Below are 256,344 nucleotides of genomic sequence, written 5' to 3'. Positions count from 1 at the left end.
ATTTAAATGATTTAAAGAATGTAATGTGAATATTCTTATAAAAAGAGAATAAGGGATTTTATGTTACTTCGAGATTGGAGGGCGTGGTCGCCCAAATTCTTCCGAGCCAGGAGGACTCGTGTTAGACGTCTTCGAAGTTGCACCCTTATCCCCTCCAACTATCCATGTTATTATAAGGGTATTTAAAGCTCAGCTACAAAGAATGAAAGGAGTCGAAACAGACGAGAGGAATTGAACCGGGATTGAACCGTGGACCGCCAGCTCAAACTGCGCACTCACCAACCTGAGCTACGCCCTGCTCTTGCAAACATGCAACCTACACAATGATAAGGAATTATATGCTGCTCTCATTGGTATTTCAACAGGTCCCAGCGCTATACGGCATTGATACAAGAAGATTAACAAGATAGTGAGAGAAAAGGTCAGTAATAGAAAGCAAGATATTTGATCGCCGCATATGAGTGGGATACTACGATACCGAAGGCAAATTCGTAGTCGCTACTGTAATCGTACCGTATCTTATCGTATCCCTAACTACATATTGTGATTGGATGAATTAGAGCCGTTTTCGCATGACTGTGAAAAGCTCAGTGCCGTATCGTGCCGTGCCGTGCAGTGACCGTGATGGTTCTAGAATTCTAATCTGCTGAATTTTTCTCGCACAATGTGTTTGGTCTGACAGTGGCCGTGACCTTTGCGTGTCCGTGTCGCGCAGTGTTTATGCCGTGTTCCGAGTATTTGATTGGATACAGAGTAATGTGATTGGTCTGGCGTATCGCTTGCTGTGTCACGACCGTGTTCGTGCTGTGAACTTTTCACTGTCATACGAAAATGCTCTGCTGGAAGACAATGGGAGGTATTTCATTGTCATGCCGCAGCGTGTACGTGCTGTAGGTCAGTACCGTTGTTTCCACTCTTACCAAAACCGCTCTGCGCATGTCGTACCGTGTACGGCTGTAGGTCAGTACCGTATGTTTCCTACTCTTACTACTCTCCCAGTAGACCGAGGTAGTTGTGATTTTTTAATCGCCTTCGTAGCGTCTGTTATGTTATCCGCAAGTACATTTCAATCGACACGTGATGCCAATGTAAGTTGTACCACGTGGACAAGTTTTTTACACTACGTAATCAAAATTCAGTCAAGTTTTAATCACGTGGTGTAAAAACTTGTCTCGTGTTACAACATTGGCATCACGCTGGGGGATTTTGAAATTTACTTGCGGATATCATAAAAGACGCTACGAGGCGATTAAAAAATCACAAACTACCTCGGTCTACTGGGAAAGAGTAGTACCAACTAAACCGCCTCTGCGGCATGTCGTAGCGTGTACGTGCTGTAAGCCAAGTACCGTTGTTTTCCACTCTTAACGAAAACCGCTCTTACGGCATGTTGTACCGTGTACGTGCTGTAAGTCAATACTTAGATCTTCTTAACCGAGCGAGGGTCGTACGGCGATAATCTGACCGAGGTCGGAATGTACAGACCGAGGTCAAGATTATCCCGTACAGACCGACCAGGCTCGGTTGATAAGAGTTTTATTATATGACCACTTTTCATTGAAAGGAGACAAAATGTTTTCGCCCGTAAGATTAATATGCGACGGACCGGTTAATACCGGAGGAATCTTGACCATCAGTCCGCGATGCGATCTATCCAATCAGATTGCTAGATTGCTAGTGTCCAGGCTCTAAGATTCACGGTCATATGATAATACCGCCCTATACTATCGTACGCATGCGCTCATATATCAAAACCTCTCTACGGCACCATGTAAATAACCCAGGCCCATAGGCTGGTTTTTGAGGCGCGTTGGATGCAAAATCCAAAAAAATTTTGGTTTCCCACTAACAGAATCTGAGTTTTTAATGATCCTTTTTGAGTCATCTTAGTCGAGTATATCCTGCTTCTTGTTTTAACACAGGGAACCCATTTGGCGAAATTGAGTTTGAGGACCAGCCTGTTGAATTTACAGATCCTAACAAAAGAAATTTGATGGCTGAAGTATCAACAAAGGTATGAAGGGAGAGGGGAGGGGAGGGTTTTGGTTGAAACCACTAAAATGTATGATACTAACTGTGTAACTGGGCTAACGCCTTTCCAGAAGTGGGAATTTTAAAGATTTTCCGGAGGCATTGTTACGAACCCAAAAATTGAAGTCACAACTATTAGAGTTAAGCCAAAACTATGTATCTTAAAGTGTATATGACACGAAAACATTCCATCATTTAAAATGTATAGTTTGTTAGTAATAATAAATATATCGTAACAAAATTTGTTTCAAAAGCTTATTTTCTTGAGATATTTGCGAAAGTTAATCCCAATTTGTGACGTCATTTTGTTGACACGTACTCTCGATTCAGTAGTAATGTACTAAATATAAATTGTAATTCATATAAATTAACAACAAAAGACATATTTTAGTCAGCTTCATTTGATAGCTTACGTAGTACTCTTCCAATGTTGGGAAATTGAAAAGTGTACTACTTGACATTAAGATTCTATATTTCAAACATATTTCGTGTATTTGCCAACTAAATCTGGAGACTTGTAAACAAAATGACGTCACAACTCGTGCTAAAATTTTTTGAATTTCTAGAGAAATACGTTTTTGGAACAAATTTAACCGTGATCTTCTTATTAATGCCAATAAACAAACATTCTTAACATTAAAATTTTTTCGTGTCATATACACTTTAACTATATCTAATCTTAATAATGCCTTATAATCTTTATCTATATCTTTTACTTATTCAGTATTAACGTAACTTTTGTAGAATACCGTGGGAAATTCCCACGGGTTTATAATATATAAAGGGTAGATCTGAACATGTAAAGTAGATGAAGTAGATGAAAGCTGATGAGTAATAAAAACAGTTCACCCGGTACCTCTCTCTTGGGAGAATACCGTGTACCGCCGAACTACACGCCTACAGACCTCCCTCCCTCCCTCCCTTCCGATCTAGAAAAAGTATATCTACTCTTGTTCTCAAATATCTCTAAAACGGATGTAAGCAAGGGCGGTTCCAGGGGGAAAAGAGGGGCTGAAGCCCCCTTCCCCTTAACTCAATTAGCCCCCCTCCCCTAAACTCAATTAGCCCCCCCCCCCTAAAATTTTGGCTGGATCCGCCCTTGGTAAGTGTACTTGCGTCTGTTTGCATGTATGTTAAACAACAGTATTTGTGAATTGAAATATAGTCACTGCGAACACCCACTATCGAGCATTTCAACAGGTCCCTTTTTGGACCACTTTTATGACCTTACCCTATACGAAGTATTATAACAGATCCTTGGTCGTTATGTTATTGTTTGATTTATTATACTGTTTGTTGTTCAACAGGAAGTCTTGGTGTATGGAAAAGGAAATCCTCACAAAGTCGTGGTAGTTGACTGTGGAATCAAACAGAATATCATAAGAAATCTAGTGACGGTAATGATTGATTGAACTTTTTAGAGGTGCCGGCGAGGGACTCTGCTTGATTGACTTATGACTAGGGAACAAAAAGGAGTAACCACTAGTCATTCTTATTCACTTGTTGTATTCAACACACCAACACAGTCCCAACCAGTAACCACTAGTCATTCTTATTCACTTGTTGTATTCAACGCACCAACACATCCCCGACTAGTAACCACTAGTCATTCTTATACACTTGTTGTATTCAACACACTAACACAGTCCCAACTAGTAACCACTAGTCATTCCTATTCACTTGTTGTATTCAACACACCAACACAGTCCCGACTAGTAACCACTAGCCATTCTTATTCACTTATTGTATTCAACACGCCAACGCTGTCCCAACTAGTAACCACTAGTCATCAGTATTATGACTATAGTGTGTTCATCTACATACAGATTTGTTATTCTTTTTCCTCATTTAATCCGTCATCATCCTGATTTTCTTGCATTTCTTTTCTCTGATGCTGAAAAAATATATGCAATGTAACTGAAAGGAAAAAAACTGACTTCCTTTTTGAACTGGGAAAACATTTATTCGAAATGAAGTTAAAGGGTCGATTGGCCTTAACCGGATTTTGTTTTTCATAAAATAACTGTTATAAATCTCGCATTCTGATTGCACACAGCACGCACGCGCCCTTTGCATTTTATAAAAGAAATAAGAAACTTGCTTGCTGTGCTGTGGGCAGTTATAAAGCACTTGGGGATTGGCACAACACTCGAGAGGTGTCGAGAAGCCCTCCTCTACACGTCGTGCTTCTCCTAACACTTCTCTCGTGTTCTATCAACCCCCGCGTGCTTTATAACTGTACACAGCACGTGCGCGTTTTCTATTTCTTCCTTTTCGGGATGCGCAGTGCTTACCAAAACTGTGATGAAAGGGTGCCCACAGCTTTTGATGGGCGGGGATTCAATAGATCTTTTTTAACTTGGCTCTTTTCCCATTTTAGAATAAGATTCTTTCTTTGATGGGTATACATATGCATGTCAATAATAGTTCTCATATGCAACCGTTAAACAATTAAATGATACTCTTGGGTTGACACATGCCGGGCAAAGGGACAAAGATCCATTAACGTACATTACTGAGCGTTTAATTTTTGGTTTATCGTCCCGTTAATGATTTTTCTTTTTTTCCCGCAAACCAGAAACAATTTTTTCTAAAAAAATTGCATGTTTTTTTACTGACTGGATTAATATTATCGTACTCCCATCCAGCGAGGTGCAGAGGTTCATCTTGTACCATGGAATTACGACTACAGCCAGTTGGAATACGATGGATTGTTTGTGTCTAACGGCCCTGGTGATCCCGCACTAGCCACGGATGCTATCAACAGCTTAAAAAAGGCATTTATCTATTGTAATGATTTTGATTTGTTATTTATATAGCCCCCTTTTCTACGTACATATTCATGAGGTGGTTAGTATGAAGTGTAGGCACTGAGGGTGGTAACTGCTAGGGTTTCTTTACGTCCTCAGTGGTTCTTTTACGTCCTTTATAAAGTGTGGAGAGATGGGACCGCCATTTAAAGTGGTCATCCAAGCCACTTGAAAGTCTAACCATTTGTAGATGTAATTACGAAGGCAGCACTTTCTCCTCAGTTATTTTAAGACCCTGAGTGTTGATCCGTCTGGTCAAGGCTTGAACCCACGACCTCCCGTACAACATTCCGATGCTCAACCAACTGAGCCAACTGGGTGGCAGCTTAGGTTACATTTAGCTCACACAGCAGATAGTTATTTTAAGACCCTGAGTGCTGGTCCGTCTGGCCAAGGCTTGAACCCACGACCTCCCGCACAACATTCCGATGCTCAACCAACTGAGCCAATTGGGTGGCAGCTTAGGTTACAATTTAGCTCACACAGCAGATAGTTTATGAGTTGAAGGTCATAAAATACAAAAACTAGCAAGTAACTCTAACAGAGCCAATGGTCTTATATTCATATAGGTATTAGACAATGATCGTCCAGAGCCAATATTTGGTATTTGTATGGGAAATCAGTTGGTAGGACTGGCTGCAGGAGCTTCAACATTCAGGTTATCACTAGGACACAGGTCAGTACTTATTATTGGTAAAATGGAAGAGACTCAGGCTGCCGGACGAATTTGTAACTGGTCAAAAATTTGACCTGTACATACCGTTTACACTTAACCGTCTCTTTAAATGTAAAAAAGATACGTTCCGTTTACACTCAACCGGTTCCAAATTTGCACGGCTAGATAGGCTTACGAATTATTTTTCGGATAGCTGAGTCCTGTGTGAATAGAACCCCTAAACGTACAACTTGGTGACCAGTTAAAAATTCGTCCAGTACCGTGTAAACTCAGCCTTATAGGGTGTAGCTATAGCCTGTGTAGAGGCTCTCTGTTTTATTTTGCGAGGAGTTGGGATTGGGGAATAGGAGGGGAGGGGAGGGGAAATGCATCGGAGACATTATCTGTAAGATGGGCGAGTAGACGAATTATAGGTGGACATACGACGATGACATAATATTGTGTTGGTTAATTATCATCTACATTGCCAACCAGAAATCTATTGGACAATCAGCAAAACAAAGTGACAAAACCTATCGTTAAAAACAATCGTTATTATTGTATATCACGCACGGAATCATACAATTTGACGACCAAGAGTAGGTTTTTGGTGAACGTCGTTCAAAGTGTTAACAAGACTGTCAGAAAACAAAAAGGTTTTGAGAGCGCATGGAATGTCATGGAAACGCGCGCTAAACACCAATCCAGCATTCATTGTTCTTCCTCCCAGGGTCCCTAGTTACGTCGGACAAGCTGAAATATGTTTTTGAGTACAGCATGAAACAAACACCGATTGCTGAAAATTGTTAATGTCTGTGTTAGAATCAATGTATTCTAAGGTACATTAAGAAAAAAATCGATAAGCACTAATAAATTTTATGAATTCGAGTTTGTTGGCCGGACATTCTGTATTCCATTGGAAAAACTACCCATTGTTTGAGAATCGCCGGAATTGGTCTATTGAGAAAGACCGTAAACTGCTATGTGCTACATTAACATCACAAGGCAATTTTTTATAAACATTTTGTCGATCTATAGCGATTCTAACTAATTTTTGTTGTTTGACGTTTTGTTGTTAGAGGTCACAACCAGCCAGTTATCAATAATCTTAATGGCGAAGCCTTCATCACATCACAGAACCACGGCTATGCTGTAGATGATACGACTCTTCCATCTGATTGGAAGACTTTGTTTTATAATCCCAACGATCTGAGCAATGAGGTACGTCATACATATTTTTAGATGTTTGTGGTACTTTCTTACTTTGATTCCATAGATCTCCATCATATGCGGGTACAATTGTTTGTTGGCAACAAAATCGCGAAAATGTGGCTCGTAATACTACTGACCGTATTATTACTCCGCGCGCATAAAATTTGCCTCATTGCAAAGAGTAGAGAGTTTGTACTTCGCGCAACAATGCAAATTATCCGAAGTATCTCTTCAACTTGCAACGCAACGATATTTTGTGCTACAAGTTGCGCAATTTTGTTGCTGCTCGTATTACCGCAGCTTTAAAAAGTTTTTCCTGCGTCTTTTGGTTTTCGATCATTTTCGCGAAAATCCAGTTCTAATTTCTAACTCTATCTGTCGTTAAGAATGTTTTACCCATGAGCCTCGGACTTGAGAGAACTAATCCCCGCATGATCGATTAACAAAAAACTAAGCACGATATTCCACGCAGCAGAGGAATGTGCAATATTTTTCTTTCCCTTTTTTCTTTTATTTGTCAGGGAATCGTACACAGGAAAAAACCTATCTTTACAGCACAGTTTCACCCAGAACATTGTGGAGGACCAACAGATACTGAGGTATCGGGGTTGATAGAACATAGCTATAGTCTTGAATCAAATGCAGAAACAAATAAAAGAAAGCGAAAGATATGGATTGAAAATAAATGGATAGATGGTGCGCTGGACAAAAGGAAAAATGGAGGGAGAAAAGATCAAGGGGGACTTGAAAGAAGGGTGGGTGGACGGACGGACGGATGGAAACAAGTTACTCATCCAATCCCTATCTGATATTTATTTCCTCGTAGTATTTATTCGATGCCTTCATGAAAATGGTCAAGGATGAAAAATCTTCCATTGAGGTGTTACATCGACCTGTTCATGTCCTTGAAAAAAAGAAGGTATTGCATTTCACTCATATCCTTTAGTATGATACGATAATGAAAACACGTAAGAACACAGGTCTAAAGCAGATTCATGGTTTCCATCCTTGTGAAACTTAAGAGTTTTATCAATATGTTTATCGCTTAGTATGTTTTTGACTTACACTCACTCATTTGTCATTTAGATGTCTTCTTCGGAATAAAAGAGGGTTTAATTGGTGAAAATAAAAAATATCAAGATATTTCCATGTCATTTTGGGGCAACGAGGACATGAGTCTATTAACGGAATGTCATGGAAACGCCTTGATTGACTTCCACCAAAACCTCACTTTATCTTGACGACGGACAATTCCGCGCGTGTTGATGAGAACCAGTGTAATTCTAGCATTCGTTCAGGCTACTAACTTTTTTTGGTCATTTTTCTTTTCAGTTTTCCAAGGTTCTTGTGCTCGGCTCTGGTGGTCTGTCGATTGGTCAGGCAGGAGAGTTTGATTATTCAGGTTCACAAGCTGTCAAAGCTTTGAAGGTGATTTAAGGAACCACAGGGTCGGATCTAGTGAAGGAGTGCAGGGAGAGCACACCCCTCCCCCCAGATAAGCTGATATCTACTTCATTATCGGGGTTTGCGTTTGTAAGCAAAGGGGGCACCCCCTCCTAAAAAAGTCCTTGATGGTGCCCCCACCCCTAGACATAATCCTCCATCCGCCCTTGAGCCCTTTTCCTGAACCACAAGCCAGTTGTTTACCTTGTCGCTTCTAATCGTCCACACAGAAAACTGCCTTCCCCTCCTTAGAGTAGCAGATCACGGCCTTAAAATTTAACACGATACCAAGGCTCTTCAGAATAAGATGTTCACAATTGCATTAAACCTCAAAAGGATCAGGAAATATATCGCTGTAGATTCCGTTATAACGTTTTTGAGCAGAGATTTGACTAGCATTTCTACTAGAATCTTATTATCATTGCCCAAAGGAACTTTGTATATGGTACATTAATTTGTCCTACATAAATGTATTTGGTGATCCTGCACGGGCTTGTAACAAATAGGAAGTAGCATAGACTAAAACATCGCAATCAAGTCTGAATTTTAAGAGCAATTGTCTGTAAGCGTCGGCTGGGCCATGAAGGATAGAAAAATCGAAAATTTTCAAAACTCATTCGAAGAATACCCTCAAAGCCCTTATCACAAAAATATAACTTTTAGTTTCATCCGATCTTTTTTTGGCGAGTTATCGAGCATTTTATGATTTGACGTTCATCGACCGATTTTAACGGCTCGAGAAGGCCGATTTTAAACAGCTCTATACGACAACTAAACAAATACGAAACTTAGTCAGTGCTTGTTTTCTCAATAAAGAATTATGTCTTCGAAGTATTCCAGTCGCTTTATCAAGTATTTCGAAAACTGGAATTTTTTCGGGTTTTTTTTACTTACCCCTCTTTCGACCAACTTTGCCGTAGTCAAAAATTCACATAATTCAAACCCCAAAAAACCCAATTGGTACATGGACTAGCCGGTTGGTTTTATACTCGACAGATAGACTGATATTTCGGCTACAAATTTGTGAAATAAAATTCTTGGGCACTTGAAATCGGAATTTTTAAGAGCGTCGAACGTTTACCCTACTTTCGTAAATATCGTGACCCTTTAACCTTATACATTAACAACATGAAGTCAACAACTTGTCTTTCAAAAATTGCGAACTTAAAAATTTACCGAACAATTTATTGCTTGTAATAAAAAACTAATACAATAGATCATATCTCAAAGTTTTGAAGGGTTTTCGAAGCCAAAAAATTCTGTTATTTTTTTAGGCCAATTCAAACACGATGACATGAACTTCAATCCGGTAAATAAACAAGCATAACAGAAAATAAACTAGCAAAAGCTTTTTACCAAGTTAAAAATGGCCTAAAAGGAGTTGTTAATCAGAAGTCAATAACTAAATCCAGCTAGAAATACCAGATCGCATCAGCGGCTGAAGAATAAGGATTACATCGAATTAATATGAGCAATCTCTGTCTCACTTCTCGAGCTCTATTGTCGGGAAGTCGGACGATCGCAGACGTCGATTACTTTATAATTAATGTCAAAGTGATTCCGACCAAGGGTAAAAGGTTTTTTTTGTAAAAAGAAAAACCAATAAGTTCAAGAATAATGTATAAATTAATGACTGGATATTTGAAAACTACAAATAGCCGAGAGTATTGGAAAGTTCGGGTAAAGTTTAAACTCATTTTGAAACAAAAAACTCGCAAGATATCAGCTTAACTGGTTCGGACGGGGCGGCACAACGCAACCGCCTGTCATTCATAACCACAAAAGTTCTCCAATGAGGGTTCATTGCATTTGGTTGTTTTATTGAACTTTGGGGGCTGCGCAACCCCCACCCCCACTCCACACACACAATTCCCATTTTGTTCTTGTCTTCTGTCCTTACTTATTTTCCGAAGATGCTCAGATAAAAATTGTATAAGGGAGATAGTACGTCGTTCAAGTGCCGAAAGGAATGTGCTGAATGCAAGAACTGACTGGAAGAACAATTTTGACCATCAAGAGAGACCATCGCATTTTTCTCATTTAGGGGCCGTTGCATCTCGGTAGACTCGGCACCTCTAGATCCGTCCCTGGCATGCACAAGACTCTACCAGTTCCTTGATCAGATTGATATAAGGCGCTTTACGACGAACTTGGATATGGTCGACCGCAAGATCAAAATGCCCACAGACAGAACGCAACACTGAGACACCTAGGTGTGTAAGCTTTTTCGTTGAATATAAAGAGCAAATATTCAAGGTGTCGTAGACGATCGGGTGGTTTAGCTGGACTTCTTGCAGGATATGTTCACGTGTTTTGTGATAACTGTCTTCATCTTCTGCTGCTAACTCATCATCATCGTCATCAGCTTGATCTGGTGTATCCATTCCGCCTTGGCGCGCTTTTTTCGACATTCTTGAAAAATATGATTTAATCTGCTGAGCAGTTAGGAACTCATCAATGTTGAAAAGGCGCTTGCCTTCGGAATCCCGAGTAAAGCGCATATCTTTTGCTACTGCTGCAGGATCGGCCTTGTTTCCTGTTTCCTCGCCGATTTTAAACTTGTCATCTAAATAACGTGTTTGTTTTTCATTGAAACGGTTGGCCTTTTTTGAGGTCTTCAGGGCCCAACCAAGTGCTAGCACAGCTCCACCCTCGCTTTCTTTTTGTAATACTGTGGGGTTGATATTGAGGTTTGCACTGGTGCCTTCGATAAGTTTTGACGTATACAGGACTTTAGCCTTGTCCATCAGTGTTTCCCTTTCAGGAGCTAGATGGCATTTTCCATAGCTCATATGTTTTTCAAGACCAAAATAGCGCTGATATTCGCTGGTACAGCCTGCGTTGGGACATGTGAAGAGATTATTTCCATGATCTTCAGGCTCAGAATCTTGGGAGTTCACAGTCTGGGAAGGCTTTTCTGCTTTTTTCTTTGTACTAATATCAACAAAATCTCCTGGTGAAAACTTCTCGGTAAACTGGCAATCATTTAGCTTCAAGGCTAAAACAAAGCAAATATGTTTAATTGTAATGATGAACGAATATATGAGAAGATATTTCATTGTTTATGGTTTTGACATTTCGGCCATCAAGCTATGGCCATGCATCATCAGAATTCGACTGATCGTAATATTGCAGCAACAACTTACTACTTTGATCAATCATAGATATCACGGTTATTACATTACCTTCACAAAACTTTTTACTTGAAATCTGCTTCCCTATTCCGATATCGTATGCTCTCCATGCCGTTATACCCTTCTTTGTATATTCGAAATTGTTCAAGAAACTCACTCCATCCCATTTGGGTCCAACGCCGTCAATATCCGGTGGAACTTTCGCGTCGATAACCGCTACCCTGACACCACGTATGCCGCCATTAGAAAGGATGGCCTCTCGGAACTCTTCTGGCGTGTTAACATCATGACCCTCATTCATGTATCTTCGAACGTGTGCTTTAATTACTGCCGCCTTCCTATCACACGCTCCTTTACCGCCTTGCGGGTCACTAAAATCAACTCTTGCAACACCTATTCCTGTATGAGCTTTCATTTGTTGGCAGCTGGACAGCATGAGGGAGCTGTGATAACATGCACCATTGTCTTGGCGCAAAAAGACTTTGGATAATTCAGGATGCTCAGTTTTCAATGTTCTTAGAGTATGATCAAGCATGCGCACAACAGAAACACTGTCTTGGGAGCAGCTTTTGGCGATGTGGATGAATGCTTGTTGTTTTATAATCCCTCCTACTTTGGTGACAACTACGCTAATATGCCACGAGATTCCTCGTTTTCCATACCAATCTGCCTGGGTTTCCCTGTATCGTTGAGGAAGAAATTTCATCGCCCAGTCTTGAGTTAAAAAGATAGAGTTTTCATCAAGGCTCGTGTCTAGGATAAAAGTACGACTCATATCTTGCCTGATACTTCTGAGCTGATGGCATTTCCAGGCCTGGATGGCTTGCGTAGCTTGACCATACAGATACATCAAATCATCACGCTCATCATTTGACAACTCAATTTCCTTCAAGACTTTCTTTGTTTCTTCTAGGGCACTTTGTATTGCTTCGCACTGCTGACAGAATTCATCATGGACATGTGAGCAAGTCGACTCTAAATTGTTATTCTTACTGTCAACTAGGGCGTATACCATGCAGTGATCGGCGACTCGGGAGTCCTTTGAAATGTGAACCTAAAAGAAGACATTAAATTCATTAAACATCATTTTTACAATCAAGAACATAAAAAGGACTAGCCACATCATTGATATCATACAAATCAGGGGCGGATCCAGGAATTTGTTCAGGGAGGGGTGCTGCGCACAAAGTTAACCCAGGGAGTGGTGCACCCCTTAAAATCAAAGGGGAAAAACATTATTTTGTATTGGTTATCTTCGAAGTATAGGGGCACAAAGTCGAACCAGGGAGGGGTGCGCACCCCCTGCACCCTTCCCCTGGATCCGCCACTGCAAATACAAACTGTTTGCATCTCATTAGATATTATATATTTTATATGGTTTATAACCAAACGACAGGATGCATTTTTCGCGTGCTGTCATTGGTTCAAAGCGCAACATTTACACAAGACGGAATCAGAAGGTATCCCAGAACGGGTTTATTTACAATTTTGTTTTATCAAAGGATTACCTTATAGTCCGTCTTCAGGTACTGTTTACCTTCTTTCAGATCCTTCTTTAACAACATCAGTTTTTTCCTATCAACACCACTCTTCGCCTCTACTCTGTCAAGCAAGCCATAGAGATCATCAAAGGCTTTAGCCCCTTCAGCTGAAAAATAATCAAGACCTTGCAATGACCTCCGGACTGTTGCACTGCAGCATGACAATATGCGTAGCATGGTAGATGATCCAAACGGTTTGAAATTCGACTCCTGACAATACTGTTGATATTGTTGTACGATTCTTTGAGGGATGATTGTACGAATGACATTTGGAGTCTCGAGGATCTCTCCGGACGAAAGGTGTAAGTATCTCTGTCCAAATGGAAGGTCTTGAATTACGTGTGAGCTGGTAATAAAGGATAGAAAATGATCGAGTTGATCCATGTTGACACGCATTCTTGGACTTTTGTCTAAAGGTAAGGGAACGCCCCGTCCATATTTTAGTCTATGCATTCTTGCTATTTTGAACCTGTACTCAGTGAGTCCTGGTATGTACTGTCGAAGTCCTTCTAGGGTCGTTAAATCCGCCATGATTGACAAGATTTGTCTCCTTGTATCACATGTGGAGGCGTTTCTGTATGTTTCAGCAAGGGCGTCTAGGTATTTGTTGTCATCACTCTCTATGTTGAGAAGTTGTTCAACAGCTCGAGACGCTTTGAGTGCGTCCCACAGCAAACCAGGTTCTCCAGGAGCAATGACATTGAGGACAGCCACAACTGCATCTTTTGTCTTGATGATGCGATCTTGTTTGGCTCTTGAAGTGATATTACCAAAATTATTTTTAGAAGGCCCAACTGATGGTAGATCGCAAGAAGACAGGAATTCATTTAGTTTCCTTCTTCGGACAGCAAGGGATGCTGTGTTCAAACAAGCATCACTTGATGTACTAGACGCTAGCGATTCATGACCGCTACCAGCAAAACTAGAGGAAGGGCTTGATGTAGGTTCGTCCAACAAATTCGCCAATGACATGTTCTTGAAGACTGCGCATAATTCTTTAAAATCATTTTCCTAGTTAAAAAGAAAAAATGACGTCATCTACAATGTAAGACAAATCTTATTGGAAATGCAGGTTATAATTATTGCACTATTCAGTTGAAACCCCCATTCCTGACATGTGAGGAATTCAACATTCAGCTAGTTTAAATTTCCAGCCCTATCCCAGATACAAGCGGGAAAAGAATTTTGTTTGACATTTTTAAAGTTGATGCTGTTAAAGTGGCAAAACTGTTGCAGTACGCTTTTAGTGTCCCTTGTCTCCGTGCATTCACGTTGTTAAATGCGAGTCAAGGCCCTGGTAACGCCGGGTTAATCCCCCGCCCTGTCCGGGGACCGGAGGTTTTAATCTATCGACCAGTGAATCAACGAAGTCTGTACCTCCTTGTTTTCCATTTCTGATATTTGATCACTTTGAGATTCTTCCTCCTGAAAGGTAGTGTCTTGTTCTTGACGCTCAGATTGTTCTTCCAGTTTCTTGCATTGGTACGACAACCTCATATCCTCAACCTTACGCAATCTTTCTCTACATCTTCGGCAAATTGCTAAGAACAGTGTGCAAGAAAATAATTAGATTTGTGTTTTTGTGTTTTTGTGTTTTTGTGTTTTTGTGTTTTTTTGTTTCTGTGTGTGAGTGTGTGGGGGGAGGGGAGTAGCATCAAAAACTGTGTACTATTTCTTGGTTTATCTTCGTCATCACGTACGTCCACAACTCAGATTGGGTGGGTGGGGGGGGGGGGGGGGTGGGAGATTGTTTACTCCACGTTTGTAGACCCACCAAAAATGTGTAATAAATAAAGACTTACGTGAGCCAACTGGTATCAGTATTTTTGTAAACTTGAAAAGGCGTTTGGATTGTTCCACGGTAATGCCTCGATCACCTTTTGGGGGTTGAGTTCCATGACCCGACCAGTCAATGGGACATGCGCAACTTTTCTTGTTACAGCGCCATCTTACACCAAATTGGTCACGATGCCTTGGACATACATTGTATCCAATAGAGAGTTCTTCCGTTTTGTCAAAAACACCTTGAGATCGATCAAATGCACGAAACATTAATTCTAGTAGGAAATATCTATGAGAAATCGCTTCTCATGCAAGCGCTCGATGTTTTGAGTTCTTACCTGCTCGAGCTAATAGAAGTTTTGATTCAGTGTCCAAAGCCGAATCTGACACGGCAAACAACTTCAGATGGTTCCTGATGTCTCTAGTACATTGGCTTACTATCACACATTCTGCATTGCCAGGATTAAAAGTACTCGAACCACAATCACCACCAACGAGTGTCGAATAGCTACAAGCTGCCATGTTTCTGGAGAGCGCTGGCCGGTCTGCACGATTATCACAAATGACAGGTTGCGTTGTGCCGTCCCGTCGGAACCAGTTTTAAAGCTGTCTTGCGAGTTTTTTGTTTCAAAATGAGTTTAAACTTTGCCCGAACTTTCCAATACTCTCGGCTATTTGTGGTTTTCAAATATCCAGTCATTAATTTATACATTATTCTTGAATTTATGGGTTTTTCTTTTTACAAAAAAAACCTTTTACCCTTGGTCGGAATCACTTTGACATTAATTAAAAAATTAAACGAGGCTTACCTGTAAGGTGAAGTTTGATTGGGATTCTACCTCCTCATTCTTGCATAGAGAGATCACGTGAGATAGCGCATGCGTAGTGAAGTTCATCCTTTAAAGCGGGCCCATGTTATCCCAAGAAATGGGTGGGTATACACCAGACAATGGGGTGGGCACGTGATCTCTCTATGCAAGAATGAGGAGGTAGAATCCCAATCAAACTTCACCTTACAGGTAAGCCTCGTTTAATTTTTTAATTCTACCTCCTCATTTGCATATTCGAGATCCCGTGAGACTTCAAAGCTACGTGGGCCCGTGTCAATGTACCCTTCAGTAGGGAAACACACAATAACCTCAAATGGAAACATTTTAATATGAAATTAATTGAACATTTTTGTCATCTTTATAAAGCACAGCTTAAAACTGAGCTTCCATAACAATTGTCTGGTTTAATGTCTTTCTTGTAAAAAATAGCAAATGTACATTGTGATGACCATCCTGCAGCTTCCATAATTGTTTCTAATGGCACTCCACTGCGATAAGCAGCCGAGGTTGATGCTGACCTGGTGCTATGTGGTAGGAATGTTTTAACATCTATGCCTGATTGTGCCATTACTGTTTTGACCCATCTAGAAATAGTGTTTCTGGTAACAGGCTGAAAAGGCTTGTTATAACTGAGAAAGAGCCTTGTGTTCTGTGGCCTTCGGATAGTTTCTGTTTTAGCTATGTAAGCTTTTAGGTAAGTCACTACACAAAGTCTCCTGTCTGCAGGGAAAGCAGGAAGCACCAGTATTGGTGGTTGCTTTCCAGGTTTGGATTGTTTTATAAGTCCATCTAGAAAAAACTTGTAGGAAGACTTCCCTTTTGAAACATGTTGAAGGTCCATCATGTGCACTGATTGGCATCTTTGACCAGTAACTAACATACATAACATAACTAGCTTGAGAGTGAGTAACTTTAAATCCAACTTTGAGGCAGGACTCCATGTTTTTAATAAATCTAGCACCTTGCAGACATCCCAAGTTGAGTGATATCTTGGACGAGGTGGTCTGGTCTGAAAAGTTCCTTTGACAAATCTCCTAATTAGAGGATGTTCTCCAACACTCGAAGTACTATCGGCAAGCTCAACAGTTGCCGACAATGCTGATTTGGCAGTGTTAATTGCTGAGTAACTGCTTCCAGAGTCATATAGGTGTGTTAAGAACTCAATTATATTAGCTACAGTTGGATAAATGGGATCTTGATTTCTTTCTGCTGTGTATCTCCTCCATTTATCCAAATAAACTCTGTACTGTTTTGTTGTTCCTGTTCGCCATGACGAGAGGATAATTTCACAAGCTCTTTCTGAAATGTTCTGTTGTTGGAGTCGTCCCCTGATAAAAGGCATGCCATCAGTTTCAATTTTGGCCACAATGGGTGAATCAGTTTTCTGTTGTGTGGTAATTGTAGCACAAATTTGTCTCTTGGAAGCAACACTGGTCGCTGGATTAACATGTGTAACATCTTTGGAAACCAGACTTGGGTCCGCCACAATGGTGCTATCAGCAAGGCTTGAGCTCGGTCTTCCTGGAGCTTTTGAAGAACTTTGGTCAACATGCTGAATGGTGGAAATAAATAAACATACTTATTTTTCCAACTTAAACAAAATGCATCTATTGCCATGGCTTCAGGATCAGCACGCCATGATACAAAAGGCTTGAATTGATAATTGTTTCGGGAGGCAAATAAGTCTATTTCTGGCCTCCCCCAGAGTTCTATTAGCTGTTTGAAAACAGTGGGATGAAGTTGCCATTCTGTTCTATCTGTAAATTTTCTGCTCAACCGATCAGCTATTTCATTTTGTATTCCGGGAATGTGTGTCGCACTGAGCCATATATTTTTTGAAATACACCACAACCAGATTTCACGAGCTACTTTGTTGCAAGCCAAAGAGTGAGTTCCACCCATATTATTAATAAATGTTACTGCTGTGACATTATCTAGTTGTAAATGTATGTGTACATTTTTCTCATTGCTACACAGAGACTGTAGTCCTAATTTAGCAGCTTCAAGTTCAAGACAATTTATATGTTTGGTTTGTTCATGTGCAAGCCATCTACCTCCTGCACAGTCCTTTCCTTGGCGGTGTGCACCCCACCCTTCCAGGGAGGCATCAGTGGTAAGGGTGAAGTCTGGGTTGTTGTGGGAAATTTTCTTAGTAAATTTGTAATGGTTTCCTAACCACCATTTAATGTCTTCTCTAGCTGAGTTAGAGAATTGTATTAAGGCCTCAAAATCACCTCTGCTATTTTTGAGTTCCTCAATTTTTTCAATTTCAAGTTGTTTGTAGAAAAGTGGTCCAAATTCCACTCCAACAGAACAAGAAACTAAAGTTCCAATAAGTTTAGCTGCTTCTCTTATTGTACATGTTTTATTATCCAAAATGGTTTTACCAAGGACTCTAATATTTTTAATTTTTTCCTGTGTGAGACTGACTGTCATGTCAATAGAGTTTAATATGAACCCCAAATGCTCTAAAATTTGGGTTGGTCGGGTTACCGATTTTTCCTCTGAGACCTGAAACCCCAGGTCTCTAAACAGATCATAAGTTTCATTTATATTATTCATGCACTGATCATATGACGTTCCCAATAAAAAACTATCGTCTAGGTAACCACTTGAGATATGTCCTCTGCTCCGCAAAGTGGAATACACTGGCTTCATGAGTTTTGTAAATATTCTCGGTGCAGAGCTAAGACCATTTGGTAGTGTGATATATTTGTATAATTGGTTTCCCACCTGAAATTTTAGGTATTTCTGGGATTTTTGGTGGATAGAAACTGAATAATAAGCATCAGTTAAGTCCAGAGATGCCATGAAACAATTCCGTTCCATTACATTTATACAGGACTGTATTGTGTCCATTTTAAAATGAACTGGTAAAATATTTTTATTCAGTTTTTTGAGATTTAATATCAATCTGAATTTTCCATTCTTTTTTGTTCGTAAAAACACTGGTGAAATAAACTCTTCTCTTTCGTGTTCGCATTTTTCTATGACTTGTTTGTCTAATAGCTCATCTACTAGTGTATGAAGAGCTTTCTCTTCAACTGATTGAAGTTTTGGTTGTCTCAAAGGAGTTGTTTGTACTGGTGGTGAAATGAAATCAACTTCGTACCCTGTTACAATATTTAGGATTGTTTTGTCAGAAGTTAGCTTTTTCCATTCATTTTCATGAAATTTAAGACGGCCAGCTGGCAAAACTTGGTTTTTGGTCAGTGTATTCTCACTTTGCAGAACAGATTTCTCTGTTTTAAATGCAATATGATCATTTTCCTCAAGGTTGCTTACCTTAACAAGAGGAATAGAGATATGTAAACTTGAATTCACTTGCGAGGCTGATACTGGGATTGGTTTTTCTGATTTCGGTACCCTGTGTATCCGCTTCTTTGCCTTCCAGTAGAGCCTCTGCCCCGGCTTAAAAAAGGAAACCTTCTCTGATCTGACCTCGCATATTGGCTGCCATTTGAGTTCTGTCTCTTGTAGTTATTGTGTTTCGAGGTAATTTTAGATGTGACCTTGCTGGCCTCCGTCAAATCCTTTACTGATTTGCCTAGCTCAGTTCCAAATAGCAGATCTTTAACAGGGTTTTGATCGCTACACAGCAAACGATATTCAGATTTCATATCTGATTTGAACAAAGCTCTTCTTCGCAAGTCAATTTCATGCGAAGCATCGCTTAACAGTGACAGACTGTCTGAAAGAGTCTGCATTGTGTTTGTTGTCATGTCCGCCATTTCGGCTGGAATGTTCTTATCTTTTTCAGCTTTCATAAAGTCACTTAGCACTTTAGCTACTGCCGTTATTCCTTTAAGAAGGGGTTTCTGTGCTTTTTGTAGCATAACATCCTCTGTTTTTACTTCCTTTCTCACACTATTGAAGATCTCAGGGTTTACTCGAACGACCTCTAGTCGCTGACAGTTTCCTGGCGTGGGTAATTTCTCCACCAGCTCTTCGCGCGAGTCTTTGCTGGCGCCTTTGCTTAGAAGTTCTGTCAATAATTCGGCCAAATCCGAGTCGAGATCTTCTCCATTGTGTAGTGGTTTATTTACCACTTTCGCCATGCCGGCGAGAACCACATTCAGTTCTTTCTTGGGTTTTTTCCCTGGGAGGTTCACCTTCCTCCTCCCCGCCATTGTTTTCGTTGGCGGGCGATTCACTGTCACTTTCTGACAACTCATCAACAGCCTGGTTATAATTATCGTAGGCTGTTTTTATCTCAGTAATTACTGGTGTAAGGCTAGCTAAAGATCCAGTAATGTTTGCTAGTTGTTGTTTGATGTCATCTACATCTTCGGCCAGCAAGGTATTTTCGGTTTGGTCTTTGCTTGATTTTGGCGCCAAACTTTTCGAGTGGCCATCTTCTGGCTGTTTGTCTTTGGGACTCGTGGGATTTTCTCCCGTCTTATGACTTTTTTCGAGCCCTTTTCCCTTTCGGGAAGTTTTTTCGACAGTATTCTTTCCCTTTCGGGATTCTTTCATGGTGGTTAAAACATGGTGGTTTCTGATCTTTTTGCAAGACTTTCGCCTTGACGCTTATTGGCCTCATGGCCTTGCTCCATTCTTCAGAAGTTCTTGCCAAAACACGAACTGAGAGTTCCCTCGGGACGATGGAAGTCGGTAGACACCTATTTCTCTAAGAAAATCGTGGTTATTCTTAAAATCTTTTCCGAAACAAAACGTGGACTTTTCTACACTGAACGCAAACGCAAGATGAACTTCACTACGCATGCGCTATCTCACGGGATCTCGAATATGCAAATGAGGAGGTAGAATTATAAAGTAATCGACGTCTGCGATCGTCCGACTTCCCGACAATAGAGCTCGAGAAGTGAGACAGAGATTGCTCATATTAATTCGATGTAATCCTTATTCTTCAGCCGCTGATGCGATCTGGTATTTCTAGCTGGATTTAGTTATTGACTTCTGATTAACAACTCCTTTTAGGCCATTTTTAACTTGGTAAAAAGCTTTTGCTAGTTTATTTTCTGTTATGCTTGTTTATTTACCGGATTGAAGTTCATGTCATCGTGTTTGAATTGGCCTAAAAAAATAACAGAATTTTTTGGCTTCGAAAACCCTTCAAAACTTTGAGATATGATCTATTGTATTAGTTTTTTATTACAAGCAATAAATTGTTCGGTAAATTTTTAAGTTCGCAATTTTTGAAAGACAAGTTGTTGATTTCATGTTGTTATGTATAAGGTTAAAGGGTCACGATATTTACGAAAGTAGGGTAAACGTTCGACGCTCTTAAAAATTCCGATTTCAAGTGCCCAAGAATTTTATTTCACAAATTTGTAGCCGAAATATCAGTCTATCTGTCGAGTATAAAACCAACCGGCTAGTCCATGTACCAATTGGGTTTTTTGGGGTTTGAATTATGTGAATTTTTGACTACGGCAAAGTTGGTCGAAAGAGGGGTAAGTAAAAAAAACCCGAAAAAATTCCAGTTTTCGAAATACTTGATAAAGCGACTGGAATACTTCGAAGACATAATTCTTTATTGAGAAAACAAGCATTGACTAAGTTTCGTATTTGTTTAGTTGTCGTATAGAGCTGTTTAAAATCGGCCTTCTCGAGCCGTTAAAATCGGTCGATGAACGTCAAATCATAAAATGCTCGATAACTCGCCAAAAAAAGATCGGATGAAACTAAAAGTTATATTTTTGTGATAAGGGCTTTGAGGGTATTCTTCGAATGAGTTTTGAAAATTTTCGATTTTTCTATCCTTCATGGCCCAGCCGACGCTTACAGACAATTGCTCTTAAGATAAAGAACCCTGCCTACTGCAATTTTTTAATTTTGTTCAATCTCAACTCAGTCAGTCCCCTTACTTCTCCTTCTCCCTTCCTCCCCCCCCCCCCCCCCCAGAAGCATAACCTGTGAATCATTCCTTCGCTCACAAAAACATTGGCTAATTCCTATACTGAAAAGCTACGTGTCTAGTCCTTAATTTGATCCAACGGTGAAGCCTATCTCTGTTTCCTCTCGATATAGTATACAAATATCCATGCTTATCACTGGAACTTGTCTTTGTCACAAATATTGACGGTCAATGGTCAGTCCTATCGCCACCATCAAATATGAAATTTGGTACTTTTGCTCAGTGTCATCCTTTTTGTAAACTTAGCTTGTGAGTACTGGATGATGAATTCATGAATGAATGTTGCATATTTGTTACAGGAAGAAAATATCGAAACAGTTCTTATTAACCCAAACATCGCGTCGGTGCAGACAAACGAAGTGGGAGAAAAACAGGTTAGTCAATGACTTGGTTCAGTCAGTCAGTCAGCAGTCTGTTTGTCGTGTTCAGCCTCGTTTATTTATTCAATCAATCTGTCTGTTCTTCTCAAAATCATTGAGACAGCCCAGTACTAGTCATACAGTCGGGCCACTCTTAGTCAGATAGTCAGTGGTACAGTCTGTCAGCCTATCTATACATGTCAGTCAGTCAGTTTGTGACACTCTAATCGGTATAGACCTTTACAGCTAGCTTCGTGTGCAAATTGCCCATTTCAGATCACATGACATTCCCTTGAGAATTGTTCTTTTATAACGAACATGTTAAGATATTTACACATGAAAGAATCAACTCCCAACAGTGGCATCACATGGTCTGTAACATGCATAACAAACAACGAAGCTAAAAAGGTCTATTGTGGTCGTCTAACTTTCGTATTTATGGTTTATTCAGCTAGTTTGTTTGTCTGTCCGTCTCTAAATCAGTGAGACAGCCCAGTCATACAGTCTGCCAGCCTTTCTGTCAAACAGTCAATTCGTGTCATTTTAACTTTCATCTTCACGGTTTATCCACAGGCAGACGTGGTGTATTTTGTGCCTGTCACCTCTGAATTCATAGAAGACGTCATCAAGCGAGAGAGACCTGATGGACTGTTGTTGTCAATGGGCGGACAAACTGCACTTAATTGTGGTATGTTTAAATTACTCCAACGCCCAATAGCAGCACAATAAGACTTTGGTCATGTGTTCGTTCCAAGCACTGGTCCTCAGTGTTTTTTGCGTGGGGGAGGGAGGGTTGGTGCATGATGATTGATGGTTCAATGAGAGGGGGGACAGCAGGTAAAGGTATAAAGGAAAAAGATAGACAAACGAAGAGTCGAAAATTAATGCAAGGGTGCAGGAGACAAGACATGTAAAGTTGATTGCGTATATTTTCTTCTTGTTTTGCACCTCTCCCTTTTCCCTCTCACTGCCCTCTCACACATACTAGTCTTCATTCTCATACGGTAAGTTAACGATGTGAGTACAAGCTTATTTGCACAAGAAAACTATTTATAAACATTCACTTGTAATGTTACCAGTGTTTTAGAATTCCGTAAACTTCTGAGAGGCTAAACCAAAGAAACTAAACTAAAGAAAGAGGCTATAAACCTGTAAACAATCAACAATTTTTCTAACAATCTTATTTATTTTTCAAAAAACATTGGTTTTTTTTTATTCATTAAACATTGTATTAATTCTTTAATTAGGTGTGGAGTTATTCGATAATGGAGTGTTAAAGAAGTATGGTGTTCAGGTAAGAACAAGGGGAGTAGTCACTTGAATAAGGTCAAACATCACACCACGTGGAACGATCACGGTACGGGATCAGTTGGTACGTGAAATTCAGTGAAGCAGTCGCAGCGCGCGAGAGATTACTGTTTATCCAATCAAAAAGCTGGGACGGGACACGACACAATACGAACATGTCGCTTTCACAGTTTTCGTATGACTGTGAAAAGTCCACGGCACGAACACGGTCGTGACACAGCAAGGGATACGCCAGACCAATCACATTGCACGAGAGTTTACTCTCCATCCAATCAAATACCCGGAGCACGGCATAAACACGGCGCGGACACGGTCAAGCCAAGATCACGACACTTTTAATTAGACCAATCATATTGAGCGTGAAAAAAATCAGCCAATTAAAATTCTAGAAAGTATCACGGTCACGGCACGTCACGCTTACGGCACTGAGCTTTTCACAGTCATACGAAAACTGCTCTAGGTTTGGACTGTTCGCAATAGACCATTTTCGAGTTCCAGTGCAAATTACCGCTGTGTTCCCTAAATACACACTCAAATATTTCAACGGTAAAGTAAAGAATGTATTTAGTCCGTCTTAATGATATAAACAACGACCCAAAATATTCTTCACATGATTTCTTGGTGCTAGGTTCTTGGGACGCCTGTTGAATCCATCAAAGCCACTGAAGACCGACAAATATTTGCTGACAGACTAAAAGAAATCAATGAAAAATTAGCTCCAAGTGTTGCTGTTTACAGTGTGAGTATTCAGTAATAACATTTGCCGATCATCATAAGTAACACGTGACTATAGTGTCGCAAGGAGACTCTAGTGAATAGAGAACACAAAATAGACCTCTTAGCTTGGACGTAATGTTTTCCCATTACAGGAGGGGGAGAGTGAGGGAGAGGCAAACCAGCAACGTTTTGGGAAACCACCTACTCGCTGAAGGAACTGCCGATTCAAAACGTAGCTTTCACATTCAAATTTAATACTTATTCTAGTTTAGGGTTTTGTACTCCAAAATTATTCTATATTCTAAGCTCTATGGTAAAGAAGGCAATATTAATCTAGGAACTACCCATGGTTTGAAATACTAACATTACGCGAGTCTGCTGCAAGAGTTGCTTGTTTTTACAGCATGGTAGTAAAGTTTTTATTGGTCAATATGTTGTTTTAATTTCATTTTAGGTGGAAGAGGCTTTGAAAGCAGCCATGACCATCTCTTACCCAGTCATGGTGAGATCAGCATACGCTCTTGGAGGACTGGGATCTGGAATCTGTAAGGATGAGGCAAAGCTAAAAGACGTAGCGAAAAGAGTAAGTATATATTTGGAATGGATGGGAATGAGATGGGAAATGGGTTTGAGTGGAATGAAATTTATTTGAATGAAAAACATAAGAACAAATGAATGGAGAGACGAAGGAACAAAAGACGAAAAAAATGAACGAACGAACGAACGAACGAACGAAAGAACGAACGAACGAACGAACGAACGAACGAACGAACGAACGAACGAACGAACGAATGAACGAACGAACCAATTGTTTTGCTTTCATTTCATTCACCAGTTAACCTATTTTGAATCAATGTTCTGATAGGCTTTTGCCATGTCAAATCAACTTCTGATCGAGAAATCATTACTGGGATGGAAAGAAGTGGAATACGAGGTGGTTAGAGATGCAGCCAATAATTGCCTGACTGTCTGTAACATGGAGAATCTCGACCCCTTGGGGGTACACACGGGGGATTCTGTGGTGGTAGCGCCAAGTCAGACACTATCAAACAAAGAGTACCACATGCTGAGAGAGACGTCTATTAATGTGAGTCGTGGGAAAGTAGTGATAACTACTGATCTATTGATTTTTTTCATATATGTTTGAGAAATCCTTTAGCCTCATACAAAGACGTAACGTCGTTACACAACGTTGGGCGAAGAAACGTGACGACCCTTAAAACGTCGTTTTATGAGGCTACAAGACTTCCAGTCTATAAAATCCTAGCCTCATACGAAGACGTAACGTCGTCATACAACGTTGAGGAGCAAAACGTGACGACACTAAAATGAACATATGCGTAGGGCGCTACAGGAATCCCAATCTATAGGATCATAACCTCATACGATGACGTGTCGTCACCCAATTTTTCCTGCTCCCCAACGCGTTTGTACTTCTTTAGTCGCCCACGTCCTGACTTTGATCAGCTGACACGGTCGTATCAGGGTTCATTAAAATTGATTGGGTAATATATATATGTATATTTTGGACAGGTCGTGCGTCACTTTGGAATTATTGGGGAATGTAACATTCAGTTTGCACTCCACCCAACTTCTCTGGAGTATTGTATAATTGAAATCAATGCAAGACTCTCACGCAGCTCTGCTCTTGCTTCGAAGGCAACTGGGTAAGTACGACTCAAAAAGACCACTTTTGCGCTTTCGATCATATTCATGTCTAAAAATGCGGAATAGAAATATTAAAGTATATATCGGTTATAACGTATCTAACTGAGCTGATCTGCGCAGCAACTTATGCAGCTCGGGAACGACTCAGAACGGGATTTGAACCCGTGCCCTGGCGATTCCGGTGCCATGCCTTAACCACTGGGCTACCAAGTGTCATATGAGACTTCAAGGACACATGACGTGGGTTTATCGGCCCGATAGGAAAGATATATGCATATGAGAATATATATATATATATACTATATCCTTTGTTAATATCCCACTGATGTCTACCACGTATTTTGTCATTAATTATAGAGAGATTAATAATAGATAGAGTGTGTACAGTATCTAGCGTGGGTGAAAACCAGACTGCAGCGTCTTTGATTTTGTACACTGATGATATATATAACATTGCATCTATAATATTTCTGTTCAAGGTACCCACTAGCGTTCATCGCGGCTAAACTGTCGCTAGGAATTCAGCTGCCTGACATAAAGAACGCGACTACGCAGCTGACAACAGCATGTTTTGAACCGAGTTTAGATTACATCGTTACTAAGGTAAGACAATAAATATCGTTATCATCAAGGAGGGAAGGGAAGAGGGAAGGGAGGAGGGAAGGGAGAAGGGAAGAGAGAGCGCTCATTGGTTAATTGGAGGTGAATATTGTACGATATTCACTTCTGAATCTCGGAATATTGAGTCGGCAACAAAATGGCATCTGCCGGCAATCGCTTTGCTACAATTTCCGATGAGGAAATTGAAAAAATGAAAGTAAATGCCATTCCTGTCAATACTAAGAAGGCGACGAAGAATGGCCTAAAAGTTTTGCTAAAAGTTTTGCGTGAATTTGTCACGCAAGCTAAAAGTTTCTGTTTGTTTGTTTTTTATTGAATTATTATATATAACTCTGTACACAAGTTGGTATATGCTAAAACAATTATTCGCCTCAGGCTCAGTGAATATGGAGAATATCCTCGATATTCACTTCGCCTTCGGCGAATAATTGCTAAGTATTACTAGATGTACGCACGCCTCCGTGGTATAATCGCAAGGCAGCCCCATCCTTGTACATAACAGTTACAACATCGAGACACATGCTCATCATAGTATTACTAGATGTACGCACGCCTCCTTGGTAGAATCGCAAGGCAGTCCCATCCTTGTACATAACAGTTACAACATCGAGACAAATGTTCATAGCAATCATTTTTATTTAACATCGACAAATAATTGTAAACTCTTCTCAGGAACCAGCGCGCAGATACCATATATGCCCGCGTCCAGGCTGCGTCAGTCACAGTGGATGGACTAACTATTGTATTTGCTCTTACATTTATATGGGTTAACATTGATCAGTTCACAGCACCCTGTTGTTTCCTGAGATCGTTATGACTTAATCTGGTCGAGTTTCGCCGAGTCGTGTCTTCACGTGATTGGCGTTTAACCAATAACTAATGATTGCTAATCTAATAATTCTAACTTTAATATTCTGCTTAACAATTATTTAATATTAATACTTATTGAATAAGAATGATGATAATAACACAGTTCTTTACAGATTCATTTTTGACGGGGGTCTGATTGCTCGTCCGGTTCGTGTCTTTTTCTGTCCAGCCAACATTTCATCGGCTACGATCTCTTGGCGCTTTCTCTTCTTTCCGTTGTCCTTTGGCGGAGCCCTTTCTTGTACTTTGACAACTTTGACAACAGTATTCATTGTTGGTTTGGTGTTGACAAGACAGCGTTTCTTGCTTGTTTGGTCATTTTCTGTTTTTTCGTCGACGTTTGCTTTGCTGTGACTTCGTTTTCTTTCCTTCTTCTGTTCCTTCTTCACTTTTGGCAGCGGTGCGGACGAAAGTTGAATCTGTGTTTTTTTACTGCACACGTCGGCCAGTAGATTCAGGTTTGCTGACAAGTTTGACAGGTTTGACAAGTTTGGCAAGTCTTTTCCTTCTAACGGGGCTCTAAATGGAATACTATCAGGTGGAACAGTAATGTTTTCTTCTGCAATCTGCAGGCCTTTGGTCAGTTCTGTATTTTGTTCTTGAGTTTTGCCACCATTACGTACAAACACAGGCCGACTTGTTTGTGTGCTCTTGACTACGCTGTACTTCTGTTAACCAACAAATCATGGGATTAATATTAATTTATTTATAAGAGTATTGATGTGGCCCTCGTTTCGTCGCCCAAAGTATCCGATTAACATAAAAGACGTATATTCTACGACAATCACTTCTTGTACTGATAAAGAGACTTTTCTGTGAGGTGCGCTCCACACGCACTACCACTACATTCTATATTTAAAACATACAAAACTCAACTCATATGTTGATTTTCAAGGAGGGAGGAAAACCGGATTAGGTGGACAAAAACCCTCGTGGCAAGGGAGAGAATAACTCATCAAGCAAACTCGACTAATATATGCGGTCCATTCGAGGATCAAACGGGCGACCCAAGGCGTGAACTACGAAGATATGAGAAAAAAACAAACACCGTAGGATGACATACCACCCATGCGACCCTTTAACCTAATCTCCCTCCCTTATTTCTCTCGCTTGCCAAAGATTTTTACTTTTTGTGAGTCATCAAGAGTTTTTCCATCGAGACCAGAGAAGAAAAGTGTTGGTAAAAAGTGAGAGTTCACTTGTACGGTGAAATATCTGCAAAACTTTTTTTCTCCTCCTCTTCCTCCTCTTCCTCTTCTACCCCTCTTTACTATGCTTTAATAGAAATATTGAAATATGAATAAGTTGATTCGTCACTATGTGTTGCTTTGTAATTCTCACCTTGCTGGGCGTGGCAGCATCACATGAATTGGCACGCGATTCTTGGTTTCTTCTTGTTCTCAGACGAGAACTGCAAGGTTCCTTCAGTCTTAACAAAATCTCCTTTCTTTGCTTCTCGATCTGCTTTCTTTCTCTCTGTTAAGAAATTTCAATAGTTCAAAATCAGCTTTCATTGGCATGGCTCAGAACGCAAAACTGAATATACACTCTCCAAGGTGAAAAGATGTTATTTTTTTAAAAAATAACTAGAAAAGGACAGTATTTCAAATGAATAAGAATCGCACACTACCTCTGGTGTTTTGAAGTCAAGGATGTGTTTGTATAAATAGTAAAACTGCCTGCAATCTGTTGCGGTCTACAAAGGAAAAATCAAGATCATGCACAACGTTAATAATTGAGATCAAAAATATTTTCTGTCATATTTTGTTTCTTCTATTCTTCGTTTGCACGTTACGTCATCGCGGCCATGTTGGTATCATTTAACAAAAGATTTCTCATTAGCATCCATTGTTAACGGTACCACAATGGCCGCCATGTTTTTGTCTTTTAACTCTCTTGGGAATGCTTGCAACCCATCAATACAAACGAATTTATACACAGATCGAAATATGGCGACCAATTTGAATAACTATTGTTCTACACTGACTAGCGACTGACTAGCCTACATGTGAAAACGCTTTTATGTTTCCACGTGAACACGAGGCTAGTCAGTCCACAACAATAGTTCTTCAAATTGGTCGGCATATTTAGATTAATTGTGTATAAAGGTATTATTCTTGCAGAGCGTGTCTTACCTTGCCGGGAAGTGCTTTAGCAATCAGCTCAAACTTCCTCTCTTTGTTGCTTTGTAGATTTACGTACCTAAACAGAAAATTCCATTACATTCATGTTTCATTATTTTTGCAAATAACACAATAGACCTCTTTACTGATACGGCAGCCATCTTTAATTATGGGATGCCGAGGGGGTAATTCGTAGAACATTTATCGAACCATACAGTGGCGTGGTTACATTTTGAAACTAACAGCAAATCCAATTGCCTATTAGATGTGCTTCTCATCGAAAAGCGTAAAGTTATATTAAAAGACACCCTGACAGCCTGTGCAGTCTATACATTTTCCAATAGTTCCCCCTCAGCATCCCATAATATCTTAATTAAAATTATAGAATTTAAGATGGCCGCCGTATCTGTCAAAAGGACTTATTGAGTAAGGGCGTGGTCAGTACCTTTTTTAAAACGAACTGGAGAGTTTTTTCGATCATAAACTCGCGCCATAAGTTATTTGCACCACCGCTACACCACCCTTGACGTTCCCTTTAATAACAACAGTGTTTCTATGACTTACTTGTTGGTGAAGACTTTGACTTCTTGTTCGCTCCATTTCTCATGGAAGATTTTGTGACGATAGTTTTGACCATGATTCTGCAAGTCGTATATAGTAGGATCTGTGGGGGAAAAAATATTATATTTATTTTATGAGACTGAGAACACTGTCCTTCCCAAAGTTTTATAAGGAATTTGTATCGTTCGTTAAAGTTTGAAGGCGCAATCAACTTTAAAAAAAAAAACAGTTTCTAGTTTTGGCCGTAAATTTTTCTCGCTTTAGACAACGCCATGCCATAATACTTCATTTCCTAGAATATCATTTCTTTGTCTAATGTTTTCGCGTGGGAAGACACGTGGATATGGCCGATACGTTTCAAACAAAGAATCTTATTCACAAAGGAATGACACGTGGTCCAAAATGGAAACGAAAAACATTAGGCCAAAACTAAAGAGGCAGTGGTTTTTCCTGTTCTTTTTCTTCTGTTTTCTCATTAGACTTGCTTGTCGATTTTCTCACGTGCTCTCAATGGGTTTTTTCAGAATTTGACTTTTTGAGACATGAGAATCCTTTTATTGTCAGAGATTGTCCAAGCTTGTTGCGTATAACATCGAAAAAGAAAACGTTACCTGCAGGATGAATGTCTCGGCATTCTGATAACGGCCTGCATTCCGGTAGATCTTCGTCTAGTGATTGAAAGATGAATGATCATTTCTATTAACACACATATCTAGAAATGATAGTATTCGTTTTTATTCATTCTTTCACTTTACTTTACTTCACTTCTTAAAAGAAAAACCGAAAACCCACCCCTCCCTAAAAAAAGTACAACAATCAGCACCAAAAGTACCTAAGAGAAAACAATAAAAAATAACAATAAAAGCAGCAATTTAAGGCCTCTGGGCTAATCTATCTTTTCGGATTATCATCTTTACTTGTTAAAATTAAGGTCCATGCGGATAATAAAGTAGAATATGTAGATGCCTTAAACGGCAAGGATAGACCTCACTACGCATAAATTCTTTTTATTTAAGTGTTTAGTCGTTCAGGCAGCGCTTTTGAACTAATTGAAGATACTTTTACGATCACACACCCTACCATTACGTTCAATATTGTATTATTTGCTACTGTTTTAGCTAGATCTAATGTGTCTTACGTCGTATTGCGTTCTTGATATTCACTTGTGGTCTGTCTTCAGGTAGATACACTTCATCATTTAGTGGCTCTTCATTCACAACCTATCATCAACCAAGCACACACTCAGTAATTTTGATTTAAATATTTTACAAACGCTATCATCGTAACTTTACCAGACTATTTTCTTCCCAGTTCAGTGAAACATTTTTCAGTAAAAAAAAAAAAAGATAATAATAAATAAAAATAATAAAAAATTAAAAAAATAATCTGTTGGATAAATCATTATGCAGTGGTTAGCAATAAAAATTAGCCACACTGGATAAGATATATAGGTCAGATAGCGCTATTCGCCCTTCGTACAACCGGGCCCAGAAGAAGTTCTTCATTCTAATGCATTTGCGCACGTTTTCTTTAACCTGGTGCTTGAAAGATAATTTGTGTTTTCCAACAAACCATACCACAAAAGGAGTCTTAAGTAAGGAAGGTCGTACCTGTGGGGCTTGACCATCATTGTCGCTGTCATCGCTGGGCTTTGGGTTCCACAACCTTAAGCGACCATGCCGACTTGGTGCCCCATTTTCACTCCTAGAAAAATGAGAAATCCTTTTTTCATTCTTTGCTTATGTTAATGATTTTCCACAAGAATATCGCTAAATAAGTTTCTATTTTCTTACCTCTTTGTTGCATTTGTGTTCACAGACATGATGCTTAATATAATGTAGCTTATAACGATAATTACGATCCAAAAAATATTATAAAATTGCTCTGCGAGTAAATAGCCGTACAACAACGTCAAAACGCTAAAATCTTTATGAACAAACTTCATAGCGAGGTAATTTTCCATTGTGATGTCATTAAAGAGTGTTTGTGACGTAAAATATGAGACGAAATTCGCGGACTTGATTTCTTCTGTAAATACTTCGCTTTTACCTCTGTTTTGGAAAAGAAAACTCGCCGTCTTATTCATTTTGTGATCATGTGTTGCTCTGATAGTTTTCGTTTTGTTTGAATGTCGCAATTTTTTCAGTTGTTGGAATTTTGCTCGCGCGCGCGCTGTTACCCATAACACTTTGTCATCAGTAGCGCGTGCAATATGACCCACAAATATTTGCAGTTGTTGCGCGCGCTGTGTAGCCCATATATTATGACCATATTGTGGGCGCAGGGTGACTTATTTTCATCATAAAATCTGGTCTTCTTTTGCTGTGTTTTCCTACCCTTTTTCTTTCATTGAAGTTTGAGTTCCTAAGAACCCAAAAAAAGCTTTCCCGCGTTCTTTTGGAACATACTGCCTCAAAAATTGGTTTGCCAAAAAGTTTAATTTTATTTGTTTTTAATCAATACTACAAATAAGGATTTACCATGATGAGAGTAATAAATGAGAGTAATAAATTTGGGAATTGATTATTGTTTAAAAGTAAATCCGCTAATTTGCAATTGTGTTTTTGTAATTAATGTTTAGATTCCTAGATGGGACCTGGACAGATTTCATTTGACCCCGAAAGAAATCGGCAGTTCAATGAAGAGCGTCGGCGAGGTAAATAATGTATATTAACGCGTTTAGATATATTGTGGATTGAATTTCGCAGACCATTGTCTGGCCGTATTTTATCGTTCGGTATTAGTGTGAGTGAATGAAGCGCACTGTAAACATTAATTAGGAGAAGCCATTTCCAACGTCCTGTGGTCACCGTACGTTTTGAGTTCATACGAAACCGGTTTAACTGTCTGAAGCAGTTTGTTTTGCTTCCATAAGAAAAGGTTTGTCTATTTCTCTCTCTCTTTAAGGCTGTATTGGGTCCGACCCACATCCGCGAGAAGAGAAGAAAAGGTCACGGCACAGATTAAAGACATCCTTTTTATCCAATCACAGCACGGAAAATTACTGTTCATCCATTCAGAATGCTCTGACACGACCTGTTCGTGCTGCTAATTTCTATCGTCTTAATTATTCAATGTTTCGTTTCAATCCACAGGTGATGGCCATTGGTCGTACTTTTGAAGAGAGTATTCAGAAAGCCCTTCGAATGGTGCATCCATCTGTTGATGGCTTCGTTCCTAAGGTAAAAATACTGGTGTGAGGTTGCATAGCAATGACAATGGTTACCTTGGTGACGGCTCCCATGTTAAGAGCAGCAGTCATCATATCAACGACAGCTATTACCATGGCATTTTCAGGCTGTATTACTTGAGAAAGTTAGTATAGGGAGGTGATGATTATCAAAGGCGAGGCAATGGCTTCTGTGATGAGAACGACCATTACCATAGCAACGCAATTGAAAATTTAAGTGGAGAGTACCTTAACCATGTTTTTGGACTTAAAATAAATGAGTAGGCCATGAGTGGGTATATTTCTATACTATATATGTTTACAATTGTTTCATAGATTCCAAGTGGAAACAAAGATGTTGTAGATGGAGAAGCGTTTGAAGAGAATCTCCGTGTGCCCTCCAACACGCGTGTGTATTCCCTAGCCAGGGTAAATGCAAAACTCTTTGTAATACTCCATTTTCAAGTTCCCAGTCTCTGTAGCTCAGGACTAGCCTCGAATTTGTGCAGAATATTTATGTGTTCCATTGAAGGTCCGTGCATTTCAAAGTGTTTATTATAGTTTAAGTTGTGCATTCTTTACTTAAACGTTGGTATTTGTGAAAATTCCTGAGACACTTAAATGAGGCTAACCCTGAGTAAATGAGTCTGTAATCAAGGAACACATGGTTATTTGGAAGTTGAAAATTTATTAACTTCCAAACTTCATAATTGCATAGAATGTTCATATGTCATGTGTCCATGTGATGGTCTGTGAGGTTTTTGAAGAGTTTATATTGTTGACATTGCGTATTCTTTACTTTACCTTTGGTATTTGTAAAGATTTTGATTCGGAATGAATCCATCTCCAACCCTCATCTCTCCTCTTAATGAAGCCTTTTGCAAACCATGCCTATATTTAAAAAAATGTACCCTGAACTTGCCTTGTGTAATGTCCCAGTAATTTTAATGATCATTCGAATTATTTTTTCCGTCGTTTTGATTGGCAGAGGTAACTGCAAGTAACTCAGTCTCGTACCCAGAGCCTGCGTTTCTTCTGGCCTGCGGCGAAGAACGAGGGCTCTGACATAATCCATTTTTTTGGCGCAAGCGCAATTTTCCGGAAGTGAAATATAATCAATGAAAATCATGCTTTAAAATAGAGTTCTTTGTTTACTTCCGATCAAAATAAAACTTAGAAATCAGGAATTAACATATTTTTTTAATTTTTGGCATGTCTTTTAACACATTCTCTCTTATACCGGAAGTCCAATAAATCCTGGTCTCAAAAAATATATTATGCCAGAGCCCTCGTTCTATGCCGCAAGCCAGAAGAAACGCAAGCTCTGGGTACGAGATTGCAATAACAAATAACATGGCTACCTTCACCTTTCCTTGGTGTGTTTGATAAATAGCAAAGGCAGTCAAAACACAAAAAGAAAATGGAAGAAATAATTTGAATGATAAAAACAATTATTAAACTCAGTGATTAAAAAGTATCGTGATCAACCTCGTCTAATAATTATCGCCCACTAATCTGGCAAACGTTCCCTCAGTAACGATGTGTCATCAGTTTGACTTGTTCCTTGATGCTTTATTTATTGTCGTTTCCAGGCTTTTGAGAAGGGTTACTCGGTTAATAAAATTCACGAGTTGACAAACATCGATCCCTGGTTCCTTTACAAACTAAAGGAAATCATCGACCTTAGCAATGACTTCAGCAAGCTCAAAATGTAAGTATATGCTTTACTGATTACTGGGTTGTCTTAATCCATCTCGCGAAAAGTGCATTGTTGCGCTAGAGTATCCATATATGAATTTGAATGACGTGTCCATAGATTCTAGGCTCATAGATTGGCTTAGCAGCTGATGATGTAATTCCGGGCTTTAGAAGTAATATAATTGAGCAGTAAAAGAAGATTTTAGTTTTTAGTTATTTAGTTAATAGAAAGCTAAACTATTCTATATACTATTATTTTAAAAATCAAAAAAGAAAAACGGAAAAAAGGAGCAAAAGCGTGAGTAGGTATAATGTTTAGGTCACCCATCCAAATGCTAACCCTCCTCAGGCGAGCTTGACTCAGTATCTTGAACGACAACGATTTATCCACTGGACCACGGTTCCAGGTGAATCAGCATAACAATAGCCGTGAAAACAATGCACCGTATAGACTAGACTTTTTAACATTATATTTTCAACCGATTCCGTGCGTGGCAGAGATGCAAGGGATCAGCCGATATGGTCTGGGGGCCGGCTGGTCTCTCCCCTGATGCTTCGGCTAGAACATTTTCTTGCGTAATTCGTACACCCAAGGGCAGAAGGATTTAATCGCCGTCAGGTCCGAAGTCCATACGCCGCCTCAGCTCTGCGGATGTCTCGGGGGTATGGCACAGTGGAATCGCATTTCTTTATATTTCTTTTGGTGGGTTAGAATCCCGTCTTATTTACATAAAATTTTCCTTTTTTTTCTTTTCTTTTTTAATCCATTTTTTTATTAGATTTAAAACTTTAACAATAATTAAGGCAATCTCTTAAGTGAAAAAATATTTATTCCTCTTTTACTCCGACGAAGGACTAGCGTCCGAAAGGTCAGTAAGTTTTTTCATCTTTTCACGGTGTATAATTTACCTTTTCATCATTACTGTTTCATTAGAAACACCGACGCAGCTCACACTAGTTTTTAGCTAGTTATATCTTCTTATTCCTATTCGGTTTGTTATTAGCCTGTATAAGTTCGATCAGACGTTGTCAGTCATATAAGCAATATCGATCCGCGAAAAGTAGACCTACGCTTTCCTATCTTTACTGACAAAGTTTACTGACAAGAACACTTACTGCACTTGGATCATCATATGTCTATATTTACTGTTTATTTTGTGGCCTAAAAAAGGGCAAAACCTGCAAATATTTTAATATCATGTAGAGAACACCTTAAGGAAGAAGACCGTCTTAGACAAGTTAAAAAGAATTCATTCTTTTCTTTGAACCATTCTATTATCTTTTGACTAACATTGCAACGTACGAGTCCTCTGTGCATGATACAGGTAACCCAGTGAACGCCTGTAGGGCGTCTTGTTTGGAGTCAGATTCTCCGGTACAGTTTTCCTGACGTTTTTACTTGACTCCGTCAGTAAACCTCATCATTTTAAGGTTCTGTAAAACGGCCCCAACATTTAACCAAACACCGATTTGACCCACGAATTTAGCCAAAATTTGACCGAACATTGTTAGCAGACCATGACAAATATTTTATAAGGATTTGTATGGGAGAATGTACTGGGCCCGGTTGTACGAAGCCTGGGTAGCGTTATCCGACGGATAAATGTTATCCAGTGGATAAATCTATTGGATAACAGCATGGACTTACCCACTGGATAAGGATTTCCTTTTCCTTCTTACTAATACTGAGGTGCTCTTTTCATTTCTGATGTTCATTTTGAAACAACTTCTCTTTTTAAGGGGAGTAGGGTTACGTGACCAACGGTTGCAAAGGCCCATTCCAATAGTCTTCTTCACAGTTCCCAGCGCCATCTCAAAAGGTAGCCGTGCCTTTGCATCGAAGCGAGACAAACGGTGAGCTTGCAATGATAGAAACCTGTAAATAATTGTCCAAGGTGTTAAAAAAGATCTCTATCATTGCAAGCTCACCGTTCGTCTCGCTTCGATTCAAAGGCACGGCTAGCTTTCAAGAGTGCGCAGGGAACCGTGAAGGGGACTATTTGATGGTTGAATTAGTGCTCTGAGTTTAATTAGCCTAGAGGTTGTTTTATTGTTCCATAAAACATGTAAACCATCCTAAAACGTTTTCTGCCGAGTTTAGTTATTCAGTGTTTATTATTTCTTCCGTTATTCCAGCGATGAATTACCCATAGATCAACTAAAACTAGCCAAACAGATGGGGTTTTCTGATCGACAACTGAGCAGGCTAATGGGAACAGATGAGATGACTGTCAGACAAAATCGGATCAACCAGGGAGTAAAGCCTTGGGTTAAACAGGTAAAAAAATTCTTTGAAATTTCGTTCAAGCAATAAATCCTCAAAAAAAGTTGTGATAATGTTTTCTATTTCCACAGATCGATACGATGGCTGCTGAGTATCCCGCCAAGACTAACTACCTTTACATCACCTACAATGGCAGCGAGAACGATCTGGCGTTCGACGACCATGGGGTGATGGTGTTAGGGTGTGGTCCATATCATATTGGTAGTAGTGTAGAGTTTGATTGGTGTGCAGTATCTTGTATTAGAACACTAAGGGACCTTGGAATGAAAACAGTGAGTATTACCGACGATCTGATGATCGTGGGGTGATGGTGTTAGGCATTAGTCTGTCAGTGAACAGCGGTAGAAAGTGGAAGAAAAAGGATGTTGCCCTTCTAATGTTTTCGTTATTTTTCCAGGTGGTTGTGAACAACAACCCAGAGACCGTCAGTACAGACTATGACGAGTGTGACAGACTTTATTTTGAGGAACTGTCCCTGGAACGGGTACTGGATATTTATCAACAAGAGGTTCGTACACGAGGAATGAAAATACAAGTAAAATAAAGACAATGTAAAGTAATTTGCTATGCATTTTTTTGATTTCCTTCTTTTTCTTGGAAATCTTTTTGGTAACAGCATATGTAATCAATAGTGAATACAGGGGTGGTTCCATGGGATTTGTGGAACTTTCCTTTGTGAGATCTTGTGAAGCCAATCATTTTTCTTTATGCTCAGTAGAATGAAATTGAAACGCCTCTTTGCGAAGCTTGGCCGCCATTTTGGAATTACCCTTTTTCAAACCCTGGATCTGCCATTGGTACTCAGTTTAAGAAGCATTTTTTATCAAAAATAATCAGTTCTAAAATTTTTAGAAGGAAACATTAGAAGATCATGAATAATATTGCTCCTGAGAGAAACGGTGTTAGTATAGGAACTAATCTGATCGATATAGTGGACTGGGCAGGGTATATACTTGTGTAGACGGGAAATCGCTGCTTGGATCGGTTACGATATCGCAGTTTGGAAACAAAATAGGATGACTCTATTTCTTGTGAAGTACATTTATAAGGAGAACAAAGTCATAGAAAAAAAACCTGACTAGATAAGGTGCAATTTTTAAAATTTCACCCTTGCAGGTACTAACCCAACCAAAGGGGTTTAACTTTATTATCGTTTTAAGAGCAAGACGTTTTGCGAGTGGACTAGTGGTTTAAGTGACTTACCAAAACAAAAGCCGTGATAATAATGGAGCAAAAAGACTTTATTATTTTCCACTTCAATTGAACACAGATAGTGCAAGGGATCGGATTAGCTGTAAAATTCAGGCACGGGCATAGTGCCCTAGCATAATACCATTTTCACTCTTTGTTCATGCGAAAACGATCATTGAGAGTACATTTCTTGCTGAGCACGATGACTATGTGCCCGAGTGCCAGGCTGGTTCACTTGTTCTCAGGCACCAAGTGTCCTAAGCACTATAAGTGTGAACACTATGTGAACACACGGGTGCCCGAGTGAAAGGCTGGTTCACTTGTTCTCAGGCACCAAGTGTCCAAGCACTATAAGCGCTAACACGCTCTTATAACCATCATAATATGATTTCACACTATTTCACTCCGATCTGTCAAGAGTATATAGTGTGGATGGTTATGTTACTTACCTATTGATGGCTAAATCCCTGACCCTGGTACTAAAGTGTTTTATATTTACTTCCTTCCGTTCCACGTTAGGGATGTCAAGGAGCAATTATATCCGTGGGAGGTCAAATACCTAACAACTTATCTTTGCCGTTGTTCAAAAATGGAGTCAACATCCTTGGAACTTCACCTCTGATGATTGACGCTGCCGAGGAAAGGTTGGTCAATATTTGAAGATCATGAACCTAAGGCCTTCAAGCCTAGCTAGGTTTTTAAGCGCTATGCTCGAGTTCTCTTGTTTTTCTCCAACCGGCTATCCTCGTTGACTGGTCTATTTTCTCAGCCACGCTACCCTGCCCCCTTCCAAAGTTATATTTTTTCCAATTGTCCTGCTGGTAATATATCTTACTATCATACAGGTCACGATTCTCTGAGATCATAGATGAGATTGGTGTTGACCAAGCACCATGGAGGGCCCTCTACTCAGTGGTAAGTTCGGATACGCTAGCAAATATTTACTAATTGTCACTAATTTCTTTGAAGTTCAACTTTTTATTTATTTTGTTCGCCTGCAGAAAGACGCCTTAGATTTTGCTGCTACTGTCGGTTACCCATGTCTTCTGCGACCTTCCTACGTATTGAGGTATGTATGCAGTATATGGGGTGTCCTACCGCATCTTATATTGAGGTTTGACCCCGAGGTACGGATGTCAAAGAAGAATATATCGTATGGTTGCCTTTTCCCATGTCGTGCTGGTTGTTACTCTTTGAGAATCGCGTCATACCTCTGGTGACCAGTTTATACTGAGGGTAGAGATATCGCGGATGTCAAAGTGCTTGTTGTGCGCACTGAGTGTCACGCCGGGTGTCTTATTACCAAATACCCTTCTAGCCCGAATGGGCTATGAGTCAATAACCCATGGAACTGAAGGCCGAATGAGCTATTGACGCATAGGTCATGAGAGCGAGAGGACTAATTGTATTGTAGTCAAATTCAACTAGTCGGTCAAATATAAAGATGCAAAAAAGTTTTAAATTAAAGTAAATTTAATATTTTGGTTTTCAAATCGACACTTTTCGGTACTAGTAGGATATAACTTATAGCCTAGTAGCAGCTCATCCAATCAGAACGCAGCATTGATGATAGACCACTAGTAAGCTATTAGTTCATAGCCTAGTAGCAGCTCATCCAATCAGAACGCAGCATTGATGATAGACCACTAGTAAGCTATTAGCTCATAGCCTAGTAGTAGCTCATCCAATCAGAACGCAGCATTGATGATAGACCTCATCCAATCAGAACGCAGCATTGATGATAGACCACTAGTTGAATTTGACTATTTATAACTATTGTTTTTGACACTAAAATATATTAGTCACTTGTCAAAAACAATAGTTATAAATATTTTTATTTATGATTGAATTTTAGTGGCTCAGCTATGAATGTAGCCTATGGTCCTGACGAGCTGAGAGGATTCCTGAGAGACGCTGCACGAGTATCTGAGGTAACTGAAAATATTGTCGTATGTATGTGAGTAGAGTTGTTTGTTGGTTCTCTCCAGTGCTTCGAGGGTTTTTCCCCCGGGTTCTCCGGTTTTTATCCCTTCGCAAAAATCAACTTCTAAATTCCAATTCAATAACAGGAGTAATTATACAGTTTCTCATTAATCCCATATAGGTAACTGTCCAATTATTTTCTTGATTGGACAGGTCTTGTTGATATGGGATTAATTAGGCAGCTATATAATTAATAGGTAATGGGATTTCATGCTCCCCAATCAAGAAATAATTAGACTCGAAAAATTCCTCTGACTGCCAAATTGGACTCGACCTACGGCCTCATCCAATTTTGTCAGTCCTCGGAATTTTCCTCGTCCAATTATTTCTTTATTGGACAGCATGGAGTCCTATTACATATGCATATTCTCGCATAGGGTTAGTCTCCTATATCTTCTTTCGCACTATAATAAATTAGTTATTATTTATTGGATGCCTGAAAATAACATATTTAAACACTGTAAAATATAAAATATCCATCAATAATATAATCAAGAAAAACTTAACTGGGGATACATGGTAATAAAACATATAATTAGTTGGCTAATCAAGAAATGTTAAGCGAACGTTAGTTCAATTCTCTTTGATCTAGCACTAAGAGAGGGTTGGCTTGGTTAATGGTGGATGTCGACCTACTAAATAGTCAATAAAGTCAATAAAGTCAATAAAGCGGCCTTTCACTCATTATGAAAATACTTTGATATATATATATAATGTAAATTCTCAAAAATAGCAACAACATACTTGTTTATGTCAGCGCCTTGCTTCCTAATGCTTCGTCTTTTTTTCCATAGGAACACCCTGTGGTCATGACTAAGTTCATCCTTGGAGCTCGAGAAATCGAAATGGACGCTGTGGCCAAGAATGGCCAGGTCATATGTCATGCTATCTCCGAACATGTCGAGAATGCTGGTGTTCATTCAGGAGACGCCACCCTTATCTTACCACCACAAACTGTCAGCCTTGAAACTATTGACAAGGTAAGAACTGAAAGGAGAAAGGTGGAGCAACGGGGCAGGGAAGGAAATAAAACTTCAAAATTCTCAGTTAAAACTGCAGTCGGGTGTCAAATGTTTACGGCTCAGGTGTTTTCAGCAGCCTTTATTAGAAGTAAACCAACATGACTGACAGATATGTGAAGGGCTGCACTGCCTGCTGCAGTGCGCAGTTCAAAACTTTTTCAGATTCCCGTCAATTTTCCTTCTCTTCATTTATTATCTTATTCGTGCAAAACATGAGACCATTACGAGCGCTAATAGCCAATTGTTATAGCTTCTGATAGTAACATGATGCTAATCTGATAAGGATAAATACGCTAATAAAAGAGAGCACAGTTGTGTTGTTTAAGTTAGATCTTCTCTTTCAACAGATCAAAGATGTGACTCGTAAGATTGCGCAAAGGTTTATGATATCTGGTCCGTTCAACATGCAGTTTCTCGCTAAAGGCGATAGAATCATGGTAAGAGGGATGTAACTATGTACAAATCCTTATACTAAAGTCAATCAATCAATCAATGACTTAATTAATGTGTCTAAACTTCTAGCGTTCCACAGGTGGCAACACTAATCGGGGACACCTGAATCTAAATAAATAATCTCAAAAACATAATGATAATAATATTAATATAAAAATACTAATGTATATATAATAATATAACAATAATAAGTTAATAAAAATATGAAGAAATATATAGTATTATAGAGATTATTTCTAAATCGAGTCGTGTAGATCACTCCCAATCCGGAGGACAAAACAATGGATTCCAAAAAACAACAGGAGAGCAAAATTCCACTGCACTGTACCCCAAATCGATCCGCATGCCCTTTTACACGAGCGATTTTTGCGGAATTTAATGTGCGATTGATAGTAACGTTTGTGTGATCGTGTAGGTCATTGAATGCAATCTCCTTTCTTTACCATCACTACAGCACATATTGTTGATAGTAATCGTTTTTTTTTTCATCATGTAGGTCATTGAATGCAATCTCCTTTCTTCACCATCACTACAGCACATATTGTTGATAGTAATCGGTTTTTTTTTTCATCATGTAGGTCATTGAATGCAATCTCCTTTCTTTACCATCGCTACAGCACATATTGTTGATAGTAATCGTTTTTTTTTTATCATGTAGGTCATTGAATGCAATCTCCTTTCTTTACCATCACTACAGCACATATTGTTGATAGTAACGTTTGTTTGATCATGTAGGTCATTGAATGTAATCTCCGTGCTTCGCGATCCTTCCCGTTCGTGTCCAAGACGCTTGGTGTAGATTTTATAGACTGTGCTACAAAAGTCATGATAGACCATCCTCAGGATCTGGACAAACTGCCTCACCTTAATACCCCAATAAAACCAGAGGGTTATGTCGGGATAAAGGTACGTGAGAGGAAGAGAAAAAATTTCACAGAATCAGTCGAGACAAGTGATCTAGACGGTCCACTCGATCCATCTCCAAGCACATCTATGCAAGACACTAAAAAACCATGAATAATTCACAAATCCTTGGTCGAATCTGTAGAGCTACTATACACGTCACGATCATAAACTTTTATACTTCAGAGGCTTGTACGTCACGTACATGCGCAGTCCTTATTAGCGTTCTTTATATAAAGAATACTAATGAAGATTACTTTATGGGGATTGAAGGTCCATGCACGTGATGTGTATGGTTGCTCCATGCTCCAATAAACCTATCCCGAATTCGCTTGACTGATCACGAAACAATGGTTTCAAGTCGAGGTTGAACTTGATGAATAAAAGAATCAAGTCCAGTCTCGACTTCAAACCATTGTTTCGTGGTCAGTCAAGCGAATTCGGGATAGGTCTATTGGATCAATGTTTTATGAATTTTTGATAGATTGTTAACAGAAGCAACACCTATTACTGATGCTCTGTTAGATAGAATAGTGAACATTCATACATAAAACTTCAGGCACCGATGTTTTCTTGGCCTCGTCTTCGCGATGCTGACCCCTTGCTGAAATGTGAGATGGCTTCTACTGGAGAGGTAAGGCTGGATAAAACAATCACGTGATCAGGCGTTCTCTGTGACGTCAGTTTACTCCCAGGAATGAAGAGTCGATGTATTATATTTGACTGAATGACTGACCGACTAACTAAAGGATTGACTCAGAATTGGCTTACTGATCACCGACGATTTTTCTAATGAACATTTGTTACAATGACTGACAGACTAACTTAGGCATGGACCAATTTACGGGCTGACTGAGGACTTTCCTGATGGACTGACGCCGACTAAATTACCAATACTGACTCATTGTTGGAGGGACTGACTGACTGACGGACTGAATGATGACTGACTGAAGGAAATATGGACGGACTGCCATGGGTCAGGGTTTTGAGGTCCTGGCGGCACACCCCTACCCAAGTTGGGGTGGTAGTACCCCCCCGGGACTGAGAGTCACGATGTGTGGAACAAGCCTAGTTTGCTTTCTGTTTGCCATAACGTTAACGAATAGTTTATTTGTCGAGTTTCTAAAGCGCGAGTCTTATAACTATTTCAACATGAATATATGTCTGTCTTTCTACCTTTCCAGGTTGCGTGTTTTGGCAAAGATCTTCATTCCGCGTTCCTCAAGGCAGTCATGTCTGCTGGCTTCCGCCTTCCAAACAAAAATATCTTGATCGGTATACAGGTATATGATATATTGTTTGCTTGTCTCTCTTAGTGTTCTTTATTCTCATCATGCATTATTATCATCTGTCTCCCGGCGCTATCATCACTAACATTAGTCCCCATCATCATCATGATGTGCATCACCAGCATGCGTGCATGCATAATCATCATCGTCATCATCATCATCTTCTTCTTCATCATCATCATCATCATTAACATCATCATCATCTTCATCATCATGTATCCCATGATCATCGTGCATTAATTATGATCATCACCATCACCGTCATCACCATTATCATGCATCCTGCATCATCACTATAATCATCATTATCACCATAATAATAATCATCATCAATTCCCGAGGTATTTTAATCAGTTGAATCAGGATCAAGTCAGAAATGTGATCTTAAAAACATTACGTCTGAATTACATGAAACGGCCAGCTGTAAAAGCTTTTTGGATGTTGTTTTCCAACAGCAATCGTTCCAGCCAGAATTCCTCCCCACGGCTCACAAACTCCACAAGTTAGGATACAACTTGTACGCAACAGAGGCCACTGCCCGGTACTTGAACGAGCACGGAATCGCAGCCCAGCCTGTCGAGTGGCCCCTTCACGACAAAGGAGAACACCCCAACGTTACCAAACTGATCACAGATAAGAAGATAGACATGGTGATCAACCTACCAAACCATAATACCAAGTATATCAAGGATAACTATCTGATCAGACGAGCTTCTATCGATTCTGGTGTTCCACTGGTTACCAATTTTCAGGTATTTGAATACTCCAGTTTCGAGTTCTCTGTTGCTCAGGGTTAAGCCTCGAGTTTGTTCAGGATTTTCATGTGTTTCAGTGAAGGTTCGTGGAATTTCAAAGAAGTTCTATTGTTCATGTTGATTTGTGCATATTTTACTTTACTGTTGATATTTGTGAATATTTAGACGCTGATTCGAGGCTTGAACCCTGAGTAAACGAGTCTGTAATCAAGGAACACAGCGGTAATTTGGAACTCCAAAATGTTCTATTAGCTTTATCATTGTGCAGACGATCTATAAATTGGGGTTTGCACAGTAAATAATGTACTAGAAGTGGTCCTTGGTGATCCTCTTTCTTTTCTTCAGGATTTTTCACCCCTCACCTCGTTAGTAAATTTTCAAAGTTTCTTTGAAAGCTTTTAACAAATTCTTATTTTTCCGCTTTGTCAAATATTATAGTAAAAAGCAAAAATTAAGTTTCTACTTAGATTTAGGGAAATAGCCAGTTGAAAAATCGAGTAACCAAGGTTTTTTTTTCTTCAGGTCACTAAACTCCTTGTGGAAGCTTTATCCAAGAAAGAAGACCTCGACGCATCAACACTTTTTCATTTTCAGTCCAAGCGTAAATTTTCTCCCTAGCAGAGAAGGGTTAACCTGCAGCGAATATCAGCTCAATTTTATTTCTACTAAAAGATCCTAATATTATAAACGTAAATGTTTTTAGGAAAAGTACCTTGGAAGAAAGATTTGTTAGTCTAATGAGCCAAAGGCTTTAGGTTTAGAAGTTTGTTTTTTTAGAAGTATGATCGACACTATAAATATATACTTCACGGAATCCCTTTTGATGAGGTAAAATAATTTGCAATGTACACATATCAAACATTGAGTGTCGTATTTCCGTGTGTCTGTTGTCTGCGAGGCAGATCCACGAGTTAGCATCGTTAGCATCATCGATTTTCCAAAGTTTTTCTTTCTTTTTTTTTTTTTTTTGTCTTTTTTTTCCAAAAATGTTCATGTCAAATTCATCATAAAACGACGGCCTTTTTGTTCGCTGCTTTTCCGCACAATCCAAATATGGAATTGATCATACCATATATGGAGTGAGCTTTCTCTACTCCAACTTCGACACTAACATATAGAGTACGGTAGAAACTAGATAAACTAGTTAGAGTACGGCTTGATATGGGTCGTTCCCCGATAAATCCACTCTCATATGTTTTGTCTTATTATGAAATTATCACGCATTGCTATGAAAATTGTACTGTGTATAAACATTTAAAAAAATATCTAAATTGTCCTCGTTTAATATGTCTGTTAGTTCTCGTATACTTCTTGTGGCCAGGGGGGAGAAACATAAAAAAAATTAAAGGGATGTACCTGGTTTTAGGCGTTGGCGCTTCACAAAGGCTGGTATAATATTCATGAGATTCATTTAAATGTTATATACGTCAGGCTTTGTATCTATCTAATAATGCGTTTACCACTCCTGAGTGGACGACTTAATGCCTAACAGGTTGCCTATCCCTAACCCTAAGGCAGCCGAAAGATCGAATTAGAATTTAGAGTATTTCAATCTACATGTCTATTTCTTTTAATTTCGCCTAAAGTGGACTCCCTGTGGTTACAGTGTATTTTATTCTGTCTAAATTTTTATGACACGTACGACCCGGGTTCAGATGCCACAAACCTGTTTACTCAGTGCTTCAGTGGCTGCCTTCCATCAAATTTACTAAAGACGGTTTGCGTTACTTCGATAGTCACACTCGCCTCACGTCTGGGTTCGATTCCTGGACTCGGGATCAGATGTAAGTAGAGTCAGTAGTTTTCTTATAGGTCGGTCTCCCTTTATGTAATGTATACAACATGAGCGGCCGTGTTGTATCGACTATACGATCACGAGCCGGAGGTATGCTAGCCCAAACGTGACAAAACTTCAAGTTGCATTTTTTCATGATCAAGCAGTACTTTTTATACATCAAGTTGATTTTCATTACACCAAGACCCTTGTGTTCTATGTCTAGTCATTTGTTTCGCTTGTCTAGTCATTTGTTTTTGATATCAAGCGCAATGTTTAAGTTGACAAGCAGCCATCGCAATCAAAAGTCATTTAGGTCTTTGCGATTTGCATACAAAAGGGAACGCTAGAAGCACTCAGGAGAAGATTGATTTCGATCAGCTTGCGAAGGCGGGCGCAGGGCATTTTTGGCTTTATTACAATGTTTTCCAAAACCTAGTTTATATATTTTTTGAAATGTTCATATAGTGTTCTACTTATGTGAAAAAAATCAGACTGAGCAACTAGCATACGGAGGCGAGACGGACGCGAATGTTGTAAACAACTTTGTGAAAGCCGTGAATAATTCATAACTCCTTTACTACGGATTTCATCGAAGTGTGGCACGCATTAAAAAATTCGTCTGCGAATTTGCCTACGAGACGCTGTGACTCCGCCCACTTGGAGGTGTGATTTTGTCTGCATTCCTTTCTCGGCTATCCCTGTGCAACGTTCAATTCAAAATTATGGCGGCGAGTAGAAGGTTCGACATCAAAGTTGAGCATGGAGGCGGGGGAAATTTTTGAGCAATTTCTGCAAATTTTCCAGGAAAGAATCATGTTATGATATCCCCACCACTTTCAACAATCTCATCTATAACGAGAGATCTCAAATCACTACTTATGCTCTTCCCCTACTGTAAACACGACCAAGTTCGCTGATGTCCATTGTGCATTTCGCGAGAAAGGAATGCAGACAAAATCACACCTCCAAGTGGGCGGACCTCCAATCAACACATCGGTAATTTCGAACTCGAAAATGGTCTATCTAGTAAAAAATGTTGAAGCAATATTTAAAACCTGACAATGAGGACTGTACGGGATTTCAAGTCCAAGCTATAGCTCAGCGCACTGATTCTAAATAAAGGTTCAAAACATAGGGCGAGGGCTTTCATTGAAATTCAAGACCGAGGGCGCGGAGGAGAAAACAAAGAAGGCCAAGATGGAAGATCAGAAGCAAGAAGTTCTGAAGTCTCAATCAGATGAGCTGAAGCTGAGACGTTTGGATGAGATCAAAGGGAAGTTCAATATTAACATAAATTTTTTCTGATCAGAGTGCAAGACTACAAAATTAAGAAAGCTTGATGAAGTGTGTTGTTAATTACCAAGTTATTTTTTGTTGTTTAAGTTGATTAAAACTATTTGCATATTGTTATTGTTTTCTTTTTCTTTTTTCTTTTTTTTCCAGTTTCGCGATAACAGCGGAACTGAATTCAAAACCCGGGACAGGTCTTGAATTTCAAATTTGAATTCAGCCCCGCTCTCCCCTGCTGATAATCAAAGCCCCCCCCCGGCTTTAAGAATGTAGGTCTTACTCTGGGTTTCAAAACCTACATAAAACAATAGAATTGGGGCGTGGCTGGTTATTAAAAATAGCTTAAAGATTCGGAACAAACATCTTAGGTAGTGAAGAGCGGATTTTGAAAAAAAACACTAAACGGCCTCAAATCACGCTGAAACTTCGGCAGAAGACTGAACAAAGTAAAAGCAACAACTGCAGCAGGTTTTGAGGCAAATTGTTGAGTGAAACATTTTATTTTCATGACCTTAATCATAACTCCCATACATTCCCTTATAAACCATACACAAGAACCTTGTTTGGGCTGCCTGTGGGCTACTGAGTAAAAGTTTATTTTGATTCAAGCGTTAAGTTCTTTTATTTTACAGTTTACATGGTGCAAGTACAACAAATAGAGCTGATTTACCATGAATGAAAATTCTACTGCACTTGATTGCGAATGTTGGTGCATTTATCTTATTTACTCTTATTAAATCATTAGAACATTTTTTTCTCCTTCGTATTTTTGTGGCCTACAGCAAATCCCACTAAGAAATTTTTCACAAATGACTTCCTTTGGATAGCATTTAATTGCAAAAAACCAGAAAATACCCCTGTCGACGTGACCAGCACACCAGCATCCTACTCCGCGTTTGGCTAGAGACCTGCCTTGGTCTGGAAAAGAAAGAAAGAAGAAAGAAAGAAAGAAAGAAAGAAAGAAAGAATTAAAAAATAAATAAATAAACAAACAAACAAACAAACAAACGAACGAACGAACGAACGAACGAACGAACGAACGAATGAATGAATGAATGAATGAATGAATAAATAAATAAACAAGTCCGTCAGTCCGTCAGTCATTCAATAAATAAATAGATAAATAATAACCATGATGAATGAATTACTTTTATTTAAACACGGTAGTTCCATAAGTTAAAAAACGTCTTTTCATGAAAGCCGTATATAATATGAAAGTTACTTACATTGGAATGATTAAAATAACATAAATTCAATAAAATAGTTAAAATTTATTGACAATTTGCCTGCCCCATAATAACAAATTTAAAAAAATCTTTTGATGTTGACGACTTTAAGTTATGAGGTAGTGAGTTCCATTTCATCGCACCTCTATATGAAAATGACCCTTTATAGTGCTCGGTGTTTGGGACACGAGGAATCTCGATATTTAGTTCTTTGTCTCTAAGTCGAGATTTATAAGGGTTATTTTCCGAACATTTTGAGAAAAGATCGCTAATGTATGTAGGTACAGCATGGTTAACTGAATCATGCATTAATAAACACAAGTGTTTAATATTTCTTCCAAATGCCAAATCATCCCAATTTAGGGAATTCAATACATCCTTGGATCTAAATAACATCATAACCTTGAAAAGTTATTATTCGGCCAGCACGGTTCTGCAATTTTTGTAATCTAATGGCGAGACCTTTGTTTAAATTGACCCACACCACATCACAGTTGATAAATGATTGTGATAAATAGCTAACCGAATAATAGATAAGAATATGAGGCTTATAAAAGAAACATGCAAATTGTGGACAAAAAGAAAACCAAAAACAAACAAATAAAAAAAATAAAAACGCTATGCAACGTTTTTACGCCGCTTCGTATATCTATGATTTGAAAAGCATGTTAAAAAAAAACAAAAAAACAAGCGTCTATTCCTTACTTACCACTCGCCGGAATGGCTGTGGCTGCTGTGGCAACGAGTAAAATTACAGAGAAGATAATGAAGTATTTCATTATGACTGCTGAATTGATGGAAAGACTGCGAAACAAAAGTATGGTATCGTATTAGACACGAGACACAATTTAAAAAATAGGTACCCTATGCAGGGCTGTCAACCCCCGAGATATTCAAATCTGGAGAATTGATAGGGAAGGGACATGACGTCACAGCGCGTCAAAAAGCGCGCGAAAAGGCGTCTTTCGCTTTGTAATATTTGATGTGATTGGTTTATTTCTGACCAATTAGATTATCGCTTATATTACAATGGCCTGCTTGCAAGAACAGTTTATGAGGAACGTTTAGCAGCAGTAAGGGGGACTCGCGATCGATGCCGTATATTCACGGGTTTTACAGGCGTTATTCCGAACGCGGGTACAGCAGATTTACGGGATTTCCCGCGGTGTGTCCTTACTGCTGCTGTGTTGGGTACCGCAAACGGAGGTTAAAATATTTGTCGGATATACGATGCATGAATGTAAAAAGTTCACCAATGACTTCTGTATAATTTGCCTAAGATTCAAAGTTAACATACCCAAGCCTCGGGGTTTCTGGTGTTGTGGTAAAAAAATGCAAATAGAAGACGACACGTCAGCACAGTGTTACGAGTGTGGTAAAAATATTCGTAATGCCGTACCAAATGCTACCAAAGAGCAATATTACGCCAACGGAGGTCGTAAGAAAACGCCATATAAGAGAATAAAATACTTCAGGGACTGGATGAGTCATATCCAAGGTTTACATCCGATATATTTAAACAACGAAGTAAGGAAGAAAATCATAGACCATTTAGAAGAGCCAACCCCACAATGTCTACGGAAGACATTGAAAAAATTAAAGCTAGGGAAATATTACAAAGCTATTCCCTATCTTTTGTCTGAAATTACCGGTAGGCGTATTCCTCATGTCCCAGATATGCAAAGGGCCGAGTGGTTATTCTGTCAGCTGGATAAGGATATTCCTTATTACCCCGACGTAATTTACGAAATATTTTATAAAATAGACCCCAGTCACCCGCTGTTAGAATGGATTCCGAGAAGATGAAATGTGTACCCGAAATCCACCTACGCTTTTTTCAAAGCAAATGTCTACTGAGCGAGTTTTCTTTGTAGCTCTTCTTTTGCCTCCTGGTAGATCTTTTTGCGAGATTCCTCGGAAAGATCTTTCACGATGGTTTTTTTATTACCCGACTTTAGCTCCCCGTATTTCTTTTCCTCCGCGAGGATCAAAGAGAACTCCGTGTCGTCTATGCGGCGGTCCCGCAAAGCCTTGGAGACCAAGTCGGCGATGGTGTTAGCCTTTGCTCTTGCTAGGGCTATGTGAGTGTCGTGCTTGGATATCTTACCGGACAGTTGCTTCATAATGCCTGTCGTAACAGCGGAAACAATGCCGCAGACGGCTCCAACGCCGGCCAAAGGAACGCCAACGACTATTCCAGGTCCAGTAAGCGAAGTAGCAACGCCAGTGCCTGTTAACGCCACGGACATGGAGCCGGAAGTTATCGCGATTTTATGTAATATGCTTCGGGCTCTAGCATACTTTTTCCTGACCTCCTCATAGTGCTTCGTTTGCCCCTCTAAGTAAGTTAGGATTAAATTTGCTTTATTCAAGCGGAAGTTCTCGGCGTTTAATTTGTTAGGTCCCTCCTTAGGTAAATCAGGATAAAGTGGAGGTGCTGATGGTATAACATCCATTATATATACTAATGTACGACGCCTTTGGGAATAACATAGAGGAGCAGCCACATCACGACAACCGCGATTATTGGAACTGGAGGGCCTTTAGGAAGATGTTTCCGCATGCAGACCCTAGTAAGTTCGAAAGAAGACCCGATGGGATTTACTATAACGGCTCCAGAATGTACAGCAATGAGGATTTGAAACCTGCGCTGGTCGATCAGATAGACGATCAGCTGCAGCATTCCACGCCTACGGTATCTGTGCAGCATCCCACACCTAAACCCGTGCAAGGTTGGTCGCAGGAATTATTGCTGGGTACCAGTACTTATCCGATACCCGCAGTTTCATTTGATAAACACCCAAGCTTGGACCTAACGCTGAACATGCGGATCTCTAGCAACCATTCCTTTCCGTTAAAGGTGCGAGATATCTTCAAAAACGTGCCCATTAATCATACCACCGCTAAGGAATCTCATGAATGGTTAAGTGGTCCTAACATGCGTTATTGGCCGCAGCAGTTGAACTTTGCAGTTTGGTGTGCCACTAGCGGCTGCGGTGTAAGTGCAAACTTGATGAAGAATTCAATATTCATGTTTCATTTTCACTTCACGGTTAGAAGAATACTGCATGAAATGGGTGTTATTGCGCTGCCGGGAGATGCTGCGTTTTATCCAAGAGATAACAAATACGACGTTCCAGCCTATGACAGGCTTTGTAAGGAGTTTGGAGTTGTGGGAAAAGACTTTAGATGTACCGCGGGTGCTAACAATGGTTTGGGACATATTTGGGCTTATTGGGGGATTGGTGGACATGTGCTAAGCGATAAGGAAGTGCATTCGCTGCAGTTGCGATGGAACACTGGGTGTCACAAAGAAACTCACGACAGTAGCACCTTCTTTGAACCAAATGCTAAGACCACTAAGGAAGTTAGAGACGGACCTCTGTTCAAAGACGAGGGTGGTAAGTATGCGGGGGCCAATCCACTGATTATTAAGATTACCAACGACGAGCAAACAAAGCAATATCTTAATTTCATACCCCCAGAAGGTAAAGGGTTAACCAAAGCCGGCCTTGCCCGTTTAAACCGCAGCATAGAAGCTTACGTGTATTCTATTCTTGGGGCTCAGGTAAACACCCGATCTAGCATAGTGGGGAATACCGGCGCCGCAGAAGAAACGCGAGCCGAAGCTTTGATTCTATTCGAAAGTTCAATCTTGGAGGGCGACATTAGCAAGGGCGTACAGCGTTACCAACTAGCTATACAAAATTCTAAGGCGAGGTTGGACTATGCAGTAGCCCCGGGTTGTTGGTTAATGCCTAGTAATTTATCTATAAATACTGGTTCTGTAGTAGGATACAACAACAAACTTCAACGAGCAACCAAGGATATGAAGTTTGGGGTGAATGACGTGAACTCTGACACCATTAGGAGGCACTTAGTCGAACAGCCTAAAAAAGTGCACCAACCACCTAAAAAAGAACCATACCGAGCGCCTAAAAAAGAACCATACCGAGCGCCTAAAAAGGAGGAGGAATATGACCATAACTTACTAAAGGCCGGCTTAGCAGCTGTAAGCATTGGTCTGAGCTATTATATATGGCGATGAACAACCCCTACGTAGCTGGAGTAGATTGTGTCTATACGACTTACACAGGTGAGAAAAAATACACCCAAGCGGCTTGGGTTGATGTCACCGGAATGTCTGTAGACTTGAACTACTCGGGAAAGAAGTTAATCCTTTGTAGTATTTGCATTGGCACGAGTAGTCACGCCAACGTGGGCTTTAGGTTCCTGGATGACAACGGCATACTGCAGCCTATGCGCGCGAAGACAAACAACAGGGAGCCTGTACATTTCTCCGTAGAACCAAATGCTAGTAGCGCCGAGAATTTATCGGTTTGGACTTTTCATATGGTTACCGATTGCCATGGGAAGGTAAAGCTGCAAATACGCGTAGATGACACCGGGAGCGTTTGCGTAAATAGCATAGAAAATCAAAGGGATGAAAGATATAACCACGCCACCATTAGCACTTTATCGGTAATGAGCCTCTAGTATATATGAACCCACACGCGAAGGAAGATTGGTTTCTTTATTATTTGAAGGAAAAGGTGTACTTACGTAATGACGATTGGGTTGACACTGGATTGTGGGTGGAGGCTGGAGGTTTAGCATTGATTATATGTAATATTCACGTTAGCGTGAAGGAGGAACACGCCATTGGATTTAGAATCGTAGATGAGAATAATTATACGTTACCACCTTACAGGGAAAAAAAGAATAATAGAGATCCAGTTCATTTTTCATACGAACCCGGAGATACTTTAGATGACATGGCGTTGATAACTTTTCATATGATAGTCAATTGTCGATACGCAAAGCTTCAGATTAATACTTACGCGGAAAGCAATTTTAACATTCACATTTTGATAAATGCTGTTGCAACGCAATCCTCTGTACCGGGTAATTCTGCTTATAATCATAAACCCATTTCTACTATGACTGCCATACCGCTAGTTCCGCATTATCAAGGCGGTGCGAATACTATCTTTACTTATCCCCAGTCGAGGACGCCCAGGAGGACTGACGACGATAAGCCACCAGTAACGTACCTAGATAAGGCTAACCCCGCATCTTCTTCAGGAATACCACGCCGATAGCGACGACTAATATCCAAATGTTATTCCCCACGAACTTCAACAGTTCGCCGCCGGTCTTCAGTACCAAACCTAAGGTGCTACCAAGCAGCCCGGGAACGCTGGCTGCCATTGTTTTTCCCAGGGTTATTAGGCCCGCACCTAATTTTTTTCCCATTTCCCCCCTTTCTTTTCCCACCTTTTTTCCAAGCGCCTTTGCACCTGAAGCCACACCGTTAATTGCATTCATAATTCCAGCAATAGCGCCTGCGAGCGCTCCGGCAAACGCTAATGGAATGCCGTACCTCCGAAGGCCTCTTAGTATTTTTTGTTTGGTGGTAAGCCCCAGCTCCCTTTCCAAGCCTTCCCTTTGCGCCTGCAACTCCGCAATCCTTTCCTCTAGGGACCCTACTTGCGCCCGAGCTGCTTCTCTTTCCCCGTCGGCGCGAGTTTGATCGTCGATTATTTCCCGTTGCGTTTGTATTTGCCTTTCCAGGTCCTCTATGGCTTGCTCTCTTTGTCTTAATTGCTCCCCTTTAACGTTGATTTCCGTGTTTAACCGCCGCTCTTGCATTACCGAGGCTTCCAGCTCCGCACCCAGACGCCTAAGTTCGGCGTTCCTATCTCCAACGTCCATGACTGCGCGGTCAAAGTTATTTCTAGCAGCGTCCCTTTCACTCAGCAACATACTAATGCGGTGCTGAGTGTCTTCGTCTTGCGCTTCGTTGGTTTCTTGTAATTGCTGTATTGCTCTTATGTACGCCTCGTCCTTAGTATCCATATCTCGTTTTAGATCTTCGATGTATTCTGCCTGCTGTTGTAATTCAGCGTTTTTTTCGTCTAATTGCTCCGTAAGTTCGTCAAGTTGTTCTTTGTGTTCGTCTATGATTCTTTGCTGTGCATTTTCTTCCATGTTGAGTGATTCTAAAGACTGCTGCAGCTGCAAGGCAGCGCTGCTGCCCGACGGCGTACTTGTTAGCTTTTCCTCTACGTCTTCCTTGGTAGCTTGTATTTTTGCGAGTTTTCCTTGATCCTTATCCAGAATTCCGGAGATGGCATGCATTTGACTGGTAGCCCTAGCAGTCCTAAGACTTTTGAAGAATCCTGAAGCTAACCTTGATGTTTCCTTAGTAGTTAAGCTGGACAGCACGGATAAGTCAGGCCTACCCAGTGCTGTCGTTATTTCCTTCGGTAAGGCATTGTTAAGTGCGTTAGACTTTTTGCTTTGATAAAAGTCATACCATTTTTCCCTGCCTATGTAACGGACTTGAATTTGACCCTTGTCACCGCGTTGGAATTCTAAGAGAGTCGAACTGGCGCTAGGATATCTCTTACGCACGTCGGTAAGTAACTTTTGGGGTACCGTTTCGCCGATAGCTGCCATTAAAGTTGGAGGAATTCGGGGGTCGGTAAAGAACCTTCCTTTTCCATCGCGGATGACGTAAACCTTAGCGCCGCTTCTAGCAAGTCTACCCATGATTAGTTCCCTGCCGTATTCATCTTCTTCAAACATTAGCTGCGCTTTTTCAGGCATCCACTCGGGTAGTAGCTCCTGAAGCCTTTCAAAGTCATCCGGGGGGTCTTCCATGGATTCATCCATTTCCGTTTGTACTTTTCGCAACCACTCGTCGCTAGGAGCTTCAGGAACCAATCCTAAGTCGTCCATTCGCATGTAAGACGGAAGGGATTTACCGGGGTTTTCCCTTTTGAACCTGTCCGTAAGGCTACGTAAGGCACCGCGGGCTTTTTGGCCGTACTTGCGACGTAGCTTTTCAAAGAAGCCCGGCTTATCCGCTTCCGGCAGCAGGGTTTCATATTCTTCGTCATTAATGTCTACTTGACCTTCTTCGGTAAGGGGATCAAAATCCGTTCCTTCTACTTCCATTATATATGATAAGCTCAAAGTTAAACCCAAACGTATTACCTAAGCAGGTTGGCGGGCTGAAAGCGGAACGCACCTTTCATCGGGTTACATTCACGCCCAGCAGCGCAAAGCCAGGGGAGACGCTGTACGTAGGCGTGCCCCGCCTAACGGATAACCTAGTATTGGTTCCTGGTACCTTGGCTTTGAGGTTCGACCTAGCAATACAACCAAGCACCAAGGACAAGCGCTATACCGTCAATAACGTGGGCAGGAACCTCGTTTCTAAGATGAGAATCAAGTTCGCCGGGGAATCCCTCTTGGATTTGAATAGGTACGATCTGTATACCACGTATAAGGATCTGTGGCTGACGGCCTTCGACCGTGCACAAAAGATAGAGCAGGGAATTGGAAGCGTTATTCTTCGTAAGCTTCGCAGCGATACTAACCCCGCGCCTACGGACTCCAGTGGAGCAACCGCAGTAGCAGACGCAACAAGGGTAAAGACCGCCTATGGTAGCAAGTACGTTATCCCTTTGGATTTCGAAGTAATTACGAGTCATGGCGTGTATTACCCCAGACAGTTATCCGAGTTACAGTTTGAAGTAACCTTGGCGGACACTACGAACGTCATTGGAGGCATGGACAGCGCAATTAGCGGGGCTGTTGACCCCTATTCTGTTACCAACTTAGAGCTACAGTACGAAACGGTATACAGCGAAGAGCTGGCCCGTAGCGCTGGCATGGAATACAGCTCCGGAAAGGCATTCCTTTACGACCACGTAGTGATGTATAAGACATTTAGCTTCTTGGATAAGACGGATGAGGTTATCAACCAAAGCATTACCCTCCCCAGGCGCAGCCTCACGGGGTTAATGCTGGTGTTTGCCAAACCCTACGAGGCCGGTAAGCGCGACTCCGAGGCCTTTCATAACCCCAACATTACTAACGTAGGGGTCAACATAAACGGCGTTCCAAACAAGGTTTACTCCCAGGGAATAAAACCTGAAGACGTCTACAGGGAGGCAAAGCGTAAGTTTGGCGACCAAATTAGCCCTGAGGAATTCTTTAAGGATAAGTACGCGCTGTGGATTGACATGCGCACGACGAACGATGAAGACCTACATGGTCAAGGTTTACGTTTAGTAAATACGCAGGATGGCATAACATTGGAGATCAAACGCACCAAGAACGCCAGTGCAGGTGACAGCGACAAGATAAACTGCTACATCTTCGTCGTCTCAGACGCGCAGCTAAGCGTGGAAATGAACCAACTTAAAAGTGTTGCATATTAATGTTAAAATATTTCTTAGATATACAATGCTTCGCGTATTTGAAAACAACGACACCAAACTGCAATGCATAGTGCAAGGCGAAACTTTGTACTTCAAAGCGAAGGAGGTGGCTTTGGCGTTGGGCTATGAGCGCCCTAGAGATGCAATTAGAGCACACGTATCTGAGAAATACCAGAAAAAATGGGTTGATCTACAAGGGGCTGCGAATCACCGCTCCTTTACTACGCAACCAAATGCCATGTTTATATCCGAACCTGGTTTGTACGAACTGATATTTAGCTCCAAACTACCCAAAGCTGTGGAGTTTCGTGATTGGGTCTTCGAAGAAGTCCTACCCGCGCTAAGGAAAACGGGTAAATATGCAATAGACAAGCGCTTCGACGGTCCAAACAAGTTGGTATTCAAAATAGAAAATGAGTTTGACCTGCATAAAAAGGTAGTGGACTACATCCGCAGATTCTACCCCCAAATGCTCATAGCCCCTGGTCTAGGTGAACTGCAGGATTCGGACGGCAAACGTATAAAGTGCTGGCAGAAAGGATATCAACGCGGCCAACCCGACTTAATGATCTTGAATGCGCACACACATTACCGCGGTTTCTGCATAGAGCTAAAGACCCCAAAAGGCAACGGCAGGTTATCTGAGGATCAGCAACTACTCTTACAGAGGTATGAAGAAAACGGCTATAAGGTGCTCGTAAGCAGCGACTACGACGAAATCTGCAGGGAGATCACTGCGTATGCTGAACACCTACGAATTCCCTGCAGGTGGTGCTGTAAGGGCTTTAAAACCTCGGAGACTTTGGCAACACACTTAAAGATATTTCATAGAATATATGGACAAGGATAAATTTAACGAGTTAAAGTTTATACAAACGCACTGGAGGGATTTGCAGGTGGGGGAGATTTATGAGATAAAGAATTACGTGGTCTTCGAAGACTTGGACCGCCTGCGTTTGGTCTTAAAGAATAAAAAAAGGACGTACACCCTTTGGGCGCCCGATAGAATAAGGTACGCCATTGAAGGGCAGGATGTTACCCATGTTATGAGTCATGGTAAAAAGGATGGCAGGTGGGTATTTGACGTGGTTAAGTATGAGCCGGAGAGTCCTCTGCATTCATAATGTCTGCTAAAGTCCGCTGCGCTTTAGGATCCGCGGAGCACCAATGCCCCACGAAGGATCCTTCCAGGAATGCACTGCCGCAATGAAGGCAGGTGTATTTTTTACGCGGTGCAGGAGTGGGCGTAATGCAGTCGGCAGGTGGTTCGCACGTAATACAGTCCATATATTGAAAGGGTGATTAGAATGCCTCCAAAGAAGGCGGCTGCGTAGGCTAGCATATACCTTTTAAAAGGGGTCCTTATATTTATTAATGTATCTTCTTTTCTTATTGAGTTCTGCATACCTTCTCCAAAAGGGGTCCTTATATTTATTAATGTATCTTCTTTTCTTCTTAATAAAGAATCAAGGGATATTAATAAATATAAGAGTGTGTTTTGAGACTCTTTGCGCAAACTAAGGACGCCTTTTCCTTACTTCCATGTTTTGAGCATGCCAATCATCAAAGCGATCCAAGTACTCCTTAAAACCGCGGGGACGATGCTGCGGGCACAAGCACTGCCAGATATGATCATCTCCTTTCCTTAAGCCGCCACACGCGTCACAGGGCGCACTCCAATACTCTGCGTTCTCCCAGCGCGTACCTTCGGCGCGGTCGAACTCCGTAAAGCGTTGGTCTATTTCTTTCTTACGAAGAGTTAACTTCCTTATGGTTTCCGCTGGGCAACATCTCGCAGCGATATCACCATGCTCCTCGCATACGACATCCAAATCATAATTACCACGACATCTATGTTGATGCCATGCGTCGGTTAAGAGCTCCCCACAGCGCGCACACACATCCTTTAAACACACCCTATTTTCTTGGTGGTATTGCAACATTTGGGGCGTGCTAAAGAGCCGATTGCAATCAGCACAGCGTCTTTCCTTAGACTTCAAACACACCCTTCCTTCCACGTGATATCGCAGCGCCTGTTTACTGCTAAACTGCCGGCTGCAAGTGCCACAGGTGGTGACGTTATCCACCTCTTTAAAACATACCTTCTTTTTTTGGTGATACTGCAAAGCCTGTTTGCTACTGAACTCCCTGTCGCAATCCTTACACTTCATTACATAATAAGAATTTATTAACCCTTATAAGGGATACTTAATAAAGTCCTGCACGCTTTCTTTTGCCCAACCGGCCATCGTCAAAAGCGCACCAAACCTTTCCGCGCGCTTCAGACCGCACATTTCATCATACAATTCCTGCACGCGCTCCCGCAGCCGATCGATCTCCTCCCTTTGCATTTCTATGGTGTCTCTTTTATCTTTTGCGTCGGCGACAATTCTTCTTACTGCGTCCACTGGGTCCATCGTATATATAATGGATCCGAACCATATTCCCTGCAATGCTCTGATAGTAGGACCCACCGGCTGCGGAAAGACCCAATTTGTCGTGGAGCAGCTATTAGGACCCTTTAGATACCGTTTCGACTATATTGTGCTATTATGCCCCACCTACGTGAATAACCGCACCTGGGAAGGCATAGGAGTGAAAGATGACGACTTCTTCGTAGATATCTTAGATCCTAATGAGTTATCCAGCCATTTGAAGTTTTGGCACAAACAATTCCCCAAGAATACACAGACACTCCTCATATTGGACGACATCGCCTGCGGGGACGACGTAAAAAGGCGCACTTCGGAGTTGGTGAAGCTTGCCTTTAGCGGCAGACACGACAATATCAGCGTTTGGTTGCTCTCGCAGCAGCTTACCAGCGTCTCTAAGCCCTTCAGGGAAAACATAGGTTCGCTTGTCGTCTTCTACACTCCGAGTCGGAGCGATCTGGAAACCATTCTCTCTGACTACGGGGGTGAGATAAGCAAGGAACAGTTACACGAATACATGCGGCATTTAAAAACGCACCAACATTCCAAGATGATCTTCTCTTTGAGGTTTCCCTACACGGTTGGAATCTATGATTCCTAATGTATATGGATATTGAGCAGCTCTTAGATGAAGTCCCCGCGCAGTTAGATGAAAGTAACCTTAAGGAACAACTCAACATCCTTGTGTCTTCGGGGAAGTGTAAAGAAATGATAGGCAAGGAACTTACCCATGAGCAAGTTAATAAGTTGTCGGAAGAGGAAGTCAAAAAGTTCCATAAAAGGTACGAGGCTGCCCTTGCAAGTAAGACCACGGACGTCGTAGCAGACTCCGCTATCCGACTTGCCACCAAGCTCCTTGGACTTGCGCTGCCCATAGACGACGTGGAGCAACTGCGGAAGGACATTAGCGAGGACTATGTCATATCCCAAGAACTTAAGATAACCTGCGGCTGGTTGTCTTTGAAGTGCGGTAAGTTAATGGCAGTCGCCTCTGCGGCACTTCACGTAGCTCAGCACGTCGACTTGAAGGAGGTACTAGGTTCCTTCGGAACATCTTGGAAGGACTTCAAGAAGGACAGAGAAGTCGAAAAGGTCTTCCAGGCAGCACTTGCTGATGATCAAGTCGCCTCAAGTACTTAGTCAAGTCGTCCTTAAGTACTTGGTCAGGTCGCGCCCAGGTTATTTCCAAGTCGTCCTTAAGTCATTCTCAAGTACTTATCAAGTCCTTAGATATAAATGAGTGAACCAGAGTCGAAGGTAGAGCAGCCCGAGCAAAAGATTACCAAGGCTAAATCTCCAGGCAGAGTTGCCGCGGGGAAGAAGCTCGCGGAGATGAACAGGAAGAACAAAGCCAAAAAAGAAGAAAAGGTGGAGGAAGAGGAATCCTTTTGGAATCCCGGCTACGTCATTGGCGCGTTAGGAGTTGCTATAGCAGCAGGCAGCCTTTACTTACAATGGCGGGCTACGAAGCCAAAAGTAGAACCGCCAACATATCGCGTGCAGGAGCCCCCTAAGAGTAGGATCCCCGCGATGGAGTGATAACCTTCTCAGTTTGTAATATAATGTCAACCAAATTGATTGACGCCGTCCAAGAAGCTGCTATCACAACCTCCATCATCGCCGGTATTGGCTGGGTAGGTAAGAAAGTCCTAAAGGAGGACCTTACTGAGGACCCAACTAAAAACCTGAGTAACTTTGCTAAGATGACCGCTGCCGTATGCGGGGCTATCATGCTAAGAAATTACCTACAGAAGGAAAAGTACCTGCCTACGGTGTAATATATAATGGCTAGCGTGGTCGCAGGTGGAGTTATTGCAGCTTTAGCATTCACTGGAGCTAATTATGGTGGTCAGTATTTAGATAGATTAGTTAGAGGCGACAAAAGCGGAGATTTAGCCGCTGAGAGGAAGAGGCATGATTTAGCGCTGGAGAAATATCAGCGGGACGTGGCAGCTTGGAATGAAAAAAGACAAGCTTACAGGGATTGGTTGGACAAGAACTACCAAGACAAGATGCAGGCGGATAAGAACTTTGAAAATACAGACTACGCCTTTAAACTTTATGCGCAAGCACACCCCGACTTTAGGTTAAGAAAGCCTCAGTTCGAGAATTACTACCAGCCTTCTAAGAAACAAAAAGACAATGAGTTGGTATTTGTAGGAGTCGCAGGGCTGGCCGGAGGCGTGGCTTTGGCGTATTTAGTCTAAGCTGCGCTTAGCCTCTAGTGGCGCCTTTGGCGCCTAGAATATAATGATCGTCTTTTTGGAAAGCGACAAGAATAACTTTACCACTTATCTGAATCCCCCCATCAAAGCCTGTAAGGTTCGGTTGGTTAGTTGCTCTTTGTACAATTCTTGGTATAATTTGATTGGCGGCTTTGTCGTTGTGAATGCCAACAAACCAAAGTTGCCAGATTCCCATTACACCCCCATAACACTGGCTAAGGAGCTAGCAAAGCATGGATATACTCTTACCACAGGATTACCCCATGAAATGAAATTCAAGAAAAATAATGGAAGCGCTAATTTAAAGGACAGTTCATTGGTAGAACTCCTGGGTCTTACTAGTACCACGATAAATAGCGGCAGTACATATGATGTAAAATGGAAAGTCGCATCCTCTTACGAAGTCTATTGCGATTTAGTCCTTAGTTACAACAATGGAGAAAAGTCTTCTCTTATGTCCAAGTTCCTGCCCAAAGGTAATCCATTTGACCCAGTAGAATACACTCCCATTTCTTTGAGCTATGACTTGTCTAATTTGGTAGAAAGCATAAACATCACCATTAAAGTGGACGGAAAGACGGTGGATTTTAACGGACGTAAGATCAATCTCGTCCTATCCTTCGCTTGAATCAAGCGAAGCGCGATTCTATTCATATAATGGGCCGCGTAGAGGACAAACTCAAAAGGATTTACTATGGACCCGAAGGCTATTGGAAAGGAGCGTCAGCTATTAAGAAACTCGCGACCGCGGCCAGGGTATCAGAAGAAACGGCTAAGAACTGGTTAAAAAAACAAACCCTCTGGCAGGTTTATCTTCCCGAGCCCAAGTACATTCCCAGGCCCAGCTTCACCGTAAATGCCCCTAATGAAGTTCATCAGGCGGATTTGCTTTTCTTACCGCACGATAAGATAAGAAGAAAGACCTATAGGTACGCTTTGACCGTAGTTGATATCGCAAGCAGATACAAGGACGCCGAACCCATAACCAGCAAGGATTCTGGGGAAGTCGCAGAAGCCCTAGGTAGGATTTATAAGCGCGTCTTGAAATGGCCTAAGCTGCTGCAAGTGGATGCGGGGACGGAGTTCATGGGCGTGGTTACTAAGACCCTGAAAGACCACAGCACTAAGATTAGAAGAGCCGAAGCTGAGTACCACAGGGGTCAGAGCATTGTTGAAAGATTTAATAAGACCCTGGCAGAGCGCCTCTTTGGGTACCAGTATTGGAAAGAGCTGGAAGATCCCTCCAAACGCAACAGGGAATGGACCCAGAGGCTCCCCCAGGTCGTCGCGGCTTTAAACAACGAGGCGGCCAGGGCTACGGGAATAAAACCCAAGGATGCCATAAAAAAGAAACACGTGGAACACAAGTCCTACGTCAGAAGTTCGAGGGCGGTCGGACTGAAGGAAAAAAAGCTACCCCGCGACATAGTGGTCAGATACCTCTATCAGCCGGGGGAACTCGAAGGTGGCAGTAAGAGAGCCACGGATCCTAACTGGTCTTTGGAAACGTATGAGATTTCGAAGTCCGTCACCAAGGAAGGGCAACCCGTGTTGTATTACCTAGATGGCCCAAGTCGTGGATTTGTCAAGGAAGAGCTGCTCATAGTCCCCAAAGACTCAGAGTAGCGCAGCACCGCGCGCCCGATTACACTCTAGGCATGTTAGCCTTACGTTACCTCTGCAATGGCCGCGCTTGTTGTTGATACGATCCACGGAGAACTGTTGATCGTCATTTGGGTCAAACCTCCATAGTAGAGGTATGTTACATTTGGCACACCTTGCCCCTTTCTTATAGACGTCGTCCACGCAGAGGTCGAACGTCATATCTTTTTCTTCGTCGTGCCGCTTGTAGCGAAGGAGTTTCTTAGCAATGTTCTCTTTGGCTATGTCTTCTGGCGTCTTATCGTAACGCAGTTGCGGCCCCCAGGCTCTTTTCAACTGCTTGGCATATTCTACGCGGCTTACGGCGGTGTAGATAAGGTTGCTCCAACACAGCCGCTGGTCTATGATCCATAAGGTTTCTTTTATGGTAAGCCCTTGCGCGCTGTGGACTGTCATGCAATAGCCCAAGCGCCAGTCTGGATGGGAGGTTATTTTTTCCACCTTTTCCATGGGTACCCAGGCTTTATCGTGCGTTACCGCATTTTGCAGTTGGATGTCGGTACCAGGTACCCAGACATCTTTTCTTTGCATGCGGGTGTCACGCGGCTTATAACAAACGGGCACCAAATGACTAGGGAACCGCTCCTGGTGTATTCTCAGTAGATCTTTTTGTATGCGCGACTGTGCTGCGCGCTTACTGCTCAGCACCAGATCCTTTGGATGCCATGTGTAAAGGAAGTTCTCGTATTTCTTCGCTCGTACGCGTTTGCGCAGTGTTTTGCATTGGTCGGCGTCACTAAGGCCCCGAAGTTCTGCTTTCAGGTTTCTTATTTGATCCTTACTGCGGTAGTCGGTGTTGATTTCCTCCGCATGGTCTACGAACCCCTTTAGCCATTCGTGGGGCATTTCTCCGGCTATAGGAGGTGGTTGACATGGATCTCCGGCGAATATTACTTGACACTTTCCACGGAGGAATTCTACGAATTCTTTGAGGATTTCCAAAGGTACGGTGCAAATCTCATCCCAAAGTATCACCGGAGGTATGTCGTGGATGGCTTCAGGTACCCACTTTTGACCATTCCAGCGAAAGAAGCTGTGGTAAGTTTGCGCGTCGTGGCCCTGACTGCATAGTTCCCTTTCCAAACGGTGTGTTGGCGTTAGCACCTTTATCTTAGGAAAGAGTTCCAAGACGCGCGTAGTCTTACCGCTGCCTCCCGTACCGTAAAGGTAAGAGAAGCGTTGGTAGGAAATGGGGTCCTTTACGGTTGGCATGGGCCTCATCGTGGGCATTACGACGCCCCAAGTATTTTCTCCGTGATATTCTACACGTTCTCTCCATGCTTTTATCTCCTCATCTTTAACGCGCCATTGACCACTTTCCGCCAACTCATCTTCGGTGTAGAATTCCTTCATCTTTTCTAACACTTCAGGCTTTACGTACAAGGAATCCGTGGCTACGCGCGGGATGTCCTCTTTGTCAAACCGCAGGAGCATCGCAAGTAGGTTAATGTGCGCATATGCTAACATACTCGCACGCAGATGGTAATACTGCGGTCGATGGTCCTGGTAATAACACAGCGCATTCCATTTGTGTAGTTTATCATCTACAAGGTAGTCCCACTTTTCCACGGATACCATTGTTCCTTCATCATGTGCGCGCTTAATAAGGAAACTTAGTTCGCCTTCGTCCGTTATTAGGCGCCGCTGCATGTGTTTTTCTCCTTCTTTTGCGCCCTGCGTGAATTTACCTATGACCACACGCGCCGTGGGGTTATGCTCGGGTAACCACTGCGTAAAGGCGCTGTGACAAAGTATGGCTTCATGCGCTGTGTATTTTAAAAGTTTACGCTCTTCAAAGAACTTCAATAGGGGTATGGGTATCCATTCTTTCTCCTGCAGGTGCTTCCCGTACCACGCGTAAATTATTGGATGTAAGTCTTTAGCCAACTTCCAAGACGTTAACCGTACGAACCCCGTTACTGGGGCGTCGTAGTGACCATCCAACGCAACACGAAAGAACTGCGAATCTGGATGTCCGTAACGGTCGTAATATTCCTTACAATCCCCTAGACCTTTAAAACTTGCAGGGTAACAGTGTTTCATATCCAGCGACACGTATTCGTCTTCGTCGTATTCCATGTTCCAAAGACCACCGTGACCATGCTCTACGCAAGCTTTAGCTATGTCTTTGAACTCCTCCGGCGTGGATTTCCACCCGTTTCTCTTTTTGGCCGCTAAGAAGTCCAAACTACGAGAGCTGAGGACCTCGTCTGAGAAGTCCTCACCAAGGGATTCACATGCACTTTGTATGCGCAGGTGTTCCATTTCCGGTCGGTATAAAGTACCATCTTGCGTCATAAATTGACACCCCTCCGCATCCATTAACCAAATAGAATTCTCATGAACTAATTCTGTCAATGGTGACTTCTTGTAAACGCGCGTCTCCTTCTTCTTAGGGAACCTTAACTCCCTCCACGCATGTGCGTTGTGCTGGTAAATTACGATAGGAGCACCCCGGCCCCCATACTTGTGCGTCCCAGAGTAGATAAAGCCGTCGGTGATATCCTTGACGTGTATGCGCCTTTCTAACGCGGTTTCCAACTTCTTGATGTTTTCGATGGTTCCTCCGGTTTTACGAGTAGCATGCTCCCATTTCCTGATGGCTTCTCTTCTCTTTAAGGTTAATTTACCACCGCGGGAGGAATCTTCGAAGAACTCTCTAACCAGCTTCCCTACGCAGTTACCCGGATGCCGCATTGGTTTTAACTTTTTAACATCCGGCGTCTTTATCTTGTACGCACCGTAAATAACCACGGTAACCGGGTAAGCAACTTCGTAGAACAGCATGTCTATTCCCTCAAGTGCTCCCGGTCGCGTGTCCTTGTTTAAAACAAACAGGTCCTTCCTGCCAGACGCCCGTATTGGATTCCTGCCCTTTTCTATTATCCACTCGCCGTCTAAATACTTTATAAACGTCAACTCCAAACGGTAGTCGCCTTCGGGCATCAAATTGATTATCCTTTCTGCTCTTTCCTCGTCCATCGTCTCGTCTGTATCTCCCTCCATAAATGTCGTGAAGGCAAAGTCGGCGTCTAAGCGGTCCAGCACCTGAGTTCGCAGTCGGCGCACAGTTTTATTTCTAATGCTTTTGATGGTATCCATCTATATATAAAGGATATTTTAACCTCCGTTTGCGGTACCCAACACAGCAGCAGTAAGGACACACCGCGGGAAATCCCGTAAATCTGCTGTACCCGCGTTCGGAATAACGCCTGTAAAACCCGTGAATATACGGCATCGATCGCGAGTCCCCCTTACTGCTGCTCGTTTTGATTTTGTTAGCGATGTAAAATAACACAAATAACATGAAATAATTGGAATTTTATGGTTGTGAAAGTCTAGTCTCACAAGACAAGAAATGGCCAGCTTCGGGGATTATCCGGGAGATTTGATACTCTAATCTGGAGACCGGGAGATACGGTCCAAAATCTGGAGACTCCCGGTTTATCCGGGAGAGTTGACAGCCCTGCCTATGGGTCTATGGGTCTATGAGGTATATGTTTTTATTATCATTATTATTAGATGTTCTTTGAAGTAGAGTGATTTACAAAAACCCGTGGGGAAAAAAGCGTAATAGGAGGGAGAGACAAAATAGAAAAAAAGGCTTACTAATAAAGAGTAATATGTTTAAGTGTGTTTCACGGGTTCATGAAAAGAACTCCGAAATTAAATATATGTCAAGTCAACACAAATTAGAAAATGATGTACAACATTATTAAGTCTAGGTTTAACACAACTTTTTATTTTACCAAAAATGAGATGTCTTCAACATTCATTTTATAAGTGTGAATTGAAAGGAAAGGAGAGTTGATCATCACAGTGCGTACTAAATAAACGAGCGCTGTAAAGAAAGACCAAGGGAGCACGTTAAAATTTTGATTGTGTTGGTTTATCTTCGATTTTATCGCACGTATTCTAAGATATAGCAGGCGTTCCTTGTAGTTCTTGTTTACGTGCGCGCGCTACACTTTATGGCAGGCGTTCCTTGCTTTAGTCAGGCTAGCGAATTTACTCCGAAAACCAAGGGAGCACGGCAGACATAAATTTGTTGATTGGTCTTCCTGTGGTACATAATTTCATTGATTGGTCCTCCTGTGGTATAGACGCGCATGCGGTTACTTAAAAGTCGCGCGGGCTCATACGTAAACAATATGGCGGATGATAAATATAAATGACGGGGAGTGAAACTAGGATCATGTGACCGGGTATCGGCCAATCAGCATCAGGAAATTACCAACGTACTTTGTAGCATGCTCATCACGGTGTTTTTGGCCAGCTGTTTATCGTGAAAGCCTAGCATTAGCATAAATGAGCAATTAAAACAGCCTGGAAGATAATTTATTTCAAACATTTGCATACCGGAAACCAAAATGTCTTCACTTTGTTTTCTTAATTTTGTTGCTTTTTTTTTCTTTTAATGGTGCTTTGTCTGGGTCAGACAAACAAAGGCTTTTTCTTCAGTTAGTATTGGATTTTGTGTGTTTTATATCATATGAAATGCAGGCCTTCAAAACTTTTTTATTGAAGGAAATTATAAAAGAGGAGAGAAAGAAAGGAAGTCAATTTACATTCATTTTTTGGCATTGCTACCGAAAAAATCCAAACACGGAATAATTATTGCCTTCAAAGCAAATAAAGAGGTCGTAAAAAGGATTTCCGTGTGTTGGTTACTAATGATAGAATTTTAATCGTCTTGTCAGTCGTAAAAACTTGATTTTATTCTAGCGTAAAAGGCAACAGCAAGCCTTTGTCTTTTGGCGAATAAAAATTACTTCAATTACAATTATAAAAGTAGATTTTAATACATGTAAAAAACGATATTCGTCTGCCAATTATTAACAGCCTTAGTATAAAGCTAAAAAGGCAAAGAACAGGATGTAAATACAAAAAAGCAAAAAAACAAAACAAAACAAAAAAACAATGAAGCACTAAAAGTACGAGGTCGATCAATCAACAATTAAAGTTATTTTGCTTTCAAGGATTCAAATATTTACTAGAATTGCATATTTACACTAAATACTTTTTGAAAATTGTATCTAGAACTTACAGAGTTATCAGAGTAACTTATCCTTCTGCTGTGTGATGAAATTGTTTTCGAAATTGTGGATTTGAGTTTTTGAAGCTACAGTATTATCAGCCTGAAAGATCGCTAATCAATTTCACTTTGAAGTCCCAAAATTCACCAAGATGTGAACTTGCGGCGAACAAACTGTTGAAGTTTCGTAAAACCAAAGAGCAAATAGATGAAATACCCATTGACCGAGTCGACCTGGACGCATACATTAGCAATAATTTAGCTCATTAACTGGCCCTGGCAACCCAAGTGGCCCTGGCAACCTGACGTAGCATTGTCGAAAAGTTTGAAAAAGTTGCATTCCCCGTCAATATTATATATGCCGCCATCTTTGATATTTACTTGAGCCCACGCTATTTTTCGCGGATAACCGTATTCGTCAGCATACGTCATTACCACAGGAAGACCAATCAACAAATTTATGTCTGGCGTGCTCCCTTGCGAAAACCGACGAATTTCTTGCGAGGAGCGGAGCGACGTGTAAAAAGGGAGGGGAATGAAACTGTAAACCACGTGACCCTTTTCAGCCAATCAAACAATCCAAAATGAAAATATTTTTCGCTCTATGCTGCTAGTAATATCTATAGAAACGGATTACGTGACAAATTCAAAAAAATGACGTGTAACGTCAAACAGATGAAAACAAACAAAATGGCGTCCTTGAGCGAAGAGCAAAACAAAGTTTTTAATCTCGTAGAAAAAGGTTTTATTGTGTTTATTAGTGGAATAGCTGGAAGCGGAAAATCATCTTTAATTAGATATATATAAAAGGAGTTGAGAAAGGGAGCAAGCGGTGTTTTTATCACCTCATCAACGGACATTGCGGCTCAAAATATATGAGGATCGACAATACATTATTTCGCCGGCGTGATAGGAAAAAAATCGGCTCACGAACTGGTGAACATAATAAAGAATAATCCTACTGCTGAAAAGTTTGCCTGATCACATGGCTTTAGCCCTTTTTCGTTACACTCGGTCTTGTAAACTTAATATGCCTAGATGCACGCTAGATAGATCAACCAAGAACAATGACTTTCCTTACACAAACAAAATTTTAATGTGCTCCCTTGGAAAGACTTTAAAAAATGCTCCCGTTGAAGCCTGAAATCATTTTTTCAGGTCTTTCTTTACAGCGTTCGCTTAGATTGCTTATTCATTGTGATGATCAACACTCTAACATTCCGCTAATATTCACTAAATAGTACAAATATTTAGTTTTGTTAACTGTCGTGTCTTCGTTGTAATTTTCGCGCGCTTTATAATGTATGCGGAGATTATGTATGCAAATTGTGTTGTAAGAGCGCCTCGTGGGACGAGACGGGCTAGGATACCACGAATTTTTTAGTTTCTCCCTTTTCTTTTCTTTTTCTTGGGATAAAGTTGATTACTGTAACCACATTAACGGTTTTACAAATATACTGCCACAGCAAGGCATTTCTTGAAATAAAAACGTCATTGAAAGCTGTTATTTACAAAAAGAATGTGAGTAAAATAATAATAAACTGCAAATACTGACAAAAAACGCCATATTTGTGACTGAAAGTCCGTAGCGAACGAGCCGAGTCAAGCTCTATCCATGTGCTTTTCGCGTGTTTGTTGAGCTCGCTATGAATGCTGGGAAGTCTTACTCGCTCACATAGAGATAGCATAGAGTCTCGATGCCCTTATAAGGGCACCGTAGACAAAAAATGACGACTATCATTATCGATTTTTGTAATAAACAAGAACCTGGTGCAGTATACACTGGGATACCTAGGTGTAACAGTTTACTTGAGTATTTAAGACTAAGGTCAAACGTCGAACTTCTAACGAGCCTAACCTAATGACATCGATGAATGCAACCTTATTATCCATCGTTGTTCAAAGCGTGACGTTTGACCTTTATAGACTGTAAGACTTTGACTCTTTGGCAAAAGCCATTTTGGGTAAAACGTTTATGCCAAAAAAATCGAACAAAATCCATTTTGAAGTGATCTAATTTCAATTCCGTCTAAGTTCGTTTCTAATTTTAATGATAATGATATGTTTATTGTTCTTGTCAAGTTTAACTAAATCTATACTTTTTGTTAGGTAATAATATAGTTTCGAGTGCAATTTGAAAATAATTTGCACGAGTTTGTTTTTGAAAGAGGCTGTAATTGCAAGCGGCCGTAGAAAAATGGAGTTGGAAAATTGGTTCAAGTACTAGCTATGATGGACGATACACGTTATTCCACTGATCATTGGATGCCTGGGCAACGTTAAAAATTTGAAACCTAGCATCTCAAGGGTACTTGAGAAAAAGCTAGGAAATTGGACTTTGGCAGAGATAGTAGTTGTTTGTAACTCTGCATGAGACAATTGTAAGGAAAAATTTAAGTGGAATTTACAGGTCAGTTTAGGTTCAAGTTTGAGGAGACCATTAACTTGCAGATTCATAAGTTGTTATTACGTTTTCCTGTGGTTGATTCTGCATGGTCTAGCCGTGTTTCATGGGTTATGCATGGGTTATAACAATAATAATATTAATATTTTCTTTGTTAGAGGAGGCTGATTAAAATGGCAGCTTTCACTGATGTGGACCTCATATCAAACAATGTGTTAAGAGATAGTCGGCAGTTTTGAAGAGCAACGCGTGTCCACAACTTTTGAGAGGCCTAAAAATGGCTAATAGAACTTGAAAATATCGTCTATTTACTTGAATAACTTCAAAGTGCTTTATCATTTACCTGACAAAGTGCCCACCCTGGACGCAAAATTATAGTCTTTTATCTTAGTACTGGTATAAGTTTTGTTTTGATATGTTTTGTTTCTGAATTAAAAACCGTGATTTTCAAAGTTCTCAAAATTAATTAACGTCGCACTTAAAGACCCGGCCAAGGTGTATCACTGAGAAAAAAATAAAGAAAACCACTTTCGCGTGCAATATGCATGCATGAAGTACTACTGTATGTTTATACGTTTATTGTTTTTGATGAAACACTGAGTCACTAGATCAGATAAATGAATGAATTTTACCAATTAGTAACTGCCAACTTGGGCAGATCATAATCTTCAAGAGTGTTTCTCACATGCCTCTTTTCAGTCAATTGTGTTATTGTTTTCTCTGAAATTCTTAGAAACTGCCTTTGGTATTACGAGAATCATATCCTTAAAATGGTTGTAACTGCCAACTTGGGCAGATCATAATCTTCAAGAGTGTTTCTCACATGCCTCTTTTCAGTCAATTGTGTTATTGTTTTCTCTGAAATTCTTAGAAACTGCCTTTGGTATTACGAGAATCATATCCTTAAAATGGTTGTGACTGGTCCTGAAAATCAAATAATACTCGAAGAAACTTTTACAAAGCCACGTCACTACTTGCGCCAAACAAAGCGTTTTGTCAACCTGGTAAATCTAATGTAATCGGCTTATTTTAGACATGTACAGTTCATCATTTCAAAAGTTACTTGGCTTTAAAAGCTTTACAATTGTTAAATGTTTACTACTGATAGAGAAATAAAAGTACCTGGTTTGGCCAGTGGTTCAGTACTTGTACTCTAGCTTGTCTTCTCCAAAAATAAGAGAGAATGATAGCTTTTTAGCGCAGACTAACTATTGTCTATCATTCCTTCATATCTGGCTTTGAAAACACTGTGATAGGTTGGTAACTGATAAGGCGGATCATTTTGATTGGCTGTTAAAAGCTGCGTGTCAGACGGAACCAATCAACTGATCTTCTCTTTCTGTCACTCAGGGCTTTTTTTCCCTTCTTACCCTTTTTTTGCAGTCTTTCTTATGCTTAACCTCTATGCTTTATTCATGTTAACATAAAGAACTATTTCTAAATTCTTTCAGTTCCTCTCTTCTCGATTCCTTTTTTGCAATCCAGTTTCCATTTGGTACTTTTCATTTTCAAATAAAGTTCTTATGTGCTCATGGTTGTGTGATGGTGTGCGTGTTTTTTTCTAAGGATGGACGATATACGTTATTCCACTGATCATTGGATGCCTGGGCAACGTTAAAAATTTGAAACCTAACATCTCCAGGGCTCTTGAGAAAAAGCTAGGAAATTGGACTTTGGCAGAGATAGTAGTTGTTTGTAACTCTGCATGAGACAAGTTTGAGGAGACCATTAACTTGCAGATTCATAAGTTGTTTTTACGTTTTCTTGTGGTTAATTCTGCATGCTCTAGCCGTGTTTCATGGGTTATGCATGGGTTATAACAATAATAATAATATTTTATTTGTTAGAGGAGGCTGATTATAATGGCAGCTTTCACTGATGTGGACCTCATATCAAACATTGTGTTAAGAGATAGTCGGCAGTTTCGAAGAGACAACGCGCGTCCACAACTTTTGAGAGGCCTAAAAATGGCTAATAGAACTTGAAAATTTCGCTTATTTACTTGAATAACTTCAAAGTGCTTTATTGTTTACCTGACAAAGTGCCCACCCTGGACGCAAAATTATAGTCTTTTAGCTTTGTACTGGTAACATACGACATCGAGCACGGCAGCGCGTAAAAGCAGCGCACGCCACCGGTGCTTCCCTAAAACAAAACTTAAACTTAAATCGCAGTAATAAATGTACTAAAGACACCCATTATTGAGTATTTCAATCTACATGTCTATTTCTTTTAATTTTGCTTAAAGTGGTTACACTGTGGTTACAGTGTATTTTCTGTTTCTATGACCCGCACAAGCCGGGTCCAGCGGATGCCACAGCCTGTTTTTTCGTGTTTTGGTTGAACTTCCATCAGACGTACCATTGTAAAAACGGTTTACGTTACTTTGCGAATCACACTGGCATCTCACTTCTGAGTCTTTGGTTCAATTCCTGGACTCGGGATCAGATGTGTGTGAGTAGAGTTTGCTTATATTGCTTCTATGTATTTTTATATCTCATAACATTAGGATAGCGTTAGATTTTAAAACATTTTTGGGTCTTCAATGTTTGTAAAGCGCTGTTGAACTAAAGGAATTAGCGCTATATAAAATATAATTTATAATTTATTGTTATTATATATCGGTCTCTCTCTATTCGAGGGTTTTCCTCCACTTTCTCCTGTTTTCCTTCCCTCAGCAAAACCTAACATGCTAAATAACGATTCGATCAGCAAGTTAGCTGTGCCCTGACCGACCTAGATTAGGCCAGAAGTTGTTTCAGGGTATCGATAGAATTTGTAAGTTTGAATGTTCAAATAGTTCAGTAATTTTCAGATTAATAGAAACCAAACACCCCGACGTCTGAAGTATGAAAAGCGCTCGTTTTTTTTTGTACTTCATTGCTGTGGAGCATGGGCTGTAGGATAATATTTGGTTTGTGACGGGGAAAATGCTAATTACTCACTTGGATCTGTCTATCGATGTTTTAATGATAGTTACGTTAGACTTTGATTTGATGAATAAACATGAATTAAATGGTCGTTTGACCTTCATTAATAGTTTTCTTTGATTTTAACCGCCATCTTTGTCTTTCTAATGAGCCCGCTACATTTATTATGAAAAACCGCAAATACGTCATTTAAACAGGGAGCCCAGTTTCTGTTGTATTTTCTTTTTACTAAAAATAAAGAGGATAGGCCTAAAGTGGGCGTTGCCCCTCTCAACCAATGAGATGTATGGATTATGTACCACGTGACCACTTTGAATTGCTTTGAGCTCGATGCCAGTTGTTCCGTCATTATGCGGCCTCGTTTCAGTTTTACGGGTCCAAAATTTTGTTTTGCAAACTCCTTAGAAAATAACAATCAACTGTTCTTGTCGTTGTCGTCAATTAAAACGTTCTCGATCCCAATACAAGTATCGCTTTTTATCATATATTATTACTTGAATTGCTGTCAATAAAACGTTCTTCTTAGAAAGAATTAAACATGTTTACTACTGAGCACTTTAAAAGAATGTTTTAGCACATGATTTAAAGTATGGCGAGCTAACATCGGCGCTAACATCCTTTGTTTAATGTTTTAAAAATATAAATCTAAATACTGCTATGCATTTTACTTAGTACAAGTAAAGCATTGAACCCTAACGAACTCTTCATGGCTGTAAGAAGTATCCAAAATACTCAGGTGTATTAAGGCCTGGTAAATAGTTTCAAAATATCCCCCGCGAAGCTTTTTCCTTTGCTTGCAAATCCAAGATGGCGGATGCTTAGGGATACACGCGGCCGAAGATTCAAAATGAGATTCGAAGCGTTGTTTGCTATGAAAGGTATTTTTCTTTCTTGGTTGTACAAAGCTGAGTTTGTATGTTTGAAGATGGGAACAACAGAAGTTCATGAGATATGATGAATGAAGGTGAGTGATACCAAGTTGTTGTTTTAACTTGACCTTTTAAGGTCAATTAAAATTTTAAAGATTCGAACGCAACGGTAATGAAACCGTATTATCACGAAGTTTGCATTTTTGTTTGACTCTGCTACGAGTCGAATTGAGAAACAGAGCCGTTGAAGGTTAAACACAATAAGGCTTATCCAAAGCGATGCAAATCTTATTCACCAAGCTTTGTAAGAATGTTTTACAAATTTTCCATTGTTTTTTTTTTTTTTTTTTTTTTGCCCGGGTTTTTTTGCTGCTTGTTTACAAGTTGAACTCATAAATCTTATATGTTTTGCGGATGAAACAGGTCACAATACCGAGTTCTTCTAACCTAGGAATTGTTGTTGCGTTGTATTTTTATCAGTGATTGCCTACAGAAATTTGCTACAACACTAATTTTGTATTTGCTTCCAGACAATGTAATATTGCTGGGTGTATTTATAAGCTATTTGATAGGCTTATAATACATTAGCTTGTCATCATAATTGGTGGACAAAAGTTGTCGTTTCTCATGGTAAGTTTCATACATTATCAATTTAATTGATCTTTGTTTTAGTTTGATGTCCCAATCTATAGCTGGATTATTCCCTATATACAACCCATAACATGATGATTCTAACTTTATAAATAAACAATTTATTTAGAAATATTTTGTGCCCTCAAAAGTATGTAAAAAATTAATAATACATGCTTGATGTATATACAAAATCGTTTAAAAATGTGAAAATAGCAAATCATGTTTCATCTATATACAAAGTTATTTAAAATATTATACACTCGAATGCAAAAATAACAATACATGCTTCATCTATATACAAAGTTATTTAAATATTTATACAATTAAATACAAAAATAGCAGTAATGGATGCTTTCTCTATATACAAAGTTGTTTTCAAACATATTCACTGCAGTAGGTAGTTGTGTTTGTGAATGCTTCTTAACATCTGTATTTAGTCATTGGTGTGAATAGTTCTAACAGCAGCTTCATCTAGAAATACTATCTTATTAATCTCATACAAAAAAATTATTAATTTAATATACATGATGTATACATATAATGGCCCTTTTATATTTCTTGAGACATGTAAACATCATACTACCTATTGGAGGTGTACAGTTATTTTCCATAATTTAAGAAGTTCTGAAGCTGTTTTTAATTGTACTTTCTTTGTTTTGAACTCATCTACTTGTACTACAGGCTCTTCAGCATCGTCAAGGAATGAGCTCAGATGTTTGAAAGCTTTGAGAACTGCAATTTGGATTTTCACAAGGTGAGTTTCATATCTTTCAATGTGAAACCTTGATTTGGAATTATGTCTTAAATTCTCTCTTAGTTTGTCATACTTCAAAACTTCCTCACAGGGGCCTAGCACTGTACATAAGGCTTTTGCTGTCTTGGAGTTGAGTTGTTGATTGTTTGTTTCATCTGAATTCTTTTTCTTTTTGGTTTCTGGTGTACATTCATTGACCTCAGGAAATGAGTATGGCCTTTTACCATGTAGTTTGTTTCCTTCTTCAGCAGTTGTTGGTGTTTTATTTACAGCAGTCAATACATTCTCTGTCCCTCTGGTCTTGTCATCACCCAAGACACTTCCATGCATTTCTTCAGTCATCTCTTGATGTGCAGCCATTTGTTCTTCTTCTGATTCTATGTCACATGTAGTTGTAAAGGCTTCTCCATCCATGTTGTCCTCATCATCAGCCAAGGCATTACAAACATCACTGTCTTCTGTTATTAGCTGAATCATTTGCTCTGTAGAAATGGCATTGTCATCCTCATCATCAGGCACAGTTCCAGAGCAATAGCATGTTTCAGGGACATGCCACTTACCCTTGGCATCTCTCAGCTTTGTTGCTGGAATCTTGACCTTGCTCTCTAGGCATTTGTTCCAGGAAGTGTCTAGATGTTGTTGCTCCTTCTTTATTGTACTTGATCGAAAATGATGAAGCTGTGGTCCCTCTTCTCTGAAGCTTGTTTCATCATGACCATCAAGGAATTCTATTCCACCAACAACTTCTTTCCACCATACTCCTTCTCCTGGCTCCAAATAGTCTGCAATGAGCTTCAGGTGTGCCTCCCAGTCCCCTGCATATTTCATCAGATCAGTTGTGGGCACAAAGGTGTTTCCCATCCTTAGAAGAGACTTAGCTAGTTTGCTGATCTCCCTTTCTTCTTTGAGAACATAGTTTAGACCAGGTTTGGATGGATCTTGTTTGACATGAAGAATGGCATTCTTTGGCAGATCTTGTATTCTCCTGCTCCAAGTCTTGGAAGTGATATCTGATATCTTCTCAAAAAATCTTTCAAACATTTCAGCATTAATGGACCTGTGGGATGTTATTCTAAGAAGCTGTGAGGAGTGTGTGATGCAGCTGTGGAAGTACAATCCAAAAAGTTTTCTGTAGCTCAGGGACTTTGGAGGAGTCAGTACTCTTCGGCATTGAATAGCATGCCTCCAACAAAGGTTGTGGAGGCGTAGGATCATCTTGGGGCATCTCTTCTCATCCTGGCTATAATAGATCTCAGCCATTTCACACAAAGTTACAAGTAGAAGTTTAACTTCCCGGTTGGCCAGTGGGTAAAGGGCAATTGTCACATAAAGAAGTGTCTTTCTGTAGTCCACACCTCTAAGTTTCTCTTTACCTAGCTGTACAGAAAGGATTTCCTTAAGCTTGATCAATGTGTCAATGTCTGTTATGTGATGAGGCAGTTCTTGCAAGATGTTTTTGATGTGGTTCATCAAACAATGTAATGGTTCAAAGCACAGCACTTCATACATTTCCAGATTGAGATCTTGAACTGAGGCATTATGGTGTAGCAATGCAGGCAGTCTAGTTGTTCCACCTAGTACTTCTGCTAGCTCTTTCTGTAGCTCATTCTTTTTCCCTTCATCAGACATACCCCTAGCTCTAAGCTCAGCTTTGAGTTCATTGACTTTCAAGTCCTTGAATGGATGCAGTGAATTCTTTCTCCCAGCAGGACCAGCAGTAATCAAATTCTTTTTCTCTTCTAACGTTTTATATTTCCTCTGGAAGGAGTATTCCATATCACAGCTAAAATTAATATCACCATCGCAACCTGGACATCCATAGTGGCCCCCATGTTGAGTTCCATCTTCCATTTCTGCTGCTGGATTGTCCCCATTCATGAATCTCATGACATCCTTTATTCCTATTCCAGATTCAGTTGTGATATTGTCTTTCAATTTCTTTAAGTCTTCCTGTCTTGTAGGCACAAACTGCATTTGGTCCTCTACTGTTGATCTACTGGGACCCAGTATATACAGCTGTGGCTCTTCAATTGTGGCTTGGATGTCTATACTTCGGCCTGTCTTAGTAGCAAACTCTTCTGTGCTTAAATGAATTGCATTGTCATACAGTTCTCTTACGCAGAACAGCATATGCCCATGATTTGCCACTGTTGAGTGGTCATGCCATGTTAGCCAATGTCTTTGGCGCTGCAATTTCTTTAAGCGACTTCTCATTTCTTCAGTGTCATCTCCAGTTGTTTCGTTAATTCTTTTCAGCTCACTCATTATTTCTTCTCTGGTTAATTTGTCATATGAACTGTCATCTTTGATTCTGAGTAGATCCTTGTTTCTAACGAGTGCTTCAGATCTAATTTGCTGTAGGGGGATTTTTCTTGCAGAGACATTAGTCTTTTTTTGGATAACTTCACCCTCATTACTAATAGCTAACTTAACTATTTCGGTTTGTACCAGTGGAACTCCAACATCATATGTCCCATCCTCAATTAGTTGCTTGATGGATGCCCGGATCTTCTCATTGGTGCGAGGAACTGGAACTGATATCTCACCTCCTGCCTGCTTCTTCAGTGCTCATCTTACTCGAAATTCTGTAAGCCACATATACAAGAAATTACTATATTTCAACTCACAGTACATCATATAACTAAGCACACATTATTATTGTTTAAGATAGTAAAAAAAAAAACTGCACATGCAATAATAGAAAAACAAAGTTCATATTTGTTTTATCCATTCCCTCATCAACGTTTGAATTTCCCATTCCCTAATAGAACAAACTTATTGTACTGGAGCTTACCGGTATTTAAATATATTTACCACAGGCATCCCAACTACATTGATGACAATTCAAAATCAATGATATATAGATTTTAAATACCTTTTGGACCATCCTTATTTTCAGGCTTATCAAAATTTGCCAGGCTAACACCTTGAGTTTTCTGCAGTAAGGTCTTCAATATTTGACCACCATTTGGAGGAGTGGAGTCTTGCCCTTTGTACCGTATCTTGTACACCCTAGCCTTTTCAGACCAGTTTACTTGTTCATGCGGCCATGAGTTGATGTCTATCAAAAGCTGATCGATATCACCTGCAATGTTTTCTAATGCAGGAATGTGGGACCTCTCTTTTATTTTAGGGGGTGTTGTACTTGCCCTTTCTTGTGCCTGTTCTGGTGTTTCAAATGACTGTGCTAATCGGCGTTGTTGTCTTGCATTGTAGGATTCCCTTAAATTTAGGTGCACACCAGTGTCATTCTCCATTAAAACCCTGTTTTCAACATCTCTCTTGGTCTGTCGAAGCTTATTCCTTTTTTCTTTTTTCTTTTCCACAGGGGAAAGTTTTCTCTGAAGACCAGCATCTGGGACAAGAACTAGTATTTCCCTTAGTGTCTTTCCAAAGTTTTCTTTACATTTTTCATTGTATGTTGAATAAATTGTTTGTCCAACAGACTTCAGCTGTTTTTTTGTTGCCTTTAACCCTTCAGAAAGCAGTGTATGTTTTTTAGAATCTGTGGCAATACTGGTAAGCGGGCCCCTTTTACCTAACATGGACATTTTTTTCAAAGGATACGCTGCTTGATACTGTGAGTTATAGAGTTGGCAAGCCTTGCAATTTGTTATCGAGTGTGCTTTTCGTGTTTCGCTGGTCATCCTCTTTCCCTGATCAGACCAGTTTGTCATCGAAAATTGAGACAAATACAGCTCCTTGTCTTTTTTGTTTCTCCAGTTAGCAATTTGCTCATCTATTTTCCTCGCAACACGGTTAAATTCGTACTGCGTTAGGTTAAATTTTGCATGGCCACTGAAATGTTCACTGTAAAGTTGATACCTTTCATGCAAAACCCTTGCCCCAAACTTTGCCTTTCCCTCATTAAAGGCCTTTTTTATAGAACACAGGCTCTTGGTTTCTCGAATGCACACTCTAGCCCAGGCACATTCTACTTTTACAGACATATTGAACTTAAGTATTGTTCAAGTGAATTAATTATCCTTGAAGAAAAGTAAAGTGCATAAACCATATAGCTTCTAAAGAAGCTGTATGCAAACTAAACTTAGGTCTTCAACTAAATTAATCCCCCTCAAACAAAAATAAGTTTGAAAAGAATTGATATAGCTTCTACGGAAGCTGTTTAAACACAAGTAATTACTTGTAATAAGGGTATGACTTCAACAGACTGTCTCGTAGGAGATCCCTTTGCCTCGACTAAACCGATTGAATTGAAGAGAAATTTGAGGCTCTGTTTGCAAATTGACGCGCGTTGCAAGGTTTTCCCGCCTAAAACTCAAATAAACATGAAGATATTGAAGAATATTTAACATTTTAATAGAGCAGAACTTTTATTTGTTAGTAAACGATCACTCAAACATCGTGGTGTGCATAACCTTTTTCAAATCAAAATTACCTGTCTAAAACTTCCAAAAAGGAATATCTTTGCTCATTTTATAATAGAAGAGGTATCAAATGATTGAACCATGCTCGTAGAATCATCAATATTATCTGTATTTTATGAGCAATTTGAAATCAAACATAGAGGGAATCGAAGGTTTTCGTCCGCCATTTTGAAATTGTGCCATTTTTTCCCTTGGGGAGGTAAGACGAAGATTTTAAAAGCTTCAAAACCAATGGGGTTTTATATCCCCTCTCTCCCCTGGATGGGGAATTTGACTATTTCGGGCCCATTCCCCGCTCGGTATGCAAACCAAAATGGCTGCTCCAAGAAATGGTTAGAAAAAGCAATAGTTTTTCTAAAATGGGGAACATTTAATCATATAAAATCATGTAAATTTATATTTTTCTGAAAAGTAGCATGGTTGTTCTTTATAAAGACGCCTTTCAACTTAGTCCAGAAAGCTTCGTTTCCAAACAGTAAAAGGAAAAGATGCTCAAAATAGTCAATTTACTCGTGACTTTGGAATTTTTCTTCATTTATCTACATTGTAGTCAACCTTAAAAAGCGTATTTGAATTATTCAATTACATATGAGTACATAAGGGCCGGATAAGGCAAAGTTAAAAGTCTTTAAATTTTCCCCATTTTACAATCCTTTTCACCGAGTTTTTAATGTAGTATTTTTCAAGAAATTTTACAGACAAGGGTTGCCATAGCAACGAAAATGAAAAAAAAGACTTCATTTTGATATGATTAATAATATATGTCAGTTCGGTGAAGAAAAAATTATTTAGGGGTTAGAAATTTTTTTAAAAAATTTTTAGCCTCGTTTCCATGCTAAAGTCAGGCCTTAATACACCTGAAAGACGTTTCGTAGTAGCTCTAACCATCTTAAATCAATTTGTTTTTTAAACGTCGATACGTGTTACTTAAAACTAGACACTCAGCTGCTGCATTTTATCCATAGAAATGGCTCGTGACGGGAGATTCCATTCGTCATGTACATGATCTTCAGATAGTGAGATTAGTACATCTACAATTAATTAATACGAAAAATACCTCGAAAATAATCCGTAGAACAAGCGAACAATGCTTCCAATTTGATTCAGTATGTTCAGGAAAACCTAGACTTGCCCCAAGTCGACCTCTCTTGTTTTCCCGGCGTTTTTTAAATTCGAGCGCAGCGAGCGAGCGACCAGTAAAAAAAAAAAACAAACAAAAAAACAAAGCGGGCGGCGGAATTTGCGAAAGTCTAAGGAAAACCCAAAGGAACCTTTCGAATAATTTTGAAAACAAACGAACAATGCTTTCCTTATTTAGATGAAGGGGACAGGTTAGTTTCCTTATATAGATGAAGGGGACAGGGTAGTTTCCTTATATGGCGATGGCGCGTCATCATCTGGCATCAAGGTTAGCACGATGAAATTGTATTTTGGGCCTATCCTCTTAATATTTAGTAAAGCAGAATACAACAGAAAATGGGCTCCCTGTGTTAATCACGTATTCTATTCTAGTTTTCTTTTCCAGTTTTGTTTGGGGTTCCCTTGTCTTAGTTTAGATATTAGATTATAAGCGTAAGCAGTATACCAGCAATCCAATTGCTACAATTGTTAAAGCATTTTTCATATGACTGTTAAACCACGTTAATCACAGTCTTTCCTAATAAGATATTGCAGGCTCAGCAATAACAAAGATGGCGAATTTTATCGAAGGAAAAGGAGGTTTATTCATCGGAGACTTACATAACAATCAATAAAATATCGATAGAATCGAAAGATCCAAGTGAGTAATTAGTGATTTTAAATAATATTTGGTCTACAAACAAGCATTTTCCCCGTCACAAACCAAATATTCTCCTACAGCCCATGGTTAATGGAGTAGAATGGTTTGGAAACCTATTGTCCTAGGTCTTTGTTCGACTTTAATTATCCATCGTTATATGACGCTGACCGTGAACAGAGAAGGAAATATTTGTGTTTGTTCGCAGTATTCGGGAATATAGAATTTTTTTTTTCCCCCAAAAAAGTCCCCCCCCCCCCCCCCCAAAAAAAAAAAAAAAAAAAAAAACGTAAAGGAAATCGTTCTTGTTTAATATGTTTGACTATCATCTAATAACTTAGGTCCCGTCCACACGTATCCGGAAATGTTTGTATCCGCAAATGTTTTTTTCGCAGATACGGGTTGCGTCCACACGTGTCCGAAACTTTTTGTATCCGTATCCGGAAATATTCGAAAACGGTCTCCAGAGTGGAAATTTTCGAATACGCTCCGAATACGGATACGTGTGGAAGGTCGTTTCCTCAAATTTTCAAATACGATGACGTAAACACGATTTTGCGCATGCTCAATAAGAAAAACTATCCGTCAAAGGGACTAGGCACTAGCGTGCATCAGGGCGGATCATGAAATTTCCGGATACGTGTGGACAGTGAAAACGATTCGAAAACGATTCGAATACGCTGCGTGTGGAAGCGAAAATTTTCCTATTCGCAAAAAAAAAAAAAAAAAAAAAAAAAAAAATTGCGGATACAAAAATTTTCGGATACGTGTGGACGGGGCCTTAGCTGTATCTGCCCGGAAATATCTATCCGCATAGTTTGAGGTCATCGAATAAACGTTTTAATTTTTGAAATATTCACTCACAAAAATAATAAGGAAACCAGTATTCTCAGCCGTACTTGTTGTGGTTCATTGTGTACTGTCAGTATCACGTGATGGTACCGTTCAACATCAAACACGAAACAATAGACTAACCTTTGAAGCTTGCCGGGTTTCACAACTAGTCCCCATTATTAACTATGGTACGTTTGTATAAACTCAATTGACCCCATTTTCGTGTTCTCTGTTGCTCAGTGGTCAGCCTCAATTCAGTATAGAATATGAAAGTGTTCCAAGGAAGGTCAATGGAATTTCAAAGTATCTGTCGTTAAAGGTTTAATTCTCTACGTTAACGTACCGTTGTTAGTGTTTGACGATAGCTGAAATGAAAAGTAAATGATTCTTTAATTAAGGAGCACAGTGGTATTTAAGTGATTTTATTTTACAATTTATGCACCATGGTACAATTACAATAAAGAAGCTGATTTACAGTGAATGGAAAGGCTACTTCAGCTGAGTGTTAAAATGTTGGCGCATTTATCTTATTTACTCTAATTGCATTTACTATTTTCCCCTGTTTTACATCAGGAGAAGAGTGGCTAGCCTAAAAGCAACAAACCCCAAAAATAGAAAGACCATAGTTTCGACAAAATATTGTGTTCTTTGGGCACCTGGGCCTAAGCCAGTAAGTACCTCGGGGGCCGCAATGTGGACATTGGCACCCTACTCCTTTCTTGTCTACAGACATGTCACTGCCTGGAAAATAATAATAATAATAATAATAATAATAATAATAATAATAATAATAACACTAATAATAATGATAATAACGCTAATAATAATAACGTTAATAAAGAGATTATGAATATAAAATAACAAATATATGTACAAATTACTTATCGATAAAAACATATTTGTAAAATAATAATGATAATAATAATAATAATTATTATTATTATAATTATAATAATTATTATTATAATTATACAGCTTCTCATTAATCCCATATAGGTAACTGTTCAATTATTTTCTTAATCATATCCTTTTTGTAATCACTACCAAATCCTGAAATCTGATTGGTTCAAAAGAGTGTGATTATTTCCCAAATCGCATCCTTAGGAGCTCTTAATCGCATCCTTTTGAGCTCTTAATCGCATCCATCTTTTTGAAAGAACCAATCACAGAACGGAATTCTTATATTCTTATATTCTATTCAGAGAAGAGAATGATTAGCATTATTTATGAATATTTAATGATTTGCTGATAAGTCGTTTATTTTGTACCAGGAAAAACCTGATTGATTTACTTCTTGTTCTACATTAAATTGATTATTCTGCACTCTTTATTGTGTCTTTTTCTTGTGTAAGATTACAAAAAGGATATGATTAACTGGTAACTGAACTTCGTGTTGTGCAATTTTGGACCAAAATCATGCTTGTGATTAACAAATTGCACTCCCGCTACGCGGTCGTGCATACTGAGTGAGTGACACATTTTCTTAGTTAGACCACATTGAATTTGATTTTTTTTTTACTTTGTATTCACTGAGTTGAAAAGCATGTAAACATTCACCTATTCCTTACTTACCACTGATGAAACTGGCAATGGTTGCTGTGGCAACAAGTAAAATTACAGAAAAGATGATAAGGTATTTCATTATGACCGCTGAACTAAATGAAAAGACTGCAAAACTGCGAAAGGAATGTATATGGTATTGTATTAGACAAAGAATAACTGAATTATTGATTTTTTCCCCCACCAGTAAGAAATATTTCTTACTGGTGGGGAAAAAAATTTTAAAACGGGCTAAATTCAAAAAATAACCACGCAGAGCAAAAGAAGTGCTATTTCCCAATGATCGGGTAAAATTTCGAGGCATTATTTCACGTTTCAATGATTTTATTGAAAAAAAATTAAAAATTTTGATGAATCTCCATACATTTCCTTATAACAGGACACCACAGAAACCGAGCTTGGGCTACCTGTGGTAGAACTTCATCACATGAGCCTAACCTAATGACATCGAAGAACGCCGCCTTATTAACCATCGTTTTCAGTGTGTACGACTCATGCGGTGATTGGCCTTAGACTATGATAATCTAAAGGCAAAGTGAAAATAAGTTGCTACGTTTAGAAGCTGAGAAAATGGTAGGGCTAGGATTGTTTCTGAGCGAAAGCCTTTTTGTGTAAAACGTTTATGCCATAAAATCAAAATAATCGAACAAGATTTTGACGTTATGAAATTTCAATCCCGTCTAAGTCCGTTCCTGTTTTAAATTAAGTATGCATGTCAGCTGTTAAAGGCTGGCTTCTTTAAGAAAGTCACATTTGCTTAACTCGGCGAGTTTTGCTTTCTAAATCCAAATTTCTTCACTTTTCATTTAAAACGGTAAGAAAAGCTCATCTTTTGTTACCCTGGTCAGAGGCTCGACCAATTATCTTCCAAGTCAATTCTAATTTTTCTCCACAAAACTTTGGAGAAATTACAAATTTAACGTACCTTGATGGTTAGAACCACGTGTTCAAGTCTTTGTTAGGGCTTTCCTGCTTGAGTCGCGAATTGAGATAACATGAAACGTTCAAGCTACGTAAGAGTTAATTACCGAGAACGGAGGCAATAAGCCATATACATCCCGAGGGCCGCAGGGTTTATTGCCGACGTTCTCGGTAATTAAGTATTTTATTTATCAATTGAGAAGGTTTTCTATCAAATGTTGCTCATTATAAATGCGAACGGTCTATATATAGTTATTAACCGGGTTAATAACTATATATTGACCTCGCATTTATAATGAGGGTTATAACAAAAATAAAGCCTTGTGAATAACAAAGAAAACCGTGTCAATTGAGAAATAATTCTATTTATAACTCTTGTTAATTGATTATATTTATTCTTATATTTATTCAATTTATTCTTAATCTCTCTTTAGTTTTAAGTTTTATTCTGCTCGGACACCGAAAGTGGTCCATTTTGTGCTCAAGTGTTTTTAAGTACATATAAGTACCAGACAAACAAATTATTTGCGGTAAACAAACTAGCAACAAGTCAAATAATAGACAAATTACAGATTATACCTGAAAAGTTAAAAAACCTTCTTATATTACAATTTATTTTTAAAAAATGACTAAAAACTAATAATAAATAAAAATCAAGTATAATAAATTGGAATTGATTGACCCCTATTAAACACTTGATCGCGGGCAATATAACTCACCACCCTAGGGCAATTCTAAAACACCTTTTTTCTTTAAAAACATATTCTTTCCTTAAAAGCACATTCTTTCCTCTAACTGCTTCTCGCCATAGGAACGCTCGGAAAAGCCATACGAGAATATAAGAACATAAAAAGATATTCACATATAAGAGGTAAAATTTAAAACACACGATGTTGCCGATGAAACTCAACATTTGTAGTCTATTTGTCCTAAAACAGTAGGAATAAATTGTGCCAATATCTTGTGACTGACCATTTTGTTTGTTGACATTACTAATAACCTGAGCCTTACCGTACGGATTCCCCAGGCACTAGGGTTAACTCAACTATAATTTGTTCTTGTAAAGCCAAGTTATCTATTTGCCCTCCCTGGCAGGTATCCTTAGTATTAGTGATACCCTCCCTGCTTGTAAACACACAAAGAAAGAAGTTATTTTTATAGAGGTAATTTCTGGGAAAAAATATATTCCCAATATATTGACACCTGTTTCGTGAAGAGTTTCAGTTGTACTCATTCTGACCTTTGTATATATGGTCCTGTCCACCTTACCATTTGTTTTAGAGATGAGAAGGAAGAATAAAGGCTTATGTTATCTTGACACTATGATACGTTGACTATTCTTTCACGAGCGAAGGAAAATCACTGTATTGTAAGAATATTGTTGGCAAATTAATATCACAAAGCTAATGCATCAACTAGCGCTATATATTAGTAAACAAACTTAATTTCAACGGGGTTCCGATGAATCCCCTAAAACCCTGAAAATCTAACAAGATCTGCTCTCCTAATAAACACTATAAACACTTGATCACAGGCATCAACTCCCCCTACGGCAATTATAAAGCATATTCTTTCCTCAAAAGCATATTCTTTCCTTTTAAGAACATTCTTGCTTTTACTGCTTCTTGCCATAGAAACACTCGGCATAGCAATACCAGAAAATAAGAATATAAAAAGGCATTCACAGATGGAGGTAGAAAATGAAAAACACATAACAATGTTGCCGATAATGCAGCATTTGTCAAAAACCCGTAAATCAATGCCTGAGAATGAATATAAATCGCAATATTAGCAGGAATATATACATAAAAAGTTTTCTCGGTATGAGTTTCTGCGAATTTCTTGTGATTGACCATTTAGTTTGTTGACATTACTAACCTGATCCCTACCGTGCAGGGATTCCCCAGGCCGGAGGGCTATCCTACAAATATTTTTTCTCGTAAAGCCACTAAGTTTTCAATTGACCCGGCCTGACGGTAACCCTAATATTAGTGATACACCCTCTGTTTATAAACACACAAAGAAAGCCCCTTCTTAAACAAAGGCAATTTATTTGAAAGCCGGTCATCGATTTTTAGATGTTCCATCGGTTTAGTAATTTGGTAGCCTGGGCAGCGGCGCTCTAGGTAATTGGGCAAGGGGCCTTAATCCTCCTCCTAAGAGCAGCTATGCAATAAACTTCAAAGCCTTCCAAGGGTTTTCCGAAGCCTTTAAAAATTTTAACCGTAATCTCATTATAAATTCAGAGACCTTACGATTTTCATTAACTCTTCGCTTGGACTACCTATACTAACTATGATTTGCCCCTGAACCATCAGTTGCTAAGGGGGGGGGGGGGGGGGGAGGGGAATTGCAAAACTTTTCACGTCGGTTGGCACGTTGGCACGTTCCACGGCCAACATCTGGTGGCCCCACACTTCTGGTGCACCACACCTCTGGTGCCCCTCGTGCCAGTTTCTTCGCTTCAATACAAGCGGTGACCACGAAACTTGTTAGGATTGTACTGGCGTGCCTTGTCAATCACTCCGATGATTTTCGTGATGATTTGAGTATTTTTTTAAGCTTCTTCGTTTTACTTTGTTTTTCTATCATAGTAGGCCATCACGAAAATACTTATGTAAGTGACTTTGGTATTTCCAACCTGCTTCTTCTTTTTCTGCGATATTTTTCAGTTGCGTCGAGATAAAAGAAATAAACACATATACAAAAGTTTTTCAGTAGACAACTGGAGGGGCCGGGATCAACTAAAATATTTACAGTTCTTCATAGAGGTAATCGCTTAGTAGCACCAACTAATGAGAGGGAATCAGGAAACAAATACAGTGCCTCTTGTTGGCACTAATTAATATCGACGATGTTGCAACAAAAATATCTTCCGATCCCCTCCCCCTGGGAATAGGTAATGATAGAGCCCCTATATCGATAAATAAGTAAGGTAAGATGAAGGTGACGACAGGGTAGAAAAACGATAAGCCCGCTACTTTCACGATTTTTTTATTTAACTGAGTTTAATACTCCAAATTTTCAAGCTTTTCATTTGTGTCACTGCTGCTCGAAACTTGTGACGAAATTTTGTCGAATTATTACAGTTAATTTACTTATTAGTATTCACGCTAATGTCAATTTTTCTGCTGATCAAAATATCACCTCTCCCAAAGTACACGGCTTCATATCTCAAATGCGCATTCCATAAATTTTGGTTGCATTTGATATTTTGCTATATGGCTCCAAAAGAACGTGTTTATAAAATATTGAGCTTAAATACGTAAAGCTGTCCTTATGGCGAAAGGCCAAAAACCGTTTTTCTGCCCTGTCGATGGTGACGTATCACAAGTGATTCGGCTACACGGTTGTTTCACGAAAGTACAAATCCATGCTGTTGTCCAAAATGTTCCCATTTATCAAATCGTCAGCTTCCCCTTCTTTCGTTACATTCTTTGATACTTGGTCTCGATGTCTTCTTCTTCTCCACGGAACACTGTAATCCTCATCCCAGGACTCTACTTGTTGAACGGTCTGGGGCATGGAACTGAATAGGGTTTCAGGTAAAAGTAATGCAGTAGTGCCAGCAATAAAAGCCATTACTCCAAATATGACAAGTGGAAGGTTTTGCATTATGTCATTCTATAGGTGAAAAACAAGTTTTCGTTAAATTAGCTCCTAGCTAGTGACTTTTTGAGTACGGCAAACTATTAATTTCGATATACAATACTCATCCTAAACTAACCTGCTTTGCAGACTCAATTTTTTTTACCCTCGGTGATTCTGCCAAAAAAATAGTCTGCTGAACCGAGCTGCTAATTAGTTTCCAATATTTAAGGCAATAAAAGCTTAACTATCCAATAAGAATTTAGCTCTGTTAGAAAACCATTTGACGGATTAGCGCGAAAAAATATATATCAGTAATATAAACAATGCGCTTGTCTTAAGAAATACATTTTATTAGCTTAGATAACCATGATAATAACTCCCCAAAAAAAATCATTGGCCGGAAACGATTGTTTCTTGTATAACAGTTCATCAGAAAAGTTGTTAAACTGTTAAAACAGAGTACGGGCTTTCGGCAGGAGTACCCTTACTGACCAAAGGAGACACTACTATGATTATGCTGTTATTTGTTCTTCTGACATATAAGCGAACATTAGCGGCAATGCCTGATGGGCAAGCCACTTTGCACAACCCGTCGACTTATTTATAAAAAAACGTCTTTTTTGCCTTCTATTACTCGTATTGCCTGCACTTGAAATTCTTTCATTTTCTCGGTTTTAAAAACGTCGCACACTAGCTTTATGCCTTCGTCGAACACCACTTTGAATTTCGATTGCGACTAATTAATCAGAAGCTACTTCCCGGGATATGGAAAATTCGCTCTGATTGGCCGGTTCGGACGTCAATAGCTCGTGCATATTGGAAACTAATTACCAGCTCGGTTGAACAGACTCAACGTTTTGCCGAGATCACCAGGCGTAAAAAAAATTGAAGGCTAATTTTAGATGCACATGCACACTTAATTTTTCTCTTTCCTGTTAAAGTTAATCGGTGAGACTATATTTTTATTGATTCATTAAAATAACCAGGACCATACTTCCAGACATCGAGTGCTGAACCGTCGTATGGACTTACGGCTACGCTGGAGATTTCGACCCCAACACCGCTATCCCGGGAGGAATTACAGACTGATCAGGAAGCTCGGCCGAAGCCTAAGGGAGAGGTTAGTCGGCCCCTAGACCATAATTGATTAACCCCTTGCTATGACAAGCAAGCCTGGGTTTTCGTTGATGTCGCTATTGGGTTATCCATATGGTCACGCGTTTCCATGTGGGATTGTTTTAGAAACTATTTGCTACTTATATTTACAAAAAATCAAAGTGATAATTTAGTGTCATGGATAACCTCTTGAAAAGGTCTTCATCCACGGCTTGAAGACTGTGGGATTGTGTTTTGAAAAAGTGCCATGACGTACGGCGCATGCACACTTCGCCTCATGGTCAAATTTTATCATCATATTCATTAGTGGGATTTTTTTAAGTTATGAGACTTCACCAGTGATTCTCAATGTCAGTCCGTCAGTCCGTCAGTCCGTCAGTCCGTCAGTCCGTCAGTCCGTCAGTCCGTCAGTCCGTCAGTCCGTCAGTCCGTCAGTCCGTCAGTCCGTCAGTCCGTCAGTCCGTCGGTCCGACTGGAGAACCATGGGGAAATTGTATAGGAAAAGAAAGTGTTTATCGTACTCACGAGGAACACGACGTACGGAGCGACTATCCCTCCCACACGAGACAACATGGAACCAACTCCTAAAGAAAGATTCCTAAGAAATAACAAAGAACATTGAAATAAATCAAAAAAATTGAAAGTTACAAAATTAATATACTATGAAAATCATTAGGCTGAGGCACCCACAGGCAGCCCAAGCAATATTTTTGTGTACAATTTACTGTAAATGTTTGTGGTCAATCTGCTAAGATACAAAAGTGAGGTTTGGTTTAATAACATTTGACAAACTTTGATACGTTTTTTTTAATGTGTTCTATTTAGTGACGATATAAAAGTTAGCTAAGTCATATTTGCCACAATATTAATTCCCAAAATTCGCTCTCTCCCTCATAAATCTATTTAGTGGTCTCCGCTGTTGAGGCTACTTCAGTCTCCACACTGTCTACTTGACCTATAGAGTCAGCTGAGGGACATGAACCCCGAGTCAGTTCAACTATCGTGCATTAGCTTACTGTCTTTATCGGTTGACATAATTGTGGACAAGGTTGTAGAAAGGTTATATCCCATCGAGTGCTTGGTAGTGCACAACCCCATCCAACATCACCCTCAACTTACTTGTTACCTGAGTAAAGTTGGACTCAATTCAAGGTTGTAAATATAGACTCCTGAGAATGTAGCGATGATACAAAAATTCCCGATTATAGCCAACGCTTTAACTGCAGGATGGTCCCCTGAATGGAAAAATAAAAATGATTAAGTAGAGTTTTAACCATTTTTGGCATTGTCTTATCAAGTTTTGTCCATCATTACTACCTACACCATATCATTCCATATCATGTACAAGTTGTTTCTTATACCCCGCTAGAAAATCTAGGACAATGTTTACTTGGATTACTTTATAATCGGGATATAGGCTCTTTAGACATGATCTTAATTTGGTATATTTCTGTTGTTTTGATAGTGTTCGTTCTTCAATAATGCCTATATTACAAACAGTTCCTTCCATGATCAACAGGGTCTTCTTCTCTTTGTCCTTTATCACTATGTCCGGCTTGTTAGCTCCGTTCTTTGGTGCAACCTTCAGATGTATTGGAATATCCCAGAGTATTGTTGCTTTTTTGTTCTTTACGACAGGTTCAGTTATTGGTTGTTTGTGCCATGGTTTTTACAGATCTTCATCTTTAGTGAACCCACAGGACGATATGATTTGATGGTAAATAGGGCGTAGCATCAGATCGTGTCTTGCCTTGTATACGGATTGTGCGATAGCAGAACATTCGCATACTGTAGCAAGTGTGGTATTGTTTCTTCTTGGACGTGGCATAACCTGCATCTTAGATCTCCTCCTCCTTCCTTTAACTTCTTTCTATGATATACCTTAGCTGTCAGTAACTGTTGCAGGATACTAGTGTGTACACTGTAAACAACGTCAGGAATGATCTTCTATATCTTAGGGATGTTATAACTTTCTTTCTCTAGAACTTTGTCTTGCCATTGTCTAAGAAGCTAATTGTTCCCAGAGATTCAAGGAATTTCCTTTTTACATTATCACCCCTATATCCACAGGACACCGAAGATAATTTTAAAATTTAGCCCTTTTTTTATTTATTTAAATAACAAATAAGTTTTTATATATTGTTTGTACCTGATGTTCCTGGGACAGCAATGACCATGGCACACGCTATGCCACCAAGTAACATAAAAAGACAATAACAGATACGACGACCCAGTCTGACAGCAACAACATATAAAAATAGAATTAGTTATATTAAAAAGACGTTTTAGTAGGACGAGGGAAAAGAAAAAAGAAAAAAAAAAAAAAGACCCTCCATAGTGAAATATTGGAGACAGCACGGGTGGCGGTGTGGGCCTCTCACCAATCCGACATGTGATCAGATGAGTTGCGCATGCTTGTAATCGTTTTCTCCTGTGTTTTGAGGATGTTGAATTTCGCGGATTTTTAGTTATCAGGTTTTCTTTAATTCCTCTACAATAATCAAATTTTGAATTCAATTCCATCTGGCGCTGTAAAGTTTAAATTAGGCATTCCGAGGTTTAGGTAAGCACTGGGTCGAGTAGGTATTGCAGTGTATTATGGGAATGTTTTAGGTGACTAGCTTAGTTCAAAGATGGCGTCTATTTCGTCCTCTACACCCCCACAATGCACTGTAATGTCAACTCAACCAAGGACTGGTAAATACGAGCTTCTGGCTCTAGAGACTGTGAATCATGAGAATTTCCATACCTCTTAAGAACGTACCATAGTAATAATATTGATGGAATGCCAACACCAAACAGGATAAACGCGTTTAGATACAGCGATCCACCAAGGTTCTTGGCGTTCAAAGTGATGCCATAAAATATCACAGAATTTACGAACCTGTTTTGTAAAAAAGGGAATCCAATAACAAATACTAATGAGTAGTTCTAACTGATAGTTAGTAATATAAAGCATTCCTTGCTTTACGAAGGTAGCACTTAATAGCCAGTGGTTAACAAACCTGTCAGGCATGTTCAATGTTCAAATTGTAACTCATGTTTAGATGATGATTATTGCAGAGGGAGGCACACCGGAGAAAATATACGATGCACAGGAGACTGCAACCCGTCCCCGGCAAGACAAAAATATGAATGATACTATTGGGGTTAAATTATTATTAGTACTAACCATGATGTGGCTAGCCATATATCAGTTGCAATCGTTTCATCCCTTCTTTAGCTTTATTTAGGTTTAAACTGGCCAACAATGAGAAAACGTCATCCCCACCTCGCAATAAAGCATGATGTAGGTCTACATACCAGTTATAAGCTAACACCAAGGAACGCTTTCTCATCTTGGGAGTCCTAACAAGGTCAAGGATTCCAGTCATACTCTTTTTATCAGTTTTGATGAAGGTATGTGATTCAGCATTCTTGATGTCCTGGATGGTCGAGGCGATTTGATTGGAATCTACTTGCACACTGTTTGTTGACGCGAAACTCTCGAATACTGTCTGAGCTTCTTTTAGCTTTCCTTTTGCTATTAGCCACCGAGGTGATTCAGGAAACCATCTGAGAGAAGAAAATTAATTTTAAAAAGTTACTTTTTACCAGTTGACACGGAAGGAGGGAGGGAGAAAAGACAGACAGACAGACAGACAGACAGACAGACAGACAGACAGACACACCTTTATTTGAAAACGAAAGTTCCATAAGTATAAAACTTCTTTACATGGAAGTCGTTATTGATTAATAAAATATAAATATATAATCCTAAAAAGTTGAAAAATATTAGAAATGATTTAAATAACAAAGAGAAAAATCCTACTGAGAACTGACAGCACGCCATCTCATCGGACGTTTTTTAAATTCATTCTTTGTTGGAGCAGATTTAATTTCAGAGGGGAGAGAGTTCCACATCTTAATAAAAGCTACTCCTGAAAAAGTCTGTTTTTGGGATGTATGGTATTTCAATTTGATCGTTTCCTCTTAATTTAGATTTATAGGTGCTCGAATCCGAGGACCTCATATTAAATAAATTGCTTAAATACGATGGGCAATTTTCATGGAGAACGTCAAACATGAATTTAACACAGTCTTTCCTCTCGTCTTTCTTTCAATTTGTCCCAGTTTAACTGTTGCAAAATGTCAGCAGACCTCACATCAGAGAGAGAGAGAGAGAGAGAGAGAGAGAGAGAGAGAGAATGTTCTCGGACACTTTATATAAATTCAAAATTCAAATTGCGAGGTTTTAACTTGCTAGGTCGACTTTTGCTTTCACTAGCACGCATGTAATGCAATTACATTCAACATTCTGTGTGCGCAAATCTCAACTCATGAGAAAATCTTCCAGAATGTTGGAGACTGCAAGATCAGGGATTCAATTTATATTGACGTCAATGGAATTGCAGAAAATACAATCGTTATTTGAATATTGTCGTGAAATGTTCTATACTCTCCGCCATCTGCTGGATGTTTTACCCGGCAGGTTACCTGTGTGGGTGCATACCTCCACAAAAGTATTCCTGGGATACCGGAAAGAGTGACAGCCAGCATCAAATCGCGCCATTCAGGTAAGCAGTAAGCTAACAGGGTCAACAACATGGCACCTATTGCTACAAATAAATTGCAAATAATTCCCATGGATGTACGCTGGGGAAGTCTAGATATCTCCATACAGTACACGAACTTGACCAACATGGAACCGGAAGTAGATAAACCGGAACCAAATCGCATGACGGCGAAGAGTGTGAGACTGTTGGCGAACGTGGAGCCAAACCCAAATAAAGCCTGAAATATTGATAACACACTATTAGACCGTGCATGGTGGTTAATCAGACGGGAGGGGAATAATGGTGCATGATAATGATAATGGTGCATGATAATGATGATGATGATGATTTCGATGATGCAACGTTAACGAAAAAGAAGCCTGCAGAGGGGAGAATTCTCCTATGAAAGTATCAGTGTGATGCTCATCATGATGTTAGGGGTCAAGTTATTTGTTGCATTTTGTGCAACGTGCAACGTGCGACCAAAACCATCACTATGCAACATTTTTTGAAATAGTTTTGGTCAGTAGCAAGGAATGCAGAATACGTAATACTATATCCACCGGATAAATCTTTTTCAGTGGATAAAACCTATTACACATTCTATACATTGAATAACTTTATCCAGCATTCGTTCAACCGCCTTCTGCACTAGTTGCGCTGCCTTACTCGTTAGACAATAAAATATGTCACATTTTAAATGGAAACTATCTTATCTTTAATGGCTCTTAAATCTGTAATCCATGTACGCACGACATTAATCTTCTTACCATCAAAATAAGACTGACAAAGGTCGTTGGTTTTCTTCCAAAGTGGTCTGAGAACTTTCCAAATCCCACAGAACCGATGAGAAGTCCCGCCATGAAAACAGCCTGGGTCATTGCTTTGAGGTGGCCACGCGTGCAGATCAAATTCCACTGAATGAAAGAAGGTAAACATGTCAGTAATATAACGATATCACGGCAATAGCAAAATTACAGCACAGTTCATTATTATAGGATAATATTAAACAACAAATTACTCTATTTTCTCAAAAAACGCCGGGAAAACAAGAGAGGTCGACTTGGGGCAAGTCTATGCTCTCAATAATATATATAGTATTGTGCAAGTGATTTTTTCTTTCTTTTATTGGTAAATGTCGGATCAATTTGCTGTTATTATTCATCTTTAAACTTGTTGTATTCTCTTGTGGTGAGCTGTCATATCAATCGACACGTCATTACTGTAACAAAGCTTTATTATTTGCCCCCTGGATGTCTCATAATGCCTTGCGATCCAAGATGGCCATCGTATCGTCGAAGTAGTCCATTCGAAGTTCCAACTCCCCTTAGTTACCGTTGCTATGACCCACAAGTTTAACGAATTAGCTAGAATATCTCACAATTTAAAACTCTGATCGCGGAAATTCAGTAATTATGAATTGTTTCAAGATTTACTGTCATGCGAAAAGAATATAAAAATTGTCTCGTAATCCTTGAAGTACTCTTCAAAACAGATACTGTGAAGTTGTTTGTGGGACAAGATTTTCATTCCACTAAGAAAACTGCTACAACATTGATTGGTTCGCTATATTGACCCTCCAATTTTGAAAAATTTCAAAACATCGCTCGTATACATATAAATTCCGAATTGTACTCCAGATCGGATCGTGCGATTTCCTACACTAATATGCTGATCAATCAATCCAAGCCAAAAAACCTTCAATATTTCAAATAATTTTACAAGGACTGATCATAATAGTTATCAAGATAACAAATTGTCAGTTAACTGCTTTAATTTATAAAAAATATCACTTGCTTAACTGTAAACCCAATCCACACCGTCCAACAAGGAATCAATATACCCTTTTCGAGTTCCAAATTACCGCTGCGTTCCTTGATTACAGCGTCATTTACTCGGGCTTAACCTGGAATCAGTGTCTAATTACTCGCAAAAATCAACGGTAAAGTAAAAAATGCACAACTCCAACAATACAAACACTTTGAAACTTGAACTGGAACACGTGAATATTCTTAGCCTGAGTAAAAGGGTCTGTAATCAAGAAACACAGCGGTAATTTGGAACTCGAAAAGGGTCTATTGAAACTCTAGCTGAGACCCAATAATTCCAACAGAGAAGACTGCTTCAGCTCCACCCGGACCAGGCTCAGAGATCAAAGATTCTATAAAAACCTCATCAGTCTACCGCCATTTTCCTGATACCACTGCCAAGTCCATTGTTTTCACTGCGTTTGGGCAACAGCTGGCCATTCACACTTTCCTCATCATTCTGAAGAAGGTTATCATTAGCGTAGCCGAAACGTTCGTTAGGAGTCTTTCTTTTTTCCTTCAAAGTGGTTTCTTCCTTGGGTCATACGATCTATTGCCACGCAACACTAAAATCCTTTCAAAACATCTGAAAAATTTTGTGTCCAATTAAAGGACCATCAGCAAACAACTTGAAGTCTGTGATATTTATTTAAGGGTGAAGACTAATCCTCAAGGCTCACTAGGGAAGCCTAATTGATGACATTCTTTGTATATTTCTACGTTTAGTAAACAAGGGAGAAACATTACCGGTACCGAGTTTATAACATATTATTTCTTTTGAGACATTATTTTAAACATTGTATATAGCAAAGGCGGTTTCCTAATTTTTTTTTCTTGCTTTTGAAAAAATAGTTTTTCCATGACATGAACTAGTCTCGTCCAAAGTAAAATTCACTTAAAACGTCACTTGATTAAAATAGAAAAGACAATAATGATTCCCGCTTCCTATCCTATGCAAACACGACCCCGGGGTTAACATCTAAACACACGCACTAATAGCAAAAATATCAATGTCGAATGTACACAAAACTCTAAAATAAATAAGCAATATAAAAGCGTAATTTAAACTTTTCTGCGTAGGAAAACTCCTTAGGTTGAAACGGTACGAAGAATACGCATTACAAAAGTATAAAAAAAGTAAAAATCTTTGAGTTCATGCAGATCGAAGGAAACGGAAGAATTGCTATGACAGCTTGGTAAGCGGTTATCAATATCATAGAATTGTAAAAGTTCATTTTAAATTATATTGCTATCTTTGGCCTATTTAGCGTTGATCGCTAAGCATTAAAACCCCTATCAAGAGGCAATACACTTAAGATTACTTACTTCAGATACGGCGCTTGTAAACTCTTCAGCAAAAACGTATGTACAATTTTGACATCCACACTTATTGACCGGACAAGAGCTAGTGTTGTTCGGCTCATTAGAGACACATTCGTAATTCGGAGCAGTGCCGTAAAACGTCTGTATAAATGTATGGAAGCTCACTACAATCGTTACATACATCATAAAGATTGTTAGAAGAATAGGGTAGCGTCCAAAACCACCGACAAGCTGCCATAGGTCCTCGAGATCTGCCTTCGGTTTGCTTTGTTTTGCGACCATAATAACTTTTGACTGGAATGTGATGGATTAGCTGCTTGGTTATATTAGGAAATTGTTCAAAACAGCAACACTACGAGATCAGCTCAACTGCCGTTCGGTCTGGCTCAAGTCCAAATGACCTCTGACTTAGGTCAGGCGTATGTAAAGTATATTTGTGTTGTGCTAAATGTCAGAGGCTAATGTTCAGTGTGCAAGCAGTCGAGCTCCGGGAAAGGTCTTGACTATAGAAGAGACCTTACTTGAAAAAACATCAATTAAAAGTATATATAGCAATAGCACTCGGGTCACAAAGAAGGACCAAGAAATTCGCAAACCAATCTTTGACACAATCAAGTACTAGTATCAAATTTCTTAGTCCAAGGGGGTGGGGGTAATCAGCCAGTATTATGTCTCACAGGTGCATGTGGCTCACAGCTGATCTCAGAGCCACAATTAGCCACCTTAGAATGATCAAGAGAATGGGGCGGGTTTTGAATTTTACTCTAATTAGCAAAAGAATTATTTGTCATCTGAAAAACCTTCTCAATATTAATAAGTCTGTGAAATTTGAACGTGGTTCGTTAAAAATAACCAGAGCTGCGAGCCTTCAAAACTTGTGACAAATGACAGGTGTCCCTTGCAATTATTGATTATTTGTAAATTTTTGACACTGTTGAAGGCCAATAATTCTGTTTTAATTCAATCATATTAAAATTTGCCAGACTTATGACTAACCTTAAGATGCTTTTTCAAATGAAAAAGCGTTATTCAGCTCATAAAATAAGATTAAATTCAAAACTCGCCCCAGTCTCTTGCTCGTTTCTGAAGTGGCCAATGAACTTGCCAGAAGTCCAACCCCATCAACGAGTGTTTAAAGAAGAATTACCTTACGTTGGTGCGTTACCGTCTTGGCAATAGACTTGCCATAAGTCCAGTACTCTTGTCCACTCCCCCATCCCACTAGAGTGTTTCGAGATTTTATTCTTGATATAATAATATATATCGCATCACACTCTCGAATTCGCAGTTTGTAACCAACAGTTTTTGATCACGTGGCACATGTACACCAATTAAAAAAAGAAATTTTCAATCGCTGGATTGAAACATGCATGGCCAGCTGAGTATTTAGTTTCTCTACAGCAATAAGATAAAGATAGACATTTGCATGCGATTGCATAATTTGCATCCTAATACCAAAATCCCTTGCACGCTTTCAGTTGTTCAGCTAATTTGCACCAATTGTCTTATACCCCATTCACACCTAAACGTGTTTAGTTAAACTATGTTTTCATTAGGAAAAAAAATGAGAAACTAGAAACCTACAAAATAATGAAACTTTCTAAAATATTGTCAGAGCAAGACAAAGGATAGTTTACATGCACTATTTCACCAAATATTGTGCAGTACTCATAGATACAAACCTGTTTAGTTAAACCAAACATGTTTAAGCCTTGGCGTGAATGGGGTATTAGTATTCTCATGAGGCCGAATACAAACTTGAATAAGAAAGCAATTTCGCAAATTACGCCATCATGCAAACGTTAATAATTATACTCCAATTGTATTATTGTAGTGCAACAACGTGACCGAATCGTCCCTTGATGTAAATAACGATGAAACAGCTGCCATCTTGGCTGATCTAACAAGAGAAGCTCAATAGTCCCCTTCACAGTTCCCCGCGCCATCTTGAAAGGTAGCCATGCCTTTGCATCGAAGCGAGACGAACGGTGAGCATGCAATGATAGAGACCATTTTTAGCACCTTGTGCGACTATCCACGTCTCTATTATTGAAAGCTCATCGTTCGTCTCTCTTCGATGCAAAGGCACGGCTACCTTTCAAGATGGCTCAGGGAATCATAAAAGGAACTAATGAGGAATGCTTTGTATGTTTGTATAGCCAACCACATTTTGCGGTTATGACGTATTCTGACTTTATTATCTCTAGTTTTCAATGTTACATTTGTTTTTCAAGTAAATCTTTCAATTATTACCTAATTACATACTGAACAAGAGCCACCTTGTTGAGCACATGCAGTAAAAACAAGAAAACAGAGTTGATACTGAGAAATAGTAGCTATTTAGTAACTAATACTGGGAGTTGTTCAACCAGAACATTCATTACTCCAAGACACAAATGGTCTCATGTGTGTTTCTCTGTGTAGTGAATGTTCTGGTTGAGTGATAGTAACTATAGTGCTTTTATTTAACCCGTGAAAGAAAGATGGTTAGAGGTGATAAAAAGAAAGTAATGGGTTTACAGTCTACTTCTAACTGTCATGCGTACTATTTTTTCACGGGTTAAATAAAATCACTCTATTAATCATTAATCAAATAACTACTGTTTGTCAGTATCATGGTTTTACTGCAAGTGGTCTACAAAGTGAAGTCATCTCCGCCATCTTGGGAATATTTTTTTGGCCTCCATTCGCATATTGTTTCTTTTAAAAGTGCTGCAACTCTTCTACTGCTTGTATCATATATAGCATGGTGCTTTATGAGGAACAATATTGTTATCTTATTTTCAGAGCGTTGTGTTTCCGAGCATTTGTATAAACCTACCAATGGTCTATCACAAATCCTGCGCTCTGATAGGCTGAGCTACTAATGGTTTATTAGTGATACTTAATTAGACCATTAGTAGCCAAATGTAGCGGTTTTGAAAACCAAAACATCACAAAAATAAAATAATAAGTTGAAATTTTTGTCAAGTGTGTGATGCAATACTAATAGGCTTGATGTAAAACAGTCTCATTTGCATTTTAGTGCGAACTGGCGGGAAAAGACCAAAAACAGGCAAATGGTATTATAATTCTTGAAGTGAGAGCAGCCAAATTCAACAAAACAGTAAAAAGGTTAAGCCGCCTATTATCACTACAGCTGACTGTGCGCACGTTGTTCCCTCGGCCTAAACCATTATCACGAACGTAAGGCGCCTAGAGGCAAGCCAGGCAAACCAGACAATACAAGGTTAGAGCAGATAGAGTACTTTTTGAATGACGATGAAAATCACTGCACAGCGCGGTCATGCTAGAGAGAAATTAATACTGGCCAATCAAAACGCTCGAACACGTTACCGTCACGGTCACGGAACAGCACTTGCAAAGAGCAGTTTTCGTACGACTGTGATAAAGTCGGTGCTGTATGTGTGCCTTAATTGGCTGATTTTTTCACGCGCAATGTAATTGGTCTGGCAGTGCCGTGACATTGCTGTGACCGGTGTTTACGCCGTGTTCATGCCGTGTTTCGGGCATTTGATTGAGTAAATTCTCGAGCAATGTGATTCAAGGTCTGGTGCCGTATGCCTTGCCGTGTCACGTCCGTAGTGTTCATGCCGTGAGCTTTTCACAGTCAAACGAAAATTGCTCTAACGTAACGTTTCTCATAGTTAAACGATATCTGCTCTATTAATTTTGAAAATAAGGTAGAAATGTGTCGCTCCGTGACAATGACGGTGCAGCGCTATGATTGGCTTAACAGGGGAAGGCTCTTGTGAACCGTGAACATGCCGCGCGCTACCTTTTTTCTTCTCAAAACCCCAGCGTAAGTGCATTTCATACATCGGTAATATACTATAAATTTAGCAATAATTTAAATATTGTATTTCTTTCTCTACTTTAAAATAATTCGATAAGTATTGCCATCTCGCTCTGAAAAAGAAAAAGTACGATTCCATAAGCAATAAATCTGATGATTAAGTCGTATTGCGAGAGACACCTTTAGCTTGGGTTTCATAAATGTTTTCCCATTTCATAACACATGAAAATTCTCTAGAGTATCATTTCTTTATTTAATGGTTAAAGAATATTGTTCTCAAGAGAATGACACGTGGTTTAAATGGGAAAACATAGAGGTCCTTTGAAGGTTTGCAATCGTTACACCCAAGAGACTGTCAAATGACAGAGACATGGCGGCCATGATCGTGGTATTAACCATTGAAGATAATAAGTTCATGTTCTAGTGGAATACAATGCATATATTGTATAGTAGTGTATTGTTTTATATTGTGTACTATTGTTTCTAGAACATGACACGTACTATCCAATTAAAACACTTATTGACTGGGATCGATGGAAACAGTTGCTTTCCGGAAGTTCAAGTCAATAAGTGTTTTGTCATATACCAAGTGTCAAAAAAAAAGCAGTTATTTGATTTTTTGATTATTTGATTTCGAAAAACTTAGAAAAACTCCCAGAATACGATGATTACAATAACAAACAACCCTTTTCCGATCATGTAATTCAAAATGGTAACTGGATCGAGTATGACTTCATCGCAGGAACAGGCTTGCCAAGTTTTACCCGGTAAGAAACTCTCTAAAACCCAAGAGAGCTTACCTCTTAACAGTTGTAATACGAAGTGAGCTTCATCGCCGAAGTTTCTGATCATCTGCAGAACAAAGTAGTTACAAGGACTTTTTTAGACTTTGACTGCAAAAGGTTTGGGAATTCTTTTGGGATTTTGGAAGTTTTGTTAGTTTCAGTCAAGGAGGTTTTAACAATGAAGGTCGTCCTACCTGGTCATCGACCAAAATGTAAATACCCGTCGGGCCTTGCCTGCAAATGCAATACAAGTAATTCAAAAACAGGTACGTAGTTTGCAATCATTCTCAAGAGAATAAAATACGACATGGTGATCACGTTGGTTGATATAACAAGGACTAATAACAAATATCTTGTTAAATCATATATTTATATAAATTAATGGATATTTTTGATTTCGCAACTTTTTTGTTGCGGATTTAATAAAAATCGCGTCCACACGTAGCGTGTTCGAATCGTTCTAGACCGTCTACCGATACGTATCCGGTTATCAAGATCTTAAGTCAACAGAGCATGCGCACTTGAGCATGACTATGAGCCCGCGCTAAATATAACGCGCGGAAAACACTGGATCAGACACTGTTACGTCAGCGTATTCAAAAATATACGGATTCGACCATCTACATAACGCCGGATTCACACGGTATTAAAAAAATTCCACTCTGGAAACCGTATTAAAAAAGTTGCGGATTCGTCTACCGTATTCGCCGGATACGTGTGGACGGAAGGCCAATCCGCAAAGAAAAAGTTGCGGTTTCAAAAATATCCGGATTCGTGTGGACGGGCCTAAGATTGAATCTTTTGAAATCTTTAGTCTATGATGTAACTTTACCTTTGCTGTTTTCAAAAAAAACAAAACAAAACAAAACAAAACAAAACAAGAACAAAAAACAAAACAAAACAAAACAACAACAAACAAACAAACAAACAAACAGACAAAAAAGGGACAAACAAGCAAACAATGTGGAAATCTTTCTCGCAGCATTTCTTCCCTCTACCCTTCTTCTAGTTTGTTTAACACACTTCCTTAACATATTGTACCTCACCTATATATCGCTACGATTTGATCGTCTGCTAGGCTACACTTCTTTGCTAGCTTGTTCGTCAAGTGGTCCACTGTTAAAGCCTCTAGGTACACCCCATGGTATTCCTTCATCCCCGAGTCTTGTTGAGTTGATTCCAGGGAGATGTATATGGTTAGCAAAGGACGCGTTGCTCTATAATACAAAACGTGAACGAATCAATAAACTGGTAAGATGTCCAAGGTAAGATAAGCTAGAATTTAGAGGTGCAGAGTTCGATAATAAAAATGGCAGTGGAGCACCCTAAAGGGTTGGGTGGGGTAGGGTGGTGAGGGAGGGAGGGGGATTACATAAACTGTTGCTTAGGGTTAGATTCATGTGTTCCAGTGAAGGTCCGTGGAATTTCAAAGTGTTTGTATTGTCAGTTGAAGTTATGCATTCTTCATCTTTCTGTTGGTGTTTGAGAATATTTTGACACTGAAATGAACAAAAGTCTGTAATCAAGGAACACAGCGGTATTTTACGACTTCGGAAATGGCCTGTAGAAAAATATTCACCATTTTCCATACATTGGTTCACTGGTCAAACACAAAGCGCTCAAGCGTGGCGCCAACGTACTTTCAAAGGATTATGCAAACTTGAATCTTGCAACCTCGACTGAATGCTTTGTGTTTGTCCAGTGAACCGATGTATGGAAAATGGTGAATAGTAGACAGCATGCACGTTTAAGAACCGAGCAAACGAGCGCAACATTGTTGGGCGTTTGAACACCATGTTGCGTGTTGTTGGGACTTGTTGGATGTTGTTGCGCGCGTTTAAAGACTAATCTCCTACGCAGCCGCTATTTGCGCACTCCCCTAAGTAATTTGTAAACAGTTCCTTTGGAATGACTGTAAAATAGATCATTCAGTACGGACGTGCTGCGCCCTTATTGTGCAGTGTACTTACGTACCTTGATTGAAGAGCATTATGCAATCGAATACCATCAGCAGGACCGAGTAGTTGTATTGTGTCGTCTCGCGATAATCTTAGCAGATCAGAACCTATGATACCAAATTATAAATAAACAATAATAAGTACGGGAAGCAGCGGGTGACGTAACGGCGAGGGTGCCCGTGTCTCACCAATGCGACCCGGGTTCGATTCCCGGACTAGGTTTTTTAGATTTTTTCACTTCACAATATATGCAAGTCAATAAAATGTGAGAACTATTTTATAAACACATTACTTCAAACTACAAAATCAATGCAATATTGAATAGACCTCTTTACTGATACGGCGGCGATCTTTTATTTTATGGGATGCCGAGGAGGTAAACACAGAGAACATCTATAAAGTATAGAGTGGCGGTGTTACGTTTTCAAATAATTTGAAGTCTTGGTGTTTTGCATATTGTTCCAACTACCAGCAAATTCAATTGCTTTTTAGATGTGCTTCTCATTGAAAAACGTAGAGTTATATCAAAAGACAACCTGACAGCTGTGCGAAATATAAATTTTCTGAGTTGCCCTCTTGGCATTCCGTTCTGAATAAAACGATAGAATTCAAGATGGCGGCCATGTCGGTAAAGGGGTGCATTGGATCCCGAATCATTCAGATGTAAGTCAAAGATGGAAGTCCAAAAGTTGTTGTTGTTTACCAGTGAAGTTTGTGAACATGTTAAGGTAGTGAGCAAATCGATTCTCTTGTAGCCACGCCCTGGTTTCTTCAACAGATGATTTTGATGTGAGTTCCTGACGGAAAAGATCCCAAAACAAAACAAATTAATGGAGAGCTTATTACTGCTGGCAATTATTTGGTACGCAATTCATGTTTCTGAAATTTCATGGTAACAGACAATAAAGTATTCATTTTGTATAGGATTGCAGTGAATAAATTACAGAGGGGGGGGGAGAGATGAGTGACAAAGACAAAGACAAAGAACTGCTATCTCTTGCCCAAACATCCCTTTCACGCAGTATAAGTTTGTTACCAACCATTGACATAGAAATTTGAGATTTGAACAAGATGATATGACTTGAAAAGAATTTAACCGTGTTGGCCTTCAGGAGTAAAACACCCAATATATTCATATCATATCCCTTCACAGACGGGACTCGAACTCAGGTCGCATTGGTAGGAGGCGAGCACTCTCACCGCTACGCCACCCATGCTTCTTGCTAATGAAACCCCAAAAGATGAAAGAGTTGGATAGGATATAGATATGTCTGTAAGATATTCCCACTGAGAACTTCCGCAAACAATGCCTAGGAGTGAAACTAAGTTATGGGGAGATGACTTCCAAGGTGGAAGTGAGCAAGCTAAGCTTGCAATGGGAAGCTTTTTCATCCTTTGTCTCTTGGAGGTAGGTGGGGTGCTTAGCTAGTCTTTTATTCAAACTCCAAACTGGTTCAAGTAGAGTTATTTTATGTACGGTAGATTATTTATGCCCGTTCCACACCCATGGGTGTGTGAAATGTAACTCTCGGGACGCATTCCTCTCAAGAAATATATATATATATACAGTATACGTTATTTACCGGCCAGGAGGTCCGGATAGGGAAAAACTGTGCCCAAGGTCTTGAATATACCGTTATCAAGACCGAGGGCACAGTTTTTCCTTATCCGGACCGACTATAAGACGGTAAATAACTTATTTATTTTTTCCCGTATTTTTTTTTACTTGTTTTTGTAATCGTTTTGTTCTTTTGTTTAGCGGCAAAGGCCTACCGGACCGCGAGCGCGGGCAGATACTGATAAAATACCACCTGCTCAAACAGCCAATCAGAACGCACGATTTTTTAGGATACCGGACCGGAAAAAAAACACAAAAACTTCTCATATGTGAGGCATTGAGCATAGAGTTCCCAGTGGGAATAGTTATTTTATAGTATGCTTACTTTTACCAGAGTGCACGAAACTGAAGCACATTGTGAGTCTGCACTTGGTGTGCTTAACAAACTTGCTGAGCCAGGTGACGACACAGGGGTTGCCACGGCAATGGACCTAAAAACAATAATTAAATCAAACAAAATGGATGCCTGTTTTCTGTGGTTATCCTAATAAATATTTGGTTACCAAAGTGTTTGTTGCCGTTATTTTATTTTTAGAGGGTAAAGACGCATTAAACACGAAGAGTTATCTAACATATGGTCGTCTGATTCTGAGATCGAGTTGATCACACATGATACCTAAATCAATTATATAGATCTATTTAAAAATAACAATAGTTGTTTCGCGTGTTTTGATTGGTATAAATACTCTTTGAGATGATTTTAGATGAGAGTATCTAGAACGCTCCCATTTTGTTTAGTGGGCACTCTGAATTTCTTAAAACCTTATTTTGAATAGGAGATATGAAACGGTTTTCGTTTTAGATGGCGAAAGAGCACTTAAGAAGCTGGAAACCACTCCGCTACGCATCGTAGTTTCCTACGCTTCTCTAGTATTCTCGCAGCATCCTGTGTGTTTAGATCGAAGTATATAAAATGGAAAACGTCTTTATATTTCTTAAATCTAATATAAATATACCAAACATATTGCTTTGCCATCATGGTAATAATTGCTTTCAATTGGTGATATTGATGTTGTCAGTTTCTGTAATGATCATGATGGTAATTCATTTAGTGCTTTGTTAATGATGTTCTATCATTAGTAGTTATTTAGTTTATTGGTGATATTGTCCTGTAACCATAGAGATTGTTGTCATAGTTACCTAGGTGATATTTGTTTTGGTGTCATCCATGTTTCATCGTCTTCTGTCACTAATGGTTTCTGGAAATAGAGGAAAAATAGAATTTAGCACACTATTTAACAAATTGACATGAGATTTTTATGTGTCTGTCCTCTTATTGACGATAAATAATTATTGCGTGATCACATTGTCAAAGTAGTGTGGATCCACGAGGCGTAGCACATACCACTTTGACTTTATCGTCAATAAGAGGACAGACACATAAAAATCTGATGTCAATTTGTTTTTTACAATAACAAAAACGATAAGAACTTCTCATTTCTACTGATCAAAACAAGAGCGTGTGCTTGTTGATGTCAGCTTTATCTGTCTGTCCTCTTATTGATGATAAAAATAAGCAATCAATGCACGAGAAATTTGTAAATTATTGTAAAATAAAACATACACATCTTATACTAGCAGGTATGCAAATTTACTACCTCCTTCAGATGTGTGACATCGTTTGACATCTGAAACTGCCCCTATAAAATGATCTTATACTAGCAGGTATGCAAATTTCCTACCTCCTTCAGATGTGTGACATCGTTTGACATTTGAAACTGCCCCTATAAAACGATCAGTATCAAAATCCTTCAGTTGAAGTGTGATTTGTTAGCAATAACAATATTTACAGTAACATTGTGGCATCTAGAAATTAAACTCAGGAAAATAATAGTTACATCTAAAAGGTGGGGTATTTGCTCTACTGTTCCAGAGCATTAATCTTGTACTTTAAGACCAACGTTGACTGACAAGACTGTTGGTGGACTGTTGCCCTAACTGTTGGGCATGTGTTGTCATGAATCATCAATCTACTGCTACATGTATGTATAGGAAGTTTTCTAATAGTCCTCTTCAGCTTGGGGTAATGTTTTCCCATTTCAGACCACATGTCATTCCCTTGAGAATAAGATTTTTTGTTTGAGCTGTATCCATATTTATGTGTCTTCTCATGTGCAACCGAGCACAAACCTTAAACAAAGAAATGATACTCTAGGGAATGTGATCTGAAATGGGAAAACATTACGTCAGATCCGAGGAGGTCTATTGAGGGTTTATTACATACAATTTCATCTTGTGATTTGTTTTCCAGTTTTTGCATTTCATTCTTATGTTTTCTGTCAGCACCTTTAGACTAAGGGGAAAAAAAGGACAACAATTATAATTTTATCTATAAGAACAAAAAAGTTATTAAAAACATCATCTTTAGTGATCAAAACAATCAAAACAGTGCGCGCTGGTTGACTTATTTGAATGTCCTCTTAATATTGATGATAAAAAATAACCAATCCGCTTGTGAGACATTTGTGAGTTATTATTGTACAAATGAAAATGGTGTGCTCTGATTGGCTAAGCTAATACTATTATTTTTCAGTTTTACACCTACGACAACAGATGTCACCGAATTTGGTTCTCACATCAGAAAAACATGTCATGGTCATGATAGCCTTTGAAGGGCGCTTTGGTAAGGGGTTAGGGGAGGTTAGGTTCCTCCTCTTCTCCCAAAAGTGCTGCTATGCAGGCTATGATCATGCTTAAAACGTCTAACAAATCCACCCACAAATAATGTTACGCTTTGAGTCTGCATTCTTTTAAACTTCATGTGTTGGCAACCTTTTGATGTAAGGGAATGTGGGGAAGAAAATTATCAGAATGATACCTACATCTCGAAAAAGGAATGCAGGCTAGGAGTGTGAGATTTATAATAGTGGAGTTGTAGATGTTTAAAGCATGAATGTGACATGTTTTTTTTTGACATCAAAACCCAGAGTTGTTGGTGAAAGCAGTAGTAATCAGTCAGTCATGTACTCTACCTTGAATACTTTTATCTGACAGCATGCACAGTGTATTAGACCATTATTGGATGAAGACTCTGGGAGCTGTGTTTCAATCTGTAGCTGTAAAGGAACTCCACTCTCACCTCCTGAAAATACAAAATTCAATCAATCAATCAATCAATCATTCAAATCAATGAACAAACAAAGAATGAATGAATGAATGAATGAATGAATGAACAAATGAATGAAAGAACAAACAAAAAAACTTATGCCAGCTGGGTGTTTTAGTCACTGGTGCTAATTGAATTTTTCTTAGGGATGTTGACTGTTTATTGTTAACAGAAAGTAAACTAGAGAACCAAAAAAAAAAAAAAAATTAAATCAAACCCCTTAGCAGATAATGTGAACTGAATTGACCTACCACTTTTTCCTTTGGTGAACTCTGAGCTGACACAATTGATCTGGAAAATAGAATCAAAAATAAATAAACAAAAATGAAAAAACAGAAAACGCTGTTATAAAGCACATGGGGGTTGGCAGAACACGAGAGAAGCATTAGGACACTTCTCAAGTTTTCTGCCAATCCCCAAGTGCTTTGTAACTCCACACTGCAAAGAAAGCAATTTTTTAATTTCTTTTATAAAATACAAATTACAATAACCGTTATTTTAGATAGGAATGACACAACGGAAACTTTGTGTGCATGCTGAGTGCTCTCATAAAGCACATGCTCCCTACCAATCAGAACGCGAGATTTATAACAGTTATTTAATAATATAAAATGGAGCAACTTTAGTGCCAACATTTTTATAATCATCATTCTCACTTACTATGATATATAACTTAGTGTCTTTCTCTGGATTCCATTCAAATGTGTATGCATTAGTGCTATGGCCTTCACTTCTGATGTTGCTTAACCCATTGGACATCGGAACATCTAAACAAAAAATTCAACACTGTTTGCATTTTGTAGCGATGTCTGAAATTTTTAAATCAGACTAAATCCATTATAAATAAGAACATATATACAAAAAAAAAAAAACTAAATAAAAAAGAGAGAACATAAAATAAGGTCACAATACATCTGATTCAATACATCACTCAATAATGGTAATTATTGAAAAAAAAAATTTAGCTTAATACCAATTTCTAATATCCTTTCCAGAGGTCTGTTGTTTCTCCATTCTTCAAATTTTTCTGCTTCTTGTCTTTGAACTTTTCTTTCATAGAAAGTCAGTTTTACTTTGCTCTGTGACAAAAAGCAAGTATTAGATTAGTGGGGAGAGGAAGGGAAAGAAAGGGTGAAGGGGAAGGGAGTGAGTTGAAGGGATAAAGAGGGGAGAAAGAGGATGGAGAGAAAGAGAATGGAGAGAAAGAGGAAAGAGGGAAAGAAGGGAGAATGGAGGGACAGGGAGAGATATGTGCTACACTTGATTAACTGTAATTCCTTTACAATGGAATGCACAGTTATTTTTAAATCAAGCAATGAGAGTTAATAGTGTCTGGTTTACACTTATCTATAATGATGCTCGCTCTAGCTCTAATCATACCTTTATCAAGCAGCCTTCAAATCTTGACAAATCACCAAGGTACTTGAGTTCCACAAGATATGACTGACCTACAAACACACCCACACAAAAGGTTCATGGGCAAATGACCAATAAATGTTCAAAAAAGAAAAGGGATTCCAGTGGCAGATCCAGGATTCTAAAATGGGGAGGTTCTAAAAATGCTACTACAGCAATTCTTCATATATGGCTCACTATGCAATGAAGGGAGAAAAGGGATACCATATAGGGGACAGGTGTGGCACCAATTGACTGGCATCCCATCAAGGGGGTACAGGGCAAGTCATGGGTGGTAACATGTGATGGACTGGCATCCCATCAGGGGGGTACAGGGCTAGTCATGGGTGGTAACATGTGATGGACTGGCATCCCATCAAGGGGTAAAGGGCTAGTCATGGGTGGTAACATGTGATGTACTGGCATCCCATCAAGGGGGTACAGGGCTAGTCATGAGTGGTAACATGTGGACTGGCATCCCATCAAGGGGGTACAGGGCTAGTCATAGGCAGTAACATGTGATGAACTGGCATCCCATCAAGGGGGTACAGGGCTAGTCATATGTGGTAACAGGTGATGGACTGGCATCCCATCAAGGGGGTACAGGGCTAGTCATGAGTGGTAACATGTGATGGACTGGCATCCCATCAAGGGGGTAAAGGGCTAGTCCTGAGTGGCAACATGTGATGGTCTGGCATCTCATCAAGGGGGTACAGGGCTAGTCATGATTGGTAACATGTGATGGACTGGCATCCCATCAAGGGGGTACAGGGCTAGTCATGAGTGGTTACATGTGATGGACTGGCATCCCATCAAGGGGGTACAGGGCTAGTCATGGGTGGTAACATGTGATGGACTGGCATCCCATCAAGGGGGTACGGGGCTAGTCATGGTTGGTAACATGTGATGGACTGGCATCCCATCAAGGAGGTACAGGATAAGTTTGACTGTTGCCATTATTGAAAATTGAAATAAGTGTCCTCCATACTCTGATAGAATTTCTCTTGCATATTAAACAAAATATTATGTACAGTAACTACACTAGCTGTACACCAATTGGTATGCTGAGGTTGAGAAACCGAAAACAACTGAACTAGCAGCAAATAAACAAGCTCTCAAAACTGACCTTGATTCAGGTATGTCAAAGTGTCTTCTCCCATCTTCTTTCCAGGTGCTGTTGGTGCAGCCAATGTATGATAAAAGCTGCAGGAACTAATGATAGTATACAGCTATATTTTTATTTTTGGTTGGTAAGCCTTTTGCTGCATATTAAATTAACCAAACCCAAAATGCACTATGGGTGATGCGAATACCATCAGCAAAAGGTCACAACAATATAATTTATAAACGTTTCATAAACATCAAATCTGCATGTTTCTGCACTGCCATAATCTCCTACATTATTTTAATTTTAATATGAATAAAAATATGTTTCAAGCTTAATAAGCAACATGAAACATGCAGATGGCTTTTTTGGAGAAACAATCGCTTGATGATATGCAATTCCCATTTTACTTTATTGACTTACTCAAACAGGCGAGCAGTTTTGTTTGGAGTACTGGAATGGTTGCAGGAAATCATGTGTTTCTCTTGCTTTACAACACTGTTAAAAATAAACAGATAAAGGACTAAAAATAAAAAATAATAATTTTGGATCACCTTACATCAAACTAGAAGTTCCTTTCTGAATGATGTTGCATTACAACATTGGAATGTTAATTTGTTCAGTTGCTCTGACCAAACTTCCTGACTCATAGCAAAACTTACGGCTGAATTTGATGGTTGTCGGATGTTGTGTCTGCCAGGTCTCCAAACACAGGGGAATTTTCCTTGAAAATGGGTAAATCGAGCACTTCACTGTAGGTGGTATAAAATTAATTAAAGAAAATCAATTTTAGAAAATCAACAGTTTAATGATAGGAACATACAAATAGTCAAGAAGTCTACCGGCAATATTTCATGCATCTAAGAGGAATTTTTATGAAACACCAATACCAGTCATAATATACAGAGGCTAGGATAGGGGAAGGGGTTGGGTAATATATATCCTACAATTGATAAAGCAATGGATATGAAACTTGATTTTACTCGCTTATAATATTATAATATACGCGTGAGGAACTAATCTACCGTGCCTGAAAGGCAACTATTGAGTTATATACCAACTACATTACTGTAAAATAAATAACAATACTAATAGTTCTAACCATTATAAAAACAAACATTTAGACAATTGGAATATTTGTATAGAAAAATTGATGACATGCCTTTGAACAACAAGTTAAAAAAACACATTTATAAAAGACCATAAGACCAAGATAAATCAATACTAGTCAATTAGTGATAGTCAAATGCAAGATTGACAGTTTTTAAATCTCACAAAAAAAAAATCACATTTGGAAAAACGTGTTCAAATGCCACATCTGTAACTTAGGAATTTTTTCTGAGTTTCCTGTGTCCGCACGATTTTTCTTTCATACTCAAAAACACTGACATCTTTATAATCTCTATATCATTCTCTCGTTAGCAATGATGATCGAATTAATCCAACAAACAACAGCTTAATGTACTGTATGTGCTTTACATGTACAGTTGAATTTTCTAAGGCAATGACATTTTTTCTCCCAGTTCTATACGCTTTTCAACACAAATAGCTTACTAGTATTAAACTTGCGAAATCCATATAGCGAAATCTGGCCAAAGAGCACGAACTATACAGTTCGTTAATTCAGGTAAAATTATTTTTCCCTCGGGCGAAGAACAGACATAAGCCAAATATTCCATAATTTGGTAAATATGTTTACCAAAACTATCTGTGTGTTTATTAATTTAAAAAATGTACATTTTAAAAATCTTAAGCTTATATTACTTAAATTGAACAAAAATAACTTTCACAACATTTGAAAACACCTATTAAATGCGGACAAACCTCATTTTGTAAGCCCCTGGGTCAGCACTACTAATATCATTTCCTAATCCAGAAAGGTTGAATAAATCAGTTGACAGTCCACCCTCCACATTGAGATCGTCCATGTTCCAGCTTGGATTACCAGCCATTTTGAACTGTAGACAAGCATTAATAGGATTCAAAGAGTTCCATGAGCATTGGAGAGGCGGAAACGCTTAGTTTTGGACCTTGTGGAAGAAAGAAAAGAGCGCTACATGTGATGAAAACGAAAGCAAAACAACTTCTTCCATCGACCAACTGGCACAAGGAATTTGTCAATGACCGAGCACGTGGACCTTGACATGAGGGATTAGGAACGAATCGCACAGGAAACCCAAACATAACACAGGGAGCCCACAATAGTATTTATATTTGGGAGTGGTTCCCCTGTATAATAAAATAAAATCTGCCAAGTATCGCTAACAAGGGAGACTGCTAGCAGGGAAGAGTTAACCTACCCTGTTTGCAGTAGGGGTAGGGTGTTGAATTTGCAGCAGGGTACAATTTTCCAAATCAGTTGAAATTGGGGGTACATTTTTTGTAATGGCAAAATGTAGAGGGGTACAGTTTTAGGTTTTTTAGGCAATACAAATGATTTTAAGTTGAGCTACACTTTTCTAGATGATGATGGATGGGGTACATTTGTATTGAAAAATATCAAAGGGGGTTACAAATTTTATCGAATCCACACCTCCCCCCCCCCCCCCCCCCAACTACAATATAAACTAAGGGAAATTAATTTAGGATTGCAGGGTATCTTTATCCCAGTAATTAGAAAAACTTGTGTTGAATTCCATGGGTTTTAGCTTTGAAATGCAAGAGTTGGGGGGAGTTTATAATTTCTAGGCTTTGAGATAATGGACTAAACAATGTGTATGCACTATCTACAGTGTTTTAACTTATATTTAGAAATCAAATTGGAAATTAATGTTTTTTATATTAATTATGGTTCACAAGTCACTCCAAGAATTAAGCCTAAATAAAGTTACCAAACAACAGAACTATAAACAAAAACTACAGATCAAGATGTACATTCATTTTGATAAGATTCAAATATTTACAGTGCATTGCTACATATAAATGCAGGGGTCAAAATTAACCTTTTTGTCCATTAGCGATTAAAGGTGCAATAATTACATGGAGCAACTTTCTCTGCAACTTGTCTCGCAAGAGCTTTGCCACACAAGTTGCAAGAGTGTCTACACAGTGACGGAGACCTAATCATTACCAAAAGTAGAAACGAATTCTAACTTTTTGCAACAATTGCTGCAACTTGTCTCACAACATTTTTAAAATTGTGCTGTAGGTTACATGCTGCAATGCTCCATGCAACTTGTGTTGTAACGCCGTTACGAGACAAGAAAACTGCTCTGTGCGTAATCACGCCTTAAACAATTGAATTTCTGATTCTAATAAAAAAAACTTAGTCAGATTTAGGAAACGTTTACTTGCAAATGTTTGCTAGCATATTTTTTTTATCTAGCAAAGTTAAGAAAAGGACTAGTACTTTGCTAGTTGCTGATTTTGAGCCCTGAAATGTCATGAATCCCATTCCATCCACCAATGACCATGATCTTCAGAATCAAACCCCATTTATGGAACCTCAAGGAATAAATGTCCTTTTTTTGATTTATATACAAAACATCTTTCCAGAATACATATACTTTAGTTAGTACATTGTTGTTGGTTACTAATAAATCTTAATTTTTATGTTTTGTCAAATAAAAACAAATCCCATCCTGCTAGTCAGCCAAGACCTCTTCAATCATAGGCTTGCTAGAAGTGCAGCTTTCTTCCTTATTAAATTCTTCTAGTCTGGTATCAATCTCATTTCTAACTGCTTCAAGACTTCCTTCGTCAAGTTCTTTAAGTAAGGAAAGGACAGCTGAAAGAATATTGGAGTTCTATGAAATGCAAAGAAATATAAGTTAGTTAATATTGTTGTAGTTCAACTCAAGGGTATGTCCGGAAAAGTGGAGCAAGGTGGATTGTGACGTACATGACCATCCCTGAACCGTTTGCCTTTCTAAGTGACAGCCACCCCCTTGAAATCTGATCCTATGGATCTATCACTGCAGACATATGCATACCCTAGTATCTGTTGGTGTAGGTGAGACTGATGAAGATCTGCTATCTGGTAAAGTCTTGATAGCACTAGGCTTTTCTTTTGGTTCATCTAGTACAAGAGGTTTAATTCCCAATTCTGCTCTCAGTTTACTAATGAACAATAATGCAAGATAATATAAATTAGCCATGGTTATCTTAGCTTGTGTTATTGACGGTGTAATAATGACGTCACAAGTAGATCTTGAACACTGTGCTTATTAGTGTCAAAGTGCTTACTTTGTTTCATCTACCAAACTTGCCCTTGTAACCTCCTGTTGATTGGTACTGATGGAAGGTACACATTGGTCTAAGTGGGAATAAAAGAGCAAAAACTTTAGTGAATCTAATGAATGAAGATAGGCTAAGCATTAGCCATTCCAAGCTATGAGGAAAAAAAATGGTTGAGTTTGCATAACAGTGCATTGTGGGAAGAAATATACACCATCTTGGTAAAATGTTTCCTAAAAGATGTACTGTTTATGCAGCTACGAAACGCGATCCAGTTTTTTTCTCATCCTCAGAATTATCAGCTAATTAATTGACAAACATGTTTTATATAATTTTTTAAAAATATAAAAAAACATATATTTGGGAAGCACGGGTGGCGTAGGCCCAGGTTCGAGTCCCCACGAGCTTGGTGTCGTATGTGAGTTGAGTTGTTTGTTGGTTCTCTCCTGTGCTTCAAGGGTTTTCCGGGTTCAGCGGTTTCCTCGCTCCGCAAAAACCAACTACTAAATTCTAATTTGATCCTAGGAGAAATTCATGATAGGGCTAACCTCAATATCTCCTTTCGCACTCAGATGCAAATAAATTAGTGTTTTTTTAAAAATATGATTGATCAATCTCTTAATTATGTTAATAATTATAAAATTATTTTTGGTGTTTTCATTGCTAGTGCTGATTGGAACAAGCTGCGACAGGGAAATCAGACAACTGTCAATCAGACAAATTTACATTACACTCTGATTGATGACATCAGTGTTATATTGTCCAATTTCTTGGTCACTAACTGTTGTCTTGATTGTGCCTTGCAATGAAAACAGTAGTAAAATGGTTTCCTTACCTGTTGAGTCTTTGGAATTACTTCTCTTCAGACTCTGACTGCTTTTTGTACTTCCCTGATATGAAAATCAGATAAAATTAATATCTTTTTTTAAAATAAGTTTCAAACATAAATTGAATATTATGTGTGTGTACTCTTAGCACTAGTCTCCCCCACAGCCGCTTTCAGTGTCATCACGCAAGGCTTTCTCCCCTACTCAGGGGAGAAAGCATTGCGTGACGACACTGAAAGCGGCTGTGGGGGAGACTATCTTAGCACTTGTTCAACCTTTTTATGACAAGTAAATGTATGGTTAGAATTTTTCCTTGATCCTGATTGGCTGACATTGATAATCAATAGCAGTGCTTCTTTGGCTAACATGTCTTTCATGTTCTGCTGATTCCTACATGTTTACAGTGCAACCTGCAAAAGTACATGACCACATATAAAGTATTCACATACTTCAATGCACAGGCTTTTTGCTGTCAAATCAGCTTAACATTTACAATCCTTATATTTGGTAAAACCAGGGAGAAAATGAGCAGTTTAACATACAGAGGCTGTGCATAATTAAATTGATGTGATTACATTATTGCCGGTCATGATTTTGCAGGTCACGCTATAAATCATAGCCCCCACACATCATGAATGTGCATCATTTTCTGTTTCTTCATGTCAAGCAAACATTGAAGCAAAATATTATACTTTAACTGTTATTAATTATTTTTATAAAAACAGAGTGTAGTACTACCATAGTAGAAGCCATAGTATCACCAAGGTCTGGATAATCAGGTAAATCAACGGGCGTAGCAATATCATCTCCTGTAGCTGATGCTGAAGATACTTCACTTTCATCGATAGCTTATAACCAAAACATCAAAACATGGATTAATTTATATGTCCATTAGAAATACTGTACACATAGTTGTAGTTCTTAACTCTAATTTCAAAAGCAAATTTCTATCTGCTCATAATAGCACTTTTGTTCGCAATACTTTCAGAGTATTAGTGAACTTTTATTTAATGTTTTTTAATCAGAATTAAGCTAATTTCTTTTTGGAAATGTTTCAAGCATTGAGTGTCTTAAAAAATAATCAATAATTATAGCCTTTTGCATCAATTTTCTCATAGTTTTTCCATCACTTTTTCTCTGGGATCATGTGGCCTGGTATAACTTTTGTATTAAATGACTTAAGGTCTGTTCCTTTTAACATTTTGTATTCATGAATCACATCATTACTGTATAATATATATTCAGTCATTCCTGAGCTTCTTACCAACATTATCTAAGCGAATCAACTTTGGTAAGTTCTTGATGACAGTCAGACGATAATTGGGCCCTTCTGCACATGGATTGTCTGATAACCATAGTACCCGAAGTTTTGGAAGCTTCTTTAAAAAACCTATCTCATTTAAGTCATTTATGCAGTTTTTGCGTAAATAGAGCTCCTTTAGTCTTGGACCTGCACCAATAAAACACAATTAATGTAGAAGTGTTCAAAAGTCATATATATACCAATTAATCAATAGCAATTAAATTAAATTACATGAAATAGAGGCTTTGCCCCATCACGTGCTGGTGCCCATAATGCAGCTTGGACTGCCTGTGGTTAGGTGGAAGATCAATAAAATCTCTTTGCTCTTGGGAATTAAGTTCTTTCTTATAATAATAATAATAATAAACTTTATTACTGTGTCATGTCGTTCTAGCTTATTTAAATAAACTAATTGGGGACACCTATCTAGAACCCTATAAAACCAATAAAAATCTTATCCCATGTTTCCAACCCTTAAAACAACCCCTATATGATATTTACAATTATCTAATTTACGGTAATATCCCACCCCTCCGACTAAATATACCCATTATTCTTACACTTTTGTGTAAACTACAAGCTAAATCCTTACCCCACCGACCCCATAGTAACTGTAAGATAATTCCCACCCCCAACTGATCCTAATTTACATGTGTTCGATACTCAGATCGATACGCTTACTAGGTAGCGCATAAGAGGCAGTTTTGGCAATTATCACTCATGAGGTCACCTAAGTTAAGTGTTCTTATGTGTCTTTTAAATTTACTTAGGGTATCTAATGACTTAACGTTCCTCTTAAGCTTAGACCATAAGACTGGTCCGAGATATCTTATGCTGTGTTTTCCGAAATTGACTGTATTAAATCTTGGTATGATGAAGTCAGAATTCCTAAGATTATATCTGCAACTGGACTGATTAAATAAGTCAGTAACATAGGAAGGGCTTAAACGATTTTTAACTTTATACATAAGTATAGCTATATCTTGTAATCTACGATCGTTCAGAGTACTTAGGTTAGCCCATTTCAAAAGTGTTGCATAATCACTAGTCCTATTACGGTACACAGATCTTAGGGCTCGCTCCTGAACACGCTCCAACTTTCTCCTATCCGAAGCACGACAATGATGCCATACTGTGTGACAGTAGGTCAGTATTGGCAGTATGGCAGTCTTGTATATCTTTAGCTTTGCTTTTACAGGTAACATGTTACGAAGACGAGTTAGGACACCGACTCTCTTGGCAGCTCTTTTACACACTGAGCTAACATGATGACTGAAATCCATGTTCTCATCAATGGATACTCCAAGTATTTTCAGCACTTTGTCTTGCTTGATGCTTGTGTTCATCATTGTGACGTCCAGTACTTTATCCTGTTGTTTGGAACCAATGCTCAGCACTTGATATTTCGTAAGGTTACCTTTCAGCTGATTAACCTGGTACCAGTCAGATATAGATTTGCCCTCTTCGTTAAGAGTATCTTGAACTTGCCTGACATTCTTCCCGGTGGAATAGAGTTGATGGTCGTCAGCATACATCATCAGTTTTCCCTTGTTGACACTGAATGGTAAATCATTCTGAAAAACATTCCATAACAATGGACCAAGATTGGACCCTTGTGGACAACCTCTTTCGACCTCGACCCACTTACTTGATGAGGATGTAGTGATACACACTTTGCATTGTCTTTCAAGGAAGTAAGATCGCAGTAAAGAAGTAGCATCAGCAGAGAATCCATAAGCTTCCAGTTTACTCAATAATAAGGGATGGTGTAGGGAATCAAAAGCTTTAGACATATCGGTTGAAAGCACCCCTACAGTGCCCTTATCATCCACAGCTTTCTTCCAATCTTCTACCAGGGCAATTAGCGTTGTTTCGCAGCTGTGACCTTTTCGGTAGGCAGTCATGGTCTTACAGAGACGAGGCTCCATAAAGTTTGATACTTGATTGCTTATAAGCTGCTCAAAGACTTTGTCTATGGCACTCAACAATGTTATTGGTCTATAGTTCTTGACATCTAAGTGATCATCTTTCTTGAAGACAGGTACCCAAATACCTTTCTTCCATTCTAAGGGCCAGCACTTGGACTTGATGCATGCATTGAATATGCTGGTTAGTGAAGGAGCTAGTACATCACTTGCCATCTTAAGAACCTGGGGGGGTATTAAGTCATGTCCCATACTTTTCTTAGGATTCAATGCATTGAGTGCTTTGGTAACCTCAGCTTCGTTGATTTCGCTGAACTCGAATGCCGGGCCATTGACCACTCTTTTGTTGTCTTTTATAGTCTGCACGCTGACGTGATCTTTTAGTTGTTCTTGTGCGAGCGAGAGCGTTTGTCTATCACCAATTTCATTGGCCACTGTAGCAAAATAGTCTGCGAAATGATTAGCTACTTGGGTTTGATCTTTCATGATGTTTCCATCGACTTCCAAGTTAATCACACCGTTATCAGTTCCTTGGCTCTTACTATCGATAAACGGCCTAAATACTTTGTAGAACTCTCTGGGATTCTTATTGAAGTCTTCCGTCTTTACTTTCCAGTATTCCTTTATCGCCTTGCGTCGAAGCTTGGTGGCTATGTTTCTCCATTTATTTCTCTCTCTATAATTTTCGTTCGTGGGATTCCTTGCAAATTCTTTTGCGTATCTGCGTTTTTTTCTTATAGCACGTTTCCATTCTGTAGTCATGTAGGGCACGTCCTTGGCTCTGACTTTCATCCTTTTAAGGGGTGCATGATCTTGTAAGATGTTATTAAACAGGGTGTTCCAGTACGAATACTGGTCATCTACTGACTCAAATATCTCCCCGACATGCCATGGTGCAGCTTGCAAGTCCTGATGAAAATCGTCCACATTGATGTTCTTGAAAGACCTGAAGGAGATGGTTTTACTAGGATGACGAATAGCGGCTTCAGTCATAAGACTATATACCAGTGAATGATCACTGATTCCAGGGTTATAAATTCCACTCTCCTTGAAGAGATGAGGTTTGTTAGTAAGGATGACATCGAGCAGTGTCTGACTGTTCTCGGTAATTCTGGTTGGCTGATTTATTAATGAGGTGAGTCCCAATACATCTTCCAAATCACACAGAATCTTTCCTTCCCTAGTGTTTGGTCTTAGTCGATCCAGGTTCAGATCGCCAGTAATGACAATAAACTGCTTCTGAAGGGACGCCCATGTAACAATATCGTGAAGTTCTTTTTCCAGTCGAAGGTAGTAGTCTTGGCCAGACGCCTTTGGAGGTCTGTATATTAACAGCACAACCACATCATGACTGCCAAACTTAGATTCGATTGCAAGAGATTCAATTGTGGTGAATTTTCTTGGTAGTTTTAATTTCTTTGATGGTAGATTAGAAGAAAAGTAAGCCATAATCCCTCCGCCTCCTTTGGTTCGGTCGTTGCGATACATATTATATCCTTCTATTTTAAACTGGCTGTTGGGATACGAAGAGTCTATTTTGGTTTCTGTCAACAATGCTACTTGCGCTCGAAAATCATGTTGAATTAGAGTTTCCAGTTCTTCAAATTTATTTTGCAAGCTGTTCACATTTAAATGCAGGATCAGAAGGCCGCGACTATCCTTTTGTCTAGAGGTGATGATGCGAGGTTGGGAGTCCACAAATGAATCTTGAGATGAATTTGAATATTGTACTTCTTGGTTATGAATATTAATTGTAGAAGAATCTTGTACAATTTCCTCCATGAAAGAATCACTAAAAGGAAATACGCAGTTAAAACACCTCCATTCCACTGGCTTGGGATTTTTCTTTCGACCAGTATAACTTAAAGTCGCACATTTCAAGTGGAACTTCTGCAGGCAGCCATCACATCCAATATCTTGTTGATTCCTTCTTATAGTTTTCTCACAAATAGTGCACTTCTTCTTGTTGACTGGACCAGGATTAAATTGTATATCATTGGAAATTAAAAGAAATAAAACGAATAAGTACTTATTCATAGGAACAGTCACCAGACTCGGTCTTCTCAGTGTTCTGAACACAGCTCTCGACGGGATAGATCCATAAGGAGTGAGCTTCGACAATATTTCTTATGTAAAATGATTGTATGTTCCTGCCATCTAACAAGGCCGCTGTCAGTTGATGGGGCAAAGCATATATTTAATTATAATTCCAAAATCCCTACTAGCTTTAAAAATCAGGAGTTCCATATTTAATGTTAAAGAGTTACAGGCCTGATTTTAAGGAAGTGGTCAAATGAACAACAATTTATGGACAATAAATAATATAAGTAGTGCACCTCCTAAATTTGAACACCCACAGTACTTCAAAGCTTCTCTCAGTCTATGGATCTATACATTTTTGTGCATATAATATGCAGACCATGCATTAATGGAAGCTTTTTAAAACATGCAAGCATTTTTGTGGTGGTACTGTATCTATATCTATCTAATTTAAGTCTACATATTTTTATCACACACTGTCTTATAGCTTTTATATTAAGACTATATATTAAAATGTATACTGTCTTATAGCTTTTATTAAGACTTCTACTTACAATATGCAAAATCTTTCAGGCTTGATATGCTATTCACACTAGGAAGAAAAAAAAATTGAAATTTCTTAACTTAAAATGTTTTTTACTATGACCCATGTAATAGCTCTGATAAATGATAAAGATGAAAAAGGTATAATTGGGTATGAATATGTTTAATACTTCAATCAAATTTTCTTACATGTACATAAATAATATATATACAAATTATGAGAGACTATTGAAGGTATATTAATAGTTATTATGTATACATTGTAGATTAAGTAAGAAACCACAGACAGAAATAGTTATGCCATATGACAGGGTTATTATCTAATAGTCATACAATGCACAGCCAGCCCTGGCATTCATAGTATTTTGTAAAATGTAAACTCGTAGACCTACCTATAAATAAATGAACATGTATTAATTCGATCCCCACCCTCCCCCCCTCCCCCTGTCACCTGATCCCTACACAAACTTGCAACATAACCCAAAAATGTTGTGATCCAGTATGCCAATACTATTCTGATCTTAAGCTCAAGGCTTTGCATAAGAACAAAATACCCACCAAAATGTAGCTTACATTTTTTCTCTATTCAATGCAAACTATAATAAAGTTCCTTTTCATATAAATACCACTAACCTTAAGCTCAAAACTTCAACATTTGGTAGTTCACTAACCACGGACACCTGTTTAAGTACAAATATGACATTTTGATTTAATAATTTATCTGCAAATTGCATGCAGTGTAAGATAAGTAGATCTAGTTCACGTTACCTAACCAGTAAGCCTATTTCAAAAGTCAGTCTGTATGAAATTTTAAAGTTTATTTGTGATTTGTTAACAAGCACTTTATGCGAGAGTTGAGAACGACCAAAGACAACAGAATTACACTAACCACTTACATCTGATAAATTACTCCCCCTGTAAATAAAAAAGAAATTAATCTTAAAAAAAACGAAAGGAATCATAAATGTCATTTCACGTAGCAACCAATATGGCGTCCTTCTCTTCGAAGGGGTTCACTCAAAAAACTCACCATAAATTTAAGTTTTTCACCGACTCAAGAGTCTTGGCTCGTCCCCTTGATAGAATTTGTTTCTTTGTAAGAGAAGACATAATAAAATCTTGATAAAGAGACCCAAAATTTCGAGAATATTGTTTGTAACCGTAAACTTCATTTATTTTCCGCCATTTTTTTTAAATGAAGGATACCGCTGACTAAAATTAATTGTGACCGGCTTCTATTCCGATAGCTTTCCGATAGTGTATTGACACCATCGAGTGCCATATCGAGATATTCCGAACAATGTGATTGGTTTACGAAGCATAGTCTAAAACATTGAGTGTCATACGAAGAATCTCCGATTATAAAAAAGCTGCTTTGTAACCTGACAAGAAAAGCAAAACAACTTGAGCGGTAAATTTTGTGCTCCATGTGGCGTAGTAATGATACACTTTCCATGACAAAAACTCCCATTTATTCAAACTTTCTAACCACTTTAGAATTTAGGAATCCTTCCTGATGTATGATAAATGGTATTCGCAAAGGATTACCCTCGTTTTAGAGCTTCTTAGTTCGCATTTTTAAAAGTTTTATGCTTCGCGTTGAACTTTTTTGTAACCGGCTTGAGCTGATGAATTCAAGACAAACGGAAGCAAAACGGTCACAAATATGGCCAGTAAGAAGATGGTCACTGCGGGCCACATCAGTGGCACAGATAATCCAGACATACGAGAGGTAGATGGAAATAATTTAATCTAAATATATGTACATGTCGTACAATGAATAACATTTTAAATTCATGTTGGTAATTGAAGGTCAAGGTAAAGATTGATACTTCAAACTTCAGGTATCGAAAATGTTTTTACTTCACTGGTTTAAACGCAATGAATTTTTTATCCTTTGTTGTACTACTTACAGCACTCTAGTCCCGAAGCTGACATTGTTTATGAAATAATAGACGATGTTGTTCTTGGCTTGTGTTTTGAGATGCATAAAGCTATTAAAATGGGAACATTTGGAGTAGAGGACGGGGATGGCGAGTAAGTAAAACATATTTGTTATCTTTCGTAACGATGTCTTAACACGATACATTGAATATGTAATATGTACTGTTTTTTTTTCCTTCTTCTTTTAACAGGACTGCTAAACAGTATGGTGAGTATGAAACATTTCTAACGCTATCCTTAGACCATTTTCTCTCTTCTATTTTACCACCCAGGGTCCATCCCGATTAGGGTTAGTGACCATTCATTATTAATGTCTGGGGGGCTCCTAAAAGGAGGGGTGCTAGCTTCTATGAATATGAATTATGGAAAGAATATTTGAAATACAAAGAGGGATCATTTGAGTATTTTCTCAAGCACGCAGTAGGCATGAGGTGGGTAGGGTGGTGTAAGAATTTATATTTTATAGGAGAATTTTCATAAAATTAGTTGATCCTTGACAGCCCACCCCCTCCCCCCCTCCCCCAAAGACTTATATACTTAAAATGAATAACTATGGTTAAATACTAGTTGAGCTGTGGCGTAATAATGGTTTGCAATTATTCCCAAACTAATGAGAAATCTTTTGTTAACATCATCAGTTGAAATGGCCACTGAGTCATGACATTTAATATGCAAACGTAAAATATCATGGAACAACAACATTGATTATGCTGCTTACAGTCCATATCCTATTGGAATGTGGAGTGCAAAATGAGACCACAGAGTCTTTCAGCCATTGAACCTTCCCTATGAGACAGAAAATCACATACAGTCAACTTTCACCTTGCACCCCAAAAATTTGCTTTTATGGAGTGGAGAAAAATCCCTGGCAAAAATATTAACAAAAAATGATTGAATTAATTAGACTTGCTATTGTGGACGCTCGCTAATTGCAGACATGAAGTGGCAGTCCTGAGGCTGTCCGCTGTAATGAGTGTTGACTGTTTCATGGCATGATACATTATATTTTTGTCTAGATGTTGTTGATGTTGAGGGACTTGATGTCTTTGGGCAAGTTCCTCTAAAGAAACCATTAGAGTGCATTTGTCCTAACTGCCAACGCAACATGGCTGCATCAAGATTTGCTCCTCATTTAGAAAAGTGTATGGGTATGGGAAGAAATAGCAGCAGGATAGCAAGCAGAAGGTTTGATATAGAACTCATTCCTTTTTTAGATTGCTACTTGAAAAATTGATAACTAGTGAACTGAGAATGGACAAAAAATAATCAATGGAGTTCAAACAAACAAAAGTCCCTGAGGTTCAGTTGTTATCGAGTACGATGACAAGGACAAGTCTTATGAACTAATGACCAAGTACATGTCAGTTGTGCCATGAATGAGAAAAAGGAATGATTCTCTAGGGGATGACACATGGTCTAATAGGGGAAAACATTATGCCCAAATGGATATGGTCTATTGGGATTTCGTGCAAGGGCAGTTTTGCAGTCTTTTTATTTTAATTGTCTAAATTGCCAATGTATCTGCAAATGTATCTCAGTCTCAATCCCCTTATTGGTAAATAAATTCATTTTTCATTGTGATTGGTTACCTTTGTTTGTGAGCCTAAGGTTTAATTACTGTGTCCACAGTGGCGGATCCAGGGGTGACATTAAATTACCCCTTTTGCTCAAATTTCTCAGTATATCGTTAGTAACAGTCTCCCCCTTTTCCTCACATTCCTGGTAAAACCTTTGTAATGTTCACCCCCTTCTAAAATTCCTGGGTCTGCCCCTGTTCCATGAAAGGCAAATATCTAATAAATATCTGTAAACGTTCTACCATCTAAACATTCATGGAATATATTACAAATTTCATCTAAAATATGACACTGTTTTCAGACTAGCAACAAGTGGTAAATTGATGGAGGAGGATGATGATGATAGTTATTTTGATGATGACTGGACATGGAACAATGATAAAAAACCAGGTAGTCACTTTTTATAATTTAAATATTGGGAATTTTTTATTTATTACAAAAGTTTATTTCTTGATAATATGTACATGTACAATATCCTTATTAAATTCTTTTTACTTAATATTAATTCTTAGGGAGGAAAAACAAGAGAGAAAAGGTATATAACAATATGAAGTAAATCAAATTTGAACTCAGACTGCTTATAAAAGCGCAGTCTTCAGCCATGATTGTTAAATATAATAATTCAAATACTTATGGGAATTGTCGGGGTTTTCTTTCTTGTTCTTTAATTACTTCTGTGATAGTTCTTAATCTTTGTCAAATATTTCATTCCCTAGCCTGGTAATTCTCCTAGAAGAGCAAAAGCTCCTAGAAAAAATGGTAAGAACTAGTGGTTTATTAGTGATAGATCAGTGTCATCACGAGTAGGGAAAAGTGCCTTTAGCCTCATACAAGGGGCTATTGACTTGTATTTGATCACCAGGTTAATACTGACAGTAACAGAGAATACTGATTAGGGGTGGAGAAAGTTTCAAATTTGTTACTTAGCAAAGATACACCATTTTGTTCACAATTTTCCTGCTTTTTATGGGTTTCCTGTGGTATTCCATGTTCAAAAATCCTGGATCTGCTGCTGCTTATACACCCACACAAAAAATAAAATGGGGGCTATCATAATAATTTCTAAGTTCAGACTACTATCTAATAAATGGTTAACTAGCTTATTGCAGTTAGTTTTTATGTCACTTTTGAGTCCACCTCTCTTCACAAAAATATTTTAATCTAATTTTGTAATAATTATTACTTAATGTTTAATGTAACGTAAATTGGACATAGCTGCAAGTTAACTACTATTAACTGAATTATTTTAAAATGGCATTGTTACTTATAATAAACAATAGGTGAGGCAGGAACTCCAAGACCAGCAACACCAAGCTCCGTCAACAGTGGAGAAATGCCAGCCACCAGGGTATCTACTCACTAAAGAATTATTACTGTTTTCAACATTTATCATCACAAGGAATTATTTTCAATTTTTTATGGGTTGATTATTAATAACAATGTATTTTTTCCTCTTCAGGGACCAACTGTAGCAGCCTTTGAAGCACTTAGTATAGGTTTGTATTCTTCAAGTGAGGGTGTGACATTATTGTCGCATCTTATTATCAATCCTTCAACTGACTTGCAGTGGGATCATAGACCTAGATTGAGCTGTTAATCAACTTTGATTGCATCAATGTCAATCAACCATGTTGACCATGAATGATATATGTATCGACTGAGATATATGGATCTCGTTTACCCAATAGACCCCTTGCATGATGACGTTTTATGCCTACACTTCCAGAACCCCTTTCGGTAGCAAGTGTCAGTAGCTATTTTTTTTGTTATGCTAATTTTCACTATTGTCCGCTTGGTATTCTCAAAGGAGTTTTGACATTTGAATATGAAAAGAGATTTTAAATAGGATTGTCATGGTAGTTTAGATCATGGAACATCAGTAAAGTTAGGGTCTATGCAAATGCATTAGTTCAGTTATTCATATTTTTTAGTGTACATGTACATGGACATCTAACCAATTTCATTGTGTTGTGACCTTTCAGATGAGAAGAAAACTCTGTTACTACAAACTTGTGGTGTGATTTCTGAACATACTGGGAGAATGTGTACAAGGTAAGCAGCTGCATGGCTGGGTAAGAATTTGACTTTGAGACATTTTTTTTTAGATCTTAAAAGATGTTAAGTGGCTGACATTATGAGAATTGCACAGTAGAAGAGTTAGGCTCAGGTCATACGTCGAACTTCATATCACCCAAACCTAATCGAAACAATAGATAACAAGGTGGTCTTCTTTGATGCCATTAGGTTCAGCTCATGAAGTTCCGGTGACGTTTGACATGAGCTGCTTAAGGGTTTTTATGTATGAGGTTTGTATGAGGTAAAGAAAAAAGACCTCTTAGAGTTCGTTTATCAGTTAATTGTCAGTATGATTTGTTGCTCTCTGAAATAGACATCCCCCACCCCAGCAATACCATTTGCCAGTTTCCCAAGAATTAAAATCATGACCTATAATATATGTTGTTTGTAGATCTCAACGATGTCCACAGCATTCTGATGACCAAAGGAAATCGGTTCGACAGCTAATGCTGGGTAAATACTGGATAATCCATAAATTATGATATATAAGTAATAAATAATATATTTTTTGACATATTAATTACTTGCAGTATTCATTAGACATATGGACTTTTATTATCTATAACGAATTTACCAATCGACCTTTAAGTTTTTAATTGTTTTCTTATTAGGCCAACAACCTACCACAGATGCATCGACAACATCAACAACGAGACTTCGTCCTGATGGGTGTGTTAATCAATTATTGTTTATGGGTTTTCATCCCGATATTTTGACGGCCCTTGTCGGCATCGGGAGCGACTTCTGGGATAAATTTCAAAAGATTTCGGAAAATATGCATTTTTTTGTTACACACTGTGTAAAAAAACACGACCTTGCTATAAAGTAATCAAACAACTTCGACCTCGAATATAGTTTGTCTAGCTACTCAAATTGGCAGAGTGGGTATAAAGACCGCTGCAAGCGGAACGTAAAAGGACTCTTGATGATGATGCACGTGCTAAGCTGGGATTGGATATGCTCTTGAAATTGGCCACGTCTTTAAAATTCTGACTTAATACTTTAGTAGCATCAAATGCATACTCAATGTATTTGTACAGAAGTGTTATTCCCAGATACGTTTACTTTTATAAAACAACTGAAATCCTGTAACTAATTTGTGGCTTTTGTTCCTAGGAGTTCATATGATGCTGATGATGTCATAGGTAAATATGGATGAATGGATTTAACCCCTGCAATTTGATTCAGAAACGTTATTTTATTGCCAAAACCAATTCGCGATTTGGGACTCGAATGGACAAAAGATTAAATAATGCCATAAAACTAAAACTGTAGTAATGTAGACTTGTGCCCGAAAACTCTTTCAGCCATCTATCCATCCATTCATTCTCAAAACAAAACAAAATATTATAGCAATGTTGGTGCTTTTGGCTCTCTTGTTCACGGCTGTGATGATCGTCTCGTTTCAGATGTAGATAGTTATGAAGATGGTGATGGGCCGTTATTACGAGACAACCTAAGCAGGTAGGAAGCATTCTCATTAACAGATGCATTCATGAGGGTGCATGTTACGTAATAGTCACCGTGTTGGTTGACGATAACACAGCACTCATTAGATGCACTTCTCTTGTTAAATCAACCAATATGGCGGCTGTTTCATTGTTATTTATATCTCAATAGATTGTAAGTCGTGATTGCACCCCAAAAATTCGGGATTTGGATTTTGTACTTAGCTACCCATAGACCTATCCCGAATTCACTTGACTGGCCACAAAACAATGGTTTCAAGTCGAGGTTGAACTTGATGAATAAAAGAATCCAGTTCAGTCTCATCTTCAAACCATTGTTTCGTGGTCAGTCAAGCGAATTCGAGATATATTCGGAAGCTAGAAAATCCTTATTCTTGACGTTTTTGTTGTGTTTGATTAAGGTTGTCTTGGGAAGAAGAATCTAACGCCTCGACAGGAGACGATAATTCACCAGCAGGTATTGAAACAACGATAAAACAAAAAACGTACAAAAAGAGGGAAAATAAAACAAAAGAGACATTCAGTGCAAAACATTACAAAACAAAGAATAACAAAGCTAAGTAGAACGAAGACAATCCACAAAACCAAACAGAGTAAAGAAAAGACAAACAAAACCCAATAAGATTGGCAACAAACCAACAAAAAGAGCCAAATAAAAAAGAGAGAAAAAAAGGGAAAAAATACTGATAGTTTTCGTTAGTAACAATTACGGAGAATGCCCTCATTGTTAGTACATTATTCGTAATTCAAAAGAATGACTTCTGTTTTGTCCTCTTCATTGCAGCATTTGGTTCTGCTGCACTTACCAAGAAAAAGAGAAAGAAAAAAGCTAAACATAAAAGACGTCTAAGATGAGGAACTATAGATTTATGGGTGATTTTGTCAGCCGTGATTTGACGTGTGCTTTTCCTTTGGCGTAGGCTTGCTTCTTGCGTATAGCAGCTTTGCATGCTTTTCTGCCTATAGCCATGCTGAATGGTAAGGCTCTTCCGAGGAACTAAATTTATTGGCCCTGTCATCCAAAATGGCGGCCGTCAAGGGGTCGTGCCAAATTGCCATTACTGTTGCAATAAGCGGTGATTTAACAGAAGAGCAGAATTTCTTACAACTGCGGAATGTTACGGTATCTTGGCTTTCAAATGGCTTCCGCTGTACTGCGACCAATCACGAAACGAGGAAATATATACCATCCATTGATGATGGAAATCCACGAGCAATGGTTCGCACTTCACCATACACGAGCATAGGAAACATAGGCATAGGTACAAAGGTGGCGGCTTTCATTTGTTTTCATGGCGTAAATTGTTTAGCCTCACTACAAACACTAAATCTGCTTTTGTCACTTTTTGTATTGTAATCTGGGTATGACGTCATACACTCCACACATCATTCAGTCAATCGAAACTGTAAGGCCCCGTCCACACGTGTCCGGAAATGTTTTTATGCGCAAATTGTTTTTGCGGATACGAAAATGTTTGCGTCCACACGCAGCTTATTCGAATCGTTTTCACCGTCCACACGTATCCGTTTTCGTAAAATTTGCGGATACGGATACAAAAATTTGCGGACACGTGTGGACGCAACCCGTATCCGCAAAAAAAAATTTGCGGATACAAAAATTTCCTCCGAGATATGCTTCGATTGTCACGCACAAAGGTTTCAGTATGAGGCTACGTGCTAAATTAAATGTATTCTTACCGCCTGTCACGAATGACTGAGCATTTAGCATGTAGCCTCATACTGAAACCTTTGTGCGTGACAATCAAAGCATATCTCGGAAGTGGGCTATTGAACTGCTTTGACGTCATATGCAAGGGGACTATACCGTAAATATTTATTTTCAACATTGGATTTAATAAGGGCCATTAGCACTTTGGGCATAATTTTGGCGCTATTCAATTTTAAGTTGCAAATATAGTGGTAAAATTTTCGGAAAAGCTAAATTTGGTGGGTGCGAAGGAACAGTAAATAAAGTAGTTCAGTACAGCTCTCATTCTACACTTTCTTTATTATTTTCTTAAAATTTCTTATGCCACCATTCCCCATGAATCGACATAGGTTAGACAGAGCAGAAAAACGACAAGGCTGCTACTTTTATCATCTCTCCCAACGTTCAGTGCGTTATATCTCAAATACGCATCCCTTGAATTTCCCCAAATTTTGGTATTTTGTTAATCAGCCCCAAAAGAGCCTGTTTATGAAACATAAAGCTTATTAACGCATAAACGTCGAAAGTAGAACCCGTTTTTCTGCCCTGTCCATAGGTTACATTCAGCATCCAATTACTTTTCGTAACTTTATCATTTTGCTCTCTATGAGGGCAGTACTTAAGTTGACACTCAGTGATGACACATGTTAAAAAACATTAGTTTATCACACAGGCATTTGTAAATACTAATTCTGATGATTACTTTTGTTTTTATATTTGTTTGGATGTTAGGTATTGACTATTCGGTCCAGTTCAGACGTCAAATCTAATAGTTGCATTGTGTAAATGACAAATGCGACGTTCAAACTGGACACACGACCCGGTTTCATTTGAAACCGGTGTTATTTTCTCCTCGTTTACCCATCTGAATATGCAAATGTATTATTTTGAAACCATGCAGGTCCGGGTAAACGGGGCCTCACGCTCGGTAGTTGCATATAAATTAATTTATATTGTACGTAAACTATTTTGTATTTATACAATGGTGTTGTTAAGGCTGGTTCTATATACACAAATTTGTCGAAGCTTCTTTAGCTTTTTCTTTTTCAAACTACAAATAAACTAAAATTCATTTTTCTGGTTTTTGATAAATAAAGAACTCAATAAATTAGGATTATAATTTCTTTGTTTTCATACTATTTAATTTTTTTGTTATTTCCTCTTTTTTGTTGTTTTTTGCAGTCTCTTCCCTCCAGTTGTGGTTGATTTCTTTTTTGAATTTTTCTCGTTCTTGTCGTCTTGTGGTTTCTTTAGTGACTGGATAACTATGCGCTCTCCTTGACACCGAGGCTAAAAGAAAAAAAGTTTACAAAAATCTACTGCCTTTTTTAAAAAGGGCGATGTCATTCGCTTGCCTAGTTAGATTACTCGAGCTCAGGGATGCTTACCATTTACCCGGAAAATACCGAAATTCCAGTTGGAAAAGCAAATGGTATATGTGTCATAGGACAAAATTAGGACTTGATCAGATAGAGTTTTTCTACTTTTCCCGCTCTTTTCTGTTCTCCCAGTAGCTATATACGGGTGTACCATCTGTCAGAAGTCAAATTTTCCCGCTATTTTCTTAACATTGGCAGCAAATTTTCAACCGGATGGATTGATTGAATTGGTAAGCGTCCCAGTTTCCCGAGCCCGAGAACTGCACACAGTTAAGCGCTATAATAACACCTCTCTTCTGCTATAGACCAAATGCAAATTAAACTTGCACCGATGTGAGGCTTAAGTTGTGAACAAAGGGATCTGGCATGATTCGTGACTTTTAAATCACGCCAGATTGCATTGAATCACGCCAGATCCCTTTGTTCACAAATTAGTCCTCACATCGGTGCGAGTTTTGCATTTCGTCTATAAAGAAGCTGCTGACAGCCTAAATCCAGTATTTGGATAACAAATGCATTCCTGGCTTGAAAGTGAATATTATGTATCTGCAGGATTATTTTTGTAAATCCTATGGATTATTGTCGGATTCATCTCTAATTCTTACTGTCCCATATGCTTATCTTATCAATCTCTGTTTAGCTCTGACTCATTAAATCAAAACCTAAAGCGTGTTTTTATTAAATAAACTTTGAATGTGATTTTAGATTTATTGAACGTTTCTCAAGGTTGCGTGCGCATCCAATCTTGACGGGCCACAAAACTAAAAAACGCAAATTCCGTGAAATTGAAAAGACAGTTATATTTAGAGAGGAGAATAATCGATTTTATTATGGATTCTTATCGAAAAATCTCATAGAAATGTATGATAATTCTCATCATAAAGCTCCTGTTCTGGTATCGTGGCCCGTCAAGTTTCTTAAAATATTTTGGATGAGCGCGCAACTTTGAGAAAAAGGTATCTTCGATGAAAAGTAGTGGAAGGTTTGAAGAAGAGATGAGCCCATCAAGCACTGAGTAATAGACATGTTATAGGGCAAAATGTTTTGGGTAGTCGCTATTATATAATGCCTAGTTTTCACTATCGATGGAATCGGAGCAGCTTATGACGAAGCGAAGACGTACTCGAAATCTGATTTGGAAGTGCGCCATTAGCGGAATCGGAAAAATTGAAAGGTTTCTTCTCGCTTGGCTTGTGCTTATCCTTATGACGAGCGGTTTTCGATCGCTCGATCCCATACCGCGACTCCGATCTCAACTCAGTCCTAATTCGATTCCGTCGCAGGTGAAAACCAGGCTTTACGCCAGAAAAAAAATTAAGTAAAAACTTGTGCGCATGCTCTAAGTCTATTGTCAAATTAGCTGAAACAAATGTGTAGATTTGGTAGTTATTTTTATGTTGTGTGTCTTGTATCAAAAAAGTCGACTTCAAATTCAATTTCAACCTCCGTTCAAACCGGCTCTCGGACTTCTCCGGCGTGAGACTTGGCAATCTTTCTTTATCCTCTCGCCGCGACGAAAAATAATTATGATATACCTAAATATTATTTATTTATAATTTAGATGAAATCTCCCGGAATCTTTGCCAGATTTTCTCGCATCAGATTGAAATAAAATCATGGCTTTAAATTTTCTTCTATAGTCCCGAGAGATAAAAACATGTATCTTATAACTTGACCATTTTTACGAGTTGTATTTATAGAGAGGTTTGTAGGCATGGTTACCAACCTGATTACAAATTCTGCAGGTGTTCTCTGTGATCATTTCGCCATAAAATGCTCCCTTCTTACAAGCCTTGCAGTACCTGGTGCCACAGTACTTGCACTTGTACATCTGAAATAGATATATGCATGTGCCTCATGTTGTAACTGAATATTTCAATTGCTACAGCACCTTATAGGTGGCAACATAACGAGCGCGTAATGATTTTTATTCCGTGGCTGTTTTTCGTCTTCAAGATGCAAATTTTACTGGGCAAATATATATTTAAGGTCGATATTCAGGCTCAAAAATGCATGAAAGATAAATCTAACAAAAAGGTTTTTTTTGTTTTTGTTTTTTTGGCTTAGCACTGCTCTTTAAATGCCTGTGGTTCCTAAACAAACTCGACATTATTATAAAAAATGGCTGTAGAAACCTACTTTTTACCAACTACTCGCTGGTGTCAGGCTAAGGGGTTTATTTGTTTTTCTGAGCTTCATATGATTCATATCGTTCCTTACATATAAAACCAAACCTCAGTGGTCTGTTCGTGCCAGGATTACAAGTACTTAACATAGTATACTTACAGATATATACATTCAGAGGATAGATCATCACTAAAGAAACAATACATGTAATTTCATGAAATTAATATTTCTTGCATGTGTCTTGGTTTACTTCCATCGTGAAAACGATAAATGTGTTCGGATTTATTTGTGAATCCTAAATCCTTAAGTGCCGAGAAACTGGAAAAGATTGATCCTATTCAACCGAATATATTTTCCTCGTGTCTGATATTGGTTTAATCTGTACTTTTTTTAGGGAATCGAATCTCGCATTTTTTTACGAAGCTCTCGGATGATCAGAAAATCGAATAATTGTTTTTCGGTTGCTTCTTCGAGTTAGTCACTGAACCGCAAGTGCCTTGGCTAGACCAGAAGCAACACTGTCTGGTTCGCGTATGACGCAAAAGTGCATTTCAAGCAGTGGGTTTTGGTAGTTTTGAGAAAATTTAAGTTTTCGATCGATATCTATACTTACCATATTGTTTTCTATGCATCCCCAGTAACACATTTCCTCTCCCTTGCCTCATACAGCTCTTACAGTTAAATGAAACCAGACTTTTACACACTTTTTTTCCTAGACTTGGCTTTATTAATCAAGGTTGCACTTTTTTCTCCCGTATGGTAAATACTCGTTGCCGCTGGATTAGTGTTTATTCAATACTTATTTGCACCACGGCTTTTGTATTCTTCAATGTTATTAGCGCATCAAGCCGCTAATATCCATCGTATTCAATTTATTGTCATGGTAATGACCAATGTACGAATATGTTTACTCGAACAAAACAAACACTCTAGAAAGAAGGCCAAGTGCCATTTCTGGTGTTAATTAATGTGTAAAAGAAGAAAAGTCGAAAATTCATGGCGTGAGGCTGTCTTGATGGCACTTAAGTCTGGAAAGGCTGTCACTTGTGGAACTTTATCCATGACGTTTAGATGCCCTTAGTTATTCGAAGCAAATGTATTGTGCTTTCTTTCTACGGACACATCAAAGAGGAAGAAATCAGTGTGAGAAAATTATCATTTGCATTTTTACAGAAACTTGTCTCGCCTTAGCCTTGCAGACAAGTGATCTCTACTTTTCATCAGCGATTCGTTGATTGTTCATGTTTTCTCATCAACTTGTCTCGCTTTAGTCTTGCAACTAGACAAGTGATCTCTACTTTTTGTAAAGTAATAGGACGTTTGCATGATGGCGTCATTTGACTCGCACTACCATAATGCTTCGCGAATTTTCTTTCTGATTCAAGTTTGTATTCCCTCATGAGAATAGTACCAATTAACTGAACAAAAGAAAGTGTGCAAGGGAGTCTGGTAGTAGAGGTCAATGACGCCATCTTGGAAATGTCCTATTCGATCATTAGATGGTCGTACTCTGTCGTACGTAGGATAAGGCACGCGATACCCTATCCAAAAACATTGATATAAGTGACCTTCCTTCAAATAGTACTACAAAACAACGTACATGATTGTGCAATCTCTCTTGTCTTGAACTCGTTTTATGATAATGTTAAGTAAATTGAAAATGAAGAGAAAGAAAAAAGTATCAAAAAAGCACCGAACAAAAAGCATACAGCAAACGATAAGCAAACAACAAATAAGCAAAGCAAAAACAAACAAAGAGCTTTATTTAAAACTATTTAGAACTACTTGTATCTGAGAATGTTGCTTGTGAGCGAAAGCTTTATTTGAAAAAAATGCGAACTTTTCAGAAGCACAAGTATTCGTATTCACATCTTGCATGTTTTAAAGTAAAAGAGATCATTGTAAAAATGGCTGTAATGTTGCATATCTACAGACTGGTGACATTTCGAGAAAAAAAGTCATTTCAAAAACATTGTCTTCCCCTGCACGCTGTCCTCATTTTAGGTGTTAGTGTTTGTAGTAAGGGTTGGCATGTAGGTGCTGCAGATACCCTTGACGAGCCCTCATAGCACGTGCTCGAAGGAGAGCTGCGCGATATGCTTCTTTCCTGGATGCGCCATAATGGTTTGCTGAAAATAAGACCAATATGGCATTCACGATTATTAAGTAAACCTTTGATATATGCATTCCCAAACGGGTGGCTGAGGCTGCACTATATTATGCTATTCATGATTACCATAGCCACGAAATGCACTACGGGTACTCCAACGAATCAATGATTGTTATGTAGTTATGGGTTTCCTGTGTTCCCCACCCCATAATCCTGTGCGTACTACACACTGCCTCGTGGTATTTCAGGCCGAACTTTGACAGTGTAGTTTTGGTCATTTTCTGAGTAATAAAGTCCACTTTTATACTCGAATACATCACAATGATGTAACTTTTATTCACAAATATGTATCAAATTTAAGCCACAAGCGGAAAGAGAATCTGAAAAAAATGCATGACTCATATAGCCTTTTAATGACTGAATGTCACTGACTATCGCTTGTAATAATTATTTTGATTAGTTCTGAAATGTCCGTTAAATAACTTTATTTAACGTGGTCAAAAATACGCTTAGCTCAATATAAAGGATATTTTGCTATTGCAGGTATTGCCACAAAAGGGAGTAACTAATAAAGTATGTTTGATATTGTACTATCCAGCAATGCACCTTATGCAGAGGAGGCATGTTCCATTGGGAACAATTGCCAGTGTATACTTGTTCATTTCGACCGCGTTCTCAATAAACCTGCTCAATTAGGTTCAGCTTTCAGAAAATTACTTACCTAATGCATTACTGGGAACTCCACCCAAGAACACGGTTCCTGGATGATTATCACCAATGACATTCACGCTGGGATCTAGTCCTTCCTCTTCCATGACCGCATGTGGAACAACAACCCCTGTACCAGGTACCTGATAAGCACCATTATCATACGGATCCACTGACACCAAGGGGACAACATTAGGACCAACATGGAGACCATAATGAGGCGGTGCATGAGGACCGAAATTTGGACCCACGTGGGGTCCGTAATGATGGTGCCTATTTCTGTGATATGGACCTAAAGGAAATCTATGTAAAGGGCCGTAGTGAGACCCGGTATGAAAATGAGGACCAAGCTGAGGTGCGTGTGGATGTAATACCCCAATTCGTGCCCCAGAAAGAGTAGTCAGATGTGGCAGTAGAGCTTCATCCGTTGATTCGAAGTGGGGCCCATTTAGTGGTCCCATGTATCCCAGAGGTATTCGAGTACCAGCTAAATTCGGTGCATGGAAACCATTCGGGTGTTGCCTGAAGAAATTGTGGACAGATGTAGCAACGCTGGAGGGAACACCATTAGGCATAAGGACGACATCAGAGGCATCAGGTAGAAGGGACGGTGTTATAGGTGGATTGGCCATTATGTGTGGCATAATGTGGTCTCTCTTTGCGTTTGGTGCTTGACTAGTTGTGGATGAATCAACAATGTTATTCTTTTCTACGGCTACACTTCTTTTATTCTTATGAGTGCTCTCTTAAAAAAGAATTTTAAAAAATCCTTTTTTGAGTACTAATCGCTTCGCAAAACATTACTGAACTGTCTCTGGGCAACTCACTGAAATTACCAGTACGTCTCAATATCGAGGAGGGACTTTGAGGTTGGCGTAATTAAGAAGGATACCTCATTTTCCATCCTTGGTGTAAAATTCTGTCGCTCCTTTGTTTAGAAATGCTGAAAAAAACCCTTTTAGAGAACGTACTAATCGCTTTGCAAAAAATTACTGAACTTTCTCTGGGCATTTCATGGAAAACCACGTAAAACTTATCATTAAGGGTTTAATGGAAGCTACCCTTACCCGTGAAAGGTCTTGCAGACGAAGTACAGAATAAATCCGCGACAACCACGACACAGAGGTATGAGATGACCAACATGGTTAATTACTGACGTGGGATTTAACCGCTGGCTGGTCAATATCTTTATTTTATTTTTTCTGTCAACCAAAGGTAATATTTGGATTAGACGATAAAATTAAAACGGAATGTAGTAAGTTAGGAGACGTATTAGGAGACGTTCTGCAAAAACTGTATATCTGGCCTTTAGTTTGGCAATAACTGGAATCAGCTTAAAAAGTCTCATTCATGCAGTCACAATATTTTTAGACTAGATAACTGAATATTTTCTTGGATTGAAGCACGCGTTGTAGTCTTAAGTGCACTCGCCTCTAACTTCTGCAGGGGTCTCGGGTTTGATTCCTGGAGTTGGCGCCACATGCGAGTAGAGTTTCCCTTCTTTTGGCGCCTACACACAATACCAATTTGATCAGTGAGTTGAGCGTTGCCCTGATTTTGATCAGCCCCTCAGAGGATGTTGCAGATTCAAGATTTGAGAGGGAAAAATGATGTTTGGAAACTGGCATAAAGGTTTTCATTCAAATCATCAATAAAAAAGGAGACCTTTAGTAACCTAAGCGGAATTGCTTTTAAATTCTTATTTCAAGTTATATTAAAGATGAATATCATGGTACGAAAGAAATTCCTTTCATGTACACGGTACACTACGTTAGGAGTACCTCTCTGCAATTACACAGACGTACGCTAGATCATTAGACTCACCTTAGGAAATATGGATTCCTTAAGAAAAGATATGTTCTTGGATAGTTTTTAATTTGGTGACTTCATTCAAGGTACCAACAAATGTTCCTGTAACTAAATGTATGCTAACACCTTTTACTTGTAGTCATGGTTGTTTTGAATCTAGACCAGCTACAAATAGTCTAATGAAGTAAATAGTAGTCCAATTTATCATAATTTGAACTCAAGATTTTTCCTACTTATTTGCTTTCAATTCCGAGTGATGGCTTCTTAGGTCTTTACATTTAAATTCATTTAGATTTTAAATGTCGTTTATTTCATTCATTTCAAGAAATTATCTGATTATTGTGTTTTGTTTTGTTTTGTTTCAGTAAATGTCTGATATGATTTTTGTAATTTTTGTTTTGATGTGATTTTGGCTGGTAAGTCACACCTGATAGCAAAAATATGAAACTGAAGTACCCGAGTTCTCGCATGGAATTAGTCAGATTGAGATACCTGCATGAGGGTAGGTGTTCGAGAAGAGTTTGAGAACGAGCTGGTTGGCTCCGGCAGTTGATTGAGCATCGGACTTTCGTGCGGGAGGTCGTGGTTCGAGTACCAGCCGGACCAACACTCAGGGTCTCAAAATAACTGAGGAGAATTACTGCCCTTTGTAATAGCAACCACGTCTCTCTACACCACCTCACCCTAGGAGGGAGGGACGTAAAAGAACAACTGAGAACGTAAAGAAACCCGGGCAGTAACCACCCTCAGTGTCTGGCCTTTACAGTGTAATAGTGATTTTTTAAAGGGTTGATTGTGGATTGGATATGGGGATTTTACGGGATTGAAAATTGGCGCTAATATTTACATTCGATTCAGGCTTGAAATCGAGAAACAAAATACCAGAACATCGCTGCACCTTTCTTCATACTCACATAGTTTTGCGAATCAGTTTCATATTTTTCTTGCACTTCAGGAATATTACAAAATAATTTGGTAGACAGTTTATTATCACAGGTACATGTTTAAACAAACGTCAGTCTTATACTGGACGGGCCTGCATATTATTTTATAAGAATGCATATTTTTTTACTTCATGTTCTGTCTAAGGAACATGATTAAGAACTTGAAATCATGTTACTCTCCAATCCACCCACTTGAAGTATGTTAATCTTGCATTTTATTTTGAGGTGCACTGGTCTGAGAGGCTTTCCTTGCTGCCATGTTCTGCGCTACATCATGTGCTGGTGATACAAAAAAATTTGGCATAGTTAATAAGAAGGTTCAAGGTTTCAAGGTTTTTTTTATTTCCCAGAATGAGAATTTTATACTTTACATCACCATTTAAAAAAAAATTAACTGGCAGGAGCAGAAGAAAACAACCCAAAAGGGTTAAGAGAATATTTCTGCACCTTGAAACTATATAATACTTTCAAATAAGAACTTACAAGGGAGAAAGTAGCAAACTAAAATAGATTCAATACACATAAAAAGTTATATTGAATTGATCCTCTACACTGTTATATGGTCTAGCGCTGAAAATTTGATTTTTAACTGGCACGTTTTAAAATCATTTGGACATTGAAATACTAGAACTCTATTACCCTGGAGCTCGTGATTGAGTCGCGTTCTGTACTGTTCGAGCAGTTTGAATTTGTTTTAATCAAAATGACAAAGACACCCAAAAGGGGTTGTGGATGGGGGTACCCGGTCTTCAGCTAGCTACTAATTTTTATACATGTGCTTTATATCAACAGTCATGCAAGGCGCATGATCAAATAATAATCTGCTGGCGCATTTGAAGTTATGAAACTACCCCTGCGTTAGAATGACCATGGTACCACGGCTTTTCATTGTCAATCATGGTCAACAATGTTTTGACCATCGTGTCTGACCATGGTTAGAAAGTAATGATGACCATGGTACACAGTCAACCATAATCAAAAGAAATTGTATTTGATTTTAGCAAAAAAAGACATCAATTGCATTAAAAACAAGAAAAAAGTGGGAAACATACCCGAAAATCAGTTTTTAGTGATTCTAAATTAATTTGGCTTCCCTTATTATTATAACCATGTTACATTGTCAACCATGGTCAAAGCTGAATAATGATGACTCTACCCTTGGAAATTCAAATATTACTTACGAATGGCACTCTTTGCTGTTCCACCAACAAAAACCAGACCAGGTCCATTCTCCCCGGCCATGTTGGAGCTGTGGTCTAAGAGTACTGGGTACTGCTGTGGCATGATGGGACGTGGGACGAGGGTACCTGTTCTGGGTTCTTGATAGAGTCCATCATTAGGGTCCGACACAGCAACGGGTCCTGATAGGTCCATACTGGGCCATAGTGGGTCATCAAATGCATGGTGGTCGGACATTCCGATAGGTATGGAGTTAACATGACCGTATGGTATGTGAGTAAAATGGCCGTGATGTCCGTATGGTAAATGATGGATAGTATGGGGTGTTACATGGCCTAATGCCATATGATGGCCATAAGGTACATGATTTATTTGGTGTAATCCCGCTGGATGTAGGACATGATGGTGATACACATGGTAACCTGGAACAAATCAAGATTTATCTACAATTAATGCATCAATGTGTGCTTAATACATGCATAATACTTTGGAGACTCAATTTAGACATTAAAACATATCGATGATGGCTACCAACAGCGTTGCCAAAACATCAATGTTTGAACGTAAAATCCATGTCGAAACCATAAAACTATTCCAATGCAACAGTGGAATTGTATATCTGAACAGTACTTAGAGAGTTACGTTGTACATCACTGTTATTATATATAATATTTACCTGGTTGCGGCCTCACTAGCAGCCCATGACTAAAATGATAGCCTGTATGATAGTGATGATGAGGAAGAAAGATCTGATTGTCTCCATTTGCTGGTGGGAGGTATGGCCCTCGTAAATCAGACGAAGCAACAGGAGGGACAGCTATCACTGTCTGCTTTTTGCTTAATAATAGATGTGATGATGCAGGATCTGAGAATAAATGAACAATAAAAAAACACCGATATTTCCATATTTGACATGAAAAAGATTTTGACAAAAAATGAATATTGTAAACGATAGAGAGAGAGAAAGAGAAAAAGAAAGAGAAGAACAAGAAGAAGGAAGAGAAGAAGAACGAGAAGAAGAACGAGAAAAAGAAGAACAAGAAGAAAAACAAGAAAAAGAACGAGAAAAAAAAAAAAAAAAAAAAAAAAAAAAAAAGAAAAAAATTGTACTTGACCGTTGGATAAACTAGGAGTGGTTTGATCTATACGACAGAAACACTTTATCCGCATTCAATATTTTTTTTTTTTACAGTTCCCCACTGTGTTTGAGTGAGTGGGGAGATTGAATTATGATAATTTTGGACCACGGCAAAGTAGTTCGAAACAGCGCTAAAACGACAGTTGAACCAAAATTAATACCACCAAAAAATCCACGATACTTTGAAGACATTCTTTATTGAGAAAATGAGTATAGACTAAGTTTCATATTCGTTTATAGTGTCAAAGGTCGGATGAATCTAAAAAGTTTTTCTAAAAAATTTTGTAAGAAGGGCTACAATGGCAATGTTTGGACAAATTTTGAAAATGTTCATTTTTTTAGTTCTTCTTGGCCCAGGTGACCGTTACAGGCAATTGCTCTTAAGAATCACTCGACGTTTCTGTGGTCGTAAGTGCAGTGTTTGATTGAATAAAGAATGGTATCAAAACTATTTCTAGAGCACTGTAGGGCTCGACAGTCAGTTCTAGCTAACATGTACAGTCTTCCCTTTGTCAACATTATCCATTTTATCAGTCACTTGCTGAATTATTCAGCCGAGACCAGGGGGGTTATCTTCCTTGGTCAAATTTAAGTTGCAAATTATTATATTTAACCTGTAATTATATATTTTCCTTATAAAAATAAATCATTACAGTAAAATACGTTTAGTCATGGACATTACTTACTCGGAGCTGCTGGTCGCGATACCACATCTCTAACAACAGAAGTGATGACAAACGTAAGAATAAAGAATTTCATACTGGTCCCTACTCGAAGTACACCTATATACAAGATTTTTTGTCTTTATCAAGAAGGGAATTTGTAGCCGTAAAGAAGTCGCAATGATAGAGTATGTTTTTTAAGAACACTTGTGAAAAAGGCGTTCCTGAAATCAAACGTCATTGACACGATAACCGCTTGAACTCGATACTTCACTTTTCTTAGTTTAACTTGAAATGCTTATTGGTATTCGTGAAATGAGTATTCATTTAGCTAGTAGCTATAGCTATTTTGTTCGGATCTCTCTCTTTAATGGCTAAGTTTTTTTCTTCAAGTTATCGGCTGGCATTTACTTGCACAAAACAGTACTCGGCAAGTTTGCTGTGACTTAGTTAACTTAGTTATGATGTTTTTCTGAGAAACATTTTAAAAATTTCATGCATTAATCTACCATATGAATTGTAAGTTCAATCGTGATTTATTTCTGGTATTGTTATAAAGTTCCTTTGTCCTCGTTACGTTTTTCATGCACGCATATCATTGTTCCATTTGGCTAGGTAATGTTTGTAGCGATGTTTAGAAAATAAAGCAGGTAACTGAATAAATGAAAACTCAGTTTCATTTTACTCCGAAAAATGTCTCTGGGTTGATCAAAGTCAGGGCGCGGCCGAAGAAAAGATCGAATTGGAACGTAACATATTAGGGTTTGGAGAGATATATAGTAGAAACCGGAGAACCCGGATAAAATCCCTGGAATCGAGGGAGAGATCTAACAAACTCGACACACATATGAAGTCCCGTAATCAAACCCCGGATGGAAGCCATAAATGAAAGTGGAGTGTACTTCCATCACACAATATCCTTGATTCCGCGGATTCCAAACTAACTTTATTTTTTTAGTTCTTTGATACACAATATAGAGCCTGTTACCCAGAGTACATCTGCTACGGAGACTTTTTTTAGGATTTAAATTCTTTTTTTTGGTTGATACATTTAACCAGGACCATACTTCCAGACATCGAGTGCTGAACCGTCGTATGGACTTACGGCTACGCTGGAGATTTCGGCTCCAACACCGCTATCCCGGGAGGAATTACAGACTGATCAGGAAGCTCGGCCGAAGCCTAAGGGAGAGGTTAGTCGGCCCCTAGACCGTAAATGATTAACCCCTTGCTATGACCAGCAGACCCAGTACGTCGCTTGTGTAACTAACATCTTAGCACGCATAGTTACTCCTCTCCATGTGGGATTATTTTGAGATACTATTCGCCACTAATATTTCCAATCAAACATGGAGTAACCAGAAAAAACAAGAGCCATATTTCTTAATGCGCATGCTCGACGAAATAATTCGCCTAATGCATTTTGTCGTTCATGCGCAGTCAGAATTATAAGAGATGGGAACGAGTTTGGGATTTTATCCAATGCGCAGTAGAGTACAAACACTATAAGTGTGTAACATAAATACCACTAAATGCTGCTAAATCATGCTAATCCGATTGTTTTCTATTGTTTAATTAGCACTATTTACTACTAAATAGTGCAAAGTGTTGCACACTTTTAGTGTTTGTACTCTATCTGTTCTGTATAAGTATAAAACTGACCTGATCACAGAAGTCGACTTTATACGAAAAAGGGTCATTTTATTTTTTTCTTGAATGAAGCTTCCATTTTGTTAAAACCAAAAGAAATTTTCATCCACAAAAACAAACACAGCTGCTAACGTGTATTTATATTCTAAACCCAACCCGGCTCTCTCTCTCTCATTCTCGCTGCGCATGCTCAGAGAACATCCAGCGTTCTTAGGGTTTTCAAAGGTTCTGCTACGCTCATTTCCTAGCCAAACGTTTGTAAACATCTCGGCTGGTCCCAGTGACGAAATCCTGCTTTAATTCTGTTATTTTTTGTCAATATGTTTACCTCGCATCATGGGCATCAAGCACCAAATTATAGAAAAAATTCTAATTTTTAAAAATGATTCAGATAAAGCGCGCGCTCTGATTGGCAAAAAACACATGTTTGACGAGAGTATCAAACACGTTCAAGCTAGTCATTTTTACTGCGAGCGCGCTCGAATGTTTAACGTTTATGGCAGAAAAATAAACAGCATTTTTTGTTGATTTGTGTCAGTGCGATTGGGAAGCTGAAAGAACACTAACTTGAGAACTCCGTTTCGCGTCGTGGTTTTCTACGATACGTTTATTCTTCTCGAGTTCTCGGTAGCCCGCCTGTTTTGATTAGAGTATCAAACACGCTAAGCTGTTTTACATTTCTTCATTAATAGTTTGGTTTATTGAGTAAAGATATTGTTGAGCTATTCTCCAGAAAATACGTAGTATAGACTGGCGATAGAATCTGGTTTATTCTTTCGATTTTATGATCAACATCTCGATCAGTAATTCCCAATCCCTATACGTCCTTTAAAAAAAATCCTTTAGTATCGGACCGTTCCTGCGTCAATCGCGTAGTTCTAGCATCTTGATTGGCTGAGCATTTATCTAGCGTCCTGTGATTGGTCCATCGGATGTCGCCAATACTGCTTCGTGACCGTACCATGTTCTATTTCTCTGAATGATCCGTATTTAAGATAGGAAAGAATATAGTAGGATTTTTTTGCATCGTACTTGTTATTGGAACCAAGGATACGTAGGGCTGGACCGGTCAGGTAGGAGTTGCCGCTTTCCATTGCAGTGATTTCAAATGGAACTCCTTGTTTGTTCTGCAACACTGGGATATGAACCACATTAAACTCTTTCTTGTTTCCTGTAAGAAAAGACCAGGTGAGTGGCAAGTTTTTATTAGAAATGCGTATAAATGAAATATTATAAGCATTAAAGGCAGAGTTTAGCTGTCGCGGTGGAAAACTGATAAATGCAAATATTATGTATGCCTGCAAATGAGATGCAAATGCTGGAAACAACGAGCATCGTGTTGACCCGATAGCCTCACTTGTCTAATTTTTAAAACACGAGAATATCTCATTTCGGGCACAACTGTAACAACAGGTATTAGACTCATGCATATGAGAGTTATTCAGCTGGTTAATGGCAAGAAATACACAATTAAAACTATATTAAGAACGGCTTTAGTATTTTGCTCACAATTCGAGATATAGTGCATGTAACCGATTCTTGTCTACTCAAGTGCTTTGCCCAGTCTCAAAACGGCATTATAAAACTGCTACCTACCTACCTACCTATTACTACCTACTAACTACACACTGCACGCGCGCGCGGTCCATTTCTTTATATTAGCAGCTTGTCTGCCATTCGTTTCTGTAAATTATGTTTGGATTCAGTGAGTAAAAGCAAATCTCTGTTGATACGCTACTATTTCAATGCGATTTGGTTTGACTTAATTCATTCATTCTTACCCTGTTTTTTAACGAAAATAATGCCTTTTCTTGTTTCTATATGTCCGTGGCGTAGATGAACAGGAAGTGCATTAACCTGTTGTCGCTTTACTCTTCCGGGTACTCCTTTACCTAACACATCGAGATGAAAAACAACTGTAACTGTATAAATGACCCACAAGTACACACAACATAAGATCAACAACGCGATAATGATGAAGCTACCAATAAGATCTGTCAGAGAATTAGTGTATAGGATTAATCATAAATGCTACGCTTTTCTCTGTATAAGTTTTTGAAGTTATTTGTAATTGTCGCATAATTTTTTCTCCTGTTTTTGATACTTCGTTTTTGATGTTTTGATTAGAAGAGCAGGTGTACAAGCAACCTCATCCGGGCAGGCGTTGTCAATCTAAAGACAATTCAAAGCATTTCTTATGCGATCACTTTTCTAAGGGGTTGATAGTTCTCTAACAGTTCTAGCTATTATTTATTATTTTCAATATTTTTGAGTAATTTTATTTTCTATAATACGAAAAATCCATCAACTGCAAAAACTATACGATAACAAAGTGGGGATAACCGGTGGAAAAGAATGAAAATTGACGAATAGATAAATGAACCGTAATCTTTTTGATACCCAAGAAGAAAACTGGAGTGATGTAAAGAAAAGGGAGAGAAAAATGAAGCAAAAACTAACATAAAGCACTTGTGTTACATGTAAAACTTTATCAAAAAATCCAAATACAACTCTAAAGGCAATAATATTTCTTTCTTTTACTGTAATTATCAGGCAATTCTCCTCTAAAAACTACACTCCTTTTTCCCAACAAAAACCTTGCACATCGAATGATAGGGCCTCGGAGTGTATGATGCGTTGAGTTGTCATCACACCCACAATTAGCCCGATCGCTGAAGAACAGTACAGAAAGCTTATACTTTAACTGCCTGGACATCTCTAATGAATCCATCGTTTCTTACGTACCTTGTTCACTGTAGCATGGCCTGGAAGATGCGACGGGAACCAGTACGAAAAGCGAGAGTAGTATAACTAGTCTCATCGCTCTCGATCTAATAAAATATCCATTTTGCGGTACTTAGTAGGGATTGTTTTTGTTATACGAAAATAAACAGCACCAAACATGGTTCTTATGCGCATGCCCTTATATCTGCGCGCAATACCACTGATCATTATAAACGTTGACTCGCGTCAGGAACTGAACAAGTTCAACCATTTTTTTTTTTTCTTTCTCTCCAGATTTTCTAGTACTTACTTTATAATTTTGTTCAGGATTAATGATTAAACACCAAAGTATATGGGTCTAATTGGAAATAAGCTCACTGCTTTATTAGTTCACCCAATAAAGCGATTATTATTAATATTATTAGTACAGAGCTCGAAACTCGTTTTCCATAAAATGAACAGAGTTGGCGAGTGCCTCTAGGATTCGGTGTAACATTGAGACTATTGATAGCTCTCCTTCGTTCATATGTAGCTAAAAACGACTGTGGTCTATCAAAATTAAAAAATCGTAAACAACGACCTTTATTTACAAAAGTTTGTATTGCATACGCTTGACAGGGTTTTCAAAGCCCTGGGCCAGAATGCGAGTCATTCACTACCTTCCTTACATCGACTTCACTGATCAAACACAAAGCATTAATTCTGGGATCCATCGAAGCTGCAACGTTCAAATTCGAATAATCCTTTGAACTTACCTTGCAAGCCTCTATTTAATACTTTATGTTTGACTATTGAACCAACGTATGGAAAGTTCGGATTGTTTGATTTTAGTCAATGGGCGGAATGTTTGATATTTTAGCCATTCTGAGGTTGATAAAAAAGTAGGGGCGTGTTGGTATTTCAGTTATTTGTGGGACAAAATAGTTTCTTTCTCGCCAAAGTTGTCTACTATCGTTTGTTTAGTACTTCAGCAACAGGGTCCATTCTTACTGATTGGTTAAGATTTTTCTTGATCTGCTCCACTTTCTTTTTTAACCAATCATCGTCCTCAGGTTTCATTGAATAAAAAACAGACGAAAAACTGCTCTCGTTCGTTCCTTTGATTTTGATTTTGATTGGTTTTCCAGTGAGGTACGTTTCCCCACTTTCTACGGCTGTGGTTGTACCGAGCGCTTCTGATTGGTCTCTTGAACTAGAACCACTCGACTCACTACCAGGCGCTGTATCGTCTGAGAAAAAATCAATGAATCGAATTAGTGACTCACAACATTCGAAAAACCTTCAAATTTTATATAACTCTAGAACAATCTCTGTGCTGATGAAAATCCGAGAAAGGGTAACTCACAGATCGAATTGGAATTTAGCGTGTTAAGCTATGCGAAGGGACGGCTAGGAAAACCGGTGAACCCGCCGAAAGAAAAACTTCAAATTAATGAGGCAAAGACCTAAAAAAACTCTGCTCACAGAATTTCATATAGGAAAAAGAAAAAGAAAAACAAAAGATGGCCAAAAGATGACGTAACACAGGTATGCCGTCAGCCGGTATATTTTGGATAGTTTACTGGTACTCAGTGTTATGTTATTCGTGATATCTAGGAAAAGAAACCTGCAGTTTAACTCTAAACATTATCTAGGATCAATACACTTTTAATAATATTAGTTTTCGTAGTCGGCCCCGTGGCCCAATGGATAAGGCATCTGACTACGAATCAGGGGATTCCAGGTTCGAGTCCTGGCGGGGTCGCTATTTTTTAATGCTGCTATTCTCACGAGTGTCACACGCTTTGACGATAAAAATTATCTAATTTTTAGTCTACATATCCAGCAATACTAAATATTCAGAGATATTTTTTCCACATCAATTTTTGAAGAAACCGACTCTAAGTAGGAAACGGAGTCGTACCCCGCCGCGGCCGCAGCCAATGTACAGTGACGTACAACCCTTACATTCATCCATAACCAACCATTTATTTAACAAAATGTTTATTCTAGGAAAGACTTTCAAAACCGATCTTCAATAACTTTCAAGGCACTATGCCAAGCTCTTTTACAGTGTGACCACATCAACCAAGGCCACCCAAACAAATTTCAAATCAAACTGATTCACAAATCACATTTTTAACGCTGCATAGCAGACGAATTAGTGAATTCTGGGTCTTGTTCACTGTTTTTTTTTTGTTCATTTCTGATCACACACACACATGTATAAAGAAAAATATATGATTTTGAAGAGGAAAATGTGAAAATTTGCATAGATTGTTCAAATACTCAATCGTACGTGATTGGCTAATTTGTATGAAAAATTGTCTGGATTGCCTTGGTTGGTGTAGTTGCACAATAAATTAACTTATGTCAAACCTCAACTAATGATTTGCAAATTTAACAAATTATATTGAAATTCAATGAATATATATTTTCTACCTTCGATGATTTCGTTTTTTTCAAGCTTTGAGTGTTCCAGTACCACACCGCCATTACCTAGTTTCGAGGAGTCTCGCTCCAGGTTTCTCAGCAGTTTTGCAATGTCCACTTGATTAAGCTTTTTTGGTTTGTTAGTATCTACGTGGGGAAAAAATGACTAAAATGTTGAAAAAAGAAGATATTTTGTCGATAGAAATGCAATGTAATTAGACATTGAGGAAAAAACTGGGTCGAGTTGGGATGGCAGTGCATTGTGGGACTCTTTTTTGGGGACGAAATGGACGCAATCTTGAAAATATCTTCCCTACGTAACAGTCCCAAAATGCACTGCATTAGCAACTTGACCAGGGTTTTTTCCTCAAATTTGGAATTGGGCAAATTTTTGAATACAGATTTATTCATTTCTCACCACTTTCCATCTCTTATAATAAACTATTTAGGTTTCGATAGATATGATACAATATCTGGAAAGTCAACTGAAGACTTTAATACCATGTATTATTTGACTGTAGTCCCTTTCAATAGTCCTAACAATAGTCCCTTTCACTGTAGTTCCCGGTGCCATCTTGAAAGGTAGCCATACCTTTGCATCGATGCGAGACGAACGCTGAGCTTTCATTGGTAGAGACCTTTTTTAACACGTTGTACAATTATTCACATGTCCTTATCATTCCAAGCTCACCGTTCGTCTCGCTTTGATACAAAGGCATAGTTACCTGTCGAGATGACGCAGGGAACTGTGAAGCGGACTAATCAGTAGATTTTTAAAAGTCCATGCTTCCTAGAAATCAGTACTCCTTACCTGCCGCCATTTCAAGGGGACACAACAAGATTAACCAAGTCCAGTATAAAGCAAACGGTAAGATTGGCATCACAGTAAAGATCTGTAAACCTAAAACAAAGCTACAACATCATTAGGATCAAAGTAGCGGGAAGCTTATTGTTTAAGTCTGTGGTAATGATGGTGGGGGAAGGGGTGATGATCTACATTAACTGCTAGCTGTTCATTAACCGCAGAGGAATATTCATTGAAGCGAAGAAGCATTGTCATTAGAGCGAACAGGCATACAATAAGGCGAACGGAGTCTTAAGAGTGCGATGGAACTTTCATTAAGAAATTTAGCATTGAATTTGACAATCATGAATATGTTTGCGTGAGTTCATTAACGTTTTCAAACTTTCATTAGCGTTTTGCGTGGTGCAGACAATAAACCACAACACGCATTCAATACATTAAAAGGTGTACAAGACCAAATTATGTACTATGAAAATTATCATACGGTTCGAGAAATAGATACGTTTATGATTATTATAAATTATGGCATTTTTTTTGTTGGACTCAAGCACTGAGTTAATGTAGTCAAGAAAAATTAGTTACGGTTGTCAGAATCAATACATTGTTTACCACATGGAAGGGATGTCCCCAGAGTTTTTACCTCTATTTCCTGACAGATTTCAGTAAAGCGTGAAAATCACCCAAAAATTTCACCAAGACTAAACAATTAAGACAACAGGTTATGCCATGACGTCAGTCGGCAGCTACTTCACTTTTCCGCCTTGGATTTCTCGGCGGTTCTCAAAATGGCGGCTGATCGAAGAAGAAGTTATTCGCAACTATTGGACTGTACGCCGAAGCAAAATATGACGACCAATTTGACTAACTATTGTTCTGTACTGACTAGCCTCGTGTTGACATGGAAACATCAACACGTTTTCACATGTATGAGAGGCTACTTAGTCTAGAACAATAGTTATTCAAATTAGTCGCCATAATTTAATTCGGTCATAACACCTCTTACAGTTCTTATTGCTACAAGAGAGAAAAGTGCAAGGAAAACTTTCCAAAACAATATTGTTTGCCTCTTTTTAAGAGTAATTATGTTGGTTTTTATTTCTGATGGGTTAGTTTACAAATATTGATAGAATGAAAAATATTTTTTATCCCGGAAAAGTAGTAATAAATTATACTTGTTTTGTAGAGGACCGTGGTGTTCTACATATGACCCTCAGTCGTGAGACAAATGAATAAGTAACATTTATTTTTACAGACATTCTTTGTCAGTAGCGCTCGGGAAATTGTCGTCGTAACGAAAACGGTTTTCGTGGAAGTCAATCAAGGCGTTTCTATGGACACGCTATGGAAACACTTTGATTGACGTTTACCAAAACCCAGCCCTATTTTCGTGACGACAAATCATGGGATTTCACACGTGCTATCGACTAAGAATGTCAACAAAAACAATTGACATTCTTCTAATTTGCTTGCGTAACCACAAACAATGGTTGAAGTCGAAACTGGACTTGCTAAGATACTAAGTATAGACCTTTTCCGAACTGTCCCCTTAGTTCACGGCGCCGTCTTGAAAGGTAGCCGTGCCTTTGTATCGAAACAAGACGAAAGGTGAGCTTGGAATGATAAAGACATGTAAATAATTGCCCAAGTTGTTAAAAAAGTCTTCATCATTGCAAGCCCACCGTTCGTCTCCCTTCGCTGCAAAGGTATGGCTACCTTTCAAAATGGCGCAGGGAACTGTAATAGGGATTATTCACTCAAGTGACCACAAAACAATAGCTTGACTTGACGTGTAAAGACATTTACTGTATTTGATTAAGTCTAGCCTCGACTTTGAGTAATTGTTTTGCGGTCAGTTGAACGAAATATTCGGGAAAGGTTTGTTAGATTATCCGCGGCCGGACTATAAGGTGTGATTATATTTTGACTATAAGCTACTATTCTTCGTTTGTACGTTCCACAATGCACTTCGGTTTTGGAATGCACTATTCAGTGTGCAGCATCCAGTGTTCAACCTTTTTCGAAATAGCTGTATAACAATGTTGTATAACTAAGTCATCTAGATCTCCCTGATCTTTCAGTCTCAGCATCTATGTTGTATGTTTTACATATCTAAATATTCCAGAGAATGGGTATAGTACTATACATTTGAGCCGCCCATGTATAGCCTGCTGCGCAGTAGCTTTGAGGCGCTTCCGGTTTCCGTCACTCCCCCTATCTCGTACCCAGAGCCTTTTTCTGGCCTGCAGCGAAGAACGAGCATTCTGGCACAATCCTTGTTTTTTTGTTGTTTTTTTTCTTTTTTTTGAGACCAGGATTTCTTGGATTTCCGGTATAAGAGCGCATACTTTCAAAGACATTTGGCAATAAAAAAATATGTTCCCGTTTTCCGTAATTTTTATTTTGATCGGAGGTAAAATTAGAACTCTGTTTAAAAGCATGATTTTCATTGATTATATTTCACTTCCGGAAAATTGCACATTCACCAAACAGAGCCGCGTTCTTCGCCGCAGGCCAGAAGAAACGAAGGATCTGGGTACGAGATTGTCATTCCCTCTTATAAGGTTTTCGCTTATAACGACCAATGCAGTACTAGTGTAGAATTGACGGGAAACGTCGAGCCAAAAAGCGCACTTTTTTCCAACTCAAGGTGCATTTCGCCACTCTTTTCGTATGGTATCGTATGTTTTCTGAGGTCTTACTGAATGGTCTTGTACCTTGGTACTGGTACTGTCAATCCGTTACATCGCTAGAACATGTGGAAAGACAGGTACTTGGACATTTCATTCAAAAAATCGTTTACTAGTTTTCATTTTAATAAGTATCAAAGAATACCGACATGAAATTGAACACCACGTGGAATGTGACCCATTCATGAATAAAACAATAATGTCACAGGTTCCTTATTTGCCATCATCCAAAAAACGCAACTCGCTGAATTTTAGTCTCTGAAAACTTTGTTCGTGGTATATATGAATGAAAAAACGCACTCGTTTGGGATTGTCAGGCATGAAGATTTAGAATCATTTTATCAATCATGATTACAAGAGGTGCTGGTTTCTTCCTGGTCGTGTTTGTTGTCTTGTTTTGTTCAGTGGGGTCTAGAGGTAAGTAAACAAGTTCTCTGATGGGATCAAAGATCATGATCTTATTTTTGTTCATCTTTTATGAGTATATTGCTATGATATTTTGAGTTCCGTTATATAAGTCTGTGTTTTGTTCAATATTAGGAATGAGTCTATACTGTTATGATCTTTCGTATTAGATTAGTGTAGGCCATACTATTTTCTCAGACGACTGCATATTAGAGTTGACTAAACTATTCGATGTTTTCTAAGGTCCTTCAACATTTATTTCAAACTTAATACAGCTTAAAAGAATTGTTATTGCATTGAAAACCTACATTAAATTGCAAGATAATTTGCTGACACGCCACGCCATCAAACGATACAGGTGTCAGATACTTCCACCGATTGGAGAGATGAGATAATACAAGAAAATAAATTTGTCCTATTTATACAAATTGTGAATCACTAGATTGATTCCATTTCACCCATGAAACAGAGATTCCATAGTCAGGCATTCATGATCAATAGGCAAATGAACCCAAAGAGGGAAAATACTAAAACTAATATCTAATTTACCGCGTCGTGATGCTACAGGGAGTCCTCGTTGACAGAGAGTCTCCCGTCTCTCTAGCCGACACACTCAACACTTTCCATCGCTACACAACTCAGATACTTTATAATTTAATAAGGATTAAAGAATCACTCTGTTTTAGGAATATATCATAATCAATTTTCCTTTCCATAATTTGCTAATTTTGAATATATTTTGAATATTGGTTTTTAAGACCGTGGCAACGTTGATTGACATGGTAGCAAAGTAACATGTGGCGTATTGTTTTCTTGTGACATTTTTATCCTTCGTGTTTGTACTGACGAACATTTTTTGTTTTAAACTGCATCCCATTTAATCTCAGAAATATTATGTTGTTGTAACCATGCTCGCGGGGTTTTATTTGGGAACTGAGAGTTCGAATCAGAACGGAATTGTTAATAAATTAAATTCTAATGGTTTTTTCTTTCCCGCCAAAACCCATCGCAATGCTGTCATACCCGGAAGTGTGCGTCTCGAGCTCCGATTTCAACGGAATATATTTTCAAGCGAGACTAAAATGGTTAGCACTCTTTCACATGGGCCAAACGGACCTTTGAGCGTCAAACAATATAAAACAAAATTATTGTGTTACTGTCTCGTTCTATTATTTTATAATCCAATAGTGTCCCTTTGGCCCTTGTGAACGAGTGCTAACTGACTAAAGTCATGTATAATTGCCATTTTTGCAGATGTGCACAAGTCCAAACAGCATAGGAGGAGTCTGAATCAGATAAGAACAAAGCTCAACGGTCATGTTGGTGAGAAAACTGTGCGCTATAACTATTATGGCGGGAAGAAGAGAACGTTCCTACCTATTGATAAAATCAATATCAAAAAACTCTTTGGCCAATCTCAACTTTTGAGTAAGAGAAAAAAACAAAAAAATTTCGAGAAGAAAAGCGATTTTTTCATACTGCACCCGGGCAACAACAAACTAAAACATCACAGTACAATTAAGACTGGAAAAGGCAATGGGACGCAATCATGGAAAAAACTCATTGAAAAAGCGTTCAGGAAAGATAGCTTGGCTGATTTGCTGCAAGCGTTCGAGAAAACAAATACAAGTCTGCAGTACAAGAGGAGTAATAAAACTGGGGTCTCCTCAAATAAAACTCGTGATAATAAGACAGAAAACCCGAAAGCCTTGTTGCATGAGGTACTGGAAAACGCTGATCAAAAACAATCAAGCGATGAAAAGATCGCAGCCGAGGAAATCAAACTGGGTCTGGGGAAAATAGTATCACAACTCCAAAAAGTATTGAAACAAGACTCGGTTTTTTTGAAGAATACTACGAAGCCAAAGCAGACGAAGAAGGTTGATCTGAAGAAGTTGGTAGCAGATATGAGAGCTAAAGACAACAATAAGGAAGATAATGATGAGAGCATTTCGCTGAGTCCACAGCAGAAGCTCAAAGTATCCGACTTGAAAATCTCAAAAGATTTGAACTTGGATGGAAAATCGGAAGAACAAAATGGGAATCAAGGAATGGGAATGAATAAGTGGAGTGGGATGAATATGATGAATGGAATGAATGGGGTAAATGGGATGAATGGGATGAATTTTATGAGCGGAATGAATGGGATGAATCGGTTGAATGGGATGAACCAAATGAATGGAATGAATGGCATGAATGCTATGAATGGCGTGAATGGCATGAATGGCATGAATGCCATGAACCAAATGAATGGGATGAATAGAATGAATGGTATGAATGGGATAGATCCAGCGAATGGGATGGCTATCCCAAGTGCGATGAATGGAATGAATGGAATAAGCGCTATGAATGGTATCCCTACCATGAAAGGGTTTAATGGAATGGGTGGGATAAACGGATTTAATGGAATGAATGGAAGGAATGCTAACCCTGCTATGTTCATGAATAATGTACCTCGAATGAGCGACTTAAACAGCGATGTACCAGATCGCACAGAAATACAAAAGATAATGTACAGTCGTTTCAATGGAGACCAATTGGATTTTAACAATTGGCCTTCAGACAAGACGGATATTTATCGGCCGCCATTAGAAAGCTTCGAAGATGAACAACAAGAACCACAAGAATTCTCTCAATTTCACCACTACCGGCGACATCGGGCTCGTGAGCCATACGAAGAAGAAGATGCTGAGGACATGAGGCATGTTGCACCAAGATATCGTGATGAGGAAGAGGATGCAGAAGATGAAGACAGGCCACAACAACAAGAATATGAGGATGCTGAGGAACGTGCTACTATCACTGGACATATACATCTTAGAAAACATCGATTACATCATGATCCAACGCAAAGGAAATCTGTAATCAAACGCCCAGTATATAATACCGAAACCAAGGTGGCAAATATCAAGAATAAAATGGCCTTTGTTAGAAAGGGTTATCAGAAAACAGAAAAACATGCCACAGCTTCTGGAAAAAATACAGTAAAGTAGATGTGTAATAAACAAAAATACTATATTTGAATATTAAAGAAAATAGCAATAGTATAAAAAAGAGCCAGATTTAAACTATGTATATAAAAAGGACTAGCAACAATCTAAACCATAAAAGAATCATAGAAAACTTAAGTGTTGTAGTGGCAAAAAAATAGGCTTGGCAACCATTTTCAACAATTCGGAAGGTATTTGGAAACAAAATTAAGCTCAAATTTGGAGCGTAATCTTTAATTGTCGAAAGTAATTAGGGTATAAAGATGTTTATTTTAAAAAAGCACGCTCGACATACTTGTCATGTTAGTTAAATGATGCATTTTCGTATGACAGAAAGCTTTCGCTATATAAAGGATAATTCAAAGTAATAATTAACTTTAAAAGGCCATGAATAGCTGTTATTACGTACGGTTGCATGCAGATGAGATGCAAATGACCCATAATGCATGATATCGACCCGATAGGTTCAACTATGATAACAACTATTTCCCACGGTATGTGTCCCATATTTTCAAGCTTCGTTTTGGCCGGCAGGAGAGTTTGCAGCACGAACATAACGATAACTTGAGAGTTGAATGAGATCGTAAGACAGAAATACCACAAATAAAAAACATAGTTATTAAAAAAAAAAAAAAAGGTTGATGAAGGTATTTATTTGCATGCTGAATGTTGCAGGTTTTATATGATTCGTTGGCGGCCACGTTTTGGGAAATGATATTCTTACGTGTAAAATGACTGTATTTTACATGCCCTCGGATCATCATGCAAAACATCTATTTGGTATCTCCAACGATATCGTTTATAGCAATATTTCACATTTTCACCTCTAGCCACTCTATCTATAGTTGAATGGTGTTCCTGATTCTTGAGTTCCATGCAACACCAAAGCAACCAGGCCGTTCGTTACGTTACTTCATTATTGAGAGGGCTTCACTAACGTTCAATTTTACCGATTCGACCACGACCGATGAAAAAAATGGCCATAATAAATGGTGAAATTGTTAGGTTAGCTACTAAAACAGTGTGGCGATGTACGGCGTTGCAAGGCAAGTTCCTCGACTAATAAGAACGTAAGAATTAAAAAAAGAAATGTGGTTTCTTCAACTTGATGGTCTTTGTGAAATTCTTTAAGGTTTGAACACTGAAGCAGCACGCTGCAATCCCTGATGGTGAAACGTGCCTTCCTCGCTCAGAAATATCAGATTAAAGTTCCACCATATTACAGACGGGCCGCAATTATTACTTGAAAGGGCATCTGAAGTTAAACTTTGTCAAATGGCATTGTTATTATATCATCTTTTCATATGAAGGCTTCCCACTTGAAGATCAGTCGCTCCGTCAGCAAACCATTTCATTTTTGTCGAAGGCCAAAACAAGAGTAAACCAATGTGGTGTTTGGAAGATGGCAGTTGCTGTCAGATTTCTGATGCTATGTGCTTTTATTATGATCATCGATATTAGCAAAACAGGTGAGTTAGATTAAAAAAATCTAAGTTTTCCCTGATTCTGGTTCTAGTTACTGAGATATTATTTTCTCTCTGAACAAAATCAAGTAGTCTGTGAATAAATCAATCGTTTTATTCCTTTTTTCAGCCTTTTTCTGCGGCTCCTCCCAAAAACGTCGTAAAGCCCTGTTGGTGAAAAAGTGATCACAAACCTTCTCAGTTATATTTTTATTTTGCCCTAGCTACTTTCATTGTAAATTATTTTGTTCGCAATAATTCGTTATAAGTTCAAAATGCAAATCTTGCTTTTTGACGCACGTGCACAACTGACAAATACGGCCTATTTAATGCAAGTAAAATACTCACAGAAAAAACTGTCTGCAAGTAAGTTACGTTAACTTTGGTAATTTCGTGTTAATTTTTAAAATGTGAAATACTTTTATCAGTCATTTCCTTTTTTTTTTTTTTTTTACAATGATATGTTTTTAGCCTTACCCTCAGACAAGCTTGTCGTAGTCAAAGGTGGTCAATAGCAATAGGCGATAGGCAATAGGCGATAGGCAATAGGCGATAGGCAATAGGCGATAGGCAATAGGCGATAGGCAATAGGGGATAGGAAATAGGCGATAGGCAATAGGCGATAGGCAATAGGCGATAGGCAATAGGCGATAGGCAATAGGCGATAGGCAATAGGCGATAGGCAATAGGCGATAGGCAATAGGCGATAGGCAATAGGCGATAGGCAATAGGCGATAGGCAATAGGCGATAGGCAATAAGCAATGGGAGATAGGGAATCCAAAAATCAAGAATAGCTGAAATGACTTGCAATGAGATATACAGTGTGTTTGCAGCCAAAGAAAAGGGTCATTCTAAAGGTTTCGATTACTCGCATCTATTGGTATGCACATAATTCCATTCCGCGTCTTGGTATGACCTATCTCCTATCGAAAACTTCTCTGACTTCCACAACCTTTCGTAATTTGATTAATAAACTTTCGATCAGTTGCCAATTAAACCTATAACATATCTTATTTCTAGCTTCAGGAGTAAAGGAATCGAAGTCAAAACATCATAGCAAATTCGTGCACCATTTGAAAAAGCCAAAGTTAGGCCATCAAATGCCAGAACAAAAAAGCTCCATTAGAAACCCCAGGTTGGCGTTTGAAGAAACTTCAACGGAGTTGATCAAATCAAAGCTGGATAAATCTTTGGGAGTTCTAGGACCGTGGAAACAAAATGCTGGTGATCTTTACATTGGAAACATAGGTCTGAAGGGACAAGAGGGACTATTAAACCAACCAGCCCATCCAGTGATGCGTGTCAATGGATACCCCATCAACCCTAAAGGGTCCATGTCTTTGACCCAAATGATAGATGGCACTCTTGATAATGATTTAGACCTTCAGCAGATCGTAGGTCAGATGAGGTACCCTTCAAGACATTTGAAAGGTCAATGGTTTGGAGGTATGGCACCTCAGGCGATGGGCTTGGGCTCGTCACGTGGTATGGCGCAAGGGATGATGGGAAAAATGATGTTTGGTAACATGATTGGTGGACACAAGAGAGACACGCAACATGGTAGGAAGCTAAGGAATATACCAAAAGGCAACCTTTTTATGAATATGCCATCACGTAGTAACACACTTGGAGTTCTGGGTAGGATGATGATTCAACGCAATGCTGCTCTACACAATTATAATAGAAGAAAACCAAAGCAAAAGATATTTATGACAAAAAGGAACAAGAAACCAGCAAGCAAAACTTATCCTTGAAAATAAGGAATTTTTCTTCTATTTTAAGAAGGAAAGAGACTGTCTGAATCGAATGATATTACATTTATAGTTGGCATATTAAATGATCCTTTGTATTCAGATAAAAAAATAAAAACGTATACAATTTTTTTACACTGTAATACATTCTTTGTTGATTACTCTAACTCCTATTTTTTTCTTAAAAAACCCACAATTTTTATGTACATTTACACAAGCCTGTCTGAGATTCAATATGTTAGGTAACTTATTTTCTAGTGTATAATCCTTCTCTTTGTTGCACTAGTGGTTCTTTGGTCAGCAAGGGGTCATGTGGAATGATCTTTTACTTGAATCTAAAATTTTGGAGGTAATCAATTATTAAAGCAACGCAAACTAGCGTATGAAGATGACTTGATAAACGCAACTCCACCAGCACATTATCACTTATTGATAAACCTGTAAATCTATTTTGTTTTCTAAAACAATTTATCGTAGGAAATACCAATTTAAATGGACAATATTTTGTAAAAAAGGTAAGTGAAAAAATCCACATGAGTTTGTTTACTGTTTTTAGTACTTGGTATTAGTTTACTTTCTCATCGATGCTCATAAGGAATCAAGTGAAATGCAAACCCTTAAGTTCCTGAACTTTGACACGAAAGCTCTAACCTGTTTAACAAAGCGGTGCTAATAAAGCCAGAGTAGTCATAATAATATTGTCTTTTCGTAGAGATAGTTGTTTAGTTGCCTGAGAAATGTGAGCAAGTGTAAAGTAGAGTACAAGTCGGCCAACAGCTTTTGAAGTAGAAGACTGGCGTTTGAAGTGCCCTGGAATTAATGGGCAAAACGTACTTCTTCAACGTGAACGCAATTTTAAATTTGTTCATAGTCAAACTGCAGGGCCAACGTCTTTCTAGAGTTTTCCTATGAACTATTTGCAATCTTTGCTATCTGAAACGCTGAAAATTAGATTTCGTAATACCTCAGTTAGTCAGGTTTTGATAAACCAAGAATTCTATAGTACGACAACCTTTATTTTGAAATAGTTTGACGATTTTCTTTTGTGAAAGAATCCTAGAGTCAATATAATTCGATGTTGAATATGAAGTGCTCAAACACACGCATAATCATAAAGTTAATGTTGTTATTTAATATAAGGTACTTCTCATATTATACAGTTTCTCAAGCATTCAGGGCGAATTGTTTGTTCTCGAAGACATGCATTGTGCTGCATTCTTCTCCACTTGCACGATAGACTTGATGGTCCCAACCAACCTCGTCAGTCATAGACACTACCTCCTTCGTGCCTCATGCAAGCAGTTTCAGAACCCTTTATTTTGAAACAGCTTTTAGACCCAAGGGTTGTTGATGACGGACGGGGTGGTTGATGACGGACGGGGTGGTTGATGACGGACGGGGTGGTTGATGACGGACGGGGTGGCTATTATGCCCTGAGTGGATGTTAAATAAATTGCCATGATTCTTTAACTCAAGCTTTTTCGATATTAATTTTCATTTTGTTTTAATAATTTTTCTTTGAAGGTTCAGTAAAGCATGTCAGGGTGATGCAACTGTATGATTTGGGCTGACTGTAAATGATGAATTGTAAATTAACCGTGCTGTGTATACTTCTTCTGATAAACCTGGTTTCCTCAACTCATAAGAGAGGTTTGTCATAGTTTAATGAATTAAACTGAAATGAGGCAAGGGGCGTTGTAAAAGGCTACCTTGAGAAGAAAGGGCTGGACAAGATATGATATTAAATGATGGTCATAAAACCGTCAACCAGTTTTTAAAGAACGAATTCTATTTGGCAACTGGTGCAAAAAAATATAAATATATTATAACATCAATGATGCTAGCGCTGTCGCAACTGAACATGTTGTGAATGCTTCTTAATTCGAAAAAAAAAACCCAAAAACAACAACAAAAAAAAAAAGAAACAAAAACAGATCATGATATCATCAATTTATAATTAGTGTTTCTAATTTTAAATCTTTTCTCAGGTTTTCACAAAAATAGCCATAAAGTAACAAACCGTCGTCAACAAATTTTTGGACAAAACAGCGGCAACCCACCGGTGCCACCCATTGGCAAAGAATTGCAAAATCAGCTCAGGGAGCAAGTCAATGAAGATTCAAGACTAGTTGAAGTTTCACCGACCAACGCAGACGCTCTGAATGGCTTTACTGGTGCAGGTATTGGTTTGCCCTTTGGGACACCTAATCGTAGAATTGACAAAAACCCACTCATTGGTGCTAATGGCTTGACAAAAAATTCCCTTGCGGACATCATGTTTGGAAACTTAAAAGGACTGGTTAAACCTAACAGTGGAAACCAAATGATGTCTTATAATGAGTTACAGTCAGATTCCATCCAAGGTGGAGACATGAGGCAAATGGTTGGGGGACAAATGGAAGAGATGAATAATGGAGGAACGAATGAGATGGGAAATATTTTAAGCAATGCTCAGCCTATGAATCTAAATGCCTTGTCTGCAATGAATAATCTTGCTGGATCTCAAGGTCTAAATGCATTTGGTGCACGACATGGAGCTTTGGGCAATATGATGAATGCTGGTAACATGAATAACGGAAACATGAACTTTGGTAACATGAATGGAGGAAGTTTGACATCCATGGGTATTAACGGCATGAACCCCAATTTACTCGGAAACCCAGCACTTGGCGTCAATAGTTTTGGGGGTCCATTGCAACCCAATCCTGCACTGGGTGTCCAAATGATGTCTCAGCTGAGTAACATGAACGAACAGCAAAACGATTGGCTAGGAAAACACCACAAGCGACATCACAAACACAAAAAACATCACAAAAAAACCACAACTAAACTTCTTTTGAAGTTACTGGTGGATAAACTACGAGACATTTACGAGCTGGATCAAATGAATGCAGTTAATAAGAAAATGGATTCCTCAACGGTTGGTAAAATTGGGTTGACGTTAGATGACTTGGGTGTCCCTAAAGGTGACGTACACCATGGGAAAGGGAACGAGACGGATTCTACTCTAGGTGGATTCAAAACTAAGCTTTCGTTTCCAGTAACAATATCTGACAGCAAAGCGACAGAAGAATTGCATTTGACGGATGAAGCCAGTCGGAAGAACTTTGAAGGTAAAATTCCTGCAGACGACGATGATGCCAAGATACAAAAAATACTTTCCGGTCTAGGCATCAAAGAAGGAGTTGACACTGTAAAGAAAACAAATACCAACGATTCTGCTGATAACCTTTTGAAAGACATCCAAACAGCAACGGACCTAGACACCAAAGCTAAGGCAATCACCTCATCTTTTACTCCAGTAATCAAAGGTCAAGAAGTTCAGAATGAAAATGCAAAATCTAGAGACAACATTGAGGAAGTAAAGATGGATGACATGGGGAGTATATCAGAGTTTCACAAAATAAATATGAGTAATGATAATGGTGATGTAATCTCTCCTATTTCTGGTGTCAAATCAGATATTTCCCCTTCAGAGATCGCAAACTTCAGGGATCCACAGCAAGGAGAAGTCACAGCCCCTGAAATATTTTCGGTGTCTTCTTTATTGAACAATGGCATTGTAAACCAGCGAGAATCCACCTTTTTCAAAGATGTCACTGAAGAATCAGCTATTCATGACAAAAATTTGGAAATTCTGGGAATTGATGCGTCGAAGAAGACGGTGGCTTCTGGCTCATCAAACGAGAAGGTTCTCCCGTACGTTCCTTCTGATATAAACACTGATCAAGCAGATTTAAAAAGCCTTACTGACACGATGGCACATGATGTAAAGACAAAAGTTAAAGATGGAGAGGACTATGTGAAAGCTGCTAGAGTGCTTGGCGCTGTTTTCAAGAAAGTCAAAGATCCTGTTGCAAAACAAAGTATCGAAACCGCGATTAAAGCAATGTTAAAGGTTATGAAAAATGTAGCTAAAGAAAATAATAATTCTTCCAAAAAGCATCAGCTGCCATCGGATGATGATGAGAAACTTGTCGAACAACTTCAGCGACTCCATGGAATTTTTAATAAGATGAAAGGAAGTATGCTAACAACGAATAAAGAAAAACGATCAAACCACATAAAAAAGGACAAAAACAGTCATATACGTTTGTTCAACGTAGTTCGGCATAAAAGTTTCCAATCAAAATTAAACAGAAAAATAACCTAATCAAAGCTGTAACGGATATTTTAAAGGCTATTTTGTTTGTATGAGCTAAATTATTTGCTTGTTAATTAAAAATGAATAAATAAACACATTTTCTTGTTCATTGCAAGCCTCATTATATGCCTAACATTTTCATAAATCGGCCTCTAACTAGGAATAAATAATGTATACTTCTGATCGCTTCATGCTAGACCATTCTTCCCCATATGCCACTCTATCTAAACCAATGACCAAGGTCCCTACTACAACCGAAACCCAAAACATTATGTCCAATATCTTCTTACGAAGATGTAGGGTCGCAGCATTGGTAGCACTGCAGTTATATTGGCTTGAAGATTGATTTAAAAATTAATCTCACCCATTTTATATTGAGGGCTTCATATCACTTGATTGAAGAAAACTTTTAAAATATTGAATCGCTTTAAAACAGACTGAAGTTATCGTTGCCCATGCATTATCGAATAAACGATATTCATCTCTTTTGATTCTAAATATATTAAATTATGCTCGTAGAAAACAACACTGCTAAATTCCGATTTACTGATAATAAATATTACTTCATTATGGTTTTGCAGTATATTTTCTTCCACCTTTCTCTATATTGTTGTGGTGTTGTACATGTATTTTTATATGTACATGTACTAGAGTTTAAATCTAATGTACTAGATCTTAACACATGGCAAACGAAACTCACTTCCATTTCTTGTGTTATAACCATGCTCGTTTAGCTTGACAGCGCCCTTGCGACAAGTTCTCCACCTCCCTCTCATTATTATCAATTGCACTATAAGCAGTAAACATGTAACGATGTAATTGGTCATCAGCTAGAGATGGCAGTAAACACGGTGAAATACAACAAGTACATTTTTAAAGTTGTGCTATACAACTGCATGCTATGTCTCAAGAAAGACTCAAGCGACTGCTGAAACGAAAGAAGAAAGGATGAAATTTTTTTTTTTCTTACTTCGAATGGCACATGGAGTCAGTTGGCCTAATCCAAGGTCCAATGTAAACTTTTCAGTATGCCACATTTATAGTCACTAAACAATATAGAAAAAACTAAGCAAACTAGCTGTAGTTTTTGGTCACAAATTTAAATTGGCAAAGGAAAATGATATCCTTATATTGTTTTGAAGGAACAGTGCTTGAACAACACATAGGCAAACATAAGTGACGTCAGGCAAACCCAGATAAGGTCTTACTAGTTAATAGTTGATAAATTACGCAGCTCCGAAACTCCCTTGCTCTGTTATCAAAGTCATTTTGTTCGGACTCACTTTAAAATCTTTTGAAGATTGATAAATAACCTGTCAGTAAATTTATTGGCCAATTTATTGGTTGTGGTGTTTCCATTGACCATTGAGCAGGTCGTACTTATCGATATAACTGACAGCTGCTCTGAACTGTTGATCCGTAAAAACACTCACCTGCATAGAATATAACTTGGTTACAACTTGTTTTGTCAATGCACTGAAAATATATGTCTCAAACTGATAATAACACTTTTGCATGTTACTGTATTTTAGATTGCATTTGTTTTTCATTGTAAATAGGTAGTGACTTTAACAGAGCCCTTCCTAAAGTAGTCCTGTCAGCCCATTGATAAATCAAGGTGCATAACAAATAAGTTTCTTACATCATCGATAAGTAAGCAATCTTTCAATTCCTTCAATTCCAAACACGAAGTCTTTCTCGATCGAGAAAACATGAACTATTTTGCTATTCAAAGTGGTTCGGAATTTTCGTTTGTTTCATCGGTGTTGTAACTAGGAGAAACAATCACATGTAGAGGCCCACATTCAAGTAAGTCAATAAAGTCTTTTTTTATTCTAAGTTAAATATAGAGGTCTTATCTATTGAAAGCTTTAAAGATAGTAATATCAGATGTTAAATCGATAAAAACATCACACTCAATATACCCACATTCATTATGAAAGTAGCTTCATTTTTTTATCACCGTTTCTGGCAGCGTAAAATGAGTAAAAAAACACTAGTTAAAGTCAATTGATATATTACAATTTGTATTACAGATAAAACTCCATACAAATGAAGACTTGGTTATTTTCTCTCCTTCTTTTAGTTCTTCTTTGTACTTGTATCAAAGGTAAGTCGATAAATGTAATTATTGAAGATACTGCGCTTTTGTAAATTTGTACAAATTGTATTCATTTTTAAATTCATTAAGGTTTGGAGATCAAGAATGGGAAAAGCAAGGCCAAGCAACATGAGCACAAGAACGAAACTTCTACTGAAAACGCCAAGCAAGCTGAGTTAAATAATAAATCAAAAATTCTGTCTATTGGACAATTTTCTTTAAAACTATCAACCAAGTCCAAACATACAAATGAACACAAAACTCCAAAACAAACGGAAAGAAAGTCAAGTGAAAAGGTTAAAAAATTGATGCACGAGCTGAGAAAGTGTATTAAAATAAAACATAAGCAGAAAGGCAAAACGTACGCTAAAAAAGCCATGATTTGGCCCAAGAAAATGTTGCCCACTCTTGAAAAGATGCTGCTTCATAAGATAAATGGAGGTGGTGTTGGACATTTTCCTGGAGATAACAATGGCGACAATGGATTCGAGAACTACGATAATCCTTCTGATAACTCTGATGAAAACCCCTTTTCTCCTACAACCTCAAGTACGTCAAGTTTTGGTAAAAACGATTTTTCTGACAATTGGGATAGTGTGAACCCTTCGCATCGTAAAGCAAAACTTCATGGAATGGACGTAGTGCCACTTTTAAAGATGCTCAAAGAAAAAGTTGGTGACACATCGTCTTTTGACTCCAATGCATTCACTGGGATGCCATCTAATCAAGGAGGAGGTAAATATCTAACCAAGTTATTGTTGAGTCAAGCTTTAGGTAAGCCTGATAAAGGTGACGTCATGAAAGACATGATGCAGGAGTTTTTCCTTGCCAATGGAAATGATAGAAACGGAGAAGAAGCACGTGAAGCTTTTAATGAACTTGTCGGACACAACAACCTAGTTGCACTCAACAGCCAAATGGAGGCAGAGAATTCTGATGTCAATGTTGGAGCCGGCACACAGGCACAAACAATTCCAAGTTTCGAATCTAGGGCAGGAGTTTTGCAAGCCCAGGAGCTACCGAATGGACAAATTGCTCCTTTAAATCAGCAAACAGTGGGTCAGAGGATGATGGCTAGCAGGCCTGCCATGCAAATGATGGTTGGGGCAGCCAATCCTACGACACGAATGTTGAATGACTTGCCAAATGCACAAAATGTACCAAATGTGCCAAATGTGCCAAATGTGCCAAGTATGCCAAACATGCCAAATGTACCAGACGTACCGCCAAATGTACCAAATGCGGTAAATGAGGACGTACAGAGACAGTTGTCGGCAAGAATTGAAGCAGAGCAGAATGCACAGTCAAGGCCAGTCCCTTTTGCAAAGAGCGACAGTCTTGTATTTGAAGCACAAGGAGAAAGCGCTGCAAGAGGGATCAGACCGCCTCCTTTCCAAGCTGCTGAAAGAGCCTATGAAGCAGAAAGAGTGATGAAACTTGGGGCCAACTACCAGTCATCCCCCATCCGTGATCCTCATAGATCTATTGTGAGTTCTGTACCACAAAGAGTTGAAATGGCAATGCGAGATGGGGAACAAAGTGTGATAGGAATGCAAGGTGAACGATTTGGCGATGAAGTGGCCGCATATTTCCCTAGTTATACTAAGCAGGAACTAGCTGCAAGACGAGATGCACTGCCTTCTAGTCATAAACATAAGACTACTAAATCTCCTATGCGATCCAAGGATTTACCGATACCAAACAAGACTAAAAGCAAGACATAAAAAAACTTAATTTCAGTCAGACATGGGCCTGATAAACATTGAAAATAGCGTATATACCTTTTGTAGTTTTAGCCGTCTCGAACACATTGTTTTCTACTAACGACTATAAAAAGAAAACGAAAATCCATTCATGAAATCTAAAAATAGTCAGTAAAATTGGATCAGGCTTAGCCATCTCATGGATCAAAAATACTGTTCCCTAATTACAAATTAAATGTACCACTTTAGTCTAATTATTTAATTACATGAACAAACTCAATCATTCTTTGCAATTGTAAGAATACCCATTGCGCATGCTTGCTAATCGATACGCCTTTTTCTCAAGCAGAGATGGTTTGTATATGATTGTGCAGCTTTCAGGTATATCCATCTTTTCTCATTTGTCCAAATGTTTTAAAATTATTTTGAATGGAAGGCTACGTTAACAGGAAAACGCATAAGAAATAATACTGTTTCTTTAGGAAATTGTAGATTTCATTTGTGTTCTTGCATCCCAGATCAATTTTGAAAGGGGTCTATCGGGGGTGTAGTTTGTACGAAAGCTCAAGGCATTATATACAAATCTTGTACCTTTTTGAGAAAAGACCTGGATAAAAGATTTTCTTATTTTGATAAATGATTGTATTGTTACCAAAATCAGCATAAGACATAAATAGCTGCTACATTACAACCTGTAATTAAATATTTGTTGTTGTTGTTGTCATGTAATTTAGGTAAACGGGTTAAATCTGTGCAAATTATCGACCCGTATCGTTGAATATCATTCTATTTATCGTTAGAGACGGGGTGAGGCCAAGTGGTTGACTTGCTCGGCTGAACTCATCATCAACTAATCGAAGCTGTGTTTGAAAGTTAAAATTACAAAGTTTCCCAAAACGCTATACGTTCAATTCGTACTAACTACACAAAACCAGCAAACCCTTTTGCTCTCAAATTCCATTTGTAATGTCACACTTTTAAGATTATAACTGTAATATTAGTTATCAGTTCGCTTTTAGGCACCGTTTACACGAAGCCGGATATTTTTTCATGCGGGTAAAAAAATGTGCGTTTACATGCGGCTTCGTGTAAACGCTCATCGTTATCGCATCGTTTTCGACCGTTTACCCGAAAACGCTCCATCGTCTCGAAGACGCTCATAGGAGCTAAATGAGCATGCACATAGTTCCTGAGCCTGCGATCTCCTTTGTTTAGTGACGTCAGTGTTTACGAAAGTATCCGGCTTCGAGTGTTAACACTGAAACGTATAGCAAGCGTTTTCAAAAAAATCCGCTTTGAAAAGCGTTTTCGAAAATAGCCGGCTAAAGAACGTCTCCGTGAAAACGGTAGGCCTAAACGGATAAAAAAATATGCGTTTACAAAAATATCCGGAGTTAGATAAAGTGCACTGGGCTGGTCCAAAGACAAAACCGACACGTCGGATTAATATTAATGAATATTCTGAGCTCACGAAATCGATATGCAAGTCTGATTTCGCAAGGAGTCAAGGACGAAAAATATAATAACGATAGAAAATATTAGGCTATATTACTCTTTAAAAGACATCCAAATTAATAGAAAGGACTTTATTCTTAAAGATTCACTTTTCGCCTGCTTGGTATTGAAAACGTTAAACGAAGGTAAGTAGGTGCAAAATCAACGATACATCTAACGGCTTTTAAAGCCTTATGGTAAATAGAATAATATCAAATATTGTAAATGGTTTATATAAACTTACATGCAGTATTAAAGTTGAATAGTCACGATTTGTTTACTCATGAGTATCTGGGTTGCTTTTTCAATTTGTTTTACTTGCCAGGAAAGAGAGTAGATACCCACAAAACATGTTCCAATAAAAAATCAGCCATGAAACTCAAAAATGTCGTATTGTCTCTAAAACTCATAATAAACTTGCTAGTCCTTAGACCAATATTAGTCTTCTTAGTTTTATAAAAGTATTGCTTGTTTTGCACAGCAGATATCTAATCACAATTTTGATCCAAGCCCCTTTAAAAATCTCCGTCATAAGCTTTGCAACTTCAGAAAAGAAAACGCTGAAAATGCTGAGAAGAATCCAACGTAATGGCAATTTTTCTTAATGTGACAGAAGTTAAACTTAAATTTTAAATCAAATACTCTCACGAAATTTAATCTTTATAACTTTTGCGTGCATCTAACTTGTAGACATTTCCTTTTGGCTTCTTGTTTCTTCAGACATCACTATGAATGGAGCAAGGATGCTATTGCTATTTTGTTTAGTCATATCGACAGGTAAGGTCAATCCGTTCTAGCTATTAAATTGAAATTTATTAAAACAAGTCTTCTATCAATTCACGATAAATTGGGATCCATTCAAAAACTAGAAGCGTTTCTAGTTATTGCATTACGTTTCTACAACTGATTGCGGTTGAAAGCTTGTAAATTTTAAAAATAGTCTAAAGCCTGAAAGAAAGAAAAAGATCAATGTTTATGATGAATAGTGAGTAGTGGTTACAACGTGTGTGAGCTCAGTCAAAGAGAAAAGGATTGAAGTCATCTGAAAGGTTCCAACATCAGTGAGCGTCTAACATTTACTAAGCAAAGTGTCCCAATAACACTGCACATTTTCCACTTTGTAATTCAGAGATTTATTCAGGGTTTTTTTTTTCCATTTCCTACAGCAGTTAACATCATATATCGAATATTAAAAAAACGTTAACGTTTATTTCAGGTGGCTTACCTGCTTTGACGGATGCACGTCCAGGCACTAACCGTAACTATGGTATTATGGGACCAACTGGTGAAGAAGACAGCGAAAAATGGGCAAAGGAAAAAGACAATGCATTTAAAAAAGCAGAAAACGATTGGCTGCAACGAAGATTTAGTCGTAGCGAAAGCGGTAGTAAAGCAGAAGAAAGCGAATCAGGAAGTAACAGCTATAAACCCCAAACACCCTTTCAAATGTTGAAGAGTCGATTAAGCAGTTCAGATATCAAACAGGGCCACAAGAAGAACATGGGTCATGGTGTACATTCATATTCACAGATTAACACCACTGGAATCATCGATCAAGCAGTTGCTGAAACTATTAAAGAAAATACAACTGAACCTCCGCCAATGCCACCTACGATGGCCAAGACGACCAGCCCGATTGTGCCTTACCTGCAAGGTGAATCAGACAGTCAAAAAAAAAAAAAAAAAAAAAAAAAAAAGCCTACGAAGAACCTACGAAGCAGAACAATTGAAGAAATTTGGCGCCAACGCAAGGCCATTCCTCCTCGATCCATGACCCTTAGGGGCCCATTATAGCAAATAGCATTGCAAAATGGAGAAGTTAATGCGATAGGAATAAACATACGACAACTAAGGATCCCATGCGATCCAAGGATTTAACAAAATATCCAAAAGTAAAACATGAAGACCTCATGAAAAACGTTTTAGTCTGGCAAGTTTGATGAACATTAGACTAAATAGTGTAATAGGTTTGTATTAGTATTAGCCAGTTTCTCATTATAGATTGAACGCATTATTGTCTACTTTATAACGAATCCAAAATCCATTAATTAAATCCAAATATAGTACAGTAAAATTGAGGAAAAAAGAGGTGTCCCCTTATCTTGAGCGGTTACTGAACTGAGACTGACACAAAACGTGTCAGTTTTCGGACTGCTTTACGGTGCATTTGCTGCCACACAGTTTACAGTCAATCATGAGTAAGGTTAGTGGTGTGCTTCCAAGACCAGACCGTCCGTTGAACCAGCCTACAACACTCTTGCAAACAGATATAATATGCAGACATTATCACCTTTGCCTCGGCTGATAATGCCCTAGCATTAGAAGTGGCCGGAAAAAGAACATGTGTGAAAGCATATGTGACATTTTGAGGTCCAATCCTCCATCAAAGGATATGTTATCAGTCGACATTACAGTGAGACAGTCTTTTTATGTCACTTCCACCCCTGTTGATGTACAAAAAGTATCTTTGCTTTCCATTTCTTCCTTCCTATTTTACGTTCCGTTACCTTTTCTCTGAATGGATGTAAGAGTGTTCGTCCACACATGGAAGAAATTAGGACGAGGTTTTTGATGTCTTGCTTTTTCCTTGATTTCCTTGTAAATGCATTAATGCTTTGGCTAATTCAGTTAAAGAACAGCAATTAAAAATTGCTGTTAAAGAACAGCCTTCCCAACTCCCCAAAAAGAAACCAGGAAAAAAAAAAAAGGATAAAAGTACAACGTACAGCCGTCTTTCCAAGTTTAGAGCGGATGGGCTAGCATTATTTTATTCAATGAAAGCGAAGGCTGAGTAAGAATATTATTAAAACGAAACAATTTAAGTGTTATTGGTAAAGCAGAGCAAGCTACTATCAAAGATACATTAGATTTTAGAACAAAGCCCATCGTTTTGCATTACGGCTAACCTTGACGCAAATGGCGAAAATTGATATTGATTTACCAGACGTCCCAGTGATTTCGGGAAACGGCTAGCTGAGAGATTGAAAACTATTTGGCATCAGCCTTAGAAAACTGAAGACCGAACACAAAAACTTTAAATTTATGTGATTAAAAGCAGGTGAGGCCATGTGCTTCACTTGCTCGACTGAACTCAAATTAAGTGATGGTTCATCGAAGCTGAGCAGTGTCATTTTAAAATGACAAATCTAACCATTGAAACATTTTAAATGAAAGTAAAATAATAAACATCAGCTTAATTAAAGAAACTTCCTTTAACGCCTACCCATACAAATCCAAAATGGTTTCTTACAGCTTCGTCCATTCATTTTATTTGTCTTCACACCTTTAATATTGTAAATGTAGTCTTGGTTATCAGTTCGCTTGTAGATAAAGTGCACTCGGTCCTAGTTAAAACCAATAAGTCTGATTAATATTAATGAGTATTTAATTGATCGTTGAATGCTCTGAGCTCATGAAATCGATATGCAGGTCGGATTTTGTCAGGAGTGAAGGACAAAAATAAAATGGCGATATCAAATTTATCACAAAATTCTCCTTAAGAGACATCCAAATGAATAGAAAGTGGTGTAATCTTGAAGATTTTTCGTCTGTTTGGTGTTAAAAACGTTAGAGCTAAGGTAAGTAACTCTACAGGTCGAAAATCAAAAGTAAATGATCTCACTTCAGGTCCTTAGCTTTCTAGGTCATAAAAAAACAACACGATTTTGTATATGTACTCTTTTTTGTTTTGTTTTGTATATATATTTCATGCTTATTTTTGTGCTGAATTTTCGCTTTATTTAGATTTCTTTTAGTTTGCTTCTATCTGTGCAAGTATATCACAATCATAAAGGACAAATAACGTGTAATTTTGATATTGAAATGAATTTCACGACGGATGATTTTTCCCCCGTAACTAGTCAGTTGGCAACTGCCGTCAGTACAAATAAAAAAAGAATCCATTTAATTCCTCTAAACTTATCCCTATTTTCTCATAAAAGCTATACAACAATATGCACTATTTTCTGTTGCCTAAATTGTTTAAATTGTGATATATGATATTTTTAAAGAAAATTGAATATACAATCACGATATACAATATTGTGATCAGCGTTAGTATATAGATTTACACAAACTAAAGCCTACTTAATTTTATAAACAGATACTTCAGTCACACTTTTTTGTCTTCCCGTTTTTCCTGTCAGCGCAATGGATGGAGCAAGGATACTGTTGTTTTTTTCTTTAGCGATCATGTCAGCAGGTGAGGTCAATCTTGATGGCTACGTCAAATAAATTTCATTTGAAGGTCTTTTAGCATGTCACGATAAATAATCGGGTAGGATAAATAACTGAATTAGAGGCGTTTTTACGATCATCAATCAAAAGGTATTTAAAATTTCTGTCATAGATGAGATGCGGAAAGGATTGCAGAAGTATGAAGTCAACGTCGATTTTCCACATTTGATTTGAATTTTTTTCATATATAGTTTTCTTGTGTATATATATCTCCAAAAGTAAAAAAGAAAATGTGCTTGTTTCCAGACCAGATAACAAGAGAAGGCTTACCTGCTTTAACAAATGGCCATCCAGGCACTAACCGTGGCTATGGTATTATGGGAACAACTGATGAAGAAGACAGCGAAAAGTGGGCAAAGGAACAAGATAAGGCATTTAAGAAGCTGGAAAAGAATTGGTTTCAACGAAGGTTTAGTGGTGGTGGAAGCGGTAGTGGAGCTGAAGAAAGCGGATCAGGAAGTAACAGCAATAAACGCAAGAAACCCATTCAAATGTTAATAAGCCGATTACGCAGTTCAGATATCAAGCTTGGCCACAAGAGGCAGATGGGTTACGATGTACAGTCTTATTCAAACACAGATGCTAACAGAATCATTAAACAAGCAGTAAATGAAACTATTCAAGAAAATACGACTGAACCTCCGCCAATGCCACCTACAATGCCCAAGACAACCAGCCCAGTTGAGCCTTACACGTATCTCCCACCCAATATTACTGTTCCTCCCTCTAAGGTGACTGTGAATGAGGTTTCAGAAACTACTACGGTTCAAGGATCAGGTACAGCCTCTTCTAGTGTCAATGTTAAAGGTGTCGGAGGCCAGGAAATGTCCATCAAAACATCCCAAAAGGGTCCAAATGGAGATGGAGCAAATAACACATACAGTGCTAATGGGCCAAAACCAGGAATGCCAGTTTCTTTACACGTAGGTAATAACTTGTCAAGTATTGATATTGTGGATATGAAAACAACTCCATCAAAAGCTATTAATCAACCAAGTTCTTATGGATATTACCCGGAATACAGTGACGCCCAAGTGCAGGAACCACATTCTCAAGCTTTAATTACCACCGTATCTGGCTTGGTTCGAACTGCTCAAACTCAACCGACAGTTACACCTCTTACGCCTGTTACAAATAACAATACTACAAGCTTTCCTTATAGCTACAATAATCAAAACCAAATGGAGACATCGACTGAGAATAGCCAACCGGCAGAGACATCTACGGCTGGCAGCAGCTATCAAGTAAAAGGTTATGCAAGTAATTTGTCAAATTATACATCAACAAATATGAATCCTTCCACAGCCATGGCAACTTCTGAAGGAGCCAACAATGAAAATTCCACTTATAATCAACCTTCTGTTATAGCCGAAACTACTACTAATTATTATTTAGGCGGAGTGCAAATACAAAACCAATCGTCTACACTTGGACAACAGTCGCAAGCACAGCAAGGCAGCTTGCCAACGAGGAGTACTTTCCCATGGCAAAATGTAACTCTGCCTCTTGCTCAAGGTCAAAATCCCAATCCTAGTATTTCGCCTACTCAAAGAGCCGATTTAACCCGTGGGATTCAAAACTCTAACTCAGTGCCGTTTGAGATTCAAAAGACGGAAAGCCAGACGCCATATATGTCGGTTCAATTCCAGACTGAAGTGGCTAACCCAACTAAGTCCCAAGGACTCAACATCCGACCCATACACATTGGTCGGCTTGTGACTCATGACAAAGATGGAGGATTAGTAATTAGCAGTAGTAGTACTTACGAAATTGGAAGAAATGTATTTGACGCTGGTTCTTCTTACCATGGAAGCACTACTTTAAATAATGCTGGAAGCATTCAAAATACGCAACAACAACCAAGTGCCACAAATACATTTTTGAACACCACTACTAATATAAGCAGTCCAACAAACAAACCCAACTCAGCAGGAACATGGGGGTATTTTAACCAGCAAAACCAAAGGGCCAGCCCAACTATCTTTGTCACTCCACCAAAGGATACCTCTCCAACGCCAACTAGCTGGTTGCCCACCTATTCATTATTGAAAAGTATGAAAACAGGAGCACTTGCTTCACAGCCAGACCAGGCGACCGCAGAAGCTTCAATAAACATAACTGAGATATTATTTCCAAAGGACGATCACAAAGGATTGCCTGTAATGGTGATGCAGTCGCCTTCTAGAGAAAACAACCCAACAGTTAAGCCTTCTCCGATCCCACTCATAGACAAAGGTATCTCACAAGCAAAAATGAATGAATCAAATTTGGGTCAATTTCAGTTTCAAAATGTGGGCCCAACTCAAGGTCAAGCAAATGGTTCAACTCAAATATTAACTCAGGGCCAAACTCAAGGTTCAATGAATGGTCCAACTCAAATATTAAACAAGGGCCAAACTCAAGGTCCAACCAATGGTCCAACTCAAATATTAACCCAGGGCCAAACTCATGGTCCAACAATGGGTCCAACTCAGAAATCAACTCAAAGCCCAACTCAAGGCCCAACAAAAGTTATAACACTGAAATTAACTCAAGGTCCGACTCAAGGTCCAGTTCCGACTTCTGGAGTTTCAACGTCAATGTTCTCACTTGGATCAAACCCAACAGTGGTTGGTACCGTGAATCCAACGGCTGGAATAAGTACTGTTACAAGTAAGTTACCAACAGCTGAAAGCAGCGCTTCTTTATTGGCGGGCGAAGAAAAGGCAGCTGGCAACACGACTTACCTTATCCCCAGTATAGAAGAAAGTGGAACCATTTCCTTGCCAGGAAGTCAGACTGATGAGCTAACTGCAAAGGAAATGGAAAACATGATGCATGTAGAAGATATCGAAGACACATTGTTTGGAAACAAAGATAGTATGTCCAATGAGCTCCCAAAAAATGAGGTAAGCCCTGGTGGTGAAAAAGAAGAGAGTGCGACACCGCAAAAGCCAATCCAGGCACTAATTTCTGAAGTACCAACTGCAGACCCATATAAAGGTGTAAAAGATGCTTTGCTCTCAGTAGACATTGCTCAACTGAAACCTGGAGAGCTTCTTAGCCTCCGGCTTCCAAACAGTCAAACAAGCGATATATTCCAAGTCAAGGACATTAAGTCAAATGATGATGTGTCAGCTTATTCGAGTGATCTTGATAATGACCACGAGAAGTCGCTTGACAAAAAGCACATTCTATATGCCATCATAGAAAAAGTAAAACATAATAAGGATTATCGAAATGCAATGAAAGCTATATTTTCGACAGGTGATAGAAGATCATGGAAAAGCTCAAAGAAATCAGGATCTGTTGTCAGAGGAAAGTTAAAAACGATTGCACTACCTCAGAGGGCCATCCTTAGAAGTTATTCCAAAAATCAATTAGATAAAAAGAACGAAGAAAAATTTGCAAAACTTGTCCAGGAAAATATTGGGTTAATGAATGTAGCTGGTTCACATTTTTCTAAAGAAATGAAAAATCCTGATATTGAATTTGATCAAGTTCATCATGTCGTAGAAAAGTACGTTAAGAAAGACAGCAATGATGCAAATAAGTTGCGCCTTAAGTTGATGTCAGTAGGAGCAAAGATGCATCGTCTACAACGGAAATCAAGTATCAGAGGCTCTAAGAGGTCTGGCCTTCGTGGTCATCGCCATTATAATAAGAAAAAGTCAAGTGATGAAAAAGGTTATAAGAAAACAGAAGGAACTTTTGAAGTGACGTTGAACGTCTCTGGTAAGAAGAAGAAGCCAAGTGAAGAAAAAACCAAAGAAGACGATAAATCAGAAAAAACAGCCAATAAACTTAAACCCGGAAGCAAGCTAAAATTCATGGGAACTTTTACGGACCAGAAAAAAGAAAATGGAGAAGAAGACAAAGTGAAAAAGATATCATCTTTACGAACAGAGCAAACTTCACAGGGATTGCAGCCTAACAGACAGCCAGGAAACGTAATTATTGAGGACGAAAAGGGTAATGTATTGTACAAGGGCCCAGTTGACATAGCGGCTCTTAACCAAACTGTTACCAAAAATGGAGGAAATGACACTGGCTTTCAACTACAAAATGTAGGCTACAGAGTAGACCCATCAGCAAATTCTGAAGAAAATGTCGTTCTTAAGCAAGGTTTGCAGCAAGTGATACCGAAGAAAAGAAGCAGAGGGTTACTCCATCGTCGCCATCGTCTTGACATACATAACAACCATTTAAGACGAAGATACTCTAGGTCTATAGAAATAAAAAAGGATGTTATAGCAACAAAAAAGACTGATGGAACTTTTAAGCTGACTCTTGTGGTATCTGGTAAGACAAAAGAAGCAGCAAATGCAGAAACAAATAAAGAAGGAAAAGATGACGTGAACATTAATGACGCTAGGCATCAATTATTTCACGATGAGAAAGAGCTAACGTTCAGCGGCACGTTTACTGATGGCAAAGATTCGAAAGACGAAAACGGGAATGAGAAGAAAAAAGAGAAAGAGAATGGGGAGGAACACGAAGAGCATAAGAAAGAAAATAAGAAAGAGAAAAAAATAAAAAAGGGAGAAAGAGAAGAGGAGGAAGAAGCAGAAGAAAAAGAAGAAGAAGAGAACGAAGAAGATAAAAAGAAAAAGAAGAAAAGAAAGAAGGGGAAGAAAGAAGAAGAAAAGAAGAAAGAAGAAGAAAACGAGGAAGAGAAAGAAGAGGAAGAAGAGAAAGAAGAGAAGGAGGAGAAACAAGGGAAAAAGAAAAAGACAGAGGAAGAAGAAGAAGAGCAGCAAAGCAAGGAAAAGAAAAAAGCAGAAAATGAACAGAAATCTTCAGAAAAAGAATTTTCAAATAAAAACGGTCAAGGTAACACTACATCAATGTCACAACCAAAAGTAAATGCAACAAATGTGATAATAGAAGATGGAAAAGGGAATATTCTTTATAAAGGACCAGTCGATATTGCTGCATTAAATAAAACTGTGTCGACTAAAAATGGAACATATTCAGGATTCCACTTGGAAACTGCAGGCTATAAAATCGAAGAATCAACAGATCCTCAGGAAGTGGAACTCCTAAACGATGGTTTACAGCATGCCATACAACCAAGTGGTACAGGTACAGATCCTCAGGAATTGAAGCTCCTAAACGATGGTTTACAGCATGCCATACAACCAAGTGGTACAGGCAGCCCGTTGCAGTTTCTTGAACCTAAAAGAAAGAGAAGGTCCTTACTTGATGATACTCAGCCTTCAAAGAAAACAGATGGGACTTTTACTTTAACTCTTGCATTAAAAGATGACAAGAAAAAGAAGAAAGAAAACGAGGAGCAAAGGAAGGAAAATAAAGAAAAAGAGGATCAGCAAGATAAGGAAAGAAAGCCAAATGAAGATGGATATTACTCTGATTTTCCACAAAAGAACGACAACGACAACTATAACAAGGAAACTGCAAGTGGGCTGGAAAAATTAAGAAATGTTGAAGACGGTAAAACTGAATCGGAAAAAGCAAAAACGGTATCACCACATGTGATAATTGAAGATGAACATGGGAAACCTTTATACCAAGGTCCGGTCGATATATCTGCTCTTAACAAATCTGTTGCATCAAAGGGAGGATCGTTAGGGTACGAGCTACAGAAAGCAGGTTACCAACTTATAAAAGAGCCTAATCAAGAGCAACCTGTTAGTCAGAGCGAGACAACGAGCAGCCAAAATGATGTTGTCATCCAGGAAGCCTCTGAGCATCCAAATAATTCTCCCAACTCTGCAAGTGTATACCAAACAAAACAGCAGTCAGATAATAGTGACACCAATGTCATCAATATTTCTAGCAGTAATGGTGATGTATTGTCAGGCAATCAGGATGATCAAAGGGTTTCAGTTGATGTAACAAATGATGATGGAAGCCAAGACCACAGCATGTCTGCTGTAGGTAACGAACAGCAGTTATTGAAAGTTTTGCAAATAGCATCAAATATCAAGCCTTCTGATATTTCCAGCAATAAAAAGGAGCAGGAGGATGGTACCAAAACCCTTTTTAATGCGTTGCCAACGTTAAATAAAGAGATTGATCAAAAACCAAGCAAATCAAAATTCAACCCTTTGCCCGCGTTTAATGATAAAGAATATGCCCAGCAACAATCAGTCAGTGATGGTAAAATAAAATTTGTGCAAGATCAAATGGATAAGAAAAAATATCGCGAAGATAAAGCAAAAGTAAAAAGTTCGGACCACAAAATCAAAAATCAGGAACAAAATGGTTCAGATCAACGGAAGAATCCTGTTACAGCATCCACCTCCTTCGTAGATACGACTAACAGTAAACTTCTTCATATATATACACCAAAGCCCGAATTGTCCTCAAAGAATCGCAATTTGGAGGGAAATTCGAAGCAAAATGATCAAAGTGCGCCAGAGAAAATTCCAAGTGACGAAATGCCTCATGATGAAAAAAATAGTCAAAGTAACAAATCCTTAGGAAGTGCAGCAAAGGCGCAAAACGATGTGGAATTGAAAAATAAAGAGAACAGTTACAATGTGTTAATGACTGACGCTCAAAATGGTGCATCTTCTATTGGAGGAAAAATACTGCAGTCAGCTACCGTTATAGATGAACACAAAGATCGGAATCAAAACGAAGGCTTGTCTAAAGAAAACCCAATGGCAAATACTATTCCTAATGATGGTCAAGGAGATGTTTCTGACAGCAGTTCTTTGAACAAAGAAAATGATCCAAATCAAAATGGACAAATAAACCCAAAGAATGTAGCGTTTCTAGCTCAAAATATACCTGCAAATGTTCAAGTGAATGAAGCAGGTATAAAGACTCCAGCATCTCAAATGTCCCTTATAGGACAAGACATCAACAATAATGGCAAACACTTTCCAAAGAAATACCAAGTTTTAAAGCTAACGAGAAACAAGCTAAAAGAACTGCTTGCAAGTAGTGCAAACACTGCAAATGTTGCGAACACTGTAAACATTGCAAACAAAGAAAAAGAACAACAGCAAATCCCTGTTGCTGCAGCTATGCAAGACAATCCGAAAGTTGACAATAAAGATGAGTTTAAAGGGCCAAACAATGGCATGGAGCAGCCCATAACTCTCATTCTTTCAGGTCCGTATCTCGACCAATTAGAACCGAGGAACGATAGCGCTAGCCCACCAACAAATGCTTTGGCAAACGATCAATTAAATAGTGGAAGTCAGGCACGTCAAAATCAAGTCAATATGACGCAAACAAATGTGAAGAATGTAAATGCTTGGCTAAATAATCCAGAAGGCAAGAACATTTCCAGTATGTTGCCAAACGAGATGTTTGGAAATGATGACGACAAAATATTGATTGGAGGAGGAGGGAAAACTGTTAGACCAGCAGCAGCAGCCGAAGGTGCGTTCAAAAGTCAAGAAGCTGCCTCAGGATTGAATGTACTGTTAAAAACCCCGGAAGTTCAAAACCCTGCCTTTTTGGTACAAAGCAAAAATACATCCCCTTTAAAGATTTCGCCAATAAATCGTTTAGGAGTGGAAGCCATGCCAACGATATCCGTCCTAAGTGGTTCTGGACAAAGAGTTGACTGCCATGCATTACCTGCTGGGAGCTCTTTAACACTGTTGAGATGTGGACCAAATGGTCAACGCATAGTTGGTCCAACAGTATCAACAATTTCAAAGGCTCAGGTAGCAAGTATGTTGAACCTCCAAATGAACGATATGCCTCCACAGAACCCTGTACCACAACATCGGTTAACAGAGCCAGATGTTGTACAGAATCTAATGGGAGCACCTGAAATACGGATGAATGACGAGCCTCTATCAAATAACCAACGCGAACCAAAGAAACAGGAATATGGATACGGCACGGTAACAGACCCTACCCTCTACCACAAAATGAGCACAGACATAAGAGATTATCTAGATAAAGAAATTGATGATGAAAAGAATATGATTCAAAACCTTCTTGTGGGAAGTAGTTCACCGAGGGCTTCGCTTCCATCTCAAAATAACGACGACACAGATGATAGTCTTCCCTTTGGGTTCGCATACATTCCCGGTGCATCTGAAAGCAGCTTGTACAACACAGAAGTAAAAAACCAACAAATGTATCAGGGATTCCCGAATGAGTATATAAACACCTTGTCAAATGTAGGTACCTCAAGGTTGCCCCATAAGATGTTTCGATCAAGATCAAGACATAGAAATACCAGGAGATCCCAAATTAAAAAAGCAAATAGAAAACTAGGCCCTTGGAAACGTCGAAAATCGAGCAGAAGCAGAAAAAAATCTCGTGAACACCCTGTGAGACACTGGAGTTTTGGAGGGATGTTTCCGCCTACTTTGCCTTTACTTATACGTCCGCTTTATCCACAACCATGGTTGTTGACGAAGAGATGTTGCAATGATAACAAAAACAATCGTAAATGTTCTAAAACTTTATCATCGCTATCGAAAATCGAGAATTTGCCAACACCGGCCCCTGCCAGCATGAGTGTGTGGGAGTATCTTGGTCGAGTGCTGTGTAGCTGTCCCTGTTGTATAGAATGTTATGACTGGTGAAAAACTTAAGTTAGGCCATTACTTTTCTAGAAAAAATGAAGAAGAACAGGCTCTGCGCAGCCATTCTTACTTTGAAAATAAGTAAGTCGACTTATAAGAACATGCATGTCGGAACAATTTTTGTAGAAGAAAATAGGAAATAGGTTATCGTAATAGATGATCAGACGCTTCTCGCAGTTTTCCATGACACGACGTTTGAGAATCATGCGTAAATGACAAGTAAAATGTACAGCTGCATTGCTGTCTCAAACGTTGGCTCAGTTGTGGGAATTTACATTGGTAGACGAGCTTGAAATAATAATAGAAATATTGAATAATGATTATTAATGCCACCGCCAACTGAAATGTCCAACTCTGTTTGAAAGTGGTAGGGTTTTCCATATATGTTTTATGTATGATATATTCTAATTGCTTGATAGTAAGTGTTTATTTATAATTAGTAAGGCAATTGCAGCAAGAATCGTGGCTTGAAATAAATACATTGATTGTGTTGTTGCACATTAACCTATTTAGTACACAGATCAATTATGCATATACTAATATTTATAAGAAAATACGAATACAACACATTGAAACAATTACTATATTTGGCTATTATAAAATTCCTATTTAACAAATTTTACAAAATCAATCAAGTTAGTTAGACGATCAAAATTCTTAATTTGTAAAGCAAGTGAGACTAGCTATAATTACGAATTTAAACTGAATTAAATTAAGTACGTACTGTTGAATAATAATAAGGAGTATACACTTCAGAACATACAACGTAGAAGCTGGGACACAAAGTTATAATAGATTCTGGGAAATCACGTACATAATTATCCTCTAATCTGTTCGTCTGAGAAACACAGAAGATATGAAACATGTGTTAAGGCCTCCATGCTTTCCGTCAGTGCAACCAATGATAAGCATTTCACATGTTGTATTTCTAGGTACATCTAATTAACGTACTTTATTTTGGTCTCAGCTTCTATGTTCTGCGTTTTTGAGTGATTTTGCTGCTAAGTTTATACTGTTTATAAGCATGAAACTATTAGTAGCATGATCAGGATCTCATCATTACTCTTGACTAACGTTAAGTGTTGTAGATGAATAAAGTACGTTTATCAATTTTGTACATCAAATAAAAGAATAATTGTGTACGCTCACAATGTTGTAGTGACAAGTCAGTTTGGGGTTTGCTTGATTTTTTCTTCACTGTTAACATCCCTTATTTGGATTCAAAAAGCAGCAGTAATAACAGCACGGGACGCGAGACAGGGTTTGGGATTTGGAGGTTGGCGTTGACACACGCACATATTTAGAGGGGGTGTTTTAATAAAGCTAAGCTGTAGCATCGTATAACGTGTTGTTGACCCTGGGTTTTAAAAATGTTGAGATTTGATGAAATTGCGGGAAAATAGGTAAGGGTGGGTGGAGATGCAGTAAGATGTCGCATCATGTCTTGTCGTTGGTCACACACCGAATCGAAACCATTGTCACGGAGTTACTGGACTCTCTTACATGTGAAAACTCTTTTGGTTTCCATGTATACTGGCACGAGGCTAGTCAGTGCAGAACAATATATTTTCGAATTGGTCGCTATAGTTTGATACTATGTGTGGACAAAAGAATTGAATATATTTTTCATCGTGGAAACATTAACAAATGATACTTATTCATGAATGGTAAATGAAATGGTGTTACTGTTATATACCGCTCGTCGGGTCATCGCTTTGCACTGTAGTGAATGAATGGTTGTTGATGCATGGGTTTTATAAAATATAAGGTGGGATGGGATTGTGGTAAAATAGATAAGGTTGAGGGTCGAGAGATGAAGGGAGATGTTGCGCCATGTCTTGTTGTTGGTCATGGGGTTTAAAAATAGTGAGATGTGATGAGAGCTCGGGAAAGAGAGGTAGTGAGTTGGAAGTGAGCGCTGGAGGAAAATATAATAATAAGATGGTTGGGAGTGACTGTTAGTTCTTATTAAATATCCTAGGTCGGTTTTCTTTCAACTTTAACTGCACAACGCACGCCTTTGGCTCCAGTATATATAGGTAAGCGTGTTGCTACTATGTTTACTGCAGTAAAATGGGAATCGATCCACTTGCCAAAGCCAGATATATTGTTTATTTTTAAAATACTCTAAAATTGCGGTTCCGGCAATATCGGGAAATATATTATTTTTGCCGGTCCTGTGGAATGCTGGTCTCAACCGATCTAGTCTAACTGAATTTTTCTTAAAGAATAAACTAGGCTAGATAAACGCATTTATTACCAAGCGTTAGCGTTTTGACAATATATATATATTTTTCATTTGGCCAACTTAAAAAAATCTGCGGATGTAAAATGTTTTAGGCGCAAGAAAATCACTCTTTTGGTGTAAGCCACTGAAGGGTTACCAGCATTCCCAAGAGAGTCAAAAGACAAAAACATGGCGGTCATTTTGGTGCCGTTACAATGGATACTAATGAGAAATCTTTTGTTAAATGACACCAATATGGCCGAGATGACGTAACGTGCAATCGAAAAATTGATTGTCCATATGAGCTGAAGCATAAGTAATGGAAATAAGTATGGATAATGAGGAAGAATCCAATACCACTTTCTGGTATATATGGTCAGCTGTAAACCATAAATGATGGTTTTAAAAAAAAAGAGGAAGACTGCATGGCAAAATACATCGATCATAACCGACAATAGAACGATCATCTAAGCATAGCGACCTCTTCTGGTGTTTCTGTCATCTTACCCGCAGAACGAACAATGTCCCTTATCACTTCTTGGTGACATTACATCACTAGAACTACTAGAACCACGTGACTAAATCTTACAACAGACGAAGACACAACAAAATGGAGGTAAAATATATTGAATCAAAATACTTTCAAATATTAGGTGAAATAGTTTACAGTTACTTTAGTTTGGTACTTTATATATATCAGACGAATTCTTGATTCCTCGAATTAAAGCCTTTGTTAACTATTGTACCACAGTTTTGAATTCTTTTTTTTTTATTTATTTTATCATTCATTAAAAAAAAACAATATATTTTTAAAAAATCTAACGAAGGAATAAGAAGATTAAAAAAAAAAAAAAACGTTTTTGAGTTTCGTATTGTTTGGTTTTCTTGCAGATGTATTTATCTTGATGAGCTTTTGCGTTAGATGTGATGAGTCGTGATTCTTAACTCAACCATGGCAACATTTACATGGATCCTACTGATGCTGTTTGCTCAACAGACTTACTGTCACTCGACAGGCAAACGTATGTAGAAACATTTTTGATGAAATGTTCTGATAACTGAACCCTTTGAATATACTGGACAGAAAATGTATAAGAATACTTTATCGTAAATTTTTCCTTATGCTTAACTCAGTTCCCTATTAAATTGAATCTGTCGGGATCTGGTAATGATCGATTTTGTACACTGCTTTAGCTGTCGCCAAATGAATATTTTTACTGATACGGCAGCCATCTTGAATTATGGGATGTCGTTGGCAAACGTAAAAATATTATAAAGCATAGATTGGCCGGGTTGCGTTTTCAAATAATTCGAAGTCTGGGTGTTTCGCATATTTTTCCAACTACCAGCAAATTCAATTGCATTTTAGATATGCTTCACATTTCCCTGACTTATGCACACAGTGCTGTAACCTCATACTATCCATATATCTTTCAATAATGTAAACGTATCAGTGTGCAAAGGATCACCAGGCTCACTAGATCAATTCATTAACTTTTCTTTTGTCAGTTGTTTGTTTACCCGAGTGACGGTGACAACAGAACTTTTGCATGATCATGTGCAGAAAAATAAAATTCCTTATTATTGTAGATTTGAATGATTTTCCTTGCGAAAGAGAAAACAATCAGTGTGTTATCTTTCTATTTAACATGACTGCCGAAATATTCGGGAAGGATTGGCTGCATTGGATGGTGATCCAAGACCATCTTGATACGCTTGTACATATGGGTCTAATTGATATAAATAGGCGCTTTCCTCCAAATAAAGTAAGCCTGCAAAAAGAATACACACAAAAACGTTTGAAGTTGATTTAAATAGACAAAAGCTATTTCGTCCAATGTGGGGCTCGAACCCACGACCCTGGGATTAAGAGTCCCATGCTCTACCGACTGAGCTAACCAGGCGAGATTAAAATTTTAAGCTTGTGGGACAACTAAATCGGGAAATTAGGAACCCAGAGAACACTCCGAAGTTTGTTGTGCATTAGTTTGTGTTTCAAAACTTTCTCGGATTTGGTTTGCTTTTCTCAGCCATTACAATCAGTCACGCGAGGGAGTGACTATAAAACTGGCAAACTGGGTCCGCTGTGTTGAGTGCACATTTCATTCACAGTTCATGTCTGATGCCACTCTTGGGAGTTGACTCTTTCATGTGTAAATATTTTAACATGTTTGCCATAAAGAACAATTCTCAAGGGAATGTCACGTGGTCTGAAATGGGCAATTTGCATAAGAAGCTAAAAAAATATTCTATTGGTATTATCTTTAATACTAGAATTCTATATTTAATTCTGCTTCCCCCCCCCCCCCCCCCCCCCCCGCATAATTAGAGCAACTGGCCCAGTTATGTTAGCTTATTCTATAGAGCAAGAGGCACTTGGATCAAAATCAATAAAAATTGGAAATGACTTGAAACTTACCTATATGGCCCAGATAGTATCCAAGCAACATGTTTCCTTCACAGTCAAAAGTGGGGGGGGGGGGGGGGGGGAATATCAATTTCATTCAGCATCTAAATTGTGAGCAAATGACGTTATTTACTCAACCCTATTGTTCTTTTCGCTTTTAACACAAAATATCTCAACAGCAAGTGGCTCCAAGGCTAAAATTTTCACTAATCTGATATTCATAATTATAATTGAGTCATATTACCCTGAAATACTTCAATTATTCGGACTTTCAAAAATCGGGGCGTTTTCATCCAAGTGCCCCTTTAATCCATGGGGTTGAAGGTTCGAGCCCTGCATTGGACAGTTTAATTCATTTTATTTCATTTTGTTTGTTTTTTGTTCTGACAGATAAATTGCACCACCATAAAAATGCCAAGAAGAGTTTCTTAGCTGATGCAATGAAAGAAATGGAATACGGCGAAAATGCTGCAGCAACGACGAAAGAAAGTATTCAAAATAACACCAAGGCAGTTGCACCACAAGAAGATAAAACCCATAGCAACAAACAAAGACAAAAACACACCAACAAAAAGGTTGTAAATCAGGATCAATTTGTAGCCAGGATTTTTCCTTCGAAAGTGATTACTGATGTGTCCGAGAAGGAACCAGACAAGGCGAATAAAAATAAGGAACACGGTGATGTGACACCAAAGCTTGGTAAGGTTCACTCGAAATTGCTTTCCACGGGAAATGATCATGAAATTCTGAAGAACAAGGGCAGCTTCAAAAGCGATGCTAAAGTGGTTCAAGATACTGAATCGCTTTTTCAAAACAGTAGCACGTCTTCTATCATTTCACCGTCTTCTTCGCTACAGCAAGTAGTAGTTAGCAGTACGCCTATTCCTACTGACAATACTATAGCTTCTAGTAATAACTCGAATTCAGCATCTGAAGAGATTGACATGAGAACAAACAACCAAGGTCGGCAAAAGAAAGAACCCCGGAAAAATATCAAAGATACCATTCGTCTTCTGCAAGCGTTTGTGGAAAAACTATTAAAGGAAAATGAAACAAATGAATCTAATCAGTCAAGTAAACCCAAACCAACAAAGAAGCAGTCAGAAAAGAAAGATGTTTTGAAGCAAGCACTTCCTATCCATGTGCATCCAGATGACGGACAACAATCTACAGTTATTGCAGGCGTCAAGTACAATCTTGCTCCTATTTATAAGATAAAGGCTAAATATTCAAAAGATGCTGTCAATGCGAGTAACAGCAGTAACTCCAACCCTGCACAGCAGCAAGAACAAGAACAGCAGCAAAAACAACAAAACCAAGAACAACATCAACCAAAGATACCGTCAGAACAACAACAGCAGCAGCAAGAAAATCAAAAACAACAGCAAGAAGCTGAGCCGCAGCAACAGCAACAGCAAAATAATACACAGAACAAATTACAGGAAAACATCGAAAAACTCAAACAAGAAGAAAATTTACTGCGACAATCGTTAGCAGAAAAAGAATTAGAAATACAGAAACTAAAGTTACAGAATCCTCCTTCTGATAACAGTAGCGCTTCTAATCAAGTGGTAGACACTACAACGCAGACTCCAAATATAACTAATGAAAACATGAAACAAGATGAAAGCCATTCAAACGACGATCAGAAGGAAATGAAGTTTGCTTCTCTGAAAGGGGTTCCGCCTGACCTTTTGATGAAGCTTAAGACGATTCTTGAAGAAAAAAGGGGAAAAAGCCAAAATATTGTTTCCAAGCAGGAAGTTCATTCAAGGAAAGCGTTCGAAACAGCGCGCAAGCTCGTTAAAGCTGCTCTAGCTAGAGAACAACTTTTTAGAGCTGAGCAAGACTTCTTTGAAAAGGTAAAAGAGATGATGAATAAGACTTCGACGGAAAATCTCGTAAACGAAAATGCAGATGCACAAAAAGAATCGAATGTAAATAACGAAGAAGGATCTATTGGAGATTATATCCGACAAATTGAAGAGCAAAGTCGATTGGAAGCTAAGGTACGAAGAACGAGTCCCTCCCCACTGCAAGGCATCGCATCCAACACAACTACACAAAGTTTGAATGATTCAATAACTGCAAAAGCAGGGCCCCAAGGAAGAAATTCCTCTCAAGATGCTGCGTCTTTAGATTTACAGGCTTCAGCAGCCAGAATTCTAAAGCAGCTCAACCGTACTAAGGGGCCTGATGAAAAGAATGTCGATGCAGCTGCTCACTTAGAGGAAAAGGTTGCTGAGCAACAAGATGAAATGTACGAGAAACTGATACGACAGACCCTTGGTAAGGGTATGGGAGGAGATGACGAAGATGACGAAGACGACGACGAAGAGGAAGGAGTTACGAGGAATATGAGAACAGAATATAGACCCGAAGAGGAAATGGGTCGTCAAGAGAACTATGGGGACTTTCAGGATACAGACGAGGACGCGCAAAGCAGGTCTAATATTAAATATGTGAAGCAATTTAATCAGAATGAAAGTTTGCCTACTATTGAAGAAGACAGCTTACTTAGTCTCAGAGACAAAATCAGCCGACCGCCAAAACAGGTCTACCCTTAAAGGAGGACAAAAGTAGTTAAAATCCGGAAATATAAGTACAAATATCATTACGCCCCATTTTCATAATTACGCAACCCAGACAACTATGATTGTGTGTTTTCAGTAAATCAAATCTCCAAAGGTCTGAGTTAGTATTTGTTTTTGATAAATGGAAGCCAAAAAATAAACCCAGACGTCGAGGGCAGGGTTGAGCGCATTATTATGTAAATGGGTGTAGCACTGTAAGACCTCTTTTACTTTTTGTGTAATGTTTACCAATTTCAGAGGACGTGACACTCCTGTTACGTTCATCAGTATTGTTTCTTGTTTTTACGTTAGCGCTAGGGAAGATAATGAAATAGTATGTAATAGTTATTAGATCATTGTATACATCGGGATAGTTATCTGATCTACGTTTGTCACGCTCGAGATCCAAACACGTGGCCACTTTTAATGTTAGTATGCGAATCTTTTTGTACACGAGCTTTTTTTTGCTATCAAGCTAAGAGTTCTATGCTTTGTGATTTTTTTTGAGAGCGCTCTGAATGTTAATTGTCTATTGTAAAGAAAATGGTGCTAAAAAAGTCCAAATAAAATGATACTTACAAATATAGCCTTGTATAAAATAGACAAAATTTAGATGCAAAACTCAAATAAGTAAGAAAATGCATAGACATAATCAACTACTTGAGTATAAAATAAAGGTTTTAAATAGAAGCATTTCAATGGTATTATATCATATATGATAGAGTGCAAACAATTAATCCGTGAAACACTAATTACTAAATAGTACAAAATAATGCTAATTAAACAATAGAAAACAATGGAATTTGTATGAAATTGTGCTATTTGATATTACTAAAGTTTCACGATTATATTGTTTGCACTCTATAATATTAAAATTGTAAATTATATTCGGACTACTTCAGAAGGATAGACCTACTTCGTCTTGGTGCCCATGAGAAGACAATACATATAAATATGGATGCAACCCCAACAACAGATTCCCATATACCATTTTTGAGATATGGTGCATTATGATTTTTTAGCTTTGGTACAAACATCGTTTGTTCGTCATGCTTTGTATTATATGGTGTTGTTTTTACCAAGCTAGAATTTTACAAAATGCTGCTGCAAAGAACATTTTTCTAGCGTAACACCATGCACCTTTTAGATCTTTTCAAAAAATCGATAAAAACCAACTAGAACCAGTTCTTGCACAACGTATCATTTTTTCGATCTTGAATACGTATGAGATGGATGGCTGGTGCTTGTTTATTAAATTGGGCTACCTGTGCCTTCAAATTTGTTATTCAAAAAAGGTTTAAATCGTGCATTAAAAGACAAGGAAACAATCAACATATTTTGCATAAGCCAGATATACTACCATCGACAATCAAGGAAGGAATATAGAGGAATGCTGAAAAATTTATCATAGAAATACGAAAAAGCTGTTTAAGAAAAAAACAACACAAACGAGCCCAGAATTCCTACATTTTCAGTACTGTGACTATGATCACTGTACTTTAGTTCATAATGAATTCTTACATCAGTCGTTGTCTTTGAATCGAGGATTGGACTCTACGAACGTATCATTCGAGTTACGCCAAGACTTTGATTTACCTCCATAAACTTAAAAAAAGGTGAGGGATCGAAATATCTATTTTTCTAGGCATGTGTGTTATATGCGATAGAATTCCTAAAAATCGTCGTAAAGTTCTTGTTACAATAACAAAATATTTACCAACCAACTCAGTAGTTGGTCCAACCATAACATAGACTGAACAAATCTTATTTTTTCTTGTTGATTTTGGGCCAACCTAATAATAATAATAAATTAAACCAGAACAAAAATTAGGTTTCTGTATCAAAGTAACATAAATTCGCCAATGTGCTATTGATACAAAAATAATATTTTTGTTGTTCTCGTAATTTTTGAGGTAGGATCAACGCCTTGTTTGTCTAAATTTACACTTTCCCCCGTTCGGAAGAAAAATCGATTTCACCCTATAGCAAATAAATTGATCTTATCAAAAATCAAAAATATTCTACTACAAATATACTAGTAAGTGAGTTCAAATCCGCAATAATAAAAACATATATTGGAAAAATAAACCAGTCAAAAATTAATTTTTTTACGTCCCACCTGACAGAGAGATAATAGTGAAGAAGCTGGAATAATAAAATTTAGCAGGTTGTGTCACTTGGACGGGTGAATTCCATTTTATTCATTGCCGGCAAATTAATTGTTTCACTATTATCATATTTTCTCAAAACCCCTCCGGTCTTAGCTTCGTATTATCAAAGCAAATCTTATTTGTTGGTGAAGAAAACAGGTGAAGTATTTTATAGAAAAGATTTGATTTATTTTACAGAATGATGGATTCCGAGTAATAACTGAAAGGCAGCAAATCTGTCCTTTTGGGTTCAGTCATTGGAAGCCATGTCATGATTCTAGTAGCCAAAATGGTTGAATTAGTTTTTAATTCAGTTGGTTATTTGTCTTTTTATCCAGATCAGTACAGCAGTTTTGGCTAGGCCCGGCAATTACATGGCTCAAATGTAATTAAAACTCCAAAATAACACCATGTGGCCTAAACATTTTGTTGCTGTTTGTTTGGTAGCGACTGTTGTTTTTGCTTTTACAGGTAAGTCATGGACAAATTGCTTTATCAACACGCTTAGCTTCGATTTTATTTCAGACCGGCAGAGAAAGAAATCGAGGGTCAGGGCCCAGTTGTACGAAGGGTGAATAGTGCTATCCGACGCGGGATATATCTTATCCAGTTGATAAATATATTGGATAACAGCATCTACTCATACACTGGATAAGGATTTATCGGTTGGATAGCGCTATCCACCCTTCTACAACCGCCCGGGCTCAAGTGTTTAAGTTTTTTGTCTGTTGGCTACAAGGTACACAATCTTGCTCGAGCAAGAGGTACTACACAGGGAAACTAAATATGGATGATCTCACTCGCTTTACTCTGCCATTCCACTTTTTAGGATGTGATCTGAATCTAAGTGTGGTCGGTTCAGGATTTGACTCAGAACTTTTATTTTCAGTTGCAGTACTATCACAGAATATATTTATACAAAACTCCATTATGAAAAATATAGCGTACTAAAGAAGGGGCCTTACGAAGAAATATCCGTTGCAATATAACATCATTCTAAAACTGAAATATTTTCAATGCCTTTTTTTCTGGATCACAGCTTTGAACCGGTTTCGACTCAGTTTAATAATTAATTGACGAGTATTGGCAATGTTATGTTTCAGGGCCAAGTGATGCAGCTCCAACTAAAGGTAAAATCCCTGTACTCTCTTCATGAATGATATTTAGGTTGAGTGATGATTAGAGTGGCTGTTACTTCTTTCGACTTAGACATTTGAGAAGAAAAAAGCAAAAACAACAAAATTCTATTCTTATACCAAAGCAAGTGAATGGAACAATCCCACCAACACATTACTGAGAAAAAGGGCCAGGAAGTTACGTTATAACGACAACATTTTCCAGGTGTCCAGGTGGAGGGTAAACCCTGACCTCCTGCAAAGCAGATCGTTGCTCGTCTAACCGAGCAAACTTATGTTAAATATTCTACAACTATACCTCTCCCTAAGGAGCTCTTCCTACACACGGTAAGAGACGTAACTGGGTACGAGATTGGCGAGGTAGTGGTCATCTCAGCAATACTTTGTTATTATCGTTATTTTTCTCGGTTTCAAATCTGAAAAAAAAAACCCACAATACTTCGCATTTTTATCTTATTTCAGGGTGTAAGAAAACCTTTACATCTTTGTCACAAGAAGCAGGCCTAGAAGCGCAAGCCCTGACCGATCCTGATGAGGACAAGGTATTTCATGCCAACAGCATAGATGAAATAACACTCATGAAGAAGAAATCCAAAGTAATGGAGAAGAGGAGTGATGATAATGATTGTGAAGGTGAAGATGTTGAGAATGGTGCAAAAAAAGGGAATGTAGTGCATCAAACTGTCAAACCGATTCCAAAATCTGGCATCATCAAACTCGATACTAATAAACCCGACAAATTTGTGGAGAGCATTCAAATAGATGCAAATGAAAACAGTGATAAAAAAGTCAAGAAATCAAGTGCTACCGGTTTCATCGATCCTCTAGTCGTGCAACAAAAACAGAGAATACAGACTTTGCAATCAAGCATCCACAAGAATCTCGTAAAACTCTTCCACCACCTAAAGCACACACATCCTCTTAACACTTTAGATGATCAAAAGGAAGTGGCTCAAGCTAAAGAGGCATTAATTGCAGATGCTAAGAGGATGACTGCTTTAAATCATGAACGGTCACCTGCCGAGAACTTCTTGAGTGGACTTAGCAACAATACGCTTATATCAAAAATGCTTAAAAACAAGAACAAACCTAATATAGTATCCTTAGACAACCCTTTGGGGAATGCTACTAAAGTCAACACTAGCAGCAGTGAAGCAAAAGCTGGAAGCAAGGAAGACTCGAGCTTTGAAGTCAAGACAAGTGGAGAAGCAGAACCACACGGTAACGAAGGAAGTTCGAACGTTGAAATAAAAATTAGTGGAGATGTGAAGCCCAGCGGGAATAACAGTAAAAACATTGAAGTTAAAAATGATGATCATTCTAGTTTTAGTGCTGAGGAGGGGAAAAAAGCTAGTAGCCAAGGAAGTTCTGGTACTGAGATAAACTCCAGCGGTAATTTAGATAGCATTGATCTTGCTATGAAGAGCAGCAATGACAAACCAGAGGAGAACGCAAACAAAGTGAAAAAATTAGACAATAATAAGTTCACTGTGAGTGAGAATGACTCATCTTCAAATCCTAACGAAACTGCAAAACTTGGAAAATTTAGCCTTGATAAGAAGGAAGAAAATGTTACGAAGCTTAAAGTCAAAGAAGTAAAAGAGAAAGAATCTGATGAAAACCCGAACATCAAACACGATCCCTACGCTGAAATAGCTGCGAGTCCGGACGATCCAAAGATGCCCCCAAACGTCAAGCTTCCCAAAGAAGGTCCATACATTCCTGTTGGTATACCAAAGAATGATGATGATGATGATGATGAAAAGGAAACGGAAAAAGAGAAGGATAGAGGGCGTGGCGGAGGAGGTGGAGGTGGTGGAGGAGGAGGTGGAGCTAGAGGTGGTGGTGGAGGGGCTCCCTTCATACCACCGCCAGGTAAGATATATTAACGCATGTCAATCTCATTCATTTAACCCCATTAGGTTATTACTTTACTTTGGACAACTCTCGAAAGCAAACTAATTTAATTAGATTAACGTATGTTTTCGGGTAAAGGAAACAATGTTGTTAACTAAATCGCCTTGGTTTAAAAATGATATAATTAATTTTAAAAGATAAATGCTATTTTTAAATAACATAATTGAAGATACCTGTTCATGTTTGCAGAGTTCAGATGATATTGATGGAGGCGTTTCGTTAGTCTATAGTAAACTTTCATTGAAAGCTCTATTTAGTATTCATAATATGTGTCTAAGATGATTAAATTGTGTTCTACTGTGTTTTGCAGCGGTCTGTTTCTGCCCTCCGTTCCGGATTTAGGCTAGGGTATTTTTTTCTCCTCGACCAGCCTGCCATTGGGCTTTACGGAGAGAAAAACAACAGCCCCTGTTCGCGGGGTAGATGTGATTTAATACTGTTTATTTGAATGTATTAATAAACAAAATGCCCCCTTAAGAAATTAGTATTGTGCACGTGGGCTTACCACTGTAAAGCCTAAAGATATTACCCCTGCTCAAAAGTCTCAATTAGAAGTGACCTATTATAGCAGCGTTGCTGGCTTTAGTGTTGAGTCTTGTATTATTCTGTTTAGGTGACTTTGCAGGACAATCTGAAGCTCCTGGTCAAAATGACTTAAGTATGGAAGGTGTGTATAACATTACTACCATTATCGTCGACTTTCAACTTGAATTTCAACTACGGCCAATCAAAGAACTGCGATAAAAAAGATATTTTGATGCCCAGGGATATTAAACTAAATTAAAAATTTTAGAGAATTACAGGAATAAAATCTTTAATTCAGTCAAAAATCTTTCTTAAGATATTTTTAAATATATTTCAGTTCCTTGATTGCAATTGACGGGCGGCGAAGTATGCTTGTTGCCCAACGAGGTACATCGTATAAAGCTTCGCGGGTAGCCCTTCAACGATAATAGTAGTAATTGCACTTGTTGATTCACTTATAAAAAGTATTACTTGCTTTGACAACAGCAACAAAAATGTCTCAAAACTTTAATGTTCTTAATTGTCACAGTGCAGCGTTGGTTAATTTTTTGCTTCTTAATGGCAAACCATCCCAAACCTGAGAGCAGCTCTTTTAAATAATTTATCTACCTCGCAGGTAACGTCAACCCTGATCTTGCTGACAAAGGAATATTGAATTCCTTTCGAACTGAAGCCATACAGGCTCAGCTACAGGACCAGATACAGCAGCAAGCACTAGAAGGACAAATGATGCATGGAATGAATCGGATGATGGGTAGAGGAAGGATGGCAAGTGCATTTGGTGGTGGTAGCTTAGATGGGCTAGGTGCAGTGGGAGGTATGGGAGGTATGCATGGAATGGGGGGTATGGGAATGGGTGCCATGGGAAGTATGGGAGCCATGGGAGGTATGGGAGCCATGGGAGGTATGGGAGCCATGGGAGGTATGGGAGCCATGGGAGGTATGGGAGGTATGGGAGGTATGGCAGCTGGTATGGATGGTATTGATGGCCCACGTATGGGAGCCATGGGTGGAATAGGTGGTATGAATGACATGCCGGGTGGCATGGGAGGTATGGCTGGTGGTATGCCAGGAGGTATGGGTGGCATGGAAGGTGTAGGTGGTATGGGAAGCATGGGAAGCATGGGTTTTGCGAGAAGTATGGATGGATATGGTGGTATGAATGGCATGAATGGCATGGGCAGAATGCCTGATATGGCAGGAGATATGGACTTTGATGAAGGAGCATATGGACGAAGAGACTTCATGCCAGAGGAACCACCATCTTATGGTGGGCAATACGGATACGACGAAAGTCCAAGGTATCCCTCCATGATGGAGGAGACAGGAGTGAGTAGGAATACTGTACCTGCACGATATCCTGGAGCTGACGAAATAAAAAGGTCTCGTAGACCAATGTACAACCCAAGATACTTTAATGATGACGACGATGACGAAGGTGATGGACCTGAAGGTGACTACCCTGAGGCTGTCGCAGCAACACAACGAGACAGAGCACCTGAGCCAAGCAGATACGAAGATCTCCAGGCCAACGATTATGACCCTGATGAAGAATACGATTCCGAAGACGAAAGAAAAACAAGAATAGCAAAAGTAGAAAAACTCTCCAAAATCAAGACAAAAAGTTCTAAAAAGAAGCTGCATTAAGACTGAACCACGTTGGGTATTCAGAACACTAATCTACAGAAACTGTGACCAAGTTTAAATGACGGGTATAAAGTAAAAACGTACGGAGAGATAATAACATGAGAAGGACTATAGAAACGACGTTTTCTCAAGAGCGATGTGATATAGTTTTAGAATGAATTTTCTTGTCATATTCACAGGAGAAAAAAAAAAAAAAATTTTCAGAGAGTGTACCTTTTTGGAATTTATCACTGGATAAGTGTTTTGAACTTTTGGTTTGTATGTTTTGGTTGTATTGAATGACTGCTGCTAGGTGTTAGTTAGTTAGGTGTAAATATAAATATACATACATTGTCAGTGTATACAATACTGTGTTAGAGTGGTTTTATTTGGCCCGTCAAACAAAGTTTTATTATAATTAGTGAGTAGTAGTCAAAGTAAAAAATGAAAACAAAACAAAAAACAAAAAACAAAGAAATTTGTTTCCTACTATTTATTACGTTGACTAATCGTTCACGGGCGAAGTAAAACCAAACTCATTCATTGTTATGATTCTTTGTGACAGAAGCGTTTATTATCCAAGAAAAACTCCCATGATTATTTCCAAAGAATGAAAAAAATTGATAAACTTTAAGACATGAGTAAAAGCTTCATGTCAGATGCCGTGAGAAAACCCGTTACCAATGAAGATACAATGTATCTGAGTTGATAAAATGCAGCATATACCTGCATACTGTGCATATACCTCTGGCATGGCAAATACAGCTCCATTCGTAGAACAGAACAAAAGAATTTCAATCTCCTGAAAATTGGAAACCTATATGTTTGTTCTCCAAATTGAGCTGCATTTCCGGACGATGTCTTGCAAGGCATTACCAGAAATCAGGGACAACATGGCGGACAATCTAATTATTCATACTTTTTCTGGCCCTTTAAAAATAGTCGTCCAATAAAGAGATTTGTATGGAAGGATTATTTCAATACTGGATAAAATTTAATGTACTTATAGTTTTATTTGTCTAGTGTTTTACAAATACTTAGTGGTTCTTCACTAACAACTTGGAGAGAAAAAAAGTCCAAAAGTCTATGTTTTCCTTCGGTCAAACAGGTTATTGATTATAAAAGGTTTCTTGTGAATGAATTCCATACTTCCTTGTAATTGCCTTTATGATTCTCCGCAATAAAAATATAAAATTGCTCTGCACAAAGGACAAAGTCAAAACCTGGTGTTCAGGATCGATTATTTAGATATCAATGGTTTCATTTACCTTCTTGAAAAGCAATTCCTTCTTCTTTCTGTTCGGTCAAACATCCATCAATATTACAGCATTTTTTTCTCCAAAATATACGTAAAATTTTCAAATATCTTGGAAAAGAAAGCACCATTTCGTTTGTAAAGAAAAGAACTCTTGATGTTTACCTCAGCCGCCATTTTTGAGCTTAGAAACCAGGCCATATTTGAGTAAAAAGTGTTGGTATTCCTGTGTTATTAGAGTGAATTTCGCTCCAATATTTAGATTTTCAAAAATGATAACTCTCAAAAAATGCCTGATAGTCTCTCTCCTTATATGAAACAGTCATATGACTGGAAATTGAAGTTCAACTCTGAAACACTGAAAAACTGCAATTAAAGAAAACCTGCAGTAAGCTTTGGTCGCCTTATCCACCAAAGGCTTGGGAGATCCTACGTAGCAAGAATTTGACGTAAATACAAATTCATAAAGACACAATGAATCGCACATACTACAATAGATCGAAGGACAAAAGGATACAATAGATCTTCTGATTACATTACATCAACTGAGTGCTTTTTAGGCTCTCCCTTTACAAGTCCTGTCTTCGTAAGTCTGTTTTGGGAACCAAAGTGCTGTACAGCGCATAAACCAATCAAAGCTCGTGAAGTGAGCGTTCATGCTCATCCAATCAGAATGCTTCAAGTTCATGGCTTGCATTAATAGTAAGGAATACAGTCCAAAATCTGTTTCAGGTGCAAGAACTAAGGGGGCTGTCACTATTAAATTACATATAAAACCTAACTCAATATTTTCAATATTGATTTTACACGAAGCTGAGTGGTACTATTTTATCTCCAAGATTCATCACATTCAAATATTCACTTCATGTAGAATCAATAATGAAAATATTGAGTTAGGTGTCATAGGTACTTTAAAAATCGCGGATGGTTACCATAATAAGTGACAAAATATCTTATAAAACTGTAAACAATTTTATTATTTTTATTTTATAAAACCTCTATATCTTTTTTACTCCTTCCCAGCATTGCATTTCTTACAGGAAACTGACATTTATCGTACAGTTGATTATCAACTATTTTGATTTGTTTCTACATTTTTCGCTTGTCAGCTGGGCTATGTTTTCGTATTTCAGCCTTTCCCAAGATAGCATCCCCCCAAAAATACCGCCAAAACGTCAAATTTTCGTTAAATTGTTCGTGTGCAAACCGTGTGCAAAAACTCATCTCAATTGTAATGAATTGTCGTTGGATAGATCCACGTTACTGTAACTTTCATCTTCTTCAATACTACCACTGAACATAGTCAATTAACTATGCACTGAAGTAAATCATACTCAAGGGAATGACACGTGTCTAGAAGAGGAAAGCATTACGCCTATGGCATGGTGTCTTTACTGAACTTATAACCTTACAAGAAAGTTATTATTTGTCGCCTAGCCAGATGTCAAAAATTGATCGCCAATCAGATTTCTTAAGAACCAATTGCACTGCAAAAATTTTACAGATTGAAGTTTGTAAAACGCTAAGACTTTCGTTACACGTCTTGCACGAATTGCAATCACACAAAAAAGATTCAAAATTCAGCGTCTTTAATAGAGACTTTGTACCATCACGTGATGGCAGCCATGACAGGAGGCACGAAAATATAGTATTTTTATCCTGGGAAACTGAATTATTTCTCATATGTAAATCAGATTAAACCTGATTCGGATTGTTCCTGCCTCCTGCCATGGCTGCCATCACGTGATGGTTCTATACCGGCCTCTGTAGCCTCTATGCCGGCATGCCAAGCTTGGGATTGTATCGTACCTGTATGCTGCCTGCATTTTTATAATGTACTAATATATGTTGCATTTTATATACAAAGTATTTATTTCCCGATCATTTTTAGATTTAGAGGAGGTAACGGCCCTGCTGCCTTAGCCATCCTGGTCACCGCGTCAAACAAGTATTTCTTTTGCTCTTCGTACGATTTGTCCTTGTGCTTGCCCGCAAGAATCATAGCCGCTGTGTTGGCATGTTTCTTGTACTCGTCCTTCATGGTATACATACCACATATCAGCTTATCATAGACCTTCTTGTCCTCGGCCCATTCATCTGGTTCATTTTTCATGTGTTTTTTCCATGAACAGATTTTATGTAACCGAGTTGTTTTCTTGGTTCCTTTGATGGCTTTTGCCGCAGCAGCTGAGGAAAATAAGAAAAAAATAAGCCATTTGAAGATAAAATATTCTCACCTGAAAAGCATCAGTGGTCGGTTTATGTTTGTGCAAAATATCTTTAATATACACCCTACTTTATTTCAAGACAGCAGCGGTCGTAACAGTTAGCGCGCATTCATTCAAGATTCGTTATCTATCTGAACTTCCTACTGCACTGGTTTTGCTTAGAGAGTTGAATACTAGTTTTGAAATAAAAGTTTCTTCAACCAACCAAAATTGCTGGTTTTATTACAGTGCACGCACTAAACCCGTGAATAATATTTAGTACTAATTAGTAGTAATTCAGAATCCTTAGTATTTGTTTTACGTGTTTAGTGCGAGCATTCTACTTAGCTTTCGGGCTGATCATAGTTGGATAGTGTTTAATTTTCTTTTGTCAACAGGGAAGAGAAGATGCAAAAAAGTTGTAATTTTTTTCTTTAACAGCAAAATGACAGTCAAGATGGTAATTTGTCGCATTCGCTTTTTAATCGAACTCAATAAATTAGTTAAAGCTTGACTGGAACCATGCAGCTTTAGAGCTAGGATGTATGGTTGATGACTTGTCATACTTACGGTTATCTTTCGGTTTCCCGAGCAGCTCACGAAGAGTTTCTAGAAAATCATAACAAATGCTTTTAGGATTTTATATTAAGATAGTCGACGTATAATTTTAATAGCGAGAGAATAAATTCAACATGAATACTGCTAGTATAGGTTTCCACTTTGTCACTCACATATACTATACCACTACATTCATTATTCCGTAAGCACAACTCTCAAATCACAAGCTGCATATTTTACGGAGAGGGAGAAAACAAATTAACAGAGAACGACCTGGGGAAAAATGTCAGAAGGGAAAGAATTCGAAAAACACACCAAACATTCTCTTTTTGGAGAGTCAGGGTGGTGTGGTGGTAAAAAAACGCTCGCCTCTTTCAACTCTTAGTTCTCTTTCTGACTTCGAAGGATTTTCTGGCCCTCCTATTTTTCTTCCCTCTATCAACCCTTCAAAGCTCATTACATTTTGTGTATTTTTTATGCAGTACTTACTGTATTCGCGAGTATTTCTATTATTCTTTATTAAAGCTTCTTTATCTTTATTCTTGACAGCAACTAAATATAGAATGGGATGAAAATATAATGTAGTCAAGCAAAGACTATTCAAATATCAAATAAACTTTTAAGTCATGTTTAACCTGGTGTTCTTGCCTACCCGTCAGAGTATCACCGTTGCCGATCGGAGGTCGAAAAATGATATACCGAAAGCCAAACAACTGACCAAAATTAGATCCTTGACTAGGTATGAAATTTGGGCCATCCATCCAGCAAAGTCACCCCGGTCCAATCGACTTTGATTGAATATCTAGGAAGTCCAATATTTATTTATTTAAAAAGATAAACAAGATTATCATTCAAACTCTCTTTACCGTCGTTTTGATTGGCCGAGATAACTGCAAATAACTGACTACAAAACGATGATCTGCTCATGCGCATTACGGTATAAATGCGTTTTGCTGCATATAATACTCTGCTTATGCAGGTCATTTGTAGAAGGACCGCGACTTTTAGTGAACAAGGCTTCACAGGTGTCTACCAGCCATTCAGTGCGGAACTCCGGGACTAAGATCATTTCCTTTGATCTATAAGACCGGTGTTGCTTTATTTACTTTACGCTCTACGTCATGGCTTTCATGTCGGTAAGATTACTCTTGTCGCCGGTTTTGATGTGACGTCATAACCGTCATGTTGGTTAAATTCAACAAAAGATTGTTTCTTTGTTTCTATTGCTATATCAACCAATATGGCGGCTGTGTTTGTTCTATCACTTTCTTGAGAATGATTGCAAACCATTTTAAATATTTTTTCTTTTTTTGTTTTTTGTTTTTTTGCTGTTGTTGCTTGTTGGCGCCACCATGAACTATTCGTCTTTGCTCAGTCTTAGCCTCGATCGTGTACAAAAATGTGTTCTTTTCTTTTATCAAAGGATGTATCATACAGTTACTGCGGAACAATACAAGTTGATTACTGTAAAATTTCACGGGTTTTGTCTGTTGAATGGCTGAAATTGTAATTCACAACCGGCGCCAAGGCTGAGCGAAAGAGAAATCGAAACTGGAGGGATTTTTAAAAAATTATATTATTTTTGTTAGAGAGAAGTGCTTGTTCAATAGCTCCCAAGGATGCCTCCTTAATTCTGTCAATTATCCTGATAGATTTGCCTTTCAAGTTTTCATACTGTTCTGATTTATCTCAGTAACTTGAATGTCGTATATTACTATCGTTTTATCATCGATCAGACTATACTGCTGCAAACATACATTCAACATGTCACTATACCTGTAAACTGAAATATAGTAATGAAAAAAACGATTAAAACTGCTTGTCTCTTCATAGCTAGAAGACCATTCAACCATGAAAAACCTGTTAGAAGAAAAGAGTAAAGAAAAATAAACTGACATTCGCTCGATGATCCGTTTGAGTAGGCATGACAATGTAGGAGTGTTTCGTGAATAAATACAAATTAGAATTACTTTAGTGAACAAACTTGTTGAATGAAAATCATGATACCATACGCTAAAGGGCAAATTTCATCTTCTGCAAATTTGTTTCACTTTATAATAAAACTGTATAACATTTTTCTAACTTCATACCGACATTTTAAACTCTCAGTTAATGAGTTACAAGTTTTATTGAATTACAATTCCCAGCGTAACGGCTCGAGAGCCGGAAAATTTTTTTATTAGAACATTAAGACTTACCATTAGTTGCATCCAGAATCGAATTAAATAAAATATTTTCGTCTAACTTCCACAGGAGTAGAAGAAAAAGTCCAATGTTTACAGAGCCATGTGGATAGCGAACAAGATATTTTCCTGGTTATTTTGGCCGGTCAAGTCAATATTTCTCGATTTCCTATAATCTTAGATGACGTAATGCTGATTATCAGCCTGCAGGTTGTTTCTCCACGGTGACTGCTCTTTTTGATAACAAATAAAGCAAAACAATGCTCTTTTATAATCAGATTCTTTGTTTTATGCCAAGAATAATTATTTTCCTTTAATATATTCGGACCTCTTTTTGTGTGTGAATCTGTTTTCATTTATATCCCTCGAAATTGACACTATTGTCTTCATGACTATTTATAGAACGACGCGCCTTCAACGGAGGCAAACGCGCATTCTGTTATAAAATGAGTCTTTCATCTGAGCCCACGGTGATTCGTAACATTGACGGGAAAATCTCTACATTTTTCATAGCAAGCGTTTTAATTAAAATACAAAAATAAAAAATAAAACATTGGACCTATAGATAAACTATATAATATTGGATATAATACTGGATTTCTTTTAAAAGAAGGACTTATTGTACCAATTTTTGTTGAATGAAACTCGACAAGATTATACCTCAGAACACGACTTAAAATAAATGAAGACATTATAGAAAATGGCATAATACGGCTGGACAATAGCAACGCCCAATAGCAATACCATAGCAACACCCTAAATCGTACCGGACTAAGAATTAATCTATTTTGATACCTCATGACTATTTCTTCTGGGGTTTCAAACTGTTGGTTTAATTTCTTCTAGTAGAAATTGTTTTTATTTTGTGGTTTATTATTATTTATTTTTAGGGGCGTACGGTGGAGGGGATGGTAAACCTAAAATTTTATATTGCTATAATCAATTAAATTGCACAAATCATGATTGCTACGAGCGAGTAATAAATACAGTAGCGGGAAGGAAGGAAGGACTCCATTGACGAAGAAAGCACGAAAGAAAGATCAATATTGAAAGGAAGCATGGGAAGGAAGGAGGGACTCAAGGAAGGAAGGATTCAAGGCAGGAAGGAAAAACAGCTGGAAGATTAGCAGGAGGACAGGAAAGGAAAGAAAGAAAGAAAGAAGGTTTGAGGACGATAGGTGTGAAATTCGAAAAGGAGGAATTTACGAAAGCAATAAGAATGTTCACGTCATTTTTGTCCCTGGTTAAGGATCCCGGACTCCCAGAGAAACCAGTTTTATTTCTTTTGTCGTCGAAACAAACTTACAGCTATTTCCCTTTTAAATCCTACTGGTCTATTATCATGGTACTTGAACTTCACGGGTCGATAAAGACTTAAAATATAATACCACTGCCAGTAACAGGTCACCAAACGATTGAGTGCTTACCATCAATACTACAAAGGTTTTCCGAAAAACGATAGAAAAATAAGATGTACATTTTGCCCTGAATACATACTAAATGCAATCTTTGTTGCCCGGAGAAATTCTTTTTTGGTTCTAATTCAGAAGTTTGACAAGCAAAACCAAGCGCGAATCGTTCTTCTTTAGAGAAGTGGTTTCAATAATTAATCACTTTACTTTGCTCTAGGCTTGTTCTTATAAAACTAGTTGTTAGTTTACAAAGCTGACGTAATAAAGTGAACATGACTTTGAGGAAGCCTTCCTGTTGAACGACGAAAACCAAGCATCGAAATTCAAACATCCAAGGTAACTACAGAGTTGTTGTTTTGACCTTTCCCTGCTAGACAATACATGTAGACTTTAAAAACAAAATATTTTGAAGTTAAACAAGCCACGAGTTAAGAAAGTGGACACGCGAAAACATCAAACGGGTGACGATCAAGTGCCATTGATACAAGACTATAAAAAAAGAAATGAAAACGAATAGAAATAAAGACAATATTCTACATCTTAAACGCCAGCTTTGCTTCGGTAGCTACAGACAATGTAATTTTAAAAAAAACTTTTTTGAGGATTTATTAATATTTTCGTTCAATGTTTTTTTGAAGCAAAATGTATTTATTTCTTCGAAGGACAGGTAACTGTTAATCTAAGCAAACAAGAATTGGGAGAGAAGGATGTTTTGGATAATGAAGGCAGAAATCTGGGTCACCTGTATTATCATATTTCTGGGTTATGAAGGTTGGTTTGAATCAAAATATGAACCATATACTATATGCATCTTTACACCTAATTGCAAGAACGTAAATAAAAAATTAAAAAAAAAACGAAAACTAATAGGACTCAATAACTAATAGGACTCAATTATTTTTTAAGTAAACCAGGATTGATTATTTCATTGTTTTGAAAGTAGTGACTAACGTATTCAATATTATCTTTTTTATAGCATATACTAAAAGAGTTTTTCTCAACAATCTACTAGTAAGGGAAAATAAATAATCATAATTATTGCCGGTAATTTTTGATTTTTTGATTTTTATATGACGACCTTCTTGCAATTAGGTAAATACACAAACAAAAAGATATCAATATCAACCGCGTGCTTGGTAAAGACATTTTTTTTAAACTGCAAATTAACATATTTTGGACATAATTTTTAATCTAGATGTATAATTATTTACTTTGACAGATCAATTTGATCAAGTTTAACCTAGTAAAAATTTTTATATGTATTATTTATAAGATTTCCAAATTCAGTTAGTTAAGGCTGATGTTTTTCCTTGTGCGACTGAAAATAGCTCTGCGATTTTTTTTCAACCATTTAATGATCAAAAACTGAAATAATAGTTGTATTCAACACGATCTTGGAATATCGATAAAACAAAGAAAGAGATTCTTGGGTTTGATACACTCGTGATCTCACAAACTCGTTTCTAATCCGTGTAGCTCTAGACTGCTATCTTTTTAAAATGAAGCAGTGATGGAAAAAAGGCGAGTACATTCGAACCACTGGTAATTTTTTTTAAAAAACAAGCCGAGCCTGCTAATTAAGGCAACAACAACAATTTTTGCGACTTTGGGGGGTAACCAATCAAAAAACTGTCCTGAATTGAAAGGTTTTTAAATTGGATTTCTACTATACCTGCTTTTATCTGTACAATACTGATTATCAGTTTATTCTAAGTTATTTTTGCGTGTAAAGATCATCAAGAGTTTTGGTCTTACAGAAAATGTATTGATTTACGGGAAAATGTTTAAAATTTACCTTAAAATACTTCAAGCTTCTATCTTTTTCTGTTTTTTACTCCTTCATTTTATTTTTGGATACCAAACAAGGTATTGTCAACATTGTCTGATCAGCCTTCCGCAAAATAAGTGGGTTTTTACCCTCTGTTTACCCCCCAAAGACACAAAGTATTATTGGGATGTGAAAGTAGAGAATAACGTAACTTTTCGCTGGCCTTTTAGCTCGCACCTATAAAATGTTGTCCTAAAAAAAATCCACTTTTTACCAAAGACTTTTGAAATTAAGCTTTTAGGCACTTCTATTATGAAAATTATTAGTCATAAAAACTGGAAACTTCAACTTTCTGCAAAGTATATATAGTCAATTCAAAAAATGTTGTCGTCGCGACCAACTCAAGCCTACGCGACTGGACCGAAAAGAACTCTGGGTAGCAATCATTGAAGCCGAGTTGACTCCATAATTTTATCTGACTAGTTATGCCTGGTTTACAGCACGAACCTTCGTAGACGAGCGGAAAGTGTTGAAGAAGACGTTTTTTTAACGCCTTCATATTTCCGGAATTGTGAACTGAATCATAACATATGAGCGTTATATAAAGTTGCTGAGTGTCATGCATGACTGACCCTTTCCCGCCATTGATCACTTTTACTCTTGTACTATCATTGAACATTCAAACATTAAATTTGAAATTTGAAATTTGTTAAGTTTTTATTGCCTGTAAAAATGAATCGAAAAACGTTACATAAAAACCTCGAGTGTAACTCTGGGCCACGCTAGCTTGAATATTCCTGCCACGTCTTGCCTTGTCTAATGCCATTAATTTTTTTTCTTTTTTCTTTTCCATTATTGTTCTAGCTTTTGCTGCACCTTTGGATTCTGATAAATCAGGCGAGGAACAAGGTATATGACTTTTGATTCAACACTATTTTATTACTATCAAACTGATTGATCGATAAATATCAACATTGAACTCCTTTTTAAAGCCCCTTTTACACTAGCGATTTTTGCGGCGACTTTTGCTGAGATTTGTTTTTGCGATTTTGTATTTACTTGTAAAGTTTTTCTCAGGATACCAAGATTTTCCTAGACGAATGTCTCTTTTGAAGGATGAGACAAAAGATTTCATATTTCCGAAAATTGACACAAAAATTGCAGCAAAAATCGCCGCGAAATTCGCCAGTGTAAACGGGGCTTTATAAGCACAGGGAACTCGAGTTTCGTTTTCTCGAAGTCCTCTGTTGCTTATTATCCTATTCTACTTTCTTGAAAAACTGAGAAAATTAGAAATATTTCTTATTTACTGCGTAGCTGTGAAAACTGTCAAAAACAAATATTTGACAAACTGTAAGTTTAGTGTCCATGTTTTTTATTAGATTTTGGTCATTAATTCAAGACTCAAAATGTTAACATTACTTTTATTGAACTATTGAATCAAGAGCGAATCAGTCCAAGTGTGACGGGACAAGAGTTGCGAATTCCTTCCCTTGCCCCTCTCCCCATGGTAGGGATTTTTTTCAAGGAACGTTATATGGAAGACAGGAAGCTTGACCACACCCCACAACACCTTCAAATCTCCTCAATCTTAAATAATGCCAGACTTCCCTTTTTCCACAGTGAAAGATGCAGTGCGCAAGGCAGAAGCAGCAGCGTCGCTGGCTGCAGAGGATTCCATCGCACACGGCCACAAGGCTGAAGCAAGAGTGTCGGAGGAAAAGGTGAACAGACTGGCATCAGAGGTCGAGGATGATTCATCAATGAAAGAAGGGCACGCTGCAAAGAAGGTCAACCTTATGATGAAACACCTTGATAAAAAGGAAAGTGGTTAGTTCAATTAAAAAAGTTTTTACTAAAATTGAAATTGGTAAAACTCCTCGGCTTTTCTTGTTAGAAATGGGAATGAACGGTGTATATAGTTATATCTCACGGCTAAAGGATGATCACAATGATCATTCACCAATGCGACCAGGGATTGACTCCCGAACTTAATGCGGTACAAGAGTAGCGTTAATACGTTGCTTGTTGGTCCTTACATTTGGATATTAGCATCAATGATAACAAAGATAGTGGTAAATTAGGCGTCATATGACTTTTTACTCTGTAGTTCCAATCCAAAGCACTTTGGCTCATTCTCTTACAGATTCAGACGACGAAAGTGAACATACCGCGATGAAAAGAATCAAGGAACACAGAGTCCACCGTAAACCAAGTCTCTCCCATCTGATGGGTATGGCTGAACTGGGAGACGTGTCTTCAAACACAAACGCGTATAAAGAAGATACCAAACTAGAGGATCGACTAGCTTTAGAGGCTGAGGAGGAAAAGAAGTACGAAGACGGCTATGGAGGTCAAGGATGGGATGATGGTCCGGCTGGGAATTCCAAGGGAAGCTGGTCTACGAATATACAGAAACAAGATGCTGCTGAGGTAATGATATGTAAGGCTGACCTGTACATAACGTTTATACGTAACCGTAATAATACAATCCGTTTACACTGAACTAGTTCCAAATTTGCTCGGCTAGATATACGAATTTTTGTTTGGATAGCTCAGTCCCGTGTGAACGGAACATCTAAACGTACGAATTTCTGACCGGTAAAAAATTTCTCCGGTACCGCGTAGACGCAGCCTTAAAACAACAAAACATCGCGCTATGAGTAATGGACTTTCTTTGTGAACTGATCTAATGTGACATTGATGAAAACGTTCAGGTCAATAGACTAGTTATCATCCTTTCTTTAACTGTACTCTTTGCAGAAACAAAGTATCCAAGCCCAAGTCGCGTCTGAGAGTGCGCATGAGCTGAATGAAATTCAGCAAGCAGTAGCATCCGAGTCCCAGTCTTCTCGCGGATCAGCCACTATGGGTGATCAAGGGGCTACTGTCGTCCAAGTAGGCGGTAACAGTAACGAAGGACAGGGTGCAAGGTTCCGAGAAGAAGAAGCGCAACGTCCAATGGAGACTGGTGCGTCGTACGAAGTTCCTAGAATCAAATCGTTTGAGTCCAATGGCCATCAGCAAAACGGTAAGAAAACTAAAAGCAAGTGAAATATTCTTTTGTACTACGCATAATTCATTGTCAGCATGTTGTTCGATTCACCTATCTATGTGTCTCTTTCTATCCGCCCGACTATCTACCTATCTGTCTGTCTCTGTGCTTGTCATGACATTTATGAATGACGGACGCTAACAAACATTCTCAGTGTTTGCCCTGTCTGTCTGTCCATCTGATCTGTTGTCTATTTGTGTAGTCTTTGTGCAAAAGAATTGACTGCGCCACTTTGTTATGCCTGTTTGTCTGTCTATCTCTCTGAGTTCCTGTCTCTCGGTTTTTCTGCCTCGATGTTTCGCTTGTTTGATTGTCTTTTCAGTCTGACTGATAATGCATGTATATAAAGTCATTTTTGCGCTCACAACCTCATTTTACAATTATAAATTAGAATGTTACTTTGACGCATGTTAATTGAGCACTAATCTAACCAGAAACTATCCTGTATCATTCTTGTTTGCATGCTTCTGAATGCCACAGTCCTTGCGGGGTTGGACAGTCCATCGATGCCATACCGGCAAGCAGGTTTGTCTTTGACTAACATACTATTCATCTAGTTATAATATTTAGAAGTTACAGCAACGAGCTTAGGCCTTCTAAGACTAAAACAATCCTATTGTTTGTAGTAAAACGCGCCATCCCATTTCATTTCAAGCCGTATACATGTCTTCCCCATTGTCGGTCAGAGCATGGATTTAATTTAAAACAAGAACATTTTTCTAAAAGCCTGATGATCTCACTACCGAAGGCGATGGAAACATAAGACCATAAGGAAGCCAAAGCAAGACAAAGAAAATTTTCTCTTAGCGCTTGCGTTGCTTTTTTCAAAGTAAGGACATGTAGCTGCGTCTAGTGATGGCGTTGGCTTGCGTCGATTATGAGAACCGTTTTTAAGAGAATAACAAGTCGCTTTTAATGACAAAGCATTACGCCAAGCTGACATGTCATATATGATTGATGTTTGTACGGGGAATACAAAAGCTCGCCGTACAACACTAAGTTGGCTACTGATTTGATTTTAACCTGTTCAATAGTTTTATAAAAGCAAGAACATTTAATATCCCGTTCAGTCACGACAGATTTTTTTTCTTTTAATTGTTTAACATGCTTTTTTGAAATTGCTTTTGTTTTTCGCTTTCTTTAACAAATTTGCAATTCTTTTTAAGATTTATCAAGTATCATAAGACAAGCCAGTAAACTCAGTCCCAGTGAAATGCAAGGACCTCCAAAGCAGTTTAGCTCGGAAGGAATGGGAAGCTTGAATGGGCTCAGTTTAGACAGCAATGGAGGGCAAGGCTTGTCTAGATTCACCCAATCAGAATCTATGGGCCAACAGGAGGTCTCCCCAATGATGTCCAATGCTTTCACAGGCGGCGCAGAAGGGACCCAAATGAGCACTGGCTCCTACCAAGATAGTGAGCCTTCCCAGAGAGATAGCAGGTTTACAGCAGGTGGTGGCCTTCAAGGCGTCGCTGGAGTGGAAGTTAGCAATATGCAAGGAGGTGCACCTTTGGAGTTCGGAGGAAATAGTATGGGTTCTCTTTCGGCTGGGTACGGTGGGGCCCAACAACAACAGCCTCTAATGGTAGGAGGTCAGGCGGGCGCAGCTATGATGGGTGGAATGCAAAGTATGCAGGCTCAACCTGCTGGAGCCAGTATGGGAGGTCTGCCACAGTCTTATGGAAGCATGGGGGGAATGCAATCATTTGGTGGTGCAGCCGGCATGGGCTTTAAGAAAGTACGACTTTATAATCGTATAGACCCTTTTAGCTTTGGTGTAATATTTTCCCGTTTCAGACCATGTGTCACTTCCCTAGGGCATCATTCCTTTATTTAACCACTTGCAATCAATCGGAATGCAGCTCAGTTTGGAGGACATAACAATAGGTTTTCAATCCTCATGTCATTTGTCCTCCAAATCAAGCTGCTTTGAGGACACATGCAAGGGGTATCAGTATTAAATACGACTCAAACAAATAATTATTCCCTTCTAAGACAATGACGCGTAGTCTGAAATGGAAAACATTACGTCCAAGCAGACGAGGTGGATTTGTTAACAAATTCATTTGTTGTTTCAGGGTTCGATACATTTCAAGACTTTTTTCGTTTAATACTCTACTTACCTCTATTCTTCAGCTAACTCCAACAAACTGAACACTTTACAAACTTCATAAATCCTTCAAAAAAATGAAAATTTCTTCACATCGATGACTGCATTGACTAATTGACTGAAACATTGACCATATCATTATTCTCTGTTACATTCACAGTCTACTATCGAACGACCTGACGACCAACAAGGTACAGGTAATTCTTGAACTCCTTTCTTTGACGACTGTGACACTACATCTTCATTCATACGCTTAATTTCCGTGAAGGAATAGACCTTTTAAATTAGTTCTAAATTAACGCTGTGTTCCTTGATTACAGACTCGTTTTCTCAGAGTTAGCCTCGAATCAGCCTTGAATGAAATAGGGTCAGGAACAGACCGTTAGATAATTGAGGGGTGGATTGTCTCAAAGCAATAAGGGATTTTAACTGTAAATCTCCCCAAAAATATCGAGCACCCACGAAAAAATATCGCACAACCTCTCCTTTCTGTAAAGAAACAGCAAGGAAGCACAAAAAAATGTGTGCAGGGGCCGTTACAAAAAAAAAATATATATATATATATATATATATATCTTGCCGCATACGTTCCTGCAAAACCCCCTCCAATTATACTTAATGGTCCAATCCTTAGTGCTGAAACGCTAAGGTAATTTTGACGCTTATTCATTTGAAATAAAACAGAGATCAAAGACAGCGAAAGTAGAAAAAGAAGATCAAAAGAAAGCTCAACGTAATGAAAAAGCAAAAAACAGTAAAAAGGTAACCGAACTATGTAAATGTCAAGTTACTAGGCTTTCCTTACTAACTAGTTCAATTCATTAATACATAATTATATACACCGCTCTCATAATGGCTGACAAGTGCACGAAAACGAGGTCAACCAGTCATTAGTTTACAATAGAAGATATAAAAGCGCATGAAATGCGTTTATAGAAGGAAAGTAAAGAAAAGTATAGAAATTGACTTTTTGTTCTTACCTGAATTCGCGCTATGCAATCATACTTTGTATGAGCAGCCTTGCTCAGCCTTGCAAGATGACTGGGTGGCCTCGTTTTGGTGCGCTTGTCAGCCATTATGAGAACGGTGTATAAGTCCATACTTTCTGCAGCACAATCCTTGAAACATTTTAATTTACGTTGGTCAAATTGTTCTCCTATATCGCGCCCTTGGTAGGCTAATGAATTCTTCTTTTGGGCATTGCATACAAATGGCGTATGTTTAGGTTTTGGGCAACATGAATGAATTGCATTGTAGTAAAATGTGCTGCTTTTTACTACTTCATGGGTGGATTTTTATTGGTTCTCAAACTCCCCTTCATCCGCAAAAATACATGACACGTGCGAGTATTTTCGTCGACTTAAACTAGACCTTTTTGAGATAAGGAAATTTTGACACGTAGCATTTTAAGGAAAATATAGCACACATAGCATTCTGTTAAGGACGAATTGGTTATATGATTATTCTTATTCTAATTTTTCCAAAGAGCAAGCTGGCTGGCCACCAAAACCATCATCATCACCACCACCACCATCATCATCATCATAAGAGACATTACTGAACTTCAACGTGTTCAGCCATGATGATGAAAAATTTTGTGTTATAAGCAGTTTCTAAGAGCTTATACAAAACCCATTGATACTGATCCACTGAAGCATTTAGAAGCTTACCAATGACGTTGGCATACTCAAGTGTCCAGCAGTAAATTAAACTAGATTCTCGAGTATGCGTTAGCGGTTGACTGACATATTAATAGACCTTTGCGTTATGACTTTAGTCATTTTACTACCACCACCAGAATGCTTATGATTTTCCCTACTTAATTGTATAACGTTTTGTTTCCTTATAACTATAGCAATTAGTGCTTATTAACTGAGCAAAAGATAGTGTGCAAGGGATTCTGGTAGTTGTAGTATGTGGAGCTATAACGCAAACGGCCATTGGAATATTAATGTAGTAATGACCGCAAATTTCAATAAAGACTTTATTAGTATATTATCTGCATGACGAACGGGACATATTTCCAGGAGTAAAAAAGCGATGATGGAATGGAACATCTTCAAGGGTTGAAATCGCAGGACTGCGATTGCCTATAAACTGGCCCCACAATTCCGCGCAGTGCAAGTGTTCATGCAATTTTCCCTTGGAATGCAGAAGTTAGAATTACTACGTGACTAAACACATTTTGAATGACATTGAAATCTTAGCCAATCCTATACGCGATTTATCATGGCGAAATACAAACCCGTTTTAAACAGAAACTTGTCTGCTTAAATACTAGAAAATAAATTTATATAGTATATCTATGAATAGTATTCAGATGGATGAATTAAAATGTTATGATTACTTATCGCGTCTCATCCGCCTTTCGTTCATAATATAAAATGATAATAAATTCTACATTTATAAAGCTTCATATACACCAATGGAATGTCGCCGGGTCCTAGATGGAAAAACAAAACAAGCAATCGAAACATATATAACTCCATGGAGCTTTACAATACACTCTAGAAAATAAATAATTAATAAAGATAAATATTTAATTTAATAAGAATAGTAGTTGTAAAAGACAACGTTTCGCTGTCATCTCGACAACATCATCAGGTCTAATGAAAAAAGATAAGATAAATCATAAAATGAATAAATAAAGCTATATACTAAATACATCTAATTACTAATTAAAATGCCTTGAAATAGTTCAATACTTATTTCTTAAAAAGTTCAAGAACTATGCACAGATTTAAATAAGAAAGTCTTTAGCTCCTTTTTGAAGCTCTTTGTGTCGCAAAATGTCTTGAACTGTTTTGGCAGTGAGTTCCATGGCGAAGGGCCAGCAAGGTTAGTTCACCAATACACTTATCCTAAATCAGATAAGGGATTTTAGGTAACGGGATTATTATTATTATTATGTATTTTTTTGTATCCTCAATCAGCTGATTTGAGAGTATCCCTTAATCTGTTTTCCGAGTCCCTCAACCTGATATTGGAGTGCAAAAAGTTAAAGCTGATATGCGCATGTCTATTATCATCTTATAATAGGCCGGACGAATATATGAATCATTCAAAACGCCTCCCACATGGATTAACACACCCATAAAATAGTGGTCGTTGAAATGAAATATCGTAATTTCGCTGGTCATAGCAAGGGGTTAATCATCTACGGTCTAGGGGCCGACTAACCTCTCCCTTAGGCTTAGGCCGAGCTTCCTGATCAGTCATTGGATAGCGGTGTCGGGGCCGAAATCTCCGGCATAGCCGTAAATGCTTCGCGCTGCCATACTGCGCTTCAGCACTAGGTCTGGAGGTATGGTCCCAAAATAGTATATAGAAAACAAAAAAAATATTTCTGGATGAATTGTTCATTTAGGGTTTATCCCAAATTGCCTGCTTGTATGTCTTTTTTGGGGTGAATAGCAAAACATGGGTTGAAAATTTATAATCCCGCTTGATTTCCCCAGGAATCCCACCGCAAAACAAGAGAAATAAAACCAGAAATGTTCGCATGCTTTCCCTCTCATGAAAAGAAATCAAATCCGAACTCTCAGATTAAAGTCACAAATAAGAGTATATATGTCCATACGACAACGGACACACGTCAATGAGCATACACAAGGGCGACTATGTCACATTCATCCATGAAGCAAATCTATTTATGGGTTACCTGTGGTAAATCCTTGGTCTTAGTACCCTCGCCCGATTCAAGATGGCGGATCAGTTCGAGTGGCCATGGCAGTACAACTTTCCGCCTTTTTACACGTAAGTTATGAACAAAATAACCACTAGATATTTTTTATATCTACCTTTATTTATACTTAAACTAATGCCAGACAAAAATAGATCATCTATGAAGACACACATCGATTGTATACGACTTTAGCTACACGTAAACTTAGATTTGACAGTCTCACAAACTTGTTTATTCTTATAAAGTTTTCCTTCCCCAAAATAGAATAACCTGGACTATAAGATAAATTTACGTAACTAGTCCAGCATTAGTTGAATCCCAAACGTTTAGTCCTATTCCCTGCGTTACAGATTTTGTATTCTGACTTGAATCTGACTGATGGATTGTACGAGATTCGGAGGGGGTATTCTGTAGCTGTTCCTTTCTTTTTTTACTTTAACGACTGTTAATCGTTTTTGATTGGAAATTGCAAGGAGAAATATTCGATCCCCTTCTTGCTGTTTTTAACACCGCCTTCCTTAATTCTGTGACATACCAACTCCAGACGTCTGGTGTTTTTGCTTCGAACCGTTAATCAAACTGACGATGGGCCGAGTTCATTCCGATCTCGAGCAACTGAGAAAGAAATCTCCGCCACTCTACAGCATCTTTTAGTTGTTGCTATGAATATGGCTGAGAAGTTCAAATAGTTCTTTCTGATTAAGATGAAACCCTTGGAATCAAAATATCATGTACATTTAAAGGTGTGGAAACGGTTGTCTCTGATTGGTTGAGCAGGAATTTTATTATTTTATTATATTCAGATCAGAATAAGCTCAGTTCATTGTAAGTCTGTAGTTGGTAGGTGGCAGAATTTTAAAAAGTGCTTTAAATTTATGTTTATTAATTGTTCTTTTCTAATTTGCTTTAATTTGTTTTCTGTGTTCAAAGATTACAACCTAACCTTGATACAAGAAATAAGCAGCTGGATGCGTGGTGTGATTTGATCTTATCATATTACAAAAACAAGAAGGCATACATGCTAGATGTTACAGAGGCAATGTCAAGTGAACTCTTTTATAATAAGAAAATTAATAGTATCCTTTTATTTTCATATGACTGTGTAGGTCTAGAAATTATTCCCTGTCCTTAAAGAAAAGGTTTAAGAGAAATATATTCAGTGATATAATATGTATGATATCATAGTACTATTGTAGACAGTTTAAATGTTAAACCACATTTACTTGCCTTAATGAAAAGGTTTAACAGAGGCATATTCAATGATACTGTAGCTTGTTTTATATAGTACTATCGTAGAGAGTTTATGTTGTACCACATTTACTTGTCTCAATGAAAAGGTTTAACAGGGGCATAATCAGTGATGGCATGTTTGAGGTACTGTCTTAGAACTTTTTGTCTCACCAAATTTACTTCCCTTGAATTGCCACTTGGCGCTCTCTGATGTGGTCCAGGCTCAAGCCCCGGCTTAGACTAGATCATATGTGAGTTGAGTTTGTTTGATTTGTTATTCTATCCCTTGCTGAGAGGGTTTTCTCAGGGTTATCCTGTTTCATCCCTCTAAAAAAAGCATTTGAGTTATGTCTCGTATGTTGTAATTACTGAGTGTAGTGGTAGTGTGTGTGGAAGGAACCTCACGGAAGAGCCCAGTACAGGCCGGGAGTGGCAGTTTTAAAATATTAGTTTGAGTTAGTTTGAGATAACCAATGGGCGTACAATTTTTTACTTATAAATAAATAACTGACATTGTGGCATCTCAAAAGAGAATATTAAACCTTAACTCAATATAGGAAAACTATCCAAAGAAGCATTAGATACTATTCTAGAGGAATTGAATAAAAAAGGTATGATTATAAAAAGCAAATAATCATCCAACTATCAACCCACTATTATCAACACCAACACCATTGTCACCTCACCATCATCTATCAACCATCATTATAATCACCACATCATCACCACCATCATCCAACTATCAACCCACTATTATCAACACCAACACCAACACCATTGTGGCCTCACTATCATCTATCAACCATCTTTATAATCACCACATCATCACCACCATCATCCAACTATCAACCCACTATTATCAACACCAACACCATTGTCACCTCACCATCATCTATCAACCATCTTTATAATCACCACATCATCACCACCATCACTCAACTATCAACCCACTATTATCAACACCAACACCATTGTTGCCTCACCATCATCTATCAACCATCATTATAATCACCCCATCACCACCACCATCACTCAACTATCAACCCACTATTATCAACACCAACATCATTGTCACCTCACCATCATCTATCAACCATCTTTATAATCACCACATCATCACCACCATCACCCAACCATCAACCTACTATTATCAACACCAACACCATTGTCACCTCACCATCATCTATCAACCATCTTTATAATCACCCCATCATCACCAACACCACTCTACCATCAACCCACTATTATCAACACCAACATCATTGTCACCTCACCATCATCTATCAACCATCTTTATAATCACCCCATCATCACCAACACCACTCAACTATCAACCCACTATTATCAACACCAACATCATTGTCACCTCACCATCATCTATCAACCATCTTTATAATCACCACATCATCACCACCATCACCCAACCATCAACCTACTATTATCAACACCAACATCATTGTCACCTCACCATCATCTATCAACCATCTTTATAATCACCCCATCATCACCAACACCACTCTACCATCAACCCACTATTATCAACACCAACATCATTGTCACCTCACCATCATCTATCAACCATCTTTATAATCACCCCATCATCACCAACACCACTCTACCATCAACCCACTATTATCAACACCAACATCATTGTCACCTCACCATCATCTATCAACCATCAATATAATCACCACATCATCACCAACACCACTCTACCATCGACCCACTATTATCAACACCAACATCATTATCACCTCACCATCATCTATCAACCATCATTATAATCACCACATCATCACCTCCACCACTCTACCATCGACCCACTATTATCAACATGAACATCATTATCACCTCACCATCATCTATCAACCACCTTTATAATCACCCCATCATCACCACCATCACCCAACTATCAACCTACTACTATCAATACCAACACCATTGTCACCTCACCATCATTATCTCACCTCACCACTGTCAACATCATCACCACCATGAACTGCTCACCATCATCATGGCCACGTTCAACCACCATCGTTTTTGTTACTCCATTAACACCACTGTGACTGCACTCATCAACACTTCAAGATTTATATCATCATTTTCCATAAATGGATCATAATGTACAATGTAAACTTCTCTAGCCAAAATTAAAATGAGCATTGGATGAATGAATGTTTTTTTGTAACTAAATTATATCTGGAATGTTCTGTTCCTCGTTTTCTAAAGGTAATCTAGAATGGGAAGATAAAACAAAACAAAGATGCCACGTGATGTGGAGAAAACCAGAAGAATGGGCAGCATTGATATTTAAATGGGTAAGGCTATGTGGTAGTATAATCTATACATCCCCTTGAAAATTAACTTGGAAAAAAAGCCAAAAATTCCATCAAGGAATTGTACTTTATTTGCATTTTTCTGTTAACTGCTCTTTCAGGGGTTGTTTTAGAAGTGGTCAATGGGTGCTATTAGGATCCCGTTATTTATATAAAGCAGAGATTTGATGATTACTGGAAAAAAGTAGCTTGCATGTAAGAGAGGAAACTACTTGGTGAAGTCATTCTTTGTCGTGCGTCAGCCTTATGAACTTTTTGATGGGAAGCTGCAAAAGATTGGCCACCCCCAACCATCTCTATAGTAAAGCTTTTACAGTAGTTTTTACATGACATGGAAAACTGGGGTCAGGGGAGGAGGGGGGTGGCAAATTGTCTGCGGTAAACCAACTCTGTGGTCCATGTGATTTTTACAGCTAGATTACAAATTAGTATTTACTATCATGTTTTAGATTGAGGATAACAGTATGACTGACACTGTCTGTACTTTATACGAATTAATGTCGGGCGACGACACAGTCAATCAAGGTTTGTACACTACTCTCTTCATGAATAGAAGATATTACTTGGTGGCACAAAGATATGAAGTTTATCTTCAAGTGGTGATAAAATATCTCACCAGTGAGTGCTGCGAACGAGTGAAGTGTCATTTTATTTTTCTGTGACAGAGTTTCATGGTATTGAAATGTGGGCTATTGTGATCAATCCGCACCGTACGGTAAGGTATCGGTAAGTGGTTGGTCGACACTTACCGACACCTTACCGTTAAGTTATCGACCACTTACCGACACCCTACCGACACCTTACATCTGGTTTCCGCCATCAGATTTCAAAGATAGCAAATAGTAATATATAGATCCAAGAAAAGACATGATAACCTTCTAAAACAAAAACCCCTAGAAAGCTTGAAAAGATGGTATTGACATGTGGATGATGAAAAACCGTTATCGTTATAAAATATCTCACCAGTGAGTGCTGCGAACGAGTGCAATATTTTTCAACACTTTTAGATATTAACTCCAGTGTCATTTTATCTTTCTGTGACAGAGTTTCATGGTATTGACATGTGGATGATGAAAAAAGCGCTATCAGTTCTGGAGAGTAAAGGAAAAGCCCAGATGTTTGAGGCACCAGATGCCACTGATGAAAGTGGATTGGGAGTCAAGTTCTACAACTAGTCTACAGATTGAATTCCGATCATTTTAGTGAACTTACACACGGCTTGCAATCAAAGTCATAAAACACACTAATTCTACAATCTAAATTGAGCATTGCGGTAATTCACCTTTTCGGCGCTAGCCGTCACGCGGTATAAATTGTTTTAGATTGTGTTACGGTCACTAAAAAGTTCGGACATTGTTCTCGAACTTCCGTACAAAGGTACTGACTTTAAATGAATTATTTACTTGGCTAATGTTTAGTTAGTTCTCTAAATACAAGTAAAGATCTAGCTTGATTGAAGCTTTTCTTACTGCTGTTAAGATAGCTAACTAAAGAAATCTACCTAAATTTTCTCTTTAAAGTCAGTGAATTTGTATGGAAATCAGAGATCGATGTCTGAACTTTTTGGTGACCGTAGCACAATCCAAGCTAGCGCCGAAAAGGTGAATTCTTGTTAGTTTGGTGTAGTCTATATTTTTCTTCTTTAAAAATAGAAAACACTTTGAATTATTTATTTTTGATGTTTAGCCTTAGATTTTTGATGTTTTATGGAATTGAAATTATAATGCGATGCACTACCTTCTGAATAGACTAAACTAAAGTAGTTTGAACTACTTCGGTGTCTCAAGAATGATTGTTGTAAATAGTTGCTATCGTGTTAAAGAGATTTGATTTATCGGAAAGAGGACTTTACGATCAAATCTGTCACGTTGATTAAAGGAAAATTGTAAAGTATCGTGAAGATTGCCCTTCAACGATGAATTTTTTAAACTAAGCATTTTTGCATAAAAGATATATGTGGTCGGGCAAGTTATACCTATTTGAACTTTCTGCATTTTTTTTTTTTTTTTTTTTTGTTGGTGGATACTATAGTGTCATTGTTACTAATCGTGACATATGGTTTACGCTGGTAATGCAGGAAAGAAAGTAATAACCAGGCTCGTGAATAATTGTCCAAGGTGTTAAAAAAAGGTCTTTATCATTGCAAGCTCACCGTTCGTCTCGTTTCGATGCAAACTACCTTTCAAGATGACGCAGGGAACTGTAAAAGGGACTGTTCTTGAAAAATCCAAACAAAATTTGCCAAATTTAACTTAGTTCCTTGAGGCCTATCGAAGCGCAACAGCGCCAACAATTGTGCTTGGAAATTTGTGCAAGTTAGCTTTAATCTATCATGATATGGTTTGCCGTAATAGCACGTGCCGCACCCAGGGCCTATGCTACTCGGGCTATGTTTTTGTGGTCTGTGGTCTTTGTACACCTATGTATTGCTATGAATGGTAGTGAACAGGTATAAAATGTTAATTTGAAATAAATTACACAAAAAAGTAAAAAGTACTTATACTTCTCGTTAGATCATATTATTTCTTATATATGTTTGTACTTTTATAAAAAGCTTTAGAGTAATATGCATGTACAATGAAAACATTTAACCCGTGAAATAAAAAAATGTCAGTCAACGTGTAACAATGAAATGGTTAGAAAAGGAAACAATGGAATTAGAATCTACCAATGTGTATTAGTTTCAGGTCAAACGACGTCGACTTTACATGAACTCATTTCGAACAGTTAGGTTCGGCTCATGTAAAGTTCGACGTTTGACCTTAGTCGAATATCTATTTCACTGGTTTAGTGACTTCACTCTGTCTGTGTATGGGTATTCTTATATTACAAAACTAACTGAAAAACTATTTTTTGTATGCGGAGTTTGCTTGTTGACTAAGACTTGAAGAGAGGCAACAAAGGAAGGTTTCTATTGGTGCGCAATCTCATCCAGGTGAGCTTACGCACGCACTCTCGGTTATTATTAACCAATCAGAAGCATTTGTGTTGCATTGCCAAAAGTTCCATGATGAATTCCAAAATGGAGTCGTATTTCGAGTTAACCTTTTCAAAATACGTCCTGAAATATAACTTTACTTTAAAAAATTCTATGTTACATGTACCAGAAAAGCTTCCTCTTGCTCTGTTAGCAGTTCAAATTAATAAAAACAAAGCATAAATTCAACAAAAGTAAGCGAAATCGGTGTTGTCTTAATTAGTCACCAGCCGCCATTTTGATTACCGTGTGACATTATGAAATAGGAGACTGGGTCATTAGGAACTGTTCGCTTTGACAAATAAACCTTTGCGCGCTTCGAGGCGAGATCACCTGGATTGCCATTCTGTAAATTGCACCAAAAAGACTTTTTCAGTTGTTATGGCTTCTTCACTAAGATGTTCGATGAGTCCAAGCCAAATCCCTACCTCTAAAAGTAATGGATTACTTCGCGGCAATTTTGAATCACAAAACAAAGATGCTGAAATGACGACCCCACGCGCGCTAATTGAGAAATATCCTAAGTTGTGGAACTGTCCATTAAATTATCTAATTTATGTTGTCAAATTGACTTGTGAACCGTAAATATAATAATGCGCAATTTCGTCTTTTAGTGTCATTTTGCGACTAAAGGGTTGTTATCATGGATCTTTCAAAAGTTGCCTTCTTCTGACACTAAAAGGGATTCCCATGGCATGCCAGCAGTATCACTGCCATTCGGCTGGCACCCAAAGGGCTTCTCGAGTCACTCGTTCTATTGCATTGTTCAGCTCGAAGTAAGCTACTTGAAGGTCGTCGTTGACAATAGTTTCGTCGAAGTAGTGACCATACTCCCTTTCCATAGCTTCTCCGGATTTGATCATATCTTGCAGATCGTCTTCCTAAAATTTATGAGAAAGCAAAATAGTTTGATTCAAGGGGTTTTCTTTGCGTTATCATTTTTTCTCCCCGGCCTCTACCGTACTCAACATGCTAAATTCAAAATTGGATTTGTGAGTGATCCGATTCTTGCCTTTGACCAATTGAACAGCCCGGACAGCGGTCCGATCAAATTAGTGATTTGGTTTTTGTTTTCCCAAGATTCTTCTGCCATTTTGGCAGCCTCTTGCTATACCTCTCTCACTGAGCCTTATAATTTAGCGACAGTGATGGTGACGGCTTTCCGACCGTTGACAAAAAAAACTTTTAATAACCTCGTGGTTCCTTGGATTGTTGATTTGGTGTAAATTTTTTATCTTGCCTCGAGACGAAGGCAATCGCATATTCCGTTGCACCATCAAGCTACTGTGCTTCCTTTTATCTTCCAAAAGACGCACCAGGGAAAGGAGACATGCATTTATTTAACAAATCCCTTAAGGCTACACTTTGGTAGGCATGGCTAGCATGCACTCCTCCGGTGTTTCGATTTATTTTTCTTCCAGGTTCTCCAGTTCGACCATTAATGGACTATTTCGACGATACAGCGGCCATCTTGCCATGGACCAAAACAAAACAAAGATGACGGAAAATATATAGAGTTTCGTGAGTTTTTCTTTTTTATGATAAATGTGATTGATGTATGTCGTCTCGATTCATCTTTGTGTTGAGTTGTTAATATCAATTGATGTCATTCAGTTACTGTGATAACAAAGCTTTATTTGCTCCAGAGACGCCTCATATTGGCTTGCGATTCAAGATGGCCGCCGTGTTGAAATAATCCATTACGGAAGTCGAACCTTATCAGTCATTTATTAGTATATGGCTTGGGAGAGGTAATTATGAGTCTCTGGCTTGGGATAGACTGATCAATCTCTTTCTGTGTGATCGACGTATAGATAAAGTATACCAATACAAATTACTATTGCTCAAACATACCTTAAAAGTTCGTAGATCTTGTTTCTTATCACCCTTCTTTATCGTTACTCGGGTTGAACGCAGTTTTTCTAACGGTGGTGGTTTGATGTAGATGATGTATGGCTTGTATTCTTTCTGTCTGAGAATCTTGATTGCCTGTACATCAAATTGTTAATCAGTTCTATTCAAATATCGGCATGAGGTCGTAACCATTCACCATTTTCCATACATTGATTCACTGGTCAAACACAAAGCGCTCAAGCGAGGCGCCAAAGTACTTCCAAAGGATTATTCAAATTTGAACCTTGCAACCTTGACTGAATGCTTTTTGCTTGACCAGTGAACCGATGTATGGAAAATGGTGAATTGCTGAAGAGCGACTGTCGGAAAAAGACTACGCCAGCAGCAAATATGGATTAGTCACGCTGAAGGACGTCACTGCAAAACTAAGCCGTGTCATGAGATCTGCGGTTAAAAACTTTTATGCCCGCCATATTACAATAACTCGATGTGTCACTGTTGTCAAGTGTTATTTTTTTCTTCGTTTTGTAGCCTGAAAATCTATAATTTCAAGAAGAAAAGTGACAGCTCAGTTTTGCCCATTTGTATTTTCTCGATTCTGATTGGCTAGTTTTTTTCACTGGGCCATGGTTCCATATATGGTCTGGGGACCGTCTCTCCCCTGATCCCTTGGGGCTAGAACGTTTGGAATATTAATCGGAGTTCTGATTAGTTCTAAATCAAAGATGGTGGTTTATTTATTTTTGGCATCTGGGCAAAGCTAGGTATTGCATACCAAAGAGCTAGGGGTTTGGCGCTGGGAAGTGAGTGGATTTTGGCTGCCCTAAGCACCCATGCCATGTAAGAGAAGACAAAGACACATACCTGTGGCTGTACTTTTAGAATGCAGATTTTTCCTGTCTTCAGGACTCGTTTGATGGAGTCTATTGACAGTCCGTACAGACATTTCTTGTATTCACCAATCTCGATGAACTTGTTATTTTGTTCGTAGTTTTCCATGGTTGTCCTGGATACGAAGCAGTACTCTCTGCCATCGGTTTCGTAGGCACGCATTTTTCTTGACGTATCTAGAAAATGTTCACGTCATTATTTCCTTGACCGTTGGGCTCTATTTCTTCATTTCAATTGATCTTCAATTTCGAAAAAATGGGGTAATTGAGTAGCTACTGTATGTCATGAAATCATAGTGAAACCATTTAACTTCGACACGATACGGCGGCCATTTTGCCAAGGGACAAAACAAAGCGAAGATGACGGAGTTTCATGTGTTTATTGCCTTTCTTTAAAGATCCAAGATGGCCGCCATATCGTCGAAGTAGTCAAGATTCGAACACAAGAAGCCCAAGCTAGGATTCTGTGGTGTTTACTAACACCAGGGGTGGAGGGAGGAAGAGGTTTTATACATACGGGGCACTGCTGCTGCAAATTTTTCGTGGTCACTTGCCAACAGTCTTTTCTTTAATTCATTTCTTCCAACTCCTCTTGGACCTAAAATCAATTGCAAAAATAATGGTCACAGACTATTAAGTCTAAATCACTATTTTACTATTTCAAATCACGTGTCTTTTATTATTATTATTATTATTATTATTATTATTATTATTATTATTATTATCTCTTTTGATTTGATTAATCTCATAAACCGAATCGAAATATGGCGACCAATTAGAATAACTATCGTTCTGGACTCACTAACGACTGACTAGCCTCCTATACATGTGAAAATGCTTTTATGTTTCCACTTGAACACGAGCCTAGTCAGTCGCCATCAGTGCAGAACAATAGTTATTCAAATAGGTCGCCATAATTTGATTCGGTTTATAATCAGCCTTCAGGTGCAGGAAAGCTTGAAGAAACATAATAAAGTCTGGGGCCAGGCAAATCGAAATACATAATTCCCCATGGCCCATTTGATTTAAGAGGGATTCCACATCGGTCTGCTGCAGAGCAGGAGCGTTAACAAGACAATACTCTAGTTTCGAGTTCTCTGTTGCTCAGGGTTAACCTCGACTTTGTGCAGAATAGTCACGTGTTCCAGTAAAGGTCCGTGGAATTTCAAAGTGTTTGTATTGTTGAAGTTGTGCATTCTTTAGTTTACCATTGGTATTTGTGAATATTTCAACACTGATTCGAGGCTAACCCTGAGAAAACGAGTCTGTAATCAAGGAACACATGCAGCGGTCATTTGGAACTCGAAAATAGCGGACTCCACGTACTTTTGCTGGCCAGGAAGAAAAGAAAAAAAATGTCTGTTTTGTTTCGATTGTTTTTGTTTTGTCCCACAAATATGGCTGCCACCAATCTCCTCTCAGTACCAAAATCCAATTATTTTTTTAAAGGTTCGTACAATGGTATTATACACTGATGCAGAAGTTCATAACTAGTTATGAACTTCTGACTGATGATATTATTTATAGAAGGAATTACCTATCAGCAGTATGGGTCGCTGCTTGTTGTTAGTCGGCTTGTAATGAACTACCTCTTCATACGTTAAGATGTTCTCAGCTTCTAAATCTGTGTAGTGGAATATAAATACTTGTTCTTTAGATTTTATTAGTCTAATCGATTAAAAAAGGTATTTACATGCATTGCAGCATAAGGAGGAATATGGAATCCAAGAAATACTGTAACGCTTTCTCTTGATGCAAGATTTGCAGCTCCATCACAGCTAGATTGACGATAGAAGATTGAATAAAATATATTGTACTTATACGCCGGTATACAAACAGTAATACCATGATTACCTCGGATTCTTTTGTCTTTCGAGGGCTTTAGAAACCCGAATTTCCCGCATGCATAGAACATGAGGGAAATTTAGAAGACAAAGAAATCCTTTGTCTTTTACTAAATTTCCCTGTCGCTTATATTAAATGTAGGCAAATTTAGTAAAAGACAAAAGATTTCATTTTCTTCTAAATTTCCCTCATGTACGTTCTATGCCTCGTCTCCCTCAGGGACAACTCAATGCCCCTGCAACTGAATCGCTTACAACGTATCCTATTTATGATATTACTGCACGGTTTCCATGTGGGACGCGTTCTCAAATCTGCGCATGCTCAGTCATAAGATAAATTGAAAATGACAACTTGTTTTTAGATTCTATTTTTGTTTTATTCCACACATTTTCCCTCGTTATTCGGGGAAATTTAATCACTAATTTCCCTTGTGCCATGGTATTACTTATAAAAATAGCTGTTTTATTACCTGCAAGATTGTTGTCAGGGTCTCTTTTATTTTTTCTTTTCATTCTTCTTCTTCTCTTCAATTGCATGATGAATCGAACTACACGCACCAATATAAAGAAATAATCACGTATATTCAAGAATGACTTCGGTGTATTATTTATTACTGGGCTACAATATTGGACAAAATTATTTGTTACAAAACCGCAATTACTTCATTTCGGTTTTATAACTTCAAATTAAGAGTCTCTCTGAAAGAGTCCCTTCGCTCCCTCTATCCAATGTTGTATCTTAATGGTATGCGCCGAGATTAATCAGGGGAGCCACCAGAATAACAATGCTCAGTGAGGAGGGGAGAGGTGGGCTGTGTGAAGGAAGCACCTGAAAAGCGGCAAGGACATTCAAAGTCTGTCATGAAAAGGGCAATGTAACACGAATTTTGCCCAAAATTGTAGCCAGATAAGTAAGAAGATACCTATCTCATGAAAAGTCTGCAAAATAAATCTAAACTGCAGAAGAACGTATTAAAAAACTGAATCACTTAATTCGGTAGCTATATATACTAAGGTGGTTGTCTTTTGGGAGGTGCTGAGAAAAGGGGGAGTCCGTGAAATCACTTGAGAGTGTTTTGAAACATCACGGCAACCACGACGCACCCACCCCCAATTCGCCCTCTATGTCCCCCATGGCGGACAAAATATATTTAAATCTAAAAGAACACAATGCTTTGGTAAGCCACATTTCCCTTAATTTGATAACTCCATGTCAAGCCCGCCTCCCCTTTTTAATTTTCGGCTAAACGAACGTCCGATACAAAGATCTCATGTGTCACAGTAATTGCAAGATGGATAAAATACTTACTTCCATTCTTTTGGTTTAGGTTCTCTTGCTCGGAACTCAACATTCGGTCAAATAACACGCGCCTACGAAGAACAATATGTTGGGAATTACCAGCATTAGAAGACAAGAAAAAGCACAAGAAAGACAACTTTGACAAAACAAACATACTTCTCTTGAAACTGTTTGCTGGGGATTAAACCAATCGCTCCTCCAGATGATCCTTCTTCTTTTGCCGCCTTAAAGAAAGCCAGAAAAAGATTGCAATGCAGTCAGTACACAATATAAGACTAGCGTTAGTGCTTTCCCATTTCAGACCATTTGTCATTCTTCTGATAATAAGATCCTTTGTTCAGTGAGAATGAGTTGTATTCATTTGTTTTTATGAATTTAATCTATAAAAACATAAATAAAAGATAAAAACATGAGAAGATATATACACTAAAATGTATTTTCTCGTGTTTTTCTGCCGTTCAAGAAAGAATGAAAAATACTCGAGGGAATGACACGTGGTTTGAAATGGGTAAACATTACGTTAAGAAGTAAAGTCTATTTGGTTGGGTGGCAAAGGCCCTCTGCGTAAATCAGTAAAACCAAGATTAAGTGCGTGAAAATTGAGCACTTTTTGCGTTACTAAAAATGCGTAATTAAAAACGCGTACTTTAGGAAGTTCTTGGAAAAGTATGAAAGACCAGTATTTTCCACCCTGCATGTTAGCCATCCAAATCATATACGGATTTTCATTGCTCCACAGGTAGCCCAAAACAAACAAAAACAGATTTACCTGCCACCAGTTTGAATCATCCTTGCTGACGACTTGCAAAACATCACCTTTCTTGAAGACTATCCCTGCCTCTTTACAAGGGATGAGATCATCTTTCATTGGATCATAATCGAATAGGGCACGCAGACGAATCTGTTTAGAACGAGTATAATGGTTCTAAGTAAAAAAAGGAGTAAAACTGATGGACCTTACACTCAAGGCTGCGTGCGCATTGAAACTTGACAGGGACAAAATCGAAAAAAAAAAAGATTCTGGGAATATGCCTGCGCAGCTAATTATGTTTGAAAAATAAAGTGCGCAAGGCCAATAATATACCTGGCACACTTTTGCCTGTTTATTGCAGGTTTGTTACTTAGGTCCCGTCCACACTATGCCGGATAAATTTGATTCCGCAACTTTCACACCGAAACCGAAAAAAAAGTGAATTTTTAGCCTTCCCGCCATGTTCCCATGACAATCATGACGTCATAGTATTCGAAAAATTCCGGATACGAAATGTTCTCCGTCCACACTAATGCGGCTAGCCGACGGGGCCTTAGTTATTTCCTGTGCTTCGAGGGTTTTTCTCCGGTTGTGCCAATTTTCCTCCCTCCAAAAAAAATCAACTCTTCTAACTTTCACTACGATCAGAGAATCAGGGCGCCAGGTATGTTAGTCACTGGCTGTCATTTGCTACCCTCGTAAAAACAAGGACGATTATATTCGTGATAAAGGCGGCGAAGCATGGAAGTATAATAACTGTATCGTGAATAGAATAAACTGCCAGACCAATGTCTATTTAGTTATAATGCTGGGATGAGTACATAAACCATTATCAGTCACAGTCAAAATGTATAATACAGTGCTCAATACCAGATGATCGAGGGCATACCAAAAATGAAGTTTGAAAATTGAAAATGGCGCTTACTTTACTTCCGTTCTGCTGCTTCCTATCCTCCATGGCTGGAATAACCTTGAGCATCACAGAACCGGAAGTTTTTTCCTTGATAAAAATGAAATGAAGAACGACAATTAAAATAAGATATAACACGTGAATCGGGTCATTTCTTTATAATTTAAATAATAGTGTTAGATGCTTGCATGTTGAAAGAAAATTTGGATTCTGTCTACATCTAATAGCCCCTTAATATGCAGCCCGCAATGTCCTCCACTGGTCATAAACGTAAAGCGCATTGGGCCGACGTTGTATAAATGCGCTATAAGAACCTCCCATTAATTAATTAATTAATATCTATCTGCACTTTGACATCATTGCTTGTTTATAAAGGGGACGTTGCAGAGTGGCGAAGAACGACAAGAATTTTCAAGTTTCGAATTCTCTGTAATACAGTTTTGGCCTCGATTTCGTTTGGAATATACGTTGAATATTCATGTATTCTAGTGAAGGACCGTGAAATTTCATGTTGGCATTGTTGGAGTTGTGCATTCTTGGTTAGCTTTTGTTGGTATTTGTGAATATTTGGATACTGATTCGAGGCTAACCCTGAGTAAGGTCCCGTCCACACGTATCCGGAAATTTTTGTATCCGCAAATTTTTTTTTTACGGATACGGGTTGCGTCCACACAGGTCCGCAAATTTTTGTGTCCGTATCCGCAAATTTTATGAAAACGGAAACGTGTGGACGGTGAAAACGATTCGAATACGATTAGAATACGCTGCGTGTGGACGCAAACGTTTTCGTATCCGCAAAAAAAAGTTTGCGGATACAAAAATTTGCGGATACGTGTGGACGGGACCTAAATGAGTCTGTAATTAAGGACTGAACACATGAAAGGTAATTTGGAACTCGAAATCGGGCTTTATACAACTGTTCATCTGCCTGTATTTTCAATGGCATAGGATACGTTGAAATTACGTTGAATATTCATGTGTTATAGTGAAGGTATGGTAATGTTGGTATCGTTGAAGTCGTGCATTCTTTACTATACCTTTGAGAATGTTTGGACACTGAAACTAACTATGCTCTGCAGCTAAATTGATAGCTCTGCGTGATATGTCTGATTTTTAAACATTTTATACGGTATTTGGTGGCTATAATTACATTTATTTCTAAGTTCTGAAAAATATAATTTGTTACTTTTTTTTTTGTATTAGTGCTGTTTTGTCGCCATTCAACGACCATAATTCTTTAGGTCAAAAAAAATGTTTTCATGTTCCTCTGAAAGGTGTTTTTTATTTCAGTCAAGATGTTTCGGCCTGCAGTACTAAATTCTAAAATAATTTGAGTTGAATTCTGAATGGTTTTTAGAATAAATTGTCGAATTCGGCAGATCAAGGGTATTCAAGGGTTAGTATGATAAAGTCAAACTCGTGCAAAGCAACGACATATTAGATGTTTTGAATAAATTGAAGGGGCAGGTGCCGTATCATATAAAGATTACATACCCTCCATCAGACATACAAGTCTCGTATTACCCTAGCTAAATCACCTTACCATAATGTCTACAACTTCATCAGTGCTTCTCCCGTTTACACTGGTTCCATTAATCTCCTGGATGACGTCACCAACGTGCAAAGTGCCTAAAACCAACCAATTAATGCAGATAAAAAGCCATTCCATTAAGACAACTGATCTACTTAAAGCAACAAGATAACATATGTTTTTTTAATAATCCCGGTTAGATCACTTTGTATTAAGACAGGATGAGGTTAAATCTGCATTTACGCAAGAAGCGAGTCTTATCCTCTATAAAACTATTTAGCTTTGGCATAATGTTTTCCTATTTTGGAGCTACGTTTTATTCCCTTCCGTAATCATGCGAATACACTTGGATTATTGAGCGCGTCTTTCCCTTGATTCGAGGCGGTTTTCTTCGAATCCGTCACGACAAAACCCTAACACGCTAAATTTCGATTCCGTGTGTTAGTTAGGTGTGCCAGAGGTTAATAATTTGAAGTTTATTTAAATGTGCGTCGCTTAAGTTTTAATTCACATCCCTCTACGTTTCATCAGTGTCAGGCTGAATTAGTAAACCAAAAAACATTAGTTTTCATTAGTTAAAGTTATAGGGTATTTTGCAAAAAAAAAACGTGTTTTGTCTTGCTTTTCTTATAGCGTTGTCGCAATACATGTAAACCTTTCCATGTCAGATTCAGTTTCATGTTCGTTTTTTTTCTGCATTCGCGAACATCGGCTGTAACCGAGGATTAACGATGACGTCTTTCCATCCACCTTTTGTAACTTATTCTAAATAGGGATTTTGACAGAAATACTTTCACAGGAAATGGGATTTGAACAAAATAATTATGCAACAAAGCATGCACTGAAAAGCACGAATGAAAAAGGACTAGGGATAACTATTCTTCGTTTGCAAGGCTTACGTCATCGCCGCCATGTTGGGTATTTATATAACAAAATGTTTCTCATTAGCATCCTTTGTATGTTAGCCGGACTACTCATCATTGATAAATCATAATATTTTTGCTCACCATCCTTCAAACCTTATCGATAACTAGCCCGCGAAACAACCTAAAGGGTTTTCAAAGGCATGGCACGGCTACTGTTAACTCACTGATTGACCAAATTGGATTGAATTGTAGCACCTTATCTTTTGAGGGACGAAAACCGGAAAACCGAACAAAACGTAACAGTTTTTATTTTTTATTTTTTTATTTTTTTTACAAAACACCCTATAACTTGGATTAAACTCTAGATTAAACTTGAATGAAAATGTAAATGAATGAAAAAACACAAATCATGGGAGAAAACCTAACAAACTCTATTCACATGTGATGACGGGTCTGGGAATCGAACCGGAGACTCCGTATCACAAGTTATACTGGCTTCTTGAATTAGTATTATCCTATATTCATTTCTTACCACTTCTATCGACAACTCCTCCGTGCAGTATTCTTGCGACAATGATATTACCAGTGTCTGGTTCACGTAAAACTGTGGCTCCCTGCAGAAGGGAAAAAAACTTGGATTAACTCTTTGTTTCTGAATGTTATTTGAATTATTCCCGGAAGGCGAAGTGCATGGTTGTCGGTAAATATTCACCGATAATTACCGAGACTGAGGCGAATATATAATTTTTTTAGTATAATTTTAGTATCAATATCAGAGAAAAGCCGATTTTTTAAATTTTAATAATTGCTTTAGTATTTTTAACACTAATAAATGAAGCCATGGAAAAAGTTTTTTGTTCAAATTTCATTTATCTCTGCAAGTGGCACAAATCGATCAAAGAGCGTGCGTGCTTGCGTTATATTTACCTGTAGGTGAACATAGCAGCATAAGACGTTAGTGCTAAAAATTAGTATTAGTCTAACGCGTTTAGTGCGAGCACTCTAACTGAACAATATACTTACTAAAGGATCATTTCCACTCTTTATCAAAGTGATAAACTTGACAGGCCCTCCTGTACCATAAGCATCCATCAATACTGGTGTAGAATGAATGTATGGAGACGAATCTTCGGGGTTTTTAGAGGGAATGTCATCAGCAGCAACTCGATCATGTGCTAAGAACATAGCCTTAAATCGAAAACAAAAAGAGAAAGGAATGCTTTCCCATACATTTCATACCACCTGTCATTCTCTAGAGTATCATTTCTTTGTTTAACGGTTGCGCATGAGAAGACACGTCAAACAAAAAAAAAATTTTCAAAAGAATGACACGTGATCATGAACTGAAATATCTGAAGGGAAAATATTGCGCCCAAGCTAAATAAGACCTTTTTAGCTTGAGCAAAAGAGAAATTAAAAGAAGAGAAGAAAAATTAGGAGGTCAAGAAAAAGAAGAAGAAGTTCATGAACGGGAAGAAGAAGAAAGTTGAAATTCCATTTTTTTCTACAAAGAATTAGTAGACAAATATCCTTCCTCATTTTAAAGTCCAGTACGCACACGTTTGCCTGAATGTGGTAAATATATACAATCATAGTATACAGCCGTTTCTTCAAAAAAAAAATTAAACAAAAAAACAAAAAAACCCGGAATACTATGGAATGATGCATACTAAGTAGTGAATTTCAAGACCGAAATGCATTTTGGGAGTTATGTAATATTGACTAGAGTAAAATAAATAATGAATATTTTGTTTGTGCATTCCGTCCAAAACAATATATTATCTACACTATAGAGAGCTATTCAGTATTCGACTTTTCTTGAATTATATCAAATTGAGCTGATCCTCAAAGTATATGAAGCAACTTATGCAGCTGCAAACCGTTGAAAGACGGCAGAAAAGAGTCTTGGACGGGATTTGAACCCGTGCCCTGGCGATTCCGGTCCTATGCTCAAATATGAGACTTCAAGGACACGTCAGTTAGGTTTTTTTTCTTTTTCTTTTTTTTTTTTTTTTTTTTTTTTTTTTTTTTTTTTTTTTTTTTAATTAGCTGTGTGTTAGACGATAAAAAAACAAAAAAAAACAAACAAAAAAGGAGTCGTTTGTCAACGAAACTATTAGTGTTTCCTGATTTCCGTTAAGTAACTAGGGGGTCCATGGCAGTAGGAAACAAACGACCACGCAAGAAACAACAAATGACAATATCCTAAATTGAAATCCCAGCACGTTCTAGCAATTAATCGGTAATGTTCGCTAAGGAATGAGTTCTAAAAATAGCAACAACGGAATCGCAATAAAATGTAATGAGGGTAAATAAGGAAAGCCGCTTGAAGCCCAATATTAATTTTTTATCGTTATATCATTCGATTGATGTCGGTTAACATGACTGAAAATCTAAGTTGTTTAATAGTCCCCTGCACAGTTCCCTTCGCCATCTTGAATGGTATCCGTGCCTTTGCCTCGAAGCGAGACGAACGGCGTGAGCTTTCAATGATAGAGACCTTTTTTAACACCTTGGAAAATTATTCACGTCTCTATCATTGGAAGCTCACCTTTCGTCTCGCTTCGATGCAAAGGCATACGCACGGCTACCTTTCGAGATGGCGCGGGAAACTGTGAAGGGGACTATAGTATGTGTGTTATTACGTACTGAGTGGTATATGAAAAAAAATAGTAAACCGGGTCAGACAGTAAGTTTATTTTCATACTAGCTTTAATTTCTTTAACGGTTCTAGTGTTAGCACAAATATTTTCTGTTTGGTACCCCGCGTCCTATTTTCTACACCCATCTTTTTCTATTCTCGTTTGAAAACTTTATTCTCAGAAGTTTTTAAGTCTACCTCGAGTTCCAAAATTAGAAATACGGAACAACAGTGGCACTCAAATGGCTTTTCCCAGACAGTTGAAAGCGATAAAAGTAACCGTTATCCAATCGCACCAGTGCAATGCGATTCCTACTCACACAAAATTCGCTCTAATGATCAGAACTAAAGTACTTCCACTTAGGCAGATATATAAATGCCAATCAACTGAGATATCAGTTAAGTGACTTTAATGGACTTTTCTTTTACCTTGAAATGAGGGCTGTCCAGAATATTCTTCAGTTCGTTAATATCTTTGTTCTCATCTTCGTCGCAACGCTCATCAAGCTCTTCACAAACCTGCTTGAAATAAGACAATTTTATTTAATTAAAGATTTACTGAATGAAAAGAGAGAAATTAAAGAAGGAAAGAAAGAAAGGAAGAAAGTTGCAGTTACAACAACTATGATACTAAGAATTATACACTGAACAATATATTCAAAAGATTGATGAATAACACAAACCATTATATATATACAGCCATATGCTTTGACCCTTTATATATACATACAAGTACTATATCAAAAGTATATGAAAAATATGCGATATCGTCCCTGATGTTTTTTCAGATAGCCCTAGTTATAGACAACTTGAAAAAAATATCAGCGATGATATTACATATTTTTTTAATATATATATTTGAATATACTTGTATGTATGTACAAAAAGATCGTAAATTTTGCATTATGCTGTATATTATATATATATATTAATTTATAATTTTTGCTAATTTATAAACCATATTTAAATGAATTAGTGTCTATATAACATTTTGGTACAAATAAAGAACCCAAATAACGGTTTCCGTGTTCTCATTGAAAAAAATTCTTCCCGCCTATTACTGAGCAAACACCAATCAGTAATCAAAGAAATCGCTATAAGTCGTTCTTCCAGTAAATGATAAGTTTCTTAATCAAGTTCCTTTTCCTAACCCTTAGATTAGTCTGTAATCATAAAACACAGAGGTAATTTGGAACTCGAAACCAGTTTATTCCACACTGTTCATCGATCTGTGTGTATTTTCAATACCATAGGATAAAATAGTTATACAATGTGTTCTCTTGGACATAATGAATATAGCACTGTTCTAGCTTGAAGGCTCGATCGTGTCAAGAGAAAATGAACTGCGAGAGAAGGAATCCCTGCACACTATCATAAGCAGTCCTTGGTGCTATTTGTGAAGTTATTCAGTGATGTTATTTTAAAAATTACTTGTTTTTCTAAGCCGTTTACTCCGATTCCTCTCAAGAAAAAAGTGAGCAAACAGCGTAGAGAGCACGCAGTATCAGAAAATTGACGGTGGCAAATGTGATTCTAAAAAAAGCTTCAAACGGTGCCTAGTACCTATGATGGTCACAAGCATGAATACGAGAGATTTCTTCTCTTAGTTTATTTTCTTAGTTTATGTGGTAGCATGCATAGCCACCATTTTGGTTAACTTTGACAAAAGATTTGGTTTTAGTGTCTTTTGTCATGTCAACCAATATCGCCGCCACCGACATATCTTTTCCTTTTATTCTCATAGGAACTAAAAGTTTGACGCACGTACTCACCTCTTGAAGAAGATCTGAGGCATTCCTGTTAACCGGCTCCGTTTTGATTGATTCCGATATGGTGACTGCACTATGAACCTATGAAAAGCAAGACTTAATTTGATTGGTTATACCTGATGTATCAGCCGCGACCCGCAGAACACTATAATTCCGCGGGCCAAATGGCGTAACAGCAGCAGTTGCAGCAGAAGTAGTTATATAGTCGTAGCAGCAGTATCAATAGCAGCAGCAACAGTGCTAGCAGCAACAGTGCTAGCAGCTGCAGTAACAGTCTGTAAGAGTAGCAGCAGAAGTAGCCTTATCAGTATCATAGAAAAGAATATGAGAAATTTGTCACCTTTCTGTCCAGCTGAGCGATAAACGCGGCGTGCAAAGCATGATTGGACAAAATGACCGGCCCCATAAAGCTTAAAGGAACAAAGGAAACATGGCGGTAAAGTGAAATTGTTTTTTTTCTTCCTTTCCATATTTCTGCTTCTTGTAGGCATGTATACTATATTTCATAGGTGTATGAGAGTACTGTACTGCGGCTGTAATGTAACAAATTGAGCTGATCTCATACTCAAGTAAATATTTCTTATCGGGCCGATAAACCCACCTAATGTGTCCTTGAAGCCTCGTATGAGACTTGGTAGCTCAGTGCTTAGAGCATGGAACCGGAATCGCCAGGGCACGGGTTCAAAACTCAGAATTTTTTCTGTTTCTTTCAATTTGCAGCTGCATAAGTTGATTCATATACTGTGAGGATCAGCTCAATTCGATATGCTATATTTTAGTCAAAAGAAAACAGAAAAATACGCAAAACTTGGGTTACAGTACGACCTGGGAATAAGGGCCGGCGGCAAAACAGCTAAAAGCGCTGTGATTGGCTAAAACAAAATGCACCGCTCAGCTTTTTTCTTAAGTTTAAATATTCCGTTTTTTTTAAAAAAATTCACCATTTGGTTCCTGAGTTATAATTTTTTAAATTAATTTTTTTCATAATGGCATAGCAAGGGTTCTGATGTACTAGCAACTACGTCTTACGTTTTTTTTTTCGTGTTCATTATGATATTTGGTTTATGGTCTTTTTATAGTTGATAATTGTGAGTGTATGTGAAATCACAGAACACTTTCCAGCCTCCTTAAAATAAAGCTAACCAAAGATACACACCTGCAACTGATGACAAACGAACTAAATACCTTAAAAAGGGTCTGAAATTCCTGGCTGTTGAAGTAGTTGTTCAAGAACATGAAGTCGTCTTGTTTGTTGTCCAGTTGACTTCGTATCTTCTCGAGACACGAGATCAATCGCTGGAAAGCTAAGCACAGAAAATACTTGTTAATAATACTCAATTTGTTGTTTTCAGATACTATTCATCCGTCTCTCTCTCTCTCTCTTTCTCTCTATTTAGCAATCATACGCCGAAGGCGAAGTGAATATCGGGAAATATTTACCGAGACGCGAGTCTTCGAGCGGCGAGGAAAATATTCTCTATATTCACTGAGCCTGAGCCTGACTTGTGTATAGAGTAACTTATTTTTATATACAATAATTCAATAAAAACAAACAAACAGAAACTTTTAGTTTGCGTGACAAATTCACGCAAAACCTTTAGCAAAACTTTTAGGCCATACTTCGTTGCCTTTTTAGTATTGATAGGAATGGCATTTACTTTCATTTTTTCAATTTCCTCATCGGAAATTGTAGCAAAACGATTGCCGGCAGATGCCATTTTGTTGCCGACTCAATATACCGAGATTCAGAGGTGAATATCGTACAATATTCACCTCCAATTAACCAATGAGCGCGCGCGTTCTTAGGAAGTACACAAGTTGGTGTATATGCTAAATATATATATATATATATATATATATATATATATATATATATATATATATACACAAAAGTATATCAAAAGTATATTAGAAATTATGGGATACCATCTTTGATATTTTTTTAAGAAAGCCTAGTGATAGGCAACCCGGAAAAATATCAGCCATGATTTCTTTGAAATCAATTCATATCTATGAAGAAAAGAGCCTTGGCAATGGCCAGGACAGATGACAAACCTTTCCTCGTGCGACAAAGTTGTAATATGAAAATTCCAACACGTATTTGCTAACTATTAATCCATCAAAACCAATTTAAAGACTTAGAATTAATAAAATCAAACCAGGATACTTCAGGCCCTTAGGTATGCTTGTCATTAGCTTTTATCTCTTTATTCCGGCGACTAGGCAGACCAAATCCTGTATAATATTATCTTTAAAGCGTAAAAAAACATCTCGTGTATTTTTCTTCGTAAAGAGATCGCCTATAGAACGAAACCTGTTTGTTTTCGTAAAAAATGCAGTTATAATAGACGATTTTGTTGCTGACTCAAAATAAAGGGTTTTGAATGAGGCTAGCTAGGTGACGATTCTTGACAAGTTTCTCTTGGGACAGCGCGCCATTCATTATGGCAGATGGCCAAATTTATCTAACGTTTCCGCAACTACGTTCACTAAGCATACTTTTGAATAATCAGTTCGTGCAAACATCATATTTACCTAGATCTACCATTTCGGGATAATTTTGTTTACCGTAGGTCGCCATGGTTTGCTATGTAGGTCTTACAGACGCAGAGGTATTATGCCATAATGTCATCTCTATTTTTCTGCTCAACTTTTTATATCAAACTTTGAAAAAACAACCGCTTTCTCCCTGTATGGCCGAGATGTGGGCTGTCAAATACCAGAGATTAAAATGGCTATTCGTCTAAGTTTCGCCAGACTTGTTTTACAGACGCGGACTAGGTATTACGCCATGTTTAAATGTCATCTCTATTTATCTGCTCGACTTTGTATATCAAACTTTGGAAAAACAACCTTTCTCTTCATACGGGATGTGGGCTGTCGAATACCAGAGACTAAAATAGCTTTTCGTCTAAATTTAGTAAGAGCAGTTTTCTTCTGAAAAGCGGTTGAAAGTTTAAGCTTTATTCGTTTACCAACAGCAGCTTTCGATTTTATGATTCTTCTAGTCTCCAGACGAAAGAATACTTGCTTTCAACCTCTTATTTTCTTTTCTGTCGTCTATATTTTTCTTGAGGAATACGTTTCTTCAGCTTTATGGGGCAGTTTAGCGTGTAGTTTTGAGTAATAAACCCTCACGAGTTTGCGATATAACTAAATGATTTGAAATGAATAATTGAACACTATTATTAGGCTTTGGCTGGTTTATTTTCGCTGTCAAACCCCGATTGTCACTAGAACCATTCATTTACGAGCTCTTTTTTCCTATGTCAGCTGCTCTTTTGTCACTAGTGATAGACATGAGGAATAAACGATTTTTCCATTATCAGCGACGGTCTATTATTCCTTACGCCTTGATATTCTATTGAATATTTGACGTAAGTATAGTAGTTTAGTTTCGTACAGATAGAGAAAGAGCCTCTGAGATCCTGAACCATTAAGGAAAATGTGTATAATTCGGCATTTTTTATGCTATAAATTTTCACTCCAAACTCTCAAGTAAAACGAGACAACATGCATGTGGACTACTCAACTAAAATATCTAAATTATAATTCACAGCGTCTATTTTTTTTTTTTTTTTTGTTCAGGTCGCTGCTGTTAATGGCCTACTGCTCTAAAATCGGTTTAATTCTTCAGTTACCGGTTATATTTTTCTGACAAACAACTTCGTAGAATAGCCTTAGGACTGATCCTTTAGGTACGAAGCTTTTATATATATATATATATTTTTTTCTTTTTACTAACTAAAGTTTTCTAAAATTCATCAGTTTGAATTTAATTAATTCAGGAAAAACTTAGAGGGATAAATAAAGATTTGGCAGATGGTTCGATTCTATTATAGAAAATCATAGTTCCAGCCATAAATATCATGTTTAATCATTGCGCATACGATCGCGGGTTTCTAATTAATTTGTATGTAACATTCGGACGTGAACCAATTACGATCATTCTCGTTCGGTAAAATGAAATATTTAACGTACGAGCGCCATAACTAAATAACATGGAGTTTTGCCTACGGTCATGCCGAGACATAAACACTTTTTGTTTTAATTTACTGGCTGATATTAGGACGAAACCAAAGTCCGCAAATTGACAAGTGGTTGAAATAGAAAGCCTAGTGAACTGGGAGCTCTGTGTTTTTTTCAAGAACATATAGAGAAGACTGAACTATTTACGTATTCAACGATGTCAATACTTATCCCTCGGTAAACTTGCCTTGACAAGCCAACAGCAAGATTTTCTAGGTTATTTTCAATCGTTGGATTCTACCATGGCGAACGGAGGCAGCTTTGAGACTCGGTTGATCAGTGATTTTGGATATATGGGAATTAAATTCAAACAAAGGGCCGGGAAGGTTGTTAAGCGGTGAAAAACATATGTACTTTCATATGTTAGTGTAGGATCGAGCTAAACAGCTCATATAAAGTCCCTCAGTACTTACAAGGATAAGAAGCAGCCATTATGACGATAACGTTAGGATCAATTCATTGAAGTTTCTCCTTGAAAATATAAATCCTAGAAGATTTGACAAGAATTTTTTCCCGCATCTCCGTGAGCGTCTAGTTGTTCGTGGTAGTTATGTGACGTCGAGGCGACTACCAAAACAGCGTGTAAATGAACAGTCGCATTCCATCGCCAGCAAAAACAAACGGAGAGAAAGCTTCTGAAAAGACTGGAGTTTTAAAGCAAACAAATTCAAACTAACTGATTTGTCCGTGTCGCTTTGTGCACATTGTTTTCCTATGACAGTGTGTTTACATTAAAGTGCCCAAAGATTATGCAAAACATTGCAATCTAGTTAATCTGAGGGCAATTGATTTTAATCTCTTCGTCAAGTGATTTAGTTTTTCTTTCTAATAAAGCAATTAAACTTAGAGGAAAAAAAAGCTTTTAGAAATTTGACTGTTAATAATGTCCCACTGTGTGCAGTTGATGGATCATGGGAAAACGGGTTTCGGCGTTCGCGGCCTGCTGGCGTCTTACGTTAAGTGATTGAAAGCTTTTTAAAATCCCTTTCAAATGAAAACTTTCTCGAAACACGCAATGAATTATTGTTTTTTGTTTGTATTTTTGTTTGTTTTTTTGCCAGTTTTATTATTATTTTGCTCAATGCTTTCTATTGACCGTTCTTTCGACAGTGCGTTAGCCGGGAAGATGTTGTATTCTGAGGAGAAAAATGTTGAAGATATAAAGTATGTCGAACTGAGAGACACATCGCGATTTACGTCTGATAACATTGATTTGTTCCTCTTTTGACGAATGATTAAGTTGCTTAGTTAAAAGCGTTTCTTCGTGAACTGATGTCTAATGGTAAGCACCTTTTACAAAGAGATTCCAAACAGATCAGTTAAAAATGACTGATCGACGTTGTTTTTAGTCGCACTGAACTTGGCCCAACGCATTTCTAAATGAATCGCCTTTCTAAATGAATCTAAAAGAACTCCTAGCCATTTCGTAATTGACGTCGTTTGCAAAATTGCAGTTTTAGTATATATATATATATATATAAAACAACTAATAGTTATTGCGGCGTAAAAACATATGCTAAATAAGCGGCACTAATAGCCGCTAAGTGAGACAATTAATATGGCATAAAATTAGACGATTATATAATAGATCGGCACGGAAAAAAAGAACTTGCTGGTAAATTTGAAAAATTTTAAAAAGAGTTTGAGAAATCTTGATAAATAAAAAATTAAAACGGCGCGCCGATTGAAAATCACACAAAAAGCAGCGATTCCTATGGGCAGTTTGTGACGTCACTACTACCCGCTACAAGAATTCCAAGCTTGCTAAGAGCACTAGATCTTGCGCAGTTATTAGGCCCTGGCTAAACAAAGAAACGTTTCCAGAAACATGTTTCCCTAAATGTTTCCTAAGGTGGCAAAACTGTCAGGAAACGTCGGGAAACAATGTTTCCATGAGTCTTGGAAACATGAAATTTTTCTGCCGCACAGCAAAAACATTTTTTGCGTCTTGGAAGCAAAATTTGTCGCACGCAGCAATGTTTCGCATGTGGCTAAACTGGGAAACATCGAGGAAACATGCGCGCAGTAAACATGTTTCTGGCAAAATGTTTCCTCGTTTAGCCAGGGCCTTAGTTGTTCAGTATCGGCAGTAATCATCTTTCTGTCCTCAGTATTTTGTTTTAAAACGTGTCAGCTATAAAATTAGCATAAAGTTTTACAATTTTCTGTTCTTGTCTATTTCCTGGTCTAAACTTGATTGTAAACTTATATGGATGCAAATATAGTTGTATGCGTAAGGGAGGTTTTGCTTTCTTCCATATTGTTATCTAATGGTTTATGGTCCGCTATGACTTTGAAATGCTTTGGAGTATCGCTATAAGCTGCTATACCCATTATGTTCGCAACCCCATACACTTATTTCAATAAAGTTAGTCACCTGAAAAGCAACAAAGCTGAGACCGACAAGGATGATGGGTATAATATACATTTTACATGTTTCAACCGCTTGATAACTGTTGATGGACTTGAGATCTTCTACCAGTTACAAGTTAACCTCCTCTGAGCATCCTCAACTGCTGCAGTTTGTGTCAAAAGCTTTACTTGTTGGATATAAAACATTTTCCCATGATTCTCAGGGATCACAGCTTTCTAGGTTTTGGTGACAAACTTTATTGAAATAAGTATATACCATAAGCCTACCAAAGGACGTGTCTGCTACGTGTCTGGGGTACTGGGTTCTATTACGTTGCCCGGCGTTATTAGTTGTAATTAGTTAGTGTCCTACTTGCATGGGCAAATGCGTTTTCATTCTGTACTACAATTGTACCGAGTCCTAATGAGCTGCCGTCTTGGGGTCGAATTATTCAAGAGAGCATAAATAAGATGTAAATTCTCGGTTGGGCTATTTTTAGTAACTGCAGTTTAAATTTCGCCTTACCCTACTCCCGTGCGTCATTAACTTGCACGCGCGCGCTCTTTCCGTTTCGCTTTGTGATCAAAACAGAAGTTTCCCTTTCTTATTTATGCTCTCTTGAATTACTTCATTACTGGATCTGTTGTTGAAGCTTCTGTAGAAACGCTGACTCTCCTTGGTTGTGAGACCAAGTCAGGAGTGTATATTGTTTCAATAGGCCCAGTAGTGGTTCTGTGTTAGTTGCATACATACCTTGAAAAATTCGTGCATTATCATTTGTCATGCCTAGATCAGAGAGATTGTTAAACCTACTTTATATCTTAAGGAAACCATTACTGATCGTTTCCACACTTTAGTGACTAATGCGCACGCGATTAAATTCAATAAATTTTCCTATATTTATTATTAAATTTGTACATTATTAATTTTCTATATTTCTTATTGATTAATTATTAGTGACTGACCTTGCCTGTAATTTAGCTTTAAAATGCTGCAAGAGGTTGAATAAACAAAGTATTGTAAGTCATTAGATCGCATGCAGTGAAACCACGAACAAATAAAATCGAAATTGATACTGAAAAATAGTTATATCCAGTGACTAATAGTGGTTATTTATCAATTGACGCTGTTTTCTTTGTTATTCACAAGGCTTTATCATTGTCATAACTCTTATAACAAATGCGAGGTCAATAATATATAGTTATTAACCCAGTTAATAACTATATATTGACCTCGCATTTATAATGAGCAATTCAGTTCAATTCGTCAGCCTCGATCATGCAGGTTATTATTTTTCAAATATCTTTTAAAATTTATTTTCGTTATTCTTAAGTCAAATATATAAATATTTGATAGAAAGCCTTCTCAATCGATGAATAAAATACTTTTAAGTATTTAATTAAAATTACCTCGAACGTCGGGAATAGGCCTATACATGTACAGTATATGGCTTATTGCCTCCGTTCTCGGTAATTAACTCTTACATATCACTCATCCAGAGCAGTTCATAACACAAAGACACATACACAAGAAACCATTATTGATAATCACAAAAAAAAAAAAAAAAAAAAATCCAAAATTACTCAATAGCATGTCAAATTATTTATGTTATTCATGTTTTGGGATCAGCTTCTCTTTGAACTGCAATTTTCAAATGTTCTGATATTGCACTGATAGGATTGGACTGGTAGGAAGGATGCTTTAACACTTGTTTAAAATGCTCAATGTCAGCATTTCTGAAAAAGAAATATTTCATACAAAATCTTCAAAATTTTATAACATCTCTAAGGGATGAGAAGGAAGAATTGGATTCAAGTCCATACAACAGTGTTACTAAATGCCTGGATCTTGTGCACTAGCTAGCTAGAGATCCTGAGATATAGTGGACACTGGATACATGGAGTCAGTACAGAAGAGGGGATATGTTCGAGTACCTTGTAGGTTTCATAATTTATACACATAGTGTTTACTTTTAATTTTGTGGGATAATGCAGCTGATGAGAGACATGTTGATCTTACTGCTTAAGTGCACAAAAATGCCCAACACGTACAGAAGACTCACATCAAATAGAGGGACAAATATGGAGACTTGTAAAACTTACTGTTGTTTTTGTCTGGTCGCCCTTGATAACTTGTTTTTCTTTGAATTTTCCTGGTTTGTATTACTGATAAAAATTAGGAATTTTTTGTTAACTGTAAAAACTCTTATCATCACGTTGATAACACTAATGTCAATAATTAATGAGTTTCATATTTTCATTTCAATGGCAGGCATGTTTTTATTTTTCGATTGTCGATTTTAGCAATGATGTCATTTCTATGTCACTATTTGAGAAGAACATTAAAATTATTAAATTTAACTTATTGTACCCCTGCTATATTTAAGACTAATTATACACTATATATTAAAAGTTAGTTTGTATCGGATGATGTGCCGTCCCTTCAAAACCAATAAGCATAATCCCTGATCAACCACCATGACTTAAATATTGAATTTTTCATGTTGGCCATTCTCTCCTGTCGTGGCAGGCGTTAGCCATTTTCCTCCCTCTATGATAAATAAACAAATACTCCAAATTCCAATTTTATCATGGAGCAAATACTAGATTATCAGCTATAAATTTGTGGTTGCGTACTGTTGTAAATAAAAGAGGAGCTATTTATTTCATTTTTTAATGTGGTTGAATTGAAACACCACCATACAGTATGAGAAACCCATATCTTACCATGGAAATCTTACAGTACAACTCAGATCAAAATTATACTGTTGCCTTTAGTGGACAGAGCATAACTACCCAGGGAAAACCCTGAAAGCAAGGGAGGGAACCAATGAACTCAATTAATGAGTGTCAGATCTGGGAGTCAAATCCAAGACCATAGCTGCTGTAAGATGAGTACAAGCAATGGCTTTTACCTTAATATTAATTAGAGATTACTTCTATTAGATAATAACATTTCTAATGGATCCAGGGGGCGTCCTGGGGTGCACCGGACACCCCCCTAATGCTGTAATTACCCTTGGTGTTTTTGAGGCAAAAAAATAAAAACATTTACGATGCATACTATCTGTATGCATTTCTTCATTTTTCTTCATTCTTCATTGGATCTATACCCCTGCTCTAAATGTGATAATTTTGGGTTCCATCAGCATGTAGCAGTATGTGCATGATAACAGTGACCAGAAATGAAAGCTTACCTATTCTCCTTGGAAGTCTTTGGAAGAGCTATTGTAGGTAAAGCAGACAGCAGTGGCTCCATATCCCCTACGATGACTGTTTGTGCTCTTTTCTCTGCCCTTTTAATACTTTCCTCCACAGCTCTGGTTCCATGAAGTTCTAAAAAAAGTATTTTTGTCTACGTTGTAATGAGAAAATCACTATAGAAATTATCACCTAGGAGAGGTTTGCATTTTGGAATACAAAATTGAATACATAAATGTATATATTTCAAAACCTTGTCATTTTCAATATTAATAATCAAAAAGCTTAGTAGGACATGAAATTATATTTGCCTATATTAATATAATATTAGTATGATATTATTATATTTTAGTAAAAATATGCAGGGGATTATAGAAAATCTCGCATGCTGATTGATCAAGAAATTCACACGATATTAAATCACCTCGAGCGAAAATCCAAAATGGCAGCCAGCCGCTTTGTTCCTGTTACCGGAAAAAATTGCCTTTTATCTTCTTTTTTTTCTTTTTTTGAAATAATCACATGTGTATTTATACTAAAACAATTATTTGCCTCAGGCTCAGTGATTACTGGGGAATATTTACCTCGCCGCTTGAAGACTCACGTCTTGGTAAATATTCCCTGATAATCACTTTGCCTTCAGTGAATAATTGTTAAATATTAGTAGGGCATAAAATTATATTGCCATGACAGGCAAACTTTTCAAACTGTGAATAAAAAAAAATTTTTAAAGTATAATTTTAGACTTAAATATAGAGTTTTACATGTTACTGATTGGTTGAGCAGGCAGTGATTCTGAGATGATAATCACTGCTTGAGTGGTGATGGTGAGGTTTCCCAATGTTTGCATGCCAGATCTGAAGTATAATACTAAAATTTGTGTTTTCTCTGATATTCACGTCTAAAATTATAATAAAACAATTATTCACCTCAGGCTCAGTGATTACAGAGAATATTTACTTTGCTGCTCTAAGACTCACTGCTTTGTAAATATTCACATATAATCGCTTTGCCTTATGGCGAATAATTGTTAAAAAGTTCATGTGGCATGTCAGCATTTTAGAAAGTTGTGAAAAGCCCGTAAAGAGGAATATCGATTAACCTACTCTTTAGAAATCTTTCATGTCTTTCCTTCCTTTTGTCTTTTTTAGAGGCTGTTGTGTTCTTGGTTGTTGATACATCTTTGGTTGTTTCTTTGTCATTGAAGAGACAACTTGTTGGAAAAATTGATGGTAAAGATGACTGGAAAAAGGGAATACAGAGTTTTTGATCAATTAAAGAAATTACTCTTTGCAAACTGAATAACATTATTTTCAAAGCATCAAAATTTTCTATACCCAGTGTTTAATACCCCATACACAAGTCCAATATTTCATTCGTAACTAAATCTGCAATACCAATCTAGCCTTACTCTAGATAGTATACGAGCCATTTTAGATATATTCCTTAGTAAATTATCTTGATCTAAGCTTATATATGTCAAGAGGCTATTGCATTAATTTTTTAACCTCCCCCAAGCCCCCCACCCTTCCCCAGTTGAGGACCGCGGAATTCTTCGGGGGTCGAGGGTGTTTTTGAAATGGAATAATTTCTTGAGGGGTGTTTTTGTGATGGAATTCTTCAGGGGTCAGGGATGTTTTTGTGCTGGAATTCTTCGGGGGTCAGGGTCGTTTTTGTGTTTGTGTGGTGCTGGGTTGAGGATCCTGATTTCACATGTATTCTTCAGGAGTAAGTCATGAATAGCAGGGACTTCCACATTATGGTCTTCATGTCTCAAGGAATTTATCAGGGAATTTATCAGGGGGCTCATACAAACTTAGGTCCTCGACGTGGGGGGGATATTTATGCAATAGCCCAAGTAAGATCGAAGACACCAACAAAGAAAGGTCCAAGACACATGTGTTAAAAACCCAGTCTCAACGATACCAAGGTGCCTAATAATTCTATAGGTTATAAGTTAAGGTTATATAATTACCTCATTTGCTTTCATAGGATCTATAGTTTGCTTTTCGTCTGGGAATCGTACTGCTTTTTGGTGCAATTTTTGCCTCACTTTCTTAACTTTTCCCATGTTGATGTTATAATAATCGCGACTGCAGGTGTTCCATGTGACCTAGCCTTCCACAGGTAGCCCATTGCAAGTTCTAAAAGAATGGGGAATGAGCCTGTCCCAGGTTGAGAAAAATACTGGGTGGAGTTGACATTACAGTTCTTTATGATGGGGCTGTTTTAGAGAAAGAATTAATAGACGCACTGTAATGCCAACTCGACCCAGGAACTGCTATTACGTACATCATGCCATCGAGCATATGCTAATGAACCGAGCGGGTAGCTGATGGGGCCGGTTAAGCTTGCATGTATAGATATCGAAAATGAATATTTAATATGGAAAGGAAGATAAACAAAAGGAATATGGATGACCAGAAAAAATACCAAGAAAATATTCTTAAATGGAACCGGCAATGCAAGTCGACCAAGAAAAACTCGATATCAGTACAAAATGAATATACTACTACTATATGATGCCATACTCCCGGCCCAAAACCGCCTGACAAAGCTGAGGTATAGTCGTCTTGGGACTTCGGACCTGACAACAATAAACTCATAAGCCGATATTCAGAATGTTGTAGGCCGAAGACATCAGGGGAGAGAATCAGCCGATCCTCCTGAGAAGGTACACACAGTAAATCCTTTCCAAGGGCGGATCCAGGGTTTTTTGAAGGGGGGGGGGTCTCAGGGGTAAATTTTGTGGGCAAAGGAATCCCAGTCGCATTTTTACCACAGGACGCCCATTTGACCTCAGGAATGACAGGGGGGTCGCGACCCCCCCGACCCTCCCCCTGGATCCGCCCTTGCTTTCTATTCTTCCATGCACCTGCATTTGAAGCGGAAAACTTGTATCTTGTCTACTGGGATGCATTGTTATCAGGGTTAATGCTGTGCAAATCGCAATTTTACCTAGTGACCCGGGTTTTTTGTTCTCTGTCTTTGTAGTCGTGGTTATAATTTGTTATTTCTGTTGTTGTTGTTTGTTATTTGGTTCGTTAATATTTTTTTAGTTTACCTAGACCAGTGATATAGTAGCAATTATGCCGATGCTTTTTTCAGTCAACAATGACCGTCGATTAAAAAAAAAAAAGAATTTAAAAAACAAAATAGTTATAAGTTATTGCGATTTTGAGCCGCCAATACGGGTTTATATTGGCGGTTGGTTGGAAGATTTGGCTCTAGTAGCGAGGTGTGACACCAAACCTGTTCATATCGGAGTACCTGTGGATTTGGCGGGAACTTTCCCGCCAAAATTGAACGCACGCACGCGTACCAAGACATGAATTCAAAGAAGCTTTTTACCCCGTATATTAAGATTATTCTTCAAGCTAAAGTGGATAATCGTCATGAAAAGAAACATTTCATTTTTAGGGCAAGCATTATCTTTTGCTTTTGATTTGTATACGTATTTTTCTTGGATTTCCCAAGAATAAGAATTCGTTGCTGTTTAGTTTGATTACATTTACGTTTTGGATATCAGCTGAAAAATAGAATTATAAATTTCTATGGATCAGCGAGATTTTAAACTAAACTATAGCAAATGAAGGAGATTTATAATCAAATTCATTATTATATCGGCTTCGTAATTACCTATTCAACTACTATTCTCCCGTTTTGATTACAGCTAATGAACAGTATTGTTAATTGTATTTTAAAAGGAATTTCCCTTCATATCAAACTCTAATGTGTATGTCGTCGCTAGTGAAGTGTCAATGGTGGAGTTGTCCATGTAAAATGATATTACTAGCGTACGGAGCAAAATAATAACTATTGACGATAGTAAGTGAAGTTACCTCCATGAAATATTAATTGATTGTTCTTTCATTCAGTTGAGTTGAAGATGTTTGAAAATTTTAAAAACTTTGTGCAGCTCCTCGGCCTCGTTCATCACTCGTCTTTGTATAGCGCATGCTCGCCAGTGGGTGGGGGAGGGGAAGAGTGTTTGGAAGGTGGGGGAGTGGTTGTTTTCACGGCTTTGGTGTAAGTCATGCGACTTGCATGATTGATTTCCCATTTTGCATAATTTATGAATTTAGTTCGGCAATTGTTTAAAACGGCGTTTGCCGCAAAGTCGCTCCAGAGTCGTAATGTCCGACTTGGCTTGTCGAACTTATGCTGTACTCGAACCTATTCAATAGAGTCGTTCTCAATTGCAGCAAACGTCGTACTAGACATGAACCTATTTCAAATGCAATAGGTTCGACTAAATTAAGCTCATGGTTAGTTCGACGTTTGCCCTGGAACTGGAACTGGTCTACACTGACCTCACGGTAGATCAGTGTGTACTCGGACTCAATCAGGATCCATTCCACTCAATAATAAAGTAAATAATAAAAGTTTTTAAAACTATTTTCGTCAAGTAAATTGTACTAATTAAGATAGTATTGTTTTATTTTACACAGGTGTGCAGAACTGAAATTCAGTCCAAATAACAGAAAGTAGAAAACAAACCCAAAACACCTGCTTTTTGCGCTTCTCTTTTTCAGTTTCTTAGCTCCTGAACAAAGACTGAGAGGTGAACCGTCCCGACCGTCATCTCAGAGTCGAATATGGGATTTTACTTTTTTAATTGGGCCTATACTATTAGCAACGCTATAGTAATGGGAAAAGCAACATTCCTTTTAACAGTAAGTAGAATTTTCGGGTTATTTTTGTTAACAGGATTAGAAAGCTAAAGTCGAATCGTAATATCAATTTTAACGAAATTAACGAATATTTTCCTTGAGTAGTTATTGATATGTTAAATGTTTCAAAATTTATCATCGCTGTTAACTTTACCTAAACTGAAAAAAAATTCATTTAAAAGCCAAGCATTATTTAACGATTTTGAAAAATAACAGTTTATCACAATTTTCAGTCTTAGTTCCAATACTAACAAACTCTGTATTAGTTTAGTATATTGCAAGAAATCACCTTTAAATGATTTTGAAAAACATTCAGATTTGGATTCAACCTTGACGTTCTTACCACCTCTAAGCGGTTAAAATTGAAATATAGACCCATAAGGAAGTCCCCAAGCAACTAATCGATCAAAGAGAATATGATCGAGATATATATATAGTATTTTTCGCAAATTTTGTTTTGTGTTTCACATACTACGAAGACTTCTTATACAACCTTAAGCAACAAAACAACAAAACATTTATTCGATTTTTTTCCATGCTTTTAAGTTAGTTGTGTTGCTGATGAAACTGAATTATCTATATAAGTTAATGTGAGCTCTGCTCAGTTTTGGACATCATGCCTCTTTTTTTCACTTTTTCATGCTTTCTCATCTTTCATTCTTCCTATATATATTTTTCCTATCTGATATTGAGAGGTAGTCACAATAAATCCACTCAATTTTGCCATACGAAACCTCGAATATTCGTTTCTAGATCTCCAGAATCTTTTGTTTTTAAAATATCTACCCCAATCTTTGTTACGTGAAACCAGAGTAAAGGTCGAAATGGAATAAAACGTTGCTATGTTTCAAAATTAAAAAATATCCAGTGCCTAATTTACTTTGGCGGATAAGATATTCATGACATGATAAGACTGACGTAACGTAGATACGCAGTAAAAATACATAACAAATATATTTGATTTATATTTTTAAAAAAATAGACAATAAGTGAGATCGATAAATGGTAAAAAAATGAGAAACGCCATTGGAAAATCACTCATAGTAAAAGTAAACATTTTCGCAATAATGGAGCCATTCTGAGTAAAGGAATTTACAATTCTACCATTTATTTGAAGTAGTTGCATCTACTTTGGAAAAAGCAGGTGTCAGAGAAAAGGTCTTGATAAAAATAGCGAATAGTTCTCAAGAGTCACTGAAGTAAAACCAAAACAAAAATTAACTAAATTAAAAAACTCTAATAACCGAGATATTAAGCAGGGATCGATTCTAAGCCATTTTCTAGCCTTCGAGTTTTCATATGAATTCAAATTCCTTTATAATTTAGCAAATGCTGCTGTTCGTTGAAGCCGGCCCTGAAAGTTTAGAATTTCCAAACGTTTAATTCGGTGCGACATGAGTTCGTCGATTGCTATAGCTAAACGGCAAATAAGGGAAAACAATCAGCGTAGCTATAATTTTGTTATTTCTTTCCTCGCATTGAATAAAAATAGCCATTCTAATATACTTAACATTTAATTACATATTTCGCAGGTAACATTGGCAACTGCGCTCCATGCTGTGCAAGGCCTTAACGACAATATTCTTAGTAAGTTAAACATTCACTGTCATTGGTAGTTTTATTTTTTTGTTCTTGTTTTTGTTTTTTTCTTTTGGCGGTTTTCTTTCTTTCTTTCTTTCTTTCTTTTTTTTTTTTTTTTTTTTTTTTTTTTTTCCTGTTTTTTTTTTTCTTTTGGCCGTTTTTCCTTGCCGGACAACTACAGGACATTCCCATTAATGCGCTTTCGGCCTTCAATTACGTCTCACCGAAAACGCATTAATCCCTTGCATCAACCCACCGGCTGGAAAGTGTTTTTTCCGCACAAAAACAATCGCAAAAACCCTGCAAATGTGATCGAAAATGACGCATTATCATAATCTGTGCGATGCAAACACAGACGTGTCGTTGTGAGTACCGCGTCAGCGTTTTTCATAAGCCTCTGCTACATTAATGCGATAGTCCTCCGTTTTCAATTTCCCACTCTGGAAAGCGATTTCAAATGCATGTGTTTTCGAAATATCTCAGCTTTTTTAATCGTTAAGACTGTCAGCGATCGAAAAGGTATTCGTTTTCAAACGAAAACGCATTAGTGTAGAGGGGGCAGCATTAAGGTATCAGGAGAGGATTTGTTCCTCTATAGACCCTATCCGCAGCTAAGGAAAGCACGGGTGGCGTATATAGCGGTGAGAGCGCTCGCCTCTTATCAATTCGACCCGGGTTCGAATCCCGCCGGGTTTCTTGTTGTATGTGAGTAGAGTTTCTAGTTGGTCCTCGCCTGTGCTTCGAGGATTTTTCTCCGGGTTCTCCGGTTTTCCTCCCTCCACAAAAATCAACTCCTATAATTTCCAATTCCATCACGGAACGAGAGCAGCAGGTTTGTTAGCCTCTGAGGTTTTTTTCTTATGCGCGCTACTTCAAAATGTTCACAGACTTTACAGAATTTTCATAAAAGCAAAATAATCGAAGATAAGTAATCGCAGTTGTCGAAAATTCGTATTTAAAATTCTCAAAAACACAAAAACGTTATTGGGTTCGAACTGACAATTTACCGCACTACATTTGGCAGGATTTTTCAGGATTAGAATCAGTTTCCGCTATGTCAGTCATAAATACATTAGCATACTAAGTAGACAATGAAATTCAACACGTTGTCTCAGGTTTTTGATATCTTTTTTAGATCGAGCGCAATCACAATGGCGTTCAATCCGCATATTTGAGTTTTCGATGGTTGTGATCACAAAACAAACAATATCTCTTGAATAAGATGATGAAATTGACGCACTGAGATGATGAAATTGGCGCACTAGTTTCGCGAAGCGAGCGAGAATAAATTAAAATTGTCCAAAATTCGCTCTGAATAGACCATTTCACGGATCCCGTTACTCAACCTCAGCCTCGTCAGCGTGTAATATATTCTTTAGGAATTGCCTACAACCTGTGAAAATTTTTTTAAAGTGTTTCAATTGCTCGTTGATGCGTAAATTTCTTTCATTACTGCGGACTGTAGTCAAATTCTAAAGAATAATTACACGCTGACGAGGCTGAGGCCCCGTTCACACGTATCCGCAAATTTTTGTGTCCGCAATTTTTTTTTTTTTGCGGATACGGGTTGCGTCCACACGTGTCCGCAAATTTTACGAAATCGGATACGTGTGGACGGTGAAAACGATTCGAATACGCTGCGTGTGGACGCAAACATTTTCGTATCCGCAAAAAATAATTTGCGGATACAAAAGTTTCCGGATACGTGTGGACGGGGCCTGAGGCTGAGTAACGGGATCCGTGAAATGGCCTATTATTAGTTTGGTTCCACCTATAATCATTTTTAGACGTAGAACGATAGGTGTTCAAATCCCATCCTATTTAATTCCTTTAGAAAACGCAGGACAATCGTTGCTAATCACTTAACAAAAGACTGCACTGAAAGATATAAATGACACACACCTTTCCACAGATAGCAAATATAATGCATTGTGCTACAAACTTGGATAAAAATAGCAGAGAATTTTTGATCATATTGATATTATCAAAAGGTGGAATTTGGATGGTTGATTCAGCAGGTAGCATGTTTCTCTTTGGGATGGGGTTGTTGTAAAATGGGACTAATCATGCGTGTCGTCGTCCATGTTAAGATAAGTATTCATTAGAATTCTAAAATTCTCAACTATTTTAACAAAAATTGTAGCTTCTATACAAACGTCTCTTGGACGATAAAAACATCAGCTTATAGTATAATTCGTACAGAAGCTAAACCACGAAGATTTATCAACTGAATCAAGCTTAGAAATAAACTAGGAGGTATAAACATATGATATTGCTTAGTATCAACCAGCTGAATGAGTTCGATGAAGGGCCTCCGTCGTTCCCTTCCTTCTTCTCACAAATTCTCATACAATCTACAATCTTCGCCACAAAAATGAATCAGTTGAGAATTTTCGATCTTGTCGTAAAAAATAGAATTGTCCGTATAAAATATTACCTAAATTAGCTTACCCCCCCTCCCCCCTACGTACCACAATGTTGGTTCCAGTGGGTACTGACGACTTCCTCTCGCCAGAACAAACATGATTTTGGGGAGAGGGGATCTTTGTAAGGGAACATACATGCGCTTTATATCAATAATAATATCCTAACGACCTTCTAAAATTCTCAACTAGTTTTCTTAAATATTGTAGCTCATCAAATCTTATAAATAAGGATTCTTTTTTCTTTTTTTTCAGAGGTAGCGACTGCAGTTGATCATAAGGCCATCGACTGGGTTTTTCCTAATGATAATGGAAACCCACCATTCGCTGAGATATCCATGGTGGACCTATCAGACTTACGAGCGCTGACAGCATGTTTCTGGTTTAACACCACAGCACTCAACAAATATCATGTTCATCTAGATTGGGAAGTCGCTTCTATTAAGAATATTCATGTCGCGTCTTCTTCTGTTGGTGCAACCAACGAGCTCTTGGTTTACATTAGAGGGGAGGAAAGGTAAATCGATGTGCATTTCAAAATTTACAACGCTTAAATAAAAATATAGAGATTATGACGTTAGCAATATAAATAAAAAGATTAAAAGAATACGCGTGTCTGTGTGACTGTTGAACTAGCTAAAGTTGTCGTGTCAACAGCCACCCATGCGCAACAGTTAACGAATCCTAGTCAACCACAATGCACTGCGTGCCTATATTATTGTTTGCATAGTTCGCCTACATCATTTTCAAAGCTCTTCCGATCTCTTGTGTAGGCAATATTTTTACAAATTCTCTATGGGAAAGTCCTCGAATTTCCAAATTTTCATTTATTTCATTCCCCAGCAATTAGGTTGAATTTTTCAGAGATTTTCTTTGTGAAATTAGGACTTTTTTAGTTGTCCAAGGGTAACCATATTGTACACGTCGAAACTCTACCTTAGATTCGTTGTCAAAATTTATGAACTCTCACGAAAAGTATAACATGACTATCTATCATTATATCATGATGGTCGTAAAACATCTAGCTGGTATGATAGATTATAAGGCCGATGGAAATGACTTCACTGCCTTGGAGAGAAATTGGCGCTCTGGGTAGCATTCAATTGTTTCAGGCGCTCAGTGCATTGTAATTGACTAGGATTCTTTAAACAAAGAAATGATACTCTAGGGAATGACAAGTGGTCTAAAACAAGAAAATTCGTCCATTCTAGTAATAGTTTCAATTTGTGATTAACCTCAGAAAATTCATTGCATCGAAACCTTTACACGACGGAGTATGGCACTATGTATGTACTTCGTGGGATGGTCTTAAGGGTGACGTGAACGCTTATCTGGATGGTGAGCCTCAAAGCAGTTCTGAAAACTTTCCGTCAATCGTGACCACACTATCTTCATCAGGGAAACTTATTATCGGCAAAGAGTCATCCCTCGAAAGTGGTTTCGCGCGAAACTTTACAGGCCAAATGAGTCGAATTAACCTATGGAATAACGTTGTGAACAAAAGCGTATTAGAACGAATGTCCAAATCGTGCCAGGATAGTGAACAAGGCAGTAAGATACCGTGGTCTAGGCTTATTAAAGAGGCAAAGTTGTCAAATGTATTGGTTCGAAACTCGACCTGTCCCATTGCTAAAGGTAAGGACAAAATTAGATAAATCTCATTGTTTTATTTAAGTTTTATTTTCTTGCAAAAACTGAACGTGTTACAGCATTTCTTTCGGCCAATAAACCATCAGTTCACAGTCTCGTGGCACAACTTTTAATTAGCCTCAAAGTCAAGCTCAATCAAGTTCTCGCACGCGTTGGAAACCAAATTCATTTCCCCATTCTTGTTATTAAGTTATCAAAGCCAGATTTCATGCTGGATGATCAAGATAAGTTGGGGTTTTGTGTTAATTTGCGCATGCATTCCAGTATCATTTGCATCAAGAGAGTACGAAGCACGTCACTGTACTCTCTCGTCTGAATGTTGTAAAAAAATATATGCCAAGATTTACCCATCACTCAAGTAATCGTCAATATTTCAACATCACACCTACTTGATCAAAAGCTGAGAGCAAAAGGAAAAATCTTTAACCTCTTTTATCTATCCCTTCGAAACAAGCTAAGAGGATTTTGTTGCATTATTCATATATTAAATTTTCTTCTATAAATATAATTCCTAGTCCCTCCCCCACTCCCCATCCCCTTCCATCCATTCCCTCTAACAGTTTAGAACCCGCCACGACTCAAAATCTCTCGTCAACCTAAATGGGACTATTACGCGTACCATGCTTCCAAGCATTGCATTGTCTGTTA

General features: G+C 38.2%; 25 protein-coding genes, 2 long non-coding RNA genes and 2 other non-coding genes across 36 annotated transcripts in view; 14 read left to right on the top strand and 15 right to left on the bottom strand.

Moving 5' to 3' along the window:
- LOC116288266 (carbamoyl-phosphate synthase [ammonia], mitochondrial) overlaps positions 1 to 45,578 on the top strand; it is a 51,843-nt gene extending 6,265 nt beyond the window's left edge. Inside the window, exons 4-37 of the mRNA XM_089036789.1 lie at positions 1,891 to 2,014; positions 3,339 to 3,428; positions 4,680 to 4,808; positions 5,411 to 5,517; positions 6,576 to 6,717; positions 7,230 to 7,307; positions 7,535 to 7,627; positions 8,041 to 8,136; positions 21,619 to 21,693; positions 22,252 to 22,366; positions 22,926 to 22,972; positions 23,615 to 23,725; positions 24,158 to 24,286; positions 24,569 to 24,790; positions 25,237 to 25,370; positions 25,851 to 25,974; positions 32,128 to 32,202; positions 32,642 to 32,728; positions 33,052 to 33,144; positions 34,308 to 34,426; positions 36,550 to 36,691; positions 36,769 to 36,969; positions 37,095 to 37,205; positions 38,408 to 38,532; positions 38,734 to 38,803; positions 38,890 to 38,957; positions 39,744 to 39,819; positions 40,666 to 40,851; positions 41,241 to 41,330; positions 42,082 to 42,252; positions 42,809 to 42,883; positions 43,434 to 43,532; positions 43,994 to 44,290; positions 44,816 to 45,578. Coding sequence (XP_088892915.1) covers positions 1,891 to 2,014; positions 3,339 to 3,428; positions 4,680 to 4,808; positions 5,411 to 5,517; positions 6,576 to 6,717; positions 7,230 to 7,307; positions 7,535 to 7,627; positions 8,041 to 8,136; positions 21,619 to 21,693; positions 22,252 to 22,366; positions 22,926 to 22,972; positions 23,615 to 23,725; positions 24,158 to 24,286; positions 24,569 to 24,790; positions 25,237 to 25,370; positions 25,851 to 25,974; positions 32,128 to 32,202; positions 32,642 to 32,728; positions 33,052 to 33,144; positions 34,308 to 34,426; positions 36,550 to 36,691; positions 36,769 to 36,969; positions 37,095 to 37,205; positions 38,408 to 38,532; positions 38,734 to 38,803; positions 38,890 to 38,957; positions 39,744 to 39,819; positions 40,666 to 40,851; positions 41,241 to 41,330; positions 42,082 to 42,252; positions 42,809 to 42,883; positions 43,434 to 43,532; positions 43,994 to 44,290; positions 44,816 to 44,911 — 3,997 coding nt within the window. The 3' untranslated portion in view covers positions 44,912 to 45,578. The remainder of the gene's footprint in view (positions 1 to 1,890; positions 2,015 to 3,338; positions 3,429 to 4,679; positions 4,809 to 5,410; positions 5,518 to 6,575; positions 6,718 to 7,229; positions 7,308 to 7,534; positions 7,628 to 8,040; positions 8,137 to 21,618; positions 21,694 to 22,251; positions 22,367 to 22,925; positions 22,973 to 23,614; positions 23,726 to 24,157; positions 24,287 to 24,568; positions 24,791 to 25,236; positions 25,371 to 25,850; positions 25,975 to 32,127; positions 32,203 to 32,641; positions 32,729 to 33,051; positions 33,145 to 34,307; positions 34,427 to 36,549; positions 36,692 to 36,768; positions 36,970 to 37,094; positions 37,206 to 38,407; positions 38,533 to 38,733; positions 38,804 to 38,889; positions 38,958 to 39,743; positions 39,820 to 40,665; positions 40,852 to 41,240; positions 41,331 to 42,081; positions 42,253 to 42,808; positions 42,884 to 43,433; positions 43,533 to 43,993; positions 44,291 to 44,815) is intronic.
- Positions 9,374 to 15,177, bottom strand: LOC148907075 (uncharacterized). The gene is made up of 6 exons (XM_089036458.1): positions 14,947 to 15,177; positions 14,629 to 14,850; positions 14,204 to 14,367; positions 12,794 to 13,837; positions 11,337 to 12,339; positions 9,374 to 11,149 (listed from the first exon to the last, which is right to left on the bottom strand). Exons 1-6 carry the CDS (start codon positions 15,128 to 15,130, stop codon positions 10,227 to 10,229), a joined length of 3,540 nt encoding a protein of 1,179 aa, XP_088892584.1. The 5' UTR covers positions 15,131 to 15,177; the 3' UTR covers positions 9,374 to 10,226.
- On the bottom strand, positions 16,852 to 19,913 carry LOC148907074 (uncharacterized). Its single transcript, XM_089036465.1, has 2 exons — positions 18,724 to 19,913; positions 16,852 to 16,990 (listed from the first exon to the last, which is right to left on the bottom strand). Exon 1 carries the CDS (start codon positions 19,611 to 19,613, stop codon positions 18,759 to 18,761), a length of 855 nt encoding a protein of 284 aa, XP_088892591.1. The 5' UTR covers positions 19,614 to 19,913; the 3' UTR covers positions 16,852 to 16,990; positions 18,724 to 18,758.
- A 28,680-nt stretch (positions 45,579 to 74,258) lies between the features above and the next one.
- On the top strand, positions 74,259 to 79,210 carry LOC148907072 (uncharacterized). The gene is made up of 3 exons (XR_016121128.1): positions 74,259 to 74,472; positions 74,908 to 75,007; positions 79,093 to 79,210. It is a non-coding gene; the product is annotated as an uncharacterized LOC148907072 (long non-coding RNA).
- On the bottom strand, positions 75,253 to 78,234 carry LOC148907073 (uncharacterized). Its single transcript, XM_089036782.1, has one exon. It carries the CDS (start codon positions 78,027 to 78,029, stop codon positions 75,594 to 75,596), a length of 2,436 nt encoding a protein of 811 aa, XP_088892908.1. The 5' UTR covers positions 78,030 to 78,234; the 3' UTR covers positions 75,253 to 75,593.
- Positions 79,211 to 83,205: 3,995 nt separating the features above from the next.
- On the bottom strand, positions 83,206 to 85,585 carry LOC148907071 (uncharacterized). The gene is made up of 3 exons (XR_016121185.1): positions 85,249 to 85,585; positions 84,336 to 84,439; positions 83,206 to 83,504 (listed from the first exon to the last, which is right to left on the bottom strand). It is a non-coding gene; the product is annotated as an uncharacterized LOC148907071 (long non-coding RNA).
- Positions 85,586 to 87,946: 2,361 nt separating this feature from the next.
- LOC116294687 (solute carrier family 22 member 15-like) lies at positions 87,947 to 98,142 on the bottom strand. Its single transcript, XM_031702335.1, has 9 exons — positions 97,621 to 98,142; positions 95,257 to 95,403; positions 94,444 to 94,724; positions 93,255 to 93,506; positions 92,701 to 92,835; positions 92,101 to 92,186; positions 91,078 to 91,186; positions 90,477 to 90,549; positions 87,947 to 88,868 (listed from the first exon to the last, which is right to left on the bottom strand). The coding sequence occupies exons 1-9, from the start codon at positions 97,897 to 97,899 to the stop codon at positions 88,587 to 88,589; spliced, it is 1,644 nt and encodes a 547-aa protein (XP_031558195.1). The 5' UTR covers positions 97,900 to 98,142; the 3' UTR covers positions 87,947 to 88,586.
- Positions 98,143 to 99,785: 1,643 nt separating this feature from the next.
- LOC116294688 (transcription factor CP2) lies at positions 99,786 to 113,500 on the bottom strand. Of its 2 annotated transcripts, none has more exons than XM_031702336.2 (19): positions 113,205 to 113,500; positions 112,043 to 112,132; positions 111,804 to 111,878; positions 111,402 to 111,487; positions 110,261 to 110,328; positions 109,854 to 109,959; positions 109,541 to 109,647; positions 109,132 to 109,171; positions 108,747 to 108,856; positions 107,999 to 108,067; positions 107,457 to 107,498; positions 106,915 to 106,973; positions 106,100 to 106,205; positions 104,860 to 104,953; positions 104,173 to 104,263; positions 103,245 to 103,415; positions 102,393 to 102,432; positions 102,214 to 102,265; positions 99,786 to 101,526 (listed from the first exon to the last, which is right to left on the bottom strand). In XM_031702336.2, the coding sequence occupies exons 1-19, from the start codon at positions 113,330 to 113,332 to the stop codon at positions 101,489 to 101,491; spliced, it is 1,572 nt and encodes a 523-aa protein (XP_031558196.2). In that variant the 5' UTR covers positions 113,333 to 113,500; the 3' UTR covers positions 99,786 to 101,488. The 2 variants fall into 2 exon arrangements, with proteins under 2 accessions (XP_031558196.2, XP_031558197.2); XM_031702337.2 differs by having other exon boundaries at positions 106,106 to 106,205.
- Positions 113,501 to 114,237: 737 nt separating this feature from the next.
- Positions 114,238 to 123,389, bottom strand: LOC116294672 (cilia- and flagella-associated protein 410). Its single transcript, XM_031702319.1, has 10 exons — positions 123,225 to 123,389; positions 123,091 to 123,109; positions 122,828 to 122,874; positions 122,206 to 122,243; positions 117,648 to 117,833; positions 117,122 to 117,231; positions 116,392 to 116,446; positions 115,566 to 115,635; positions 115,313 to 115,439; positions 114,238 to 115,126 (listed from the first exon to the last, which is right to left on the bottom strand). The coding sequence occupies exons 1-10, from the start codon at positions 123,302 to 123,304 to the stop codon at positions 114,965 to 114,967; spliced, it is 894 nt and encodes a 297-aa protein (XP_031558179.1). The 5' UTR covers positions 123,305 to 123,389; the 3' UTR covers positions 114,238 to 114,964.
- Positions 123,390 to 123,593: 204 nt separating this feature from the next.
- LOC116294694 (ataxin-7-like protein 3) lies at positions 123,594 to 132,079 on the top strand. Its single transcript, XM_031702345.2, has 16 exons — positions 123,594 to 123,926; positions 124,110 to 124,231; positions 124,330 to 124,346; positions 125,155 to 125,323; positions 126,017 to 126,105; positions 126,228 to 126,250; positions 126,432 to 126,474; positions 126,996 to 127,063; positions 127,175 to 127,211; positions 127,698 to 127,767; positions 128,183 to 128,244; positions 128,403 to 128,460; positions 128,908 to 128,936; positions 129,201 to 129,255; positions 129,662 to 129,717; positions 130,045 to 132,079. The coding sequence occupies exons 1-16, from the start codon at positions 123,861 to 123,863 to the stop codon at positions 130,113 to 130,115; spliced, it is 1,035 nt and encodes a 344-aa protein (XP_031558205.1). The 5' UTR covers positions 123,594 to 123,860; the 3' UTR covers positions 130,116 to 132,079.
- Positions 131,251 to 135,304, bottom strand: LOC116294693 (uncharacterized). Its single transcript, XM_031702344.2, has 3 exons — positions 135,088 to 135,304; positions 134,074 to 134,178; positions 131,251 to 132,258 (listed from the first exon to the last, which is right to left on the bottom strand). The coding sequence occupies exons 1-3, from the start codon at positions 135,118 to 135,120 to the stop codon at positions 132,121 to 132,123; spliced, it is 276 nt and encodes a 91-aa protein (XP_031558204.1). The 5' UTR covers positions 135,121 to 135,304; the 3' UTR covers positions 131,251 to 132,120.
- Positions 135,305 to 140,127: 4,823 nt separating this feature from the next.
- Positions 140,128 to 141,615, bottom strand: LOC116294674 (uncharacterized). The gene is made up of 2 exons (XM_031702321.2): positions 141,227 to 141,615; positions 140,128 to 140,324 (listed from the first exon to the last, which is right to left on the bottom strand). The coding sequence occupies exons 1-2, from the start codon at positions 141,567 to 141,569 to the stop codon at positions 140,248 to 140,250; spliced, it is 420 nt and encodes a 139-aa protein (XP_031558181.2). The 5' UTR covers positions 141,570 to 141,615; the 3' UTR covers positions 140,128 to 140,247.
- Positions 141,616 to 145,262: 3,647 nt separating this feature from the next.
- On the bottom strand, positions 145,263 to 147,576 carry LOC116294691 (uncharacterized). The gene is made up of 3 exons (XM_031702342.2): positions 147,420 to 147,576; positions 146,456 to 146,566; positions 145,263 to 145,845 (listed from the first exon to the last, which is right to left on the bottom strand). Exons 1-3 carry the CDS (start codon positions 147,493 to 147,495, stop codon positions 145,577 to 145,579), a joined length of 456 nt encoding a protein of 151 aa, XP_031558202.2. The 5' UTR covers positions 147,496 to 147,576; the 3' UTR covers positions 145,263 to 145,576.
- Positions 147,577 to 147,831: 255 nt separating this feature from the next.
- On the bottom strand, positions 147,832 to 198,287 carry LOC116294685 (uncharacterized). Its single transcript, XM_089037157.1, has 4 exons — positions 197,924 to 198,287; positions 150,622 to 150,711; positions 149,820 to 149,957; positions 147,832 to 148,627 (listed from the first exon to the last, which is right to left on the bottom strand). Exons 1-4 carry the CDS (start codon positions 198,039 to 198,041, stop codon positions 148,347 to 148,349), a joined length of 627 nt encoding a protein of 208 aa, XP_088893283.1. The 5' UTR covers positions 198,042 to 198,287; the 3' UTR covers positions 147,832 to 148,346.
- On the top strand, positions 149,070 to 149,142 carry Trnar-acg (transfer RNA arginine (anticodon ACG)). Its single transcript has one exon. It is a non-coding gene; the product is annotated as a tRNA-Arg (tRNA).
- LOC116294682 (uncharacterized) lies at positions 153,510 to 157,321 on the top strand. Its single transcript, XM_031702331.2, has 2 exons — positions 153,510 to 153,719; positions 154,962 to 157,321. The coding sequence occupies exons 1-2, from the start codon at positions 153,650 to 153,652 to the stop codon at positions 156,698 to 156,700; spliced, it is 1,809 nt and encodes a 602-aa protein (XP_031558191.2). The 5' UTR covers positions 153,510 to 153,649; the 3' UTR covers positions 156,701 to 157,321.
- Positions 160,382 to 164,101, top strand: LOC116294681 (uncharacterized). The gene is made up of 3 exons (XM_031702330.2): positions 160,382 to 160,427; positions 161,437 to 161,562; positions 161,901 to 164,101. Exons 2-3 carry the CDS (start codon positions 161,490 to 161,492, stop codon positions 164,063 to 164,065), a joined length of 2,238 nt encoding a protein of 745 aa, XP_031558190.2. The 5' UTR covers positions 160,382 to 160,427; positions 161,437 to 161,489; the 3' UTR covers positions 164,066 to 164,101.
- LOC116294683 (uncharacterized) lies at positions 165,741 to 168,546 on the top strand. The gene is made up of 3 exons (XM_031702332.2): positions 165,741 to 165,865; positions 166,093 to 166,166; positions 166,248 to 168,546. Exons 2-3 carry the CDS (start codon positions 166,109 to 166,111, stop codon positions 167,879 to 167,881), a joined length of 1,692 nt encoding a protein of 563 aa, XP_031558192.1. The 5' UTR covers positions 165,741 to 165,865; positions 166,093 to 166,108; the 3' UTR covers positions 167,882 to 168,546.
- Positions 168,876 to 171,415, top strand: LOC116294684 (uncharacterized). Its single transcript, XM_031702333.2, has 3 exons — positions 168,876 to 169,500; positions 170,075 to 170,131; positions 170,571 to 171,415. Exons 2-3 carry the CDS (start codon positions 170,083 to 170,085, stop codon positions 171,146 to 171,148), a joined length of 627 nt encoding a protein of 208 aa, XP_031558193.2. The 5' UTR covers positions 168,876 to 169,500; positions 170,075 to 170,082; the 3' UTR covers positions 171,149 to 171,415.
- LOC116294676 (uncharacterized) lies at positions 173,859 to 183,308 on the top strand. Its single transcript, XM_089037059.1, has one exon. It carries the CDS (start codon positions 173,908 to 173,910, stop codon positions 182,092 to 182,094), a length of 8,187 nt encoding a protein of 2,728 aa, XP_088893185.1. The 5' UTR covers positions 173,859 to 173,907; the 3' UTR covers positions 182,095 to 183,308.
- Positions 184,917 to 189,845, top strand: LOC116294680 (uncharacterized). The gene is made up of 3 exons (XM_031702329.2): positions 184,917 to 184,937; positions 185,213 to 185,343; positions 187,119 to 189,845. The coding sequence occupies exons 2-3, from the start codon at positions 185,274 to 185,276 to the stop codon at positions 189,293 to 189,295; spliced, it is 2,247 nt and encodes a 748-aa protein (XP_031558189.2). The 5' UTR covers positions 184,917 to 184,937; positions 185,213 to 185,273; the 3' UTR covers positions 189,296 to 189,845.
- On the bottom strand, positions 186,153 to 186,225 carry Trnak-cuu (transfer RNA lysine (anticodon CUU)). Its single transcript has one exon. It is a non-coding gene; the product is annotated as a tRNA-Lys (tRNA).
- Positions 190,843 to 197,663, top strand: LOC116294677 (uncharacterized). Its single transcript, XM_031702323.2, has 6 exons — positions 190,843 to 190,917; positions 191,790 to 191,922; positions 192,555 to 192,581; positions 193,050 to 194,462; positions 195,118 to 195,171; positions 195,646 to 197,663. Exons 2-6 carry the CDS (start codon positions 191,862 to 191,864, stop codon positions 196,674 to 196,676), a joined length of 2,586 nt encoding a protein of 861 aa, XP_031558183.2. The 5' UTR covers positions 190,843 to 190,917; positions 191,790 to 191,861; the 3' UTR covers positions 196,677 to 197,663.
- Positions 198,288 to 198,863: 576 nt separating the features above from the next.
- Positions 198,864 to 202,989, bottom strand: LOC116294692 (uncharacterized). The gene is made up of 5 exons (XM_031702343.2): positions 202,874 to 202,989; positions 202,452 to 202,535; positions 201,165 to 201,227; positions 200,688 to 200,726; positions 198,864 to 200,097 (listed from the first exon to the last, which is right to left on the bottom strand). The coding sequence occupies exons 2-5, from the start codon at positions 202,504 to 202,506 to the stop codon at positions 199,781 to 199,783; spliced, it is 474 nt and encodes a 157-aa protein (XP_031558203.1). The 5' UTR covers positions 202,507 to 202,535; positions 202,874 to 202,989; the 3' UTR covers positions 198,864 to 199,780.
- A 1,507-nt stretch (positions 202,990 to 204,496) lies between these two features.
- On the top strand, positions 204,497 to 213,865 carry LOC116294696 (uncharacterized). Of its 5 annotated transcripts, none has more exons than XM_031702350.2 (11): positions 204,500 to 204,606; positions 204,933 to 205,041; positions 206,903 to 206,947; positions 207,662 to 207,868; positions 208,185 to 208,471; positions 208,802 to 209,069; positions 209,574 to 209,618; positions 210,260 to 210,831; positions 211,364 to 211,394; positions 211,888 to 211,965; positions 212,690 to 213,865. In XM_031702350.2, the coding sequence occupies exons 2-10, from the start codon at positions 204,978 to 204,980 to the stop codon at positions 211,938 to 211,940; spliced, it is 1,572 nt and encodes a 523-aa protein (XP_031558210.1). In that variant the 5' UTR covers positions 204,500 to 204,606; positions 204,933 to 204,977; the 3' UTR covers positions 211,941 to 211,965; positions 212,690 to 213,865. The 5 variants fall into 5 exon arrangements, with proteins under 5 accessions (XP_031558207.1, XP_031558210.1, XP_031558209.1 ...); XM_031702349.2 differs by having other exon boundaries at positions 211,364 to 211,400; XM_031702347.2 differs by lacking the exon at positions 211,364 to 211,394 and having other exon boundaries at positions 204,497 to 204,606; positions 204,938 to 205,041.
- A 1,035-nt stretch (positions 213,866 to 214,900) lies between these two features.
- Positions 214,901 to 220,947, top strand: LOC116294673 (vacuolar protein-sorting-associated protein 25). Its single transcript, XM_031702320.2, has 6 exons — positions 214,901 to 214,959; positions 215,819 to 215,964; positions 216,676 to 216,729; positions 218,348 to 218,436; positions 218,904 to 218,979; positions 219,499 to 220,947. The coding sequence occupies exons 1-6, from the start codon at positions 214,907 to 214,909 to the stop codon at positions 219,627 to 219,629; spliced, it is 549 nt and encodes a 182-aa protein (XP_031558180.1). The 5' UTR covers positions 214,901 to 214,906; the 3' UTR covers positions 219,630 to 220,947.
- A 562-nt stretch (positions 220,948 to 221,509) lies between these two features.
- LOC116294689 (MAGUK p55 subfamily member 7) lies at positions 221,510 to 240,517 on the bottom strand. Of its 3 annotated transcripts, none has more exons than XM_031702339.2 (17): positions 240,230 to 240,517; positions 236,973 to 237,091; positions 235,791 to 235,868; positions 234,448 to 234,540; positions 232,401 to 232,565; positions 231,910 to 231,991; positions 230,524 to 230,609; positions 228,996 to 229,070; positions 228,089 to 228,220; positions 227,476 to 227,543; positions 227,329 to 227,390; positions 226,490 to 226,567; positions 225,713 to 225,799; positions 224,693 to 224,773; positions 224,150 to 224,352; positions 223,286 to 223,420; positions 221,510 to 222,312 (listed from the first exon to the last, which is right to left on the bottom strand). In XM_031702339.2, exons 1-17 carry the CDS (start codon positions 240,246 to 240,248, stop codon positions 222,139 to 222,141), a joined length of 1,737 nt encoding a protein of 578 aa, XP_031558199.2. In that variant the 5' UTR covers positions 240,249 to 240,517; the 3' UTR covers positions 221,510 to 222,138. The 3 variants fall into 3 exon arrangements, with proteins under 3 accessions (XP_031558199.2, XP_088892860.1, XP_088892861.1); XM_089036734.1 differs by lacking the exon at positions 240,230 to 240,517 and adding an exon at positions 238,323 to 238,491; XM_089036735.1 differs by lacking the exon at positions 240,230 to 240,517 and adding an exon at positions 238,323 to 238,486 and having other exon boundaries at positions 234,448 to 234,537.
- A 2,532-nt stretch (positions 240,518 to 243,049) lies between these two features.
- On the bottom strand, positions 243,050 to 247,463 carry LOC116294690 (ribosome biogenesis protein SLX9 homolog). Its single transcript, XM_031702341.2, has 5 exons — positions 247,345 to 247,463; positions 246,476 to 246,611; positions 245,366 to 245,504; positions 244,272 to 244,334; positions 243,050 to 243,905 (listed from the first exon to the last, which is right to left on the bottom strand). The coding sequence occupies exons 1-5, from the start codon at positions 247,438 to 247,440 to the stop codon at positions 243,782 to 243,784; spliced, it is 558 nt and encodes a 185-aa protein (XP_031558201.1). The 5' UTR covers positions 247,441 to 247,463; the 3' UTR covers positions 243,050 to 243,781.
- Positions 247,464 to 254,098: 6,635 nt separating this feature from the next.
- Positions 254,099 to 256,344, top strand: part of LOC116294679 (uncharacterized) — a 41,073-nt gene continuing 38,827 nt past the window's right edge. The window contains exons 1-3 of the mRNA XM_089036788.1: positions 254,099 to 254,114; positions 254,302 to 254,563; positions 255,287 to 255,681. Of these exons, the coding sequence (XP_088892914.1) occupies positions 254,099 to 254,114; positions 254,302 to 254,563; positions 255,287 to 255,681 (673 nt within the window). The remainder of the gene's footprint in view (positions 254,115 to 254,301; positions 254,564 to 255,286; positions 255,682 to 256,344) is intronic.

This window comes from Actinia tenebrosa, unplaced genomic scaffold (assembly GCF_029948245.1).
Source record: "Actinia tenebrosa isolate PJP-AT-01 unplaced genomic scaffold, QUT_ActTen_1.0 PGA_scaffold4__44_contigs__length_22323623, whole genome shotgun sequence".
Taxonomy (NCBI): domain Eukaryota; kingdom Metazoa; phylum Cnidaria; class Anthozoa; order Actiniaria; family Actiniidae; genus Actinia; species Actinia tenebrosa.
The sequence above is the reverse complement of the archived record's forward strand: the minus strand, read 5'-3'. Positions and strand labels throughout refer to the sequence as shown.

Excerpts from the sequence above, each read along its gene's own strand:
- LOC116294680 (XM_031702329.2), top strand. The coding sequence starts at position 185,274 with ATGGCAACATTTACATGGATCCTACTGATGCTGTTTGCTCAACAGACT. Across the intron at positions 185,344-187,118 it reads CTGTCACTCGACAGGCAAAC|ATAAATTGCACCACCATAAA; the intron begins GTATGTAGAAAC and ends TTGTTCTGACAG.
- LOC116294696 (XM_031702347.2), top strand. The coding sequence starts at position 204,978 with ATGTTTTGGATAATGAAGGCAGAAATCTGGGTCACCTGTATTATCATA. Across the intron at positions 205,042-206,902 it reads CATATTTCTGGGTTATGAAG|CTTTTGCTGCACCTTTGGAT; the intron begins GTTGGTTTGAAT and ends TTATTGTTCTAG. Across the intron at positions 210,832-211,887 it reads CCGGCATGGGCTTTAAGAAA|AGATCAAAGACAGCGAAAGT; the intron begins GTACGACTTTAT and ends GAAATAAAACAG.
- LOC116294677 (XM_031702323.2), top strand. The coding sequence starts at position 191,862 with ATGTGGCCTAAACATTTTGTTGCTGTTTGTTTGGTAGCGACTGTTGTT. Across the intron at positions 194,463-195,117 it reads TCCCTTCATACCACCGCCAG|GTGACTTTGCAGGACAATCT; the intron begins GTAAGATATATT and ends TATTCTGTTTAG. Across the intron at positions 195,172-195,645 it reads AAATGACTTAAGTATGGAAG|GTAACGTCAACCCTGATCTT; the intron begins GTGTGTATAACA and ends TCTACCTCGCAG.
- LOC116294692 (XM_031702343.2), bottom strand. The coding sequence starts at position 202,506 with ATGAAGAGACAAGCAGTTTTAATCGTTTTTTTCATTACTATATTTCAG. Across the intron at positions 201,228-202,451 it reads TACTATATTTCAGTTTACAG|TTGCTGTCAAGAATAAAGAT; the intron begins GTATAGTGACAT and ends TTCTATATTTAG. Across the intron at positions 200,098-200,687 it reads CGGGAAACCGAAAGATAACC|CTGCTGCGGCAAAAGCCATC; the intron begins GTAAGTATGACA and ends TATTTTCCTCAG.
- LOC116294681 (XM_031702330.2), top strand. The coding sequence starts at position 161,490 with ATGATGAATTGTAAATTAACCGTGCTGTGTATACTTCTTCTGATAAAC. Across the intron at positions 161,563-161,900 it reads TTCCTCAACTCATAAGAGAG|GTTTTCACAAAAATAGCCAT; the intron begins GTTTGTCATAGT and ends ATCTTTTCTCAG.
- LOC116294693 (XM_031702344.2), bottom strand. The coding sequence starts at position 135,120 with ATGTGTTACTGGGGATGCATAGAAAACAATATG. Across the intron at positions 134,179-135,087 it reads GATGCATAGAAAACAATATG|ATGTACAAGTGCAAGTACTG; the intron begins GTAAGTATAGAT and ends TATCTATTTCAG. Across the intron at positions 132,259-134,073 it reads CCTGCAGAATTTGTAATCAG|CCTCGGTGTCAAGGAGAGCG; the intron begins GTTGGTAACCAT and ends TTTTTCTTTTAG.
- LOC116294684 (XM_031702333.2), top strand. The coding sequence starts at position 170,083 with ATGAATGGAGCAAGGATGCTATTGCTATTTTGTTTAGTCATATCGACA. Across the intron at positions 170,132-170,570 it reads TTGTTTAGTCATATCGACAG|GTGGCTTACCTGCTTTGACG; the intron begins GTAAGGTCAATC and ends CGTTTATTTCAG.
- LOC116294690 (XM_031702341.2), bottom strand. The coding sequence starts at position 247,440 with ATGGGAAAAGTTAAGAAAGTGAGGCAAAAATTGCACCAAAAAGCAGTA. Across the intron at positions 246,612-247,344 it reads ATCCTATGAAAGCAAATGAG|TCATCTTTACCATCAATTTT; the intron begins GTAATTATATAA and ends CCCTTTTTCCAG. Across the intron at positions 243,906-244,271 it reads GCGACCAGACAAAAACAACA|AAATGCTGACATTGAGCATT; the intron begins GTAAGTTTTACA and ends TTTCTTTTTCAG.
- LOC116294676 (XM_089037059.1), top strand. The coding sequence starts at position 173,908 with ATGGGAACAACTGATGAAGAAGACAGCGAAAAGTGGGCAAAGGAACAA.
- LOC116294691 (XM_031702342.2), bottom strand. The coding sequence starts at position 147,495 with ATGAGACTAGTTATACTACTCTCGCTTTTCGTACTGGTTCCCGTCGCA. Across the intron at positions 146,567-147,419 it reads GCCATGCTACAGTGAACAAG|GTAAAGGAGTACCCGGAAGA; the intron begins GTACGTAAGAAA and ends TCGATGTGTTAG. Across the intron at positions 145,846-146,455 it reads TATTTTCGTTAAAAAACAGG|GAAACAAGAAAGAGTTTAAT; the intron begins GTAAGAATGAAT and ends CTTTTCTTACAG.
- LOC116294672 (XM_031702319.1), bottom strand. The coding sequence starts at position 123,304 with ATGTCTTCTCTTACAAAGAAACAAATTCTATCAAGGGGACGAGCCAAG. Across the intron at positions 115,636-116,391 it reads TAATTCCAAAGACTCAACAG|ACCAATGTGTACCTTCCATC; the intron begins GTAAGGAAACCA and ends ATTCCCACTTAG. Across the intron at positions 115,440-115,565 it reads AGTTTGGTAGATGAAACAAA|TAAACTGAGAGCAGAATTGG; the intron begins GTAAGCACTTTG and ends ATTGTTCATTAG.
- LOC116294674 (XM_031702321.2), bottom strand. The coding sequence starts at position 141,569 with ATGGCATTAGGCCATGTAACACCCCATACTATCCATCATTTACCATAC. Across the intron at positions 140,325-141,226 it reads AACAGCAAAGAGTGCCATTC|CACATGATGTAGCGCAGAAC; the intron begins GTAAGTAATATT and ends TTGTATCACCAG.
- LOC116294673 (XM_031702320.2), top strand. The coding sequence starts at position 214,907 with ATGGCGGATCAGTTCGAGTGGCCATGGCAGTACAACTTTCCGCCTTTT. Across the intron at positions 215,965-216,675 it reads TTATAATAAGAAAATTAATA|GAAAACTATCCAAAGAAGCA; the intron begins GTATCCTTTTAT and ends AACTCAATATAG. Across the intron at positions 218,437-218,903 it reads CAGCATTGATATTTAAATGG|ATTGAGGATAACAGTATGAC; the intron begins GTAAGGCTATGT and ends ATCATGTTTTAG.
- LOC116294682 (XM_031702331.2), top strand. The coding sequence starts at position 153,650 with ATGATTACAAGAGGTGCTGGTTTCTTCCTGGTCGTGTTTGTTGTCTTG. Across the intron at positions 153,720-154,961 it reads TTGTTCAGTGGGGTCTAGAG|ATGTGCACAAGTCCAAACAG; the intron begins GTAAGTAAACAA and ends CCATTTTTGCAG.
- LOC116294683 (XM_031702332.2), top strand. The coding sequence starts at position 166,109 with ATGAAGACTTGGTTATTTTCTCTCCTTCTTTTAGTTCTTCTTTGTACT. Across the intron at positions 166,167-166,247 it reads TCTTTGTACTTGTATCAAAG|GTTTGGAGATCAAGAATGGG; the intron begins GTAAGTCGATAA and ends AAATTCATTAAG.
- LOC148907073 (XM_089036782.1), bottom strand. The coding sequence starts at position 78,029 with ATGAGTGAGCTGAAAAGAATTAACGAAACAACTGGAGATGACACTGAA.
- LOC116294687 (XM_031702335.1), bottom strand. The coding sequence starts at position 97,899 with ATGGTCGCAAAACAAAGCAAACCGAAGGCAGATCTCGAGGACCTATGG. Across the intron at positions 95,404-97,620 it reads TTACAAGCGCCGTATCTGAA|TGGAATTTGATCTGCACGCG; the intron begins GTAAGTAATCTT and ends TCTTTCATTCAG. Across the intron at positions 92,187-92,700 it reads CTATGGTACGTTCTTAAGAG|ACTGGGTCGTCGTATCTGTT; the intron begins GTATGGAAATTC and ends TGTTGCTGTCAG.
- LOC116294688 (XM_031702336.2), bottom strand. The coding sequence starts at position 113,332 with ATGGCTGGTAATCCAAGCTGGAACATGGACGATCTCAATGTGGAGGGT. Across the intron at positions 106,206-106,914 it reads CCAAAACAAATATCACCTAG|GTCCATTGCCGTGGCAACCC; the intron begins GTAACTATGACA and ends TATTGTTTTTAG. Across the intron at positions 102,433-103,244 it reads CAAATCGTAGCGATATATAG|GCAAGGCCCGACGGGTATTT; the intron begins GTGAGGTACAAT and ends TTGCATTTGCAG.
- LOC148907074 (XM_089036465.1), bottom strand. The coding sequence starts at position 19,613 with ATGAGTTGTCAGAAAGTGACAGTGAATCGCCCGCCAACGAAAACAATG.
- LOC116294689 (XM_089036734.1), bottom strand. The coding sequence starts at position 238,368 with ATGGCGACCTACGGTAAACAAAATTATCCCGAAATGGTAGATCTAG. Across the intron at positions 229,071-230,523 it reads ATGAAGTTGTAGACATTATG|GAAAAAACTTCCGGTTCTGT; the intron begins GTAAGGTGATTT and ends ATTTTTATCAAG. Across the intron at positions 222,313-223,285 it reads AAGATCTACGAACTTTTAAG|GAAGACGATCTGCAAGATAT; the intron begins GTATGTTTGAGC and ends CATAAATTTTAG.
- LOC148907075 (XM_089036458.1), bottom strand. The coding sequence starts at position 15,130 with ATGGCAGCTTGTAGCTATTCGACACTCGTTGGTGGTGATTGTGGTTCG. Across the intron at positions 13,838-14,203 it reads CAGAAATGGAAAACAAGGAG|GAAAATGATTTTAAAGAATT; the intron begins GTACAGACTTCG and ends CTTTTTAACTAG. Across the intron at positions 11,150-11,336 it reads AAGTAAAAAGTTTTGTGAAG|CCTTGAAGCTAAATGATTGC; the intron begins GTAATGTAATAA and ends GCTTTGTTTTAG.
- LOC116294694 (XM_031702345.2), top strand. The coding sequence starts at position 123,861 with ATGGCCAGTAAGAAGATGGTCACTGCGGGCCACATCAGTGGCACAGAT. Across the intron at positions 125,324-126,016 it reads AGCAGGATAGCAAGCAGAAG|ACTAGCAACAAGTGGTAAAT; the intron begins GTTTGATATAGA and ends CACTGTTTTCAG. Across the intron at positions 126,106-126,227 it reads GAACAATGATAAAAAACCAG|GGAGGAAAAACAAGAGAGAA; the intron begins GTAGTCACTTTT and ends ATTAATTCTTAG.
- LOC116294685 (XM_089037157.1), bottom strand. The coding sequence starts at position 198,041 with ATGGTGCTTTCTTTTCCAAGATATTTGAAAATTTTACGTATATTTTGG. Across the intron at positions 149,958-150,621 it reads TCCCCTTGAAATGGCGGCAG|ATACTAACAAACCAAAAAAG; the intron begins GTAAGGAGTACT and ends TTCCCCACGTAG. Across the intron at positions 148,628-149,819 it reads AAAAAACGAAATCATCGAAG|ACGATACAGCGCCTGGTAGT; the intron begins GTAGAAAATATA and ends ATTTTTTCTCAG.